Consider the following 206,368-nt stretch of genomic DNA (forward strand, 5'->3'; position numbering starts at 1 on the left):
CAAAAGAGTTATAAATGGCAACCTGTACCATGTAGACTACAACTTTTTTGTACCATGCCCGTGTTTTGCATATGGCATTATATGGCTTGAGGACTTGATCAAAAAGATCAACTCCCCCATATACCGATTGTAGGCCAGAATACAATCAGGCTTGAGGACAGGTCTCACGGTACTTCACACAGAGACAGGGGTGCTGCCGTTCCCATGAATTATGGACAGCATAAGGACATCCCTCTTGTCCTTATACCGGACAAGAAACAGTTTTTCATGGGAAAAAGCACGGGACTCACCCTGGGGGATATGAGTCTGCAGGGAATAGGGAGGAAGGCCTTTTTGTTTCTTCTGGACAGTCCCACAGCAACCGTGGATCTGACGACGAGGGATGTGAAGAGAGGGATACTAGTGTAAAAGTTATGCACGTGAAGGTGGTAACCTTTATCTAACAATGGGTGTAAAAGGCCCCAAATGATTTTCATACTAACATCCAGAGTGGGGGGACATTTTGGGGGTTCAAAATGGGAATCTTGTCCCTCATACATTATAAACTTACAAGTGCACCCTGAGGAACCCTCCCAAAATTTGGCCCAGAAGTGATTGATAACCTGCCTGATTTTATACAGGTGGTCATACGCAGGATCAGTTCGGGGGGGGGACATCCGCATTATAAGCATAATGCAAACATTTCCGAATGGCCTCGAACCGGGGACGGGTCATGGCCATACTGTAGAGCGGGGTCTGGTAGAGGGCGTCCCCACTCCAGTACTGCCTTACCTTTGTTTTTTTTAACTAGGCCCATATGCAACATGAGGCCCAAAAGGTTCTCATTTCTGCTGCACTGACTGGGAACCAGCCACCAGGCCTAGCTAAAAAGGAGCCCGGGTTTGTGGTGATGAACTGTTGGGCGTACTGGTTCGTCTGGTTAACCATCAGATTAAAAAAGTCGTCACTGAAAGAAATTGTCCATTGCAGTGAACCAGACGATGTCAATCTTGATTCCTGAGTCGCCAACAAACTCAGGAATCACGTGCTCGTGGTCTGCTGGCTCAGTCCAGACAAGTTCACTGGTACAAGCCACCAGCAAACTTGGCTGGGGGGCTTGATTAGAATGAGCGCCAGGGGGACTCATACTCATACTAGCATGGGGCACAGGGTCAGGAGCAGAGGAGGTTTGCGGTCTCGCATGGCGGCGTCTCCGCCGCCTTGGAAGCTCATCATCAGAAGATGATGAGGAGGACGCGGAAGAAATAAGGAAGCTTGGGTCTTTCTCGTCCTCTGTGGCGCTTTCAGTGTCGGAGGCAAGTATGGCATATACCTCCTCTGCTGAAAATGCCCTGCGGGCCATTTACCTACTCTAATGGGAATGGGGGGGTGTCAATGTGTGTGGAAAACTTTAAGTGTTTTCCTAATCAGTGGTGTGCACACTGATTAGCGCTAGGGTCCCGCCACTCAGCCCAGAACAGTGGCTGGTGATATGTACAGACCCCCACAAAAAAGAAATAGAAAAATAAAATAAAAAAACACTTAACCCAGAAAAAATGCACCCGCCTGAACCAAAAAAAAAAAGCTGATCAGTGATAAGTCACTGACAGTGGTGGGGCAAGACGCACACAGTAGCACAGACCACCGATAGGTGCAAAAAAAAAAGCCACTATAAGCCCGAAAAAGCGCCTGCACCACAAAAAAAAACGCTGATCAGTACTACGGGACTGATCATCGGCGGGTGGCCTTGAGCTAACGGTGGTGGACCGCTCTTTTATAGCTAAGAGGGCCCAGCCATACGTTTAGCAAAATAAAAAAGGTCTGCGCCCCCAAAAAAATACTGGCGCAGACCACAGAGACCCAGTAGGGTCCGGGTCACGCAGCTAAAGGTGCTGCAGACCCGTGGACCCCTACATTATGGTACGCTGTAAAAAAAATTTTTAAAGGATTTTTTTTTTTAACACCTAACTCTGTCCCTGCCTAATCTAAAGCACAGAAACAGTGCCAAGGGGCACTAAGAACACTCTGATCGGGGAGATGCAGCATGGGGCTCCGTCCTGATCAGCGCCAGATATAAAATGGTGCAGATCAGAGCGGAACAACATGCTCCTGCTCTCCTCCCCCCTCTTCATACACTGTGATTGGAGCGGTCACTACCAACTCCCAGTACAGTATGGATGATGGTTGGTGGTGTATATTACACCACTGATCATCATCCTTTTCCGGGTCATGGGGTCCCATGTGACCCCCATGACCTTGAATCACCCTAGATCGCTGGTTTGTATTTACCGGCGATCTGTGTCGATCGCCAATATGGAGGGTCCTCAGGACTTTCCTCCGCGATGTGCCGGGATGCCTGCTGAATGATTTCCCGCCCAGCGAGTGTCGGAGAAAGGAATCGCGACAAATCAGGACCCCCCTCGGCAATGTAATTTTAGCAGGCAGTCCGGTCCCTGTTGACGAGCGCCGATACGCGTTGTCCTATCATTTTCTATTCAATAAATCCTTTTATCCTGTGCAACCGCAAGTTTCGAGTCCTATTCTTTACAAGCAGCAGCGCTCCACTCTAAATCCTGTCTACTTCGCATTCACATTTCCGTACCTTGAAGATACGGAAGAGGGGAAGTGAGCTGCACACTGCTAAGATCCTACTCACCCTTCTCACCGCAGAGGTTTTCAGTTTTGCTCTGCTGGAATCTCCCGGCAGACCACGACGAAACCCAAGACGGGGTGGCGAGTTGGGCCCCTTCGTTCCTCTTTTTATCGACAAGAGAGCGCCCTTTTCGTTTTTTTACCTCTGCCTCTGATGCATCAGAGTAGATTGACCAAGGTGCCACACCACTTCACAAATATGAATAGTGCCAAACTGATTTAACCCCTTAAGGACTGAGCCCTTTTTCACCTTAAGGACTGAGCCCTTTTTTGCAATTCTGACCACTGTCACTTTAAACATTAATAACTCTGGAATGCTTTTACTTATCATTCTGATTACGAGATCATTTTTTCGTGACATATTCTTCTTTAACATAGTGGTAAAATTTAGTGTTAACTTGCATTCTTTCTTGGTGAAAAATCCCCAAATTTGATGAAAAAAATGAACATTTTGCATTTTTCTAACTTTGAAGATCTCTGCTTGTAAGGAAAATGGATATTCAAAATATTTTTTTTTTTATTCACATATACAATATGTCTACTTTATGTTTGAATCATAAAATTGATGTGTTTTTACTTTTGGAAGACACCAGAGGGCTTCAAAGTTTAGCAGCAATTTTCCAATTTTTCACAACATTTTCAAACTCGATATTTTTCAGGCACCAGTTCAGTTTTGAAGTGGATTTGAAGGGTCTTCATATTAGAAATACCCCATAAATGACCCCATTATAAAAACTACACCCCCAAAGTATTCAAAATGACATTCAATCAGTGTTTTAACCCTTTAGGTGTTTCACAGGAATAGCAGCAAAGTGAAGGAGAAAATTCAAAATCTTAATTTTTTACACTCGCATGTTCTTGTAGACCCAATTTTTGAATTTTTGCAAGGGGTAAAAGGAGAAAATTTGTACTTGTATTTGTAGCCCAATTTCTCTTGAGTAAGCACATACCTCACATGTCTATGTAAATTGTTCGGCGGGCGCAGTAGAGGGCTCAGAAGGGAAGGAGCGACAAGGGGATTTTGGAGAGAACATTTTTCTGAAATGGTTTTTGTGGGGCATGTCCTCTTTAGGAAGCCCTAGGGTGTCAAAACAGCAAAAAGAAAAAACACATGGCATGCCATTTTGGAAACTAGACCCCTCAGGGAATGTAACATGGGATAAAGTGAGCCTTAATACCCCACAGGTGTTTCATGACTTTTGCAAATGTAAAAAAAAAAAAAAATTTTTTACCTAAAATGCTTGTTTTCCCAAAAATTTAACATTTTTAAAAAGGGTAATAGCAGAAAATACCCCCCGAAATTTGAAATCCAATTTCTCCCGATTCAGAAAACACCCCATATGGGAATGAAAAGTGCTCTGCTGGCGCACTACAGGTCTCAGAAGAGGAGTAGTCACATTTGGCTTTTTGGAAGCAAATTTTGCTCTGGGGGCATGCCGCATTTAGGAAGCCCCTATGGTGCCAGGACAGCAAAAAAAAAACAACACATGGCATACCATTTTGGAAACTAGACCCCCCGGGGAATGTAACAAGGGGTAAAGTGAACCTTAATACCCCACAGGGGTTTCACGGCTTTTGCATATGTAAAAAAAAAAAAAATGTACCTAAAATGCTTGGTTTCCCCAAAAATTTACATTTTTGAAAAGGGTAAAAGCAGAAAATACCCCCCAAAATATGTAACACAATTTCTCCCGAGTACGGTGATACCCCATATGTGACCCTAAACTGTTGCCTTGAAATACGACAGGGCTCCAAAGTGAGAGCGCCATGCACATTTGAGGCCTGAATTAGGGACTTGCATAGGGGTGGACATAGGGGTATTCTACGCCAGTGATTCCCAAACAGGGTGCCTCCAGCTGTTGTAAAACTCCCAGCATGCCTGGACAGTCAGTGGCTGTCTGGTAATACTGGGAGCAGTTGTTTTGCAACAGCTGGAGGCTCCATTTGGAAACAGTGGCGTACCAGACGTTTTTCATTTTTATTGGGGAGGGGAGGGGGGCTAGGAAGGGGTATGTGTATATGTAGTGTTTTTTACTTTTTATTTTATTTTGTGTTAGTGTAGTGTAGTGTTTTTAGGGTACAGTCGCACGGGCAGGGGTTCACAGTAGTTTCTCGCTGGCAGTTTGAGCTGCGACAGAAAATTTGCCACAGCTCAAACTTGCAGCCGGATACTTACTGTAAACCTCCGCCCATGTGACTGTACCCTGTACATTCACATTGGGGAGAACATCCAGCTGTTGCAAAACTACCAGCATGCGCTGACAGACTGTACATGCTGAGAGTTTTAGTTTTGCAACAGCTGTAGGCACACTGGTTATGTATCACTGAGTTTGTGACCTAACTCAGTGTTTCACAACCAGTGTGCCTCCAGCTGTTTCAAAACTACAACTCCCAGCATGTACGGTGCATGCTGGGAGTTGTAGTTTGCAACAGCTGGAGGCACAACGGTCGTGAAACACTGAGTTAGGTAACAAAAGCTCTGAGTTTCACAACCAGTGTGCCTTCAGCTGTTGCAAAACTACAACTCTCAGCAGTCACCGACAGCCAACGGGCATGCTGGGAGTTGTAGTTATGCAACCAGCAGATGCACCACTACAACTCCCAGCATGCACTTTAGCTGTTTGTGCAAGCTGTGAGTTGTAGTTATGCAACAGCTGAAGGTACACTTTCCATAGAAAAAATGTGCCTTCAGCTGTTGCAAAACTATAAGTCCCAGCATGCCCATAATTGAATGCTGGGAATTGTGGTGGTCTGCCTCCTGCTGTTGCATAACTACAGCTCCCATCATGCCCTTTTTGCATGCTGGGAGCTGTTGCTAAGCAATAGCAGGAGGCTGTCACTCATCTCCAACTGCTGATCCACGCCGCCGCTGCAGGTCAGCCGCCGCCGCTGCTCCTGGGGCCCCGATCCCAACAGGGACGCCGGGGATCGGGGTCTCCAGCTGCCGGGGTCCACTTCCCGCACCCGATTACATCCTTCAGAAGAGGGGCGGATCTGGTTGCGGCAGTGACACCGGTTAACCGGCCGACGAATCAGGGCGATCGTGAGGTGGCACCAGTGCCACCTCACCCCTGCTGGCTATGGCTGTTCGGGGCCGTCAGAGACAGCCCCGAACAGCCTGTAATTCCGGGTCACTGGAGACCCGATTGACCCGTAATCCGCCGCAGATCACTGGGCTGAATTGTCCAGCGATCTGTGGCCATCGCCGACATGGGGGGACATCATGACCCCCCTGGGCGATATGCTGCGATGCCTGCCGTACGATTTCAGCAGGCATCCGGCTCCGGTCCCCAACCGGCTAGCGGTGGGGCCCGGATTTCCCACAGGCGTATGGATACGCCCTGCGTCCTTAAGGACTCGGAATGCAGGGCGTATCCATACGCCCTATGTCCTGAAGAGGTTAAGGCCCTGCTCCCCAGTTACAGACATTCCTTCGCATCACATCACAAGTAAGTATTGAGGATATGCATTACGTAAAACTTAACTTTTAATAATACTCTTAGGATAAAATACATGTACCCAAAACTTTTTTGAAATGAAACAAAAGGAAAGCTGTGCAAAAAAACACCATGTGCCACCTACACCACCAAGTATTGATGCAAAGACCTCTAAAAGGTGGAAGGGAACAACGTATGGTCCATTGTAATCGGTGGGGGTAAAAACTTCCCCTGTAAGGCCCTCCTCTCGCTTTATTGATACCCTTCTTGGCAAGTGTTACTCACCCTAAAAAGGGTGGCCCCACACAGGAACCTCTCCCTATTTCCCCCTACAAACACTGCAATTTCCCAGGGTTTTTAGGTGGAAACAGAGAGTTTCTTGTGTGGGGCCAGCCTTTTTAGGCCGAGTAATACTTGCCAAGAAGGAAATAAATAATGCGAGAGTAAGGCATTACAGGGGAAGTTTTTACCCCCACCGGTTACAATGGACCATACGTTGTTCCCTTCCACCTTTTAGAGGTATGTGCATCTTTCCATCACATCAAATCTTGGTGGTGTAGATGACACATGGTGTTTTTTCACACCTTTCCTTTTGTTTGTTTTAAAAAAAACTAATTTGGGTCCATATATTTTAGCCTAAGCATATTATTAAAAGTTAAGTTTTAAGTAATGCATATCCTCAATACTTACTTGTGCACACTAACACTATTACGAAAGAGACCATTTTCTTCTGCCTACCTGCCTCAGCTACTATTCTGATCCTGCCACCCACCTGATGCCACACATCTGATGCCAAGTTCACCTTATTTCACCCACCTTCGTCAAGAGGTACTGGTATTGCCACCCACCGAACCACTCTGTCACCGGGTCACTTTCAGGACTCCTGATGCTGCTGCTGCCACCTCCAGGCTATCTCATTCTGCCACCATATGTTCTCCCCGTGCTGATGCCACCTCAAGGCTGTCTAATTCTGCCACCATATGTTCTCCTCATGCTGATGACACCTTCAGGCTGTCTCATTCTGCCACCACATGTTCTCCTCATGCTGATGCCAGCTCAAGCTGTCTCATACTGCCACCATATGTTCTCCTCATGCTGATGCCACCTCCAGGCTGTGTCATTCAGACACTATATGTTCTCCTCATGCTGCCGCAAACTTCAGGCTGTGTGATACAGCCACTATATGCTGCTAAATTCAGGCTGTGTCATTCAGCCCCTATGTGGTCTCCTAATGCTGCCACCAACTCCAGGCTTTGTCATTCAGCCACTATATGTTCTCCTCATGCTGCCGCCAACTCCATGCTGTGTCTTTAAGCCACTATATGGTCTCCTCGTGCTGCCGCCACCTCCACACTGTGTCATTTAGCCACTATATGGTCTCCTCATGCTTCTGCCACCTCCAGGCTGTGTCATTCAGCCACTATATGCTGCTGCCAACTCCAGGCTATGTCATTCAGCCACTATATGGTCTCCTCATGCTGCCGCCACCTCCAGGCTGTGTCATTCAGCCACTATATGTTCTCCTCATGCTGCCGCAAACTCCAGGCTGTGTCATTTAGCAACTATATGCTGCTGCCAACTCCAGGCTGTGTCATTCAGCCACTATATGGTCTCCTCATGCTGCCGCCACCTCCACGCTTTGTCATTCAGCCGCTATATGGTCTACTCATGCTGCCGCCACCTCCACGCTGTGTCATTCAGCCACTATATGGTCTCCTCATGCTTCCGCCACCTCCAGGCTGTGTCATTCAGCCACTATATGTTCTCCTCATGCTGCCACAAACTTCAGGCTGTGTCATTCAGCCACTATATGTTCTCCTCATGCTGCCACAAACTCCAGGCTGTGTCATTTAGCAACTATATGCTGCTGCCAACTCCAGGCTGTGTCATTCAGCCACTATATGGTCTCCTCATGCTGCCGCCACCTCAAAGCTATGTCATTCAGCCGCCATATGGTCTACTCATGCTGCCGCCACCTCCACGCTGTGTCATTCAGCCACTATATGTTCTCCTCATGTTGCCGCAATCTCCAGGCTGTGTCATTCAGCCACTATGTGGTCTCCTCATGCTTTCGCCAACTCAAGGCTGTTTCATTCAGGTACTATATGGTCTCCTCATGCTGCCGCCACCTCCACGCTGTGTCATTCAGCCACTATATGTTCTCCTAATGCTGCCGCAAACTCCAGACTGTGTCATTCAGCCACTATATGCTGCTGCCGACTCCAGGCTGTGTCATTCAGACACTATGTGGTCTCCTCATGCTGCCGCCACCTCCACGCTGTGTCATTCAGCCACTATATGGTCTCCTCATGTTTCTGCCACCTCCAGGCTGTGTCATTCAGGCACTATATGGTCTCCTCATGCTGCCGCCACCACCACGCTGTGTCATTCAACCACAATGTGATCTCCTGCTGCCAACTCCAGGCTATGTCATTCAGCCACTATGTGGTCTCCTCATCCTTTCGCCACCTCCACGCTGTGTCATTCAGGCACTATATGGTCTCATCATGCTGCTGCCACCTCCAGGCTGTCATTCAGCCACTATATGCTGCCGCCAACTCCAGGCTGTGTCATTCAGCCACTATGGGATCTCCTCATGCTGCCGCCACGACCACACTGTGTCATTCAGCTACTATATGGTCTCCTCATGCTTCCTTCACCTCCAGGCTGTGTCATTCACCCACTAAATGTTCTCCTCAATGCTGCCGCAAACTCCAGGCTGTGTCATTCAGCCACTATATGCTGCCACCAACTCCAGGCTGTGTCATTCAGCCACTATCTGATCTCCTCATGCTGCCACCAACTCCAGGCTGTGTCATTAAGCTACTATATGGTCTCCTCATGTAGCCGCCACCTCCAGGCTGTGCCATTCAGCCACTATATGTTCTCCTCATGCTGTCGCAAACTCCAGGTTGTGTCATTCAGCCACTATATGCTGCCGCCAACTCCAGGCTGTGTCATTCAGCCACTATGTGGCCTCCTCATGCTGCCACCAGCTCCAGGCTGTGTCATTCAGCCACTATTTGGTCTCCTCATGCATTCGCAACCTCCACGCTGTGTCATTCAGGCACTATATGGTCTTGTCATGCTGCTGCCACCTCCAGGCTGTGTCTTTCAGCATCTATATGTTTTCCTCATGCTGCCTAAAAACTCCAGGCTGTGTCATTCAGCCACTATATGCTGCCGCCAACTACAGGCTGTGTCATTCAGCCACTATGTGGTCTCCTCATGCTAATGTGATTTAACCCCTTCCCTAATTAAAGTTTGAATCACCCCCATTTTCCCATTAACCCCTTAAGGACTCGGCGTTTTTCCGTTTCTGCATTTTCATTTTTTTCCTCATCACCTTCTAAAAATGATAACGCTTTAAATTTTGCACATAATAGCAGCCGGGACCAACCCGGTGTCATGCGGGGTCACGGAGTGACCCCGTTTTAAACACCGGGACCGGGCTCAGGGGTACAGGTATGCCCTGAGTCCTTTCTCCACGTGCGTAAATTTCCGAACTATAAAAATATAACATTAATTAAACCGCACAATGTCATATATGTAAAAAATTCCCAAGTCCAAAATTGCGTATTTTTGGTCATTTTGTATACTATAAAAAAACTAATAAAAGTCCCATCAAAACAAAAATGGTACCGATAAAAACTTCAGATCATGGTGCAAAAAATGAGCCCACACATATCCCTGTATGTGGAAAAATACAAGTTATAGGGGTCAGAAGATGACAATTTTAACACTACACTGTTCAGTACATAAAATTAATTTGCACCGATAATTTGCTGCTAAGTCTTTAAATATGGAGGAAAAACATAGATTAATTGGTGAAGAACCACTCACAGTAGGACCCTTAGGTTTTTGTGTAAACCCCGATTTCAGTGAAAATGACGTTGAGCTATTAAAATTGATGTTGGATATCCCCAAGATGAATGTTGATACTCAAAGTGACAAGTACATTCTGTTCACAGGTGTGAAACCATCTACATTCAATCCCCCCATACCTGCTGGTTCCGCTATCCATACATTTTTAGAATGTGTGCAGTGTGACTTTAAATCATTATCGTATTCCCAAGCTAAATCAAACTTGACCTTAGGTGAGGAAAAAGCCCTGCAGTGGCTATCCAAACAACCAGATTTGTGCGACCAGTGGATAAGGGGGGCAATATTGTTTTGTTATCAAAGGAATATTATTTAAAAGAAGCCCATCGCCAATTGTCAGATTCTGCTATTTATAAATAATTATTGAAAGATCCAACATATTACTATCAAGAACTCATTAGATCCTTGTTACACAAAGGCGTGGAGTTAAATATTTTTACAACTAGATTTGCAGACAAATTATTCATACTACATCCCAAGAAACCCTACTGGTATTGGATCCCGAAAATACACAAAAACATTAAAACACTGCCCGGTCATCCAATTGTTGTGGGAAGGAGTTCATTGCTAGAACCCATCTCGCAATATCTGGACTGGATTTTAGGTGCACTACTCTATACCATTCCAACTCATATACAGGACACAACTAATCTACTTAATATTGTACAGGATTTTGGATGGCAGCAGGGATTATCCCTGGCCAGTACTTATGTCGAGAGCCTGTACACCCGCATCCCTCAGGGTAGGGGTGTGCAGGCTGTCAGACATCGAATGGTAATGCTTCAGAAGTACAGTAAGAAATTTTTAGATTATACAGTGGTCCCTCAACATACGATGGTAATCCATTCCAAATGAACCATCATTTGTTGAAACCATCGTATGTTGAGGAATCCGTGCAATGTAAAGTATGGGAAGCTGTACTCACCTGTCCCCGCCGTTCCGAACCCGTCACTGCTGCCCTGGATGTCGCCCTCCATCGCTGTCGCCGCATCCCTGTGGTGTCCCCGAAGCTCCGGACGTCTCTGCTTCCCCGGGATCCTCACTCTCCACTCTCCATCATCACGTCACTACGCACGCACGCCGCTCCTATTGGATGACGGAACAGCATGCGCGACGTAATGATGACGAAGAAGAGAGCCGGCGATGGAGGGGATCGTGAAGAGGACGGTTCGGAGCCCCGAGGACAGGTAGGAGACCATCAACGGACCACACGGGGCACGGTAAACGGCTATCTGGTGGCAGCTGCAGCAGTCAGCGCTACCGGACAGCCGTTTATGCGATGGCCCCGACATACAAAAGCATTGTATGCTGATGCTGCCTTCACCATGCGATGGCCTATGAGAGGCCATCTCATGTTGAAATTATCGTATGTCTGGGCCATCGTAGGTCGGGGGTCACTGTATTTGTTAATTCTTAAAGTTCACAATGTGTATCAGTTTTATGAGGAGAAGTTTATCCAATCAGACGGCATGGCGATGGGGACGCCAGTGGCCCCCACTCTTGCTAAAAATATTTTGGGGGTACTGGAGGACGAATTAATATATTCTATGCAAAACCTGTTTAAACAATTTTTATCATTATATGCACGGTATGTAGATGATATTTAGTTTTTTTGGGCAGGATCCCAACAACAGTTCAGTTTGTACAGTACATGAACAACAATACAGCAAACATGCATTTCACTAGCAATTTTAGCAAACGCAGTATGGAATTCCAAGATGTACGGATGTACATAGTACGGATGTACAATAACAAGCTTAATGTGAAGGGATATAGAAAACCAACCACAACAAACTCGCTATCAAGGTATGATAGCTATCATCCTCATCATGTTAATAAGGCCTTACCGTATAGACAGGTGGTCCGTTTGCGGAAAATTAACACCAGCGATTAAGTTATTTTAGAACACAAATTATTTGTGAGATTGGAAAATAGGGGCTACCCGAACATACTAAAACAAGCACTGTATAGAGCTTTGTCTCTTCCAAGAAAACAGCTCTTGCACATAAAAACATAAAAAAAATCACAAACTGATGGGAAGGTCTTTTTCTTTTTCCTTTGAATATAATCCAATGGGAAAAACAATTAGAGCTGCCATTTTTAAGAACAGGCACATACTACACAATAATGATCTGTTTAGAAACGTAGTAACAAGCAAACCAGTGCTTTCTTTAAGACAAACTAAAAACTTGAGGGATATCTTAGTCAGAAACCGTTTAGAAAAAACAAACAAAGAAAAAAAACTGGTTGCAAAAACAAATACCGGAAGGTATAACTGTGGTCAATGCAATCTCTGTCATCTGCTGTATACTTCTAAAGTAATAACATTGGATTCATTCGAGGTAAGAATTCAAGATTTTATTACCTGTAAAATGAGTTATGTGGTGTATACGATGGTCTGCAGTTGCGGTAAATACTACATAAGGAAAACTATTAGACCTATGCAGGTGCAGATAAAAGAACATTTAAGATCTATGAGAACAAGGGAAGGAAGTCCAATAATAACAATAAAGTAGAATTAAAGTTTTTAGGATTATATGTACAGAAAATACCATCAAGAGGAGGTGACAGACAGCAATTATTACTGCAGAAGGAAACACAGTTTATTTTACGCACAGATCAATAGAGTTCTATTGAAATCCATTGATCTGTGTGCTCTGCAATCCAATGATAGAGCCTAGTCCATTAGCGGCGGCCCCCAGCTACTGAAAACAGCCGGGGGCTGCAGAGTATGGAGCGGGCACGAGTCCGGAAGCTTCTCCATACACCCCTCTGAGCAGCACCATATTTGTCGGGGGCTTTCAGGTCAGGCTCTGCTTGCCCGAAGCTGAGCTAAGGGCCAGAAAAATGCTGGTCCCGGGCTTGGGGTGATAGGAATTCCACATCCCTGTCTAGGCATGCTTTGTGACCTGTGCAGAGGTCCTTGTGCACAAAGGTAGAGAGGGTAATCTCTGACCAAGACCTACTGTGAATGGCCTAATCATTTCTAATCTAAACATAGATGTCACCTTTAATGATAAGCAAAAAAAAACTCTTACACAACATTGACAGTAAAAAGGAAATTCCAGCTCTCAGAATATGGTGATCACTCCCTTTTTTTTCAGTTAAAAAATAAATTATAGTGTAAATTTTTAATTGAATGTCATCATAATCAAGTCATAAATCAACTGGTGCCAAAAAGTTAAAAAGATTTGTAAACAACTTCTATTAAAAAATCTTTACCTTTTAGCGGTTGTATGCTACAGAGGGAATTATTTTCTTTTTGAATTTCTTTTTTTGTCCTGTCCACAGTGCTCTCTGCTGACACCTCTGTCTGTGTCAGGAACTGTCCAGTTTGCTATGGGGATTTTCTCCTGCTCTGGACAGTTCCTGATACAGGCATCAGGTGACAGCAGAAAGCACTGTGGACAAGACAAAAAATAAATTAGAAAATAAAGCATTTTCTCTGTAGTATACTGGGACTGTAGTGACTGGGAGCACATGGTAAGTGAGCTTTTACACCTTTTTCATACTAGTGTGGTGCTGTCCGGTGTCCATTGCTGCCGCGGCACTGTGTCTATGGGGAGGCACGTCTCTGGGACTGGTTTGAGTGGCATTGGGGCTGCTCTGCTAGTGTGTTCTTCCCCCTGTGGGAACTGGTGTCGCGTGGTGGTGGTGGCCCAGTGCTACGCCATTTTATGCTAGGGACGTTAGGGACCCACTACTTACACGTGGCTTGATGTGGCTATTGGACTTGCACTTCATGATCATAAAGTACACTAATGAGCTGTTAGTATAATAAATGTTGCTGAGAAGCATTAGATCATTGTGCAAGTTGTGGATGTGCGACCATGTCTGTTTTCTCTATTTGAATTCACATTGTGTTTTCTATCCCCCTCTTTTTTTGTTGTTTTTACTTGGTCTGCACGCTGCCCCTCCCCCTCAGCCCAGCCCTACATAAATTAGCAGGAAGCTGTACAGGGACCCTTTCTTTCTTGCTGCCTCACAGTCTAACTGGGAGCACATGGTAAGTTAGCTTTTACACCTTGTTCACACTGGTGTGGTGCTGTGCGGCGTCCATTGCTGCCACAGCACCGTGTCTATGGGGAGGTGTGGCCTTGGGACCGGTTTGAGCGGCATCGGCAGTGAGTCGTTCTCCCTGTGGGCACTGGTGTCGCAGCGGTGGTTCTCGCCGCCCAATGCTATGCCATTTTATGCTAGGGACGTTAGGGACCCACTACTTATAGGTGGCCATGACGTGGCTAGTGGGCTGCACTTCATGATCATAAAGTGCACTAACAACCTGTTAGTATAATAAATGTTGCTGAGAAGTATTAGATCATTGTGCATGTTGTGGATGTGCAACCATGTCTGTTTTCTCTATTTGAATTTTAATAGAAGTACCGTATTTATCGGCGTATAACACGCACTTTTTAGGCTAAAATTTTTAGCCTAAAGTCTATGTGCGTCTTATACGCCGATACACCCCCAGGAAAGGCAGGGGGAGAGAGGCCGTCGCTGCCCGCTTCTCTCCCCCGGCCTTTCCTGGGGGTCTAGAGCCCTGCTGCCGGCCCTTCTCTCCCCCCTGGCTATCGGCACCGCTGCCCGTTCTGTCCCCCTGATGCGCCGATATCCAGGGGGAGAGAAGCGGCGCCGATAGCCAGGGGGGAGAGAAGGGACAGCGACACCCACTGCCGGCGCCGGTGCCCCGTTGCCTCCTCCCATCCCCGGTGGCATAATTACCTGGGTCGGGTCCGCGCTGCTGCAGGCCTCCGGCGTGCGTCCCCGGCGTCGTTGCTATGCGCTGCACGGCGCGGCGCATGACGTCAGTTCGCCGCGCCGTGCATAGCAACGATGCAGGGGGCGCGCGCCGGAGGCCTGCAGCAGCGCGGACCCGACCCAGGTAATTATGCCACCGGGGATGGGGGGAGGCAACGGGGCAGCGGCACCGGCAATGGGTGTCGCTGCCCCTTCTCTCCCCCTGGCGTCGATAGCCAGGGGAGAGAGAAGGGCCGGCAGCAGCGCTCTAGACCCCAGGAAAGGCAGGGGGAGAGAAGCGGGCAGCGACGGCCTCTCTCCCCCTGCCTTTCCTGGGGGTGTATCGGGGTATACACGTGCACACACGCACCCTCATTTTACCATGGATATTTGGGTAAAAAACTTTTTTTACCCAAATATCCTTGGTAAAATGAGGGTGCGTGTTATAGGCCGGTGCGTGGTATACCCCGATAAATACGGTAATTTACAAATCTGTAAAAAAACTGGGAATGTGCAGCTCACAATTAACTAGCCGAGGTAAGAGGGCTATGCACCTACACCTGGTGTTTTAAATAGGAAAGACAAAACTAAGAAGGTAGCCAACCCCTCTAGGCTAGTATCAGTTGCCTGATATAATGATGTAGTGGTAATAATGATGACTGGATTGTGCTTCAATTATAATATGAAAAGTGCTAATTTATTACACAATATAAAATACATAAAAAATATTTTGTAAACAGTAAATCCTCGAAGCACAGGACCCTTGTGCCGAGGAAATTAAAATATAAAACTCTGAATATAAACAACCACCGATAGCTATCATTAAGAAATTTTTGGCAATGCAATGTCACTTTTAGTAATCCCGCCTCCGATAATCCAAAAATAAGTTCAAGTCCCATAGAAGGTATAGATGCCAAATGCTATGCGTATAATAGATGTGTTATAGTTACCAGCCTGCAATGAGTCCCGATAGAGAGTCACCTTGAGTTGAGATGTAGAGTCCGCACAGTTAAGGTGGTACCAGACGCTGGCATGCGTCTTAGCGGCGGTCTGCCTGCCACAGACAAGCTGGAATGGTAGCCGCTTACTGATGTTTCGCTGCAGATGGTAACCACACAAAGTAGCAGGTGCGGACTTCTAAGTTACTCGATGGTGGGTGACGTCACAGGCGCTGGGCAATGCTGCCTGAAAGATGGTCTCGAGAGCGTTGTGCTGCTTTGCAGGACTGGATCGGAGTTCACCGTTAAACAATCAGATAGCGCTGATGTAGAAAGATTGTAAAAGAATATTCTACATCACCGCTATCTGATTGTTTAATGATGAACTCCGATCCAGTCCTGCAAAGCATCACAACCCTCTCGAGACCATCTTTCAGGCAGCATTGCCCAGCGCCTGTGACGTCACCCACCATCGAGTAACTTAGAAGTCCGCACCTGCTCCTTTGTGTGGTTACCATCTGCAGTGAAACATCAGTAAGCGGCTACCATTCCAGCTGGTCTGTGGCAGGCAGACCGCCTCTAAGACGTATGCCAGTGTCTGGTACCACCTTAACTGTGCGGACTCTACATCTCAACTCAAGGTGACTCTCTAACGGGACTTATTGCAGGCTGGTAACTATAACACATCTATTATACGCATAGCATTTGGCACCTATACCTTCTATGGGACTTGAACTTATTTTTGGATTATCGGAGGCCGGATTACTAAAAGTGACATTGCATTGCTAAAAATTTCTTAATGATAGCTATCGGTGGTTGTTTATATTCAGAGTTTTATATTTTAATTTCCTCGGCACAAGGGCCCTGTGCTTCGAGGATTTACTGTTTACAAAATATTTTTTATTTATTTTATATTTTGTAATAAATTTGCACTTTTCATATTATAATTGAAGCACGATCCAGTCATCATTATTACCACTACATCATTGTATCAGGCAACTGATGCTAGCCTAGAGGGGTTGGCTACCTTCTTAGTTTTGCCTTAATTTACAAATCAGTTTAACTTTCTGGCACCAGCTGATTTAAAAAAAAAAATGTCTTCCACCGGAGTACCCCTTTAACATATTATTTATCCTTGAATGGAGAACAAAATTAGATGGTGACCTCAAAATTCACTAGGCGCTCCTTTGTGTCTGAAGCCTGTGTTTGAGTCCTTATTGTGTCCTTTTTAACAGGTTTGCTAAAATGTACTAAAATTCTGTTTTCACTTTGTCATGATAGGGAATTAAAGGGGAGCTCTGGTGGAAAACAAGTAGGAAACCAATGATTTTAAATAAACTGGTGCCAGCAAGTTAAACATATTTGTAAATTACTTCTATTTAAAAATCTGAAGTCTTCCAGTACTTATCAGCTGCTGTATACTACAGATAAAATTGTGTCGCTCTTTCCTGTCTGACAACAGTGCTCTCTACTGAAACCTCTGTCCGTGTCAAGAACTGTCCAGAGTAGAAGCAAATCCCCATAGAAAACCTCTCCTGCTCTGCACAGTTCCTGACACAAACAGAGGTGTCAGCAGAGAGCACTGTGGTCAGACTGGAAAGAACTACACACATTTCTGTGTAGTTTATCTGTAGTATACAGCAGTTGATAAGTACTAGAAGGGTTAAGATTTTTAAATAGAAGTCATTTACAAATTTGTAAACCTTTCTGGCACCAGTTGATTTGAAAACATTTTTTTTCCTTTTAAGTGCAAAATGATGGGGGAAAACGATATATTTTTTTGTTTTATTTTAGCACAAGGCTACAACAAAATAATAAAATGTGAAGAAAAGGGTCTGGAAACTTTACAAATGCATTGTGTACAACTTTACCTTAACACCTAAAGGGTTAATAAACTTCCTAAATGTTATTTTGCATACTTAAAGGAATGGAGTTTTTACAATCACTTCAGAACTGAATTGGTAACGAAAAAATAAAACATTTTTACATTTTCTTGAAAATTAGAAACATTTCTAAGCCCTCTAACATCCTAAAAAAGTCAAAGAACTTTTAACAAATTATGTCGATATAAAGTAGATGTATTTTAGATGTGAATAAATAACTAACTTATGTGGCGTGACTATCTTTCTTACAAAGTATAGAAAAGGTTACCTTCAAAATTTATACATTGTTTTGGAGTTTTCAAAAAACACTGAATATATCGACCAAAATTTACAACTAACATTGAGTACAATGTATCAAGAAAACACAACATCAGAATCACTTGATAAAGTTTAACACTTTAAGGACTCAGGGTTTTTCCGTTTTTGCACTTTCGTTTTTTCCTCCTCAAAATCATGCTTTCAGTTTTCCACCTACAGACCTATATGAGGGCTTAATGTACCGTATATACTCGAGTATAGGCCGAGTTTTTCAGCACGATTTTTCGTGCTGAAAACACCCCCCTCGGCTTATACTCGAGTGAACTCCCCCACCCGCAGTGGTCTTCAACCTGCGGACCTCCAGAGGTTTCAAAACTACAACTCCCAGCAAGCCCGGGCAGCCATCGGCTGTCCGGGCTTGCTGGGAGTTGTAGTTTTGAAACCTCCGGAGGTCCGCAGGTTGAAGACCACTGCGGCCTTCAACATCATCCAGCCCCTCTCACCCCCTTTAGTTCTGAGTACTCACCTCCGCTCGGCGCTGGTCCGGTCCTGCAGGGCTGTCCGGTAAGGAGGTGGTCCGGTGAGGAGGTGGTCCGGGCTGCTATCTTCACCGGGGAGGCCTCTTCTAAGCGCTTCGGGCCCGGCCTCAGAATAGTCACGTTGCCTTGACAACGACGCAGATACGTCGTTGTCAAGGCAACGGCTCTATTCCGGGCCGGAAGCGCGGAGAAGAGGCGCCCCCGGTGAAGATAGCAGCCCGGACCACCTCCTCACCGGACCACCTCCTTACCGGACAGCCCTGCAGGACCGGACCAGCGCCGAGCGGAGGTGAGTACTCAGAACTAAAGGGGGTGAGAGGGGGCTGGATGATGTTGAAGGCCGCAGTGGTCTTCAACCTGCGGACCTCCGGAGGTTTCAAAACTACAACTCCCAGCAAGCCCGGACAGCCGATGGCTGCCCGGGCTTGCTGGGAGTTGTAGTTTTGAAACCTCTGGAGGTCCGCATGTTGAAGGCCGCAGTGGTCTTCAACCTGCGGACCTCCGGAGGTTTCAAAACTACAACTCCCAGCAAGCCCGGACAGCCGATGGCTGCCCGGGCTTGCTGGGAGTTGTAGTTTTGAAACCTCTGGAGGTCCGCAGGTTGAAGGCCGCAGTGGTCTTCAACCTGCGGACCTCCGGAGGTTTCAAAACTACAACTCCCAGCAAGCCCGGACAGCCGATGGCTGCCCGGGCTTGCTGGGAGTTGTAGTTTTGAAACCTCTGGAGGTCCGCAGGTTGAAGACCACTGAGGGCGAATGATGAGAAGAGGATGATGAAGGGGGGGGGGGGGGTGGGGATGATGAAGGGGGGGGGATGATGAAGGGGGGGGGGTGTGGGATAATTACAAGGGGATGATGAAGGGGGGATGTGTGGGATGATAAGGGGATGTGTGGGATGATGACAAGGGGATGATGAAGGGGGGATGTGTGGGATGATGACAAGGGGATGATGAAGGGGGGATGTGTGGGATAAGGGGATGTGTGGGATGATGACAAGGGGATGATGAAGGGGGGATGTGTGGGATGATGACAAGGGGATGATGAAGGGGGGATGTGTGGGATAAGGGGATGTGTGGGATGATGACAAGGGGATGATGAAGGGGGGATGTGTGGGATAAGGGGATGTGTGGGATGATGACAAGGGGATGATGAAGGGGGGGATGTGTGGGATGATGACAAGGGGATGATGAAGGGGGGATGTGTGGGATGATAAGGGGATGTGTGGGATGATGACAAGGGGATGATGAAGGGGGGATGTGTGGGATGATGACAAGGGGATGATGAGGATGTTAATGACGGGTCTGGATGATGACAGGGGGGATGAGGTATTTCCCACCCTAGGCTTATACTCGAGTCAATAACTTTTCCTGGGATTTTGGGTTGAAATTAGGGGTCTCGGCTTATACTCGGGTCGGCTTATACTCGAGTATATACGGTATGTGCTACCAATTTTACTTTGTAATGACATCAGTCATTTCACCACAAAATCTATGGCAAAATGACACCTTATATTTATTGTGTAGGTCCATACAGTCACAAGGATATCAAATTTATGTAGGTTTTATTTTATTTTACTACTTTAAAAAAAATTATAACTACATGCACCAAAATGAGTATGTTTAAAATTGTCACCTTCTGACCCCTATAACTTTTTTTCCCAGCATATGGGGCTATATGAGGGCTAATTTTTTGCACCGTGATCTGTAGTTTTAATCAGTACCATTTTTATTTTGATGGGACTTTTTGATTGCTTTTTATTGGTTTTTTAAGGTATACAAAATGACCAAAAAATGCAATTTTAGACTTTAGAAATTTTTTGACCGTGCGGTTTAATTAACATTATATTTTTGAAGTTTGGACACTTACGCACGCGGCAATACCACATATGTTTATTTTTATTATGTTTACATATTTTTTATATGGTTATTTGGAAAAGGGAGGGGATTCAACTTTTATTAGGGAAGGGATTAATTCACATTTATTACTTTTTATTTTTCCTTTTTTTTACACCATTTTTTAGGGGACTATTACATGCAATCTTCTGATTGTATACACTGTTCAATGCTGAGCTGCCGGGAATGCTTTTCTTTCATTTTAGACACCGCGATCAACTTTGATCGCTGCATCTAAGGGGTTAATGCCGGGTATAACTGCAATCGGTGATGTCCGGCATTAGACATGACGCGGGGTCAGCGGGCGCGGGAGCAGGGCATACATGTACGCCCTGCGTCCTGAAGAGCTTAAAGATTCCAAAGTTATCATAACATAAAGTGGGACAGGTCAGATATGTGAAATTGCCCTTAGTTTTTATAAGGGGTTATTAGAGATAATTACTTGGGAAATTAGAAAAACAAATAAACATGTTTTACATAAATAGTTAAAGAGTACCTGTCATCAACTAAACTTTCCCTGATCCCCCTCCCCATCTGTCCCTTACTCTAACTATGCCTATCCCTGTGTTTATTGAGGTTTAAAACGCTGTGGAAATACCTTTTTTTATCCCTCTTCATTAGCTCAGGAGCACTGTCTTTCTGAGGGGTGGAAGGAGGCAGACCCAGCAGGCATGATGTCACATAAAGCCTTGCCGGGACTCTGCTTCTGCCAGTCTTCCTGTATGCTGCTTTCCCTGTGCAGCAGTGTTTCCCAACCAGGGTACATACAGCTGTTGCAAAACTACAACTCCCAGCATGGCCAGACAGCCATCAGCTGTCCGGGCATGCTGGGAGTTGTAGTTTTGCAACAGCTGGAGACACCCTGGTTGGGAAACACTGATCTGCAGTGTGCCTACAGACTAAGTACAGGGGAGGGACGGCAGCCCCTGTCTCTCTCCTGTGTCTCTCTGCACTAAAAAGTCAGGGGGGGCACAGAGCAGGGAGTGCAGTGAGATAATACAATGTATAAGATAATGTGTGGTGAGGGGCAGGGAGAACACAGAGCAGGGGAGAGGGGGAGGTGACTGGCCTCTGTTATATGAGAGGCATGTGCAGGCTTGTAGCTCACAGTGCTGCTCCAGGCTGGGAGCGAGTCCTGAGCTGAGAGTACTGAACTTCCTGTGGAAGGACCAGAGCCCTTTCAGCATTAGTCCTAAAAGCTGTACACTTACTATGAAAAGCATAGGAAGCTGCCTGCAGACCAGGCATAGAAGAGAGACCCCTAGTAGCCAAAAGTATAAAATGAAAAAACTGGTATAAATATTAATACTTTTTAATGAAGATATATTACAATATGTCTTCATTAATGATTCTGAACAACATATTAAAAGTGTTTGTTGATGACAGGTACTCTTTAAATAAAACTAACAAGCATAACTTCCACATGGCAAGAGATATTTTGATAAAAACCTGGTACACATATTACTTATGTGGCAACTAAAAATATAGTAGAGCGTAATTAAACATAACGGGGGTTGCGAGGGTGGGGTCCCAAAGTTTCATGCAAGTCTATTGGGCTGCAAAGATTGTCCGGGATTTTAAACATACTGCCGACTGCACGACAGGCAGGTAAAGAGAATAGTTAATGTGGAGGATGGGATAGGTTGATGGTATATGAGGACAAGAAATGAGGATGGGATATGAGGTTGGGACATAAGGAAGGGATATGAGTTTGGTACATAAGGAAGGGATATGAGGACAGGATATGAGGTTGGCATACAAGGACGGGATATGAGGTTGGGATATGAGGGTGTGATCTGAGAATGGGATGTGGAGATGAGAAATATGAATGGAAAATTAGCATGGGATATGATGGAACAAAGAAAAACTGAAAAAATAGCAGAGTGCCAGGATATGAGGGCGGGATATGAAGACATGATATGAGGATGTGATATGAGATCAAGATAGGAGGACAGGAGCATTATTGTTTCTTTTCCTCATCCACAAGGTTTAGGTAGAAAGACCAGACAATACCAGGTACTCTGCTAGTTAACATTACAGGGGCTGTCCAGGACTTTTATAGTGATTGCCAATTCTTAGTATAGCTTATCCATATGAGAACATGGGGGTCTGACTACTGGCACCCCGATTAACTGAAGGAGCAACAGTGCCATTGAAGTACATAAGATAAGTTGCAATACCAGGTACAGCTACTATGTAATGTATAAAGCTGTGCCTAGTAAATGATGTAAAGGCTGCTGCACATGCACTGCGGCCCCTTCATTCAGCTAATTGCGGTGTAGATTATGCCTCATTTTTCTATCTCAATTCAAGACATTTTATTTTCTAGAAGTTTACAAACATATTTGTGGAATAGTGTACACACTCTAGGCTTTTCATTGTGGGATGAACCCTTGAACATTTTGGCTGACTTAGTCTCTGGACAGATTTTTTTTGGCTTCACAATTTGCACTTTCTAAGACTCTAAAATGTATTCAGCTTAAAAAATAAATAATTGTTTCCAGTTTGGGACTGTTTCCTGATCATTGGGCCAGACATGATAAAGACAGTCTGTGTTCTGTATTAAATTCAATATGAATTGTTAAATGGGCACTGTTAGATTAAATAACTTTTAATATGTTGTACATCTTGGCAAAACATTGACCTTTCTAGTATACTTCATAAAAAAATGTTATTTCCTTTTATAGAAGTCATGGCTTAAAAAAATAATACAACAAGGGTCCTCATATAATCAAGAACATAATTCTGTCTGGCTGTAGCATCATCTTTTTCCCAGCTGAAGCACAGGCTGGGACAAAGTCCAGTAAGTGAGGGCAGGACTAGCACTTATGTGCGCTCACTCCTCTCCTATCATAATGCAGCATTAAAAGGAAGGGGTTACAGAGCAGCCTGCAGTGACTGGATGAAGAAAGCCGGCACAGTACAGAAGAAGTAGGGAGGAGGATGAGTCATGCAGAGTGAGGACACACCCCCTCAAAAGCACAGAATAACAAACAATAAGCAATAGATAGAAGATATATGTGAGAGAACTATAGGTGCGAGACACATAATTTATGTGTACACGATCAGGATAGGTACTACAACATTTTGTTTTTTTTGTGGGATATGACTGGCATTGTTTAAAGGGGTACTCCGGCACTAAGACATCTTATCCCCTATCCAAAGGATTGGGGATAAGATGCCTGATCGCGGGGGTCCTGCCCGCATGCTCCGGGGGGCTGATGGTAACTGCGACGGGACCCCCGTGATCAGGCATCTTATCCCCTATCCTTTGGATAGGGGATAAGATGTCTTAGTGCTGGAGTACCCCTTTAACCTGTTCAGGACGTGAGGCGTATGCATACGCCCGTGGGAATTCTGGTCCCCGCCGCTAGCCGGTTGGGGACCGGACCGGGATGACTGCTGGAATCATTCAGCAGGAATCCTGGCACATCGCCAAGGGGGGTCCTGAGCCCCCCCCCCATGTCCATGATCGCAGAAAATCGCATGTCAATTCCCGATAACCCGGAAAATAGGGATGATCGGAGCTGTCAGTGACAGCCCCGATCATCCTGAAGGATAGGAACGAGGTCGCAGAGCTGTGATCTCCTCCTATCCCCTGCCATTAGTCAGAACTGAATTCTGACCAATGGCAGCGCAGGACAGTGGGTTGCCATGAAAACCCCTCCGTTCTGCCCATCCCTGGATGTCGGGCAGAACAGGGGGAGAAGATAGAGGCCGGTACCTGGAGGAGAAGATGCGTGGGGACCGCCGATCGTCGCTGGAGGCTGCGGAGATCACAGCACAGGTAGGGAAGCGATGGTGGGGGGGGGGGAAGGAAAGTTGCAGTAAAGCAATCTTTACTGTGGCAACCACTAGGAAGGCCGAACTGCAAGTCCCAGCATGCTCAGACAGCCAAAGGCTGTCTGGGCATGCTGGGAGTTGTAGTTTTGCAACATCTGGAGGGTCACAGTTTGGAGACCACTGCTACAGTGGTGCCCAAACGGTAGCCCTCCAGATGTTGCCAAACTACAACTCTCAGCATGCCTGGACTGCCCAGGCATGCTGGGAGTTGTAGTTCTGTAAAATCTGTCCCTTCAGATTTTGCAATTTTCATGAAATTTTTGAAAATTGCTGCTCTATTTTGAAGCCCTCTAATTTTTTCTAAAAGTAAAAATATGTCCATTTTATGATGCCAACATAATGTGGACATATTGTATTTGTGAATAAAAATAAAACGTATTTGGAATATCCATTTTCCTTACAAGCAGAGAGCTTCAAAGTTAGAAAAATGTAAAAATTTCAAAATTTTCATAAAATTTGGGGATTTTTCACCAAAAAAGGATGCAAGTAACGACGAAAATAAAGTAGAATATGTCACGAAAAAATAATCTCAGAGTCAGAATATTCGGTAAAAGCATCTTAGAGTTATTAATGCGTAAAGTGACGGTGATCAGAATTGCGAAAAAGGGCTCAGTCCTTAAGGTGAAAAAGGGCTGCATCCTTAATGGGTTAAGTGGGTACTGGAGAACTATGAAAATAGAACACAACTAAGGGAAATACTAGTCTGCACATACAGAAGGTAAAATAAGTATTAAACACATGACCATTTTTTTTTCACTAAATACTGTTTATTTGAGATAATAGTACCTGCTAATTCCAAGTCTTTCTGAAGCTCTCCAAAAGTGGTCCTTGGCTCGTGGACAGCTCCTTTGTTTATTTTTTCCACTGCTCTGTCTTGTGAGGAGCACCTAGTTGAGGCAAATTTATGGTGAAATGATTGTCTTTCCACTTCCGTATTATGGCCCCCATCAGTGCTCACTGGAACATTCAGAAGCTTAGAAATGTGCCAACACCATTGTTATATTTTGCAAAAATTAGGTTGCATAGGTCTTCAGACAGCTCTTTGCTTTTAGCCATCATGAGATGTCTTGTGTGACACCTTGACAATAAGACCTTTTTTTGCATTCCATCAGTTGGGACTGAATCAGCTGATATTACTTTGTACTGACAAGGGGCTGGATTGATTTTTAATACTGATATATTTCAGCTGTTGTCCTGGCCTACCATGCCTTTTTGAACCCCCCTTTCACATTATTACACATAACTTAATTTCTGAGCTTTTTGTTTTGGTTTCTTGTATTTATGGATCACTTGGTCCGTTACCAACATCTGGTAAACATGTTATATCAATAGCACCTTTGGAAATATATTTTGTGAGAAAAAAGGTGATGTGTTTAATGCTTATTTCACCTGTTGTAGATTCAGACTCCGGACATACTTACAATGCATTCAACATTTTTCAGACCCTTTACATTTTTACTCTTTTTGTTATGTTGCAGCCTTGTGCTAAAATGAAAAAAAAAAAAGGTTTCTTGCATCAATCTGCACTCAATACCCCATAATAACAAAGTAAAAACAGAATGTATCTTCCATCTGCATACTGGAACTTTGGAGTTAAGCCAAAGTGACCCGATTGGGTTCTTGGTCACTTCTCTCACCAAAGAGCCTTCTCCCTCGATCACTAAGTGTGGGGTGGCCAGTTAAAAGGAAGATTCCTTGTTGTTCTAAACTATTTCTATTTAAGAATTATGGAGGTGGTCACTATGTTATTGGGAATGTTCAGTACAGCACAAATGTTTTTGTTCCCTTTTTCAGATCTGTGTCTCCATACAATCCTATCTTTGGACTCATGTAAACAAAGCCTAGATTTCTAGGGGGAAAGTCGATTGTTGCCTGGTGGAGAAAAAGAATACTAACTTTAAACCAATCCAAATCAAAATCAATTAAACTTTTAGTTTAAAAGAAACAATATCTTAAAAAAATTAAATAAAATATATATATATATATATATATATATATATATATTACCGGAATCCATCTCTCCTTGCACGAGAGGGTTCGACAACCACAGGGAATTCACAAACCCTGCGGCTATCCTCCCACAGTAAGCATCAGAATACAGGCGCCATTTACTGAATAATGGTTTGATACTCTCCATTCATCTCAATCAGTTAAACATTTAGCTGCATCATATCACATTATAAAAGTAGTTCTATTGCTGAGTTGCACAGTTCAATTAAATTTCATTTTACACACCACAATGAATAGCACTGTATTGTGAGGATACTTTTTCTGCAATGCTTAATGCCAAATATTTTGGGAGAAGCTTTTTTCTGGTTTTGGCATTGTTCCGTTGTAAACATTTGCTCACATGAAGAATACACACCTTAGCCCCGAGGACAATATTCTCTGTATATTTATCTAGCTATAATTAATATCTACTTACTGATGCTAGTTAAACAATAGTTAATAGACACCTGACTCCATTCCAAACTTGTAAAGGGTTATAAGAGTCAAAGCTAAATCTCCAGCCAGCAATCTTAAGAACAGCTATTTCGATGTTCAGCCTTAGAGTTCCCATCATGTGTGGTTTCTTGATTCCCGTTCTTCAGCTGGAACTCTTGACATTTGACTTTTCTGTTGAGGAAGTCCCAAAACGTGTACAGCAGAGAGCAACAGGTGGGTAGATATAATCTGGTTGGATAAACTGTATTACAAGACACTAGATAGAAGACCAATTCAAGAAGGGACCACTGCAGTATATTTTATTGCTTTATAACACAATTTGCCATTCAGCTGATAATAGAGGCATTTGTGAATCAGATGAAGGAGGTTTGGAACTTCTGAACTAATTATAAAGCAAAGGAATTTCATGAGAAATGCATAAGAAGTACAAGGATGACTTTCAAGTCAACATACTGTAGATCAGTGCAGAAAATGTTGGTGCTTCCAGAGGCACTGATTCTAAAAAAAAAAAACATGCCACACTACTGTTTAGTCTTATATTAATAAAAATTCCTTTATTTATATAGCACCAATATTTTCTGCAGCAGCACTGTACATTGTCATCATTCACATACCCATGCTTATTGGGGCTCACAATCTAAATACATTGATCAGTATGTTCTAGAGTATGGGAGCAAACCTGAGTAAATGGAGGAAGCCATACAAACATGGCGAGAACATATTAACTCCTTGCAAATCTTGCCCAAGGTGGCTGTTAAAGCGGGACTGTAATGCTGCAAGGCCACAGCGCCAACCATTCAGTCACTATACTGCCCATATTGACATATTTAGTTAACATTTCAAAGTGCATAACACCCAATAAATTTGGGGTCTAGAATAGTAACTTGTTCGGGGAAGAGATGGGGTTGATTAACTTAAAAAAGGGTTGAGTCCTGTCCAGAAATCAGTCGGTCTGTTTAACCCACCTTTAAACCTAAAAAAAAAAAACATCAGTACTTATCAGTAGTATAATATTGAGTTTCCTAAAGCAGCACCTTTAAAAATTGCTTTTTTTTTTACTCCCTGCACCACCACCTGGCAGTAGAAAATTCCTTGGAATAGCATCTCATGTCGTCTTAAACAGCGGCCATCTTACAAACAACATGTTACCACAGGGGGAGTGACCAGCTCCGGTTTTCAAATTTGGGCTGGCCCTTTCTGTGGTGACTCATTAGAATGTGCACTACCCCATCCTCTGACGTTGCCATCTGCACTTTCTCAAAGTGTGTGCCTACACAGGAAACAGCTGTTGCTGGTTTTTACTACTGTCTGTCTGTGCGCACCCCCTGCTGCAAGTTTGTACACACTGAATTTTGAATAAAGTCAGATGAAGATTGCCACAATGGGTGAATGCCAATTATTATTTTTTTTTTTTAATCAACTGATTATCTATATAAGGGTATCATTTGGTGAAAATGAGCTGACAGATTCCATTATATAATTTTCCCATCAAACTCAGCTAAGTGCCACAATCAAACAATCAGGGTAAAACCTTAAACACTAAGGAGCTACACCTGCCTATGAGGTTGGAGAATGTTGAAAGTACCTATGCGCATCAGTTTGTGGACCTTCCGGACTGTCTATACCCAAGGGAAGTTGAGGCTTTTGTCATTAACCTATACCATTGATCACTATAATGTTCCATAATTTGCACAGTTTCATTTAAAAATATATTTTGTAAATGTAAACTCCTGGGCTGGATCTCTGCTATACAGCTGTTCCTGTTTGGAAGTACAGAATGTACAGATAGTGTGTCTGAGCTCCTGTATACTATATATGAAGAAATAAGAAGGAAGAAAAGTTAACAGTCATTAAACACTGCATTAACAACCACATATTGAAAACATTCTCCACTTGTAGAGGCAATCTGGGAGCAGTGCAAGTAAGGAAAGAATCTGAAACATAGAACATGCTAAACAAAATCATCAATGTCAGTAAAATATTCAGATAAACAGCTATGAATAAATAATTTCCTATATGACTCATAGTAAGTTATGAATTAGAGTAAATATTAATGCACAGGTAGAGGACCCCAAAATGAAGGCTCAAGTCATCTGACTTGATCTGGTTAAAAAACGAATTAACAGAAAATTAAAGAAGAATTAAAGAAGCGTGAAAGGACTCAACCACTCACCATCAAGTCTTCTGTTTTCATTACGAATTTATATGGAAGAAAGCGACTTGATGGTGAGTGGCTTCATTCTTTCACACTTCTTTAAGGATATGATTTTTATTGTGGAACGTTGTGAGCACCTCCAGTGTCAGTCAGCAAAGTGACAGTCAGCTGATGACAAGCGGGTGCTGCAGGAGAGATTGCGGGGATCCTTTGGATAGGGGATAAGATGTCTAGGGGCAGAGTACCCCTTTAAACTCACTTGCACCTTCCTGTTTCTCCAGTGCATGTCCCAGATTGTTGACCATGCCTCTAAATAATTAGCAGCCACCTGACTGCTTCCAAGCTATTCGGCTCTGCTAAATTGGATTGTGTGCTGCGCTATACCATCCACAGCATCAGTTTGCCCCTTCTGCCTGCAGCCCAGGTGCTTGGCACTGGAGCATTCTGGTCTAACAGGCCAGTTGCCACTCTTGCAGTAGTGACCTGATATCTCTCCTGCAGCTAAAGATCAGCTTCCACATCCAGAAGTGGCATAAAATCAGGGGAATACTTAGACCCCACTCCCAGGTTTGGGCCAAAGCCAAACAGGTAAGTGGCACAGTGGGTCGACACCCGCATGACCTCACCAATCGATAACGATAAGTTTCACAAGGCAGGCTTTATCCAGGAGTAGTGGGTGACTGGGGTGTGAAGGTATATTTAACATATGAATCAATAGAGTGACCAATAAGACAAATAGAAACCTAATTCTCAACTGGGAGGGCTGAGTAGTGCATGATATGGTTGGCCAAGATGATAGGATATTGCATTAAATGCCACTAAGGGACCTAGTAGATCACATGTACTTTAGCCTACTTGAGACTTCACAAAGATGTCAGCTGGTTAGCACATGCACAATACAAAGCATGTTGGCAAAACATGGTTCGTAGAGACTCCGGCAAGATAGCGCTGACAGTTCTTATAATAGGCTAGTTGGCCCGTGCACAATGCACAGTGGGCAAGCATAGTGATACACAGATCTCCTCTGATCGTATAGCACAGATGGATTAAATCCCCTCCTGTTGCTGAAGTAACCCCGATCAAAGTGACTACTGCATTTTAATTGCCTGTGGGATATACAACTTAAAACAGCTAATGTCAGTAAGTAAATTGATATATACAATGCCAAGGAACAATATAGCCAGCCTTCCCAATAGGTATCTAGTCATATAAGGCATGACTAGATACATAAATCAATAAAAACTTGTCAAATTCATGAACATACATATACATATGTAGGCATAAGAATATATATGCTGTAAATAAATATACATATAAAAAATAAATAAACTCATAAGAGAAAATGAATTAATCTATAAATAAATAAATGTGAATTAATGAATTGAAATGATAATAGTAAAATTAATAAGACACTGCATATCCTACATAATTTAATATATGGTGGCATGTGAGGCTTGTAACTGGGGCACTTGCCTTAATAGTGGACTAACATTGCAAGTGTGTCTCGATCACCTGACATGGAGGTGGGAGAGAACGTGCTAAGACTCGTTCTCCTGATCGGTGGAGGTCTGGACACTCAGACCCCAGCTGATCAAAACTTTTGACATGTCAATTTTTTCAAAATGACAGTGCCCATTTAAATTTGGTAAACTAAAACCAAAATAGAGACAGAGCTCCATAGTGTTATAACGCAGGGAATATGTAGATGTAAGTAAGGTAACGCTTACCCCATATAGTTACACTCTGTCAAGTGTTACTATGGACAAGAGCATGTAATAGAGGTGCCTGCAGCCGCTCCACGTCTGAGGAAAACCATAATGCTAAATTCCACCAAAGTTGCGACGGGAGTAAGAGGCGCTGGACACAGCAAGGGACAGGATACGTTTTATCACCCACGATGTCGGCATCATGGGTGATTAAACATATCCTGTCCCTTGCTGTGTGTCCAGCGCCTCTTACTCCCTTCACAAGTTTGTAGGAATTTAGCATTGTCATTTAAATTTGGCACAATCTGCACCATTTTTGTTGCTACGTAGGCTAGCTTAGAGTGTTTACTGCCTTTTCTTACATGAGCAAGCATGAGGACAGGTGGCAACTTATGCAGATATCTGTCAAAGAAGATTCTTTTGCTGTGTTGGATTTTTTGATCATTGTTGTGTGGATTTTTTGATCAGGTGTGTAGCTGTAAAGTAATTTATGCTGAATCTGCATGCCATCAACCAGGCCACGGGTCAACATTGATGATGGGTTTTCATTTTAACCTATAGCAGTATTCCCTAAAACAACAGTTTTTACAGACCAACCACGTAAGATTTAGAAAACAGTCCTCTGTAATATGTGATGTATGGCTTGCTTAGTGGAGATGTGCATGACAGATGGCCTGTCTCTTTTTTGTTCATGGAATCCCTGTTATACACCACCCCTCAGGACCTTAACAATACATAATACCGTGTATAGCTTATGGTGCAGTATTCCTTTAAGCTCTAAGGATTAAAAGTCATTTTATGGAAAAGTGCTATTAAAGAACTTGGGGGACATCACCTTAAATGTAATTTTAGACTTGTAGGTACTTCTTAAATGTTTACAACAATGTTCGCTCCTTGAATCAATTTCTTCCACTAACTTGCAGACATGAACACACAGTTAACATCCTATTAAATTGTAAGCTCTTTGGAGAAGGGCTCCTCATTATGTAGCTCCGGTGTTCACAGTACACTTGGGGCTTTATAATGCAGGTATAATAGCATAGAGATTTATATTCCATAAGAATGTGTTCTATTCAATCTGTTCCTCCACTGAGAACCATAAACATGTGACAGAACATGTGGTCTTAATGGAAGCCATCTAATAGGCTGCATATTATATTCTTTTTATGTTGAACGCTAACCACCTGATGGTGTATATAAAATGCTATGCAATACACCCTGGGGTTAGTTTTTGTGCTTAATGAGGAGCATGTTTTTGGATTTTTTTTATCAATGTATATGGCAACAGGAAGACTCTGTGCATTTAGGGAAATATTACAGCAATGGAAATATGAAATTGAAATATGAAATAAAATCTGTTTTCCCTGTTCAATAAGCAGCTGTTTTCCAAATGACTGGTTGGGTGGGGGAGCAGGTCCTGGGGTTGGCTTTGCCTGAGCTATGCAATGTGTTGTAAGAAAGGTGGATTCAACATGTCTAGAAAGACAAGGAAAACTGAAAACATATTGACCATTACACACTACACAGATCTAAATCAAGCTGTGTTCAGGACAGGATTTCATTGCAGGCAAGAAAGCTAAAAAAAGCAACAGGGTATGACTGCCTGTATAAGACCAATATAAGGTGGTTGATCAAGGGTAGAATATGTTTGGCGTTTTTTTTTTTCTTTCTTATAGAATTGAAGAATTTCATTTCAGTCCCCATTGGAATTCATTCCAATATTGTAGTAAAAGCCAACCTCAAAGACATTGTGGGCATACATGTGGCATTTAACACCTTCCATTGCCATAAAGAAGTATGCCCGCTACAACTCAAGTAGCTAAGTGGTAAACTGATTATGTAAATAAAGAATCTAATAGCCAAGGTGTCATGACAGACTGGGTGGACAGAGAGAGTGAGCCTTAAGCTGTCCCTAGTAACACTCTCACTGCCTACTTGCCCAAACACCCTAAACAGAGAATCGACAACTTGGAGCCAGTCCCTCCCTGCACTACAGTGCAGTGGCGTGAAAACAAATAATATACATAGTCGGTCACAGGCCAAAAACGGAAAACTACCAGACAACCAGATATACCAAACAGGATACAAATACTAACAGGGCCGAAAATAGTGTATAAACAGACAGTACACAAACCAGATATCAGATAAACAGCAGACATGGATAAATGAACAAGACTAGGCATGGTACAAGTATACAGCAGAAACCAGGAATTGCAGGGGATGAGCAGAAGAACTGAAAGCTAGACACTAAACAGATCAGATCAAAATGCATCAGGCTTGTCTATATGTTCATTGGCATAGTTCAAATGCAGATTTTTGTGGTGAGGACGTAGAAGAGGTTTTCTTCTGATGACTCTTCCATGAAGACCATATTTGTACAAGTATCTCTTATAGTGGAATAAGTATAGTGGAATAGTGTACCACAACTCCAGTGTCTGCCAGATCTTTCTGCAGGGATTGTGCAGTCAAACATGGATTTTTAATTGTTTTTCTCACAATCCTGCGAGCTGTTCTGTCTGATATTTTTCTTGGTCTTCCAGATCTTGCTTTAACTTCCACTGTTCCTGATGACTGCCATTTCTTAATTACATTCCGAACAGAGGATATTGACATCTGAAAACTTTTTGCTATCTTCTTATAGCCTTCTCCAGCTTTGTGAGCATCAACTATTTTCAGTTTCAGATTTCTGGACAACTGCTTAGAAGAACCCATGGTGCTGATTGTTGGGGCAAGGTCAGATGAGTCTGGGCATTTAAAACATATGAGATTGACATCACCTGGTCTTCCCAGATGATGATTGAGAACAATCCATGACACTGGCAGGCTCAGCTTTGTAAAGGGGGCAGTGTATGCTTTAAATTCTGCAGGGTGCCCAAACTTTTGCAGACACCATTTTTTTGTTTTCTGTTATTTTGAAAGTGTAAATGATGGAAATAAAATCTAACTTTTGTTGACATATTATAAGAATGTCTAATCTATAATTTGATGCCTTTTGGAGATTTTTCCATCTTTCCTTGGCTTCTTTATGCACATTAATACAAATTTTTACCTTGGGTGCCCAAACTTTGATCCCCACCTGCAGCAGCCACTAGATATGTAGGAGTTCAATGCATACTGTGTTATTATTAAGCTCAATGTATAAACAGTCTGCAGATGGCCACTAAGCTCCATCTGGTGGTCACTGCAGTAAGCCAGAAATGTATTAATGTTTACTAATAGAAGCTATAAGAAAGAAATTTCTAAAATATTTTATTGGAGAAAATACCTATTTGTCCTCCTTTTTTGCTCCCGCTTCAAAAAAACGTGTAAAATCCGAATCTGAAAATAATCATCTCACTTAAGTATTAGGTTCTATGCTACCCATAGAAGTCTACAGAAAGAGGAAGAAGGGGGAGGCATCATAACAGCTCATTTTCACCCACTGGCTCAGGGATTATTTTAAATGAGAGATGGAACCTGCAGATCGATACATTGGTAAAAATGCAACTTTTCAGAAATAGTGCTATGCCTCATGAACCAAGAAATAACAGCTGATCCTGAAGAGTTTCCTGAAATGGCAGATATGCTTAAAAAGTTATGTTAAAAAATATAGAGCACACAATTCTATACATATTTGGCTAATAAAATGGTGTTCACTTTAAAGGGACCATCCCAAGATTAAAAGTTATCCCCTCTCCATAGGTAATAACTAGCTGATTGGTGGAGATCCACCATGGACCCCAATGATTGTGAGAACGGAGGCCCCTTGTCTCCTGAATGAATGTAGTAGCATTGCTTATGCTCAACCATTGCTTTAGAAAAAGTCAGTAGTGATACATAATCTTATTTCCCTTGAGAGCACATTACCTAGATGTACTCATAGACGTTTTGGCTCTGAAACAATATGCCTGTCAAGCACTGTCATGATCTACCTAATAATTATCTCTGCTGGATGAGGATAACCATGTGTTAGGATTCGGCAGACTGGATGTGGATCCTCTGTGTCAGCGAGGGATTGGCGTGGACCGTGCCGGTGGACCGGTTCTAGGTTGCTACTGGTATTCACCAGAGCCCGCCACAAAGCGGGATGGTCTTGCTGCGGCGGTAGCAGCCAGGTCGTATCCACCGGCAACGGCTCAACCTCGCTGACTGCTGAGAAGGCGTGGGACAGAAGGACTAGGCAGAGGCAAGGTCAGACGTAGCAGAAGGTCGGGGCAGGCGGCAAGGTTCGTAGTCAATAGCAATAGCAAGAGGTCAGGTACACTGGTAAGGCAAACACTGTAAACGCTTTCTCTGGCACAAAGGCAACAAGATCCGGCAAGGAAGTGAAGGGAAAGTGAGGTTAAATAGACAGGGAGCAGGTGGAGGCTAATTAGGCAGATTGGGCCAGGCACCAATCATTGGTGCACTGGCCCTTTAAATCTTAGAGAGCTGGCGCGTGGGTGCCCTAAGGAGCGGAGCCGCGCGTGCCAGGATGAGACAGCCGGGGACCGGGACAGGGGAGTGACTTGGGATGCGATTCGCGAGCGGGCGCGTCCCGCTATGCGAATCGCATCCCGCCGGCAGTGTCGGTGCAGCGCTCCCGGTCAGCGGGTCTGACCGGGGCGCTGCAGAGAGAGGAACGCCGCGAGCGCTCCGGGTCCCTGCGTAACACCATGACTGGGTGCATCATTTTAACATTGTCAACCTACTGACATGCCACATTTTCTTTGCAAGGTCCATGTCCATGACTTACAAAGAAAAATACCTTAACCCATTAACGACCACGGATGTATATTGACAATCGTGCTGATGTCCGGTATTAACCCTTTAGACACCGCAATCAAAGTTGATTGAGGCATCTATAAAAGGAGAATATGCTGCCGGTTAGCTCAGCAGAGCTGTTTGGGACCGCCACGGTGAAATCACGATGTTCCGATGAGATCGGAGGCTCCACGCTGTCCGATCAGTGATTGATTGCTCCAAGCCTGAGATCCAGGTTTGAGCAATCAAGAGCAGATAACACTGATCAATGCTATGGCATAGCACTGATCAGTGCCTGCAATCATTGTAATGCATGCTATAGCCCCCTAAAAAAAGTGTAAAAAAGAGTTAATAAATGTGATTTAACCCCTTCCCTAATAAAAGTCTGAATCACTCCCCTTTTCCCATATTAAAAAACTGTAAACATTTTTAACATAAATAAACATATGTTGTATCGCCGTGTGCATAAATGCCTGAACTATAAAAATATATTGTTAATGGCGTATGTTAATGGCGTATGTTAATGGCGTATGTTAATGGCGTATGTTAATGGCGTATGTTAATGGCGTATGTCAATGGCGTATGTGCAAAAAAAATCCAAAGTCCAAAATAGCGTATTAATGGTCACTTTTTATACCATAAAATAATTTATAAAAAGCGATAAAAAAAAATTAATAAACATATTTAGTATCGCCGCATGCGGAGAAGTCGGAACTATCAAAATATATTGTTAATTATCCCGTACGGTGAACGGCGTGAACGTTAAAAAATAAAAAAGTCCAAAATTGCTGCTTTTTTGTCACATTTTATTTTAAAAAAAATTAATAAAAAGTAAAACCTAAGCAAACTTGGTACCAATAAAAACTTCAGATCATGGCGCAAAATATGAGCCCTCATACTGTCCTGTATGCAAAAAAAAAAGTTATAGGGGTCAGAAAAGGACATTGTTAAACATATTGTTAAATTATTACGGGCGCACCGGAGCTTTAAGATTTAATGGGCCAGTGCGCTCATTAGTGTAATTCACCTGTGGCTCATTGATAAATTCCTCCACCCTCCTCACTTCCCTGCCGGATCTTTGTTGCCTTGTGCCTGAGAGAAAGAATTCCTGAGTATTGTCTTGCCGTGTATCTGATCCTTTGCTCTGTGACTTGGCCTTGCTCCTCTGCCGCCTGTCTACTGATCTCCTGCTATGTCCAGACTACACTACTGTGCCGCCTGCCTTGACCTTCTGCTATCCTGACTATGAGCTGCCTTATCCCTCCTGTGCCTCACATCTCCTCAGCCGCCTGTGTGGTTGAGCCATGCCAGGGGTAGCGACCTGGGTGCCACCTGCCACAGCAAGTCCATCCCGCTTTGCGGCGGGCTCTGGTGAAAACCAGCGGCACCTTAGACTTCGCTCCCTGGTATGGTCCGAGTCTTCTGCCACACAGGTCCAGCGGAACCACATCCACTGGAGTTCCTGTCTTTAGAAACGTGAGTGTTACATTAATTTTCCTGCATGTCATTATGATTTTTTGCAGAACTACAAAAAAAATCAAACCTATATAAGTAGGGTATCAATTTAATTGTATGGACCTACAGAATAAAGATAAGGTAACATTTTTACAAAAAAATTTACTACATAGAAACGGAAGCCCCCTAATTTACAAAATGGTGTAAATTGGTTTTCTTCAATTTTGTAGCACAATTATTTGTTTTTTCATTTCGCCATAGATTTTTGGGTAAAATGACTAATGTCATTACAAAGTATAATTGGTGGAGCAAAAAAAAAGCCATCATATGGATTTTAAGCTGCAAAATTTAAAGGGTTAAGATTTTTAAAAGGTAAGGAGGAAAAAACGAAAGTGCAAAAACGGAAAACGCTTGGTCCTTAAGGGGTTAAAGAACATTCCTTGGCATATTCACACTCAATTTATCTGTCTAGGACACTCAGCTTCCAGTCATTTCTATGACATTTCTGGAGCACTGCCAGCTTCACTTCCTACCTATACTATCACTGCATTTTTCTATTACTGTGTCATTCCATAAAGAATTATTGAGACTTTAGTCAGAGATTTGGAAGAACAGATCTCAGGCATGCATGAACCAGACACTTAGAAGTTATGAAACTGAACAAATAGTCCAATGACCTCAGAAGAGATCTGGACAGCTTCCCATACCCTCCTTTAAAGGAATATATATACTCTATTTATAGGTTGAGTTTATTCTGATTTCCATAAATGTCTTTTAAACAGCTAGGCTCAAGGTATTTACCCTAAAGAATTTGCATTCTCTGCACAGGTTCATTGTATGTGTGAGATCTGTGAGCTTCTGCAACCAAGAGGCGAATATTAATGTACTCCCTGCAATAAAATATAGGGAAATGTAAAGTAAACTTAACAGAAAAGTTCACATACAAAATAGACACATACAGATTCACGGCTTTACAGCAACAATTGTCTATTATCATTTCCCTGTTACTAAATAATAACATAATCTACAATATGATGGTTCTGTTTCTCATCCCAGCCTTCCAAGAGCCACCGCATTTATTATTATATTTTTTTTGGGGGGGGAGGGAGGGGGTCAGCATCATTTATTGAACCATGCAATGTGTTGAGAAACTTTAATAAAAATATTTGTGGAGTGCATTAATGAAACAAAAAATTCTGCCATTGCTTTTTGGATTTTATTTCACAGAGTTCATTATGCGCCACAATTGACATGTTAACTTTATTCTGTGGCTCAGTAAGGTTACAGTCACACCAAATTGACATCGTTTTTGTTATGTTTTTCCAATTTAAAATGTATATATAAATGTATAAAACAGGGGGGCCCATGTATTCAGTTTTGAGGACTTATAAAGGACCCCCGGAATGTCTGTTTACTTTTACTTAGCCTACTGTTAGAGCACACTAAGTGCTAGCTGTGTGTTAGAGCACACTAAGTGCAATAGCCTGTGACACAAATCATTAAAATAAAGGTGTTAAATAGTATCCCCTTAAAGTGAATCAGTCACCTCTATTTTCTGCAGTAACCATTGGATAGTTGTTAGGGTACAAAAGAAAACTGTACCTGAAGCTGATGGTGGTTGCAAAATGTATAATATTGGCTTTTTGGACAATGTATAATATTGGCTTTTTCTTTCTCAGTCAAGGAGGTGGAGCAAGGCTCTTTAAAGGAGAACTCCAGTACTTTAAATCATATCTATGGATCTATGGATCCTATGGATAGGGGATAAATGTTTGATCGCTGGGGTCCAACTGCTGGGACTGCCTCGATCTCCTGCCCGGTGTCCTGGCTCTCCCCATGCACGGAGCAACAACCGTTCTGTGCACAGAGGTGTGTAAACCACCACACAAAGTGGTAGTCAACACACCCCCTCCAAGTATCTCTATGGAAGAGCCAAAGATACACGACCGCTGTATCTTCAACTCATGGAGTCACATAAAGGGGGCTTGTCGACCACTGCTCCATCACCGCTCAGTGCACAGAGCAGTAGTTGTTCCGTGCATGGGAAGAGCCGAGGCGCTGGATAAGGAGGTTCCCAGCGGTCATACTTATCCCCTATTATGTGAATAGAGGATAGGTTGTAAAGTACCAGAGTTCCACTTTAGGTTCCACAGCTTGGCACGCAGCCTTGCTAGCTCACATCTTCCAGACCTTTGTTCACTAATAAAGAGCTCTGAGATCAGGCAGTTAGGAGGTGAAGACATGGGAGGAGACATAGCAGGCTGTAGCACTTGAGTAGCCAGGCTCCACCTACTTGACACTTGGCTTAGAAATAAAAAGGTAATTTTATAGATTTGGCAAACACCACAACTCCAGAAAAAGGTAAAGTTTACTTCTATACACTATCAGCTATTAAACATTATCTGCAGCTGTTAACAGTACAGAAAGCTGACAGATTCACCTTATTGGGTTTTAAAACAATTGTAATAAAATGTAATAATAATGAAAAAATTGAATTATTTAGTATAGTACATTTGTGCATATGTTACATAAAAAATTATACTTAATATCAGGTATTCACACAACCATATTAAAGGAGTACTCCAGTGGATTTTTTTTTATTTTTCCTCTGTGCCCGGGCTGCAAAAAGTAATAAAAAAAAATTTTACGCACCTATCGTAGATGCACAGCCTCCAGTCTTGGTCTTCTTCCGTATCATGGAACCTGATGCGTCACACTGTGCTCATCATATCGGTGGCCGCAGCAATGTCCAGCCTTCTTCCTGCTGCCCAGGCCTGTTACATGACACTGTGCTTGGCCTATCACCGGCCGATGTGGGATATTGCTGTGGCCGGCGATAAGAATGCAGTGTGAAGCAGACCAGCAAAAAGACCAGGACCGGAGGAGGGAGGGGACATTGATGTCGGCACACCAGGGGAATGTCGTAAGGTGGGTTAAAGTTTGTTTGTTTACTATTTGCAGCCTGAGCACAAAGGAAAAATAAAAAAATTCCACTGGAGTACTCCTTTAACCTGAAGAATTAATTAAGGTCATTCAGTGTGAAAGATTATCAGTTAAAAAAACGAAAACTGACTAAAATTACTTTTGCCTATATTCATGCCACAAAATATGAAAAACATAAAATAAATACATAAAAATTGTATTTATCTAACTATTACAGGCTGTCCTCTAGCACAGTGTTTAATTGTCGAATTCCATAGTCTGGGTGGGTTTTGCTATCTCCAAGCAGATAGCTATATGTTTCAGCTTGGTTTACTTTTTACATCGTATGCACAGTTGAATTTTTATGATAGTCAGACACCGGTAAACTGGGAAATTGCCCAGGACCCGTTTATTAGGGAGCACCTGATAAAGAGAAGCCCAGGGGCAAACTAAATCTACCCCGAATATTTTGTGGGTGTATGGTAATATTATTTTGGAATTTAATTACAGTATTATAAGTGAATTACTATGTACAACAGCATTATGTGTGCTCGTAAGGGGAGTTTTTTTTTTATGGATATTACATAGTGCCAAGGCCCCTAATTTCACCCCAAAAACCCAGGAAAAGTTATTGACTCAACTATAAGCCTAGGGTGGGAAATACATCATCCCCCCATGTCATCATCCCCCCCTGTCATCATCAAGACCCCCGTCATTAACACCCCTGTCATCATCACCCTGTCATCATCCCCCTTCATTATCCAACACCTTCATCATCACCGCCTGTCATCATCACCACCTGTCATCATTACCCTGTCATCATCTCCCCCCCCCCCCCCCCTTCATCATCACCGCTAGTGACGTTGCCTAGACGATGACGCAAAGGGACGTTCATGCGCAGGGACGGACGTCCCTGTGAGTCACCTATGGCTGTCCGGGCATGCTGGGAGTTGTAGTTTTGCAACATCTGGAGGCCCACAGGATGAAGACCACTGAGAAGGGATTGACAGGCGGAGAGTTCACTCGAGTATAAGCCGAGGGGTGGCGTTTTCAGCACGAAAAATCGTGCTGAAAAACTCGGCTTATACTCGAGTATATACGGGCATAGAACAGTGCTTAGTGTCATTTTATCATGTGGGCTGTATATTTTTGGCACTATGTGGTGGCATTATATAGGAGATATATTTTATTTATTTTTTTGAGAAAATATTGGAAAGCACCCAAACTAATTTTGGTTTTTGTAAACAGTCCAGGTGATAATACACTACTGCAGAACATGATATAACTAGTATTATTTTCAATATCTATGATATTTTGCATATTTCACATGCTTCAGATCTGTAAATGCTATTATTTTTAAATCCTATAAAATAGTCATCATTTTTTTTCCATTTCTGTGGACACCAAATAGAGGGACCATAGCAGCTAATCACTAAATCATGATTTCCTGATTAGTACTTCTATAGGCAGCACAGAAACCTCCTGAGACACGTAATGACATCACATGTGTGTAATAGTATGTCTGCTTATTGCATGAGGGACTATTCCCGGCTAACCAGAGCGAGTAAATGACCCATAAGAAAAATGACTGCAAGATCAGAAGCCACTGAAGCTGTCTTCATATAAAACACGATGAAAACTTGTAAACCGCAGATGAGAAAATCTCTGTACTCCTAATACTTCACCCTTTATATGTTCCCGGCAAACATAAATCACTTAGATCAGGCCATTTGCCCCGTTTCTTAGCACTTAGACCATCTGACACTTGTTCTTTCTCCTTTGTAGATGAAAGTTCACACAGAAAATTGTAGTGCAGCTGTTTCAATCATGTTTTCATTACACAGGACAGGAGCATTTAAGTGACAGGTCTTAGGAGAACCAGACAATTATATGGAATTGCCGAACACATCGCCACTATATTAAGGATAATACAGCCATAATAGTTGTACAACAAAATGTCACATACTCATAGTTTAGGGATCAGAGCGGCGGCAACTACTGAAGTTGCTTTTACTGATCTGTTTATAAATAAAAATAAATAAAAATATCATAATTTTAATATTAAAATTAAAGGGTTTGTCCAGAAGTGGGATGTTAAAACAAACTTGTGTAAACGAGGGAATCCCATCGAAACGCAACAATAACGGATCCCCATTCTGAGTGGTGACACTTGTGATGGGATTATGTGAACTGATGGCGATCATCCAAGATATTTTATATTTTTGATATCACATATATAGTCTTTGTATTTTTTTTATACCACCTTTTGTAAATTTTTATATATATGTACATTAAAAGCTAAGTTTTATAGGTTCCCTTTAACCCCTTAAGGACCAGGCCCATTTTGGCCTTAACCCCTTAAGGACTCAGGGTTTTTCAGTTTTTGCACTTTTGTTTTTTCCTCCTTACCTTTTAAAAATCATAACCCTTTCAATTTTCCACCTAAAAATCCATATTATGGCTTATTTTTTTGCGTCATCAATTCTACTTTGCAGTGACATTAGTCATTTTACCCAAAAATTCACGGCGAAACGGGAAAAAAAATCCTTGTGCGACAAAATCGAAGAAAAATGCCATTTTGTAACTTTTGGGGGCTTCCATTTCTACGCAGTGCATATTTCGGTAAAAATGACACCTTATCTTTATTCTGTAGGTCTATACGATTACAATGATCCCCTACTTATATAGGTTTGATTTTGTCGTACTTCTGGAAAAAATCATAACTACATGCAGGAAAATGTATACGTTTAAAAATGTCATTTCTGACCCCTATTAGGGTGGGTTCACACTACGTTTTCTCCCATACGGGAGCGCATACGGCAGGGGGGAGCTAAAAGCTCGCGCTCCCGTATGTTACCGTATGCGCTCCCGTATGTCATTCATTTCAATGAGCCGACCGGAGTGAAACGTTCGGTCCGGTCGGCTCATTTTTGCGCCGTATGCGCTTTTACAACCGGACCTAAAACTGTGGTCAACCACGTACAGGGCGGTATGAGGACTCATTTTTTGTGCCATGATCTGAAGTTTTTCTCGGTACAATTTTTGTTTTGATCGGACTTTTTGATCACTTTTTATTCATTTTTTAATGGTATAAAATTGACCAAAAATACGCTTTTTTGGACTTTGGAATTTTTTTTGCCCGTACGCCATTGACGGTGCGGTTTAATTAATTATATATTTTTATAGTTTCGACATTTACGCACGCGGCGATACCACATATGTTTATTTTTTTTTTATTTACACTGTTTTATTTTTTTTATGGGAAAAGGGGGGGGGGGTGATTCAATAGGGAAGGGGTTAAATGACCTTTATTAACACTTTTTTTTTTGCAGTGTTCTAGCTCCCATAGGGTCCTATAACACTGCACACACTGATCTCTCATGCTGATCACTGGCGTGTATTAACACGCCTGTGATCAGTGTTATCGGCACTTGACTGCTCCTGCCTGGATCTCATTCGTCGATCGGACACCGAGAAGGCAGGTAAGGGCCCTCCCGGTGTCCTGTAAGCTGTTCGGGACGCCGCGATTTCACCGCGGCGATCCCGAACAGCCCGACTGAGCAGCCGGGATACTTTCACTTCAGACGCGGCGGTCAGCTTTGATCGCCGCGTCTGAAGTGTTAATACAGGGCATCACCGCAATCGGTGATGTCCTGTATTAGCCGACCCGATATGATGCGGGGACACCGTGTCACCCCGCGGCATATCGCGGGAGCCGGCAGAGGACGTAAATATACGTCCTGCGTCGTTAAGGACCAGGCCAATTTTATTTTTGTATTTTAATTTTTTCCTCCTCGCCTTCTAAAAATCATAACTCTTTTATATTTCCATTCACAGATCCACATGAGGGCTTCTTTTTTGCGTCACAAATTTTACTTTGTAATGACATCACTTATTTTACCATAAAATGTATGGCCCAACAAAAAAAATTATATTTATGTGGTAAAATTGAAAAGAAAACCGCAATTTAGCAAATTTTGGAAGGTTTTGTTTTCATGCTGTATACTTTACGGTAAAAATGATTAAAATTATACCCGTCATATGCTTTTCTATAATTGTACCGCTTTAAAAAATGTCAAACTATTTTAACAAAATTTGCATGTTTGAAATTGCCCTATTCTGACCACCTATAACTTTCTCATTTTTCCATATACGGGGCAGTATGAGGGCTCATTTTTTGCACCATGATCTGTAGTTTTTATCGGTACCAAGTTTGCTTAGGTTTTACTTTTAATACATTTTTTATTAAAAAAATGTAAATACAAAGTGACAAAAAAGCAGCAATTTTGGACTTTTTTATTTTTTAACGTTTACGCCGTTCACTGTAAGGGATGATTAACAATAAATTTTGATAGTTCAGACTTTTAGCACACGGCGATACCGAATATGTTTATGAATTTTTCAGTTTTTCCCATTTTTTGGCGGTAAAATGGGAAAAATGGATGATTTACATTTTTATTGGGGAGGGGATTTTATTTAAAAACATTTTTTACATCTTTTTACCTTTTGTTTTACACTTTAATAGTCCCCATAGGGGACTATTTATAGCAATCATTTGATTGCCAATACTGTTCAGTGCTATGCATAGAGCATACAAAAAAAAAAAGAAACACAAAGGGCGCTCCGTAGTGCAATAAAAGATGGTAAGGTTCCACAATGTAATTATTGGAAGCGCTTACCTAGATGGTTGTGCTGTAAAACAGGCACAACACTGGTGAGAGTGTACAATGAAGCTCCAAAATGCAGCCAATCCCATCCACCAGGAAACTGGTGTCCGACAGTGCACAAGAAAGCCTCCAAACCACTCAGGGACTCATCAGGCGCAGATAAGGAGATAGCAGTACCGCTAGTAGGGAAGTATAGGATGCGGTAAATAATGATTTATTAAGAACAACGTGTTTCAACGCCAGAACAGGCGTCTTCCTCAGGTTCTTATGATGCCTGCATCCTATACTGCCCTACTAGCGGTACTGCTATCTCCTTATCTGCGCCTGATGAGTCCCTGAGTGGTTTGGAGGCTTTCTTATGCATAGAGCATAGCACTGATCAGTATTTTCGGTCATCTTCTGCTCTGGTCTGCTCGATCTCAGACCAGAGCAGAAGACCCCTGGAGATAGACGGAGGCAGGTGAGGGGACCTCCATCTGCCATTATGGATGATTGGATGAGCAGCAGCCCTGCGAGCGATCCAATCATCTATTTAAAGTACCGCACTGCCGCAGATGCCTTGATCTGTATTGATCACGGCATCAGAGGGGTTAATGGCGGACATCCACATGATTGCGGATGTCCGCCATTATCGGTGGGTTTCTGGCTGCTGAGAGCAGCCGAGACCTGCCGCGCAAGACCCGAGCATCAGTCCGATGCTCGCGGTTATGGCGGAGCGTAAATGTAAGTCATGGTGCGTTAAGTACCACGGCACCATGACGTACATTTACATCAATTGTCATTACGGGTTAAAGGGGTACTCCGCTGCTCAGCGTTTGGAACTGTGGACTGGGTGACTAATTCAATGTCTTCTCAGGAGAAGGAAGAGTCTGACGATATGATGCTGAGCAAGATATCAGTGGATTCCTCATTAACTACAGTTACATGGCATGGTGGAAATGTCCATCCAAGCTCATCACTATCTGCTGTATGCTGGCTACTACAACTCCAACCAGTCCATCACTGCCTGCTGTTTACTGACTACTACAACTCCCACCAGTCCATTACTGCCGGCCGGTTACTACACAACCACCAGTCCACCACTGCCTGCTGCCTACTACAACTTCCACCAGTCCACCACTGTCTGCTGTCCAAGGGGTACAACTACCACCAGTCCACCATCATTATTGCTGTTGCTACCAGCCAGGCCTACACATACACAACCCATGTTCCCAAAACAGAGATAATTTTTTCAGTTGTTAATACAAATGCTATTTCTTCTGCACTATTTTGGGAATCCTATTATTATGCAACTCCCAAAAGGGATAACTTTTGATAATTTTTTTCCACTTTTTAACGTTAATGCAAGCTATTTCTTCACTGTTTACCGTTTCTCTTTAATATTTTTAAACACAGTCACCAATCCTGTTGTAACTCCCAAAAATTGAGAATTTTTGGAAAGCCAAGCAGGGATACTTTATGCACCTTTATTTTAGTGTTAAAAAGCATTCAACATTTGCTGCATTGTAGCAAGCTGTTTAAAGAATTTTGAAAAGGGGAACGGAGTCTAAGGGGTTACTGGTTTTTACCAGAGCCCGCCGCAAAGCGGGATGGTAACCCCCAGGTCGTTCCACCCGATAGCGACTCAACCCAAGCTGACAGCTGAGACAGGAGCGGTACACAGGGACAAGGCAAGAGCAATGTCGGACGTAGCAGAAGGTCAGGGCAGGCAGCAAGAGTCGTAGTCAGGGGCAACAGCAGAAGGTCTGGGTACACAGGCTTGGGAACACACTAAACGCTTTCACAGGGCACAAGGCAACAAGATCCGGCAAGGACAGGAAGGGGAAGTAGGTTTATGTATACATAGCACAGGTGCAGGTACTGAATGGGCCAGGCAACTATTAATGGTGCACTGGCCCTTTAAATCTCAGAGAGCCAGCGCGCGCCCTAGAGAGCAGGGCCGCGCGCGCCGGGACTGAACAGCCAGAGGACGGGGCAGGTGAGGAGATTGTGATGCGACCCGCAGGTGGGCGCGTCCCGCTACGCGGATCGCATCCCCGCCGGTGACACCAGTGCAGCACTCCCGGTCAGCGGGTCTGACCGGGGCGCTGCACAGAGACGAACGCCGCGAGCGCTTCAGGGAGGAGCAGGGACCGGAGCGCTCGGCGTAACAGATATAACACCAACACAGCACTTTACGGACAAATAAAGACAAATATGAGACATTACAATATTACACACTAAATGTTCAAACAAGAGCAGTGATGGCCCTGCTTGCGAGAGTTTACAGACTATGAGGAAAGGTATACAAATTGATACAATAGTTTACCCACTTTTTTTTTTTTTTAATAGGGTAGATTACATAAAGGTGGGTGATCCAGTCACCAGCCAATCTCTGAATGTCTAAAGTTCATAGAGCAAGGGGGGAGAGGGTGGAGTTGTGGAGAACTGTCAAATATGGCACTTTTGATGTATCCAAGAACAATGGTAAAGAAATGTTATAGGCTTTCTTAAAGAGATGTGTCTTTAGGGCATGTTTAAAACTGTAGATGTTGGGTAAGAGGGTTTGGGGGTATTGTATTCCAAAGAAATGATGCAGTACAAGCAAAGTCTTGGTGACAGGAGTGAGAGGCTTGAATCATAAAAGATGTTACGGTAGTTTTAGATCATTAGCAGAGTGGAGAGCATGTGTACGATGGCAAACAGAGATGAGGAAAGAGGAGGTGCAGCACTGTGGAGAGCTTTGTGGGTAAGAGTGAGGATTTAGTACTTTATTCTGGACTGAATGGGTAACCACTGTTGTGACTGACACGGGGTGGGGGTGGGGGGGGCATCAGTGTAACAGCTGGAGAAAATAAGTCTGGCTGCTGCATTTTGGATGTAATGGAGAGGGTAGAGTTTAGAGAAGGGAAAGCCTATTAGTAAATAGTTACAAACAATAGTCAATGTGAGAATGAATCAAAGCAACATTGAGGTTTTTAGCTGTTTCAATAGTAAGAAATGTGTTCATTTTAGAGATGGTTTTCTGGTTCAGGTGACAAAACCGTGAAAGGCATTGAAGGTTTAAGTACATTAGTTGATGAAGAAAATACAAGAGGTTTAGTTTTAGGAAGAATTAAATTTAGATATAGGGAGGACATGGTATTTGCCAATATACTTCCCATTTACCTTTTATTTACTTCCAAATCACTTCCAATGTGACCAAAATTAGTTCCTCAAGGAATTTTGCAATAAGAAGGGATGGTAATGCATTTGTGCCAAGATGTAACACTGGTACGTGAAAGGCAGCATGATAACCAAAGGCACCAATACACGATTTAGCATCTGCAACAACCTTAATGCCACCTCCCATTAATTATAGAGATACACAGTGCATTATAGAGCAGAAACACAGTGAATAACAATAAAATGCCGTACTGGACAAATGAAAAGTAATCATTGGTAAAAAGTATTCCACCATGGTATCATGCTCCTAGGTACAAACAAATAACTACATGTTACAATGTTTGTTCAACTTAAAGGAAATCAAAGGAGCACAGACAAGTAGTACATTAATAATAGGACATTTATATTACATATTTATGGCATAAATGCTACAACCACTTTAATGTTAATGTACGTAATTTGAACTGCTCCACTATTTATCAAACATTACTGTTCTACAGATACTTGCCGGTTCCTGTCCCTTTAATGCCTGTAACAGTTATGGTGAGCTCATAATTAAGAGTTATCCACAAGAAATATTTGCACCTGTCTTGTTTTCAAGTACATCTTAATCTTAAGGAAATTGCACGGAACTTCCAAGGCTTCTCTAATGAGGCCTAGTGCCTAGGCCTAATCTCCTCATCACGCTCGACCTCATCCACAAGGGTTATACTCAAGTGCAAAACATTAATTGCAGCCATGGTCTATCATAACAGGCTCTGAAGACATGTGTAGAGTGATTAGCCATACACATGCCCTGCACCTGATGTCATGGTATCACTTTCTTCTGATCCAGCCCCTTCTCGGCCAAATGACTGTGACTACATCACACAAAAGAGAATCTCAGTACCTTTTCAGCTGCCAAAAATACCCCGATTTGGTCATTTTCTTTCTAACACTTTAGTAGCTTTAGATAACCTTATCTGTTGACATATGTCCTTGTGCTTATTGAGATCCTATATGAGCCTCTTTTTAAAAGAAACTGCCCCAGGGATGAGCTGATCACCATGGATCAGACTTTTGAAACCCTTGACAGTCAACTGACTGGACCTGCAGGGATTTTTTAATCACCTGTGCTCTTTAAATAATAGAAGGAGAGTCTCATGCAAAAAGACCACCCTCTGTGTCATCCATATGCCTCTAAGGCTCCAGTGTACAGGAGTTGTCTGAAATTCTCAATGCCTAAAGAATTGGCTATTTTCTAGTTTCTGACATCTGCTTCCAACATCAAAAAGAAAGCAACAAGACAGGAAAAATTAAGACCCATGGTAATTTTTATTTAAAGGGGTACTCCCGTGGAAAACTTTTTTTTTTTTTTTTTTTTAAATCAACTGGTGCCAGAAAGTTAAACAGATTTGTATGTAAATCACTTCCAGTACTTTTTAGGGGCTGTATACTAAAGAGAAATCCAAAAAAGAAATGCATTTCCTCTGATGTCATGACCACAGTGCTCTCTGCTGACCTCTGCTGTCCATTTTAGGAACTGTCCAGAGCAGCAGAAAATCGCCATAGGACAGTTCCTAAAATGGACAGCAGAGATCAACAGAGAGCACTGTGGTCATGACATCAGAGGAAATGCATTTCTTTTTGGATTTTTTTTCAGTATACAGCCCCTAAAAAGTACTGGAAGGATTACAATTTTTTTTTATAGAAGAGATTTACAAATCTGTTTAACTTTCTGGCACCAGTTGATTTAAAAAAAAAAAAAGTTTCCCATGGGAGTACCCCTTAAAGTAAACTGACAGATACAGCCATCTACTTGAACTCCAGCTGAAAATTAACTAGCCAGTAATATGTATGTCAGAATTTTTTTAATCCCTCCATAAAACCACATATTCCCTTCCGGTTGTACACCTTATTCATATAAACTAATTCCTCCCCACTTCTTACACATTTAGCCCATATGCACTTTACTTCAAAATGCTTAATACTCCACTGGCCAGCATTCGGAACATTTAGGTCCAAATGCTGTGTGCACTCTGCGGGGGTCGGCCACGCCCCCTCATGATGTCACGCCCCCCCTCAATGCAAGTCTACAGGAGGTGGCGTGATAACCACAATATATGAATATATGAAATATCTCCAGCCGTACGGAAGTTATGTGGGAACATACATTTCCCATTGATTAGCATGGGACTTTAATCAAAAACCCCGACACTCACAAATAGGGGTAGTTAAGGGTTAAATTAACTATCCTATATTTTAAGTGGACATATAAGTAACATGTGAACAAGTATTATTGAAATATCTCCAGCCATTTGGAAGTTATGCAGTAACATATTTCCCATAGACTTGTAAGGGACTTTAAACAAAAACGCCGACCCTGGCAAATGGGGGAGGGAAAGGGTTAAATTACCTATCCTATGTTTGTTGTTGACATATAAGTAACATGTGTGCCAAGTTTCATGTTAATATCTTTATCCGTTTGGATGTGATGCTGGAACATACACACATATATACACACATACACACACACATTGAGTTTTATATATATATATACTAGCTTAATACCAGCGTTGCCCAGTTTTTCCTTGTTTGCTTGTTGAGGAGGAAAATAAACAAAGGAGGAAGCTTTTGATTTCATATCCCGTCCTCATATATTGTTGTCATATCCCAACCCCATATCCTGTCCTTATATCCCTACCTCCTATCCCGTCATCATATCTCGACCTCATATCCCTTCCTCCTATGCCGACCTCCTATCCTGACCTCCTATCCCGTCCTCATATCCCATCCTCCTATCTCGACCTCCTATCTCGACCTCCTATTCCGACCTCCTATCCCATCATCCTATCCCGTCCTCATATCTCGTCCTCCTATCTCGACCTCCTATCCCGTCCTCCTATCTCGACCTACTATCTCGACCTACTATCTCGACCTCCTATCACGTCCTCCTATCCCATCCTCCTATCCGGACCTCCTATCCTGTCCTCCTAGCCCATCCTCCTATCCCGTTCTCCTATCTCGACCTCATATCTCGACCTCATATCCCGACCTCCTAGCCCGACCTCCTAGCCCGACCTCCTAGCTCGTCCTCCTAGCTCGTCCTCCTAGCCCATCCTCCTATCCCGTCCTCATATCCCGACCCGTAATATGTGTACCAGGTATTGAAATATCTCCAGCCATATGGAAGTTATGTGGGAACATACATTTCCCATTGATTTGCATGAGGCTTTAAACAAAAACCCTGACACTCACAAATGGGGATAGTTAAGGGTTAAATTAACTATCCTATATTTTAAGTGGACATATAAGTAACATGTGACCAAGTATTATCAAAATATCTCCAGCAGTTTGGAAGTTATACAGTAACATATATTTCTCATTGACTTGTATGGGACTTTAAACATAAACCCTGCCCCTGGCAAATGGGGGTGAGTAAGGGTTAAATCATCTAGTTTTTCTCATTTGCTTATAGTGAAATTCTTGCATGTATTCACAATTTCTTAAGCCAGTATTGCAAAAAAGTAAAAAATACACAATTCAAATAAATCACCCAAGGTGCACCTTCGCGGACATGCTAGACACTCTTCAAGCTGTAGGAAATATTCAGCCCATGTCCGGGCTCCCTTCAGCTGGAAATGCTTCCTCTCACGAATGGGAACAGAGTCGAGCTAGCGTCGACACTTACGACATTTCGGTGACCACGCCTCCTTTTTCAAGTATACCTACCATGCTCCCATCACCACATTAAATAGGTACGTTACTCTCGCAAGAACTCATTTCTAAAAACGAGAATAACAGCATTAAAATCCTATAATAATAATAATACAAATAGGGGTCAGATTTTAAATATATAGGACTAGGAACAGCTTCAAGATGTCATCTCACAGGTAAACTCCAAAATTACAAGACTCATTTAAACCGTTATAATTTAACGAATTTAGTGTCTCAATCCAATACACTTCACATTGTAACAATCTTTTTCTTACTTGCTTTTCTGTCGCACCTTGTACCTCTTCTACTACCATCCAACGTAACTCACCCTATGTTTCTGTTCCACAAAGTGCCTGGCAACTCCCGTTTCTCCATATTTATTAGTTTCGTCTGTAAGCATTTTGGCAAGTGCATTTGGATTACTCAACGATGTTCAGCAATCCGGAATTTAACACTTCGCATTGTTTGACCTACATTGATTCTGCCACAAGGGCATTTTAGCAAATATACCACTTGCTTTGTTTCACAACTGTACCATCCTCTAATAGGGAACATAGTTCCATACAGTGGATGGACTATGTGATCGCTTTTAATAATACTGGAACAGTTCGAACATGACAAGCATGCAAAGGTATCTTATTTTTAGACTGCAGAAAAGTTTGTTTAGATTTTTTCTGATATCTGCTCTCACTAAACTATATACCAGTGATTTCCCTTTCTTATATGTGAAACGGGGAGTTTTGCCAAACACTTTGCTAAACTTAGGGTCAGCTTTAAGTAGACATGTAGACATGACATCTGGATGCTGTTCCTAGTCCTTTATATTTAAAATCAGACCCCTGTTTGTATTATTATTAGAGGATTTTAATGCTGTTATTCTCATTTTTAGAAATGAGTTCTCGCGAGAGTAACATACCTATTCAATGTGGTGATGGGAGCACAGTAGGGATACTTGAAAAAGGAGGCGTGGTCTCCGAAACGTCGTAAGTGTTGAAGCAAGCTCCACTCTGTTCCCCTCCGTCAGAGGAAGGATTTGTAGCTGAAGGGAGCCCGGACATGGGCTGAATATTTCCGACAGCTTGAAGAGTGTCTAGCATGTCCGCGAAGGTGCACCTCGGGTGATTTATTTTAATTTAGTATTTTCTACTTTTTAGCAATACTGGCTTAAGAAATTGTGAATACATGCAAGAATTTCACTAAAAGCAAATGAGAAAAACAGGTAAGTTGTTGTGTGTGGCGTTAAATTTTTACTTCATATAGACAGTTAACAAAAACCTTCCACCAATTTACTTTGGATTGCGAGTACTCTCCATTACTGCAGGTATTATACATGGCAACCTTGATACACAGACCAAACCTGCTATTTGCAAAGATGCTATAAGTCTGCTGAGCACCAGTGGAGGGATTCTAACTCAAATACTGACTTCTGCTAATACAAACTTTTTCTGTGAAGTGCTACATAACATAATATACTTTATATTTTCAGTAGCATGGTCACCTAATACTAATCTCAGTACGCATAAACTTGCCTCCTATGTTAACTACAAGACTGACTACATTAAAAGATGTCAAGAGATTCAATGAACTCCCCAAAATGATAGCCTTCAATCCCCCATGATCCTTTTGCAACTTCTCTATAACCGAATCTCATCAAAAGTAGAAGTTTCTGCTTTCCTAACCACCTGTCTTCTTAATCACATCCTCTAACATATTCTCCATGCTATTTAACCAGTTGTCATTCCCCATTTGACCAAATTTGTCAACCTCCTTTTAGCATGCTCTAGTCTTCCCATTTCTGTTGAATACCACTCTTAAACCCTCCTCCCCTGCTAACTTTAGCTGTTTCTAAACTTCACACTGCTTCTAAACTTCTATAATGTATGGTCAACACAAGGAATGGTCTCCTAGACAAAATTAGCACTATATACTCATTGTGTCACTACTCTCATTCCGTTTAGATTGCTAGCTTTTATGGACACAGACCTCTTTATCTTGCTTATTTATTTCACTTGATTGTAGTGCCTGATAACAAAGTTCTGCAGAATTTGTTGGTGCTACATAAGTAGAGATTGCTATTACGAACAAATGTTTATGAAGAAAGAGGATCAAGATTACAAACTGGAGGACAAGTAATTTCCTTAGTTAATTTCCATGCCCATCTCAATAGGTACCTTTGTTTAAAAAAGAAATTATATGAAATGTACTGTATATTCTGAGACAAAATAGGTTTCGTACAGCTCACAATGTAATAGCTCGAGGTTAACTGTTAGAGGGCAACAATACCGAAATTGGCCAATGGTAATAGCTAGTATAAATTGAAAAGGAAGTAAACAGTCCTGAAAAGCTATAAAGACCTGACTCAGGTCTTTACCACAAGGGTAATGAGATTATGGAAATACAAATAGTGTTGCTTAAAATAATATATAGGTTTATTGCATATAAGCAATAAGGTAGGCAATACTGTATATATTCGAGTTTTGACCACAGGGCCCTTGTGGTCGAAAAAGGTTTGATTAAAATGAGTAAAATATAAAAAATAGATAAATATAGATATTATCCCCTATGCATGATCAAAAGGTTATAAATAAACATTTATTAGTAGTTAGAACACAATGGTAATTATCATCTTGTGAAGTATTCCCTACAAGAAGGGATTGACGACTTAACATGAAACAGCGCTGTAAATGAAAAATATATAAAACAATTGTCAATGCATAAAATGAGATGATGGCTCAGTCAATGTCCCGTGCTAGCATTAGTTATGGAGCTCTAATAGATATCGTGAAGTGCTAAATATAGAATCTCAGAAGCACTGTGTTTGTGAACGCATACAGTGCTGTCTAATATGAGTGAATGCAGCGCTTAGACTACGTGTCCTGCAAAAGAAAAAATTAAAAATCCTAGTCCGTGTCCTGCAAAAGAAAGAATTCAAAATCCTAGTCTGTGTCCTGTAAAAGAAAATTCAAGTCCGTAGCGCTGGCTGCGCTGCGACGCTGTCCATGGAAGAAATTGAGTTCTTTTGTATTGCTGTGTTGTAGATAATAGAATTGTCACTGCGAAGCAAAAACATTCTCCTGCAGTGATTCCTATGGATAGAAGAGTTGGTGTGCAGTACCCCTTACCCCTCCAATGATGCTAAGCTGTAGCTTAGCTGACCCCTTTAGCTAATGAAGGGGTCAGGATTGCACCCTGAAATGCGTAAAGCCTTTCTTTGTGTACCCCCAACAAGGTACACCCCTTCTACTACAAACCCCAGCAGACCTAGGATTTCACAACTCATCTGGGCTACTCAAAACATCACTTCCCCAGTGCGCGCTCAGCCCCACGTGGACTCCAAGGATTCCAGCTGTGCACCTTCTGGATGTCTGCTCGCCCTTTGTGACCGGTCCCAGGGCTGGAGGGGACACTGTGCACCACCATCATCAAAGGGGTAAATGGTACTGCGTACCAACCCTTCTATCCATAGGAATCACTGCAGGAGACTGTTTATGCTACACAGTGACAATTCTATTATCTACAGCACATCGATACAAAGGAACTCTATTTCTTCCACAGGACAGTGGTGCAGCACAGCCAGCACTATGGACTTGAATTTTCTTTGATAGGACACGGACTAGGATTTAGAATTTTTTCTTTTGCAGGACACGTAGTCTAAGCGCTGCATACGCTTATATTAGACAGCCCCGTGGGCGCTAACAAACACAGCGCTTCTGAGATTCTATACTTAGTGTTTCACGATATCTATTAGCGCTCCATAACTAATGCTAGCACAGGACATTGACTGAGCCATCATCTAATATTATGTATTTGTATTGTACAATTGTGTTATATATTTTTCATTTACAGCGCTGTTTCATGTTAAGTCATCAATCCCTTCTTGTAGGGAATACTTCGCCAGATGATAATTACCAGTGTTTTAATTACTAATACATGTTTATTTTTAACCTTTTTGATCATACATAGGGGATAATATCTATTGTTAATATTTTACTCATTTTAATCAAACCTCGTTAGGCCCTGTGGTCAAAACTCGAATATATACCTTTATTGCCTACCTTATTGTTTATATGTAATAAACCTATATATTATTTTAAGCAACACTATTTGTATTTCCATAATCTCATCAGTCAGGTCTTTATAGCTTTTGAGGACTGTTTCAATGAGCCGACCGCAGTGAAATGTTTGGTCCGGTCGGCTCATTTTTGCCCCATATGCGCTTTTACAACTGGACCTAAAACCGTGGTTGACCACGGTTTTAGGTGCGGGGGAAAAGCGCATACGGGGCAAAAATGAGCCGACCGGACTGTACGTTTCAATGCGGTCGGCTCATTGAAATGAATTACATACGGGTGCGCACAGAAAGGCATACGGGAGCGCAAGTCTTTAGCTCTCCCCTGCCGTATGCGCTGCCGTATGGGGGAAAACGTAATGGGAATCCAGCCTTAGGCAAAAGCAACTTCAAAGTTCAGACTTCATAAGGATGAACTAAGAACTCAAAACCAGGAACTAGTTTAAACCTGGGCAATAGAGAACACCCAAGGAATATTGGAAACAAACAAAAAGAGCATACACTATAATTCACACTAACTAGCAAAAGCCAGGGTTTTTTTTTCAAGATAATCCAACCTATAAGGAATTTATAATCTAATCTAAATTACCTCTAAATTAGCAGTGATAACCTGCTGAAAGTAGTAGAGCGACTGTGGGACAATTGCATAGCAAACTAATGCAAAGGAGAAGACAAGACTTTCATGATGAGCTCTGCTATTTGTAACAGGGGTGCAGAAATGATAGTCCCCCCAAGGCCCAGGACCAGTGGTTTGGGGCTCAGGAACTTAAAGCTGATCTGTACTTTCTCTTCCCTTTAATTTTTCAGTTTGGTTCCTGCTCCTTTTTCCTCTAAATTCAATGTAATGCCTTAGTTACTGCAACCTAAGAGAAAAAAAAGACAGATCAGATGAAGCATGAGTTTAACACACTCATGTAAGATGGATTGTAATATATTCAGAATTGAAATATATTAAAATGTCACTTCTGGACAGAGTTTCCCTTTAAAAAAAAAATCCTTATCCTCTGGTAAAGAGATTAATGGCTTGAAATGTGTTCTCAGTCTGACTGTAAGATCCACCTCTGCAGTTCCGGATTCTTGGTCCCATTAGCACCTTCTTGGAATGCTGCAATGGATTAAGTTGTGTATTACTTTTTATGGATCATCCTTTTTTCCCACACAAGGAATCTTTCAGCCAACGATATAAACATGGGATTCCATGGATTCTTCTCAAAAAGTGTTGAGGTACAGGGTGGTATATTTATATATACTACTTCATTCATAGTTTAAATGTGCAAGACTGGAGTTGGCATCATTTCCTTCCTTCCCTGACACACGTCTACAGAAAACAGCTTCCTTTTAAGCACACTGCATATAAATATTGCATGTTTTCTGCAGGGAGTCTAAGCCGTAATTCAATGCTCTGGTACTCAGAAACCTGGTTATTTCCTCAGCGATGACTGATGAGAGACACAGAGCAGACAGCAATGAGTTTTCTAGAGTATGACTTTATACGGGAACTAAATTGGGCAATCCTTTACTAGGCAGAAAATTACACATGCTGCTAAAAAAGCAAAACAAACAACTCTACAAAACACCAGGGAATTTTGGAAATGTTCGTAGCATCATAAAAGTATTTCAAAAGGAAAAAAAAGTATGAATATATAAAAGAACACAAGAGAGCACACTTGAGATGAGAAAGAAAAAAAGAATAGAAAACACCAAGCTTATTTTTTTCAAAAAAACAGCACCCCAACAGCACAAATAATAAATAGGTTAATGAGGGTCCTCAAGGTTTTTTTTATTTCAATAAAGCGAACTCTGCTCTGTGCTAGATGACTGGCGACCACAGCTGTTAAGCCTCCTCGTTCATGTCTATGGGCAAGGTGTGACAGCTAGTACATAGTCATCATGCCCCCTCCCATAGACATGAATAGAGGGGGCGTGTTGTGACGTTACGAAAATGGAAGCTCCAAGCTTCCGTGTTCAGAACGCCGCAGTGCCGGCACAGAGAATGTGGTGAGCCCAGTGGCTGGAACCCCCCCCATTTTTTGAATAGGGGGATAGGGTGTCTAGGGGCAGAATATCTCTTTAAACATATATTTTCTCCTTACACCTCCAAATATTTGGGTTCTGTACACATTATAAAAGCATACACCTGGAAAATAGGGAGGACTCTACGCCTTTTTTTTTTCATAAAGTTTTTTTTCCATAATTGGCCAAGGTACCAACCAAGCAGTTGCAGCCTGACATTGCCAGGAAGGAAAGGGATATCTATTTAGGAAGTTGCCATCATAATCATACCAACCTGCTACTGCCCAGTCAGCTTGATGGACAACATCTATCAGACAGCTTCCACTACTTTGCGAAAAGATAGTACAAAAAAAATAAAGACATACACACAATGTTTAAAAAAACTTTATGGAAATTTAAAAAAAACTTGAGGCCCCTCATTAACCTATTTATTAATTTAAAAAAATGGTCTTCTTGAAAAAAAAAAAAAAAAAAAAAAAGGAGATCAGAGTTTACTGGGGTGCTCTGCTTTCTACATGTCTACATCTACCACCTATGCCTGCCAAGGATTCTCCACCTTGTGTCCGTATATCGAGCTGCTGTGTAGCTCTAATTGAGCTATGGTATACAAATTTTAATAAAGAAAGTTGCTTGAAGAGTACCTGTCATATCCTACAAAAAATGTTATGTGTTACTCAGTGCCTAATCCTGATCATGCATATATAATTTCTATGTGCCTAGCACCTATATTTCTCTCACAAATAGCTTCTTTCTGTTGCTCACTTGATTTGTCATTCTGTATAGAGATGAGCGAATTTTTTTAAAATTTGATTCAGCCGAAAAGATTTGGTTCGGTCCGAATTTATTCGCGGCGAATCTGTATTGAAAACGGCCATTTCTGGCCTACAGAGAGCCTCAATAGGGGTGTAGAATACTTTGCCTTAACACGAATAGAGTGTTGTAACACGAATAGAGTGTGTACTGGGTTAGTAAAATAATACTGTTATTCAGTATGACATGCAGATTAGAGGCGTCGCTATTAGAATCACTGTCGCAAAGTGGCACAATGACAGAGCCTGGAGGTGGCATTAGTATGAGGAGACCATATAGCGGCTGAATGACACAGCGTGGAGGTGGTGGCAGCATGAGGAGACCATATAGTGGCTGAATGACCCAGCCTGGAGGTGGCAACAGCCTGGTGAGACCATAGGGGCTCACAATTAAAAAGATTAAAGATATTTTTTTAACATTTAAATTGAATATTTCATATAGATGAACCTAAAATGTTTTATTTAATGTGCCAGCAGCATGAGGAGACCACATGGTGGTACAGTGACAGCCTGGAGGTGGCGGAAGCATGAGGAGACCATATAGTGGCTGAATGACACAGCCTGTAATTAGCGCAGCATGAGAAGACCATATAGTGGCAGAATGACAAAGCCTTGAGTTGGCAGCAGCAAGAGCACACCATATTGTGGCTGAACGACACAGCCTGGAGTTGGAGGCAGCATGAGGAGACCATATAGTGACTGAATGACAGCCTGGAGTTGGCAGCAACATGAGGAGACCATATAGTGGCTGAATGGCACAGCCTGGAGGTGGCGGAAGCATGAGGAGACCATATCGTTTCAGAATGAGACAGCATGGAGGTGGCAGCAGCATGAGAACATATGGTGGCAGAATGAGACAGTCTGGAGGAGGCATCAGCAGCATCAGGAGTCCTGAAAGTGACCCGGTGACATAGTGGGGCGGTGGGTGGCAATGCCAGTACCTGGTGATGAATGTTGGTGAAAAAAATAGAACTTGGCATCAGATGTGTGGCAGGATCAGAATAGTAGCTGAAGAAAACGGTCTCTTTTGTAAAAGTGTTAGTGTGCACAAGTAAGTATTGGTATATGCATTACATAAAATTTAACTTTTGATAATATTGTTAGGATAAAATATATGTACCCAAAATTTTTGGGAAATTAAACAAAAGGAAAGGTGTGGAAAAAACACCATGTGCCACCTACACCACCAAGTATTGATGTGATGCAAAGACCTCTAAAAAAGGTGGAAGTGAACAAAGTATGGTTCATTGTAACTGGTGGGGTAAAAACTTCCCCTTTAAGGCCCTACTCTTGCGGGCTGGTACTGCCTTTTTCGCAAAGAAATCATGGCTTGGAACTCTTCAACTCTGCTCGGCACAAGCCATCAGTTCTCTGAAAGGTGCAGAGTCCACTACTTGAAAAGGGAGAGACTGTAGCACCAGCAACTTGGACAGGAGTACATTCAGCTTCAGCGCCGTTGGATGAGTGGGTACATACTGTTGTCTCTTGGACATGGCTTCGCCAATGGATTGCTGGCGGAATGACTGACTCGAAGTAGGAGGAGCAGGAGTATCTTGAGCGACAGAAATGGGTATGACACAGCTCCCTTTGACTGAGGTGGTGGAGCCTTGGCTGGATAAAACAGGGAGTGGCGTGCCACTGGGTGATGCAGCAGGCTGGACCACCACATCGGAGCCATGGTCCTCCCAGGCCTCTTTATGGTGACGCTGCATATGTTGACGCAGGGCCATGGTGCCAACATTGGGACCCTAGCCATGCTTCACCTTCTACCGACACATCTTGCATGTGGCCAGGTTAACATCCTCCAGATGCTTGACGAAAAACTGGCACACCGCCGAGTAGCTGATTTTCCCACCAACAGTCTGCACTAATTAACTGCTACTGCCGCCGACTCCAGGAACCCCTGTTCCACTACCTCTCGGGAAGGTAGGCTGCTACGAGGCAGGTGGTCTACCCCAGGCACGTTTGGCTCCAGACTTGCCACTTCTGCCACCATGCTGACTGCCAACCATGCTACCACCTTGCTGGCTCAGCTGCTGCCTCATGGGCAACCTGCAACCCTCTTCTCCTGATGATGATGAAGCCCCTTCTGCACCCGGCTCCCAAGTGCGATCGGCTTCGTCATCATCGAGTTGTGTCTGCAAGTCACTGATGTCCTCCTCAAGTCCCTCAACAGTATCTGCTTTAGGACCCTGAACGCTCGCAATACCACCTCCCACGCCACTCTCCTCATCACTACTTGCCTGCCTAGCGGAGGAAGTGGTGGATGTTTCCACCACTTCTTGGCTGGGCATTAGCTGCTGACTGTCCTCTATTAGATCATCCTCACTGAATAGTGGAGCTGAACCCACAGCATAAGATACTTCTGTAGGAGAGGGAACAGCATAGGACAGAGGCAATGGGAGGACAGGGACTGCTCCCGGCCATGCCAACTGAGGTTTGTGTCTAAGGAACCCACTGACTGTTGACTGGGGGTGTCAGATGTCAATTGTGATGAATTGGATGACCGTGTTAACCAATCGATGATGGCAGATGGCTTGCTGGTCGAGACACGACCACTAGCTGATACCGGGAGCTCAGGCATCTCACTGCGACTCCTGTTGCCACTCGCCCCTAGTCTGCTGCAACCTCTGCCTGATGAAATTTGGCCTCTGCCACTCCTCTATGCACGTCCTGGCACTTCTCTGCCTTCCATACTTAGTGCGTGTTTGAGGGGAGAACAATACGCTCCACTATGCTTAAAAAAGTATTTGTCTACAACACCAGCAGGTGTGTACTTTTGGTTGGCCTTTCACATTACTTAGGCCCTTAAAACTTTAAAAGGAACAAAATGGTACACCACTTCGATGTACGTATGTGGTACGCACTTATGAGGGGAGGACAATGCGCTCCAGTACGCTTAAAACAGTATTTGTCTACATCACCAGCAGGTGTGTACTTTTGCTTGGCCTTTCACAGTATCTAGGCCCTTAAGACTTTAACAGGAACAAAATGGTACACCATTTAGATGTACGCACAGGTTGCACTTAATAGAGGACAATACGCTTTTAGTGCTCTGCTTACCCTAACTGGCTGGCCACTATTAGCTTTTCAGTTGTTGTACACACTAGCGCTGCAGCACACAGTCGCTGTGTACTACACCCAAAATTGCACTCTCTCTCAATCTCACTCCCTTCCCTATCAGTGCTTCTAGGCTGGTTTTGGGCTTGAGGTGAATTTGCTGCTGTAAAATAGCTTTTCTGTGCAACAAACTGCTCTCTGTCCCTCTCTGCAATAGAACACTGATGTGATTGGGAGGGAAATCGCTGCTGTAAAAATGCTTTTCTGTGCAACGCACACTGCTCTCTGTCCTTCTCTCTCTGCAATAGAACACTGATGTGACTGGGATGTGAATCACTTCTGTAAAAATGATTTTCTGTGCAACACACACTGCTGTCTGTCCCTCTCTCTCTCTGTAATAGAACGCTGATGTGACTGGCCGCAAGGTGGCTGCCGATTATATAGGGCTGTGACATCACAGGGGTGGCTGGCTGCTGAAAGGCTGCATGTGATTCAGGGTCATCCCACCGACCCTTGTTCCCGCCTTCCCAGGATTCCTTGCCGCATGTCCTGACATGTAGATTCCCATTCCATTTTAGATGCCCCGCCCCTGTATCTGGACCGCACTAAATGGAGTTTAATTGTGGCGATGATTCGTAACGAGTTAAAGGGTATCTCCCACCATCACTTTTTTTTTTGTCCCTGCCTATTACCCATCTATCCCTAACCCCCTCCCTGCCTTAAATTTTTTTTTTTACATATTAAAAATGCTTTTTTGTCTGCCTGGCAGTGTGCTCACTACCAGGCAGACTTCCCCAGCAGGCACCACGTCTCTGATGCCTGCTGGGGCCGAAACTTCCGCCCGTAGTTCACCTATACAGGGTGCCTCCAGCTGTTTCCCCACTGCAACTCCCAGCTTGCCCTGACATCTATTGGCTGTCAGGGCATGCTGGGAGTTGTAGTGGGGAAACAACTGGAGGCATACTGTATAGGTGAACACCGGAGCACATACCGCTCCCCGCCGCGCAGCCCGCAACTTCCCCCCCCCCCCTCCCCGTCGTGCCGCTCAACTCACTCCCCCTCCTCCTTAGTTCACCCAGAGTACCCCCTCCCCGCCGCGCAGCCTGCAACCCCCCCGGCCCCGCCACTCTGCTCAACCCACTCCCCCTCAGTTAACCTATTCAGTGTCCCTCCAGGCTTCCCCACTACAACTCCCAGGGCATGCTTGGAGTTTTAGTGGGGAAACTGGAGGCATACTGTATAGGTGAACAGTATACATAATACTTGAACATATTTATAATACAGTGAACATAATACTTTACCTTGTCCCCGAGCCTGCGCGCGTCCTCTTCCTTCAAATCGCTCGCTCCCACCTGTCTGATTGACAGGCGGGAGCGAGCACAGCAGTGATTGTATTTCGACTCGTTGCCAGGCTTCAACGAGTCGGAATTCATTAGTGACGTCACTGCTAAATGGATTCGGCCACTAGGAGGGCGACCCCTTGTAGCCGAATTTAAAAGTGATTTTAAACTGTTTTAAAATCACTTTTTTTAATTAAACTATATTAGAGATATGTTGTAGTACTTAAGTACTACAACATATCAATTTTTCGTTTTCATGACAGTGCCCATTCGATTCGCTCATCCCTAATTCTGTACTTTGGAGGGGGTGTATCCCTCATTCTGCATGACTCATCTTCCTTTCTTAAACCTGCTGTGCTTGGTGTCTTCATCCAACTTCTGCAGGCTGCGCTGTAACCCCTCCTTTCTGTTTTTAAGTTGCAGCATGATAGGACAGGAGTAAGAACAGAGGACTACTAGTGCCACCCTCACTTACTGGACAGGATTATGTTCTGGAATGTTCTAGTGATGTTTTTAATAAGCCACCATTTGAACATAATATATGACCCCTAATTGTTTATGAAATCCTGTAAAAAGTAGTTCTACTTTTAATCCCATCAGACACATGGTTCCCAGCAGTAAAACCCATCTGGAGTGCAAGAACCAGACTCCCACCCTGTCCATTTCAACTTTATCAAGTACAATGGGGGAGATTTATCAAAACCTGCGCAGAGGAAAAGATGCTGAGTTGCCCATAGCAATCAATCAGATCCCTTCTTATATTTTTGACAAGGACTCTGCAAAATGAAAGAAGCAATCTGATTGGTTGCTATGGGCAACTAGTCAACTTTTCTTGATTAATATCACCCAATGACTTTTAGTTTAATATACATATTCCCATGGTGATTTAAAAAATCGCATGGATTTTTGGACAGCTACAGAACAAAACATAAAAGACATTAGTAGATTTACAATCCACATGATCGATAATATGTATGCCTGGTTATGCCTGGGGTTTGCAAACTTGTCTGTCAAAGCAATAAATAGACAAATGCAATCTCCAAAAGGATGAGTGGCACAAAGTCTCCACCCCTCCTCAATGCTCTAGAGGGTTGAATAAATTGGTTCCTCACAACTTATCCTTAAGGTTTAGTCCTCTATGGTCAGTGTTGGTGGAGTAGACACGTTTCTCCAAATTAGGGCTTTTACGTAGATGATGCCAATAAAAGGATAAAGGCATGTAGTTAGATATTTTCCTGATGCTCTGAAGTAATGGAATTTAGTACAAACTGCACTGAGGCACAGGGACTGTCCAGTTGGTATCACAGTTTTATATATTTCAGATGTGAACCAAAGAAATTAAGAAAATTGTTGAAGTAAGTATGTTTCTGAAACAATTTAGTACTCCAAATATAAATGGAGATTAAAAAAAATCAATTGATGCCTGTGATATAGTTGTCAGTTTACTGTTTAAGTGGTTATTGTGCAGTTCCTAAAAGAGCAACTGATAATCATTTTCAGTATCAGGAAAAACATCATCAACAGATCTATAGCTTTTGATTACATGGGTATGCGATGGGTACAAATGGGCCTCCTCCAGAAACCCCATAAAAGGTTAGCATAAGATGGTGCACAGACCACCCATCGTACTTCCAAGTACCAAAATAATTGTGTTTGAAGTCCATAAGTCGATAAGTCCATAAGTCAATAATAAATGTTTCCAACATTTCATCCTTTTCAAAATCTGAATCCAAGAAGGAGAAATGGTCACAACCATTTCACAAAATGCAATGTTTGAATACATCATCTGGAAGTTGCGTCCTGTCTATTTCCTGAAGATGGGGTCTCATATTTAAACCACTGCACAAAAAGCACATCAACAAAGATGGTAGCTTTTTAAATTAGACTACCTATGCCCAATACAGTCAGGTGGTTTTTGGTAGAAGATAGTAGGTGGCAACTGTTGGATCATCTATGGTCAAACACTCCAGTTCATTTTCCATAACTTCTGGTTGATCATAGTGGCCTATAATTTTTTTTAAGTGAAGACATATGTGGGATCAGGGGACAAAACTGAATACAAATAATTATCCCTCAGTGGAAATAAGGCTTCCTCACCATACATTTCAATAAGCCTTAAAAACAATATTGCCCCATTTTTCTATCTCTTTGATTATAAACACTGGATTGTCCTTTACTTTTTTCCTCCCTAGTAATATTTTTTCAGATATTCTGTCTGCTTGTATTTTTTTTGACATCATGTACTACCAAATCAAAAAAGAATTGTAAGTGTGGAAATAAGTTGAATGGTATGATAAAATGAGAAGGCTTGCTCATGGTCACGCATTTTCTACCTAGTGTTTGCCATTATTCTCTTCAAATAATGACATCAAATGCATGAATACTTGTCAACCAGAGGCTGTCCAATCCTGCTCCAGTTTCAGTTTGCCATAAAGTAACTTAAAGGTTAGCTGTCTGTAAAAAAGATATACATTCTTTTTAAAGGTAAATTTATCTAAAACATTTCTGGTCAGAATGTCAAACACCGTTGTAAAACTGACCTTTCTTGATCACTGAATTCATAACAAGATAAATTGATGACTTCATGGCTATCCGGAATACTTGCATTTGAGCCCTCTTAATTATTTAGCGATTGTAACTTCCCCCCTCCCCCCTATTGATCTTGTCCCTGATTCTGTGAGTTTAATTTTAATTGTGTTGAGGTGTCCCCTTCAAGTTCTCTTTTGGCATTGCTTGTTTCTGATTTTAAAAAAATCTTCCTTTTGGGGATCAGAAGCATTGACCACATTTAACTCCATCTGGCATCCTATTCTCGTATTAACTACATGTTTCCATTGGAAAGCTTTTTTTTTACTGTCAAAATATGGATGACCCACCTCGGTTCCCTGGATCTGCGATAACAACAATTAGTTATGAAGAATCAATATATTTATAAAAACCTTGGTACACTGTAAAATACCTTTTCCCATATTTTCTTGAAATCCTTGAAATCCAGAAATGTCTGTAGTTTAAGTCCCCTTGGTGACATAGAACATTGAAAATATTTCTCTAGACTCGTAATATACCACTATAATCGATTTAATAACTTCTGGCCCTCAATAATCTCAGTGGCAATATTGTTGAAATCAGAGTCCACAAAACTTCCAATATCTGGAAGAAAAAAAGTAGCAGCCTGTTGAGACGAGAAAGCCTCCTGAGAGTCCAAAGCTGAAGTCATAAAAAACAGTACAGGAATAAGCACAGTGTGCTTCCACTTCAAAGAATGGTAAAAAGCAACACCTAACAACATAGAGAGGATTAAAACCACTAATGAAGTAGAAGAGTGCTGGTCCACATGAAAGAAATGGCCACTAAAAAAAGAAAAGCTTTATGTAAATATATAACTGCACATCCATGACTGTTATTTTCTTTTGCATTACTTTTTTCACATTTTATTTACTATTTTTTGTTGCACTCTCTTACATGGAAAAGGTGTTTTTTCTTTTGTATGTAATTTGCAGCAAAAAAGGGATGCTTTAAATGTGCAAAAAAACTAACTAATCATATGTGACCCGCAGGCGCTGCTCTGCTTCTCTAACCTCTCCCCAATGAATTAGAAGCCGCAGTGCTGTCCCCCACATCGAGGAACTAATCATATGTTACCCGCAGGTGCTGCTCTCCCCGTCCTCCAGGGAGCTGCCAGCGCGTATCACTGGCCGCAGCGATGTCCCACCTCGGGCGGTGATAGGCTAAGCTCCTTACATGACAGTGCGCTCAGCCTATCACCGGCCGAGGCGGGACATCGCTGTGGCCGGTGATACGCTGACGGCTCTTTGACGTTCCCGTCCCCAGGAAGCAGCATGAGGATCGCAGCGGAGAACCATGAGGTCGATATCGGAGCATCGGGGGAATGTAGTCAAAGTTTATTTTGTTTATTTTTGCAGCCCGGGCACAGGAATATGTAAGATTAATCAGTACAGATGTCCTTTAATCCCTTCCAGCGCCACGGCCCACAATTCATTCAGTTAAAGCGCCAGTGGCTGACAGGAAGACGAGGAGAGCACCGCCTGCGGGTAACATATGATTAGTTCCCCACGGGGGGGGGGGGGGTTGGAATACCGTTAAATACCGAGGAACCGACATAACTTACAAAAATACCGTGATATGCATTTTTGGTCATACCGCCCAGCACTACATCAAGGTATAAATCACTTTGCAAAAGGATGGTCAGTAACAGGTCTAAGAGAGTATGTAAGGGTCTAGGTCGCTAGGCAAGGGGTAATCTGAGTAACAAGCAAGTTGTGTCAGGCACAGCCAAACTATCCAGCAGAAAAACACGAGAGTGGCTATAGAAGACCAATCACAGACTGCTGTAGTCAGCAGCCTTCTATTTAAATGTGCTTTGGTACAAAAGCATGAGATGCCAGCACCAAGCCTAATTAGCCTGATATCCCTGATAGGCTGCCCAGCTCTGCCATCAGCATGGCTGGTTGTCAAGGAGGGTGAGCAACTCTGCTGGTGCCATAGCAGAGAAGCTGGGCTCACCATGGTAGCGCAGATAGATAAGTATCTTACACCTTCCTTCTTTTCTTTCTTTTTTTTCACAGGACTCACATTGTGAACAATTAAAATCCCCTGTATAAGGCCAGGTTTTAAATCTCGGTTTCTCTTTTCAAAGAGTGTTTATATACAGGGTGGGCCATTTATATGGATACACCTTAATAAAATGGGAATGGTTGGTGATATTAACTTCCTGTTTGTGGCACATTAGTATATGTGAGGGGGGAAACTTTTCAATATGGGTGGTGACCATGGCGGCCATTTTGGAGGTCGGCCATTTTGAATCCAACTTTTGTTTTTTCAATAGGAAGAGGGTCATGTAACACATCGAACCTATTGGGAATTTCACAAGAAAAACACTGGTGTGCTTGGTTTTAACATAACTTTAATCTTTCATGAGGCCATTTTGAATCCAAATTTGTTTTTTCAATAGGAAGAGGGTCATGTGACACATCAAACTTATTGGGAATTTCACAAGAAAAACACTGATGTGTTTGGTTTTAACGTAACTTTATTCTTTCATGAGTTATTTACAAGTTTCTCTTTGTTTACAGCCATTGACATGTCGTCGAGTTTAACATGTGAGGAGCGGATAGAAATTGTTTTGATGTCTGGTGAACGCAGTAACTGGGTCATTGCAGCAGATTTCAATGCAAGACACCCTGCGAGACCACCCATCTCCCATACTACAGTTAGCAAACTGCTTGCTAAGTTTCGTGAAACTGGTTCAGTGTTGGATTTGCCAAAATGTGGACGCATGAAATCTGTCACTAATGAAGAAACATCAGTGGCTGCCCTAGCTTCATTCAGCAAGAGCCTACAGCGTAGCACTCGCCGCATGTCACCGGAGAGTGGCATTAGTCGAACATCCCTTTGGCGGATATTAGCTACTCAAAAATGGCATCCTTACAAACTCCAGCTACTGCAGCATCTCAACGAGGATGACCCAGATCGGCACACTGAATTTGCAGAATGGGCAAAACCAAAATTGGAACAGGACCCTCAGTTTACACAGAAGATTTTGTTCAGGGATGAGGCAAACTTTTATGTGAATGGTGAAGTTAACAAACAAAACCACCACTATTGGTCTGACACTAACCCACATTGGATAGATCCCTCCAAGACTGGTGGAACACAAAAATTGATGGTATGGGGTGGTATATGGGGTACAATGATAGTGGGGCCATTCTTCATCAATGGAAACCTCAAGGCCACTGGATATGCGAAATTGCTACATGATGATGTGTTTCCCTCTTTATGCACTGAAGCTGGCACGCTCCCTGAGTTTTTCCAGCAAGATGGTGCACCACCACATTATGGGTGTCAGCTCCGAGCATTCCTAAATGAACAGTTTCCTGGAAAGTGGATTGGTCATCGTGGGCCAGTTGAATTGCCCCCAAGGTCTCCGGATCTGACCCCCTTAGACTTTTATCTTTGGGGTCATCCGAAGGCAATTGTCTATGCCGTGAAGATACAAGATGTGCAGCACCTGAAACTACGGATACTGGAAGCCTGTGCTAGCATTTCTCCTGTGGTGTTGCTATCAGTGTGTGAAGAGTGGGAGAAGAGGGATGCATTGACAATCCAACACAATGGGCAGCACATTGAACACATTTTATAAGTGGTCAGAAACTTGTAAATAACTCATGAAAGAATAAAGCTACGTTAAAACCAAGCAAACCATTGTTTTTCTTGTGAAATTCACAATAAGTTTGATGTGTCACATGACCCTCTTCCTATTGAAAAAACAAAAGTTGGATTAAAAATGGCCGACTTCAAAATGGCCGCCATGGTCACCACCCATCTTGAAAAGTTTCCCCCCGCACATATACTAATGTGCCACAAAAAGGAAGTTAATATCACCAACCATTCCCATTTATTAAGGTGTAAGCATATAAATGGCCCACCCTGTATATCCTACTATATGTGACTGGGTAATTACTCCCAGGAACCCTTTTCTGTTGTCGTATTTCAATTGCTTCTAGAACACCAATTTAGTGTTTTTATTGTAGGACCTCCTTAACATACATAAACAACAGAAATGCTAAATAAAATCCAGTTACCAATTTTGATAATAAACACAATTACCCCAGAGCGCAATGCCTGGGGTACAGATATCCCTATTTTTGTGAATTGCCCTAAAACTAAACTTTTATTTGGATAATAAATAAAAGGAAATGAAAAATGAAATGGTGCTCAACGTAATTATTAAAATGACATGGGATATGGAATGGAGTAAAAACGACCTAGCCAGCAGGCGCTTGGATATCCAGATAAAGTATCACACTTGAGTCACAAAGGTAAAGTATTCGGCAAATGTATTGATGTACAGCAATCCACCCCTTCTTCAGATTAGCAGAGTACATACACAACAGCATACATGAGGGGTTTACATAGGCATGTTCATTAAACAATCAAAATGGAGGACAGTGCAAAGGGAAAAGTTAATGCTGATTAAAAACAACATACTCTGGTCCAGTAATAACAAAAAACAAATAAGGATGCATCTGGAATAAATATAAAGAGCACTATCTAAGCAGGAAGCAAATTACATACTCATTCAAGAGCCGGCCCTTCCCATTTTTTATCACCTTTCCAATGTGCATAAAAATATAGATCAACCATCTGGAAGACCGATTATATCAGGGGTCAATTCCCTGACTTCTAAATTATCCCACTATATTGATATTATTTTACAGATTAAATTGGACTTATTTTTAAAAGACACCACCGATTTTATCACTTCCATTTTAGAAATCAAGTGGGAGGACCATTTTAAATTTGTAACCATGGACATATGTTCATTATATACCATCATCGACAACAACTTGGGTTTGTGAGCCATATCTTGCTATCTTAATCTGGATGACGGTATACCCCCAATACAAAGAGAGTTTGTCCTGAAAGGGATTTATTTTATTCTGACTTTTCCTTTTTAAACAAGATCTATACGCAGCGGAAAGGCACCGCAATGGGGACGCGCTTTGCGCCAAGTTTTGCTTATCTGTTTGTTGGCTAGTTCGAAGAAAAGTATGTTTATAATCACCCCCTCCTTCTGCACTGTACGTACTATAGACATTATATAGACAACATCTTCATTGTTTGGAATGGCTCCATCACCGCCCTAGAAATATTTTTACACTATCTCAACAACAATGATTGGGGCCTAGTATTCAGGCAACAAATTTTTGACAATAACGCAGAATTTCTGGATGTTTCTGTTTTCCACTCAATTGATAACAAAATAGGTACCAAAACATACTTCAAGAAAGTAGATAGTAATAGTTATTTCCATTTTGAAAGCTTCCACTATTAAAAAAATCGCTGCTGAATGTGCCTTATGGCCAATTTAAGCGCATTTGCCGAAACTGTACCTCTGAAGTTGATTACAAAAAACAAAGCAGTACTTTAAAGTCCAGATTCAAAGCTAAGAAATATCATTCAGTCTTATCAAAGCTGCAAGTAAACGAGCCAGCCTGCATACCCAAGCTGAATGCCTATCCAAATCCACCAGTAACTCCATAAGCAATCAAGATACACTACATGTGAGATCCTGCAATTTCATTACCACCTTCTCTAATAACAGTAAACAAATCAAATTTATCCTAACCAAACATTGGGAAATCCTGCTAAATTACCCCTTTTTCTCCATTCTGTTCTTCCTCCTAAACCTTGTGTTACATATCGTCGAGCAAGATCTTTAAAAAACATACTTGCTCCTAGTGACCAAAAAAAAACATAACAAAAAGAATCTCACATTTCTTTCTAAAACAGGCTGTTTTAAATGCAACCATCCATGTTACAAATGTTGTTGTCACGATTCGGCTTCCAGGTAGTGGATCCTCTGTGTCAGCGAGGGATTGGCGTGGACCGTGCTAGTGGACCGGTTCTAAGAGGCTACTGGTTTTCACCAGAGCCCGCCGCAAAGCGGGATGGTCTTGCTGCGGCAGTAGCAACCAGGTCGTATCCACTAGCAACGGCTCAACCTCGCTGACTGCTGAGAAGGCGTGGGACAGAAGGACTAGGCAGAGGCAAGGTCAGACGTAGCAGAAGGTCGGGGGCAGGCGGCAAGGTTCTTAGTCAGGATGGGTAGCAGAAGTTCAGGTACACAGGCTTTGGACACACTAAACGCTTTCACTGGCACAAGGCAACAAGATCCGGCAAGGAAGGGAAGGGGAAGTGAGGTTATATAGACAGGTGCACAGGTGGGAGCTAATTAAGCTAATTGGGCCAGGCACCAATCATTGGTGCACTGGCCCTTTAAGTCTCAGAGAGCTGGCGCGCGCGCGCCCTAGAGAGCGGAGCCGCGCGCGCCAGCACATGACAGCAGGGGACCGGGACGGGTAAGTGACCTGGGATGCGATTCGCGAGCGGGCGCGTCCCGCTGTGCGAATCGCATCCCCAACGGCCAAGACAGTGCAGCGCTCCCGGTCAGCGGGACCGACCGGGGCGCTGCAGGGAGAAAGACGCCGTGAGCGCTCCGGGGAGGAGCGGGGACCCGGAGCGCTAGGCGTAACAGTACCCCCCCCCTTAGGTCTCCCCTTCTCTTTGTCCGGTAACTGCCTCCCCTGGGATGAGGACACCGGGAAAGAATGGAGGGTTTCCTCAACGGCAGGCAGTACAGCAGGAGTGGGAATGGGGAGGGAGGGCAGAGGGCGAGGCCTGGCACGGGGCAGTGTGACACCAGGACGGGGGCTATGGGGAGGCACAGAGGCTTGCCTGACGGGACTGGGAGGGGGGGAGAGGCACTTCCTGTGGCAGGCAGAGTCCCAGTTCCTGATCTCCCCGGTGGTCCAATCAATGGTGGGGGAATGAAGCCGGAGCCAAGGCAGACCGAGGAGGACCTCAGAGGTACAGTTGGGGAGAATGAAGAACTCAATCCTTTCGTGGTGGGGTCCGATAGACATCAGGAGGGGTTCTGTGCGGTAACGCACGGTGCAGTCCAATCTGGCTCCGTTGACCGCGGAAATGTAGAGCGGTTTGACGAGACGGGTCACCGGGATGCTGAATTTATTAACAAAGGACTCCAAAATAAAATTTCCAGAGGCACCGGAGTCCAAGCAGGCCACGGCTGAGAGGGAGGAGTTGGCTGAAGAAGAAAACCGCACGGGTACCGTGAGACGTGGAGGAGCAGACTTGGAACCAAGAGACGCCACACCCACGTGAGCTGGGTGCGTGCGTGCGTTTCCCAGGCGTGGAGGACGGATAGGGCAATCCACCAAGAAATGCTCGGTACTGGCACAGTAAAGACAGAGATTTTCTTCCCTACGGCGATTCCTCTCTTCCTGGGTCAGGCGAGACTTATCCACTTGCATGGCCTCCTCGGCGGGAGGCCCAGGCGTAGATTGCAACGGATACTGTGGGAGAGGTGCCCAGAGATCTAAGTCTTTTTCCTGGCGGAGCTCTTGGTGTCGCTCAGAAAAACGCATGTCAATGCGGGTAGCTAGATGGATGAGTTCTTGCAGATTGGCAGGAATCTCTCGTGCGGCCAGCACATCCTTGATGCGACTGGATAGGCCTTTTTTAAAGGTCGCGCAGAGAGCCTCATTATTCCAGGATAGTTCAGAAGCAAAAGTACGGAATTGTATGGCGTACTCGCCAACGGAAGAATTACCCTGGACCAGGTTCAACAGGGCAGTCTCGGCAGAAGAAGCTCGGGCTGGCTCCTCGAAGACACTCCGGAGTTCAGCGAAGAAGGCCTGGACTGTGGCTGTGGCAGGATCATTGCGGTCCCAGAGCGGTGTGGCCCAAGACAAGGCCTTTCCTGAAAGAAGGCTTACTACGAACGCCACCTTAGACCGTTCTGAAGGAAACAAGTCCGACAACATCTCCATATGCAGGGAACACTGAGACAAAAATCCACGGCAGAGTTTAGAGTCCCCATCAAATTTGTCCGGCAGGGACAAGCGGAGGTTAGGAGCGGCCACTCGCTGCGGAGGAGGTGCAGGAGCTGGCGGAGGAGATGGTTGCTGCTGTAGCAGAGGCAGAAGTTGCTGTAACATGGCGGTCAACTGCGACAGCTGCTGTCCTTGTTGGGCAATCTGCTGCGATTGCTGAGCGACCACCGTGGGAAGATCAGCGAGACTTGGCAGCGGCACCTCAGCGGGATCCATGGCCGGATCTACTGTCACGATTCGGCTTCCAGGTAGTGGATCCTCTGTGTCAGCGAGGGATTGGCGTGGACCGTGCTAGTGGACCGGTTCTAAGAGGCTACTGGTTTTCACCAGAGCCCGCCGCAAAGCGGGATGGTCTTGCTGCGGCAGTAGCAACCAGGTCGTATCCACTAGCAACGGCTCAACCTCGCTGACTGCTGAGAAGGCGTGGGACAGAAGGACTAGGCAGAGGCAAGGTCAGACGTAGCAGAAGGTCGGGGGCAGGCGGCAAGGTTCGTAGTCAGGATGGGTAGCAGAAGTTCAGGTACACAGGCTTTGGACACACTAAACGCTTTCACTGGCACAAGGCAACAAGATCCGGCAAGGAAGGGAAGGGGAAGTGAGGTTATATAGACAGGTGCACAGGTGGGAGCTAATTAAGCTAATTGGGCCAGGCACCAATCATTGGTGCACTGGCCCTTTAAGTCTCAGAGAGCTGGCGCGCGCGCGCCCTAGAGAGCGGAGCCGCGCGCGCCAGCACATGAAAGCAGGGGACCGGGACGGGTAAGTGACCTGGGATGCGATTCGCGAGCGGGCGCGTCCCGCTGTGCGAATCGCATCCCCAACGGCCAAGACAGTGCAGCGCTCCCGGTCAGCGGGACCGACCGGGGCGCTGCAGGGAGAAAGACGCCGTGAGCGCTCCGGGGAGGAGCGGGGACCCGGAGCGCTAGGCGTAACAGTTGTTCCATTCTCTTGCATGCCAAAACTGAATTTAAATTCAAAAGTACAGGGGACACTTTTCAAATAAAACTAATATGACTTGGGATTCCCAATATATAATCTACCTACTTGAGTGCACCTGCGGCCTACAATTTGTAGGCCGCACCATTCAGTGTCTCAGAAACCGTACAAACATTGCAGTAATGTTAATCTGGAATATCAACTGCATAGTGTTTCTAGACACGCATCCACTCACCACCAAGGCAGTTTTTCAAATTTTTCAGTGATCACCATTGAATCCATAGACAAAGAAGTTCTACAAAGGTTCTTTTGGATTTTTAAGTTACGCACTTTGCACCCTTCAGGCCTGAACGAATGCATTGAAAGCAACTTATAAATAATAGTTTTTACCTTTTTGTGTTATGTGTTATATGCATATATACATTATTTTATACATTCTTTACACACTTCTATACGTTTATATAATTCCTGTGTCCACCTATTTTATTATTTATTCATTCATTTTCATTGATATGTATATGGGGGATATACAGGGTGGACCATTTATATGGATACACCTTAATAAAATGGGAATGGTTGGTGATATTAACTTTCTGTTTGTGGCACATTAGTATATGTAAGGGGGGGGGAAACTTTTCAAGATGGGTGGTGACCATGGCGGCCATTTTGAAGTCGGACATTTTGAATCCAAATTTTGTTTTTTCAATAGGAAGAGGGTCATGTGACACATCAAACTTATTGTGAATTTCACAAGAAAAACAACGATGTGCTTGGTTTTAACGTAACTTTAATCTTTCATGAGTTATTTACAAGTTTCTGACCACTTATAAAATGTGTTCAATGTGCTGCCCATTGTGTTGGATTGTCAATGCAACCCTCTTCTCCCACTCTTCACACACTGATAGCAATACTGCAGGAGAAATGCTAGCACAGGCTTCCAGTATCCGTAGTTTCAGGTGCTGCACATCTCATATCTTCACAGCATAGACAATTGCCTTAAGATGACCCCAAAGATAAAAGTCTAAGGGGGTCAGATCGGGAGACCTTGGGGGCCATTCAACTGGCCCACAATGACCAATCCACTTTCCAGGAAACTGTTCATCTAGGAATGCTCGGACCTGACACCCATAATGTGGTGGTGCACCATCTTGCTGGAAAAACTCAGGGAACGTGCCAGCTTCAGTGCATAAAGAGGGAAACACATCATCATGTAGCAATTTCACATATCCAGTGGCCTTGAGGTTTCCATTGATGAAGAATGGCCCCACTATCATTGTACCCCATAAACCACACCAAACCATCAATTTTTGTGTTCCAACAGTCTTGGAGGAATCTATTCAATGTGGGTTAGTGTCAGACCAATAGCGGTGGTTTTGTTTGTTAACTTTCACCATTCACATAAAAGTTTGCCTCATCACTGAACAAAATCTTCTGCGTAAACTGAGGATCCTGTTCCAATTTTTGTTTTGCCCATTCTGCAGCACCTGAAACTACGGATACTGGAAGCCTGTGCTAGCATTTCTCCTGTGGTGTTGCTATCAGTGTGTGAAGAGTGGGAGAAGAGGGTTGCATTGGCAATCCAACACAATGGGCAGCACATTGAACACATTTTATAAGTGGTCAGAAACTTGTAAATAACTCTTGAAAGAATAAAGTTACGTTAAAACCAAGCACATCATTGTTTTTCTTGTGAAATTCCCAATAAGTTTGATGTGTCACGTGACCCTCTTACTATTGAAAAAACAAAAGTTGGATTCAAAATTGCCGAATTCAAAATGGCCACCATGGTCACCACCTATCTTGAAAAGTTTCCCCCCTCACATATACTAATGTGCCACAAACAGGAAGTTAATATCACCAACCATTCCCATTTTATTAAGGTGTATCTATATAAATGGCCCACCCTGTATATTTGTTGTGTACACTTATTCAGGTGTGTAATATATATATATATATATATATATTATTTTTTTTTTTCTTAAACATGGCATTTCTTATTTATTTTATTATATATATTTTTTTTACTACACATACACACAATTTTACACATTCTATTCCTTATTCCCCCCCCCCCTTTCTATATATTTAACATTATATCTAATACCAGTTATGTGCCATCTCCTAGTATTAGTATCTACTATGTCATTCCCTTTTTTCTACTTGTTATCCTTTCTGTAAAAATCCCATGCATATTTATTAATACATTTATATTACCTCCCCATATTAATTTGCATCTTAATTCTATATATGCACAATCTACTGCTGCACAAATGTGTTTCTGGCACTGCATTTGGCTTTCCCAGATGCTGATCGCGGTAGCCAGTGTTCTCCAATGTGCCTCATATACACAGCACTCTCCCACTCACACCTCTCTATCATTATTGGTCACCAACGGTCACATGACCGACTTAGCTACAAGCTTCTGCTTACAAGCAGAGCTTCGGCGTGCCAGAGTTTACCTACGTGATACGCATCGGCACCGCGGCGGTATCCTCCAAGCCTCGCTATTGGTCTTGTACCGGACACAGCTTTATAAAGCATTGGTACGGCCTCACCTGGAATATGCTGTTCAGTTTTGGTCGCCTGTACATAAAAGGGACACTGCGGAGTTGGAAAGGGTGCAGAGACACACAACGAAACTAATATGGGGCATGGAACATCTTAGCTATGAGGAGCGATTAAAGGAGTTACAATTGTTTAGTCTTGAGAAGAGACGTTTAAGGGGGGATATGATAAACGTATATAAGTATATAAATGGCCCATACAAAAAATATGGAGAAAAACTGTTCCAGGTTAAACCCCCCCAAAGGACGAGGGGGCACTCCCTCCGTCTGGAGAAGAAAAAGTTTAGTCTAAAGGGGCGACACGCCTTCTTTACCGTGAGGACTGTGAATTTATGGAACGGTCTACCTCAGGAACTGGTCACAGCAGGAACAATTAACAGCTTTAAAACAGGGTTAGATACATTCCTGGAACAAAAAAACATTAATGCTTATGCAGAATTATAAAACTACATCCCTTTCCCTTATCCCCTTACACCCTTCCCTTCAATTCCCTGGTTGGACTTGATGGACGTATGTCTTTTTTCAACCATACTAACTATGTAACTATGTAACAGTTCCACTGGATATAAACAGAATGAACATGATGCTCTTAGCTTTATTTATGTTTTTACATATCTTTATCTAGTGCTCTGTTTCTATATTTATTGCAGATGCATCCTTATTTTGTTTATGTTATTACTGGACCGGAATATGTTGTTTTTAACCAGCATGACCTTTTCCCTTTGCACTGTCCTTCACCTGCTGGCTAGGTAATTTTTACTCCATTCCATATCCCAATTATCCACAGGAGACCGGCTGGTTGTTCCTGGACCTTTTGGGCTTCTCAGAATACGGGGTGATATGCGTATTTTTCATACGCTCAAGGTGAGTGGCCATTCTATAGAGCCTGCACTTCCCTCTTTTTAGAGGGTGCACATCTCCCCCATTCCATTATAATATTGGGGTAACACACAAGGCACCGTCCTTTGGTCTCTCTTTCATTACTTCTATACATATTAAAATGACATGTCACAAATGCCCTACATCTTATGTCAACAAGTGGATAAACCGCTTTCCATATATGGAGTAGTTGGGGAATAATTCATTAATCCCACAGCTATTAGGTATATAGTGACATCATCTAAAAACACCAATATTGTGCCCTGTCTACATGTTTCGGTGAATCATCACCGTCCTCAGGAGGTATATGGCAACACGTATTGCCATATACCTCCTGAGGACGGTGATGATTCATCAAAACATGTAGACAGGGCACAATATTGGTGTTTTTAGATCATGTCACTATATGCCTAATAGCTGTGGGATTAATGAATTATTCCCCACCTACTCCATATATGGAATAATTTAATAATCATGTTAAGTACCATTTCATTTTTCATTTCCTTTTATTTACTATCCAAATAAAAGTTAAGTTTTAGGGCAATTCACAAAAATAGGGATATCTGTACCCCAAGCATTCCGCTCTGGGGTAATTGTGTTTATTATATTATCGAATCCCGTATTGCCTTGGGGGGGGGCTATTGTGTTTGGTTACCAATTTTGAATACAAAAAGACACCAAAATGGTCAAAATCAGCTTTTAGGGTGGAAATGCACATCCTGCTTGCTTTATTAGAGACATTCAGTTGTACATTATGGCATCCTGGCAACTGTGTACTAGGGTTTAAAAAGAAAACTTTTACTCTTCCCTTAATTCCCTGCCATTTAAAAGTTGCTGCTGCTTTGAGGTCCCCAGATGGAGGGGCTGCACAGATGTCATGGACATTGTTCACATCATGCTGCAACCAATGACTGGCCTTAGCTGTCACATACCGTACATATATGAAGAAACTGCTGAGCACAGTGACTGGCTGCAACATCACATGCACAATATATTTGGCCATCATAGCACTTTAACTGCAATAGTAGCAAAAGAAGAGATGGGGGGGGGGGGGTCGGTCTACCATGGTTTTAGCCTGTATGTATTTTTGTTAACCTACTGGAAGCTCTGTTAATACATAATTCAAAAGGATGCAACATCTTTTCTGATATGACAAGAACCTATTCCCCACCCTATCTGAATTCTGGTATCAATACAGGAGGGCTTCCAACATTGTTTCTAGCTGTCTGGGATGCATGTTATACAACATTTCAATTTCTTCTCTGCAGGCACTGTTTGCAGACAATGCGCTGGAAAAACTATTTGGTTATATTGATTTATAGACTAGAGACTGCCACCTTGTGGGAAATATAATTGTGCAGTCCACAGAAAAAACAGAATGTTATCTTGAGGCACGGTTTACACGGAAACACAGGAAAAGGTGCAAACCACAAAAAAAAAGGTGCAAATCTTTTTGTTATAGTTTTTTTTTTTCTGTATTGGTTTCACTTCTGGTTCCGGCTTAAAAAATACTGACCAAAATACTGTGAGTGAACCCAATCCTTAACGACACGAGCGGCTCCCGTTATGTGAAGCACATACGCGCGCTTCATACCCAGAAGGTCCCAGTTGCTATCATAAACCGCACGGTCAATGGCGTACCAGTAAACAAATTCCAAAGTCTAAAATTTTGTATTTTTGGTCACTTTGTATACCCTAAAAAAAAATTATAAAAAGTGATCAAAAAGTCCCGTCAACACAAAAATGGTACCGATAAAAAAACTTCAGATTACGGCGCCAAAAATTAGCCCTCATATATCCCCGTATACGGAAAAATAAAAAAAACTTATAGGGGTCAGAAGGTGACAATTTTACATATACTAATTTTGGTGCATGTAGTTATAATTTTTTTAAGTAGTAAAATAAAATAAAACCTACATAAATTGGGCATCCTTGTAACCGTAGGGACCTACAAAATAAAGATAAGGTGTTATTTTTACCAAAAAGTGTACTGCATAGAATCGGAAGCCCCCAAAATTTACAAAATGGCGTATTTTTTATTTAAATTTTGCACCCACAAATAATTTTTTCTGTTTTTGCCATAAATTTTGTGGTGAAATTTTTAATGTCATTAAAAACTACAATTGGTAGCGCAAAAAATAAGCCCTCATATGGGTCTGTACGTGCAAAGTTGAAAGCGTTATGATTTTTAGAAGGTGACGAGGAAAAAACAAAAATGTAAAAAATGAAAAACCCCACGTCCTGATAGGGGTACTCCGGCACTTAGACATCTTATCCCCTATCCAAAGGAGCATGTTCGCTCAGGGTCTGATTACCGGCGACCACGGGGCAGGCGGCGTGTGACGTCACGCCTCCGCCCCCGTGTGACATCACGCTCCGCCCCTCAATGCAAGCCTATGGGAGGGGGCGTGCATGAGGGGATAAGATGTCTAAGTGCTGGAGTACCCCTTTAAGGGGTTATACTACACACCTTTATGTAGCATTCTGTGCAATAAACCAGGAATCAGCAGCTACTGGTAAGGTATTAATTCCCTGTCTGAAAAATAAATGCATTAATAAGAGCAAGGTAATGTTCACACTATGGATTCTGCTGCATGAACCTAAACATTGGTGTGAATTGCAGCGGCAGAAATTGATCTGCTGAAAGAAGATGTTCATTCAGCAAACTCTGCAAGCAGAATCCCTTTGTTTAGAAGAAAAGCGAAAGCACATTTGTCCTGTGACTTTCACTGTTTAAACACATAGTGATACCTTCGTAATATAAATATGCTGTGAATCAGTTCACTGGTGCACCACTTTCGGGATGGACCACTCCCGTCTCCTTCTTTGGCCCCACCAGACCACCAAGCCTGAGCGGCGTCATAGTAGTAAAGCCAAGTGACAGTCCCACCGCGACCCATCGAATGCATGAGATCTCACACCCACCTTGGTATCAAGTCACTGCTGAAGTCACTCGGGTTCGGTGGTCAGACATTGTTTACAGGGGGAGACAGAAGTGGTCTGACACTGAGAGAAAAAAACTAAAGTGCAAAAAGGGGTTAACTTTTATTCAATTGTTTACTTGTAAGCATTTTAAAAGAAATTGAGGGGGGTCATCCAGTATCCTCATTCCAGAGCGTTTCTGTGGGGTCCCAGTGGTCAGCACCCATCAATCAGCATTTAGACAGAGAACAACTATATGAGATAAGAATAACCATGTGAGAAATTGCCTAAGATGTGAAAATATAATACATTTTAAAGATAACCATTACTTACCCGTTAAATCTTCTGTTGTTCCAGTGCTGTTCTAGTGCTTCCTGATAGTCCTACAGTGATGACATCACATACATCATTGACCTGACTGCTACAGTCAATCCCTGGCCTAGGTGTTTCTCTGTCGCACATGCCATTGGTTGGCTACAGAGGTCATTTGACTGATGTACACAATGTTGTCCCTGCAGGATCAGCAGGTACAGTGGGGGCAAAAAAGTATTTAGTCAGCCACCAATTGTGCAAGTTCTCCCACTTAAAAAGATGAGAGAGACAGAATGAGAAAAAAATATTACAAAATCACTGTCTGATTTTTAAAGAATTTATTTTCAAATTATGGTGGAAAATAAGTATTTGGTCACCTACAAACAAGCAAGATTTTTGGCTCTCACAGACCTGTTACTTCTTCTTTAAGAATCTCCTCTGTCCTCCACTTGTTACCTGTATTAATGGCACCTGTTTTTTATCAGTATAAAAGACACCTGTCCACAACCTCAAACAGTCACACTCCAAACTCCACTATGGCCAAGACCAAAGAGCTGTCGAAGGACACCAGAAACAAAATTGTAGACCTGCACCAGGCTGGGAAGAGTGAAGCTGCAATAGGCAAGTAGCTTGGTGTGAAGAAAAATCCCAGAACCACACCAGGGGGCCTAGTGAATGACCTGCAGAGAGCTGGGACCAAAGTAACATAGGCTACCATCAGTAACACGCTACGCCACCAAGGACTCAAATCATGCAGTGTCAGACGTGTCCCCCTGCTTAAGCCAGTACATGTCTGGGCCTGTCTGAAGTTTTCTACAGAACATTTGGATGATCAAGAAGAGTATTGGGAGTATGTCAAATGGTCAGATGGAACCAAAGTAGAACTTTTTGGTAAAAACTCAACTCGTCATGTTAAGAGGAGAAAGAATACTGAGTTGCATTCAAAGAACACCATACCTAATGTAAAGCATGGGGGTGGAAACATCATGCTTTGGGGCCGTTTTTCTGCAAAAGGACCAGGACGACTTATCCATGTAAAGGAAAGATTGAATTGAGCCATGTATCATGAGATTTTGAATGAAAACCTCCTTCCATCAGCAAGGGCATTGAAGATGAAAAGTGGCTAGATCTTTCAGCATGACAATGATCCCAAACACACCGCCTGTGCAACGAACGAGTGGCTTTGTAAGAAGCATTTCAAGGTCCTGGAGTGGCCTAGCCAGTCTCCAGATCTCAACCCCATAGAAAACCTTTGGAGGGAGTTGAAAGTCTGTGTTGCCCAGGGACAGCCCCAAAATATCACTGCACTAGAGGAGATCTGCATGGAAGAATGGGCCAAAATACCAGCAACAGTGTGTGAAAACCTTGTGAAGACTTACAGAAAATGTTTGACCTCTGTCATTGCCAACAAAGGGTATATAACAAAGTATTGAGATGAACTTTTGTTATTGACCAAATACTTATTTTCCCACCATAATTTGCTAATAAATTCTTTAAAAATCAGACAATGTGGTTTTATGGATTTTTTTTTAACATTATGGGCCTCATTTACTAAGCCAAAACCGACCAGTTTTTGTCAGGTTTATTTTGGCGCAGAGTGTCTGCGACATGTCTGTGACAGTGTGCGACAGGAAAATCTGAAAAACCCGACAATGCGACAATGCACTGTGAAAAGTTGAAAAATGGGTGTGGTCTGTCGCAAAGTGGGGGTAGTAGGCCCAAAAATGGGCGTGGTTTCACAACCCAACTGATTTTCAATTGAATTTACTGAAAATCCTGTGGATAAATGGCTGGAAATTTCCACCTAGAAAAAGCTGGCTAGAAAAATCTGTGATCCCAATAGTAAATTGGAGGTGGAATCCTGCAAGTCACATTTCCCACTAGTAAAAACCTGACAATCTTAGTAAATGATGCCCTATGTCTCTCATATTTGAGGTTTACCTATGATGAAAATTACAGGCCTCTTGCATCTTTTTAAGTGGGAGAACTTACACAATTGGTGGCTGACTAAATACTTGTAAATACCCACTGTAACTTTGGAGCAGTCAGGAATTTATCAGGTGAGGTTTTTTTTTAATAAGATTTTCTGCTCTTGCTCGGTTTTCTTATAATCCTAGAAAACCTCTTTATGTTTTATTACCTTAGAGTCTACATATTTTACTCTAAGGTGCATTACACTGCTTCCTATTCTAGTGAGGCCCCTTGAAGTTGGTGCTAGATTTTAGGGCTATTCTCTTTGTATCTATATAATACAGTAATCTCTATGCAGAGGTCCACCATAGACTGTAATCTGGCTATATATATATATATATATATATATATATATATATATATATATATATATATAAACCCATGATACACTCTAAAGCCCTAAGCTTACTGCTTCATTAGGCTTAATCATTTTTACAACTGGCTTGAGATATAAGAAATAAAGAGAAAAGCTTCTGCTGGACACACTGGGCGCCACCTTTCTCAAGAGGAAATTGTTGCCAACTAAAGATCGTGGCATCCAGTGTTAAACCTTTCAAGAGGTCAATATAATGGAGCTCAAGAGGCTTAAAGGGGTACTCCACTGGAAGACATGTTTTTTAATCAACTGGTGCCAAAAAGTTAAACAGATTTGTAAATTACTTCTATTTAAAAAATCTTTCCAGTAGTTATCAGGTGCTGTATGCTCCACAGGAAGTTCTTTTCTTTTTTAATTTTCTTTCTGTCTGACCACAGTGCTCTCTGCTGACACCTCTGTCCATGTACAGAGCAGGATAGGTTTGCTATGGGGATTTGCTCCTACTCTGGACAGTTCATGTCATGGACAAAGGTGTCAGCAGAGAGCACTGTGGTCAGACTAGAAAGGAAATTCAAAAAGAGAAGAACTTCCTGTGGTGCATGCAGCAGCTGATAAGTACTGGAAGGATTAAGATTTTTAAATAGAAGTAATTTACAAATCTGTTTAACTTTCTGACACCAGTTGATTTAAAAGAAAAATGTTTCCAGTGGAGTACCCCTTTAACAGTAAACTAAAGTGCCGAGAGGGAACACATGCAAACATAAGCATCATCAAGACCTATATTATAAAAATAACTAGTATTGTAAGGACTTAACCTGTGCTCAGAGAAAGGACCCCCACCGATCATAACGCCATGAAAGATCCTAAAGACATAATGTCACTTTATGAGATGGGATCACCTTTTTACCTGTTCCTTTTGAAGTACGTTTACATGCAGTGTTACATAAAATACTAATAGTACATCATAGTTCTGTCAAATGATCAACTTAAATCTTTATACCCTGAAACCAAAATTTTCCATCTAGATGTAGATGTGCATCCGGTTGACGCAAGCTGTCATCTCCCGGGTACAGCACTGTGTGGCCCTGCTTCTTAACAACAGGACGCGGAGCCTGAATTCATTAGTGAATGACAATGTTTGTCACTTGTAATGAGCAGGGAGCAGCCTCAGCCGCTGTGTAGTGGAGCCAGATAAACACGGTAAAGATGACGGGTGCCACATCTGCTGGAAGCAAACGCAACCACATATCAAGTTGCTGACAACTGTTGTTCAAGCTTTGCCTTATGGATGTGCAACACATTATCATAATAAGTCAACTATTTAAAGATCATTTCTGGAAGTAGGCATCTTATTGTGTAAATCCTCACCTACTTTCTTTTTGACAACCTCTCAGAGCTTCAGAGCCACAGTATAGATGATAAGTGTCTAATTGCTGGGGGTCCCACCCTTAGGTTCCCCACTGATCACAAGTATAGGGGTCTTGTGTTTCTTCTTTGGAGTGGCAGTCAAGCATATTCACTGCTGTTCCATTCAAAGACTTTGGGACTGATGAATATTACTGAGTGCTGTACTGCGATGGCTTCCTTAGTCCCCCAGTGCTGAATAGAGCACCAGGGCACATGCTTGACAGGTATTCCATTTAAAGGGGTTGTCCAGTGAAAATGACTTTATCCCTTATTCACAGGATAGGAGTTAAAGGGGTACTCCGGCCCTAAGACATCTTATCCCCTATCCAAAGGATAGGGGATAAGATGTCTGATCGCGGGGGTCCTGTAGCTGGGGACCCCCGCAATCTTTCATTCCGCACCCACCTGTCACGCCTTGCACCCTCAATACAAGTCCATGGGAGGGGGCACGACAACGCGATAATACATCTTAACCCCTTATCCTAGGGGATAAGATGTCTTAGGGCCGGAGTACCTCTTTAAGTATCTGATCGCAGCAGGGGTCCTACTACTAGGGCCCTCCCCCCGCCCCCCCCCCCCCCCCCCCCCCACGATCACCAGAATGGGCCTGTCTCACAGAGAGAGCACAGGCTGATCTCCTTATCTGAAGGTCCTGGGGAAAAGGGGATAAGATTATTTTCACCAGAAAAAAGGGGACACAAGTCTCAATCAGACATGTATCGCCTATCCTGTAAGTAGTCGATAAATGCATATTGTTAAAATATCCTTCAAGTTAGATAAAAATAAAATGTTGAGCTGCAGGAAGGTTAGGTCATGCTCTCACAACATTTTCAGTACATAACTGAACATGGATAAGGCTACATTCACACTGCAGGTTGTCTCCGGCAGTGTGAAGGCCGTTATTTAAGGATCGAGAAAAGCCGGACAAAAAAAATAGCGCTTGCAGCGTCTTTTTCTCCAGCTTTTCTCTCCAAAAATAACGGCCCCCGACGCACCCCATTGACTATAATGGGGTCTATCGGGATCTGTTATTGGCCGTTATGACCCGTCAAAATTGTGGCAAACTGCAAAAAAAGGAGGGAATTTGCCGGTCGTATTAGACGGTCATACCAGCAGTGTGAAAGGGGCCTTAGTGACAGACTTAAATAATGCACTGGAGCGCCAGGGCATGGATCAGCCCTGTTGAATGGGGCTACTGTTTTTGCACCAGAATTTGCGCCAGAAATTGAAAAAACCCAACTAACTCTTCATTTTACTAAGAAAACCCAAAAAAGGGGCATGGTCGTCAGGAAAAGGGGGTGTGATTGCCAAAAAGGGGCATGTTCCCGACATTTTCACAAAAAAACAACATATTTACAAAGGTTTCCACAGAAAATGTGGTGGATTTGAGCTGAGGAAAACCCGACAGATCAGAGCATGTGTAGAAAAAAAATAGAAAATAAGAAAAGTGGAAAATGTAGGGAAACCTTAGTATAAAAAAAAATTGTAGGGAATTAAAACCCACAAAGAAACCTACACAACACTCTTAGTAAATCAGGGCCAATGTGTCAGACTGGTCCACCAATGTATGAGAGGAACTCAGATTGTGGCACAATGGTCTTTGAATCCAAAAGTTTTTTCAAGCTCCAGCAGGAGACAATTCACATGAATTGCACTTGTTGGTCAGGTCTATTAGAGTCACTACGCATTTACATGTTACTCTGGCTGAATTTGCAGCTATAGTGTATTCAAGAGGTTGTCATTAGTGTAAAACATTTAGGGACACCCTGTCCAGAGCAAGTATGAGGGCTCTGCAAGTTCTTTTGATGAGGGAGAGGATGAGGTCTAGCTATGATCCAGGTGGAGTACACAGGACTCACACATACAGAATCATTTAAACAATTCATGGCTTATACTGGCAACAATTGCAAAAAGAATAATGGTAACAGTTAGGCTGCTGTCTCTTTAACTCGCAGCCACTTAGCTAGGTCAGATATTGCTAGACCACAATCATTTGGTTAGAGCAATGCACTTTAGAGCCAATTTGTCACCAGTTTTTTAGTAGTAAAACCAGTGACAAATTTGCTTTAAAGGAAATCTGTGATCAGTGTCACCTGCACTAACCTGCACTAAAACGGCCATCACGCCCCCTCCCATAGACTTGCATAGCGGGGGCAGGGTGGGGCAGAGCGTGACGTCACACGGGGGCAGAGTCGTGATGTCACAATACTCCGGCCCCGTGGTCGGCACCTGGCAGTTTGTGAGCTGGCAGCGGGCGTGCCCCCGCGGTCAGACATCTTATCCCCCTATCCTTTGGATAGGGGATAAGATGTCTTAGGGCCGGAGTACCCCTTTAATTATAGAAAGAAGATTAATCTAAACTGTAGCTACTTTAAGTATTCTTATATTAAATTCTCCACAATTTTGGCCCTCACAGTATGTGCACAGATATGCCAAATTCTTCTGCCAAAATGTTTCCAATGCTAGGATCTACATGATAAAAGGGGTACTCCGGATCTAAGACATCTTATCCTCTATCCAAAGGATAGGGGATAAGATGTCTGATTGCGTTGTCACGCCCCCTCCCATAGAGGGGGCGGGGCGTGATGTCACAAGGGGGCAGAGTCGTCAGGTCACAAAACTCCAGCCCTGGGGTCTTGAGTCTTCAGACACGGAGTGAACATCGCTCTGTGCAGCTGCCACAGGTGGGTGTCTGCATGAGAGATTGCGGGGGGTCCCAAGCGGTGGGACCCCCGCGATCAGACATCTTATCCGCTATCCTTCAGATAGGGGATACGATGTCTTCGGGCCGGAGTAGTGACTGAAGAGAGACTGTTTGTTTTGAACATTGTGTATACTAGGTATAATCTTCATGTAACCGTGGATTCAGCCCACAGACATTACAGAAGAACTACGTTATCCTCCCCAGACAAGGGATACATCATTTCTCGCCATGTTGAGAATCACCATGAAAGACAAGGATTAAACTGAACATTCCTCTGCGAGCCGTGTAATTGAATTAACAATTAAAACATGGAAAAAAAAGTAGATGCTTACGGGAATTCTTCACAATCATAAGTCATACAAAGATTTTATCCAAATTTGTAAACATTTTATAATATCGATTCTAAATGGTTTCTAAAATTCAAAAAGTCAAATAAAATGTTCACGTCATGAAAGCATTGCTGATGGACTCCACAGTGACCTCTACCAAACACCTCCATGCCTTTCAATGGGTGGGAAACGAGACTTCAGATGGATAACAAAAACCTAAAAGGACAAAGCAGGCCTTCTGTATGTTATTGCCGCTCCTACCACCCTACATACATAAAATGTATGCATTACACAATGAGGGAGATTCATCAAAACCTGTGTAGAGGAAAAGTTGCCCATAGCAACCAATCAGATAGCTCCTTTTATATTTCAGAGGCCTTGTTAAAAATACAAACAAAACAAAATCTAATTGGTTGCTATGGGCAACTGGTCAACTTTTCTTCTCCTCTAGTTTTGATAAATCTCCCCCAATATTTTTTCAATTTCTTGAAGTTTGTTCGCTTTCCTTTCACTGGAAAACAATAAGACCAGGCTAATTCTTGGTGGAAATATTAGGTAACTTTATCTATTACGGTGGGTTCGCACCACGTTTTTCAAGCATTTTTCCCGTATACACTTTCATTACAGAAAACTTATGGAACCGTATTGAAAACCGTATACATAGACAAACAATTGAAAACCGTATGCACCCGAATACATCCGGTTGCGTATGGTTTTCTTGCAATACGTATTTTTCCCATACTCAAATCCGTGGTTGACCACGGTTTTGTCTCCGGGTTAAAAACCGTATTGCAACTGCATACATTTTTCTAACATGGACGTCAATGGGAAATGCACACGTATACGGTTCCATATGGGAAACAGTATACGGTTTTTACTTAACCCATGCGCATTTGCATCCTAAAGTTAAAATTAATTTACTTTAAATAACATTGTATGCTTTTTTTTTTTTTTTTTTTTTATAAAAAGGGATGGAACCGAATGCATTTTTAAAAACAGTATTTGGTTTAGAAACACATACGGTTTACTTTTTCCCATACGTTCCATATGTTTTTTTGTCATACAGTTTTCTTTAGAAAAATTGATTGAAAACAGTATGGCAAAAACATGGTGTGAACCCAGCCTTAGCTAGAGCCAAAGCCCACATTACTGGCATCCATAAAACACAATCCTTTCCATAAGTATTATTAGTGATATTTTATGTACATACAGTGCCTTGCAAAAGTATTCTCCCCCCTTGACTTTTTTTTTCCGGATTTGGTACATTACAGCCTTAAAGGGGTACTCCGGTGCTAACACATCTTATCCCCTATCCAAAGGATAGGGGATAAGATGCCTGATCGTGGGAGTCCCGCAGCTGGGGACACCCGCGGTCATGCACGCGGCACCCCGTTAGTAATCAGTCCCCGGAGCGTGTTCACTCCGGGTCTGATTAAGGTCGACCGCAGAGCCGGCGGCATGTGATGTCATGCCCCCGTGTGACGTCACGCTCCACCCCTCAATGCAAGCCTACGAGAGGGGGCGTGATGGCTATCACACCCCCTCCCGTAGGCTTGCATTGAGGGGCGGAGCGTGACGTCACACGGGGGCGGGGCCTTGACGTCACATGCCGCCGGCTTTGCGGTCGACCTTAATCAGACCCGGAGCGAACACGCTCCGGGGACTGCTTACTAACGGGGTGCCGCGTGCATGATCGCGGGCGTCCCCAGCTGCGGGACTCCCGCGATCAGGCATCTTATCCCCTATCTTTTGGATAGGGGATAAGATGTGTAAGCACCGGAGTACCCCTTTAAGTACAATGTTTTGTTAATCTGAATTTTATGTGATGGATCAGAACACAATAGTAAGTTGGTGAAGTGAAATGAGAAAAATATATAGGAATACAATAAGCCGTACACTACATAGAGTTGGGCTTTATGGCGAGTGGCCAGAAGAAAGCCATTACTTTTAGCTGAAAACAAAAAGGCACGTTTTGAGTTTGCAAAAAGGCATGTGGGAGACTCCCAAAATGTATGGAGGAAGGTGCTCTGGTCTAAGGAGACTAAAATTGAACTTTTCGGCCATCAAAGGGAACGCTATGTCTGGGGCAAACCAACACATCACATCACCCAAAGAACAACATCTTTTCAGAATACCCAAAGAATACCATGTTTTTCAGCAGCCGGGACTGGGAAACTGGTCAGAGTTGAGGGAAAGATGGATGGTGCTAAATACAGGGATATTCTTGAGCAAAACCTGTACCACTCTGTGACTGATTTGAGGCTAGGACGGAGGTTCACCTTCCAGCAGGAAAATGACCCCAAACACACTGCTAAAGCAACACTTGAGTGGTTTAAAGGAAAACAGTCACCCTTTTACCCGCACTATAACTCGATACACCGGGTTACAGTGCGGTTGAACAGGAGACCGATGCGGGGTCTCGGACTGCTTTACCTACCTGCAGTCCAGAGCCCCGATCCCCCGAAAGTCCCTCTCTTCCAGCGCTGACTTGCGCTTTGAGGCGGGCCCGCCTGATAGATTTAAATATTCATAAGCGCTGGTCACGTGAGCGCTTGTGCCTACTGATCGCTCATGTGATCAGTGCTTATGAATATTTAAATCTAGCCGGTGGGCCCGCCTCAAAGTGCAAGTCAGTGCTGGAAGAGGGGGACTTTCGGGGGATCGGCGCTCCGGACTGCAGGTAGGTATAGCAGTGTATTGAGTTATGGTGCAGGTAAATGGGTGACTCTTTTCTTTAAGGGTAAACATGTAAATGTGTTGGAATGGCCTAGTCAAAGCCCAGATCTCAAGCCAATCGAAAATCTGTGGTCAGACTTAAAGATTGCTGTTCACAAGCGCAAACCATCCAACTTGAAGGAGCTGGAGCAGTTTGGGCCCAAATTCCAGTGGTAAGATGTGGCAGCTCATACAGACTGATCCAAAGCGACTGGAAGCTGTAATTGCCACAAAAGGTGGCTCTACAAAGTATTGACTTTAGGGGGGTGAATAGTTGTGCACATTGACCTTTTCTGTTATTTTGTCCTATTTGTTGTTTGCTTCACAATAAATAAATAAAAAAAAACATCTTCAGAGTTGTGGGTATGTTCTGTAAATTACAGTCATGGCTGTAAATGTTGGCACCCCTGACATTTTTCAAGAAAATGAAGTATTTCTCCCAGAAAAGGATTGCAGTAACACATGTTTTGCTATACACATGTTTATTCCCTTTGTGTGTATTGGAACTAAACCAAAAAAGGGAAGAAAAAAAGCAAATTGGATATAATGTCACACCAAACTCCAAAAATAGGATGGACAAAATTATTAGCACCCTTTAAAAATTTTGGAAAAGTAAGATTTTTCAAGCATGTGGTGCTCCTTTAAACTCACCTGGGGCAAGTAACAGGTGTGGGCAATAAAAAAAAAAAAATCACACCTGAAAGCAGATAAAAAGGAGAGAAGTTCACTTAGTCTTTGTATTATTTGTCTGTGTGTGCCAAACTAAGCATGGACAACAGAAAGAGAAGAGAACTGAGACTTGAGAACCAAAATTGTGGAAAAATATCAACAATCTCAAGGTTACAAGTCCATCTCCAGAGATCTAGATTTGCCTTTGTCCACAGTGGACTTAGGTGGGGCTTATGGCCTGTCTCCCTCCTCCCATTGTATGTGTATAACCACACTGGAGTTGACCTGGGAGCAGTCTATGAGTCTGATCTAATGCTGCTGTAATTGCCCACTGGCCCCTGGTATTGCCCATACGGCACAGGTATGTCTTAGGTTAGGTAAGTGTTAGGTCACTTGAGAAACCTCGGCGTGGTGTGCGGGCTCAGGTATGTCCTTCATCTAATGATATACTAGCTAATGTCTCAATTTTACATCAGTTTTGAGGGTTAGCCAATGTCCCTGTACATCTACCACAGTTATGCACCAACATTCCGATTTATATTATTCCTAATGTCCAACATTCGCACCTATTCATCTGGTGTAGGATGTCATTATTGTGTTTGTGGTTTGTTGCAGGCATCCTCCATTGTATGCATATATATGCTGGTGATTGCCCTTAGCAACGGACCACAAGTGCAGGATCTGCCCCCCATTAAAAATGCATATCGACATTTGGGGCCACACCTTTGTATTTGTCCACAGTGCGCAACATTATCAAGAAGTTTGCAACCCATGACACTGTAGCTAATCTCCCTGGGCGTGGATGGAAGAGAAAAATTTATGAAAGGTGTCAACGCAGGATAGTCCGGATGGTGGATAAGCAGCCCCACACAAGTTCCACAGTTATTCAAGCTGTCCTGCAGGCTCAGGGAGCATAAGTGTCAGCGTGATCTATCTGTCGACATTTAAATTAAATTAAATGCTATGGCAGGAGACCCAGGATGACCCCACTGCTGACACAGAGACATAAAAAAGCAAGCCAAAATCCCTCTGGGAAAATGTCTTGTGGACAGATGAGACCAAGATAGAGCTTTTTGGTAAAGCACATCATTATACCGTTTACCGTAAACCGAATGAGTCCTACAAAGAAAAGAACACAGTACCTACAGTGAAATATGGTGGAGGTTCAATTATGTTTTGGGGTTGTTTTGCTGCCTCTGGCACTGGGTGCCTTGAATGTGTGCAACAATGGAAATTTTTGCACCACTGGTGCAGATAGATGGGAATTAAAAGCGCTGTCCACAACCAAGGAAAGTATTTCTTTTTTCTTTAGTTCTTTATTAAAACATGTAACGCGTTTCAAGGATGCTCCGTCCTCTTCCTCAGACATGTTGTAAGTTAAAAATGTCGCCAATATATATATATATATATATATATATATATATATATATATATATATATATATATATATATATATATTAGTGACCGGAAATGACGTTACAATAGATTTGCATATACATGACATCATAGATTAATTTGCATAATAATATTAAAAACATTATAAGAACATATATGAATCCTTTCACTTGTATTCGGAAAACTATTTTATCTGCATAGTATCTTTATGTGCTTGTTTTTTCAATCGTCTCATTCAAACCATTTGGCCACAATGAGTTTAAAGAAAAAATCCAAAACGATTCCCTATTTATCAGTCTTTGGAAACGATCTGGTTGGTCAAAGGGGATACTCTCCAAAATACAAAGTTTCATACAAGTGTGGTCACTGTTATGGAGAGATGTGATATGTCTAGAGACACTATGCAGCGTAAAGTTCTTTTTAATATTGTGCCTGTGTTTATTCATGCGGGCGCGTACATGCTGAACTGTACGACCCACATATTGGAGACCGCACATGCATGTCAAAAGGTAAATAACGAACATGGATGAGCAATCCAATTTTTCTTTTAGCATAAAAATTTCTCCAGTGGAGAAGGACGTGACTGAGATGCAGGGGGGAGTATCAATCCCTCACAGCATAAACATCGTTTTTTGCCACAGCAAAAGGTACCGGTGGTTAGGGATTTAGTTGTACATATTATATTTTTATTATTTTTATTAAAATTTTTCAATTTACTAGGGGCTAAATGATTGCGTAATATTTTAGCTCTCCTAAATGTTAATAACGGACGTTTTGGGAGTAATGTGTTTAAAATGGGATCTTTCATGGCTATGGGCCAGTATTTACTCATAATTGTTCTTATTTGTTTTATGCTGTTGTTATAAGTTGTAATGAAATTAAATTTTGGTACACTGTCTTCCTTTTTATAGTTTATTCCATTATAATTTATTAGTTCTGACTGTTGTAATTCATTTGCTTTTTTATATGCATTACTTAGTATTTTTTGGGGGTATTTTTTCTCCCTAAAACGTGTATAAAGTATTCTGGACTGTTCTTTATAATCTTCTGGGAAGGTGCAATTTTTATTTATCCTCCTATATTGGCCATAAGGAATATTTGTGAGCCGTTTAGGGTAATGGCAACTATCAAATCCCAAAAAACTATTTACATCCACAGTTTTAAAGTGGGTTTTAGTGCATATACTGTATTTTGGTCAGGACCTTTAAAAATCTCTAAATCGTGGAAACAAAGGAAAAATTCATAGTAAATACTAAGCCCCAGTCATTTTTGTTTAAAAACTCTAAAAACATCTGTGCATTTTCATGTGTACCCTTCCAAAGAATAAATAAGTTATCTAAAAATCTTTTAAAATATAAGATACTGCCATCTAAAAACCAGGGGGACTGTGCGATGGACACACTCTCGAACAGACCCATGTATAAATTTGCATAACTTGGTGCAAAACGTGTGTCCATCGCACAGTATATTTTGGACTGATAAATAGGGAATTGTTTTGGATTTTTTCTTTAAACTCATTTATGGACATTTATCAACGGGTTTAGTCAGGTTTTCTTTACTATAATTGTTGCAAAATTGTCGCAACTGCGACTACGCGATTTTTCGTGCAACATTTTGACTGGAAAGCGAGAAAAGCAAGTTTTCCTAAAATTTACTATGTAGTAATAATTTTAAAATGGAGTACGGGTAGTCAGGTATTTATTAACTGCGACAGTCGCAACTGCGCAAAAAAAAGTCGCAACAGCGTTAAAAATTGACTAAATTTACTCCAGCTCAAACATGGAGCAGAAAAAGCTACCACCAAAGTAAAAAAGGAAAAATTGCTTACGTGAAAGAAAATTATCAACAGGCTGAAAGCAGTTGATAAATACGTCGCACATAAGCAAAAAAGAAGGAAGGAAAAAATTACTAAAAAAAAGAATACATAAGCAAACATTGATAAATGTCCCTCATTGTGGCCAAATGGTTTGAATGAGACAATTGAAAAAACAAGCACATAAAGATACTAAGCAGATAAAATAGTTTTCCGAATACAAGTGAAAGGATTCATATATGTTCTCATAATGTTTTTAATATTTCTATGCAAATTAATCTATGATGTCATGTATATGCAAATTTATTGTAACATCATTTCCGGTCACTAATATATATATTGGCGACATTTTTAACTTACAACATGTCTGAGGAAGAGGATGGAGCATCCTTGAAATGTGTTGCATGTTTTAATAAAGAACTAAAGAAAAAAGAAATACTTTCCTTGGTTGTGGACAGCGCTGTTCATTCCCATCTATCTGCACCAGTGGTGCAAAAATTTCCATTGTTCCTATTCCCACGCTGTTCAGTGAATCCGTTCATTCCAGGATCCACACAACCAGCCGAGAGGGATTAAACCTTTATACTGATACGAGCGTTGTGCCTCCATTCAGCACAACTGAATCCAGTGAGTCCTCCCAAAAATTGGGGCCCGTCACAGTGAGCGCTTTATTGTCTTTTCTTCTCCTTTTCAATGTGTGCAAGGCATCATGAAATCTGAGGATTACCAACGAATTTTGGGTCACAATGTACAGCCCAGTGTCAGAAAGCTGGGTTTGCGTCCGAGATCTTGGGTCTTCCTGCAGGACAATGACCCCAAAGAAAGTGCTGGAGAGTTCTGAAGTGGCCAGCAATGAGTCCAGATCTAAATCCCATTGAACACATGTGGAGAGATCATAATATTGCTGTTGGGAAAAGGCGCCTTCCAATAAGAGAAACCTGGAGCAGTTTGCAAAGGAAGACTGGTCCAACATTCCGGCTGAGAGGTGTAAGACGCTTATTGATGGTTATAGGAAGCGACTGATTTCAGTTATTTTTTTCCCAAGGGTGTGCAACCAAATATTAAGTTAAGGGTGCCAATAATTTTGTTCAGCCCGTTTTTTGGAGTTTGGTGTGACATTATGTCAAATTAGCTTTTTTCCTCCTTTTTTGGTTTAGTTCCAATACACACAAAGGGAATAAACATGTGTATAGCAAAAAATGTGTTACTGAAATCCTTTTCTGTGAGAAATACTTCATTTTCTTGAAAAATTTCAGGGGTGCCAACATTTACGGCCATGACTGTAAATGATCTAAATCTTCAAACAATCCATGTTAATTCCAGGTTGTAAGGCACACAAAAAAAATGAAAAAAGTCAAGGGGTGAATACTTTTGCAAGGCACGGTATATTATTATATAAACATTTCCCTATTACACTCCACATCACTAACTCCAGCTTTATTGTACCCTTATTCCCTTGTACATTCTAGTCAGTGAAAGTCAGACCCAAAGGACTGGTCTGTCATACAGAGCAGTGAAGGAGTTTGTAATGCAAATCCATAAATCACATATCATTGTCTAAGATCTGACATTATCAAGGTGTACCTGAGTGTATTTACACCAATATCTTCCAAGAACATCATGATATATTATTTAAAGGGGTGAACTTCATATTCTCCATTGCAGGAACTGTATCCTCTGCAGTAACTAGTTACCTGACATTTTAAATGGACATTTGAGGGACTGCATAGAAGTTTATTTTATTATTGCTATATACGCTGAACAAGCACTACATTATTAAAGGGGTACTCAGCCCACAGACATCTTATCCCCTTTACAAAAGATAGGGAATAAGATGTCTGATCGCGGAGGTCCCACCGCTGGAACCCCCTGCAACCTCCGTGCAGCCCCCTCCATTCATGTCTATGGGAGGGGGTATGACATCACCCCAGCATTCTAAACATCTTGTTTAGAATTCCGGGTGCTGCACAGAGATCGTGGGGGTCCCCAGCGGCGGGACCCCTGGGATTAGACATCTTATCCCATATCCTTTGGATAAGTGATAAGATGTCTGAGGACAGAGTACCCCTTTAACAGCTGGCGCCTGATATCTTGTGACCAATAACACAATACTATGTGGTAGATACCCTACAAACAGCTCTCGGATAACATATTGACTGTACAGAAGACAGCATTTGCCAGTGAGGATAAATATTTGCGTGTCTTTGACTGTGGGCAGATTGTTGGAGCCTGGTTGTGCCAGTCTTACTGAAACAGCTGCACCTGCTTGAATTTCCTGATCCATGGTAAGATTGGGCGAACCGTGGACAGTCATCTGACAAATGAACACAGAGGTAGGTGTGGTTGATCCAATTGACCCAGCAGTACAACAACAAGTAAGTAGGGCACATTTCAGCAATAACCATGCAAGGTCCCAAGGTACGTTTACTGGGGTTTAATAGCCAAACGATGACAAGACTGCCCCTGATGACCCTGTTTCATAGCAAACAACATGGGCCAAGGAAAGATGTCAATGGACACACAATAGAAGTCCTGTTTCCTACTAAACCATACAGATGGTAGGGTCCCCATCTAGTGTAAACAGCACAAAGCTGTATTTTCCATGGGTGCACTGTAACATTTGGTGGTGGTGTCATGGTCTGTGGAGCATTTCCCCTCATACCCTAGGACCTTTGGTCATCATACCACAATCTTTGAATGGTAAACACTATTGGAACATGTTAACTGACCGTTTGCACCAATGTCATCAACCATAGTGCCAATGATTAATAGGACAGTGCTCCATGTCATCAGGCTTGGATTACCAGGGACAATAAGTTCTCCATGCTGCCCTTAAATTCACTGAATTGTAACCTGTTTGAACATGTTTAGTATTTGCTGAAAGGAGGAAGCTTTTGTCCTCATATGCTGTCCTCAAATCCTGACCACAAATCCCCTCCTCATACTCCTTCCTCATATTCCGTCCTCATATCCCGACCTCATATCCCTTCTGCATATCCCAACCGCACATTCCTTCCTCACATCCAGTTCTCATATCCCGTACTCATATCCCTTCTGCATATCCCAACCGCATATCCCGTCCTCACATTCCTTCCTCACATCCGGTTCTCATATCCTGTACTCATATCCCTTCTGCATACCCTGTATTCATATCCCGTCCTCACATTCCTTCCTCACATCAAGTTCTCATATCCCGTACTCATATCCCGTTCTCACATTCCATCCTCATATCCCGACCTCATATCCTGTCCCCATATCTGACCTCATATCAAAACCTCATATCCCGTCCTCATATCAGAACCTCATATCCCATCTTCAAATCCTGTCCCAATATCCCATCCCAATATCCTGTCCTCATATCTAATCCCCATTTGTAATCCTTATATCCCATCCCCAGGTGGGGGTGAGTTGTGATGAAGATATTGTAAATTGATAATAAAAGGGTGTGGCTTAAAGGGTGGGCGTGTTTTTGTGAGATGAGGTAAGAAATGCATGGAGGGTGTGGCTTGCCAGCCGGACTGACACATTCACCAGAGAGATGCAGAGCGGAGCTTGTGGAGTAAGGTACTGGAAGTTCCAAAACCTCATCCTTCACATAAGGGAGTAGGTTAGGGTTAAATTAACTATAGTGGACATATAAGTAACATGTGACCAAGTATTATCAAAATATCTCCAGGCGTTTGGAAGTTATGCAGTAACATATATTTCCCATAGACTTGTATGGGACTTTAACCCCTTCAGGACGGAGCCCATTTTGGCCTTAAGGACCGGAGCGTTTTTTGCACATCTGACCACTGTCACTTTAAACATTAATAACTCTGGAATGCTTTTAGTTATCATTCTGATTCCGAGATTGTTTTTTCGTGACATATTCTACTTTAACATAGTGGTAAACTTTTGTCGATACTTGCATCCTTTCTTGGTGAAAAATCCGTAAATTTGATGAAAAATTTTAAAATTTAGCATTTTTCTAACTTTGAAGCTCTCTACTTGTAAGGAAAATGGATATTACGAATAAATTTTTTTTTGGTTCACATATACAATATGTCTACTTTATGTTTGCATCATAAAATTGTTGTGTTTTTACTTTTGGAAGACACCAGAGGGCTTCAACAATCAGCAGCAATTTTCCGATTTTTCACAAAATTTTCAAACTCAGTATTTTTCAGGGACCAGTTCAGGTTTGAAGTGGATTTGAAGGGTCTTCATATTAGAAATACCCCATAAATGACCCCATTATAAAAACTACACCCCCCAAAGTATTCAAAATGACATTCAGTCAGCGTTTTAACCCTTTAGGTGTTTCACACGAATAGCAGCAAAGTGAAGGAGAAAATTCACAATCTTCATTTTTTATACTCACATGTTCTTGTAGACCCAATTTTTGAATTTTTACAAGGGACAAAATTTTTACTTGTATTTGTAGCCCAATTTCTCTCGAGTAAGCACATACCTCATATGTCTATGTAAAGTGTTCGGCGGGCGCAGTAGAGGGCTCAGAAGGGAAGGAGCGACAAGGGGATTTTGGAGAGTACGTTTTTCTGAAATGGTTTTTGGGGGGCATGTTACCTTTAGGAAGCCCTTATGGTGCCAGAACAGCAAAAAAAAACCACATGGCATCCCATTTTGGAAACTAGACCCTTCGGGGAATGTAACATGGGATAAAGTGAACCTTAATACCCCACAGGTGTTTCACGACTTTTGCAAATGTAAAAAAAAAAAAAAAAATTTTACCTAAAATGCTAGTTTTCCCCAAAAAAATTTCTTTTTAAAAAGGGTAATAGCAGAAAATACCCCTAAAAATTTGAAGCCCAATTTCTCCCGATTCAGAAAACACCCCATATGGGGGTGAAAAGTGCTCTGCTGGCGCACTACAGGTCTCGGAAGAGAAGGAGTCACATTTGGCTTTTTGAACGCAAATTTTTCTCTGGGGGCATGCCGCATTTAGGAAGCCCCTATGGTGCCAGAACAGCAAAAAAAAAAACACATGGCATACCATTTTGGAAACTAGACCCCTTGGGGAACGTAACAAGGGGTTAAGTGAACCTTTATACCCCACAGGTGTTTCACGACTTTTGCATATGTAAAAAAAAAAATTTTTTTAACCTAAAATGCTTGGTTTCCCAAAAAATTTACATTTTTAAAAAGGGTAATAGCAGAAAATACCCCCCAAAATTTGAAGCCCAATTTCTCCCGAGTACGGCGATACCCCATATGTGACCCTTAACTGTTGCCTTGAAATACGACAGGGCTCCAAAGTGAGAGCGCCATGCGCATTTGAGGCCTCAATTAGGGACTTGCATAGGGGTGGACATAGGGGTATTCTACGCCAGTGATTCCCAAACAGGGTGCCTCCAGCTGTTGCAAAACTCCCAGCATGCCTGGACAGTCAACGGCTGTCCGACAATACTGGGAGTTGTTTTGCAACAGCTGGAGGCTCCGTTCTGGAAACAGTGGCGTACCAGACGTTTTTCATTTTTATTGGGGAGGGGAGGGGGGCTGTGTAGGGGTATGTGTATATGTAGTGTTTTTTTACTTTTTATTTTATTTTTTGTGTTAGTGTAGTGTTTTTAGGGTACAGTCACACGGGCGGGGGGTTCACAGTAGTTTCTCGCTGGCAATTTGAGCTGCAGCAGAAAGTTTGCGGCAGCTCAAATTTGCAGCCAGATACTTACTGTAATCCTCCGCCCATGTGAGTGTACCCTGTACGTTCACATTGGGGGGGGGGACATCCAGCTGTTGCATAACTACAACTCCCAGCATGCCCGTTGGCTGTCGGTGACTGCTGAGAGTTGCAGTTTTGCAACAACTGTAGGCACACTGGTTATGTATCACTGAGTTTGTGACCTAACTCAGTGTTTCACAACCAGTGTGCCTCCAGCTGTTGCAAAACTACAACTCCCAGCATGTACGGTGCATGGTGTACGGTGACTGCTGAGAGTTGTAGTTTGCAACAGCTGGAGGCACAACGGTCGTGAAACACTGAGTTAGGTAAAAAAAAACTCTGAGTTTCACAACCAGTGTGCCTTCAGCTGTTGCAAAACTACAACTCTCAGCAGTCACCGACAGCCAACGGGCATGCTGGGAGTTGTAGTTATGCAACCAGCAGATGCACCACTACAACTCCCAGCATGCACTTTAGCTGTTTGTGCAAGCTGGGAGTTGTAGTTAGACAACAGCTGAAGGTACACTTTTCCATAGAAAGAATGTGCCTCCAGCTGTTGCAAAACCATAAGTCCCAGCATGCCCATAAGGGAATGCTGGGAGTTGTGGTGGTCTGCCTCCTGCTGTTGCATAACTACAGCTCCCAGCATGCCCTTTTTGCCTGCTGGGAGCTGTTGCTAAGCAACAGCAGGAGGCTGTCATTCACCTCCAACGATCCAGACGCTGCAGGTCAGTCCCTCGTCGTCTCCGCCGCCGCAGCTGCTCCTGGGGCCCCGATCCCAACAGGGGCGCCGGGGATCGGGGTCCCCAGCACCCGGGGTGCACGTCCCGCACCCGCTCACGTCCTCCAGAAGAGGGGCGGAGCGGGTGCGGGAGTGACACCCGCAGCAGGCGCCCTGATTGGTCGGCCGGTAATCCGGCCGACGAATCAGGGCGATCGTGAGGTGGCACCAGTGCCACCTCACCCCTGCAGGCTCTGGCTGTTGGGGGCCATCAGAGACGGCCCCGAACAGCCAGTAATTCCGGGTCACCGGGTCACTGGAGACCCGATTGACCCGGAATCGCCGCAGATCGCTGGACTGAATTGTCCAGCGATCTGCGGCGATCGCCGACATGGGGGGGCATAATGACCCCCCTGGGCGATATGCCGGGATGCCTGCTGAACGATTTCAGCAGGCATCCGGCTCCGGTCCCCAACCGGCTAGCGGTGGGGGCCGGAATTCCCACGGGCGTATGGATACGCCCTCGGTCCTTAAGGACTCGGGATTCAGGGCGTATCCATACGCCCTATGTCCTGAAGAGGTTAAACAAAAACCCCGACCCTGGCAAATAGGGGTGGGTAATAGTTAAATTACCTATCCTATGTTTGTTGTTTACATATAAGTAACATGTACCAAGCTTCACGTTAATATCTATACATACATACACACATGCATACACACATACATACAAACACATACATACACACATGCACACACACACACATACATACACACATGCATTCATACACAAATACATACACACATACACACACGCATATTGACAGACATTTATCAAGCGATTTAGTTAATTTTTTTTTACTAAAAATGTCGTACAAATGTCCTTACTGTAAGGACATGCTGGGAGTTGTAGTTGTGCGGCAGGGGGCAGGTGACAGGCTTGTCACCCGCCCCCCTACAACTCCCAGCATGCCCTTACAGTGGGGATATGCTGGGAGTTGTAGTCATCTGGTGCGGGAGATTGTTCCCCCCCCCCCCCACAATACAACTCCCAGCATATCCTTACTGTAAGGGCATGCTGGGAGTTGTAGTCATGGGCGGGTGACAATAAATGTATTAACCTATTTTTCTTTTTTTTTATTTCTCATTTCAGATCCGTGTATCCTGTGGACTACTTCGGATTCGGTGGACTGCTTCAATGACCAGCATTTATTTTTATCTGTTTAATGTTAATAAAATGGTTAACGAGGGCTTGTGGGGGAGTGTTTTTTGGAATAAATTTTTTTGCAACGTGTTGTGTTTTTTTTTTATTTACTTGACAGGCTTAGTAGTGGAAGCCGTCTTATAGACGGAGTCCATTAGTAAGCTGGGGCTTAGCGTTAGCCACAAAAACAGCTAGCGCTAACCCCCAATTATTACCCCGGCACCCACCACCACAGGGGTGCCGGGAAGAGCCGGTACCAACAGGCCCGGAGCGTCAAATATGGCCTTCTTGGGCCTAGGCGGTAACAGGCTGGCGTTATTTAGGCTGGGGAGGGCCAGTAACAATGGTCCTCTCCCACCCTGGTAATGTCAGGCTGTTGCTGCTTGGTTGGTATTTGGCTAAAAATAAAAATAGGGGGGACCCAATGCGTTTCTTTTTTAAAATAATTAATTATTTATGCAAAAAAAAAAGAAAAGATTCTCCCTATTGTTATTTTTAGCCAAATACCAACCAAGCAGCAACAGCCTGACATTACCTGGGTGGGCGAGGACCATTGTTACTTGCCCTCCCCAGCCTAAATAACGCCAGCCTGTTACCGCCTATGCCCAGGAGCGCCATATTTGACGCTCCAGGCCTATTGGTACCGGCTCCTCGTGGCCCCCCCCTGTGGTGGTGGGTATCGGGGTAATAATTGGGGGTTAGCGCTAGCTGTCTTGGGGGCTAACGTTAAGCCCCGGCTTAGTAATGGACTCTGTCTATAATACAGCTTCCAATACTAAGCCTGTCAAGTAAATAAAAAACAACACGTTTAAAAAAAATGTTATTCCAAAAAAACACTCCCCCAAAAGTCCTCATTAACCATTTTATTAACATTAAACCAAAAAAATGCTGATCACTGTACTCCCCTGAATCTAAAGTAATCCACAAGATACACATCTGAAATGAGAAGAAAAAAAATGAGTTTAGGGGGAAAAAAGCGGTAAGAAATGTAAAAAAAAAAAAACATATATATATCACATTTTTTTCAAAGCTTCAAATTTGTGTTCTGAAGTCATTTATTGGTTTTTGCTTATGTGTGCTAAAAAAATGGTATTCAAAAGTGATTTATTGGTTTTTGCTTATGTAAGCCAAATTTATCAACCCACCATGATAGTATAATAAATGTGTCACACATAAGCAAAACCAAAAGCAAGAAAAAAATGCCTACAGAACTTGCTTACCAAAACAACGATGATAAATGTTCCCCATTGAGTTATATATATATAGAGAGAGAGAGAGAGAGAGAGAGAGAGAGAGAGAGAGAGAGAGAGAGAGAGAGAGAGATACTTTGGTAGCAAGCAAGAGTCTTTTTGGGCTGGCAGCCACAAGGGGTGCAAGTACTGGCATAAAACTTAGAGCTTAGTGCTTTAGCAAACACCAAAGCGGGGAAACAATTTAGGAATGACATGTGGTTTAAAAAAGATGGAATTCCGAGTTAAAGGGGTACTCCAGAAAAAAGCAGTTTTCAAATCAAATGGAGACAGACAGTTACATAGATTTGCAAATTACTTCTATTTAAAAAGGATCTGACACCCTTTTCATCCAATATACTGGGTTATAATGTGGGTGAACAGCTTTACAAAGAGGAGTCACTTACTTAAATCCGTTAAGTATATGCAGAGTTCTGGCGCTGTAAACTCCCTGCTGCGTACAGAAAAACGTATCCCTATCCAAAGGATAAGGAATATGTTTTAGATCGCAGGGAACGGGGCGTGTCGAGCCCTGGACGAAACAGCGGCCGACACCCCCCCTCCATGTATCTCTATGGGGGAGCCTAAGATAGGGGATATGTTTTTTTCTGCATGATATATCTCCTTTAAGACCAGCATGTAGAAAGCCATTGTAACGCTGGGTTTATTAACCCCTTAAGGGCATCGCCTATTTTGGCCATGAGGACACAACCAGTTTTCATTTTCATGTTTTCCATCAACAAACCAATATAAGGACTTGTTGTTTGCAACCAGTTGAACTTTGTAATCACACTTTTTATTCTTTCATAAAATGTACAAAGTATCCCAATTTTGCAACTTTTAGGGGGTTTTGTTTTTAAGCAGTGCATTTTACCTGCAAACTTGACATGTTTTCTCTATTCTGTGGGTTAATACAATTAAAACAATACCCATCTTTACATACTTTTCTATTATTATTATTGTACTGCTTTTAAAAAAAAGTTTAACTTATAAATTATTTTGTTTAAAAAAGTATGCCAACAAATGCCCTCTTCTGACCCCTATAACTTTCTTATTAATCCATATATATTTATATTTATATATATATATATATATATATATATATATATATATATACAGCCTTCAGACAACCACCCAACTTATTAATCCATATTAATTTATAAATATATATATATATATATATATATATATATATATATATATAGCCTTCAGACAACCACCCAACTTAAAACAAAAGCTGGTCAATAGGAAACTACCCACAGACACATCAGATACAGACAATAGGACCAACCCCTGCACCAAACTGCACTGTAAACTCTGTCAACACATCTGCACAAATTGTGATGCCTCCCACAACAACAAGACATACAACATCAAGGGACAATACTCTAGTCTACATGATACAATGCACCAAGTGTGACCTGGGATGTTACATTGGTGAGACCAGTCAGCCACTCAATAAAAGGATGAACCTCCACAGATCGTCCATCAACAACCATAGAGAAAAGGACTATTGCACCCCAGTTATACACCATTTCACCCAAACAGGTCACTCCCTACAGGACCTCAAAATCAAGATCCTGAAAGGAAACTTCAAGAACACCCAGGAAAGAAAGACATTTGAAGCCAAAATGATAGTTCTTTATGACTCCAAGAACAGAGGACTTAATGTGGATTTAAGCTTCTTATCCCATTATCAAAATTTCCTATAACCTTTGCTAAACTGTCTTCCCTCTCCCTGCTCTAACACCATTACACCCCTGCTCCCCCTCCCCTGTCTAAGTCTTATCTTCAGTCTATGGCTCTGTAGTATAATTGTCCTTTCTCCTCTGTCCAGTGTAACCACCATTCTCACCTCTGCTCTCCAGCCCCCCCCTCATCCTTATCTGTATCTATTGTCCTATAGCTATACAATTTATGGCCCAACTTAATGTCCATTCTCCACATATGTTGTTTTAACTAGGGATTGACCGATATCGTTTTTTTAGGGCCGATACCGATAATCGGTGCAGGTTAGGGCCGATAGCCGATAGCTTATACCGATATTCCGGTATAAGTTATCGGCTATTTAACCCCCCGCGACACCGCTGCAGATCATTGATTTAAAGCGGGCACTTTAATTCAATGATCTGCAGTGGCTTTTGCGGGGCCATAGGCCGCCACCGCCACCACCAGCTTCTCTCCCCTACCTGTCAGGGTGGTCCGGGCCATCCATCCATCGTTCCTGTAGTGACCGGGGGTGTTCCGGGTGGAGGGTGGTCCGGTCCGGGCTGTCCTTCTTCTCCGGCGGTCATCTTCTCCACTCCGGGCAGGCTCCGGCCTAGTACGCTGCATAGACGCCGCTGCGCAGTGACGCCCGTGCGCAGCGACGCTTCTGACGTCACGGCGTAGCGGCGTCTATGCAGCGTACTAGGCCGGAGCCTGCCCGGAGTGGAGAAGAAGACCGTGGGAGAAGAAGGACAGCCCGGACCGGACCACCCTCCACCCGGAACACCCCCGGACACTACAGGAACGATGGATGGATGGCCCGGACCACCCCCATTACGGGTAAGTTTAATTTTTTTATTGACTCGGAGGGTGGGGGAGGGGCCCGACCGGTATAGCGGTATGGGAAAAAATCCATACCGGTATACCGCCTAGCATCACGGTGGGGGGTGCGACGCGGTGCGGTGGGTCGGGGGTGCGGTGCGGCGGGTCGAGGGGGTGGCGGTCGCGGTGCGGTGGGGGCGGTGCGGGGGGCGGGGCATTATCGGCTTATCGGCAAGATAATTGCCGATACCGATAATGCCCAAAATCGTGATTATCGGCCGATAATATCGGCCATACCGATAATCGGTCGATCCCTAGTTTTAACCCCTGCATATTTTGTGAGATAGAACCTGTGTTTTCTCCTTGTGAGCTCAGAAATGCTTATGACTTGATAAAGGGAGCAATCCCGAAAGCTTGTCTCTACAAAATCTTGTTAGTTTAATAAAAAAGGTATTACAAGATACTGCAACTACCAATGATTTTGCTTTTTGCATCACTGGACTAATACGGCTACTCCTAACTACTCATATATATATATATATATATATATGTATATATATATATATATATATATATACATATATATAGGGCTCATTATTTGCGCCATAATCTGTAATTTTTATTGGTACCACTTTTGCATATATGTAACTCTTTGGTCCCTTTTTATTCTATTTCTTCTGGCATGTGATGTGGTAGACAAAATCAGCAACTTCAGGCTTTTATTTTGGTATTTTTTTACGTTTATGCCCGTTCACTGTTTGAGATCATTAACATTATTATTTTAATAGTTCAGACATTTCTGCATGCGACAATACCAAACATGCTTATTTATTTTACCTTTTTTTTAGTTAAATGGGAAAATATTTTATTGGGGAGGGGCTTATTCCCTTAAAAAAATAAAAGTAAAAAAAATAAAACAAACTCCCCCCCCCTTTTTTAAGTCCACACAGGGAACTATTTGTAGCAAATTGATTGCTTTTACTATTTAGTGCTGTACATTGGCATAGCTCTGATCAGTGTAATCTGTGATCCATTTGCATAGTCTGCCAGGAGGCACAGACCATACAGATGGATCCCAAAAGAGTTCCCCAATCTCTTTAGATACTTTAGATGCTGTGATTAGTATTAATCATGGCATCTGAAGGGTTAATGACGGACCTGAGCCTGCTAACTGCAGCCGACAAGTTCTGATCACCGCGTTGCTGTTGGCAAAGTATCAGGGCACAGTGACGTGCATGGACATTGCGTGTCCTCGAGTTAGAGGAGTTGTCCAACAAAAACTAACTTATCCAATAACCAAAGGCTAGGGGATAAGAGGATGATGGTGGGGGGAAATTCGACCGCTGGGACCCCCGTAATCTCCAGAACGAGACAGTGTTGGACCTTCTGCGATCAGCTACTAATCCCCTAGACTGTGGATAGTTTTCACTCGACAACCCCTTTAATCCTTTTTTCTGTGAAATCATTGTGTTTATTTTCTCTGTACTGTGATATTAACCCTATTGCGACCCATGATCTAGTTCATCATGGTGCCGCTCAGGGTGTATGGAGCAGGCTCCTGACCCCAAGCTGATTTCAGCAGCTGGGGGTCGCCGCTAATAGCCGGCATGCAGTGATCATTGCAGTCGGCTATTAATCCTTCAGATCACCGCTGTCAAAGCTGATAGTGCCGGGGTGTGGAAATGATATCGCCCGGGACATGCAGTTTCGGGTTTCGGGCAGGTGAATTCTTCAGGCAGTTAATCCTGCTTCAGGCAAGCAAGGCTAAATGCCTGAAGAATTCAGATATGAAGGAGCAATCAGCCTTGCCCCATCACTGAACTATAGACCGCAGCTTGCAGCCTATAGTGAGCTGCGCAGGATGTCAGCGTCCCAGTGTAGGCGCGTGGGATGACATCACTCATCGCGTGCAGGACAGACAATGCAGTCCAGCAACAGCAGCCACCGTCAGGCCTGTTGAGATGCCGCGCCCCTGAGCCTGCCGGAACGCATAAGGGGACAGAGGACAGGTAAAGCATAGCAGGGGATCAGAGGAGGGAAGAGAAGGGGAGGGGGGGGTGAATGAATGAGTGAATAATGTGACATAGGAGGTGATAAAGGAGGGAGGGGCTGAAATATAATGGCACAGGGGGCATCAGAGGGGGGAATATAATGGCAGTGCTGGCCATCGGGGGGGGGGAGGGGATATAATAGCACAGGGGGCCTCAGAGGGGGGGGGAATATAATTGCACAGGGGGCATCAGAAGGGGGAGAATATAATAGCACTGGTGCATCATGGGGGAAATATAATGGCACAGGGGGCATCAGAGGGGGTGAGGAATATAATTGCACAGGGGGCATAAGAGGGGGTGAGGAATATAATTGCACAGGGGACATCAGAGGGGGGGAATATAATGGCATGGAGGCATCAAGGGGGGGGGAATTAAATGGCACAGGGGCCTAAGAGGGGGGGTGACAGAAAAAAATGGCACAGTGGCCATCGGGGGGGGGGACGGGACTAAAATGGCACAGGAGAGGATCAACGGGAGGGAGACGAGGCAAAGGGAGTGATGGGGGGGTTAAATGGCACATGGGGGATGCAGCTAAATTTCTAATGTTGATTGGTTGAGTGGTATTACATTATGCATTGCTTAACGCGCAATGAGATACGTGCAATTGGGGGTATAGTGGGGAGTGTGTCACCTAACTATGTATGTCCTAAAAGGGTGTCACAATGAAGAGTTTGGATAGCTCTGACTTAGGGTGTATAATTGTTTAAATGGGAGCCCTACCTGCCTACCTGATGGGGTCAAATCTATCTGGGGCTCTGTCTGGGAGCCCTACCTTTCTACTAACTGGGGGGACATATCTATCTGGGACATTATTTACCTACTGGGGGAGCTCTACCTGCCTACCAACTAGGCAAACATATTTATCTGGGACCCTTTTTACATACTGAGGGAGCCCTACCTGCCTGCTTACCTGATAAAGGGACATACATACCTACCTGAAGGGGGACTACCTACCTAATGCGTGGACATACTTATCAGGGGCCCTATCCACCTAATGGGGTAACATACCGGTCTGCCTATTAAGTTTCTATTAATAAAGACCTTTTTTACAGTCTATTTTAGTTAAAATTATTTTATGTACCAGGACAAGTGGATCGTCATGAGGGACAAGTAGATTGTGCTCCATTTTAGTCCGTGGACAAGTATTTATTTTTTATTTTTTTAAATTTCCACATCCCTGAGTGCCATTCTAAAGGGAACTTTAAAGGGGTACTCTGTCCCTAGACATCTTATCCCCTATTCCCCCGTGATCTCCAGCCTGGACCCCCAGTTATCTATATGCACAAAGCGAACTCCATTCTGAATTACAGGTGACCACAGTCGACACACAGGAGCTCTGCAGGGGCCTAACTGGAGCCCTGTACGGAAGATCGCGGGACCCCCACAATCAGACACTTATGATAAACACATTTACTCCTTAACCCCACCAGGACGAAGACAGCACCAATTACCTTTGCCCAGCAGGAGTGAGGTGGCATGGGTGCCACCTCACAATGGCGTGATTGGTCGGTCGGGAAGTCTGACCAATCACTATCCTGCTGGGCGGCGATCGGGGCAGGCAGGGGTCCATTACCTGGCCGGACCACGATGGGGGGTCTCTTCAGGCGGTAGCGGAGACGGCAGCAGCGGCGGCAGGATACAGCATGAGGTGAGGCCTGTGTGCCTCCTGCTGTTGTATTAGTACAACTCCCAGCATGCCCAGCCAAAGGGCATGCTGGGAGTTGTAGTTATGCAACAGCTGGAGGCACATTTCTTCTATGAAAAAGTGCGCCTCCAGCTGTTGCATAACTACAACTTCTAGCAAGCACGGACAGCCAAAGAGCATGCTGGGAGTTTTAGTATTGTGACTCTAGCTGTTGCAAAACTACAACTCCCAGCATGCCCTTCAGCTGAAGGCACACTAGTTGCGAAACACTGAATTAGGGTTTGCTATCTAACACTGTAGTAGCAAAGTAGCAAACCCTAACTCAGTGTTTCATAACCAGTGTGCCTTCAGCTGTTGCAAAACTACAGCTCTCTGCATGCACTCACAGCCTGGGAGTTATAGTTATGCAACAGCTGGAGGCACACTACTACAACTCCCAGCATGCCCTTCGGCTGTCCGGGCATGCTGGGAGTTGTAGTTTTTCAATAGCTAGAGGCACACTGGTGCAAAAACACTAAGTTAGTCTGTTACCTGTTTCCTAACCAGTGTGCCTCCAGCTGTTGCATAACTACAACTCCCAGCATGCACGGTCTGTCAGTGCATGCTGGGAGTTGTAGTTTTGCCCCCCCCCCCATGTGAATGTAGAGGGTACATTCACACGGGCAGCTTTATAGTGAGTGTCTCGTTGCAAGTTCGAGCTGCGACAAATTTTTCATCACAGCTCAAACTCCCATCGGGAAACTCGCTGTAAACCCCTGCCCCTGTGAATGTACCCTAAAAACACTACACTACACAAAATAAAGAGTAAAACAACACTACATATACCCCTACACAGTTACCACCCCCCACCCAATAAAAATGAAAAACGTCTGGTACGCAACTGTTTCCAAAATGGAGCCTCCAGCTCTTGCAAAATAACTCCCAGTATTGCCAGACAGCCATTGACCGTCCAGGCATGCTGGGAGTTTTGCAACAGCTGGAGGCACCCTGTTTGAGAAACACTGCTGTAGGGTATTTTTGTTGGAGGAGGCAAACGCCATGCTTGCATCCGGGTCTGCACCTATGCAAATCCTTAATTCAGGCCTCAAATGCGCATGGCGCTCTCTCACTTTGGAGCCCTGTTGTATTTCAAGGCAACAATTTAGTGCCATATATGGAGTATTTCCATACTCGGGAGAAATTGCGTTACAAATTTTGGGGGGGGGCCTTTTCTCCTTTTACCCCTTATGAAAAGGAAACATTGGGGTCTACACCAGCATGTTAGTGTATAAAGATTTTTTTTTTTTTACACTAAAATTTTCTCAAGCGGTAAAAGGAGAAAAAGACCCCCAAAATTAGTAGCGCAATTTCTGCTCAGTACGAAAATTCTCCATATGTGGACGTAAAGTGCTCTGAGGGTGCACAAAAGGGCTCAGGAGTGAGAGCGCATCATGTACATTTGAGGCCTAAATTGGTGATTTGCACAGAGGTGGCTGATAGTTACAGAGGTTCTGACATAAATGCAAAAAAAAAAAAACACCCACATGTGACCCCACTTTGGAAACTACACCCCTCAAGGAACATAATAAGGGGTATAGTGAGCCATAACACCCCACATGTGTTTGACAAATTTTTGTTAAAGTTGGACATGAAAATTTTAATTTTTTTTTTTACGAAAATGCTGGTGTTACCCCACATTATTCATTTTTACAAGGGGTAATAGGAGAAAAAGCCTCCCAAAAATTGTAACACCATTCCTTCTGAGTATGGAAATACCCCATGTGTGGATGTAAATTGCTCTGCGGGCGAACTACAATGCTCAGAAGAGAAGGAGCACCATTGGGCTTTTGGAGAGAAAATTTTCCGGAATTGAAGGCCCCCATGGTGCCAGAACAGTGGCCCCCACGTGACCCCATTTTGGAAACTACAACCCTCATGGAATATAACAAGGGGTACAGTGAGCATCTTTACCCCACTGGTGCCTGACAACAGCCCCCCACTCCACCGATCTTCCATACAGGGCCCCAGCTGAGCTCCTGTGTGTAATGTTTTGCACACAGCAGGTCAGCTGGTCCAAGCATGCCCCCTCCATTCAATTCATCTTTATAAAAGAGGCAGAGACACAGCGTTTGTGTGTCTTCACCTCTCCCATAGAGATGAATGGAGGGGGTACATTTCAACTAGCTGATGTCCTGGGAACAAAATACACTCTAAAAGATCAGAGCCGGGCCCCGTACTGGAGATCAATATCCTGCAGATTAGGGAGAAGATTATTAACGCTGGATATCTTCTTTAAGGGGTAAATGCCTTTATCCTCCCTGTACTGTGACATCACTGTATATTTTATCTGTACTGTGACATCACCGTACATAATCCCTGTACTGTGACATCACTGTTTATTACTCCTGTACTGTGACATCACTGTGTATTGTTACGCCGAGCGCTCCGGGTTCCCGCTCCTCCCCGGAGCGCTCGCTACACTCTCGCTCCCGCAGCGCCCCGGTCAGATCCACTGACCGGGTGCGCTGCGATACCGCCTCCAGCCGGGATGCGATTCGCGATGCGGGTGGCGCCCGCTCGCGATGCGCACCCCGGCTCCCGTACCTGACTCGCTCTCCGTCGGTCCTGTCCCGGCGCGCGCGGCCCCGCTCCCTAGGGCGCGCGCGCGCCGGGTCTCTGCGATTTAAAGGGCCACTGCGCCGCTGATTGGGGCAGTGGTTCTAATCAGTGTGTTCACCTGTGCACTCCCTATGTATACCTCACTTCCCCTGCACTCCCTCGCCGGATCTTGTTGCCATTGTGCCAGTGAAAGCGTTCCCTTGTTTGTTCCTAGCCTGTGTTCCAGACCTCCTGCCGTTGCCCCTGACTACGATCCTTGCTGCCTGCCCCGACCTTCTGCTACGTCCGACCTTGCTTCTGTCTACTCCCTTGTACCGCGCCTATCTTCAGCAGTCAGAGAGGTTGAGCCGTTGCTAGTGGATACGACCTGGTCACTACCGCCGCAGCAAGACCATCCCGCTTTGCGGCGGTCTCTGGTGAAAACCAGTAGTGACTTAGAACCGGTCCACTAGCACGGTCCACGCCAATCCCTCTCTGGCACAGAGGATCCACCTCCTGCCAGCCGGCATCGTGACAGTAGATCCGGCCATGGATCCCGCTGAAGTTCCTCTGCCAGTTGTCGCCGACCTCACCACGGTGGTCGCCCAGCAGTCACAACAGATAGCGCAACAAGGCCACCAGCTGTCTCAACTGACCGTGATGCTACAGCAGCTACTACCACAGCTTCAGCAATCATCTCCTCCGCCAGCTCCTGCACCTCCTTCGCAGCGAGTGGTCGCCTCAGGCCTACGACTATCCTTGCCGGATAAATTTGATGGGGACTCTAAGTTTTGCCGTGGCTTTCTTTCACAATGTTCCCTGCACTTGGAGATGATGTCGGACCAGTTTCCTACTGAAAGGTCTAAGGTGGCTTTCGTAGTCAGCCTTCTGTCTGGAAAAGCTCTGTCATGGGCCACACCGCTCTGGGACCGCAATGACCCCGTCACTGCCTCTGTACACTCCTTCTTCTCGGAAATTCGAATTGTCTTTGAGGAACCTGCCCGAGCCTCTTCTGTTGAGACTGCCCTGCTGAACCTGGTCCAGGGTAATTCTTCCGTTGGCGAGTACGCCGTGCAATTCCGTACTCTTGCTTCAGAACTTTCCTGGAATAATGAGGCCCTCTGCGCGACCTTTAAAAAAGGCCTATCCAGCAACATTAAAGATGTTCTGGCCGCACGAGAAATTCCTGCTAACCTACATGAACTCATTCATCTAGCCACTCGCATTGACATGCGTTTTTCCGAAAGGCGTCAGGAGCTCCGCCAGGATATGGACTTTGTTCGCACGAGGCGTTTTTTCTCCCCGGCTCCTCTCTCCTCTGGTCCTCTGCAATCCGTTCCTGTGCCTTCCGCCGTGGAGGCTATGCAAGTTGACCGGTCTCGCCTGACACCTCAAGAGAGGACACGACGCCGCATGGAGAATCTCTGCCTGTACTGTGCCGGTACCGAACACTTCCTGAAGGATTGTCCTATCCGTCCTCCCCGCCTGGAAAGACGTACGCTGACTCCGCACAAAGGTGAAACAGTCCTTGATGTCAACTCTGCTTCTCCACGTCTTACTGTGCCTGTGCGGATATCTGCCTCTACCTTCTCCTTCTCCGCTAAGGCCTTCTTGGACTCCGGATCTGCAGGAAACTTTATTTTGGCCTCTCTCATCAACAGGTTCAACATCCCAGTGACCAGTCTCGCCAGACCTCTCTACATCAATTGCGTTAACAATGAAAGATTGGACTGTGCCGTGCGTTACCGCACGGAACCCCTCCTAATGTGCATCGGACCTCACCACGAAAAAATTGAGTTTTTGGTCCTCTCCAATTGCACTTCCGAAATTCTCCTTGGACTACCCTGGCTTCAACACCATTCCCCAACCCTGGATTGGTCCACAGGGGAGATCAAGAGTTGGGGTCCCTCTTGTTTCAAGGACTGCCTTAAACCGGTTACCAGTACTCCTTGCCGTGACCCTGTGGTTCCCCCTGTAACCGGTCTCCCTAAGGCCTATATGGACTTTGCGGATGTTTTTTGCAAAAAACAAGCTGAGACTCTACCTCCTCACAGGCCTTATGACTGTCCTATTGACCTCCTCCCGGGCACTACTCCACCCCGGGGCAGAATTTATCCTCTCTCTGCCCCAGAGACTCTTGCTATGTCTGAGTACATCCAAGAAAATTTAAAAAAGGGCTTTATCCGCAAATCCTCCTCTCCTGCCGGAGCCGGATTTTTCTTTGTGTCCAAAAAAGATGGCTCCCTACGTCCTTGCATTGACTACCGCGGTCTTAATAAAATCACGGTAAAGAACCGCTACCCTCTACCTCTCATCTCTGAACTCTTTGATCGCCTCCAAGGTGCCCACATCTTTACCAAACTGGACTTAAGAGGTGCTTATAATCTCATCCGCATCAGAGAGGGGGATGAATGGAAAACGGCATTTAACACTAGAGATGGACACTTTGAGTATCTGGTCATGCCCTTTGGCCTGTGCAACGCCCCTGCCGTCTTCCAAGACTTTGTTAATGAAATTTTATGTGATCTCTTATATTCCTGTGTTGTTGTGTATCTGGACGATATCCTGATTTTTTCTGCCAACCTAGAAGAACACCGCCAGCATGTCCGCATGGTTCTTCAGAGACTTCGTGACAATCAACTTTATGCCAAAATGGAGAAATGTCTGTTTGAATGTCAATCTCTTCCTTTCCTAGGATACTTGGTCTCTGGCCAGGGACTACAAATGGATCCAGACAAACTCTCTGCCGTCTTAGATTGGCCACGCCCCTCCGGACTCCGTGCTATCCAACGTTTTTTGGGGTTCGCCAATTATTACAGACAATTTATTCCACATTTTTCCACCATTGTGGCTCCTATCGTGGCTTTAACCAAAAAGAATGCCAATCCTAAGTCATGGCCTCCTCAAGCGGAAGACGCCTTTAAACAGCTCAAGTCTGCCTTTTCTTCAGCTCCCGTGCTCTCCAGACCTGACCCATCTAAACCCTTCCTATTGGAGGTTGATGCCTCCTCAGTAGGAGCTGGAGCGGTCCTTCTACAAAAAAATTCTTCCGGGCATGCTGTTACTTGTGGGTTTTTTTCTAAGACCTTCTCTCCGGCGGAGAGGAACTACTCCATCGGGGATCGAGAGCTACTAGCCATTAAATTAGCACTTGAGGAATGGAGGCATCTGCTGGAGGGATCAAGATTTCCAGTTATTATTTACACCGATCACAAGAACCTCTCCTATCTCCAGTCTGCCCAACGGCTGAATCCTCGCCAGGCCAGGTGGTCTCTGTTCTTTGCCCGATTTAATTTTGAAATTCACTTTCGGCCTGCCGATAAGAACATTAGGGCCGATGCTCTCTCTCGTTCCTCGGATGCCTCGGAAGTAGAGCTCTCTCCGCAACACATCATTCCTCCTGACTGCCTGATCTCCACTTCTCCAGCCTCCATCAGGCAAACTCCTCCAGGGAAGACCTTCGTCTCCCCACGCCAACGCCTCGGAATCCTCAAATGGGGTCACTCCTCCCATCTCGCAGGTCATGCGGGCATCAAGAAATCCGTGCAACTCATCTCTCGTTTCTATTGGTGGCCGACTCTGGAGACGGATGTTGTGGATTTTGTGCGAGCCTGCACTGTCTGTGCCCGGGATAAGACTCCTCGCCAGAAGCCCGCTGGTCTTCTTCATCCTCTGCCTGTTCCCGAACAGCCTTGGTCTCTGATTGGTATGGACTTTATTACAGACTTACCCTCATCCCGTGGCAACACTGTTGTTTGGGTGGTCGTTGATCGATTCTCCAAGATGGCACATTTCATCCCTCTTCCTGGTCTTCCTTCTGCGCCTCAGTTGGCAAAACAATTTTTTGTACACATTTTTCGTCTTCACGGGTTACCCACGCAGATCGTCTCGGATAGAGGCGTCCAATTCGTGTCTAAATTCTGGAGGGCTCTCTGTAAACAACTCAAGATTAAATTAAACTTTTTTTCTGCTTATCATCCTCAATTCAATGGGCAAGTAGAAAGAATTAACCAGGTCCTGGGTGATTATTTACGGCATTTCGTTTCCTCCTGCCAGGATGACTGGGCAGATCTTCTACCATGGGCCGAATTCTCATATAACTTCAGAGTTTCTGAATCTTCTTCCAAATCCCCATTTTTCGTGGTGTACGGCCGTCACCCTCTTCCCCCCCTCCCTACTCCCTTGCCCTCTGGTGTACCCGCTGTGGATGAAATATCTCGTGATCTTTCCACCATATGGAAAGAGACCCAAAATTCTCTCTTACAGGCTTCATCACGCATGAAGAAGTTTGCTGATAAGAAAAGAAGAGCTCCCCCCATTTTTTCTCCCGGAGACAAGGTATGGCTCTCCGCTAAATATGTCCGCTTCCGTGTTCCCAGCTACAAATTGGGACCACGCTATCTTGGTCCTTTCAAAATTTTGTGCCAGATTAATCCTGTCTCTTATAAACTTCTTCTCCCTCCTTCTCTTCGTATTCCTAATGCCTTTCACGTTTCTCTTCTTAAACCACTCATCATCAACCGTTTCTCTCCTAAACTTATCTCTCCCACTCCTGTCTCTGGTTCTTCAGACATCTTTCCTGTAAAGGAGATACTGGCCTCCAAAAAGGTCAGAGGAAAAACCTTCTTTTTGGTTGACTGGGAGGGCTGTGGTCCTGAAGAGAGATCCTGGGAACCTGAGGACAATATCCTAGATAAAAATCTGGTCCTCAGGTTCTCAGGCTCCAAGAAGAGGGGGAGACCCAAGGGGGGGGGTACTGTTACGCCGAGCGCTCCGGGTTCCCGCTCCTCCCCGGAGCGCTCGCTACACTCTCGCTCCCGCAGCTCCCCGGTCAGATCCACTGACCGGGTGCGCTGCGATACCGCCTCCAGCCGGGATGCGATTCGCGATGCGGGTGGCGCCCGCTCGCGATGCGCACCCCAGCTCCCGTACCTGACTCGCTCTCCGTCGGTCCTGTCCCGGCGCGCGCGGCCCCGCTCCCTAGGGCGCGCGCGCGCCGGGTCTCTGCGATTTAAAGGGCCACTGCGCCGCTGATTGGCGCAGTGGTTCTAATCAGTGTGTTCACCTGTGCACTCCCTATGTATACCTCACTTCCCCTGCACTCCCTCGCCGGATCTTGTTGCCATTGTGCCAGTGAAAGCGTTCCCTTGTTTGTTCCTAGCCTGTGTTCCAGACCTCCTGCCGTTGCCCCTGACTACGATCCTTGCTGCCTGCCCCGACCTTCTGCTGCGTCCGACCTTGCTTCTGTCTACTCCCTTGTACCGCGCCTATCTTCAGCAGTCAGAGAGGTTGAGCCGTTGCTAGTGGATACGACCTGGTCACTACCGCCGCAGCAAGACCATCCCGCTTTGCGGCGGTCTCTGGTGAAAACCAGTAGTGACTTAGAACCGGTCCACTAGCACGGTCCACGCCAATCCCTCTCTGGCACAGAGGATCCACCTCCTGCCAGCCGGCATCGTGACATGTATATTATCCCTGTACTGTGACATCACTGTTTATTACCCTTGTACTGTGACATCATTGTTTATTACTCCTGTACTGTGACATCACTGTGTATATTATCCCTGTACTGTGACATCACTGTTTATTACTCCTGTACTGTGACATCACTGTGTATTATCTCTGTACTGTGACATCACTGTGTATATTATCACTGTACTGTGACATCACTGTTTATTACTCCTGTACTGTGACATCACCGTGTATATTATCACTGTACTGTGACATCACTGTTTATTATCCCTGTACTGTGACATCACTGTGTATATTATCAGTGTACTGTGACATCACTGTTTATTATCCCTGTACTGTGACATCAGTTTATTATCCCTGTACTGTGACATCACTGTTTATTATCTCTGTACTGTGACATCACTGTTTATTATCCCTGTACTGTGACATCACTGTGTTTATTATCCCTGTACTGTGACATCACTGTGCATTATCCCTGTACTGTGACATCACTGTTTATTTTCCCTGTACTGTGACATCATTATTATCCCTGTACTGTGACATCACTGTGTATATTATCCTTGTACTGTGACATCACTGTTTATTAGTCCTGTACTGTGACATCACTGTGTATATGATCCCTGCACTGTGACATCACTGTGTTTATTATCTCTGTACTGTAACATCACTGTGTATTATCCCTGTACTGTGACATAACTGTGTGTATTATCCCTGTACTGTGACATCACTGTGTATTATCCCTGTACTGTGACAACACTGTGTTTATTATCCCTGTACTGTGACATCACCGTGTATTATCCTTGTAGTGTGACATCAATGTATATTATCCCTGTACTGTGACACCACCATGTATTATCCTTGTACTGTAACATCACTGTGTGTATTATCCCTGTACTGTTACATCATTGTTTATTATCCCTGTACTGTGACATCACTGTTTATTATCTCTGTACTGTGACATCACTGTTTATTATCCCTGTACTGTGACATCACTGTGTTTATTATCCCTGTACTGTGACATCACTGTGCATTATCCCTGTACTGTGACATCACTGTTTATTTTCCCTGTACTGTGACATCATTATTATCCCTGTACTGTGACATCACTGTGTATATTATCCCTGTACTGTGACATCACTGTTTATTAGTCCTGTACTGTGACATCACTGTGTATATGATCCCTGCACTGTGACATCACTGTGTTTATTATCTCTGTACTGTAACATCACTGTGTATTATCCCTGTACTGTGACATAACTGTGTGTATTATCCCTGTACTGTGACATCACTGTGTATTATCCCTGTACTGTGACATCACTGTGTTTATTATCCCTGTACTGTGACATCACCGTGTATTATCCCTGTAGTGTGACATCAATGTATATTATCCCTGTACTGTGACACCACCATGTATTATCCTTGTACTGTAACATCACTGTGTGTATTATTCCTGTACTGTGATATCACTGTGTAAATTATCCCTGTACTGTGACATCACTGTTTATTACTCCTGTACTGTGACATCACTGTGTATATTATCACTGTACTGTGATATCACTGTTTATTACTCCTGTACTGTGACATCACTGTGTATATTATCACTGTACTGTGACATCACTGTTTATTATCCCTGTACTGTGACATCACTGTGTATATTATCACTGTACTGTGACATCACTGTTTATTATCCCTGTACTGTGACATCACTGTTTATTATCCCTGTACTGTGACATCACTGTTTATTATCTCTGTACTGTGACATCATTGTTTATTACTCCTGTACTGTGACATCACTGTGTATATTATCCCTGTACTGTGACATCACTGTTTATTACTCCTGTACTGTGACATCACTGTGTATTATCTCTGTACTGTGACATCACTGTGTATATTATTACTGTACTGTGACATCACTGTTTATTACTCCTGTACTGTGACATCACTGTGTATTATCCCTGCACTGTGACATCACTGTGTATATTATCACTGTACTGTGACATCACTGTCTATTATCCTGTACTGTGACATCACTGTGTATATTATCACTGTACTGTGACATCACTATTTATTATCCCTGTACTGTGACATCACTGTTTATTATCCCTGTACTGTGACATCACTGTGTATATTATCCCTGTACTGTGACATCACTGTTTATTATCCCTGTACTGTGACATCACTGTGTATTATCCCTGTACTGTGACATTACTGTGTATTATCCCTGTACTGTGACATTACTGTGTATTATCCCTGTACTGTGACATCACTGTGCAATATCCCTGTACTGTGACATCACTGTGTATTATCCCTGTACTGTGACATTACTGTGTATTATCCCTGTACTGTGACATTACTGTGTATTATCTCTGTACTGTAACATCACTGTGTATATTATCCCTGTACTGTGACATCACTGTGTATATTATCCCTGTACTGTGACATCACTGTGTATTATCCCTGTACTGTGACATCACTGTGTATATTATCCCTGTACTGTGATATCACTGTGTATTATCCCTGTACTGTGACATCACTGTGTATTATCCCTGTACTGTGACATCACTGTGTATATTATCCCTGTACTGTAACATCACTGTGTATTATCCCTGTACTGTGACATCACTGTGTTTATTACCCCTGTACTGTGACATCACTGTGTATATTATCCCTGTACTGTGACATCACTGTGTATATAATCCCTGTACTGTTACATCACTGTGTATATTATCCCTGTACTGTGACATCACTGTGTATATTATCCCTGTACTGTGACGTCACTGTGTATATTATCCCTGTACTGTGACATCACTGTGTATTATCCCTGTACTGTGACATCACTGTGTATATTATCCCTGTACTGTGACATCACTGTGTATATTATCCCTGTACTGTGACATCACTGTGTATATTATCCCTGTACTGTGACATCACTGTGTATATTATCTCTGTACTGTGACATCACTGTGGATTATCTCTGTACTGTGACATCACTGTATATTATCCCTGTACTGTGACATCACTGTGTGTATTATCCCTGTACTGTGACATCACTGTGTATTATCCCTGTACTGTGACATCACTGTTTATTACCCTTGTACTGTGACATCATTGTTTATTACTCCTGTACTGTGACATCACTGTGTATATTATCCCTGTACTGTGACATCACTGTTTATTACTCCTGTACTGTGACATCACTGTGTATTATCTCTGTACTGTGACATCACTGTGTATATTATCACTGTACTGTGACATCACTGTTTATTACTCCTGTACTGTGACATCACCGTGTATATTATCACTGTACTGTGACATCACTGTTTATTATCCCTGTACTGTGACATCACTGTGTATATTATCAGTGTACTGTGACATCACTGTTTATTATCCCTGTACTGTGACATCAGTTTATTATCCCTGTACTGTGACATCACTGTTTATTATCTCTGTACTGTGACATCACTGTTTATTATCCCTGTACTGTGACATCACTGTGTTTATTATCCCTGTACTGTGACATCACTGTGCATTATCCCTGTACTGTGACATCACTGTTTATTTTCCCTGTACTGTGACATCATTATTATCCCTGTACTGTGACATCACTGTGTATATTATCCTTGTACTGTGACATCACTGTTTATTAGTCCTGTACTGTGACATCACTGTGTATATGATCCCTGCACTGTGACATCACTGTGTTTATTATCTCTGTACTGTAACATCACTGTGTATTATCCCTGTACTGTGACATAACTGTGTGTATTATCCCTGTACTGTGACATCACTGTGTATTATCCCTGTACTGTGACAACACTGTGTTTATTATCCCTGTACTGTGACATCACCGTGTATTATCCTTGTAGTGTGACATCAATGTATATTATCCCTGTACTGTGACACCACCATGTATTATCCTTGTACTGTAACATCACTGTGTGTATTATCCCTGTACTGTTACATCATTGTTTATTATCCCTGTACTGTGACATCACTGTTTATTATCTCTGTACTGTGACATCACTGTTTATTATCCCTGTACTGTGACATCACTGTGTTTATTATCCCTGTACTGTGACATCACTGTGCATTATCCCTGTACTGTGACATCACTGTTTATTTTCCCTGTACTGTGACATCATTATTATCCCTGTACTGTGACATCACTGTGTATATTATCCCTGTACTGTGACATCACTGTTTATTAGTCCTGTACTGTGACATCACTGTGTATATGATCCCTGCACTGTGACATCACTGTGTTTATTATCTCTGTACTGTAACATCACTGTGTATTATCCCTGTACTGTGACATAACTGTGTGTATTATCCCTGTACTGTGACATCACTGTGTATTATCCCTGTACTGTGACATCACTGTGTTTATTATCCCTGTACTGTGACATCACCGTGTATTATCCCTGTAGTGTGACATCAATGTATATTATCCCTGTACTGTGACACCACCATGTATTATCCTTGTACTGTAACATCACTGTGTGTATTATTCCTGTACTGTGACATCACTGTGTAAATTATCCCTGTACTGTGACATCACTGTTTATTACTCCTGTACTGTGACATCACTGTGTATATTATCACTGTACTGTGATATCACTGTTTATTACTCCTGTACTGTGACATCACTGTGTATATTATCACTGTACTGTGACATCACTGTTTATTATCCCTGTACTGTGACATCACTGTGTATATTATCACTGTACTGTGACATCACTGTTTATTATCCCTGTACTGTGACATCACTGTTTATTATCCCTGTACTGTGACATCACTGTTTATTATCTCTGTACTGTGACATCATTGTTTATTACTCCTGTACTGTGACACCACTGTGTATATTATCCCTGTACTGTGACATCACTGTTTATTACTCCTGTACTGTGACATCACTGTGTATTATCTCTGTACTGTGACATCACTGTGTATATTATTACTGTACTGTGACATCACTGTTTATTACTCCTGTACTGTGACATCACTGTGTATTATCCCTGCACTGTGACATCACTGTGTATATTATCACTGTACTGTGACATCACTGTCTATTATCCTGTACTGTGACATCACTGTGTATATTATCACTGTACTGTGACATCACTATTTATTATCCCTGTACTGTGACATCACTGTTTATTATCCCTGTACTGTGACATCACTGTGTATATTATCCCTGTACTGTGACATCACTGTTTATTATCCCTGTACTGTGACATCACTGTGTATTATCCCTGTACTGTGACATTACTGTGTATTATCCCTGTACTGTGACATTACTGTGTATTATCCCTGTACTGTGACATCACTGTGCAATATCCCTGTACTGTGACATCACTGTGTATTATCCCTGTACTGTGACATTACTGTGTATTATCCCTGTACTGTGACATTACTGTGTATTATCTCTGTACTGTAACATCACTGTGTATATTATCCCTGTACTGTGACATCACTGTGTATATTATCCCTGTACTGTGACATCACTGTGTATTATCCCTGTACTGTGACATCACTGTGTATATTATCCCTGTACTGTGATATCACTGTGTATTATCCCTGTACTGTGACATCACTGTGTATTATCCCTGTACTGTGACATCACTGTGTATATTATCCCTGTACTGTAACATCACTGTGTATTATCCCTGTACTGTGACATCACTGTGTTTATTACCCCTGTACTGTGACATCACTGTGTATATTATCCCTGTACTGTGACATCACTGTGTATATAATCCCTGTACTGTTACATCACTGTGTATATTATCCCTGTACTGTGACATCACTGTGTATATTATCCCTGTACTGTGACGTCACTGTGTATATTATCCCTGTACTGTGACATCACTGTGTATTATCCCTGTACTGTGACATCACTGTGTATATTATCCCTGTACTGTGACATCACTGTGTATATTATCCCTGTACTGTGACATCACTGTGTATATTATCCCTGTACTGTGACATCACTGTGTATATTATCTCTGTACTGTGACATCACTGTGGATTATCTCTGTACTGTGACATCACTGTATATTATCCCTGTACTGTGACATCACTGTGTGTATTATCCCTGTACTGTGACATCACTGTGTATTATCCCTGTACTGTGACATCACTGTGTATTATCCCTGTACTGTGACATCACTGTGTATCATCCCTGTACTGTGACATCACTTTGTGTATTATCCCTGTACTGTGACATCACTGTGTATTATCCCTGTACTGTGACATCACTGTGTATTATCCCTGTACTGTGACATCACTGTGTATTATCCCTGTACTGTGACATCACCGTGTATATTATCCCTGTACTGTGACATCACTGTGTATTATCCCTGTACTGTGACATCACTGTGTGTATTATCCCTGTACTGTGACATCACTGTGTATTATCTCTGTACTGTGACATCACTGTATATTATCCCTGTACTGTGACATCACTGTGTATTATCCCTGTACTGTGACATCACTGTGTATATTATCCCTGTACTGTGACATCACTGTGTATTTTAGCTGTACTGTGACATCACTGTGTATATTATTCCTCTACTGTAACATCACTGTGTATTATCCCTGTACTGTGACATCACTGTGTATATTATCCCTGTACTGTGACATCACTGTGTATTATCCCTGTACTGTGACATCACTGTGTATATTATCCCTGTACTGTGACATCACTGTGTACATCATCCTTGTACTGTGACATCAATGTGTATTATCCCTGTACTGTGACATCACTGTGTATTATCCCTGTACTGTGACATCACTGTATATTATCCCTGTACTGTGACATCACTGTTTATTATCCCTGTACTGTGACATCACTGTGTATTATCCCTGTACTGTGACATTACTGTGTATTATCCCTGTACTGTGACATTACTGTGTATTATCCCTGTACTGTGACATCACTGTGCAATATCCCTGTACTGTGACATCACTGTGTATTATCCCTGTACTGTGACATTACTGTGTATTATCCCTGTACTGTGACATTACTGTGTATTATCTCTGTACTGTAACATCACTGTGTATATGATCCCTGTACTGTGATATCACTGTGTATATTATCCCTGTACTGTGACATCACTGTGTATTATCCCTGTACTGTGACATCACTGTGTATATTATCCCTGTACTGTGATATCACTGTGTATTATCCCTGTACTGTGACATCACTGTGTATTATCCCTGTACTGTGACATCACTGTGTATATTATCCCTGTACTGTAACATCACTGTGTATTATCCCTGTACTGTGACATCACTGTGTTTATTACCCCTGTACTGTGACATCACTGTGTATATTATCCCTGTACTGTGATATCACTGTGTATATTATCCCTGTACTGTGACATCACTGTGTATATTATCCCTGTACTGTGACATCACTGTGTATATTATCCCTGTACTGTGACATCACTGTGTATATTATCCCTGTACTGTGACATCACTGTGTTTATTATCTCTGTACTGTGACATCACTGTGTATTATCCCTGTACTGTGACATCACTGTGTATATTATCCCTGTACTGTGACATCACTGTGTATATTATCCCTGTACTGTGACATCACTGTGTATATTATCCCTGTACTGTGACATCACTGTGTATATTATCCTTGTACTGTGACATCACTGTGTATTATCCCTGTACTGTGACATCACTGTGTATTATCCCTGTACTGTGACATCACTGTATATTATCCCTGTACTGTGATATCACTGTGTATTATCCCTGTACTGTGACATCACTGTGTATTATCCCTGTACTGTGACATCACTGTGTATTATCCCTGTACTGTGACATCACTGTATATTATCCCTGTACTGTGATATCACTGTGTATTATCCCTGTACTGTGACATCACTGTGTATTATCCCTGTACTGTGACATCACTGTGTATTATCCCTGTACTGTGACATCACTGTATATTATCCCTGTACTGTGATATCACTGTATATTATCCCTGTACTGTGATATCACTGTGTATTATCCCTGTACTGTGACATCACTGTGTATTATCCCTGTACTGTGACATCACTGTGTTTATTATCCCTGTACTATGACATCACTGTGTATTATCCCTGTACTGTGACATCACTGTGTATTATCCCTGTACTGTGACATCACTGTATATTATCCCTGTACTGTGACATCACCGTGTATTATCCCTGTACTGTGACATCACTGTGTATTATCCCTGTACTGTGACATCACTGTATATTATCCCTGTACTGTGATATCACTGTGTATTATCCCTGTACTGTGACATCACTGTGTTTATTATCCCTGTACTATGACATCACTGTGTATTATCCCTGTACTGTGACATCACTGTGTATTATCCCTGTACTGTGACATCACTGTATATTATCCCTGTACTGTGATATCACTGTGTATTATCCCTGTACTGTGACATTACTGTGTTTATTATCCCTGTACTATGACATCACTGTGTATTATCCCTGTAATGTGACATCACTGTATATTATCCCTGTACTGTGAGGTCACTTCATATTCAGTATGGTGACTGTATACACATAATAACTGGTGTATGTACAGTGATACTCTCAGCACATCTTGGCCGCTCATATACATAGTGACCGGAATGTCTCCGTCCTGTTATACATTTATGCCAGTGATGATATTATCCTTCGCCCAGCCGGTCACTTATCTCTCTTCCTCACCTCAGAATTCCCCGGAGACCGGTGTTCACGTACGAACTACAGTAACCATAACCCTATACTAATCATGTGATCTCATCAAGGCGACGTCACTTCCGTTCGTTGGTTTCCGGTTTGTACAGCCAGCTGGAGAGAAGATGGCGGTGTCAGGGGAACCTGTCAGGCTGGAGAGAGGTGAGCGGCGGAGGGTAGGCACACAGCTGTGCCGGGTACAGATAGCCATAGCGAATACACTGCGGCTAATGCCTGTGTATGGGCAGAGGCTGAGGGGGTCACAGTGCAAGGGTCATGTCTGGTGTGTCTACTGGTGTGAGGGAGCGGGTCATGTATGGAGGGGTCAGGAGCACCGGATATGCCTTTATTGAATGAACCTGGACGAGTGACCTTCAGCCTGGAGCAATGGATCCCAGATACAGCATCCTCAGTGTCTGGATCAGCAGATCAGCCATAGAGGAGCACGGTCACCTGTCACTGAGGATCCATTATAGAGGAGCCCGGTCACCTGTCACTGAGGATCCATTATAGAGGAGCACGGTCACCTGTCACTGAGGATCCATTATAGCTGAGCCCAGTCACCTGTCACTGAGGATCCATTATAGAGGAGCACGGTCACTTGTCACTGAGGATCCATTATAGAGGAGCCCGGTCACTTGTCACTGAGGATCCATTATAGAGGAGCCTGGTCACCTGTCACTGAGGATCCATTATAGAGGAGCCCGGTCACCTGTCACTGAGGATCCATTATAGAGGAGCCCGGTCACCTGTCACTGAGGATCCATTATAGAGGAGCCAGGTCACCTGTCACTGAGGATCCATTATAGAGGAGCCCGGTCACCTGTCACTGAGGATCCATTATAGAGGAGCACGGTCACCTGTCACTGAGGATCCATTATAGAGGAGCCCGGTCATCTGTCACTGAGGATCATCCATTATAGAGGAGCCCGGTCACCTGTCACTGAGGATTCATTATAGAGGAGCCCGGTCACCTGTCACTGAGGATCCATTATAGAGGAGCACAGTCACCTGTCACTGAGGATCCATTATAGAGGAGCACAGTCACCTGTCACTGAGGATCCATTATAGAGGAGCACGGTCACCTGTCACTGAGGATCCATTATAGAGGAGCACGGTCACCTGTCACTGAGGATCCATTATAGAGGAGCCTGGTCACCTGTCACTGAGGATCCATTATAGAGGAGCCCGGTCATCTGTCACTGAGGATCATCCATTATAGAGGAGCCCGGTCACCTGTCACTGAGGATCCATTATAGAGGAGCCCGGTCACCTGTCACTGAGGATCCATTATAGAGGAGCACAGTCACCTGTCACTGAGGATCCATTATAGAGGAGCACAGTCACCTGTCACTGAGGATCCATTATAGAGGAGCTCAGTCACCTGTCACTGAGGATCCATTATAGAGGAGCACAGTCACCTGTCACTGAGGATCCATTATAGAGGAGCACAGTCACCTGTCACTGAGGATCCATTATAGAGGAGCACAGTCACCTGTCACTGAGGATCCATTATAGAGGAGCACGGTCACCTGTCACTGAGGATCCATTATAGAGGAGCCCGGTCACCTGTCACTGAGGATCCATTATAGAGGAGCCCGGTCATCTGTCACTGAGGATCATCCATTATAGAGGAGCCCAGTCATCTGTCACTGAGGATCCATTATGGAGGAGCCAGGTCACCTGTCACTGAGGATCCATTATAGAGGAGCACGGTCACCTGTCACTGAGGATCCATTATAGAGGAGCACGGTCACCTGTCACTGAGGATCCATTGTAGAGGAGCCCGGTCACCTGTCACTGAGGATCCATTATAGAGGAGCCCGGTCACCTGTCACTGAGGATCCATTATAGAGGAGCACGGTCACCTGTCACTGAGGATCCATTATAGAGGAGCACGGTCACCTGTCACTGAGGATCCATTATAGAGGAGCCCGGTCTCCTGTCACTGAGGATCCATTATAGAGGAGCCCAGTCACCTGTCACTGAGGATCAATTATAGAGGAGCACAGTCACCTGTCACTGAGGATCCATTATAGAGGAGCCCGGTCACCTGTCACTGAGGATCCATTATAGAGGAGCACGGTCACCTGTCACTGAGGATCCATTATAGAGGAGCCCGGTCACCTGTCACTGAGGATCATCCATTATAGAGGAGCCCGGTCTCCTGTCACTGAGGATCCATTATAGAGGAGCACAGTCACCTGTCACTGAGGATCCATTATAGAGGAGCACGGTCACCTGTCACTGAGGATCATCCATTATAGAGGAGCCCGGTCTCCTGTCACTGAGGATCCATTATAGAGGAGCACAGTCACCTGTCACTGAGGATCCATTATAGAGGAGCACGGTCACCTGTCACTGAGGATCATCCATTATAGAGGAGCCCGGTCTCCTGTCACTGAGGATCCATTATAGAGGAGCACAGTCACCTGTCACTGAGGATCCATTATAGAGGAGCACAGTCACCTGTCACTGAGGATCAATTATAGAGGAGCACAGTCACCTGTCACTGAGGATCCATTATAGAGGAGCCCAGTCACCTGTCACTGAGGATCCATTATAGAGGAGCACAGTCACCTGTCACTGAGGATCCATTATAGAGGAGCCCGGTCACCTGTCACTGAGGATCCATTATAGAGGAGCACGGTCACCTGTCACTGAGGATCCATTATAGAGGAGCCCGGTCACCTGTCACTGAGGATCCATTATAGAGGAGCACGGTCACCTGTCACTGAGGATCATCCATTATAGAGGAGCCCGGTCTCCTGTCACTGAGGATCCATTATAGAGGAGCACGGTCACCTGTCACTGAGGATCCATTATAGAGGAGCCCGGTCACTTGTCACTGAGGATCCATTATAGAGGAGCCCGGTCACTTGTCACTGAGGATCCATTATAGAGGAGCCCGGTCACTTGTCACTGAGGATCCATTATAGAGGAGCCCAGTCACCTGTCTCTGAGGATCCATTATAGAGGAGCCCGGTCACCTGTCACTGAGGATTCATTATAGAGGAGCCCGGTCACCTGTTACTGAGGATCCATTATAGAGGAGCCCGGTCACCTGTCACTGAGGATCCATTATAGAGGAGCACGGTCACCTGTAGCTGAGGATCCATTACAGAGGAGCACGGTCACCTGTCACTGAGGATCCATTACAGAGGAGCACAGTCACCTGTCACTGAGGATCCATTACAGAGGAGCACAGTCACATGTCACTGAGGATCCATTACAGAGGAGCACAGTCACATGTCACTGAGGATCCATTATAGAGGATCCCGGTCACCTGTCATTGAGGATCCATTATAGAGGGGCACGGTCACCTGTCACTGAGGATCATCCATTATAAAGGAGCTCTGTCACTGAGGATCACCCATTATAGAGGAGCCTGGTCACCTGTCACTGAGGATCCATTATAGAGGAGCAGGGTTACCTGTCACTGAGGATCCATTATAGAGGAGCCGATCACCTGTCACTGAGGATCCATTATAGAGGAGCCTGGTCACCTGTCACTGAGGATCCATTACAGAGGAGCACAGTCACATGTCACTGAGGATCCATTATAGAGGATCCCGGTCACCTGTCATTGAGGATCCATTATAGAGGGGCACGGTCACCTGTCACTGAGGATCATCCATTATAAAGGAGCTCTGTCACTGAGGATCACCCATTATAGAGGAGCCTGGTCACCTGTCACTGAGGATCCATTATAGAGGAGCAGGGTTACCTGTCACTGAGGATCCATTATAGAGGAGCCGATCACCTGTCACTGAGGATCCATTATAGAGGAGCCTGGTCACCTGTCACTGAGGATCCATTATAGAGGAGTACGGTCACCTGTCACTGAGGATCAATTATAGAGGAGCACAGTCACCTGTCACTGAGGATCCATTATAGAGGAGCCCGGTCACCTGTCACTGATGATCCATTATAGAGGAGCACGGTCACCTGTCACTGAGGATCCATTATAGAGGAGCCCGGTCACCTGTCACTGAGGATCCATTATAGAGGAGCACGGTCACCTGTCACTGAGGATCATCCATTATAGAGGAGCCCGGTCTCCTGTCACTGAGGATCCATTATAGAGGAGCACAGTCACCTGTCACTGAGGATCCATTATAGAGGAGCACAGTCACCTGTCACTGAGGATCCATTATAGAGGAGCCCGGTCACCTGTCACTGAGGATCCATTATAGAGGAGCACGGTCACCTGTCACTGAGGATCCATTATAGAGGAGCCCGGTCACTTGTCACTGAGGATCCATTATAGAGGAGCCCAGTCACCTGTCTCTGAGGATCCATTATAGAGGAGCCCGGTCACCTGTCACTGAGGATTCATTATAGAGGAGCCCGGTCACCTGTTACTGAGGATCCATTATAGAGGAGCCCGGTCACCTGTCACTGAGGATCCATTATAGAGGAGCACGGTCACCTGTAGCTGAGGATCCATTACAGAGGAGCACGGTCACCTGTCACTGAGGATCCATTACAGAGGAGCACAGTCACCTGTTACTGAGGATCCATTACAGAGGAGCACAGTCACATGTCACTGAGGATCCATTATAGAGGAGCCCTGTCACTGAGGATTCCTTATAGAGGAGCCTGGTCACCTGTCACTGAGGATCCATTACAGAGGAGCACAGTCACATGTCACTGAGGATCCATTATAGAGGATCCCGGTCACCTGTCATTGAGGATCCATTATAGAGGGGCACGGTCACCTGTCACTGAGGATCATCCATTATAAAGGAGCTCTGTCACTGAGGATCACCCATTATAGAGGAGCCTGGTCACCTGTCACTGAGGATCCATTATAGAGGAGCAGGGTTACCTGTCACTGAGGATCCATTATAGAGGAGCCGATCACCTGTCACTGAGGATCCATTATAGAGGAGTACGGTCACCTGTCACTGAGGATCCATTATAGAGGAGCACAGTCACCTGTCACTAAGGATCCATTATAGAGAAGCCCGGTCACCTGTCACTGAGGATCCATTATAGAGGAGCACGGTCACCTGTCACTGAGGATCCATTATAGAGGAGCCACCTGTCACTGAGGATCCATTATAGAGGAGCCACCTGTCACTGAGGATCCATTATAGAGGAGCCACCTGTCACTGAGTATCCATTATAGGGGAGCCCGGTCACCTCTATAATGGATCCTTAGTGACAGAAGCCCCAGATCACCTGTCACTGAGGATCTATTATTGTGGAGCCCGGTCACCTGTCACTGAGGATCCATTATTGAGGAGTCAGGTCACCTGTCACTGAGGATCCATTATAGAGGGGCCCCAGATCACCTGTCACTGAGGATCCATTATAGAGGAGCCTGGTCACCTGTCACTGAGGATCCATTATAGAGGAGCTTGGTCACCTGTCACTGAGGATCCATTATAGAGGATCCCGGTCACCTGTCATTGAGGATCCATTATAGAGGAGCCTGGTCACCTGTCACTGAGGATCCATTATAGAGGAGCCTGGTCACCTGTCACTGAGGATCCATTATAGAGGAGCTTGGTCACCTGTCACTGAGGATCCATTATAGAGAAGCCCGGTCACCTGTTACTGAGGATCCATTATAGAGGAGCTTGGTCACCTGTCACTGAGGATCCATTATAGAGGAGCCTGGTCACCTGTCACTGAGGATCCATTATAGCTGAGCACGATCACTTGTCACTGAGGATCCATTATAGAGGAGCCCGGTCACCTGTCACTGAGGATCCATTATAGAGGAGCCTGGTCACCTGTCACTGAGGATCCATTATAGAGGAGCCCGGTCACCTGTCACTGAGGATCCATTATAGCTGAGCACGATCACTTGTCACTGAGGATAGCTGAGCACGATCACTTGTCACTGAGGATCCATTATAGCTGAGCACGATCACTTGTCACTGATAATCTGTTATAACGGAGCTCCATCACCTTTTACTGAGAAAGCATTATACTGGTGTCTGGTCGCCTATCACTATAAGAATCCATTATACCGGAGCCTGACTGGATGAATGTGCCTCACCTATCTGGGAAAGAGATGGCACCAAGAAGACAAGCTGGTGGAGGCAGTATGATCCCTGCATGGCAGTGGTTTTCTCTAAAGGCAGGGGCCTCCTTCAGCAGGATAATGCCTCCTCCGCACTTCATATATTGCTCAGGAATCGTGTGAGGAGCATGACAAAGAGTTCAAGTTGTTGTGTAAGCATCTGTGGGATGTAGTGGGAAAACCATGAAGCCACTAACCCAACCACATACCACAGGTCTCATGAGTGTACAAAGCACAAAGGCCCACTTACCTAGCCACTAGGTCCCCAGATCTGTCTTCTTCCTGCATCTAAGATAAGCACTTGTTGCAGGACCTGCCAATCACTGGCTGAATGGGAGTTGTGGGGGATCCGGGGCTAGGTTAATGTTTTTTTTTTTTTTTGTTTTTTTTTTTCCTCTCTATGTTTCCCTCCTGGATACCCCTTTAAAGTGATGGTGTACACTAGTGATCTGCCATCAGTTTGGAATGGATTACCACTTTTATAGATATCGCTGTGTCTATGGGCAGTTTATCACTGGATAGAAATCCACTGTCAGTTATGCAGCTGGTTTAGTCATAGTGATATTCTCTTGTATCCTCTTTTTTCATGTCCCTGGAAAGTAAAGGAAAGAATCTGTTTTTATTCCTTAGATATCTCAAGGGCCATTGAACTGCTGGAGAAGCTCCAGAGGAGTGGAGAAGTCCCCCCACACAAGCTCCATGCATTGCAGAGAGTCCTGCAGAGTGATTTCTGTACTGCTGTGAGAGAGGTGAGTCTTAAAGGGAATCTGTCGGTTGCTGTCACACATAGTAACTAATCACAGTGTCGGGTAGGGGTTAAATGCACCTTTACGGTCTATTACAAGTGCATATTTTGCTGCAGATTTTTTGCTGCTGATTTTCCTACACATTGATTTCCATGGGTTGGAAAATTAACAGCAGAAAATCGGCAGAAAAATCTGCATCTGTAAACGTACCCTTATGGGTTTTCCTTTAAATCTGCACACATTTGCTTGAGATTGAAGCAAATGAGCAGTAAGTGCCCACAGGGCAGGAGCGATTACCTGGGGTCCAAGTATTTCCATTTCCTACAGCACAGAGACTGTCAAATCATATACAGGAGCAGAAGGCAAGCAGTGATGGGGTGGAAGTGCTGAGCATTATAGGAGCCAGGCCCTGCCCTGTTGGCTCTTGCTTCTCATTTGCATATACTGTATAAGAAAAATCACAAATTTACTCTGCTCTCAAGTCCCAATCTAAAGATAGGATTGTGAACATGTTTTTAACTCCTACCTGGTGCTGTAACAGATACCCTTTAAAGGGGTACTCCACCTCTAGACATCTTATCCCCTATCCAAAGCATAGGGGAGAAGATGCCTGATTGCGGGGTCCCGCAGCTGGGACCCCCACGATCTCTGTGCAGCATCGGCATTCGTTTAGGACTCTGGGGGGTGGGGTCCCGATGTCACGGCCACGCCCCTCATGGTGTCACGCCACCCCCCCTCAATGCAAATCTATTGGAGGGGGCGTGACATGACGACGCCCGCTCCAAGCGTTTGGTACAAAATGTTCCGAACGCTGGCACAGCGGAGTACCCCTTTAAAGAGCGTGTCCAGGATTAAAAGCTCTGCTTTGTTTTTATATCAACAGCCCTTCTTTTGTTCAGTGTGTTTGGCATTGCAGCTTAACTGTACTGCAGCCCAGCACATGACAGGTGGTTCTATTTATTGTGGGGGAGATCTTCAGTTCAGCATGGAGAGACACAGGCCATGCTGGGCAGTACAGTTGCCAAGGCAACGTTACCATGCTTAGTGAAGTTCCGTGTACTAATCCTGGGCTTGCACACAAACTGTATCGCCCCATGTGTGGCCTGCGTCTTTCTGTGCTGGAGCTAAAGATCATTCAGGCCTGAAGCTTGGGACTTGCACTTTAAATGGGACTCTGGTTTGGTCACTCTAGGACTTTAACCCCTTAACGACACAGGACGTATATGTACGTCCTGGCGAGGACGTACATTTACGTCCTATACATAACCGTGAGCATCGGAGCTATGCTCGGATCATGCGCGGCAGGTCCCGGCTGCTGATAGCAGCCAGGGACCCGCTGGTAATGGCCGACATCCGTGATCGCGCGGTTGTCCGCCATTAACACCTCAGAGGCCATGATCAATACAGATCACGACATCTGCAGCGCTTCAGTCACTAAAATGGATGATCGGATCGCACGAAGCACTGCCGCGGAGATCCGTTCAACCAGAACAGCTGCCTTCCACGGGTCTTCTGTTCTGGTCTGATATCAAGCAGACCAGAGCAGAAGATGACCGATAACACTGATTAGTGCTGTGTCCTATACATAGCACTGCTCAGTATTAGCAATCGAATGATTGCTATACCTAGGGGGACTATTAAAGTGTAAAAATAAAAGTAAAAAAAAATAAAAAATTACTAAACATATTTGGTACGGCCGTGTGCGTAAATATCCGAACTATTAAAATATTATGTTAATGATACCGTACAGTGAACGGCATGAACGTTAAAAAAAAGTCCATAACTGCTGCTTTTTTACAACATTTTATTCCCCCCAAAATTTATTAAAAAAAAATGTATTAAAAGTTTTATATAAGCAAATATGGTATCATTAAAAAGTACAGATCAAGGCGCAAAAAATGAGCCCTCATACCGCCGCTTATACGGAAAAATTAAAAAGTTATAGGTCTTCAAAATAGGGGGATTTTAAACGCACTAATTTGGTTAAAAAGTTAGCAATTTTGTTTAAGCGCAACAGTAATAGAAAAGTACGTTATCATGGGTATCATTTTAATCATATTGACCCAAAGAATAAAGAACACTTCATTTTTACTGTAAATTGTACGACGTGAAAACGAAACCTTCCAAAATTTGCAAAATTGCGGTTTTCTTTTTAATTTCCCCACACAAAATGTATGGCGCAACCAAAAAAAATACTATTTATGGTAAAGTGAGTGATGTCATTACAACGGGCAACTGGTTGCGCAAAAAACAAGCCCTCATACTAGTCTGTGGATGAAAACATAAAAGAGTTATGATTTTTTGAAGGAAAAAACGAAAACCTAAAAATATGACTATAGATTGGATGCTTCTAAAGCCCTACATAGCGCAGTAAATTCAGAGTTAATAGTGGGAGTGGATCCTGAACAGAGTGGAGAAAAGTTTTATAAAGGACGTATCTCACTCTAGAGGACCTCCCCTGCACTACATTTTCACTTTATTTTCCCAGTGAAGGGAAATTGAACTCTTCTCACAGATTACAGCTGATCACTGGAGATGTAAACATGTTATTGCCAATGGACCCGTCAAAGAAGTCGGGATTGTCCAAAGTGAGACTCTTGATTTACTTACAGGTCTATGAACATGTTTATGAAACCGTGGACATCAACAGCAGCCCAGAAGTGCGAGCCAATGCCACCGCTAAGGTAAGATAGATGGATATGCTTCTGGTTAGTCACTGCATCCTGTAAACCACCACCAATAATATCCTTTTTACTTATCATAGACTATACTGTCCCACTGAACTGGAAAGTAAAGGAAACCACCTCTTCCTATGTCTTCTTTACTCCTGTAGTGAGGCATCTCTGCCTCTCGTGAATCCATATGTATTGTACACTTGTACCGTATATACTCGAGTATAAGCCGACCCGTATATAAGCCGAGGCCCCTAATTTCACCCCAAAAACCCAGGAAAAGTTATTGACTCGAGTATAAGCCTAGGGTGGGAAATACATCATCCCCCCATGTAATCATCCAGACCCCCGTCATAGCACCCTCATCATCACCCTGTCATCATCACCGCCTGTCATCATCACCGCCTGTCATCATCCCCCCCTGTCATCATCCCACCCCCCCCCTTCATCATCACTGCCTGTCATCATCCCACCCCCCCCTTCATCATCCCACACACCCCTTCATCATCCCCTTGTCATTATTCCACCCCCTCTTCATCATCCCCTTATCATCCCACCCCCCCTTCATCATCCCCTTGGCATTATCCCCCCCCCTTCATCATCCCCTTATCATCCCCCCCCCCCCCCCATCATCATCACACACCCCCTTCATCATCACCACATGTCATCAGCCCCCCACCCCTTCATCATCACCGCTTGTCAATGTCTGATACAGTGGCCTTCAACCTGCGGACCCCCCCCTCTCACCCCCTTTAGTTCTGTACTCACCTCCGCTCGGCGGGACGTTAGGGTGCGCTCGTCCGGGCCATCTGTGCTGCAGGGACCGTCCGGTGCGGAGGGATAGTTGTTCCGGTCTGTCCATCTTCACCGGGGGGGGGGGCCTCTTCTCCGCGCTTCGGGCCCGAAATAGAGACATTGCCTTTACGACGACGCACAGGGACATTACTCATGAACGTCCCTGTGCGTCGTCATCAAGGCAACGTCACTATTCCAGGGTCGGGCCCGAAGCGCGGAGAAGAGGCCCCCCCGGTGAAGATGGACAGACCGGAACAACTATCCCTCCGCACCGGACGGTCCCTGCAGCACAGATGGCTCGGACCAGCGCACCCTAATGTCCCGCCGAGGGGAGGTGAGTACAGAACTAAAGGGGGTGAGAGGGGGGGGGGGCTGGATGATGTCGAAGGCCGCAGTGGTCTTCAACCTGCAGACTTCCAGATGTTTCAAAACTACAACTCCCAGCAAGCCCGGACAGCCGATGGCTGCTCGGGCTTGCTGGGACTTGTAGTTTTGAAACATCTGGAGGTCCGCAGGTTGAAGACCACTGAGGGCGGAGAGTTCACTCGAGTATAAGCCGAGGGGGGGTGTTTTTAGCACGAAAAATCGTGCTGAAAAACTCGGCTCATACTCGAGTATATACGGTATATGTTTTAACAGAATTATGCAATCAATGTACAGTACTCCCTCAAGTTACAATATTAATTGGTTCCAGGACGACCATTGTATGTTGAGACCATAACTCTATGGAAACCTGGTAATTGGTTCTGAAACCCCAAAATGTCACCCAAAAAATAGGAAAATGCGAGGAATAAATGAAAAATAAGTAGATAACTAATATAGATAAAACAAATCCTTACATATAAAAGTAAGAAAAAGCTGCTGGGAGCTGTAATCACTGTCTATGTCAGTGTTTCCCAACCAGGGTGCCTCCAGCTGTTGCAAAATTACAACTCCCAGCTGGGAGTTGTAGTTTTGCAACAGCTGGAGGCACCCTGGTTGGGAAACAATGGTTTAAGTAGAGGACAGGAGCTTCTTCAGGGTCCTATACAGTACACCCAGTGTCTCAAATGGAGCCGCCCCTACTTGGTGTCCAAAGGAGCAGCTAACCCTGGCACAGGTAAAGAGTAGTACAGAACTTGTAGTTCCTCCCTAAACTGTAGGGGGCGCTACCAGACAGCCAGTCAGTGCTTGCACCTCAGTAATACAGGGGTTTTACCAGTGAATGCCCATTCTGATTGGTCGGTTCTTCCAGCCATTGACACGTGTCACAGATCTGGACTGTCCGTAGCATTGTATGTAGAGTCTGGTTTCAAGTAACAATGGTACAGAAAAAATCATTGTATGTTGAAACTATTGTATGTTGAGGCCATTGTAAGTTGAGGGATCACTGTCTAAGGGTATGTCAAAAAAGATGGTGCCCATTTGCTGACTCTATCTTTACATGAGGTAGAGGACTTCTAGTAAGGCTTTGTTAAAGAAGAAAAAGCAAAGATACAGTGTGTAATACTCTTAATTCTCCACTAGATGTCAGTATGGTAGATATATCATGATGGCTCAATCAGTGTAAGGCCTCACATTGCCTTTGGAGTTCTGTCTGCAATCTGGACAGGAGGAGAGGAGTTTAGCGAAGAAAAAAATAGTGTAAGCTCTATATTGTCTCCACTAAAATCCTGTAAAATTACCGGATCACTGATGGACCCCATGCAAGTTCATAGGGGGCTGTCAGGAACCGGCTGTAGCTGTTTGCATCCTTCCCCTTTCAGGGTCAGATCGGCTCATTAAAAAAAAAAAAAGCCTGATGGACCAACTGGTCGGATGCAAATGGCCATGTGAACCTAGCCTAATAGCATTTGGTAAAAGTTAAAGGCAAACTGACAGATGGATTTACCCCTCTAAACCGAATATACAGGTGGTTAGTGTGGGTGATCCAAAGTAAAATTATATATTCCTTACCCCAATCCTTTCACTAACCAGCTTTATATTTACATTAATGGGGTTGGTTTATCTGTCAGTTTCCCTTTAACAGAAAATGCTTATGCCTCTGTATACCTCCTGTCTGTGTGTAGATCAGTGTTTTACAACCAGGGTGCCTCCAGCTGTTGAAAAACTATAACTCTTAGAATGCCAGACAGCTGTCTGGGCATGCTGGGAATTGTAGTTTTTCAACAGCTGGAGGCACACTGGCTTAAAAACACATATATACACATACGTGTGTGTTGTTTGGTAGTGGCTGCAGCTACTCTAGTGACATCTAGTGGTCAACAGCAGGTAGCAGTTAAAATAGCTTTGCCACAAGTAATCATTATGTTACATTTTTGCTTAGATGGTTGGGTCCTGCTTGCAGGTGACATGTTTTTTTTTTTTTTTCTTATTGTTAATGTAACCAGTTACATGACAAACTGTTTCTCTGCTGATCTTAAAAGTACAATAGCTTCAAAACATAGCCCTGGCCTGTTTACCATGTGATTCATGACATGGTGTACAATTCTATATGTGAACAACACATGAGACCTCATGTCAGGAGAATCACAGCAGTGCAGTCACGGTACCACTCCAGGAATTGGGTTTATAAGGGGAAAAATAAAAAGTAAATTATAAATGTAAGTGCAAAATAAGTGTTATATGCCGGTGTTAATATGCTATTGTATGTTAATGTTCATTCTGTCAGTGTGAACCTTGATACAGCGTTGTGCACTCCTCTGTGTCATATGAAGGTTTCCTCTCTCCTAGGCTACAGTTGCTGCTTTTGCTGCCAGTGAAGGACATTCTCACCCGAGGGTTGTTGAACTTCCTAAAACAGAAGAAGGACTTGGATTCAACATAATGGGAGGAAAAGAGCAAAACTCCCCCATCTATATTTCTCGTATCATCCCTGGTGGAATAGCAGATAGACATGGCAGTCTGAAGCGCGGGGACCAGCTGCTCTCTGTTAATGGAGTGGTAAGGGTCATCATGAATCTGTATAGAATTCATAGTTACGTACTTGTTAAGGTTAAAGACCAGAGTCAACCTATATCCCTACTGTGTCCCTACTGTGTTCATCCAGTGGATGGCAAAAAACCCTTATGAGGCTGACACCAATTGCCCCATACTAGGGAAAAATTCCTTCCTGACTTAAAAATAAATCCCTGGATCAAAGTTCTGTCCCTACAAATCTAGTATCCATAACCTGTAATGTTATTACTCTCTAGAAATGCGTCCCCAGCCTGCATGAGTTCACCATGACCACCTCTTCTGGCAGAAAATTTCACAGTCTCGCTGCTCTTACAGTAAAAAAGCCCCATCAGTTTTTGTGTAGAAGCCTTCTTTTTACAAAACGTAGAGGATGCCCCCTTATTATAGATACAGTCCTGGGTATAAATAGATCATGGGAGAGATCTCTGTACTGCTCCCTGATATATTTATACAAAGCTATTTGTCTGGGTTTACCCTCATCTACCGCTTCTCAGTCTAAACCTTTAACCTATCCAGATCCATTTGTAACAGTGCACTGTCCTCTATTGTGTTAACCATTTCACAGAGCTTAGTATCATCTGCATAGATTGATATTTTACTATATAATCCCTCTACAAGGTCATAAAAAAATGTATAAAAAAAGAATAAGACCCAAAACTGACCCCTGTTCTACCCCACTAGTAACAGTCACCCAATCAGAGTATTGATTATTAACCCCTTCAGGACATCAGGGTTTTTCATTTTTGCTGTTTTGTTTTTTCCACCTCACCTTCTAAAAATCATAATGCTTTCAATTTTCCACCTACAGACCCATATGAAGGCTTGTTTTTTGCACCACCAATTTTACTTTGTAATGACATCAATAATTTCACCACAAAATCTACGGCGAAAAAAACGTTGTTTTGATAGGACTTTTTGATCGCTTTTTATACATTTTTTTTAGGGTATCTTTTTATACTTTTTTTTTTTTTGGTTGTTTTTTTATTTTTATGCATACGCCATTGACTGTGTGGTTATATTTTTATAGTTTGGACATTTCCACACACAGCGATACGCCTTTGTTTTTTTTTATTTTTTGTTTACATTTATTTATTTAGGGAAGGGGTCCCATTTATTACTTTTTTTTTCTTCTTCACTATTTTATAGTCCCCACAGGGTACTATTATATGCAATCTTTAGGTTGCATACACTGTTCAGTGCTATGCCATAGGATAGCATTGATCAGTTATCGGTGCTTGATTGCGCCAGGCTGCCACCAGCGAGGAGGCAGGTAAGGGTCCCGTTGTCCCCTCAACTGATCGGGACACCACACTTTTACTGCGGTAGCATAGCATTGAACAATGTTTGCAATCAGAAGATTGCATGTAATAGTCCCCTATAGGGACCATAAAATTGTGTAAAAAATTAATGTGAATTAACCCCTTCCCTAATAAAAGCTTGAATCACTCCCCTTTTCCCATAAAAAAAAAAAAAATTAATAAATGGAAACAAATATAAACATGTGGTATTGCCGCGTGCGTAAATGTCCAAACTAGAATAATATAACGTTAATTAAACCGCATGGTCAATGGTGTACAAAAATTCCAAAGTCTAAAATTGTGTATTTTTGGTCACTTTGTATACCCTTAAAAAATTGTATAAGAAGGGATCAAAAAGTCCCATTAAAACAAAAAATGGTACCCCGTTTACGGAGAAATAAAACCATTTAAACCCCTTAAGGACTCAGGGCGTACATGTACATCCTGAGTCCGCTCCCGTTCTATAACGCGGGGCCACAGCCTGGACCCGTGGCTAATAGCGCTCGCCATTGATCGCGGTGCCGCGCGCTATTAACCCTTTAGAAGCGGTGTTTAAAGTTGAACGCTGTGTCTAAAGTGAAAGTAAAACGTGCCGCGGCGAAATCGCGGCATCCCAAACAGCTGTAGGACACAAGGAGAGTGCCCTTACCTGCCTCCTGGTGTCTGATCACCGAATGACTGCTCAGTGCCTGAGATCCAGGCATGAGCAGTCAAGCGGCAGAATCATTGATTTGGATGAGAAACCATTGATCAATGTAAAAGATCAGTGTGTGCAGTGTTATAGGTCCCTATGGGAGCTATAACACTGCAAAAAAAAGTGAAATAAAAATAACCCCTTCCCTAATAAGTTTGAATCACCCCCCTTTTCCCATAAAAAAAACTGTGTAAATAAAAATAAACATATGTGGTATTGCCGCGTGCGGAAATGTCCAAATTATAAAAATATATTGTTAATTAAACTGCACGGTCAATGGCGTATGCGCAAAAAATTCCAAAGTCCAAAATAGCGTATTTTTGGTCACTTTTTATAGCATGAAAAAACGAATAAAGAGCGATCAAAAAATCCTATCAATACAAAAATGGTACCGCCAGAAACCTTCAGATCACGGCGTAAAAAATGAGCCGTCATACAGTCCAAACGCAGAAAAATTAAAAAGTTATAGGGGTCAGACGATAACAATTTTAAACGAATACATTTTCCTCCATGTAGTTATGATTTTTTTCAGAAGTACAACAAAATCAACCCTATATAAGTAGGGTATCATTTTAATTGTATGGACCTACAGAATAAAGATAAGTTGTCATTTTTACCGAAAAATGCACTGCATAGAAACGGAAGCCCCCAAAATTTAAAAAAATGACATTTTCTTCAATTTTGTTGCACAATGAATTTTTTTTTCCGTTTTGCTGTGGATTTTTTGGTAAAATGACTAATGTCACTGCAAAGTAGAATTGGTGGCACAAAAAGTAAGCCATAATATGGAATTTTATGTGCAAAATTGAAAGGGTTATGATTTTTAGAAGGTGATGAGGAAAAAATGAAAATGCAAAAATGGAAAAACGCTGAGTCCTTAAGCGGTTAAGGGGGTAAACATACTAATTTTGGTGCATGTAGTTATAATTTTTTTGAGTAATAAAATGAAACCTATATAAATTAGGTATCCTTGTAACCGTATGGACCTACAGAGTAAAGAAAAGGTGTCATTTTCACTGAGAAGTGCGTAGAAACGGAAGCCCCTGAAAGTTACAAAATGGGGGGGGGGGGGTTACGTTTCAATTTTGCCCTACAATAGTTTTTTTCTGGTTTTGCTGTAGATTTTGTGGTGAAATGACTGATGTCATTGCATAGTAAAATTGGTGGCGCAAAAAACAAGCCCTCATATGGGTCTGTAGGTGGAAAATTTGAAATGCTATGGTTTTTAGAAGGTGAGGAGGAAAAACCAAAAGTGCAAAAATAAGAAAACCCGTGGTGCTGAAGGGGTTAATACCCACCCTCTGTTTCCTATTACTGAGCCAATTATTAGCCTTGATATCACCTAGGAACAAGTATTTCACCCGACCTCAGTCTTCTTATGTGTGATTCTGTGTGGTTTATGGGTAGTGTATGTGTGATCTCAGTGGGTAAACGTTCCAAGCATTCACCTTCCCCCCTCCAGACCAGACCGCTGCTCATTTATCTGTTTGCATAGCACTGCTCATATCCCAGACATACAGGAACTTCTCAATATAGATCACGGTATCTGCAGCAGTGGGGGACTCGTAATTGCCAATCTAATTGCCCGTGGCACAGCCTGCAAATATCAGATCAGGCAAGATGGCGACGGAGGTCCCCTCACCAGCCTCCGCCGCTCTCCCCGGGTCTTCTTCTCTAGTCTGACATCGAGCAGACCAGAGCAGAAGATCGCCAATAATACTGATCAGTGCTATGCCTATGCATAGCACTGAACAGAATTAGCAATCTGATAATTGCTATAGATAGTCCCCTATAGGGACATAAAAAGTCTAAAATAAGTGTGCAAAAAAAGTTTTTAATTTTTTTTAAAAAGTCCCTTCCCCCCACAAAAATGTAATTGCCAATTTTGCTCATAAAAGTGTAAAAAAAAAAAAAAAAAAAAACATTTACAGAGGTATCTAAATTTCTGTAAGTGTCTAAACTATCAAAACATAGTGTGAATTATCCTATAGTGAACGGCTTTAAAAAAAGAAAATAAAGTCACATCACATTCCCCCAAAAATTAATCGTCACATATATGCAAAAAATGGTATTAAAAAAAATACAGATCACAAATGAGCCCCATATACAGAAAAATTTGAACGTTATTGGTTTTCAAAATAGGGCAATTTTTTTTTTTTAAAGCAGTACAAAAATAGAAAAGTATGTAATCATGGGTGTCATTTTAATTGTATTGACCCACAGAATAAAAATGTCATTTGTACTATAAAGTGTACAGCGTGAAAACGAAGTCCTCCAAAATTTGCTAAATTTTGGTTATCTTTTCAATTTTCTCATCAAATTCTAACTTTTTGGGTTCGTCGTACATTGTATAGTAAAATTAGTGATGTCATTACAAAGTACAATTGGATGCACGCAAAAACAAGCCCTCACATGGGTCTGTGGAAGAAAATATAAAATAGTTATGGCTCTTAGAAGGCGAGAAGGAAAAGAACTAAATTGGCTGTGTCCTTAAAGGAGTATTCCAGGCAAAACCTTTTTTTTATAAATCAACTGGCTCCGGAAAGATAAACAGATTTGTAAATTACTTCTATTAAAAAATCTTAATCCTTCCAATAGTTATTAGCTTCTGAAGTTTTCTGTCTAACTGCTCAATGATGATGTCACGTCCCGGGAGCTGTGCATGATGGGAGAATATCCCCATAGGAACTGCACAGCTCCCGGGACGTGAGTCATCAGAGAGCAGTTAGACAGAAAACAACAACTCAACTTCAGAAGCTAATAACTATTGGAAGGATTAAGATTTTTTTAATAAAAGTAATTTACAAATCTGTTTAACTTTCCGGAGCCAGTTGATATATAAAAAAAGTTTTGGCCTGGAATACCCCTTTAAAGAGTACTAGTATCGTGATCTTGTTAAATTTTATAATCCTTCCAGTTCACTGCCGCCATCATGATAAACCACCCCCTGTCTTTTTTTTATAATTTTTTTGTTTTCTACCTTGATATTGCTCTGTATTTTCTGCTCAGTCTGTCAGATTCACAGACTGGGAAGGGGCGTTCCCCAGCAGGCGTGACATCATCTGAAGCCATACAGGTGTAAACTTCCTCCCTCACTCTGCTTCACACAGCCCAGAGTAGTTCAGTGTATGAGATGAGCTATGATTGGCTAAGGCTGCACTCATACCCCTCAGCACTCCAGACTGCATTTCCTGATTTTGAACTTCTGCCAGGCCAGCAGGAGTCCAAAGTCCGTGCAAGAAATAGGGGGAAATGTGCTCTGGACAAGTAGGGAGCCTTTTTTTTTTATTTTTTTTTTTTTTTTTTTTTTTAAACGCAAATAAAACATAGAAAACTTCATTTTTTTTTTTTAAGTACATTAGAAAGATTTTTTTATTTACCATAAAGAGTGCAATAGCAAAAATTTGTTTTAATGAGTGTCCATTTAAGGCAAAAATGGGCTGTGTCCTTAAGGGGTTAAAGGTATTCCCCACATTGGACAATTCTCTCTTGCAAGAAGTGATAAGCAGATCGTAAAGCATCCCTCAGCGATCAGATGTCATATTTGAAGAAAGAGGGCAGTAAAGCCAGGTTCACGTGAGTGGATTCCGTTTTGAAATTGCGCTTGGAAATTTCGGTGCAGCAGAATCCCGTTGTTGGCAATAGGATTCCACTGCACAGTGCATACTATGGATATTCCAGCACTAAAATTCCACCACCAAAAGAAAGGACTTGTCCAGTCTTTAGGCGGAATGTGCTCTGCAGACATTGCCGTCTATTGGGACGGCAATATCCGTGCGGTCCTAGAGCCTTCTGATCCAGTCGGTACTAGCTGGACTCGGAAGTTCCGGACAGAAAACTTGAAAACCTCCATTAACTATAATTTTTCTGTTGTGCTGTAGATTTTATGGTAAAATAAAAAGTCATTACAAAGTTCATTTGGTTGTGCAAAAAACAAGCCCTCATATGGGTCTGTAGCTCATAAAATAAGAGTTATGACTCTTAGAAGGCAAGGAGGAAAAAATGAAAACACAAAACTGAAAATTTCCTGTGTCCTCAAATGGGCACTGTCAGATACAAAAACTTTTAATATGTTGTACATCTTAGCAAAACATGAACCTTTCTAATATACTTCATAAGAAAATGTGATTTCCTTTTTATAGAAATGTTATTTCCTTCTGATAGTACTCCTCGGTGCGCTCTCCTGTCTGATAGCACTCCTCTGTGCTCTCTCCTGTCTGATAGGACTCCTCGGTGCGCTCTCCTGTCTGATAGGACTCCTCTGTGCTGTCTCCTGTCTTATAGTACTCCTCTGTGCTCTCTCCTGTCTGATAGCACTCCTCTGTGCTCTCCCCTGTCTGATAGCACTCCTCTGTGCTCTCTCCTGTCTGATAGCACTCCTCTGTGCTCTCTCCTATTTGATAGTACTCCTCTGTGCTCTCCCCTGTCTGATAGCACTCCTTGGTTCGCTCTCCTGTCTGATAGCACTCCTCTGTGCTCTCTCCTGTCTGATAGGACTCCTCGGTGCGCTCTCCTGTCTGATAGGACTCCTCTGTGCTGTCTCCTGTCTTATAGTACTCCTTTGTGCTCTCTCCTGTCTGATAGCGCTCCTCTGTGCTCTCCCCTGTCTGATAGCACTCCTCTGTGCTCTCTCCTGTCTGATAGTACTCCTCTGTGCTCTCTCCTATTTGATAGTACTCCTCTGTGCTCTCCCCTGTCTGATAGCACTCTTCGGTTCGCTCTCCTGTCTGATAGTATTCCTCTGTGCTCTCTCCTGTCTGATAGCACTCCTCGGTGCGCTCTCCTGTCTGATAGGACTCCTCTGTGCTGTCTCCTGTCTTATAGTACTCCTCTGTGCTCTCTCCTGTCTGATAGCGCTCCTCTGTGCTCTCTCCTGTCTGATAGCACTCCTCTGTGCTCTCTCTGGTCCTATCAGACAACACAGAGGAGTGGTAGCTGCCCTGTTTATTACACAGAAGTACATTGGTTTTTACATTTGACAAAAAGGGGAGGTTAGAGATCACGTCAAAATGATCATGTTATATTTTGATTGGCTATTTGAGTATTGCGTACCTATATATATTAGCATATTAAACATTCATTTCTTTCTTGGCCGTAGTTCACTGATGTGGTCATCCCTCTATTCTGCCGGAAAATTCCGGATTTCTCTGTCTTTCTGCACAGTCTATATCTCTCCAAATGTTTTGTCTTCCAACTTTCAGCCTCTTCTTATCTCACTTCTTCTGGCCTCATCCCAAAGTCCTCATCTTAGTGACAAGCAAATAGCAAACTGATATATAGGTTAAGGGTAGGTAACAAATATATTTCTGCAGCATTAGCAATGGCATATAAGTATTAATATATTCATCAGTCATCAGAATCCTTTTAATCAATTTCAGCAGTACAACATATAAAAAGTTTTTGCTTCTGACAGTGTCCATTTAAGGGGTTAAACATTTGATAGCGATGGACTATGCAGTGTAACACTAATGTTTGTCTCCTGTGCAGAGTGTGGAAGGCGAGCATCACGAGAAAGCAGTCGAGCTCCTGAAAGCTGCCCAAGGAAAGGTTAAGCTGGTGGTCCGGTACACCCCTCGTGTCCTGGAGGAAATGGAGTCGCGCTTCGAAAAAATGAGATCGGCGAAACGCAGGCAGCAAAACTAAGGAGAAAGCACAATATGCACACAAGACACAAACTGTTCTGTATCACTGTAGAATAAATGACGTTCCCCTGTGAACTGCCAATACAGTGCACGTTCTAGGTTCAGTGCTGCAGCCGAGAATCCAGAACCATACAGAAGCTACAGGAATGTTCACACGTTTACAGGGCAGTTTTTAATTACCCGCGTTTTTTAAAAGGTAAACAACATATAAAAAAAAAAAAGCATTTATAATATGGGGATGTAAGAAAAAACTGTGCTTTTCCTCAATGTACTCGACAACCAATCATATTCGGTTTTATTTGGGGAGGCACCATGGAGGATGTTCTGGGGGCACAGGATGACTTTGAATCTTGTATATTAGCAGGTTTGTAGATGCCATAACTAGAAGCCATGTCTTACTACAGACAGATGCATATCCATACTTTACCATTATGTGGTGTTTTCTATATCCCCTCTAATACCATCTAAAGGCCTAGGGAGAACAAGCATTGTTCATGGGAGCCATAGACTGTTCCCATTCTTCTTTCTTGTTTTTATCCGCTACTGACCGAATGTGGGGATATGTACATAACTAAAGATATATATATATATATATATATATATATATATACATACATACGTGTGTGTGTGTATATGTATATATATATATATATATATATATATATATATATATATATACACACACACATATATTCTGCCCATACAATACAATTTGTTGAAACATTGTTTCCCTTTAAAGGGGTACTCCATTCCTAGACATTCCTTTTCCCTATCCAAATAGCACCCCGGTATTCTGAACATTTATGCTCTTAACACCGGCTGTGGTAGGCTTTGGAGTGGCTGTGGTGGTCACACCCCCTCCATTTATGTCTTGAAACATAAATGAGCTGCATCCAGTCAAAAGACCTGTGGTTTTCAATCAGGGTGCCTACAGCTGTTGCATTAGTTGCAGATTGATCTCTCTCCCACCAAGCGATCGCTCAACCCATTGAAGCAGACAGGCTCCCTGTCATCAGCTGACTAGTGAGTCAGGTCTCGGCCACATTGAAACCTGGGAAAAATCTGACACACTAGTAATTTTTTATGCTGTTAAAAATTAAATATTGGGGCGAAAATCACATAAGAATTGTTAGAAAACGTACAGACACTATATTATGAACTACACTAACTTTACAGCCCCCGTTGCATAGTCAAATAAAAACTCTTACAGGACATCCTATGCTCTGATTCGTTCAAGTGGAGATGATTTGTGAATAGTGAATCCCAAATAGTACATTGCAAACGTGACTCTAGTACTTGTTGGAGAATATATTTAGATTGTCCTATATAAAGAAGCTACTTTTCCCTTTTATTACCATCATTGTTTTGCCCATTGGTTATGCCCATCCCCTTCTTAACCTGATAAGGGTGTGTAATCAAAACTCTCGGATGATAACAAAACCATAAAACCAAATTCCAATGAATTGTGATATTAAAGCAGGAAGAGGGTGTGACCATAATAAAAGTGGATATGTCACCAGTTTAGCCAGTCTGCTGCAATTGCCTGCGCTAATAATACATTGCCTCAGATCTTGTGAAAGAACAGTCTGCTGGCATGGAGGGAGCATAGTAATGAGATCCAACCTGTTTTAGGTCCCTTTCACACTACAGGTATCATCCTGCTTTTTACTGACGTTATTTTACAATAACGAATGGAAAAAAACCCGGATGCAATAAATGGTAATAAAAAAACCTGATGTTCATCCATTATTACCAGTTACATTCGTTTTTTATCAGGTTTTTAACCCTTTTTTTGTGAAGCTGTACTGAGCATGCTCAGTACAAAAAACCTGATGACTGATAACAGATGTTTTTTTTTTGAACATCCGGTTCCCATAGACTTTAATGATAAATTTTAAGGTCCGGTTTTTCACCATAGTTTTTTTTTTGCCAGACCAAAAATTAGAGCATGCACAGTCTTTTGTGCCGGCAAAAATAACGGACATTAGTAAAAACGGACATACCTGATGCAAAAGGATGGGACTTTTTTTTCCGGGAGTAATAACAGAGGTTTTTTACAGGATGATACCTGTAGTGTGAAAGGAGCCTTAGAAGACAGAATATTGTCCCTGTTGTAAAGGGGACAGATACTTATATAGAATAGAACAGCTTCCAGGCTTCCCCAAAACAGCAGCGTTAAATGAGACAAAAGTAATAGAACAATGATTGTTCCTACCACCTGCACTTCACAGTTGTGGCCACTAGGGATGTAAGAAAAAATCGATTCTCGCGATAATCGCGATTTTTCATTTGCCGATACAGAATCGATTCAAAATATTTTTGAATCGATTCTTTTAGGGATGTGGAATTTTTAATAAAACGCACTTTTCTTACCTGCCAACGAGCCCGCGGAGCTCCGGTACAGGTGTTGGGTCCCCGGGCTGTATTCTTCTTACTTCCTGTTAGTCCGGCACGTCACACGGAGCTTCAGCCTATCACCGGCCGCAGCGATGTCCCGCCTCCGCTGGTGATAGGCTGAAGCTCCATGTGACGTGCCGGACTAACAGGAAGTAAGAAGAATACAGCCCGGGGACCCAACACCTGTACCGGAGCTCCGCGGGCTCGTTGGCAGGTAAGATAAAGTGTGTTTTATTTTATTTTGCAGCACCGGAGTACTAGATCGCCGCTGTCAAAGCTGACAGCGGCGTCTATTGGGATCTATGAATGCTCCCAGGTGGGCGATATATCGCGATGTATCGTCACCTAGACGGTATCGCGATATATCGCGATATATCGAATCGCCACACTGGTATCGCGATTCGAATCGAATCGCCAAATTCTTGGCGATTCACACCCCTAGTGGCCACTAGATGGCGGGCATTGGTCACGGTTTTCTATATATTCTCTAGCAGTTTTTTGCCATAAAACTGAATAACGGTCATAGCGCCAATGTCTTTCAATGTTCTCTGTAGAATATCACCATTTATTGATATATGATTAGAATGCAAAATGTATGACTGCTTTACCTCTAGGTCAGTTTTCTGCATCCATGTAAATAGAGGCAACCATTTTCAGGCTATTCACTGCGGCGGCGTGGTGGTGACACTTGATCTTGGTGAACTGGACAAAGGTTGCTTGCAAAATGGTTGTCTTACCTGTATATGTAAGTTCACTGTAAAGTTGGAATTTATCATCTCATTGACTTTGTTCGTTTATGTAGACAAATGGCTGTGTCCTCCCAGGACTGGATTTATTTATATCTATTAGGGTACATACACATTACAGGGTCCCCTGCCCCCCGTGCCTCATTGTACTTTGTTCCCCCTTTTCATTACCAGAAGGTGGCAGCTTTGTTTGATTACATCGCAGCCCAGTGTTCTCCAACCTGCAACTCTTCAGCTAATGCAGAACTACAACTAGCAGCATGCCCAGACTGCTTACTTGTGGAGAGTTAAACGGGTACTCCGGTGGAATTTTTTTTTTAAATCAACTGGTACCAGAAAGTTAAAACAGATTTGTAAATTACTTCTATTAAAAAAATCTTAGTCCTTCCAGTACTTTTTAGCAGCTGTATGCTACAGGGGATATTCTTATCTTTTTGAATTTCTTTTTTGTCTTGTCCACAGTGCTCTCTGCTGACACCTCTGTCCTTGTCAGGAACTGATCAGAGCAGCATAGGTTTACTATAGGGATTTTCTCCTGCTCTGGACAGTTCCTGATACGGGCATCAGGCGTCAGCAGAGAGCACTGTGGACAACACAAAAAAGAAATTCAAAAAGAAAAGAATTTCCTCTGTAGCATACAACTGCTAAAAAGTACTGGAAGGATTAAAGGGGTTATCCAGGAAAAAACTTTTTTATATATATATATATATATATATCAACTGGCTCCAGAAAGTTAAACAGATTTGTAAATTACTTCTATTAAAAAATCTTAATCCTTTCAGTACTTTTGAGCTTCTGAAGTTAAGGTTGTTCTTTTCTGTCTAAGTGCTCTCTGATGACACGTGTCTCGGGAAACGCCCTGTTTAGAAGCAAATCCCCATAGCAAACCTCTTCTAAACTGGGCGTTTCCCGAGACACGTGTCATCAGAGAGCACTTAGACAGAAACGAACAACCTTAACTTCAGAAGCTCCTAACTACTGAAAGGATTGAGATTTTTTAATAGAAGTCATTTACAAATCTGTTTAACTTTCTGGAGCCAGTTGATATATAAAAAAAAGTTTTTTCCTGGATAACCCCTTTAAGATTTTTTTAATAGAAGTCATTTACAAATCTGTTTAACTATTAAAAAATCCTAATCCTTCCAGTACTTTTTAGCAGCTGTATGCTACAGAGGAAATGCTTTTCTTTTTTAATTTCTTTTTTGTCTTGTCCACAGTGCTCTCTGCTGAAACCTCTGTCCGTGTCAGGAACTGTCCAGAGCAGCATAGGTTTGCAATGGGGATTTTCTCCTACTCTGGACAGTTCCTGATATGGGCATCAGGTGTCAGCAGTGATCACTCTGGACAAGGAAAAAAAGAGATTCAAAAAGAAAATAATTTTCCCTGTAGCATACAGCCGCTAAAAAGTATTGGAAGGGTACATATTTTTTAATAGAAGTCATTTACATATCTGTTTAACTTTCTGGCACTGTTTAACTTTCTGGTGTACCCCTTTAAAGGTTAGAGATTATTGTAAATCTTACCATAATCCCATAATATGTTTCCTTGTGATTTATTATATAATGATATATATATATATATATATATATATATATATATATATATATATATATATATATATATATATATTTTTTTTTTTTTATCGGAAGGTACTGCATGTGGCGCAGATAGGGAGCCTACACTACACTGAGGACGCTTATTTTTTTAATACCAGAAGCTGCCTCCTAATACAGGAGCTGGTGAATGATTCTGTAGATGTAGAGTCATACTTCTGAATGTCCAGTCTTATATAGGAGTCTTAACCTTCCTTTTAGAATAATAGCCTGCGATCCACGTCACAGAGTATGTTTTTCGAAATTGCGCCGTCATTATTCTTGTTTTATTTAAAGAGGTGTCTACCGTAAACAAGCATCATGTGAGGGAGAAGGAGCTTAGCAGATGGGCATCTAAGCCCAGATTTATCAAACTGTGTGAGAGATTTTCCCACATGAACCAATCATAGCTCAGGTTTCACTTTAACTCAGCTAGTTACCTGAGCTGTGATTGGTTGCTGGGGGAAAATCTCTCCTATTTTTTTTCTCACACAGTTTGATAAATCTGGGCCCTAGTGTATAGCACATTGTTTCCCAACCAGCGTGCCTCCAGCTGTTGCAAAACTACAACTTCCAGCATGCCCGGACAGCCAACGGCTGTCCGGGCATGCTGGGAGTTGTAGTTTTGCAACAGCTGGAGGCACCCTGGTTGGGAAACACTGGTATAACTAGTAACTTATTGATTGAAGTCCTTGATGATTCTAAGCTCAGGAGTCCATGGGCATGACACCGACCCTTTGACTCCCAAGTTAAAGGGGTACTCCAGTGGAAAACTTTTTTTTTTTTGTTTTTTTTATCAACTGGTGCCAGAAAGTTAAAAAGATTTGTAAATTACTTCTATTAAAAAATCTTACTCCTTCCAGTTCTTATTAGCTGCTGAATACTACAGAGGAAATTCTTTTCTTTTTGGAACGCAGAGCTCTCTGCTGACATCATGACCACAGTGCTCTCTGCTGACATCTCTGTCCATTTTAGGAACTGTCCAGAGCAGCATATGTTTGCTATGGGGATTTTCTCCTACTCTGGACAGTTCTTAAAATGGACAGAGATGTCAGCAGAGAGCACTGTGGTCATGATGTCAGCAGAGAGCTCTGTGTTCCAAAAAGAAAATAATTTCCTCTGTAGTATTCAGCAGCTAATAAGTACTGGAAGGGTTAAGATTTTTTAATAGAAGTAATTTACAAATCTGTTTAAGGGTATGTTCACACTGAGGAATTGGGGCGGAAATCACGCTGAAGATTTCCACCCCAAAATACAGTTTTCTTTCCCGCTCAGAATTAGCAGCGATTTCGCGATCGGAAATGCAGGTTTCATGCAGAAGAGGAGGAGTATCAAGAGTGGGAGGAAGAGTGGGAGGAGCTCCAGTGGCCATTTCCACAGACTGATTTTCAGGGGCGTTTCCACTCATTTTTGGGGAAAATTTTGCGTTCTTCTCAGAGAGAGATTATTCACAGACTGAATACAATCACAGAATCAGAAATGAGAATCTCAAAATGGCTGCTGAATAAAAAGTGGGTGGAGAGTGGGCGTAATATATGTATTTTTTTATTCATAAATACTCCCCTTTTTTTTTTTTTTATATGCGGAAATTCCGTGCGGAAATGCTTCTGACTGAAAAAAAATAACATTGATCTCTATGGGAAACCAACGACGCTGATTCCGCCTGAAAGAAAGAACATGTTCTTTCTTCAAGCGGAACATACGTCCTCGTCAGAATTCTGCTTGAGGAAATTCCTCAGTGTGAACTGAGGGGCAGAAATTCTGTACAGCTCTATGGGGGGATTTCACTGCTGAATGATTTGGAGAGGAAAAAGCGACCAGAATTACTCGTGGAAATTCCTCTCCAATTCCTCAGTGTGAACATACCCTAACTTTATGCCACCGGTGTATTTAGAAAAAAAAAAAAAGTTTTCCACCGGAGTGCCCCTTTAAAGCAGCAATTTTAGTCAGTTATACTGAATATTTCCCACTAAAATATATAACATTCTTACATGATACCAGTAGATTGTGTTTTCATAGTAATAGCTTCTCTTTAGGTCAACAATCGGTTTTAGTACTAGCAGTCTATTCTCTTCTCTGCGCCAATCTTAAAGGGGTTATCCAGGGATGGATAACACAGAGCTAATTTCTTTTAAAAACAGCACCACCTCTGTCCTCAGATTGTGTAGTATTGTAGCTCAGTTTTCTTGAGGAAAGTTGTAATACCACACACAACCTGAGCACAGGGGTGGTGCTGTTTTTTGAAGAAATGAGCTCTGTGTTTCTATCCCTGGATAACCCCATTAATGAAAGACATTCACTGGGTAATCTGAGACGCACTTGGTTGCATTACCTGACAATCCCATAGCAACGTGTCTGTCTCAAATGACTCCTCTGTTCATCTCAAGGCTGGTTCGTTCACACTGAGGAAACTCCGCTCGCGGAATTCCACTCAGTTTCCATTTGGCATTGGCTGCCGGCAAAATTGTTCGGCGCTAGGACTGCCCAGACCTGCCCCGTCATCATTGACGGCAATGCAGTGTGCACGTCGTTCCACCAAAAGAATGAACAGGTTCAGTTCATTCTTTCGTTGGATCAGTTTCAGCGCCAGAATTCTCTGTATCGGAAATTCCGTAGTGTGAACATACCCTAAGGATGCATTCAGATATGGCGGACTTGACACTTAAAGAATTAGAAAAGCTCAGATGTTGTGGCGGGAAAAAAAACCTAGACCGAAAAGAGCCTGCCCACAAAAAAATTAGAATCGATAGCGTGTGTTATATCTTCCGTTTAATTTGTCGCAATTAGAGATGAGCGAACTTACAGTAAATTCGATTCGTCACGAACTTCTCGGCTCGGCAGTTAATGACTTATCCTGCGTAATTAGTTCAGCTTTCAGGTGGTCCGGTGGGCTGGAAAAGGTGGATACAGTCCTAGGAAAGAGTCTCCTAGAACTGTATCCACCTTTTCCAGCCCACGGGAGCACCTGAAAGCTGAACTAATTTATGCAGGAAAAGTCATCAACTGCCGAGCCGAGAAGTTCGTGACGAATCAAATTTACTATAAGTTCGCTCATTTCTAGTCGCAATACTTCCTCATTTATGTTGTTATCCAGGAATAGATACAGAGCTAATTTCTTTAAAAAAACAGCACCACACCTGTCCTCAGGTTGTGTGTGGTATTACAACTTGGCTCCATTCCTTTATAAAAATGAGCTTCAATACCACACACAACCTAAGGACAGGTGTGGTGCTGTTTTTTGATGGGGAAAAAAAAAAAAAACCCTGGACAAACCTCTTTAACTTCAGTAGGTAATTTTTTTTTTTTATTAAGTTCTAATATATTATATATTTGTTTTGATACATTATTTCTCCATTAACTTCAATAGAATAAAAAATCTGCACTGAACCGCGCACTTGTAATTCTCTGTTTCTGATTTCACCAGGACAGACCAGACAGCACAGCGCCGGCAGAATATCCGGCACTAGGACCGCTTGGAAATGCACCATCTCATAGACAGCAATGCATTTCCGTGCGGACTCCGCAGAAAGGATAGACGTGTCTATTCTTTCTATGGACTCCGTATTCAGGTTTTGCGCAGAAATTCTGCCATGTGCACAGCGCAGCAAAATCCCATTGAAATCAGTGACCGTGCAGAATTCTAACGCCGAATTGCGCATGGAAATTCCATTGTGTGAACATGGCTTTATATGCAAATCTGCAATTTTGTTGCAGAGTGGGTCCATGTCAAATAGGCTATTTCTGAATGTGCCCTATGCAAAAGGGAGAGAAGGGAAGAAGCTGCAAGGTAGCAGTCACATCATGCCAGAGCGCCTCAAACTGTTGAAAAACTACAACCCCCAGCTTGCCCGGACAGCCGATGGCTGTCCGGGCATGCTGGGAGTTGTAGTTTTCCAATAGGTAGAAGTGCCCTGGCTGGGAAACTCTTCTAAAATTATAAGTGGAAGATCTGTGTTCTGTAGTCCCAATGTTAGCGTCGCTTAGAAGAAAACAGATTCCAGTAGTCTTGGTCCTCTGAGAGGCGAAGTCTCAGGGATATTGCTTCCAAAACACTACTACCCCCAAGGGACTGACCTCTTCGAAGGAAACAATCAATTGTAACTACATTTTAGTTTTTTTTTTTTTAAACAATAGATTTGTAGATTTTCTTCAGATATTTTAACACTGACCTAATGTATATTGCGGCACAGATGAATTTAAATAAAAATATTTACTTTATTATGCATAGTTGGGAATCAGTGTTCCCCAGCCTGTGGCATGATGGGAGTTGTAGTTTTGCAACAGCCAGAGGGCCACAGGTAAGCGGGGGACATTGTCGTAAATGATTTGTTAAATCTCTCCTTTTGGTGTTGTGTGGTGTATATACATGTGTAGAGGAGATCCCTGTTGTTATAGTGCTGGTACCTTGGTGCTTCATATGTAACGTGGTACACTTGGGACGCCGTTCTTAAGCGGTTTCCTTTCTGTTATTTTTAAATATATTGCTTTGTTTTGTTTTGTTTTTTTGTTATACGAACACCATTGTGATGTACATGTCCCCATTTATATGTGGCAAACATTAGAATAAATGGGATCAAAAATGACTTAGGAGTATTGCTCCAGTGTCTGATTTTAACTAAAGATACAAACACATAAAGCGGATATTCTGTAGGGAAATGAACACCCTTGAAAAATGGCGACAATTTTATATGACAAAAATAATCTGTATTAGCATGTATGCAAATCTGGTACAAAGTGGCAAAAAAAACGAAAACACAAAGGGTCAAAATATAATTATTGTTGTTAAGATTATTTCTAAAATCGATGAATTAGCCGATTATTGGTACGATTAGAGGACCAGGGAAGGGTTAACAGGAGGGCAGGAGGAAGTAGGGACCGCATTGTGCAGCTGAAGGGTTAACAGAGGGTAAGAGCGAAGGGACATAAACTAAAGGGTTAACAGGGAGAAAATAGAGGGGACAGCACCTAAAGGGTTAACCTTGGAGCCTTCTGCAGGGGAGCAGAAGCAGTTCACAGACCTTAGTGATGGCCGTCGTCCTGCACAAAAAAAGATCCGCCAGCTTCTGGCCGGACAGGGGGGCTCCCGCGATGTCAGGACCAGAGGCTTCGAGGGCCAGGAGGTGGTGGCGAGGACCAGGTTCCAGATAGTATTTCAGGCAGCGGCATCAGTGCTGCAGATGTCACAGGTCGGCAGCATCTTTAAAAGGCACTGGAGGGTAAGGGGAGATGGAGGGGGACATGTAGGGACAGACTGAGGGGCTAAAAGGCAGGGAAAATAGCAAAAATTGTAGGAATACTATGCAACTAGGCCACTCCCCCAACAACCAAGGCCACGCCACTAACTATAAATTATTGAAATCTTCAACAACTATTTCCTTTATCGATTTTAATTGATAATATCGATTTACTGTTGCAACTTTAAACCTGAGAAATTTCCTACTAAACATGAGGGGGCAAATACTTCCATCATCAAGTGGACACATGTACACAACAGAGTGGGGCAAAAAAGTATTTAGTCAGCCACCAATTGTGCAAATTCTCCCACTTAAAAAGATGAGAGAGGCCTTTAATTTTCATCATAGGTATATCTCAACTATGAGACACATAATGAGAAAAAAAATCCATAAAATCACCTTGTCTGATTTTTAAAGATTTGATTTGCAAATTATGGTGAAAAACAAGTATTTGGTCACCTACAAACAAGTGGCTCTGGGGCTCTCACAGACCTGTAACTACTTCTTTAAGAATCTCCTCTGTCCTCCACTCATTACCTGTATTAATGGCACCTGTTTGAACTTGTTATCAGTATAAAAGACACCTGTCCACAACCTCAAACAGTCACACTCCAAACTCCACTATGGCCAAGACCAAAGAGCTGTCGAAGGACACCAGAAACACAATTGTATACCGCCTCCAGGCTCGGAAGACTGAATCTGCAATAGGCAAGCAGCTTGGTGTGAACAAATCAACTGTGGGAGAAATTATTAGAAAATGGAAGACATACAAGACCACTGATCTCCCTTGATCTGGGGCTCCATGCAAGATCTCACCCTGTGGTGTCAAAATGATCACAAGAATGGTGAGTAAAAATCCAGGAACCACACGGGTGAACCTAGTGAATGACCTGTAGCCTGTCTCCAGATCTCAACCCCATAGAAAACCTTTGGAGGGAGTTGAAAGTCTGTGTTGCCCAACGACAGCCCCAAAACATCACTGCTCTAGAGGAGATCTTCATGGAGGAATGGGCCAAAATACCAGCAACAGTGTGTGAAAAGCTTGTGAAGACTTAAAGAAAATGTTTGACCTCTGTCATTGCTAACAAAGGATATATAACAAAGTATTGAGATGAACTTTTGTTATTGACCAAATACTTATTTTCCACCATAATTTGCAAATAAATTCTTTAAAAATCAAAGTGATTTTATGGATTTTTTTTCTCATTATGTCTCTCATAGTTGAGGTATACCTATAATGAAAATTATCGGCCTCTCATCTTTTTAAGTGGGAAAACTTGCACAATTGATGGCTGACTAAATAATTTTTTGCCCCACTGTACATTTATCCCAAGCCCCAATCCCACGTGCAAAAAATATAGAGCTATGGCAGCAATCAAATAACTCTTATAAAGCAGATAGTATACAATAAAATGATTGCAGATGCTACCTCATGTACATGTGTACAGGCTGGGCAGGCTATCTCTAAATGCACAATTGTATAAGTGATAATGCAGGATATGCAAACCATAGTACAGGATGGCAGGCAGGGGATCGGACAGAGTGCAACTTTGGGTCCTGTACAGTACACGCAATGACCTAAAAAAAAAATCAGATGGAGCTGCCCTCACCTGGTGCCCAAAGGAACAGCTAACCCTGTCAGAGATAAAGAACAGTATACAGAACATGTAATACCACATTATATCATAGAGAGGCACTAGTACACAGCAAATCACTGCATTAATTCATTAACACAACTGTTTTACAATGAAACACCCACTCTGTTTAGTCAGATCTTTGACATATTTTGCAGATCTGGACTGTCTATTAAGTATAGGTTTAAGTTTCAATGGTCCAGAAAAGACCATGGTATATTGAAAATATTGTAACCTGAAGCCATTGTAACTTAAGGGACTACTGTATAGCCTAGTTGGTGTCAATCGGGGGGTAGAAAAGGTGACCAGTAGAGTGTCTATTTTTTTCCACTTTTTTTCTCTGATTGAATCTTAATTCCCGGGAAAAGTTGTCCACCTATGTGCAAAATCTTGTTCCGTTCTGACAATGAGTGAAATTTATCAAGGGATTTAAGAAGCTTTTTTTTTTTTTTTGCTTACAAAAGTCGCACGTGCGCCATGCAATTTGTTGTGCTACTTTTGTGGGTAAGCAATAAATACCAATCTGCCCTACCTACGCAATTTTCAGTTTTTACTTTTGCAGTGGTCCAGGATTTATCATGGCGAAAGCTGCACGTAAGCAAATAAAAGTTGCATACCCCCTTTCAAAAAATCGCAAGTGTAAGCAAGGTCAGACCTGGCTTACAAACTTGCCTATGACAGCATTTTCAAAAAGTCTTTTTTTTAGACTTTTTGTGCGACTTTTTGCACACCTCCCCTCCCGGCACTCATTCACATTAACCACCTGCCTGCAAGGTGTTGGGACCACAACTCCCAGCATGTCTTCACTGTAAGGGCATGCTGGGAGTTGTAGTCCTGCAATACCTAGCGGGTGGGTGTAGATGTGGGTGAGTGGTCGGGGAGCGAAGCTGTGCATAAAGTCGCAGGTGAGACTTTTTATGCAATTGTGGAACGAGCTGGTTGGAGATGTACAGGAGGGTGCCAAGCTTGTCACCCGCCCGCACATCTCCCGCCCACGCAACACTACAAGTCCCAACATGTCCTTACTGTAAGGACATGCTTGGAATTGTAGTTGTGTGGCATGGGTGGGAGTGTGTTAGATGAGCGGGGCGGATGACAAGCTTGTCACCCGCCCATGCCAGATGACTACAACTCCCAGCATGTCCTTACTGTAAGGGCATGCTGGGAGTTGTAGTCATGCAGTGGGGGCAGGTGACAAGCTTGTCACCCGCTTGCACATCTCCCCCAGCCCTGCTGCATGACTACAACTCCCACTATGTCCTTACTGTAAGGGCATGCTGGAAGTTGGTCATGCGGTGCAGTGCGGGTGGGAAATGTGCAGGTGGGTTACAATAAATGTACTAACCTATTTTTTTCTCCTTGTTCTCATTTCAGATCTGTGAATCCTGTTAATAAAATTGTTAACGAGGGCTTATGAGGGAGTGTTTTTTGGAATAAAAGTTTTTTAAACAGGTTTTTTTTTATTATTATTATTTTATTTACTTTACAGGCCTAGTAGTGGAAGCCGTCTTATAGACAGAATCCATTACTAAGCTAGGGCTTAGCGTTAGCACCAAAAACAGCTAACGCTAGCCCCCAATTATTACCCCGCCACAGGAGTGCCGGAAAGAGCCGGTACCAAAAGGCCCGGTGCGTCAAAAATGGTGCTCCTGGGCCTAGGCGGTAACAGGCTGGCGTTATTTAGGCTGGGAAGGGCCAGTAACAATGGTCCTTGCCCACCCTGGTAACATCAGGCTGTTTATGCTTGGTTGGTATTTGGCTGAGAATGAAAATATGGGGAACCCTATGCATTTTTTTTTCAGAAATAAATCAAAGAAAAACGCATAGGGTTCCCCGTATTTTTATTCTCAGCCAGATACCAACCAAACATCAACAGCCTGATGTTACCAGGGTGGGCGAGGACCATTGTTACTGGCCCTCCCCAGCCTAAATAATGCCAGCCTGTTACCGACTAGGCCCAGGAGAACCATATTTGATACTCTGGCCCTGTTGGTACCTACTCTTCCTGACACCCCTGTGGCGGTGGGTACCGGGGTAATAATCAGGGGTTAGCGCTAGCTGTTTTTGGGGATAACGCTAAGCCCCGGCTTAGTAATGGACTCCGTCTATATGATGGCTTCCACTACCAAGCCTGTAAAGTAAATAAAAAAAAACACATTTAAAAGACTTTTATTCCAGAAACACTCCCCCAGGAGACCTCATTACAAAATGTTCTTAATATTAAACAAAAAAACACTGGTCATCGTAGTCTACCAAATCTGAAGTAGCCCACATGATAGACTGATCGGAAATGAAAAGAAAAATAAATAAAAAATGGGTTAGTACATTTAGGGGGACAAAATTGGTTAAAAAAAAATGTAATAAACACACATACATTTCTTTTGCTTATGTGTGCTAAGAAAATAGTATTCCAAAGTGATTTTATTGGTTTTTTCTTATGTGACCCAAATTTGTCAACCCCCTGTGATAGTATGATAAATATGTCACACATAAGCAAACCCAAAGCAAAATAAATGCCTACAGAACTCGCTTACCAAAGCAACAATGATAAATGTCTCCAATATCTTCTGTCTCCACTACGAGCTTCATGTTTTACATGGGCTTTGAAATGTGCCTTGAATTGTGTAGTAAATTGTTCTTCTGCAGCTCCTTGCCCACTTGATGATGTAGTGTATCAAGTGACCCAGAGCCCACCATGGTGGTTGCATTTTGGACCCCACCTAAACCCAACCAACCATATGTAGAGCTTGTGTGACCTAATCTGAGTCATTTTCAGCAAGAAAGATTGTAACAAACTGACCCTTATTGACCATTTGGGCAAGGCCTGTCTGGATAGGAGACTAGATAAAATTTGGTGATGACATGCCTTTTGACCACATACTCTTGCGGACACCTCTTCCACAAGTTTTACAATCCTCTCCACTGTCATATATGGCATGGATATTTAGTGACAGACCACCCTGGTACTATGTTATCAGGCAGCAAAAGCTTGTTTGTGTGAAACTGTGATGCTGACATCTGGATTATCCTAGGTTATTATTTTAAAATATACCTGTCATTACAAAATCTTTTTATATAAAATCACACAGCAGGATGATTGACCGGAGCCTGCACAGAGCCCTGCTTGTTATGCCCACACTTCCTGTATTTTGGCCCAGCCAAGACACACAGGCAATTTTTTACCCAAAAATATACACTTTTTTTTTTAACCAATGTACATCACAAATATACATATAATGGTATTATCTGCATTATATAAAAAGTTTTTGCAAATGACAGCTACACTTTCAATATAATATTTAGTTTCAGAATTGAGAGTTGGCACAGTTTAAGGATCATTCCCCATGTAAAACATTAAGCTTCTAGAGAAGACAGAAGAAATTGACTGATCTGACCCAAATTTTGCATGTGAGTTGCCCTTATGGGCGGGAAACTTTTGCTGGGTATTAGAATTCCATCAGAGAAAAAAGTGAAAAAAACAAGCCACCCTAGTGACCAGTACAGAGAGAGGAGTGACTAACTAGCAGCTGAGAGGAACACCCATTGGGCTCCAAAGCCTAATTTGCATATCTTTTTAAACTTTGATATTTCAGCACAGGAGGTGTTAATAACTAATTACTTGCATACATCTTCATCTTAAACTTAGCGGAAAACTAGACTAGAAAGGCAGAAGATGCACCAAGATACATATGGTGTATTCTAATTTGTTTTGTTAACTGGAACCTGTGACTAGTTTTATGCTGTCCAAATCACAGGCACCATGAAACATTGACTAGCTTCCCTATATGAATGATCTATGATTCACTCTGGTTGAGAACGGGGCTCGGAGTCCTAAATAATTTGACACTTGGTATGTACATTAGTTTTTTTATGCAGCTGGAGACAGAATTTCTTTTTTGCATTTTGCTTAGTAAATACCCAGCATTTTGCATTGAAAATAACACAAATACTATGACAAACTACTGTGTGTGCTTGATATGTAACAAGGCAAGGATTTATTAAAGAAAAACTGTCAGCCTGATAACCCACCCTAAACCCAGTACGCTGGGCTATAGAATGGGTGGTCAGGAGGGGTCACTTACTTAATTTGGTTCACTGGTTACGGACATGATATATGTCCGCTGTTTAGTCCAGTGAATTGTGCTGTGGAGGTGGGCCCCGCTGGCTGGCCGCCTCTGCCCCGCTGGCTGGCCGCCTCTGCCTCCATCGGTCAGCTCATAATACTGCCCCCACATTTTGCATATTCATTATCTTCAGCTCCACATCCTAGAGACATGGAGTCACCAGTCACGTGGGTGCTGCGTTCTGTCAGTGTGGCGCATGCCAGTAATACAGTGCAGAGCGGGCGCAGCAGGGAGAGCTCTCACGTCATCAGGATGTGAGAGCTGTACGCAATCTTCAGGCGCATGCACTCTGCTGACAGCTCAACACTCACGTGACCGTTGACTTAACGTCACTAGGACGTGGAGTCGAAGATAATGTATATGCAAATTGTGGGGGCAGTATTATGAGCTGAGCGGCAGAGGTGGCCAGCCAGCGAGGACCGCCTCCACAGCGCAGTTCACTGGACTGAACAACGGACCTTTGAAAGCCCATATCTCCTTAACCAGAGGACAACATTAAAGCAAGTGACCCCTCTGTGCACTCCTGGTCACCCACTCTATAACCCAGTGTTCTGGGTTTAGGGTGGGTGATCAGGCAGACAGTTTTCCTTTAGGCATTTCTACATGAGGAGGGAAGGTTAGCATGTCTTGTCCAATCCACCAGAATTTACTGCACTACAGAATGCTGGCTACGATGGAGAGGTATCAGAACACAGATCAGTCTATGGCAAGAGCCTATGGTAACTCAAGGTCCCTACAGTAAGTACATAAGCATCAGAACTGGATTGTGGAACTATGAAAGAAGGTGGCCTGGTCTAATAAATCCCATTGTTTCCTACAATAACAACAATTGACCTAAATGTATGTCATGGTGCGGTGGTACTTAGTGCACCATGACATACATTTACGCTCTGTAATAACCGTCATGCGTCATGCACGGCAGGTCCTGGATGCTATCAGCAGCCAGGGACCTGCCGGTAATGGTGGACATCAGCGATTGCACTGATGTCAACCATTAACCCCTCAGATGCTGTAATCAATACAGATCACGGCATCTGCGGCAGTGCGGTACTGCTGCGGGGATCCGCTCATCCAGCATGGCGGCCGTAGGTCCCCTCACCTGCCTCCAGCAGTCTCCTGGGGTCTTCTGCTCTGGTCTGAGATCAAGCGGACCAGAGCAGAAGATCTCTGATAACACTGATCAGTGCTATGCCCTATGCATAGCACTGAACAGTATTAGCAATCAAATGATTGCTATAAATAGTCCCCTGTGGGGACATAAAAAGTGTTTAAAAAAAAAAGTTTAAAAAATTTGGAAAATCCCTCCCCCCAATAAAAATGTAAATGGTCCCCCTTTTCCCCATTTTACCCCCAAAGTGTAAAAAAGAATAATTACTAAAAATATTTGGTATCGCCGGGTAAGTAAAAGTCCAAACTGTCAAAATATATTGTTAATTATCCCGTACGGTGTAGGGCGTAAACATAAAATTTAAATAAAAAGTCCAAAAACTTTTTTTGTCACATTTTATTCCAAAAAATGCCGTACATTTTATGATAAAATGAGTGATGTAATTACAAAGTACAATTGGTGATGCAAAAAACAAGCCTTCATATGGGTCTTTGGATGGAAATATAAAAGTTAGGATTTTTAGAAGGCGAGGAGGAAAAAACAAAAATGCAAAAATAAAATTAACCTGGTCCTTAAGGCCAAAATGGGCTTGGTCCTAAAGGGGTTAAAGGGGTACTCCAGTAGAAAACAAATGTTTTCAAATCAATTGGTCCCGGAAAGTTAAACAGATTTGTAAATTACTTATTTTCAAAAAAATCTTAATCCTTCCAGTACTTATCAGCTGCTGTATGCTCCACGGGAAATTGTGTCGTTCTTTCCAGTCTGACCACAGTGCTCCCTGCTGCCACCTCTGTCCTTGTCATGAACTGTCCGGAGCAGAAGAGGTTTGCTATGGGGATATGCTCCTACTCTGGACAGTTCCTGACTTAGACAGAGGTGGCAGCAGAGAGCACTGTGGTCAGACTGGAATAAACTACAAAACTTTCTTTTTCAGCATATGGCAGCTGATAAGTACTGGAAGGATTAAGATTTTTGAATAGAAGTAATTTACAAACATGTTTAACTTTCCCCTTTAAACCAGCAAGACCAGAGAAATTGTTTTTGAATTTTAAAGTGTTACTACAGTACGACTTGGAGAAACTGCTTAAAGGGGTACTCCGGTGAAGGAAAAAAAATTCAAATCAACTGGTGCCAGAAAATTACATTTGATTTGATTCTATGTGTAAATGGACCCTTAAAGGGAATGTGTCATTAGAAAATGACTTGTTTAAAGGTAAACTGTCACATATTTTCTCCCGCACTATCCACATGTATTGGTGGATAGTGCGGGAGACGCTGATTAAAACGAGCCCTACCTTGGTCTGATCCGCGCCGCCGTTCGCCCGCAATTGTAGTTTTAATCTCTGTGTATATCCCGCTGTAACTGGCAAAGGCGGGGCTTCTGCGGGCTAACGGACACTGACGTTAGCGCCGCTCATTAATATTCATCCCTCCCTCTGGTTAGGAGCGGCGAAGAGAGGGAGAACAGGAGGGATGAATATTCATGAGCGGCGCTGACATCAGTGTCTGTTAGCCCGCAGAAGCCCCGCCTTTGCCAGTTACAGCAGGATATACACAGAGATTAAAACTACAATTGCGGGCGAACAGCGGAGCGGATCAGACCAAGGTAGGGCTCGTTTTAATCAGCGTCTCCCGCACTATCCACCAATACCTGTGGATAGTGCGGGAGAAAATATGTGACAGTTTTCCTTTAAATCCGGTTTACATGTGAAACATATTTCTTAAGAATTGTTTGTGATTTATTTTTTTTTTTTTCATTTTTATATCTATATTTTATCATAATCCTGAAATCTTGCAGTTTCCATTCAGGCCACTAGAGCTAAAACTAAGCTAGGAACATCTTGTTCTGTACAGATCATTTTCCAGTAATGCCCTTCTTTACAGAACAGACAAGGAGCACAGTGAAAGGTGACACCACTAGATAGATACACACTAGCTTTTCCCCTCCCTGTAGAATGGGGACCTGTGAAAAGGTTACAGGTCATCTGAATAGAACAGGTCCTGTCCATTGGCATCTATATCCATGAGTCCTGCCATAAGGCATATCACTAGATGCTGTTAAAAACAGCTCAGCTCAGTTGAGATAAGAAGGTGGCCCACATAAAAATGCACAAACAATTAAATAAATAAAAAATCAGAAAATAGAAACAGAATAGAAAAAAAAAGTGTTTCAGTATATGTCCCTAATTATAAAATAAAATAGTGGCGACACATTCCTTTTAAAGAGGTACTCCGGTGGAAAAAAAAAATTCGAATCAACTGGTGCCGGAAAGTTAAACATATTTGTAAATTACTTTTTACTATTTAAAAATCTTAATCCTTCCTGTAGTTATCAGCTGCTATATACTACAGAAGTTCTTTTCTTTTTGAATTTCTTTTCAGTCTGACCACAGTGCTCTCTGCTGACACCTCTGTCCGTATCAGGAGCTGTCCAGAGTAGGAGCAATTCCCCATATCAAACTTCTCCTGCTCTGGACAATTCCTGATATGGACATGTCAGCAGAGAGCACTGTGGTCAGACAGAAAAGAACTATAAAACTTTTTCTGTAGCATACAGCAGCTGATATGTACTGGAAGGATTAAGATTTTTAAATAGAAGTAATTTACAAATCTGTTTAACTTTTTGGCACCAGTTCATTAAAAAAAAAATCCAGTGGAGTATCCCTTTAAATGGAAGATGTCTTTAGATTTTTAATATATATAACTGATGGCAACACTATGTCCCTTCGTCTTCTGTGGTGCCAATTTCAGAAATCATTTATCTTCCCCATCGAGGATGCAGATGAGAACGGGACATGGTAAGAAAGCAGATTTTACCCTATATGTCATGTTGCCACCAGTTATATAGAGTAAAATCTTATGACAGTTTCCCTTTAAATGACTATTTCGGGTATATGAGTTGGGTGAATTGAGGTGAGTGAGGCCATGCCCAAACCTATCCTGACCAAAAGTGAAAAACACTTTCAAAGTTACTTTCAGTTCATCTGAATTGGACACAAATAAGTTGGCACTGAATCTAAGAACGCAAAAGGGCATTAATCTTCCACTAATGCACATAATTACACAATTTTTTTGGCTTTAATCACTATTTTTATTTACAGTGTATAGGTGTTTCCATGTGGGCAAGACATTCCCTCTACCATGCCAATCTTACAATGTCTTTTTGAGAGTAATCCTACATTGATCCACTTGGTTTTTATTGAATAAAGCCTTTGAATGCACCTTCTGCACTGGATCATTTCTTGGCTTTCGATGTTACCCTACACCGTCTGAGAGGCAGCGGGGGGAGAGAGGTGAGCTGAATCCTGTGTGCTTTACATTTGCCCACTAACAATCCATTTTCTACCCACATACAGTGGTGTGGAAGCTGCAAAGATTATCTCCTTATTTGGAGGGGGCACTTCTTCCCTATACCACTGTTTGCGGAGTTCATAAACTCTAATCAGCAAAATCTTAAAGGGGGTATCTGGCATTTCGGAAAAATTAAAATCTTGCAGGGGCCAGGAAAAAAATGAAAAACTCTGTACTTACCCAGTCTTGGTTCCCCGCAGCTCCTGTTTTCCTTTGTCCTGTCTCCTCATCTTCTGTCTTCTTCCCGCTTTTGAGACAAGCGCTCGTTGCAGGACCTGACCATTGAGCCAATCAATGACCGTGACAAAACACCACTGCAGCCAGTGATTGGCTGAGTCGGTAAAGCCTGCTCCAACAAGTGCTTGTCTCAGAAGTAGGAAGAAGACAGATGATTGGGGGACCAGACGGAGGCGAATATGAGCTGCAAGGGACCAGGACTAGGTAAGTATAGTTTTGTTTGTTTTTTACTGTTTTCTCACAGCCCGAGGTATTTATTTATTTATTCAAAAAGCCTGATAACCCCTTTAAATTTACATACAGTCTTGAGGCACACACTATGGTTTTCTAGGATTTGTAGCTCTGTGGTATTACTATACAATTGATTTCATCATCTACATACTGAAAACCTATCTTGGAACACCATCTTGCAGCCAGATAGTTCTCGCCCGACATATAGTGTGTGTGCGATTCCATGTTTAAAGCACAACTGAACTAATGAGAGTGGGTACTCAAACAATACCAGAGAGTAAGGAACATCGTTTCTAGAAAAGATTGCAATGATTTGATAACGTCCAACCCAAGAAGAATACATGAAAGAATAGACAAGTACTTGGTATAACTTACACAGCACAGTTCAGCAAGGTTAGGTCCATTGGACCAAAACATCTACATCTAATGCATTTGGAAAGTCTTCATACCCTTTCACTTTTAATTTTTTTATGTTTCGGTGTTAAAATCTACAGAATTCAAGTTCTCCCCCATCAATCTGAACTCAATACCCCATAATGAGAATATGAAAACACCATGTTAGAAATTTTAGCAAATTGATTAAAAAGGAAAAACTAAAATATTGCATTGAAATAGATATTCAGACTCTTTACTCTGTATTTAGTTGGCAGCTTTTACAGACTCCAGTCTCCTTGGGGATGATGCCACAAGGATTGCACACCTGGATTTTAGGATTTTCTGCCATTTTTCTCTGCGGATCCTCTTAAGCTCTGTTAGGTTGGATGGAGACCATTGGTGAACAGCCATTTCAGGTTTCTCCAGAAATTTTTGACTGGATTCAAGTTGTGGCTGTGGCTGGACCACTTAAGGACATTTATAAAGTTGTCCCTAAGCCCAGTCTGAGCTGCAGGGTACTTTTTCTACTTTTTTTTACCTATCTCTACTTTTTTTTTTTTACGTATCTGTACTTTTCTCTGTTCAGCTTTTTTTTTTTCAACCCTGGCCAGTTTCCCTGTTCTAGCTGCTGTGTCCTCCTCCTCACAGCATGATGCTGCCACCATGCTTAACTGTAGGGATGGTATTATGCCGGTGATGGGTAGTGTCTGGTTTTCTCCAGAAAGGGGTACTCTGGTGGAAAAAAATACATTCTAATTAACTGGTGCCAGAAAGTTAAACAGATTTGTAAATTACTTCTATTTAAAAACCTTAATCCTTCCAGTACTTATCAGCTGCTGTATGTTCCACAGGAAGTTCTTTTCTTTTTGATTTCCTTTTTTGACTGACCACAGTGCTCTCTGCTTACACCTTTGTCAATGTCAGGATCTGTCCAGAGCAGGAGAGGTTTGCTATGGGGATTTGCTCCTGCTCTAGACAGTTCCTAAAATGGACAGAGGTGTCAGCAGAGAGCACTGTGGTCAGACAGAAAAGAAATTAAAAAACAAAAAACCTTTCTCTGTAGTATACAGCAGATGATAAGTACCAGAAGGATTAAGATTTTTAAATAAAAGTTATTTACAAATCTGTTTAATTTACTGCCACCAGCTGATTAAAAAAAAATGTTTTCCACCGGAGTGCCCCTTTAACTCCTTAAGGACGTAGGGCGTACCTGTACGCCCTTCGACTGGTCCCAGTGTTTAAAACGGGGTCATAGCCGGGACCCTGGGCTAACAGCGCACGGTATCGATCGTTGTGCCGCGTACTGTTAACCCTTCAGACGCCACGATCAAAGTTGACCGCCGCGTCTGAAAACTAAAGTAAACGCTTCCTGGCAGCTCAGTCGGGCTGATCTGGACATTGCGATAAAATCGCGATGTTCTGATCAGCTGGGACGCAGGCGGAGGTCTCCTTACCTGACTCCGCGGCATCCGATTGTCGATTGATTGCTCCAAGCCTGAGCTACAGGCTTGAGCAATCAAGCCCCTATCTCACTGATCCGTGCAAAGCTATGGCTTTGCAGGGATCATCATAGGAGATCAGTGTGTGCAGTGCTATAGCTCCCTATGGGAGCTATAGCAATGCAAAAAAAAAGTGGAAAAAAAAGTTAACAAAGGTCATTTAACCCCTTCCCTAATAAAAGTTTGAATCACCCCATAAAAAAAACTGTGTAAATAAAAATAAACATATGTGGTATTGCCGCCTGCAGAAATGTCCGAACTATAAAAATATATAGTTAATTAAATCGCACGGTCAATGGCGTGCGCGCTAAAAAATGCCAAAGTCCAAAATTGTGTATTTTTGGTCACTTTTTATATCATGAAAAAATGAATAAAAACTGATCAAAAAGTCCAATCAATACAAAAATGGGACCAATAAAAACTTCAGAACATGACGCAAAAAATGAGCCCTCATACCGGCCAGTACGCAGAAAAATAAAAAAGTTATAGGGGTTAGAACATGAGAATTTTTAACATATACCTTTTCCTGCATGTAGTTATGATTTTTTCCGAAGTACGACAATATCCAACCTATATAAGTAGGGTATCATTTTAACCGTATTGGCCCTACAGAATAAAGATAAGGTGTTATTTTTACCGAAAAATTAACTGCGTAGAAACGGAAGCCCCCAAAAAGTTACAAAATTACATTTTTTCTTCAATTTTGTCGCACAATGAATTTTTTTTCCATTTCGCCGTGGATTTTTGGGTGAAATGACTGTCACTGCAAAGTAGAATTGGTGGCGCAAGAAATAAGCCATAATAAGGAATTTTATGTGCAAAATTGAAAGCGTTATGATTTTTAGAAGGTGATGAGTAAAAATGAAAATGCAAAAACGGAAAAACCCTGCGTCCTTAAGGGGTTAAGGCTAACAATTTCAGTCATGAACTCATCAGACCAGAGAATCTTCTTTCTTACAGTCTGGGAGTCTGTTAGGTGTGTTTTTGTAGCAGGCTCGCTTTCATGTCTCTTTTACTGAGAAGAGACTTCTTTCTTTCTACTCTGACATAAAGCCCAGATTAGTTGAGTGCTCCCTTCTGGGAGTTTCTCCAGTCTGTACACATGATTTTTGGAGCTTAGACAGAGTGACCATTGGGACTTGGTCACCTCTCTTACCAAGGCCTTCTCCCCCATTTACTTAGCTTGGTAGGGTGGCCAGATCTAGGAAGAGCCCTTATTGTTTCAAATTTTAGAACTATGTAGTCCACTGTGCTCTTTGGAACTTTCAGGGCAGCAAAAATGTTTTTGTATCCTTCTCCAGATCTGTGCCACACAATCCCGTCTCTGAGTTCTACAGGCAGTTCTTTCCACCTCGTAGCTTTGCGTTCATATACATTGTCAGCTGTGAGACCTTATAAAGACAGAGCTGTGTCTTTCCAAATCCTGTCCAAAGCAAGGTTTAGAATCATCTCCGATATGATCAAGAGAAATGAGAAGCCTAGAGCTAAATTTCAAGTGTCATAACAAAGGGTTTTAATACTTGTGTCTATTCTATGTGAAAATGTAGTTTTTCCTTTTTAATACATTTTTTATCAAAATCTGAAAACTTTGTGCAGATTCAAACACCTCCAGTACTCCTGGACTTTTCTATATACCACACTAGTACAGCCTGGAGTCTCAGTATAACGTGACTGCAGATTGTATACTAGTGCAGTACATAGAACGGCCCAGCAATACTGACCTCTCCAAAGGGCAAAGTGAATGGTCCTTACAGCTGGGGGGAACAACAGGAGCCACTAGAGCTGGATGCCAGTGTCTGGCATGTAGGGCAATGTATTGGGGCATGAGTACAACTACTGTCGGATTCCGGTGGAAGATTAAACATCCGCAGGAATCCAATACCTTTTCTAAAGTTTTCACAGAACTTCCCGCATATGAAGCGCAAAAGCGATTGTGGGAGGTCGTGCAAGGCGGCACTCAGGTGGAATTCACACAAGGAAATTCTGAAAGTATTCTCTGTAGTGTGACAAGGGCCTAATTGTCTGAGTTGGGAATAGTTTGATGTTTGATTTATGTTACGTTTGGTAGTTAATGGGAAGGTTACGTAAGATCCGAGAATTTGTGTAAATTTGGGAGGTCGGTCATGTGATAGAGCCATCAGCCATTTCGAGGCAGTGCTGAGTTTGTCTGTGTCTCGGCTGCAGTCTGAGATTTATGACTCAAGCATGAGTCTGAAATCTATAAAAAAAAAAAAAAGGCTTGCAGCCAGGACTGGTAGTGGTCCCTCTAGTGGTCATTTTTTTCAAAGTGGAAAGTTAAATAGAAAGAAGCATATTTTTTCATTACATGGTATTGGAAAGTTATTCTGCATACATTAATCTATAGTATATGAAAAGTTTTGTTGATGAAAGGTACCCTTTAATGGGGATGTTGGGGTAACTTTTAGCCAATTGAAGGAAGAATGTTACTCAGAAGGTCAGGGAAGTTGAATATAATGGTGGATTTTATAAACAGGCTTGTTATTACTGTTAATTCATCAACAGATTTGATGTGGGTGGCTTTAGCCATTGAATAGTTTGCTCCTGGCTGCATTGTCCACATTATCATTGTTTTATTCTCCCTTTGCAACTCAATGAGAGGAAATGTGTGACATTAGTATTTTATTAGCCCGTAAAGATAATCCCACTATTGTCAGAAACAAAGGGATGAGGAATTTGCTTCTATTTACATATCATTGATAGCCCAGGGTTAATGAGCCTTGCACACCGTTTTATCCTAAATAATCTGCTGGGATAAAGGGCAGAATAGGGTTATGCTAGATCCATTTTAGCTCTGGGGCTATACAGAAGTGTAAGGTGATCCTGGTCTCCGCATCCTCAAAGACTCTGGTCAAGTAAACAAAACAAAAGCCCTGTAGTTTCTCACAGATCCTGAAAGACAGCTGAACTCAACCCAAAACTTTCCAAGTGACTCAAACATACTCTCATATCATCTTACCAGGTTCAGTATGTCATTGGTCTGTGGGAAAAACTGTTTTGGAGGGAAAATGTTTTGAACATGGAAGCAAAGTTGGATTGGATTGGCTGCGTTCACATCACGATTTCGCCATCCGACTTGAGTAAACGATTTTATAACTTAAAATCGTATGAAATCGTATATAAAGTCGGATCCATTGACCTTCATTAAAAAATCGGATTCATTACACACATCTGATTTGATCTGCATCCGATTTCACAAGATTTTTGTTCAGGTCTGAAATCATGGTAAACCCGATTTCGGACCCAAACAAAAATTGTGTGAAATCGGATGCGGATCAATTCAGATGTGTGTAATGAATTCGATTTTTTAATGGAGGTCGATGGATCCGACTTTATATACAATTTCATACGATTTTAAGTTATAAAATCGTTTACTCAAGTCGGATGGAGAAATCGTGATGTGAACGCAGCCTAAGGCTCTGCTAGAAATAGTTTTAGGGGCACATTCTACAGCCTCCTGCAAATATTACTGGACCCCTATAGATGCCAATTTTGGGTCACCAAATTCTTCATACACTTAGATCAAAAGTAGATGCAGGAACAATGAGTGACAAAAGATGGAAGGGGCATTGTTAGGGGAGGTGGGCATGAAAGGTGGAAGAAGTTCTAAAGGAGAAAGAGAACAGGAGGAAATAAAAGGTGTCCGGGCCTTTATGGGGGCAGAAGGTGACAGGACTCTAGGAGGATGTGTTAACAGAGGGGACATAAAGCAGCTGGCAGGGGTTATAAAGGCATAGAGGGTTAAATGTGACAGGAACTCTTTTAGGGGGATTCAGAGACTTACAGGGGGCATAGAAAGTGATAGGAGTCTGTGTGAGTTATGGATCAGAAAGATAGGAGGGATGGGGCAGAAGACATAAACAGGGCATTTAGATATATACATGTACCATGTGAAATGTAAAGTGCTGTGGAATATGTTGGTGCCATAAATATTAAGGAATACAGCCCCCTTCATGCTCTATGCCAGTGTTAACCAACCAGGGTGCCTCCAGGTGTTTCAAAACTACAACTCCCAGAATGCCTGGACAGCCAAAGGCTGTCCAGGCATGCTGGGAGTTGCAGTTTTGCAACATCTGGAGGCACTCTGGTTTGGAAACACTGCTCTATGCACTAAGAAATTCAGAGATTAGTTGGTGACTGGTTAGCCTGCCTTTTTTGTAACCAATTTGTAACCCTATTTATAATAAATGGCTGAATTATTGTATCAATAAAGGATTTCCTACCTTTTGTCTCAATGTGGTGTCCCAGTACCGCATTCTATACGGTACTTGTTTATTTATGGGTCCCCATAGCCAGAGTCCCTAGGACGTAGGGATTCCTATTAGTCAGTCTACCCCTAGACGCCTCTATTCTAGTATATAATTAGTAATTTATGCATAGGTTAATGTAAATAGCATAATATATGTAAATAAATGGTTAATTACTTGTTTCTATAGCGTCGCAGGGCCTTTTGGTCATGTGATGCGTTCCAAGCCTCACTCTGGATGCGTTCCAGGCCTCACTTTGGTATTTCTAGCCTCGTTTTGGTATTATTATGTATATAGGTGTCACGATTCGGCTGGCTGGAGGTGGATCCTCTGTGCCAGAGAGGGATTGGCGTGGACCGTGTTGGTGGACCGGTTCTAAGTTGCTACTGGTATTCACCAGAGCCCGCCGCAAAGCGGGATGGTCTTGCAGCGGCGGTAGCAACCAGGTCGTATCCACCAGCAACGGCTCAACCTCTGTGACTGCTGAAGATAGGCGCGGTACAAAGGAGTAGACAAGAGCAAGGTCGGACGTAGCAGAAGGTCAGGGCAGGCAGCAAGGATCGTAGTCAGGGGCAACGGCAGGAGGTCTGGAACACAGGCTGGGAACACACAAGGGAACGCTTTCACTGGCACAATGGCAACAAGATCTGGCGAGGGAGTGCAGGGGAAGTGAGGTATAAGTAGGGAGTGCACAGGTGATAAAACTGATTAGGCCTGCTGCGCCAATCAGTGGCGCAGTGGCCTTTTAAATTGCAGAGACCCGGCGCGTGCGCGCCCTAAGGAGCGGGGCCGCGCGCGCCGGGACAAGACAGACGGGGAACGGGTCAGGTACGGGAGCCGGGACGCGCATCGCGAGCGGGTGCCTCCCGCGTCGCGAATCGCATCCCGGCTGGGAGATATATTGCAGCGCACCCGGTCAGCAGGTCTGACCGGGGCGCTGCGAATGAGAGGATGCTGCGAGCGCTCCGGGGAGGAGCGGGGACCCGGAGCGCTCGGCGTAACAGTACCCCCCCCCCCCTTGGGTCTCCCCCTCTTCTTAGAGCCTGAGAACCTGAGGATAAGACTTTTGTCTAGGATGTTGTCCTCAAGTTCCCAAGATCTCTCCTCTGGGCCACAGTTCTCCCAATCCGCCCCAAAAATTTTTTTACCTCTGACAATCTTGGAGGCTAGAATCTCCTTCACAGAGAAGACGTCAGACGAACCGGAAACAGGAGTAGGAGAAACAACTTTGGGAGAGAAGCGGTTAAGGATGAGTGGTTTAAGGAGAGAGACATGGAAAGCATTGGGAATACGGAGAGAAGGAGGAAGAAGGAGTTTGTAAGAGACAGGGTTAATCTGGCACAAAATTTTAAAAGGACCAAGATAGCGTGGTCCCAGTTTGTAACTGGGGACACGAAAGCGGACATACTTAGCGGAGAGCCATACCTTGTCTCCGGGAGCAAAAATGGGGGGAGTTCTTTTTTTATCAGCAAATTTTTTCATCCGGGATGAAGCGAAAGAGAATTTTGGGTCTCTTTCCATATGGTGGAAAGATCACGAGTCACTTCATCCACAGCGGGCAAACCAGAGGGCAAGGGAGTAGGGAGGGGAGGAAGAGGGTGACGGCCGTACACCACGAAAAATGGGGATTTAGCAGAAGATTCGGAGACTCTGAAGATGTATGAGAATTCGGCCCATGGTAGAAGATCTGCCCAGTCATCCTGGCGGGAGGAAACAAAATGCCGTAAATAGTCACCCAGGACCTGATTAATTCTTTCTACTTGCCCATTGGATTGGGGATGATAAGAAGAAGAGAAGTTTAATTTGATCTTGAGCTGTTTACAGAGGGCCCTCCAGAATTTAGACACGAATTGGACGCCTCTATCCGAGACGATATGCGTGGGCAAACCGTGAAGGCGAAAAATGTGTATAAAAAATTGCTTTGCCAACTGAGGCGCTGAAGGAAGGCCAGGAAGAGGAATAAAATGTGCCATCTTGGAGAATCGATCAACGACCACCCAAACAACGGTGTTGCCACGGGATGAGGGCAAGTCCGTAATAAAGTCCATACCAATCTGTGACAAAGGCTGTTCAGGAACAGGCAAAGGATGAAGGAGACCAGCAGGCTTCTGGCGAGGAGTCTTATCCCGGGCACAGACAGTACAGGCCCGCACAAAATCAACAACATCAGTCTCCAGAGTCGGCTACCAATAAAATCGAGAGATGAGTTGAAAGGATTTTTTGATGCCCGCATGGCCTGCGAGGTGGGAGGAGTGTCCCCACTTGAGAATCCCGAGACGCTGGCGTGGAGAAACGAAGGTCTTCCCTGGAGGAGTTTGCCTGATGGAAGCTGGAGAAGTGGAGATCAGACAGTCCGGAGGAATGATGTGTTGCGGAGAGGCTTCTACTTCAGAGGCATCAGAAGAACGAGAGAGGGCATTGGCCCTAATGTTCTTGTCAGCAGGGCGAAAATGGATTTCAAAGTTAAAACGGGCAAAGAACAACGACCACCTAGCCTGGCTAGGGTTTAGTCGTTGGGCAGACTGGAGATAGGAGAGATTCTTGTGGTCAGTGTATATAGTAATTTAATGGCCAGTAGTTCTCGATCACCAATGGAATAGTTTTTCTCCGCCAGAGAGAAGGTCCTAGAAAAAAAACACAAGTAACAGCATGCCCGGAAGAATTTTTTTGTAGAAGAACTGCTCCAGCTCCCACTGAAGAGGCATCTACCTCCAATAGGAAGGGTTTAGATGGGTCAGGTCTGGAGAGCACAGAAGCAGAAGAAAAGGCAGACTTGAGATGTTTAAATGCGTCTTCCGCTTGGGGAGACCAGGACTTAGGATTGGCATTTTTCTTGGTTAGAGCCACGATAGGGGCCACAATAGTGGAGGAATGAATTGTCTGTAATAATTGGCAAACCCCAAAAAACGTTGGATAGCACGGAGTCCGGAGGGGCGTGGCCAATCTAACACGGCAGATAGTTTATCTGGGTCCATTTTTAGTCCCTGGCCAGAGACCAAGTATCCTAGGAAAGGAAGGGATTGACATTCAAAAAGACATTTTTCCATTTTGGCATAAAGTTGATTGTCCCGAAGTCTCTGAAGAACCATGCGGACATGCTGGCGGTGTTCTTCTAAGTTTGCAGAAAAAATCAGAATATCGTCCAGGTAAACCACAACACAGGTATATAGGAGATCACGAAAAATTTCATTAACAAAGTCTTGGAAGACGGCAGGGGCGTTGCACAGGCCAAAGGCCATGACCAGATACTCAAAGTGTCCATCTCTAGTGTTAAATGCAGTCTTCCATTCGTCCCCCTCCCTGATGCGGATGAGATTATAAGCACCTCTTAAGTCCAGCTTGGTAAAGATGTGGGCGCCTTGTAGACGATCAAAGAGTTCCGAGATAAGGGGTAAGGGGTAGCGTTTTTTTACCGTGATCTTATTAAGTCTGCGGTAATCAATGCAAGGGCGTAGGGAGCCATCTTTTTTGGACACAAAAAAAAATCCAGCTCCGGCAGGAGAGGAGGACTTGCGGATAAACCCCTTTTTTAAATTCTCCTGGATGTACTCCGACATGGCTTGGGTTTCTGGAGCAGACAGAGGATAGATTCTGCCCCGGGGTGGAGTAGTACCCGGAAGGAGGTCAATAGGACAGTCATAAGGCCTGTGAGGAGGCAAAGTCTCTGCTTGTTTTTTGCAAAAAACATCAGCATAGTCCAGATAGGCCTTAGGAAGACCAGATACCGGGGGAACCACAGGGTCACGACTGTGAGTACTGGGAACCGGTTTAAGACAGTCCTTGTGACAAGAAGTACCCCAGTTCTTGATTTCTCCTGTGGACCAATCAAGGGTTGGGGAATGGCGTTGAAGCCACGGTAATCCAAGAAGAATTTCTGAAGTGCAGTTAGAGAGGACCAAAAATTCAATTTTTTCGTGATGGGGTCCGATGCACATTAGGAGAGGTTCCGTGCGGTAACGCACGGTACAGTCCAATCTTTCATTGTTAACAGAATTGATGTAGAGGGGTCTGGCGAGACTGGTCAACGGGATGTTGAACCTGTTGATTAGAGAGGCCAAAATAAAATTTCCTGCAGATCCAGAATCCAAGAAGGCCATGGCAGAGAAGGAGAAGGTAGAAGAAGATATCCGCACAGGCACAGTAAGGCGTGGAGAAGCAGAGTTCACATCAAGAGCTGTCTCATCTTTGTGCGGAGTCAGCGTACATCTTTCCTGGTGGGGAGGACGGATAGGACAATCCTTCAAGAAATGTTCGGTACCAGCACAGTACAGGCAAAGATTCTCCATGCGGCGTCGTGTCCTCTCTTGAGGTGTCAAGCGAGACCGGTCAACTTGCATAGCCTCCACGGCGGGAGGCACAGGAACGGATTGCAGAGGACCAGAGGAGAGAGGAGCCGGGGAGAGAAACCGCCTCGTGCGAACAAAGTCCATATCCTGGCGGAGCTCCTGACGCCTTTCGGAAAAACGCATGTCAATGCGGGTGGCAAGATGAATAAGTTCATGCAGGTTAGCAGGAATTTCTCGTGCGGCCAGCACATCTTTGATGTTACTGGATAGACCTTTTTTAAAGGTCGCGCAGAGGGCCTCATTATTCCAGGATAACTCGGAGGCAAGAGTACGGAATTGGATGGCGTACTCGCCAACAGAAGAATTACCCTGGACCAGGTTCAGCAGGGCAGTCTCAGCAGAAGAGGCTCGGGCAGGTTCCTCAAAGACACTTCGAATCTCCGTGAAGAAGGAGTGTACAGAGGCAGTGACAGGGTCATTGCGGTCCCAGAGCGGTGTGGCCCATGACAGAGCTTTCCCAGACAGAAGGTTGACTACGAAAGCCACCTTAGACCTTTCAGTAGGAAACTGGTCCGACATCATCTCCAAGTGCAGGGAACATTGCGAAAGGAAACCACGGCAAAACTTAGAGTCCCCATCAAATTTATCCGGCAAGGATAATCGAAGGCTGGAAGCGGCCACTCGCTGCGGAGGAGGTGCAGGAGCTGGCGGAGGAGAAGCTTGCTGGAGCTGTGGTAATAGCTGCTGTAGCATCATGGTCAGTTGAGATAGCTGGTGGCCTTGTTGCGCTATCTGTTGCGACTGCTGGGCGACTACCGTGGTGAGGTCGGCGACAACTGGCAGCGGGACTTCAGCAGGATCCATGGCCGGATCTACTGTCACGATTCGGCTGGCTGGAGGTGGATCCTCTGTGCCAGAGAGGGATTGGTGTGGACCGTGTTGGTGGACCGGTTCTAAGTTGCTACTGGTATTCACCAGAGCCCGCCGCAAAGCGGGATGGTCTTGCAGTGGCGGTAGCAACCAGGTCGTATCCACCAGCAACGGCTCAACCTCTCTGACTGCTGAAGATAGGCGCGGTACAAGGGAGTAGACAAGAGCAAGGTCGGACATAGCAGAAGGTCAGGGCAGGCAGCAAGGATCGTAGTCAGGGGCAACGGCAGGAGGTCTGGAACACAGGCTAGGAACACACAAGGGAACGCTTTCACTGGCACAATGGCAACAAGATCCGGCGAGGGAGTGCAGGGGAAGTGAGGTATAAGTAGGGAGTGCACAGGTGATAACACTGATTAGGCCTGCTGCGCCAATCAGTGGCGCAGTGGCCCTTTAAATTGCAGAGACCCGGCGTGCGCGGCCCCGCTCCTTAGGGCGCGCGCGCGCCGGGTCTCTGCAATTTAAAGGGCCACTGCGCCACTGATTGGCGCAGCAGGCCTAATCAGTGTTATCACCTGTGCACTCCCTACTTATACCTCACTTCCCCTGCACTCCCTCGCCGGATCTTGTTGCCATTGTGCCAGTGAAAGCGTTCCCTTCTGTATTCCTATCCGGTTGTGGACGATCCTTTATTCCTCCCTATCGTTCCTGGGACGGGTGGCGGTAGGACATATATACAGAGAGGAACCCGCACCCTGGCGTCATGACAGTTAAGGGTTGATCCAACACCCTTTCATCACTGCACAACTACACACTACCTACCCTACACCCCCAAGCTACCACAGTGTGTAATAGCGTAATGCCGGATATTTGTCTTTATTTGTACCCCAAAATTGTAAAGTGAGACAGAATCTGTTGGTTCTATATAAATACTACTACTATTATTATTATTATCATCATTATCTATGACATACATATGCACTAATGTGACATATGGACAGGGCTTTTCCAGATGGGTCAATCCCTTTAACAACTTTGTTTCAAAATGTGTAACTTTTTATTGTTGCATATGGTTTCTTTGTACTTATATATTAGATACTTTATGTGCCTTTCCTTAAATTTTATTGCTTTTATATCATGAACAATTCATCAGGTTTAGTACTTTAGTCGAAGGAAATATCTTGAAATCTAGCCAAGCGATTTAGATGCAGTTCACATTTCGTGTTAGTCAGGCACTAATGTTTCTGTGGTGCAGTGTTGTGTTTAGATCATTGTGCCCAGTGAAGGAACTATGAAAATACATGTTCACTTTGATGTGAATGAGGCTTGACTGACAGTGGCCGAGAGGCTATAACAGCTCCCTTACTGCTGCTGGCTGGGAAATACTTTAAAAAGAGGTGTGTACTACTTCAAGACTTGTAATGAAGCCAGGATCTAACCATGAAATCCCACCAAGCATCATCTATAGGAAACATTGGGAACAAAGGGTTTGATATTATGCATAAATAGTATTTCCTCCTCTCAGCTATTGACAATTAAGGAAATATTGACATGTCAGACAGACAAGGGTCTGGGTGCTGAGACCACCATCAATCGCTTAAACAAAGCTGCAGTAGACAAATTCATAGACTCACAGGTGAACTGCCAGACCCCGACCTATCAAAACTTTTTAAATGTCTCTACAATGTGTCAAAAGTTTTTTGTAAATATGTATTTAATATGTATTCAAATTAAGAACCAGGGTGAACACTAATTCTCATTAAAGAGAGGGTATATGGAGACTTCTCAGGCATTGGGCCAAATTGTGATGTTAACAAGCCCTGAGGCATCTCTCTAGCCGATAAGAACCCTCTGTACTAAAGCATGAAACAGCTGTTTTTAGTTAGGGGACTTATGATTTTTATGGCCCCTATGAGCTGATATTAAAGTGGGTATATGATATAAAGACAAAATAAATGGGGGAATATAAAGCCCATAGGAAGTGCTTTTTTAATACGTAACTTTTCATAGATATCTCAATAAAATACACCAGTAGTGTGACCCAATAACATAGGATTAAATAGGCGTACCAATTGTACCAATAATGAAATGCCCAACGCGTTTCCACTGCATAGAGCAGCTTCCTGAGGGGGAAAGCATTGGCACAATTGATTATCAACAGTATAATGGATAAGATAATCAAATATGCATAGCATCAGTCTGGTCATCTATCACTATCTCCAACATCTAAATGCCCAATGTTGTAGAAAATCCAGACTTGTAATAAGATTCAGCGTCAGTGGTGCCTGCTCGGGATAGCGAATTCGCAATAGTTGGAAAAACACAGACAGAGTCAGTCAGTGATCCTACAATTGATTTCTCCCACCAGCCTAGAGAGAAATGCTCTCTCTGGAGGTCAGTACAGTTTATTTATTCAGACATCAAAAGGAGGGTTTTCAATAGCCACTCCTATAGTACAGAGCCACGACCATACATACAGTCAGCATTAGGTTACAAGGTAAAGATTCAGCCTACAGAAGATATGACACACCTCCATGTGCCATCAACAAACCCCCACATCTGCAGCTATGGTGGCCAGTCGACAACACATGAATCTACGCCATATCGCACAATATGAAGGCAATGTGACAACTTAATATTTCCACGACACCTAGGTTGCAGATGTGCACCATTAAACATGGACAAGCAGGTACAAGCATAAGCCATCATATATGTCCCTCATAGCGCATTGTTGTAGATAGGTGTGTGAAAAACATAATACAAAGAAAGTACCGGACTGGCCTGTTTCCTGTAGGTAACCTGTCGTCACCCAGGAAACGGTTCAACGTCCGAATGTTTGGTGCGGGTGGGAGCGCAACCTACAGAGCAAATGATACTCAACTCTTTCATCCCCTGATATTCCAGTGGTGACCTTGGTCTTTTACACTTGGCCAGCATAGGACCATTGTGGCTTCAGTAATCGTATGCTGTACTACTGGCATCATGGCTCCCATTGCTGAATGGTAATACCAGTAGTATGAACACTAAGTGCTCTTTTACACTTGCTGATAGGGGGCAGGCAAATAGTGACTATCTCGTTGCTTGGCGCTTGTTTGCTAGCTTTCACAAAGCTCAATCGGTCATACAGCTGGGCTTTACAATCAATTGCGGCATCTTGCAACTCATTAAAATAATTACACAGGGTGATGTGCAGCCAATAAGATTAATGTATATTGTCACCCCTTTTACATCAGCCGAATATCAGGAAGAAGCATTTCTAGGAATGCTCATTTGCCCAGTGATTGCCCTGTGTAAAAGGGCCCTAATTGGGCCCTTAGTGGTCATGTGTTTGTAAACAAAGACTAGGGGGCTGCCGGCTGCCTGTGCTGTATTCTTGGGGTACTGACAAGGTGAGTAGGTGTTTTTAATAAAAAAAAAATTGCTGCTGTTTTAATTTAAATAAATAGATAAATCAATAACACCTTAAAGGGGTACTCTGGTAAAAAAAAAAAAAAAAAATCAACTGGTGCCATGAAGTTGTACAGATTTGTTAATGACTTCTATTTAAATATCTTAACCCTTCTAGGACTTATCAGCTGCTGTATGCTCCGGAGGAAGTTGTATAGCTCCCTGTCTGACCACAGTGCTCTCTGCTGACAACTCTGTTCATGTCAGGAACTGTCCAGAGCAGGAACAAATCCCCATAGCAAACCTCTCCTGCTCTGGACAGTTCCTGACATGAACAGAGGTGATCAGAAAGAAAGCTATACAACTTCATCTGCAGCATACAGCAGTTGATAAGTACTGAAAGGATTAAGATTTTTAAATAGAAGTAATTTACTAATCTGTTTAACTTTCTGGCACCAGTTGATTAGAAAAATAGGGCCATACCTATCAGATCAGGCTAAGTATTTGTTGCACTTGAAAGATAATCATTGAAAGATTTGTAGCAGCTTATCTCCCCTCTGCCTATTGAAACAAACATACATGCTCAGTTAATCTAGATCCCTGGGCAAATAAGAGGTGATAGCTCCCAGCCCAACAAACTATATATGGCTCAGGCTCCAAGATAATATATGCCATGATTATCACGCTGTCTAACTAGGGGAGTTTGCTATATACCGTTTAAATGGTGCTAAGCACAAACAGGGACTTCAAAAATATGTTGCTTTATGACAGAAACTTTGGGACATTAAATAAATATTTCCCATATAAATGTAGCCATATACATTAGATTAGTTTTACATGCACGGCCATACACACTGTATACCATATTGGCCATTACAATTGTTCAGACATGATCAGGTATACCAGGTGAAGGATGGATGATCTTTCTGGGAACATTGCAGGAACATAATGATAATATTATTTCCTGAAAGATCCTTATACAGTGGGGGGAAAAGGATTTAGTCAGCCACCAATTGTGCAAGTTCTCCCACTTAAAAAGATGAGAGAGGCCTGTAATTTTTATCATAGATATACTTCAATTATGAGAGACAGAATGGGGGGGGAAAGAATACAGGAAATCACATTGTAGGATTTCTGATGAATTAATTGGTAAGTTCCTCGGTAAAATAAGTTTTTGGTCACCTACAAACAAGCAAGATTTCTGGCTCTCACAGACCTGTAACTTCTTCTTTAAGAGTCCCCTCTGTCCTCCACTCATTACCTGTATTAATGGCACCTGTTTGAACTTGTTATCAGTAAAAAAAAAGACACATGTCCACAACCTCAAACAGCCACACTCAAAACTCCACTATGGCCAAGACCAAAGGGCTGTCGAAGGACACCAGAAACAAAATTGTAGATCTGCACCAGGCTGGGAAGACTGAATCTGCAATAGGCAAGCAGCTTGGTTTGAAGAAATCAACTGTGGGAGCAATTATTAGAAGATGAAAGACATACAAGACCACTGATAATCTCCCTTGATCTGGGGCTCCACGCAAGATCTCATCCCGTGGTGTCAAAATGATCACAAGAATGGTGAGCAAAAATCCAAGAACAAAACGGGGGGACTTAGTAAATGACCTGTAGACAGCTGAGACCATAGTAACAAAGGTAACACACTACACCGCCAGGGACTCAAATCATGCAGTGCCAGACATGTCCCCCTGCTTAAGCCAGTACATGTCCGGGCCCATCTGAAGTTTGCTAGAGAGCAGTTGGATGATCCAGAAGAGTATTGGGAGAATGTCATATGGTCAGATGAAACCAAAGAATAACTTTTTGATAAAAACGCAACTCATCATGTTTGGAGGAAAAAGAATGCTGAGTTGCATCCAAAGAGCACCATACCTACTGTGAATCATGGGGGTGGAAACATCATGCTTTAGGGCTGTTTTTCAGCAATGGGACCAAGATGACTGATCCGTGTAAAGAAAAGAATGAATGGGGCCATGTATCGTGAGATTTTAAGTGAAAACTTCCTTCCATCAGCAAGGGCATTGAAGATGAAACATGGCTGGATCTTTCAGCATGACAATGATTCAAACACACCACCTGGGCAACAAAGGAGTGGCTTCATAAGAAGCATTTCAAGGTCCTGGAGTGGCCTAGCCTGTTTCCAGATCTCAACCCCATAGAAAACCTTTGGAGGGAGTTGAAAGTCTGTGCTGCCCAGTGACAGCCCCAAAACATCACTGCTCTAGAGGAGTTCTGCATGGAAGAATGTGCCAAAATACTAGCAACAGTTTATGAAAACCTTGTGATGATTGACAGAAAATGTTTGACCTCTGTCACAGTGGTGTTGCGCACCGGGTGACACCAACCTAATGGGGTGACACCAAGATGCTCCGCAGCACCCACCCCCCTCCCCAGCTACACCGACACCCCCCCCTATCTGTGCCCGACCGGCCTCCCGTCCGTCAGCACCCCCCGGCCTTCACCTGCACTGTGTGCCCGTCCGTCATCACCCCCACCCTGCCTTCACCAGCACTGTTCCCGACCTCCGCTCCCACGTCTTCGGTTGCGCCGGCCTTACGTCCCACCGCATGGCCACGCAGGAGGACGTAAGTGTGTGCGTCACTCGCAGGGTGCCCGGAGAGAAGGATCGCTGCGCTGGATGGGTGAGTGTGTGTGTCTGTTTCTCTGTCTCTATCTCTGTCTGTGTGTGACTGTGTGTGTGTGACTCTGTGTGTGTGTGTTTGTGTGACTCTCTGTGTGTGTGACTGTGTGACTCTGTGTGTGTGTTTGTGTGACTCTTTGTGTGTGTGTGTGTGTGTGTGTGTGACTGCCTGTGAGTGTGTGTCTCTCTGACTGTGTGTGCTGTATAAGAGATTCACAGGAAGTTCTTTTCTTTTTTAATTTCTTTTCTGTGTGACCACAGTGCTCTGTGCTGACACCTCTGTCCATGTCAAGAACTGTCCATAGTAGGAGCAAATCCCCATAGCAAACCTCTCCTGCTCTGGACAGTTCCTGACATGGACAGAGGTGTCAGCAAATAGCACTGTGGTCAGACTGGAAAGAACTACTTAATTTCCTGTGGAGCATACACCAGCTTATAAGTACTGTAAGGATTAAGATTTTAAATAGAAGTAATTTAAAAATCTGTTTAACTTTCTGGCACCAGTTGATATAAAAGTAAATGTTTTCCAGTGGAGTACCCCTTTAAGTAATTCATGGAGCTGTATATTTAAATGGTGAAAACTTCTTTAACACTTTCCTATTCTGTGGCAACTGGTATATCTGATTATTATACTGGAATTTCTCACAATGCGCTACAACAGTGGTGTCTGTCACAACAGGCTAAAAACTTACTGGGGGGAGGGGGTGGGTATGGGGGTGACACCATTTTCTACCGCACCGGGTGACACCAACCCTAGCAACGCCACTGCTCTGTCATTGCCAATAAAGGGTATATAACAAAGTATTGAGATGAACTTTTGTTATTGACCAAATACTTGTTTTCCACCATAATTTGCTAATACATTCTTTAAAAATCAGACAATGTGATTTTATGGATATTTTTTTTCTCATTATGTCTCTCATAGTTGAGGTATATCTATGATGACAATTACAGGCCCACACTACTTAGAAGAAATCAAATGAGGAAACAGTCTATCGGTATCCCTTTAACACTCTGGTGCTCTTTTATTTGTCTGTTTTCTTCCTGGCGGTTGTGGTCATGTATGATGCCACCTTCTTTCTGTTCCTGGATTTTCCCCAACGCTAATTATAGATAATTATCAGCTGTATGTAAACACGGATGGTAACATGGTAGGATAGAAGGCAGCACAGTCACTTCCTAGAACATGAAATACTCAGTCCTTCTTAATTCTGATGAAACTGGAAACCTCATCATTATGTTATTAGAGGTCAATTACAGTAAAATTTGTCTTAGGGGAGGAAGCATAATTTATTACATCCAATTGCAAGGTCAATTTCTAGTGGAATATCACTGTGTCCTTCCTAACCTTTTCACTGGTGGATGAGATGAGCCAGGAATGGAGATAAATGTCCCAGTCACTTACATCTATGGGTACAACCAAGCAGCTGACATATGACATCTGCAGTAATATTCCTTGTAGAGTTTAGGCAATTGATCTTCTTAAAAAAAAGGAGTTGTATTCAAGTGCCAATTTCATCCTTTTTTATTTTAACACTTACAAAAAAAATCTTTTGTAGCTTTGTAATAAAGTAATGAAGTCAATCTGTATTTGGAACAAAGGATAAATACTTAAATCCAATGGGTGCGGACCTGCCATACTATCTTAACCAGGTAGAATTTTGGCCAAGGGTTGTGCACAATCAGAATTAACGTGTACCTTAACACATCTTTTTGCTTAAAAGGTCACTTAGTTTTCGCTAATAAGAGCCAGGAGAAGACCACACTAAGCATGTTCTCTCCTGGCTCTGTGCCACACGACCTCATAATGTAACTCTAGGAGACTGTCTTGGGGTGCGTGAACGTTCTCCCCACTTGCTGGTTTCAGTGATTGATCAAAACTCATCTTAGGTTAAATGGGGCTAAATGTCTATGTTGTGATATTACCATAACGCTGTGTCTATATTTTTGTGAGCTGGCTATTTCCTGTTGGAATTTGTTCGCAACTACAAATCCCATAATTCCTTGTTTTTAAGTGTGCCAGATATCAGCCACCCCATCCATTGAAACACACCTGTGATCTCTTCAATGCAACAGACCAGTGTTTTCTGACCAGGCTGCCTCCAGCTGTTTCAAAAATACAGTTCTTCTCCCTCAAACCCAGCGGTCGCTCCACCCATTGAAGCAAAGAAAGGCACACTCTGAACACCTGACTAGTGATGTAATGTCTCGAGCCACATTGCAACCTGGGAAAACCTGAGACACCAGTCATTTTGTATGCTGCTAAAAATAAACTTTGTGGCAAAGATCACAGAACAATTGTGAGACCACCATGCAATACAGGTACAGACACTATATTATGAACTACACTAACTTTACAGCCCCTGTAGCATAATCAAATAAAAAAAGAATACCTCTTTAACAGCACATTGTTTCTCATTTTTACTTAGCAGCAAGCCTCATTGTGCTACTTCTATTTTGTACAATTTTTGCAAGAGACTTCCTGCTGGTAATCTATTCTAGTAGTGATAGGCTACATTCACACCATGTAACTATTTAAATTTTACTGCTCAATCATAGAAGCAGAAAAATGGAGATAATGGTATATAATTTCTATAAAGGAGTTGTAGACACAAAATGGGTCACTGATGGCAGCAGAGTTGTGTTTGCATATTTTAAATGTATAATAGCAATTCAAAATGCTTGAAAATGTGTTTGTAAGATATTTACCTGACAGTGGTCTAGCAGTGGTCCCCACAGCATCGCTCCATTGCTAAGGCTTCCAGCCCTACAGACAGCATGGACAAAGGGCCAATCAGACTCAGCACCGGCATCCCATGCTATATGATGGTGCCTGATTTAAACAGGCTACTATTGTCCACAGTCACCTGTAATTGGTTTTCTGTGCTTTTCCAAACATTTTTGATGAATATAGGATTCCTGTGCTTCTGACTCTCTGTCTGTGATTTGGATAACCCCTTCTGTCTTTGGGATTTGAACCTTGATGTGCTCTCCTGAACTAGACTTTCAGAAATGACTCTGTGTATTGATTTTGATCTTAACACGATATCCTGGTACTGACCCTGCTTTGCTGACTTTGAGCCTGCTGTCTTCCCTATCCCCCTCCATTTGCACTTAGTATGGAAATGGACGATTGCCCAGTTGGGATCGCTGCCAAGGGCTGCAAATTCTTAAAGGGGTACTCTGGTGGAAAAATTTTTTATTTATTTAACTGGTGCCAAATGTTAAACAGATTTGTAAAATACTTCTATTTAAAAATCTTAATCCTTCCAGTACTTATCAGCTGCTGTATGCTCCACAGGAAGTTCTTTTCTTTTTGAATTTCCTTTCTGTCTGACCACAGTTCTCTCTGCTGACACATCTGTCCATTTGAGGAACTGTCCAGAGCAGAAGCAAATCCCCATAGCAAACCTATGCTGCTCTGAACAGTTCCTGACATGGACAGAGGTGTCAGCAGAGAGCACTGTGGTCAGACAGAAAAGAAATTCAAAAAGTATGCAGCAGCTGATAAGTACTAGAAGGATAACGATTTTGAAATAGAATTTATTTACAAATATGTTTAACTTTCTGGCACCAGTTGATTTAAAAAAAACAAAATTTCCACCGGAGTACCCCTTTAAGGCCCTTTTCACAGTCCGATTATCGGGCAAATCAGAACTTCTAGGAATGCTCATTAATTCATAATTGGCCTGTGTAAAAGGGTATTTAGCTTACATATTTTAATATAGTTATTAATCAAATACAAAAAAGTATTACAGAAATTCAGTAAGAATCAAAGAATAACACTTCAAATAAAAGTTGCTCACATTCATCATACTAAGCAAGTTAAAACTAAAGAAAAAATAGCATAGGCTGAATGAGTAATGGCATGAATCATGGAGAAAATGGTAAAAGAATAATAATTGGAAACAGAGGAAAATATTATAGGCTTGATTCACTAAAGGACGGTAAGCCAATATTACAAAACTATCACTCAAAAACTAAAAAGTCACAGTTCAACCTATGAGTTCATATCATTCAACCAACTGATTAAAGCCATTGTCTGGTATAGAAAACTCATTCTCAAATACCCTGTCAGAGAGTTTTACGTTTATAGATGAGGTCTCATGTTCAGGACTCTGAGCAAAGTACAACTACAATATTTCTTGCTGGAGAACTTTTTACCCTTACTTGTTATCCCTGTGTGTATGTGTTTTCAATTCCCCCCTTTCTGTTTGGTCATGTTCAGACATGGTGGATTTGTTGCAGATTTCTGGTAACAATTAAAAAAAAACACATACTGTATACATAATGTGATTTAAGCTTCAAAACATCATAAATGGGTAAATGGACAACTCTTCACCCTAGACCAAGACATTACATAAGGGTGAATTAAAGGACAATTAACAATTTAATATCCATGGTTCTTCTCCCATTATCACCTCACCATCTTTTCATAAACACCAATTACATCAGCCTCAGCATCCAGCCCTTTCTCAGATGGGATATATATATATATATATATATATATATATATATATATATATATATATATATATACTCAGCCAGTCTGTTACTCCTTGCCTGTGTTTGAATTATTTTTGTGCTAGCTCCTATATTATTCCTTACTTGATGTTTTTTGCTTATTTTGGCCCTTGGTTAAGTGACCTGACTATTCCTGTTTTCTGTTTTTGTACTGCAGGCTTTCTAGCACCATGGTTGTAGCCATCCTATTAAAGATGTGGGTACCCCAAAAGGCAGGGACAGTGGTCTGGGTGAGCTCCGGGCTGCACTTTTTCCTGCCCTACATAACACTTGGTCAGTAAAAACTGTTCACATTCTTGGGGGTCAAATCCAACTTTCAGTCATGTGTCCCTTGTTCTTCTTACCTTTAAAAAAAAGCTCCTGAAGCATCCTGGGAATGGTGCCACTCTCCTGAAACCTCCTGGGGATTGTGCTGCTCTCGCTTCTTGGCCCTTTGGCTAAGATCAAGTGTAGTATCTGTTTTAATCAGTGGTCTTAGTCCAGCCGCTGAGAGGGAATGGATGTCTACATGGAGGGCAGGTGTACCAGGGCATTCTGGGGCTGGTGCCACAACACCAGTTCAACAGCTGCCCCAATGAGACCTGTTCCCTCTGGGTCTGGTAATTTGGCCGGGGGGTCTACAGCCAGGATACATTGGTGCCTAAACTCACTGGGGATGGCCTCACTGAGTGGAAGCATGGACACTAACCACTTTGGCACCTTTTGGCACTTCACCTCCTGATTCCCGGCCTTCTGGCTAGGGTTGGAGAAATTTTTATAGATCTGGCTGGGTGTCCGGACAGTATATCTGCACTCATCCACATTTTTCTTTTTTTCTTTCTTTTTTTGCCATCACTGTGTCACTATGAGTGTTGTGTGATCACAAGATTTGTCAGGGTGCGGTAGCCCTTCTGGATATCCCTCCTGGCAGTCTAAGAGAGGTGTGTGTGGTCATTAGGTTCCGCACCTCCCTAAAAAAAAAAACTAGGTACTCCTGCATTGGCATGGTACTGACCGTTTAACGGCTCTGTGGGCAGATACCTTGGTTAACACCTAGATGGATGCCGGTAGCATTTGTGGTCACTTAGTAGCTCTATCGAAAAAGGACATTGAACTTGGAACCTTGCAGGTGTCTTTTGGTCTGGAGGGTAAGGGTAAGGTTTGTAAGGTCTGTCTCTCTCCTTTTGGAGAAGGGCTTGCAATAGACCGTGTCCTTTGTGCACTTTTTTTTAGTGTAACACCTTTGTACTTTTTCTTGCACTTGTGATTCCTCGGCTCTCAAAAAGTATCCTGGGGATGGTGTTGCTCCCCATAAGGCATCCTGGAGACTATGCTGCTCTCCTGAAGCATCCTGGGATGGTGCCACACTCTTAAAGTGTTCCCTGTTCTGGAAATCGCCAAAAGTCCCAGCAGTCGAACCTAAGCAGACATTCGAGACACTGCGGGGCACCGGCATATTATGTCGGTGCTAGGACCGCACAGAAATGCGCTATCTCATAGACGGCTATGCATTCCATGAAGACTCCTCACAAAGAATGAACATGTTCATTCTTTGTGCGGACATGGAAAATGAAATTTTAGTGCCGGAAACATCTGGTACAGAAATTCCGCTGTGTGCACAGAGCAACAGAATCCTGTTGAATTCAACAGAACTCTGCTCCAACAAAAATCTCCGTGCCGGATTCCAATGCAGAATCCGGCAAGGAAATTCCAGCATGGGAACAATGCCTTATAAGCTGGCTTTCATTTCTCAGAGGCATTTTCTTTCTTCTCTTTTTTTTTCTTTTTTTATAAATGAAAGCTGGAATCTGATTGGTTGCTATGGGCAGCTGTTACCCTGTTCCTCTGTACAAGTTTTGATAAGTGAATGGAGGGGGCTGCTGCTATTACTACTACCTAAAGGGGGCTTCTGCCATTACTAATTCCTAAAGGGGACTGCTTCTGTTACTACCTAAAGGGGGCTTCTGCCATTACTACTGCCCAAAGGGTATTGCTGCTGTTACTACCTAAAGGGGGCTTCTGCCATTACTAATACCTTAAGGGGACTGCTGATGTTACTACGTAAAGGGGGTTGCTGCTATTGCTAAAACATAAATAGGTCTGCTTCTGTTACTACCTAAAGGCGGCTGCTGCTATTACTACTACATAAAGGGAACTTCTGCTGTTACTACCTAAAGTGGGCTTATGCTATTACTACTACCTAAAGGGGACTGCTGCTATTGCTAAAACATAAATACGTCTGCTTCTGTTACTACCTAAAGGCGGCTGCTGCTATTACTACTACATAAAGGGAACTTCTGCTGTTATTACCTAAAGTGGGCTTATGCTATTACTACTACCTAAAGGGGACTGCTGCTGTTGCTACCTAAAGGGGGCTAATGCTATTACTACTACATAAAGGGAACTGCTGCTGTTACTACCTAAAGAGGGCTTCTGTTATTACTACCTAAAGGGGATTGCTGCTGTTACTACTTAAAGGGGGCTGCTAATATCACTACCTAAAGGAGAGCTGCTACTACTACAGTGGGGCAAAAAAGTATTTAGTCAGCCATCAATTGTGCAAGTTCTTCCACTTAAAAAGATGAGAGGCCTGTAATTTTCATCATAGGTATACCTCAACTATGAGAGGCAGAATGAGTAAAAAAATCCATAAAATTGTCTGATTTTTAAATTGAAAATAAGTATTTGGCCAATAACAAAAGTTAATCTCAATACTTTGTTATATACCCTTTGTTGGCAATGACAGAGGTCAAACGTTTTCTGTAAGTCTTCACAAGGTTTTCACACATGGTTGCTGGTATTTTGGCCCATTCCTCCATGCAAATCTCCTCTAGAGCAGTGATGTTTTGGGGCTGTCGCTGGGCAACACGGACTTTCAACTCCCTCCAAAGGTTTTCTATGGGGTTGAGATCTGGAGACTGGCTAGGCCACTCCAGGACCTTGAAATGCTTCTTACGAAGCCACTCCTTCATTGCCCGGGCGGTGTGTTTGAATCATTGTCATGCTGAAATACCCAGCCACGTTTCATCTTCAATGCCCTTGCTGATGGAAGGAGGTTTTCACTCTAAATATCACGATACATGGCCCCATTCATTCTTTCCTTTACACGGATCAGTCGTCCTTGTCCCTTAGCAGAAAAACAGCCCCAAAGCATGATGTTTCCACCCCATACTTCACAGTCTTTGGATGCAACTCAGCATTCTTTCTCCTCCAAACACGAAGAGTTGAGTTTTTACCAAAAAGTTCTACTTTGGTTTCATCTGACCATATGACATTCTCCCAATACTCTTCTGGATCATCCAAATGCTCTCTAGCAAACTTCAGATGGGCCCGGACATGTACTTGCTTAAGCAGGGGGACACGTCTGGCACTGCATGATTTGAGTCCCTGATGGCGTAGTGTGTTACTGATGGTAGCTTTTGTTACTTTGGTTCCAGCTGTCTACAGGTCATTCACTAAGTCCGCCCGTTTGGTTCTGGGAATTTTGTTCACTGTTTTTGTGATCATTTTGATACCACAGGGTGAGATCCTGCGTGAAGCCCCAGATCAAGGCAGATTATCAGTGGTTTTGTATGTCTTCAATTTTCTAATAATTGCTCCCACGGTTGATTTCTTCCCACCAAGCTGCTTGCCTATTGCAGATTCAGTCTTCCCAGCCTGGTGCAGGTCTACAATTTTGTTTCTGGTGTCCTTCAACAGCTCTTTGGTCTTGGCCACAGTGGAGTTTGGAGTGTGACTGTTTGAGGTTGTGGACAGGTGTATTTTATACTAATATCAAGTTCAAACAGGTGCCATTTATACAGGTAACGAGTGGAGGACAGATGAGACTCTTAAAGAAGAAGTTACAAGTCTGTGAGAGACAGAAATCTCACTGCTTAAAGGGGGCTGCTGATACTACTACCTAAAGGGGGCTGCTGATACTACTGCCTAAAAAGGCTGCTACTACTACTGCCTAAAGGAGGATGCTGCTACTACTACCAAAAGTGGGCTGCTAATACTAATAAGTAAAAGGGGCTACTACTAGTATTACCTAAAGAGGGCTGTTGCTACTACTACCTAAAGGGGGACTGCTACTATCAAGTATGGTTGCGGATAAGGCCTTAAAATGTGCGTGACTACTGCTGCATAATGTATAGAGTGTCAACATAAAGAAATATACACCTGACAAAATGTTGGTATAAAGCTCTTTCTCAGCAAGAAAACTCAGAGTTCCCAAGTGTTATCAGAGAGTTCTGCTTTATTTTGCGGAAGCACATTCGTTTTTACATTTGACAAAAAAGGGAGGTTAATTATGATGTCAAAATCATCATGTTACATTTTGATTGGTTAGTTGAGCTTTTCTTAGTTGCAAGCAAATAGCAAGCTGGATATAGGTTAAGAGTAGGTAACATATTTTTTCAGCATTAGAAATGACACATAAATGTATAAGTATTTATATATATATATATATATATATATATATATATATATATATTGATCGGCAGTCAGAATCATTTTAATCAACTTGTCACTACTACTACTACTATATAAGGGGGGTTGCAACTATATACAGTGAGGCTACTATCTACAATGGGACTTAACTACAAGGAGTAACCCCCTACTTATAGGGGACTGCTACTGCCTACAGGGTGCAACTGCCTACAGGGAGAAGCTATCTACACAGGAACCTCCATGTGAAGAGACCTGTCAACCTACTGGAGCTAACTATATCCTAAATGAGGGGAGGGGGGAACTTACCTACTCAACCCCATTCCACATATATCTACCCACTCTACTGTGTAGGACACTAAGAGGGTTATTATTACTGTATAGAGCGCTATAGGGGCTGGGATTAAATGTTTTTCTGGCAGGTTCTGTGACATCTCCAGTTAGAGAAAACGTCACCTGCAAGTCACCTGTAACTGTATAGGATCACTTATATAGTCTGCAGAGCTGATATCTACCACTATATGGTCACTGTATGGAGGCAGAGGCGGGTATAGATTTAGCGAGGCCTTAGGCGAAACTTAATCATGAGGCCCCCCACCCCCCTGCTTGCAAACTTAAGAGAATGGCAGTGCATACCAGAAGTGCCCACAGGATTTTCTCACAGGTTGAGGTTTAAAAACATAAAATAATACCTCCACACCAGGACGACATATTACTCCTGCTAACACCATCACACTGTTATTATATAAAAACCACTATAGACAGACCAATGTCATCACTATACAAGGGACAAATAACTGCCCCACATCATGACCACTTCCATTACCACCATATAATGATGGGATAAAAACCACTATAGACAGACCAATATCATCACTATACAAGAAACAAATAATTCCACCACACCATGACCATTAGCACCATGTAGTGACTGGATAATACCGCCATACTGAATAACACCACCATACACAGACCAGTATCACCAGCAACACCACTCTATATGTTACGCCGAGCGCTCCGGGTCCCCGCTCCTCCCCGGAGCGCTCACAGCATCCTCGCATTCGCAGCGCCCCGGTCAGACCTGCTGACCGGGTGCGCTGCAATATCTCTCTCAGCCGGGATGCGATTCGCGATGCGGGAGGCGCCCGCTCGCGATGCGCATCCCGGCTCCCGTACCTGACTCGTTCCCCGTCTGTCTTGTCCCGGCGCGCGCGCGCCGGGTCTCTGCAATTTAAAGGGCCACTGCGCCACTGATTGGCGCAGCAGGCTTAATCAGTGTGTTCACCTGTGCACTCCCTACTTATACCTCACTTCCCCTGCACTCCCTCGCCAGATCTTGTTGCCATTGTGCCAGTGAAAGCGTTTCCTTGTGTGTTCCTAGCCTGTGTTCCAGACCTCCTGCCGTTGCCCCTGACTACGATCCTTGCTGCCTGCCCTGACCTTCTGCTACGTCCGACCTTGCTCTTGTCTACTCCCTTGTACCGCGCCTATCTTCAGCAGTCAGAGAGGTTGAGCCGTTGCTGGTGGATACGACCTGGTTGCTACCGCCGCTGCAAGACCATCCCGCTTTGCGGCGGGCTCTGGTGAATACCAGTAGCAACTTAGAACCGGTCCACCAACACGGTCCACGCCAATCCCTCTCTGGTACAGAGGATCCACCTCCAGCCAGCCGAATCGTGACAGTAGATCCGGCCATGGATCCCGCTGAAGTCCCACTGCCAGTTGTCGCCGACCTCACCACGGTGGTCGCCCAGCAGTCGCAACAGATAGCGCAACAAGGCCACCAGCTGTCTCAACTGACCGTGATGCTACAGCAGCTATTACCACAGCTCCAGCAACAATCTCCTCCGCCAGCTCCTGCACCTCCTCCACAGCGAGTGGCCGCTTCCGGCCTACGATTATCCTTGCCGGATAAATTTGATGGGGACTCTAAGTTTTGCCGTGGCTTTCTTTCGCAATGTTCCCTGCACTTGGAGATGATGTCGGACCAGTTTCCTACTGAAAGGTCTAAGGTGGCTTTCGTAGTCAGCCTTCTGTCTGGGAAAGCTCTGTCATGGGCCACACCGCTCTGGGACCGCAATGACCCTGTCACTGCCTCTGTACACTCCTTCTTCACGGAGATCCGAAGTGTCTTTGAGGAACCTGCCCGAGCCTCTTCTGCTGAGACTGCCCTCCTGAACCTGGTCCAGGGTAATTCTTCTGTTGGCGAGTACGCCATCCAATTCCGTACTCTTGCCTCCGAATTATCCTGGAATAATGAGGCCCTCTGCGCGACCTTTAAAAAAGGCCTATCCAGCAACATTAAAGATGTGCTGGCCGCACGAGAAATTCCTGCTAACCTGCATGAACTTATTCATCTTGCCACCCGCATTGACATGCGTTTTTCCGAAAGGCGTCAGGAGCTCCGCCAGGATATGGACTTTGTTCGCACGAGGCGGTTTCTCTCCCCGGCTCCTCTCTCCTCTGGTCCTCTGCAATCCGTTCCTGTGCCTCCCGCCGTGGAGGCTATGCAAGTTGACCGGTCTCGCTTGACACCTCAAGAGAAAACACGACGCTGCATGGAGAATCTATGCCTGTACTGTGCCGGTACGGAACACTTCTTGAAAGATTGTCCTATTCGTCCTCCCCGCCTGGAAAGACGTACGCTGACTCCGCACAAAGGTGAGACAGTTCTTGATGTCAACTCTGCTTCTCCACGCCTTACTGTGCCTGTGCGGATATCTTCCCCGACCTTCTCCTTCTCTGCTATGGCCTTCTTGGATTCCGGATCTGCAGGAAATTTTATTTTGGCCTCTCTCATCAACAGGTTCAACATCCCGGTGACCAGTCTCGCCAGACCCCTCTACATCAATTCTGTTAACAATGAAAGATTGGACTGTACCGTGCGTTACCGCACGGAACCTCTCCTAATGTGCATCGGACCTCATCACGAAAAAATTGAATTTTTGGTCCTCTCCAACTGCACTTCTGAAATTCTTCTTGGATTACCGTGGCTTCAACGCCATTCCCCAACCCTTGACAGGAGAGATCAAGAACTGGGGTACTTCTTGTCACAAGGACTGTCTTAAACCGGTTCCCAGTACTCCTTGCCGTGACCCTGTGGTTCCCCCTGTATCCGGTCTTCCTAAGGCTTATATGGACTATGCTGACGTTTTTTGCAAAAAGCAAGCTGAGACTTTACCTCCTCACAGGCCTTATGACTGTCCTATTGACCTCCTCCCGGGTGCTACTCCACCCCGGGGCAGAATCTATCCTCTGTCTGCTCCAGAGACTCTTGCCATGTCGGAGTACATCCAGGAGAATTTAAAAAAGGGGTTTATCCGCAAGTCCTCCTCTCCTGCCGGAGCTGGATTTTTTTTTGTGTCCAAAAAAGATGGCTCCCTACGTCCTTGCATTGATTACCGCTGACTTAATAAAATCACGGTAAAAAAACGCTACCCCTTACCTCTTATCTCGGAACTCTTTGATCGCTTACAAGGTGCCCACATCTTTACCAAACTGGACTTAAGAGGTGCTTATAATCTCATCCGCATCAGGGAGGGGGACGAATGGAAGACTGCATTTAACACCAGAGATGGACACTTTGAGTATCTGGTCATGCCCTTTGGCCTATGCAACGCCCCTGCCGTCTTCCAAGACTTTGTTAATTAAATTTTTCGTGATCTCCTATATTCCTGTGTTGTGGTTTATCTGGACAATATTCTGATTTTTGCTGCCAACTTACAAGAACACCGCCAGCATGTCCGCATGGTTCTTCAGAGACTTCGGGACAATCAACTTTATGCCAAAATGGAGAAATGTCTCTTTGAATGTCAATCTCTTCCTTTCCTAGGATACTTGGTCTCTGGCCAGGGACTACAAATGGACCCAGATAAACTCTCTGCCGTCTTAGATTGGCCACGCCCCTCCGGACTCCGTGCTATCCAACGTTTTTTGGGGTTCGCCAATTATTACAGACAGTTTATTCCACACTTTTCCACTATTGTGGCTCCTATCGTGGCTTTAACCAAGAAAAATGCCAATCCCAAGTCCTGGTCTCCCCAAGCGGAAGACGCATTTAAACATCTCAAGTCTGCCTTTTCTTCTGCTCCCGTGCTCTCCAGACCTGACCCATCTAAACCCTTCCTATTGGAGGTAGATGCCTCCTCAGTGGGAGCTGGAGCTGTCCTTCTACAAAAAAATTCTTCCGGGCATGTGGTTTTTTTTCTAGGACCTTCTCCCCGGCGGAGAGAAACTACTCCATCGGGGATCGAGAACTACTGGCCATTAAATTGGCGCTTGAGGAATGGAGGCACCTGCTGGAGGGATCAAAATTTCCAGTTATCATTTACACTGATCACAAGAATCTCTCCTATCTCCAGTCTGCCCAACGACTGAACCCTCGCCAGGCCAGGTGGTCGTTGTTCTTTGCCCGTTTTAACTTTGAAATTCATTTTCGCCCTGCCGACAAGAACATTAGGGCCGATGCTCTCTCTCGTTCTTTTGATGCCTCTGAAGTAGAGGTCTCTCCGCAACACATCATTCCTCCTGACTGTCTGATCTCCACTTCTCCAGCCTCCATCAGGCAAACTCCTCCAGGGAAGACCTTCGTTTCTCCACGCCAGCATCTCAGGATTCTCAAATGGGGACACTCCTCCCACCTCGCAGGCCATGCGGGCATCAAAAAATCCTTGCAACTCATCTCTCGTTTTTATTGGTGGCCGACTCTGGAGACTGATGTTGTTGATTTTGTGCGGGCCTGTACTGTCTGTGCCCAGAATAAGACTCCTCGCCAGAAGCCTGCTGGCCTCCTTCATTCTCTGCCTGTCCCCGAACAGCCTTGGTCACAGATTGGTATGGACTTTATTACGGACTTGCCCTCATCCCATGGCAAGACAGTTGTTTGGGTGGTCGTTGATCGATTTTCCAAGTTGGCACATTTTATTCCTCTTCCTGGTCTTCCTTCAGCACCTCAGTTGGCAAAGCAATTTTTTGTACACATTTTTCGTCTTCACGGTTTGCCCACGCAGATCGTCTCGGATAGAGGCGTCCAATTCGTGTCTAAATTCTGGAGGGCCCTCTGTAAACAGCTCAAGATCAAATTAAACTTCTCTTCTTCCTATCATCCCCAATCCAATGGGCAAGTAGAAAGAATTAATCAGGTCCTGGGTGACTATTTACGGCATTTTGTTTCCTCCCGCCAGGATGACTGGGCAGATCTTCTACCATGGGCCGAATTCTCATACAACTTCAGAGTCTCCGAATCTTCTACTAAGTCCCCATTTTTCGTGGTGTACGGCCGTCACCCTCTTCCCCCCCTCCCTACTCCCTTGCCCTCTGGTTTGCCCGCTGTGGATGAAGTGACTCGTGATCTTTCCACCATATGGAAAGAGACCCAAAATTCTCTTTTACAGGCTTCATCCCGGATGAAAAGATTTGCCGATAAGAAAAGAAGAACTCCCCCCATTTTTGCTCCCGGAGACAAGGTATGGCTCTCCGCTAAATATGTCCGCTTTCGTGTCCCCAGTTACAAACTGGGACCACGCTATCTTGGCCCTTTCAAAGTCTTGTGCCAGATTAACCCTGTCTCTTACAAACTCCTTCTTCCTCCTTCTCTTCGTATTCCCAATGCCTTCCATGTCTCTCTCCTTAAACCACTCGTCATTAACCGCTTCTCTCCCAAACTTGTTTCCCCCACTCCTGTCTCCGGTTCTTCTGACGTCTTCTCCGTGAAGGAGATTCTGGCCTCCAAGACTGTCAGAGGAAAAAAAATTTTTTGGGTGGATTGGGAAGGCTGTAGCCCAGAAGAGAGATCCTGGGAACCTGAGGACAACATTCTAGACAAAAGTCTTATCCTCAGGTTCTCAGGCTCCAAGAAGAGGGGGAGACCCAAGGGGGGGGGGGGGGGTACTGTTACGCCGAGCGCTCCGGGTCCCCGCTCCTCCCCGGAGCGCTCGCAGCATCCTCGCATTCGCAGCGCCCCGGTCAGACCTGCTGACCGGGTGCGCTGCAATATCTCTCTCAGCCGGGATGCGATTCGCGATGCGGGAGGCGCCCGCTCGCGATGCGCATCCCGGCTCCCGTACCTGACTCGTTCCCCGTCTGTCTTGTCCCGGCGCGCCGGGCCTCTGCAATTTAAAGGGCCACTGCGCCACTGATTGGCGCAGCAGGCTTAATCAGTGTGTTCACCTGTGCACTCCCTACTTATACCTCACTTCCCCTGCACTCCCTCGCCGGATCTTGTTGCCATTGTGCCAGTGAAAGCGTTTCCTTGTGTGTTCCTAGCCTGTGTTCCAGACCTCCTGCCGTTGCCCCTGACTACGATCCTTGCTGCCTGCCCTGACCTTCTGCTACGTCCGACCTTGCTCTTGTCTACTCCCTTGTACCGCGCCTATCTTCAGCAGTCAGAGAGGTTGAGCCGTTGCTGGTGGATACGACCTGGTTGCTACCGCCGCTGCAAGACCATCCCGCTTTGCGGCGGGCTCTGGTGAATACCAGTAGCAACTTAGAACCGGTCCACCAACACGGTCCACGCCAATCCCTCTCTGGCACAGAGGATCCACCTCCAGCCAGCCGAATCGTGACACTATACAAGGAACAAATAATTGTACCACACCATGACTACACATTACTCCCACACAGTAACGGGATACTACTACCATACTGATTCTGATATACTGATACCACCATACTCGCCTTCACAGAACCTTCCAGACAAACATTTTAGACCCTGCACTTTTCCAGCACTTACAGTGCTCTATACAGTAAAAATAACCCCCTTAGTGTCCTACGCAGTAGAGTTGGTAGATAAGTGGCTTTAGGGAAGAGTAAGAACCCCCATCTATTAGGTAGTTAGGTGCAGCTCCATCCCACATATAGTAATGGCAGTCTCCTTTAGGTAGTAGTAGCAGAAGCCCCCATTAAGTAGTAGTAGCAGCAGCCCCTTTAAGAAGTAGTAGTAGCAGCCCAATTTTGGCAGTAGTAGTCCCCTTTAGGTAATAGTAGTAGCAGCAGCAGCGGCCCCATTTAGGTAGTAGTAGCTGCTGCCCCCTTTAGGTTGTAGTAGCAGCCCCCTTTGGATTGTAGCAGTAGCAGTCCCCTTTAGGTTGTAACAGCAGCAGTGGCAGCCCCCTTTAGGTTGTAGCAGCAGCAGCCGCCCCCTTTAGGTAGCAGCAGCAGCCTCCTTTAGGTAGCAGTAGCAGCAGCCTCCTTTAGGTAGCAGTAGCAGCAGCCTCCTTTAGGTAGCAGTAGCAGCAGCCCCCTTTAGGTATCCGCAGCAACAGCCTCATTTAGGTATCAGCAGCAGCAGCCTCTTTTAACTAGCAGTAGCAGCAGCCCCCTATATGTATCAGTTAAAGCAGTTGAATGCATCCAAGACTGGCGGGCTCTGCAAAGCGGCCGCCTAACTCACCTTATGGGAGAGCCACCTCTGATGGGGGGAATATTTCTTCCTTGTATACTGGTATTATTATTGGTAATATTGCTCTCAGTATACAGGATTTGGTCAGTAACAGTATGATGGTAATATATATTAAGATAAGATTCCTCTTTGCATAGTGACATTATTGTTAATATTGGTCTAAGTACAGTGATCCCCCGACCTGCGATGGCCTCGACATACGATAATTTCAACATACGATGGCCTCTCAGAGGCCATCGCATGTTGAAGGCAGCATCAACAGACGATGATTTTGTATGTCGGGGCCATCGCATAAACGGTTATCTGGCATCGCAGACTGCTTCAGCTGCCGCCGGATAGCTGCTTAAAGTGCCCCGTGTGGTCCGGTGATGGTCACTCACCTGTCCCCGACGTTCCGGACCGTCCTCTTCGGGCTCCCCTGCATCGCCGTCGCTCTCCTTCGTCGTCATCACGTCGCCGAGCATGCCGTCTCGTCATCCAATAGGAGCGGCGTGCGCAGCGACGTGATGACGGCGATGAAGAGCGATGATCCCAGGCAGCAGAGACAGTCCGGAGCAGAGGGGGGACGCGGCGACAGCGATGGAGGGCGACATCCAGGGCAGCGGTGACGGTCCGGAGCGGCGGGGACAGGTGAGTATAACTTCCTATACTTTACATTGCACAGATCCCTCAACATACAATGGTTTCAACTAACAATGGTTCATTTGGAACGAATTACCATCGCATGTTGAGGGACCACTGTATAGAGGATTTGGTCAGTGACAGTATGATGGTAATATGTATGGTCATAAGATTCCTCTTTGTATAGTGGCATTATTGTTAATATTGGTCAGTATAAAGGATTTAGTCAGTAACAGTATGATGGTAATACATATGGTGATAATATTCCTCCTTGTATACTGATATTGGTAATATTGGTCTCAGTATACACAATTTGGTCAGTAACAGTATGATGGGGATATTTATAGTGATAATATTCCTCCTTGTATAGTGGCATTATTGTTAATATCAGTCTTAGTATACAGGATTTGATCAGTTAGAGTGTGGTGGTAATTTTCCTTTCCTCCATATACTATTGTATTACTTATTTAGACACATACAGTATTATAATGCATGGAAAAATTATACATATATAAAAAGTAAAATTGCTCCAATATAGTGAAATACAGTAGCAATTGTTATTGTTAACAGTATATGTCGGCATCCCGTTTTCAGCAGGATGCCGATGGATCTGACTAACAGGAACAGTAGTGTAGTGTGAATCTATGCTAAGAGGGGTTGCCACTCCTCCTCACATGCAATGTAAAAAACAAACAAATAGCCTGCACAATAACCAAATGAAAAATACACAAAAAGAAGTTTGAAGCCGTACTTAATCTACTGATATATATCATCCTAATATCCTAACAGAAGCTCCTTCCTGCTGAGACCTATCCGCTTTTTGTAACAGAGCTGTAAGCTGCACAAAATCTAAAATATTATGTTATGCACAAAATGGGGCTTGCAGAAATATTTGCAACTAGCATGCATGGGTTTACTTACCCCACAAAGATATATTTTTAAATTTTTTTTTGGGGGGGGGGGGGGGACGGGGACGGGCGAGGGTGTGAAGTGTTTTTGCTGTGTTTTTTCCTGGTGTTATTTACTGACTTTTTTTTTCTTTTTACAAAAAAAACATTCTAAGGTCAGATGTTTTCTGTAGGTCCATAAGGAGTTATGAGCTGTACTACAAAGATTGCCTTTACTTAAGATCAGATTGGCATATGAAACATTATGAAATGGTCTTAGTAAATGTTTCCCATTCTTTCTTTTTTTTTATTTCACATGCAAAATCCGAACTGGAATCAGCAGCGGAAAAATTGTAACAAATCTGTACAATTTTCAGAAATGTCAAAGCATTTCTGCTGCACGTGGTTGTAGCCTTAGGCCTTGTGCACACTTGAATTTTGATGAAGCTTCCCTGTGAATTTTTTGTAAACATACCATTACATATGAAGGATGATTGAACTTAGAAAGTAAGGCTCACATTGTGTTAGCGGTGTTCATGTGACATATACATCAGGGGGGTCACCAATGTAAAGGTGTAATGTATACTTATGATAGATGGCATAGATGGATAAAGAAATAGATGCACATACACACTGTGTGGTATAGTTTTTTTTTATTTTTTTTTTACTTTTGGTCCATCCCACTCTATCTTATTAATATTATTTTTATTATTATAACTATGAATATATTATTGGTTCATCCCACTCTATCTTATTAATATTATTTTTATTATTATAATTCTGAATATATTATTGGTTCATCCCACTTCATTATCTTATAAATATTATTATATTGGTCCATCTCTCTTTATTACCTTATAAATATTATTGTTATTATTATAATATTGGTCTATCCCACTTTATTTTATAAATATTATTATTGTTGTTATTGTTACAGTATTTGTCCATCCCACTTTGTTATTCTATAATAATAATAATAATTATTATAATAATAATAATTATTATTATTATAGTATTGGTCCATACCATTTGTTATTTTATAATTATTATAGTATTGGTCCATACCACTTTGATATTTTACAAATATTAATTTTATAGTATTGGTCCATCCCTCTTTATTTTACATATATTATAGTATTGGTCCATCCCTCTTTGTTATTTTACATATATTATTATTATCATTATAGTATTGGTCCATCCCTCTTTATTTTACATATATTATAGTATTGGTCCATCCCTTTTTATTTTACATATATTATAGTATTGGTCCATCCCTCTTTGTTATTTTACATATATTATTATAGTATTGGTCCATCCCTCTTTGTTATTTTACAAATATTATTATAGTATTGGTCCATCCCTCTTTGTTATTTTACATATATTATAGTATTGGTCCATCCCTCTTTGCTATTTTACATATATTATAATATTGGTCCATCCCTCTTTGTTATTTTACATATATTATTATTATTATTATTATTATAGTATTGGTCCATCCCTCTTTGTTATTTTACATATATTATAGTATTGGTCCATCCCTCTTTGTTATTTTACATATATTATTATTATCATTATAGTATTGGTCCATCCCTCTTTATTTTACATATATTATAGTATTGGTCCATCCCTTTTTATTTTACATATATTATAGTATTGGTCAATCCCTCTTTGTTATTTTACATATATTATTATAGTATTGGTCAATCCCTCTTTGTTATTTTACATATATTATTATAGTATTGGTCCATCCCTCTTTGTTAGTTTACATATATTATTATTATAGTATGAATTCAGGTAGAAGAGCTGTCATGGTGCACATCTACAATCTGGCATAATGATCTGATTGCTTCTCAGCATAATATCAAAAACTAACAGGTTGTTAGTATACATTTTTGATCAAAAAGTACAAAGCCCACTCGCCACGTCAAGGCCACCTATTTAGAGTGGGTCCCTAACGTCCCTAGCATAAAATGGCGTAGCACTGGGCGTTGACCACCACTGCCGGGACACCAGTGCCCACGGGGGGGGGGGGGGGGGAACGACCCACTGGCAGAGCAGCCCAAATGCCACTCAAACCAGTCTATGGGTTACAACTCCCCGCAGACACGGCGTCACGGCAGCAACGGACGCCGCACAGCACCACACCAGTGTGAACAGGATGCTACAGCTCACTTACCATGCTCTCCCAGTCAGACTGGGAGGTTGCTAGGAAAGAAATTGCCCATGTGTAGCTAACTACTACTTATATAGGGTTGGGCTGAGGGGGTGGGGAAGAGTGCAGCACATGTTCAAACAAAAAAAAGGAGGGGATAGAAATCACAGTGTGAATTCGGGTAGAAAACAGACATGGTGCACATCTACAATCTTGTATAATGATCTGATTGCTTCTCAGCATAATATCATTACACTTTGTTCACACTGGTGTGGTGCTGTGCGGCGTCAGTTACTGCCGTGGCGCTGTTTCTGCGGGGTGGTGCGACCCATAGACTGGTTTGAGTGGCATTGGGGCCGCTCTGCCAGTGGGTCGTTTCCCCCCCCCCCCCCCCCGTGGGCACTGGTGTCGCGGCGGTGGTGGTCGCCGCCCAGTGCTACGCCATTTTATGCTAGGGACGTTAGGGACCCACTCTGAATAGGTGGCCTTGACGTGGCGAGTGGGCTTGTACTTTTTGATCAAAAATGTATACTAACAACCTGTTAGTTTTTCTACCCAAATTCACATTATTATTATAGTATTGGTCCATCCCTCTTTGTTATTTTACATATATTATTATTATTATAGTATTGGTCCATCCCTCTTTGTTATTTAACATATATTATTCTAGTATTGTGCTGTCCCTCTTTCATATAAATGTTATTCTAGTATCGTGCTGTCCCTCTTTCATATAAATGTTATTCTAGTATCGTGCTGTCCCTCTTTCACATAAATGTTATTCTAGTATTGTACTGTCCCTCTTTCACATAAATGTTATTCTAGTATTGTACTGTCCCTCTTTCACATAAATGTTATTCTAGTACTGTGCTGTCCCTCTTTCACATAAATGTTATTCTAGTATTGTGCTGTCCCTCTTTCATATAAATGTTATTCTAGTATTGTGCTGTCCCTCTTTCACATAAATGTTATTCTAGTATTGTGCTGTCCCTCTTTCATATAAATGTTATTCTAGTATTGTACTGTCCCTCTTTCACATAAATGTTATTCTAGTATTGTACTGTCCCTCTTTCACATAAATGTTATTCTAGTACTGTGCTGTCCCTCTTTCACATAAATGTTATTCTAGTATAGTGCTGTCCCTCTTTCACATAAATGTTATTCTAGTATTGTGCTGTCCCTCTTTCATATATATGTTATTATAGTACTGTGCTGTCCCTCTTTCACATAAATGTTATTCTAGTATTGGGCTTTCCCTCTTTCACATAAATGTTATTATAGTACTGTGCTGTCCCTCTTTCATATAAATGTTATTCTAGTATTGTGCTGTCCCTCTTTCATATAAATGTTATTCTAGTATTGTACTGTCCCTCTTTCATATAAATGTTATTCTAGTATTGTGCTGTCCCTCTTTCACATAAATGTTATTCTAGTATTGTACTGTCCCTCTTTCACATAAATGTTATTCTAGTATTGTACTGTCCCTCTTTCACATAAATGTTATTCTAGTACTGTGCTGTCCCTCTTTCACATAAATGTTATTCTAGTATTGTGCTGTCCCTCTTTCATATAAATGTTATTCTAGTATTGTGCTGTCCCTCTTTCACATAAATGTTATTCTAGTATTGTGCTGTCCCTCTTTCATATATATGTTATTATAGTACTGTGCTGTCCCTCTTTCACATAAATGTTATTCTAGTATTGGGCTTTCCCTCTTTCACATAAATGTTATTATAGTACTGTGCTGTCCCTCTTTCACATAAATGTTATTCTAGTATTGTGCTGTCCCTCTTTCATATAAATGTTATTCTAGTATTGTGCTGTCCCTCTTTCACATAAATGTTATTCTAGTATTGTGCTGTCCCTCTTTCATATATATGTTATTATAGTACTGTGCTGTCCCTCTTTCACATAAATGTTATTCTAGTATTGGGCTTTCCCTCTTTCACATAAATGTTATTCTAGTACTGTGCTGTCCCTCTTTCACATAAATGTTATTATAGTATTGTGCTGTCCCTCTTTCACATAAATGTTATTATAGTACTGTGCTGTCCCTCTTTCACATAAATGTTATTATAGTACTGTACTGTCCCTCTTTCATATAAATGTTATTCTAGTATTGTGCTGTCCCTCTTTCACATA

General features: G+C 43.2%; 1 protein-coding gene, 2 long non-coding RNA genes and 1 pseudogene across 4 annotated transcripts; 2 read left to right on the forward strand and 2 right to left on the reverse strand.

Moving 5' to 3' along the window:
- Positions 1 to 12,316: 12,316 nt before the first annotated feature.
- On the reverse strand, positions 12,317 to 78,997 carry LOC130276806 (uncharacterized). Of its 2 annotated transcripts, none has more exons than XR_008845252.1 (4): positions 78,975 to 78,997; positions 65,202 to 65,392; positions 55,610 to 55,883; positions 12,317 to 12,389 (listed from the first exon to the last, which is right to left on the reverse strand). It is a non-coding gene; the product is annotated as an uncharacterized LOC130276806 (long non-coding RNA). The 2 variants fall into 2 exon arrangements; XR_008845251.1 differs by lacking the exon at positions 12,317 to 12,389 and adding an exon at positions 26,746 to 27,457.
- Positions 78,998 to 80,028: 1,031 nt separating this feature from the next.
- LOC130276804 (uncharacterized) lies at positions 80,029 to 125,511 on the reverse strand. The gene is made up of 4 exons (XR_008845250.1): positions 125,418 to 125,511; positions 83,394 to 83,441; positions 80,313 to 80,362; positions 80,029 to 80,231 (listed from the first exon to the last, which is right to left on the reverse strand). It is a non-coding gene; the product is annotated as an uncharacterized LOC130276804 (long non-coding RNA).
- LIN7C (lin-7 homolog C, crumbs cell polarity complex component) lies at positions 125,449 to 146,508 on the forward strand. The gene is made up of 5 exons (XM_056526689.1): positions 125,449 to 125,588; positions 132,094 to 132,212; positions 134,822 to 134,893; positions 138,389 to 138,598; positions 146,093 to 146,508. Exons 1-5 carry the CDS (start codon positions 125,552 to 125,554, stop codon positions 146,246 to 146,248), a joined length of 594 nt encoding a protein of 197 aa, XP_056382664.1. The 5' UTR covers positions 125,449 to 125,551; the 3' UTR covers positions 146,249 to 146,508.
- A 42,672-nt stretch (positions 146,509 to 189,180) lies between these two features.
- Positions 189,181 to 189,251, forward strand: LOC130277960 (U2 spliceosomal RNA; annotated as a pseudogene).
- Positions 189,252 to 206,368: the final 17,117 nt, after the last annotated feature.

Source organism: Hyla sarda, chromosome 6 (genome assembly GCF_029499605.1).
Source record: "Hyla sarda isolate aHylSar1 chromosome 6, aHylSar1.hap1, whole genome shotgun sequence".
In the NCBI taxonomy this organism is placed as follows: Eukaryota; Metazoa; Chordata; class Amphibia; order Anura; family Hylidae; genus Hyla; species Hyla sarda.

Coding starts and splice junctions, on each gene's coding strand:
- LIN7C (XM_056526689.1), top strand. CDS start 125,552: ATGGCGGTGTCAGGGGAACCTGTCAGGCTGGAGAGAG. Junction 125,589..132,093: donor ACCTGTCAGGCTGGAGAGAG/GTGAGCGGCGGA, acceptor TTTATTCCTTAG/ATATCTCAAGGGCCATTGAA. Junction 138,599..146,092: donor TGCTCTCTGTTAATGGAGTG/GTAAGGGTCATC, acceptor TCTCCTGTGCAG/AGTGTGGAAGGCGAGCATCA.